The sequence below is a fragment of the Lissotriton vulgaris genome, chromosome 2_1, assembly GCF_964263255.1.
Source record: "Lissotriton vulgaris chromosome 2_1, aLisVul1.2, whole genome shotgun sequence".
NCBI classification, from domain to species: domain Eukaryota; kingdom Metazoa; phylum Chordata; class Amphibia; order Caudata; family Salamandridae; genus Lissotriton; species Lissotriton vulgaris.
The window spans coordinates 1,238,531,191-1,238,819,548 of NC_141687.1; the positions used below are offsets into that span (position 1 = coordinate 1,238,531,191).

Genomic DNA, 288,358 nt, shown 5'->3' on the forward strand with positions numbered 1-288,358 from the left:
CAACTTGTGCTTCTATCATATCTGATATCTGATGTTTAGGAACTAAGCTATCTGGGCAGAAAGGTCTCTAGAGCAGAAGCTATTCTATACTTGCTGTGAGTGCGTGTATAAGCGCCTGAGTGTCTGTATGAGAAGCGTGGGGGCATGGGGCCTTCCATGGAAGCATGGCAACAGAGGCTATGAATTACTTGCATAAAGACAGGTCGGCCCTTTAGCCCTGTAGCTGAGGAAGGATGTTTACTGAAACTAGCAGGCTGGAATGTATCTTCGGGGAGGAAAACAGATAATTCGAAGGTTATAGTCAATCTTGGCAGGCAGCAGGCTGAGCTGAGCACGGAGGGCCGCGCTAGAAGTAAGTCATAGTTCACGGGTACGGGGGCTGCTTGGGCAGGGGCCCTCGCAGTCAGAAGCCAGAAAAGAGGCTCGGTGGCAGAGATTCAGGGCCTACTTTCAGCCAGGCTGAAAAACGTAGGAATACACTTCAAAAAGACGTTGGCATAGCATACTTAGGAACGGACCATCGAACCCATTCATGGTGGGTCTGAAAGAGGACAAGTTAACGTTGGACGCAAATGTATTTGCGTCTTCATAGCTGGCACAGGAGGGAAGTTACATGCACTTTTAACTCGTACATGGAGTCGGTGGGGTACTCGCTAGGGAACACATCATGACCATAAAATTTATATTACCTCAGTGTGCAAAATTCTGGGGGGTAAAGGATGAATTAGCAGTTTGTAATGATCTTTTGGTTCGTGGGACTAGATTGGTTCCTCCGTCTGAACTACGTAAGAACATCATTGACCTGGCGCATGAGTCACACTCTGGTATGACCAAAACTAAAGAAAGAGTTCGCTCATCCTACTGGTGGCCTGGCATGGATTTGCACATTGAGCGTGTCATTAGAGATTGTGTGATTTGTAATCTAAGTGATAAATCCAAAGTTGTTAGAGTACAACCTATAATCATTAGGGATCTCCCTAGTGGACCGTGGAAAGAGGTCTCATTTGATATCCTTGGTCCTATTTACACTGATGGGCAGCAGGCTTTCATTTTTGTTTTAATGGATTTATTTTCTAGATGGCCCGAGATACATTTCACTTCCAATATTGAGACTAGCTGTGTTATAAAATTCTTAGAGACCCTATTTGCAAGAGAAGGCTTTCCACAATCCATCCTCACCGATAATGGGGTTCAATTGGTTTCCAGGGAAATGGAGTCTTTCTTACTTAGGTGTGGGATAAATCATAAGAAATGTGCCCTTTATCACCCAGAAACCAATGGTATGGTGGAGAGATTCAACAAAGTGCTCAAAGAAACCATCTCTTGGGCTAAAGGGGCAGGTCTCAATTGGAAAGAACAAGTTCTTAAAAAAGTAGAGAATTATAGATTGACCCCTCACTCCTCCACTGGTAAATCACCTTTTGTCCTCTTTAGGGGAAGGCCTCCTTGTACTTTGTTAGAGCCAACATGGGTGAGGGATTTGAGTGATGAAATTACTAATTGTTCTAAAGATAATGATTTAAATAATGGACTCAATTGGCGTGAGAAAGAGATTTTGAACTCTTCTAACAGGAAGCTCTACTTTGATTCCAGACATGCTGTCAAAGCAACGCCTGTAAAAGTTGGTGGTATGGTTGTTATTAAGCTTCCTGAAAAAAAAAATCAAATTCTCTGAACCAATAAAAGTGATAAAAGTCTTTAAAAATGCTGTGAGATCACTAGATCACAGAATATGGAACTTAAATAGAATTTGTGTTTTATCTGGAAATCGTCAACCTCCTGCTCTTGATCTTAGGACGGATGTGGACGATTCCCGGCTTGACACCAACCTTGAGGTTCCTAGAGTGCTTCGACACTCTTCCAGGTCAATCAAGAAACCTCCTCATTTAAAAGACTATGTATCTTAATGAAATTATTGTTGTTTATCTCTTGTTTTATAATTGATGTTTTCTTCTTCTTTTGCTCTAGTTTTTCTTTTTATGGGGGGAAGATGTGTAGCATCCTTCACTTGCTCATCTACACTGTATGGCATCATGTATTCCATGTGGTTACCACAGTTACTAGAATGTATGCTTTCAAGCTGAGGTGGTTATTACTTTGAGCTTGGATGAGATCTGGATGTGTCTCCTTATACTCCAATAAACCTGAGCTCCTATTCAACTCAATCCTGCTTCTGCTGCTTTCTTATCAATATCCTGGATCTTACAGTAATCTAGTTGGGTTTCCTTTGCATTCTGGTACTTGGAGTCTTTCGTTTGAATTACAAATGCCAGAGTGCAAAGAAAACAGGTTTGGATAAGCAATTCAGTCCTAATGTAGGGCATTTTAAAATCTCCAATGAAAGACAGCCACATAGAACAACACACTGGGAAGAAGTAGAAGACAGGAACTTAATAATAGACGAGATAGAGCTGACATCAGATAACTTGAAGTCTTTAAGGACAAGAGAAGACGTAGAATCCATGAGGTACTGGATGGCAAAGGGAACAGATTGGGTAAGGAAACATAAGGAAGGAAAATAAAGTATAGGGAGAAGCCAAAGGATGTGGAGGGAAATGGAATGGGATTAGCTATTTGAAAAGACTAATAGAGGGAGGGAAGGAATAACATAGATGGGCACAGAAGGTACAAAAGAGGGGGTAGTATGTCAGAATGTCAACCACATAAATATTGTTCAGGACATCAACTGCCAAAATGTAGTGAAAGTAGGTATATATAGATAGGCATAGATTTACTAGTGTTAGTTCCATATTTCCGTAACTTGAAACACCACTGCCTTGTACGCCTCACCACTTTCAAAATTCACCAGCTGCCACTGAGTTTACCTTCTGTCCTTCTCCCTAATTCTATGATATCATTTTTATTTTACAATCCGCAGGCCTTCTCTTATCCCTGTGCCAAACTGGAAAAGCGATTCAGAAAACGGGGGTGGTGATGGACAGAGTATCTGAATTAAACAGAACACTCCTACCCAGTCAACAGATCAGGGCGAAAAGCACCATAACACTCAAGCTTAACTTTAAGCCTGGGCAAAGCACTATGCTACGCTCGCGTAGTTTGTGAAGTTTGCGCTACTTCGCACTATGCAAATTTAATGTAGCACAGTGCAAACATGCGTAGCATAGTGCAGCAGTAACTTTTTGCTTGCTCGTGGTCCACAACGTCAAGTTGGCGATCACGAGTGTAAAAAATAAACCTCCCAGCAAGCTTTTCAAAGCAGGGAGGTCAGGTTTCCCATTGCGAGTGGTCGCGTATGCTCACGACTGCTCGCAATGAGAAACTACCAGTCCGTGTTGAGAAAGCTGCTGCTTGAGTAGAAATCTACTCGAGCGGCAGAAAATGACCACTTGCACTGTGCAGGATGCAGTTTGCACTGATTGCACAGTGCGGACAAGCATCCGGGACTGTGCAATCAGTGCGAACATCATTTTGCACAGTGCACTATGCAGATCGCGCAGCTATGCGTAGCTCGCGTGGTGCAAAGTGCACTTCGCGTAGCTCTACTTCGCAAACTACACCCAGGGTTACTTAACTTACCAGACCGCATCGGCCAGGCACCCAAGATTGACGGACAGTCCAAGAAGAATGCAGATGCAACTCCCAATTTGGCAAGACAGTATAATGTTTTCTTTTAATAATCATTAGAGCTGTGTGTGTTGTTCGCTTGACTCCTACATAATTTTTTTAATATATTTGCTATCTTTCAAAGATGGGTAACAGAACATTTATATATAATGTAACTTGGGTCTCTCTGGGGGCAGCTGGACTGTTTGTTTTACATTGCAATTAAGTTACCTGTACTCATTCCTTCGTTTCCTTTTCCTCCCATGATAGATTTATGATGGTTGACTGCTCATTGCCCAGATGAATGTTGTCCTCGTATAGTGTTTGTCTTTGTCAAACCATTCCCCAAATCCCCATTCCCTTCCATTCATCAAACCCCTAACCCTATGTGATATATAGAGATGTGGCTTAATTTACACCATCAGTGGATCACACACTTGGTGAGGCGGATGTGGTGAAAGTAACACAAACTCTGTGCAGGGTCTTCAGTTTTTGAAATTTGAAATTTGTAAAGCGCATCGTATGCCCGTAGGCGTCTTGGCGCTATGACTCAACTGGAGCCTCAGAGCGATCAGTATGCAGTTTTTATTACAGAAGGTGATGAAGAGGGGAGAGGAGCTACTGGTCAAACATCCAGGTTTTCAGTAGTTTCCTAAATTGTAACAATGTGAGTGTAGATCTGATCACCCATGGAAGCGTGTTCCAAAGTCTGACTGCAGCATTGGTAAAGCATCTGTCTCCCCAGGTGACAGTCTTGGTTCTTGGTACCACTAGTTGGAGTGAGTTTATGGATCTTAATTGTCGGGTGGGGCAATAAAGGGTGAGCTTCTGTTGAAGAAACTCCGGCCCTAACTGATGGAGGGCTTTGAAAGTGAGACACAGAGTTTAGTATTTAATCCTGTTTTTGAGGTCAGCCAATGATAATTCCTGATTACTTGTTTAATCGGTTTGAATTTGGGGGTCCCGGATAGCAGTCTTGCTGCCGCGTTCTGGACCAGTTGTAGCTTGGCGACCACCCGAGCTTGAGCATTTACAAATAAACCGTTACAGTAATCCAGGGAGGGCAGTACCAGTGAGCTCACCACCGTTTTCCCAGCATTTTCTGGAAGAAATTGAATTATTTTTCTTAGGAGTTTGAGTTTATAAAATGCTGTGGATGCTGCTTGATTGGCATGATTAGCAAAGTTCAGTTTCTCATCAAAGATGACTCCAAGATTTTTGACTTTCTGAACAGGAGATGGTAAAGCTCCGCGTAATGGAGGCCACCAAATTAATGACTGGATAGGTGACAATTTACCAAAAATGATCACCTCAGTTTTCTCGGAGTTCAGTCTTAAACAGTTACAGGCCATCCACTCCTTAATTGCCAGCATGCCTTCTTGAAACCGAGCTGCCATCTTTTCTCCATCATTATTGATGGCTAGCACCAACTGGGTATCGTCGGCATATGTGGTAAGGCTCATCCGGTAGGTCTTAATAAACCTAGCTAAGTCCGACACATAGATGTTGAAAAGTGTCGGACTTAGGGATGAGCCTTGAGGGACTCCACAGGGTAGAGCCAGGTCGACCGATTTAAATGGCCCCAGTGTTACAGCCTGGGTTCTGCCTGACAAAAAGGAAGCGAGCAAAGCTCCAGCCTTGGAGTGAATGCCCAACTCTCCGACACGGTCAATCAAGATGGAGTGATTGACCATGTCGAAGGCCGCAGATAGATCCTGCAGAACCAGAACCGCCGTGCCACCCTGGTCTCTGATGGTTCTGATGTCATCAGCGGCTTTGATAAGCACGGTCTTGGTACCATGCATTTTCCGTAAGCCAAACTGTGAATCGTCGAGCAAAACATTATGTTCAATATATTCTGAAAGTTGATCGTTCATTACTTTCTCAGCTACTTTGGCTAAAAAAGGCAAGCTGGCAATGGGCCTATAGTTTTTCAGTGACTCTTTATCCAAGCCAGGCTTTTTAAGAAGTGGTTTTAGTAGCATGTTCTTTAACCTACCAGGAAAAAACCCTGATTTGAACATCGCATTACAGATTTGCGTAGTGATATCACTGATTAAGTCGATTACTGGGGGAAAAATCTTGGGAGGGCAAGGGTCAAGGGCTGAGCCTGTTTTAATGAGTTTAATGATATCAGCAATTTGATCCTCATTTACTTCTTTAAATTGAGCGAGTTAGTATTCAAGTTGTTTACTAGGGGGAGTAGATACAGAGTTAGTTGGTTTGTTGATCACTGAGAACTCGGAGTAGATATCGTTTACTTTCGAGAAGAAGAAATTTGCCAAAGCGTCGCAAAACGCCTGAGAGGGCGGGGGGACCAGATCGGGCGATTTTCCAGCCAATGATTTCACCACCTCATACAGTTGTCTGCTGGAGTTTTTTGCTCTTTCAATTTGTTCCCCATAGAAGTTCTTTTTGGCCTCAATTATCATTTTTTTGAGGATGACCAATGTCTGTTTATATAGCATTTTACTTTCGCTATCATAGGCTCTTCGCCATATTCTTTGATGATTCCTGCAAATTTGTTTTTGCTGTCTTAGCGTTTCAGTAAACCAAGGTGCCAAAGGCACCTTCCTATTTCTGGAAATAGTTTTAAGGGGGGCCAATGTCTCCACCGTCTTACCTAGCCAGTCAGAGAAATGCTGCACAGCTATATTGGAATCTGCAGAAATGGTCGGCCAGGTGTCGATTAGGGATGCCCTTAGGGTCACATTGTCAATGTCCTTCCAGACTCTGAAAGATTCTTGAGTTAAGGGGGTCTGTTTGGGTTTATTTGCCTGGCTAATGACAATGTTACTCACGATGGCAAAGTGATCAGACCAGGTGAGGTTACTGAAACAATGGTCCACTCTGGCCCCATTTATCCACCTTCACATTTAAGTGATAAAGGAAATGGCCCTTAGGGGCTATCCAGGTTACTTACAACCACCCACAATTCCTTTCCAGGAATGAAGAGTCGGTCAGAAAGTAGAGAATACAAACTTACATCTTTATTGGCAATGCTCTGCAGAGGAGTCCATCATGACCTGCACTCTGAGATGTCTGCCGAGGGACTGGCCCCCCAACCATCTGGAGTAGATAATCATTCCTCCCGAGAAGCCTCCAACCACGCTCACCATGGAAAACTACTGGCCTAGGCCGAAAATGAACAAAGATAGTGAACAACACAAAGTATCCAAACCACAGTGACTCAATACGTTTTTTTAATACAGGGTAAGAAACCAATTTATTGTCGCTTCCCTAGACACCATTATTTTGTGTCAATCATTTTGTATTTTTTATATTTTCAAAGAATTGCTGACAGAAAAAGACATTGATTGCAAATATTTACAAGGCTAAACAAACTTTAACAAACATTAAAGGCAAAGACTATTTACACATTTAGAAACCATTATGTCACACATTAGAAAGTATTCTCACATCAGACATTAAATAAAACAATTATTGAAAAAATAATACAAACATTTTTATCACAAAAAACAAAAAAATTGCAAACACTGAATGAGAGAAACTAGGGGTTGGGAGGATAGAATATAAGTAATTAAATGACTTATATATATTTTAATGCTGGACCAGCCGGTCCTAGCTTTTTTACATCAATGATACTTTGTATCTCCCAAACAACACTGCTGACGCGTTTCTAGACCACACTGGAGTCACTGGTCTATCATCAGCGCTGTCTGTGTCTTGTATCTGTAGGATACAAAAGCAATGTTTTGCTTAGTCTAGTGTGTGGGCTCCATATTACCATGAAGTAGCTATAATGACGGTGTGCGCTACATACCAAGGCTACTCAATGTAGAATTTTAGAGGGGGTCTTTTGGAGGTCCGTTTAAATGAATAGCGTGGCCGAACACAGAAGCCTAGAAAGATTTTAAGGATGTTTTGTAATTACATGATTTATTCATTCATTATGCTAGTGGCTGAGTCAGTTTGGGGAAGTGAAAGCGTACCTTTTACTTTGGGTAGTGCCGAGTGCTGGCAGGATCCATTAAGAGCGGCGAAACCATCAATTTTGATTCTGAGATATGGGAGAGACTGACATTCAGAGGCTTGGCGGCGTGCAAATGGTCTTTCACACTCGCTTGGACAATTCAAAGAAAGGTTACCTACCTTGATTTGATCTCTCGTTTGCACATGAAAGGGGTTGTTAATTTCAGCGTTCTAAAGGGAAAAACAAAGCACGATCTTAGTGGGATGTTCTTGCTAGTTCAGCGCAACGCGAGCGCGTGTTAGTGCAGGGGGGGGCAAATACCTGTAGCTGGAGCTGCTGCTCTGTGCTGCTGGATTCGAATTTCTCTCAATAAAGATGGCCGCCGCCATTTCCTGTTTGTTACATATGCAAAAACTGTGCTGATGCATTATGGGGCATGTAGTCCCATAAATCGCAATTACTTTAAAAAAATGTTGTTATTGTCACAAAAATCATGAGTGGGTGCTGGGCATATTATCGTCAACACCTTATCGTAGTTTGGAAGTAATGGGTACATCACTCCCAAATATTTGATGTATTGTTTGTTTTAAAGCAAAGAATGACTCTGCTAGGATGTGCTAGCGTTTTGGGTGGCTTCTTGGGGCCAGGGACCTATTCTCATGAGATAGAGGACCAAGACCAGCGGGCAAACCAGGGATGTCTAACCGGTGCAAATCAGGACAGATGTAATTAGATATGCGCTATCTCAGACAGGTTATTCAAACCAGTCTGTGCACTGTTAAATTTTAAAATCAAATACGCTTCTTTTTGTAACAGAACGCGCTCGACATCGTGGCATTTTGACCTTGAATTCATAGTGTACAGAACAGACCATTTGAATTCTTGTTCATTGTGGGACTTCTCACAGAAATGCTCCACCATTGGAGCAGACATCACCTTTTTCTTAATTCGCGATTGGTGCTGGCTTATTCTTTGGTTGACTTGCTGACTGGTTTTTCCGATGTAAATTAATTGGCACGGACATAGAATCATGTACACAACGTTCTTTGTTCTGCAATTAGAAAATTCTTTGTGCTTCCACTTGATCGCATGATGTAGAAACTTGTTGCCTTCTATTGTGCTGGAGCAGGCGACGCAGTTACCACACTTGTGGTGGCCCTCGATAGGCTTGAAATTCCATTGCGCCAATAAGTCGCTCTTGGGCTTAGGATTTACCACATCAGCTCGGATGAGTTCCTGGCCAATGCTGCGATTTTTTCTGTAGCCAAAAATGGGTTTGGGGAACGGGCAGCTCAACCCCTCCAACAAATGCCAATTCCTTAGTACAGCCTGTCTTAGTTTGTGTGTGTCCGGGCAGAAGGTGGTGACGCACACGAGTTTCTCCAAAGGTGCGCGCTGTTTGGGTTGTAATAAACATTCTCTAGGCGTATATTTGGCACGCTTAAGAGAATGTTTGAGGAGCTTCCGTGGATAACCATGCTCTTGCATCTCACAGCAAAATGCTTGGGCATGCAGTTCATAGTCTTGTATTTCTGAGCAATTCCGTCTTATTCTTAATAATTGCCCATAGGGTAAATTAGCTTTTAGACTGCGGGGATGTGCACTCCTGTGGTGTAAAATTGTGTTTCTGTCAGTGTCTTTCCTGAACAATGATTAAACCAACCGACCGTCCACACACCTCATTTCAATATCCAAAAAAGTCATCCAGCTAGGGCTATTTTCTATCGAGAATTTTATATCTCTGTGACTAGTGGTAAGCCATCCGTGAAAGGCATTAAATCGGTCTGGCTCCCCTGCCACAGGAGCCAGACGTCGTCTATGTACCTGTACCACTGTAGTATTTGATGTTTAAAGGGATTATTCATGTCCACAAACCTTTTTTCATACTGCGCCATGAAGAGCACCACCATTTCTGGGGCATAAGGACATCCCATGGCGGTGCCCTTCACTTGCATGTAGAACTGACCGTTAAAGGTGAAGTAATTTCTCTTCAGTGCCATTGCTGCCAATTCTAAAATGAAGGCAGTCGGAACCCGATGTGGTCTTTCTCTGATGTCCAGATATAACTGCATGACTTCTAGGGCTTCTTCCTGGGGGATTTGGGTATACAAGGACGTAACGTCCATTGTAACCATGATTTGCGATTGCGGATCAAAGATGGTACCTTCGACTTTGTTCAAAAAGTCGGTTGTGTCACGCAAATAAGATTTAACCTGGCACACAAATGGCTTTAGAAAGAAATCTACATATTGCGCTATTGGCTCTAAACAGGAGTCACAGCCCAACACGATGGGACGTCCGGGGGGCTCTGTCAAGCTCTTATGTATCTTCGGAAGAAGATAGAGGACAGGGGTCCTAGGGCACTTCTTTAAGAGGTAATCATACTCCTTATTGCCCAGGAAACCACTTTCTTTGCCGGAGTCCAAGACTTTCGCAATTTGTCCCTGGATGTCCTTTGTGGGGTCCTCTGTTAGTGCGCGGTACCAGATGGTATTGTTGACTTGCTTCTCACCCTCTGACAGGTACATAGGATGGGGCCAGATGACTATCGCCCCGCCCTTGTCCGCCGGTTTAATCACTATGGAAGGGTCATTTTTGAGCGAACCTATTATGTCTCTCTGTTTTTTACTCATATTTTGTTTGGTAAATGTCATGGCTTTCTCCATCTTGGTGATGGAAGACAGTAATGTCTGTTCGAAGGCTTGAACCTGTTTTGGGATATTAGTGTAAGGAACAAAAGTAGATTTGTTCCTCAAACCAGTTGTTTCTACACTAGAGGTTAATGGAGCATTGGCGAAAAACGCCTTCAGTCTGATTTTACGGCAAAATTCTGTTGCCTCCATTTTCAATTTGGTGAAATCGGTGTTCCTACTAGGTACAAATTTTAGACCAAGATTGAGTACTGTTTCCTCCTCCATAGTCAGAACTCTAGATGACAAATTGACTACAGTTGAGGAGTTACCTATGACTTGTAATTGCTGCTCGGGGTTCGCATTTCCTATGGTATCTTGTACCTGGGTTTTGTTTGTTTGTCTTTGTCTAAAAAAGACACTCCCTTCTTTTGGTTTCTATTGTCAGACCCCGTTGAATCTGAAGAAGATGTGCTTGAGAAAGTACTGAATCAGTTTCTAGATCTGCCCTGGTATGTTGATAAGGCCTGACGAGAATCTGATTGTGAGTAGTAGTCCTCACGTAGGAATGGATAAACTTGTTCTATTTTAAACGCCTTGACATCGCGCTCGTATCTGTTGTTTTTGTCAGTTATGGTATTGTCCTTAAAGATTTGAATATCTTTGTCTATTTTGTCCAGAAGGGACTTTGCATCGGTGACCACCTGGCTGGTCTCAATGGACTTGGTCAATTCATCTATTTCCTGTGCTTCCCTATTACATAAACGTTGTGCCGTTTCAATGGTATGGACCATAAGGTCCCGGCTGCATTTGGTATTAATGTAGCTAAAACCTTTTTTATACTCTGCGTCTTCTGTAAAGATGACAGGTACATTTTTCACCTGAAGTCCCCAAGGGATAGTTCCACCCTTGAGGAGCCTCAAGAGAAAGTAACCGTGTAGCTCTGTTCTCACGTGTTTTTTGCGTAATCGAATCAACTTGTCTGATTCGTTCTGCTCTTTTGCGCTAGTGCTCAAAGCTACCAAGGAAAAAGGAGATGAAGCTATCAGATTTTGAATATGTGTCTCAGTGAAAGACAGAGTCTCTTTTTCTGCCATATTTTGGAGAGACTAAAAGTCCCTCCAATCAAATGAATGTATTTTAATCAAAGGACTATGTTCAGTCCAGAAACCCTCGCGGGTATGCACCCGCTCTATCAATTGGGAACAAAAGGGGTTAGGTCCTTTATGTGGTGAGGGCTAGACCTAATATCAATAGTGAACAACACAAAGTACCCAAACCACAGTGACTCAATACGTTTTTTTGATACAGGGTAAGAAACCAATTTATTGTCGCTTCCCTAGACACCATTATTTTGTGTCAATCATTTTGTATTTTTTATATTTTCAAAGAATTGCTGACAGAAAAAGACATTGATCGCAAATATTTACAAGGCTAAACAAACTTTAACAAACATTAAAGGCAAAGACTATTTACACATTTAGAAACTATTATGTCACACATTAGAAAGTATTCTCACATCAGACAATAAATAAAACAATTATTGAAAAAATAATACAAACATTTTTATCACAAACAACAAAAAAATTGCAAACACTGAATGAGAGAAACTAAGGGTTGGGAGGATAGAATATAAGTAATTAAATGACATATATATTTTAATGCTGGACCAGCCGGTCCTAGCTTTTGTACAACAATGATACTTTGTATCTCCCAAGCAACACTGCCAACACATTTCTAGACCAGACTGGAGTCACTGGTCTGTCATCAGGGCTGTATGTGTCTTGTATCTGTAGGATGCAAAAGCAATGTTTTGCTTAGTCTAGTGTGTGGGCTCCTTATTACCATGAAGTAGCTATAATGACGTGTGCGCTACATACCAAGGCTGCTCAATGTAGAATTTCAGAGGGGGTCTTTTGGAGGTTCGTTTAAATAAATAGCGTGGCTGAACAGAGAAGCCTAGAAAGATTTTAAGGATGTTTTTAATTACATGATTGATTCATTCATTATGCTAGTGGCTGAGTCAGTTTGGGGAAGTGAAATCGTACCTTTTACTTTGGGTAGTGCCGAGTGCTGGCAGGATCCTTTAGGAGCGGCGTAACCATCAATTTTGATTCTGAGATATGAGAGAGATTGACATTCAGAGGCTTGGCGGCGTGCAAATGGTCTTTCACACTCGCTTGGACAATTCAAAGAAAGGTTGCCTACCTTGATTTGATCTCTCGTTTGCGCATGAAAGGGGTTGTTAATTTCATCGTTCTAAAGGGAAAAACAAAGCGCGATCTTAGTGGATGTTCTTGCTAGTTCAGCGCAAGGTGAGCGCATGTTAGTGCAGGGGGAGCAAATACCTGTAGCTGGAGCTGCTGCTCTGTGCTGCTGGATTCGAATTTCTCTCAATAAAGATGGCCGACGCCATTTCCTGTTTGTTATATATGCAAAAACTGTGCTGCTGCATTATGGGGCATGTAGTCCCATAAATCGCAATTACTTTAAAAAAAATGTTGTTATTGTCACAAAAATCATGAGTGGGTGCTGGGCATATTATCGTCAACACCTTATCGTAGTTTGGAAGTAATGGGTACATCACTCCCAAATATTTGATGTATTGTTTGTTTTAAAGCAAAGAATGACTCTGCTAGGATGTGCTAGCGTTTTGGGTGGCTTCTCGGGGCCAGGGACCTATTCTCATGAGATAGAGGACCAAGACCAGACTCGGGGGGCTAGGACACCCCTACGCTGTAGGCGATGAGTTTTGTGGTAATTGGAAGGATCTATATAGACTGGGGGAAGGAGGTAGGAATGGTAGCACTGCCTGGACCAACCCTTGGAGAACCAGATATAACCACGAGCACCACAAATAAATTAAATATTAGGTGGTGGTATCAAGGGTGGACTTTTGGGCATCCTCAACATGGAAGTGGTGTTGCATTTACTGCCCCCACCTCTATGTCTCCAGCTTGAAAGATTTGGTAATATTCTGATACATTAAACTGCGAGAACATATATCTGTCCATTTCTGTTCTATTTGTCTTTCTTCCTCGATCTGCCACTCTGAGGCAAGTATTCAAGAACACGTGATCAAACAGCCCATCTCCAGAGAAAACGCCAGGTGGGGACCTATATTGAGAATACACATTCATTTAACCCTGGGCGTAGTTTGCGTAGTAGTGCTACACGTAGCTACGCGAAGTGCACTTCACACTACGCACGCTACGCGTAGCTACGCGAACTGTGTAGTTCAGTAGGGAAATGCTGTTTGCGTAGTCCCGGATGCTTGTCCACACTGTGCAATCATTGCAAATGGCATCTTGCACAGTGCAAGCGGTCATTTTCTGCCGATCGAGTAGATTTGTACTTGAGCAGCAGCTTTCTTAACACTGACTGGTAGTTGCTCATTGCGTGCGGTCGCGAGCATACGCGACCACTTGCAATGAAAAACCTGACCTCCAGTTGAGAATCTCGCTGGGAGGTTTACTTTCCACGCTCGCGATCAGCAACTTGTTGTTGCTGATCGCAAGCGTGGAAAAAGTCTCGCTGGGATGTTGATTTTGCTCGCTCACGGTCGCCAACTTGACGTTGAGGACCACGAGCAAGCAAAAAAGCCTGCTATGCTACGCATTTTTGCACTGTGCTACGTGCAATTCACGTAGTGCTTAGTACCGCAAACTATGCACGCTCCGCGAGCGTAGTGTAGTCCTACGCCCAGGGTTACATTCATTGTCAAAGAACGGGAACTGATGCCTTTGTGTTCTAAGGAGTCTACTTTGAAGAATGAGTGAATCAAGTAACATAGGCATAGGCAGCAAGTTCTCACTTCGATGCGTGACAGAAGGTAATAACCCACACACCCAACACTTTGTCGTATTATAAGCAGCATGTGTTTGGTGCAACATCAGAATAAAAACATTATTCTTAAAGAACTTCCGGCGTTCTGCTTTGTGAGGCGCACAGGTGCCAAAAATATGTTCAGGGGGTGCTGGCTTAGTACTTATCCAAGCATTCACAGGATATTTCTCTTCTAGAAAGAACAGCACCCTGAATACAACTAGCAGGGAAAGCTAAATTCAAGTGGGACGCGGAGACGCAAAAGGCTGCTCCTCATCAGGGACTGGACGACCAAAGGGATACATTTGGAAAACTTCAAGGACAATTTATGTGTGCCACAAGGAAAAATAAATATTCATGGGCTAGGGCCGCTATTTGCAACAGCAGTATCAGGGGCCACACGTCACCCAGTGTCCTTCAGAGCTTCACCGGTAGACTCCTATTGTTCATCAATGATGGTGCTATGAAGCACTCCCACAGTGGAGCTGCACAATCGCAGCCCTTGCTGAAAAACAAATCCTCTTCTGTCAGGATAGGGCACCCTCACTCCTTGGCAAGTGCCCTCAACTATCCTGTCCAGTCTTCAGGGCAGTGCACCAGTGTAGTTCACACTAGTCTAATTCAGGCACCTAAGGCACAATGCCTGTGCCCTAAGCTCAAGTCCTAGTCCTTTCCTATCTCCTAGACTGTTCTGCTGGTGCACCGCCCTCCTTCGGGGCCTCAAGTTATATTTTGTCACTTCAGGCACTGTTTTATCAACAAAAAGGGGCAGAAACTCAGGGTCAGATGGCAATCGAGACTCGGAGTTGGGTGTATTAGAAACAGAGTTATCCGGGGCAGCCCTTATCTCAAGGGGAATCACCTCAAACTGGGCTGCATCACTCTCCTCATCCGTCTGCGCCCACATCAATCATTCATCAGAGAAGGGAACCCTCTCACATTCCTGATCAGCGATGCCATCATTTACTCACTTGTCATACGGGAGCAGGAGAGGCACCCGGTTCATGTGTGATGAATGAATCCAGTGCTTTCTGTGGTCTACCTTAACTGTGGTGCAAGTGACGAGTAGAATGATGAGAGGCTCCTTCCACCTCTGCTCCAAACAGTTTCTCAGCTGGAGGTTTTTAAGCATCACATAATCGCTGGGTTGTATGCAATGCCCAGGCCCCTCTGGTACTGGCTGCAATGTGGTTTGTATCTGTTGGTGAAGAGAATGAAGATCTTTTGACAATTCTTACAAATAGTCTACAAGCAGGGGGTACTCTATCTCGGAAAAGCGCTCGGGGCTTGGGACGCCCCAGACATTAGCAGGGCGTCTGAATACCACTTCGTATGGAGACAAACCTGTTCTAGAATGCCCTGTCACTCTGGTAGATAGTAAAGCAAAGGGTAACGCATCTGGCCATCGCAGTCCTCTGCTTTCTTGAATTTTTGCTAGTTTCAGCTTGAGAGTACCATTGTACTTCTCAACCAATCCAGCTGACTGGGGGTGATTTGCTAAATGAATCTTCTGCTTAATATGCAAACCATTGCACACCAATTCAATGACTATTGAATTGAAGTGACTTCCGTTGTCACTCCAAATCACATGTGGCAATCCATAGCACGGGAAGAACTCTTTTAAAAGTGCCTTCCCTGTTGCCATAGCTGTATTCTCTTTAGTGGGATAAGCCTCAATTCATGTAGTGAATGCACAAACCACTACCAGCACATTCTTCAAGTTATTCACTCGTTCTATTTCGATGAAATCTATTGTAAGAACCTTGAAAGGGAAGGAAGGTGGTGCAAAGTTACCAGCAGGTGAAGGAGTGCCTTTCCCAGGGTTATGCTTCAAACAGATGATACAATGCTTTACTAGGTGTGAGGCTACCTTAGAGATATTATCTTTCTGCCATACTGGGTCTAGTAGCTTGCATATTCCTTTGGCACTAATGTGCAATGGGCCATGGTAACAACAGGTGAGTTTAAGAACAGAAATTTAATTTCCATGTAATACCAGCATTAGATGTGATTAACATTCAAAGCATTAATGAGTCATTATGTATTGCTTATTGGTAGTGCTCACTGGTGTATGGAGCAAGAAGGGGAAATGGGGTAGTGATAGTGAATAGGCAAGTGGGTGACAAAGTAAAGGTGTTTGTGACAAGAATACAATACACAATATATACAAATAGACCTTCACAGCCTAATAACAGTCAATTAGTTCCTACACATACATTGCTCATAGGTACATTTCAAATTAATACATTTAGTACTATGAGCTTGTGGGAGTTGGGTAGGACGGTCTACGTTTCGACCCCAGTCATGAGGCGGGTGAGTTGTGGCCTCACAGCGGGGTCTTCATCAGGACAAGGAGCACTTGAGTGTACAGAAAGACGGGCACCATTCAAATCCTGGTTAGGCTCTCATGGGGCTCCTGGCTTATTGAGTAAACAACTGGGGAACAAATCTCCCTTTGTAGATAAAGATCAATCAAGGGATTAGTCTCCTTGATGCGGCTTGTTGCTCAGAAGAAGAGCTCCCACTGGCTGGCTCAGGATAGATAAAGGATCAACCATGGCGTGCTGCACTGGCACTACCAATAAACAATACGTAATGACTCAATAATGCTTTGAATGTTAATCGCATCTAATGCTGGTATTACATGGAAATTTAATTTCCGTACTTAAACTTAAACTGATCTCTAGTTTGTGGTGATCTGTTTTTGTTTTGTTTTACTTACACTCTAATTCATATACAATGGTTTAACTACTCTGACCAACTATCTAAACGTACTATACTATTGACCCAGGCCCGTAAAAACTCAACACATGGTAAGAGCAGGGAGCACATATGCATTAGGAAGCAACCATCGCTGCTTCCCAGACAAGTCAGTTCAACACCCATCCTCGTCCAAATGACATGTTGTCTCCTCCCACACTGCTAATTAATCTAGAGTCACCTCGCCCTGGATTTACCTGATATTTTCCAATGTGTCGTCAAACCTTCCATTGTCTGGAACCCACCTAGCAGGACCTGCCACAAACAATTTTTACACCTTTGATCGAGATGTCTCCTTAGATTTCTGGTCCGCAAACACATTTCCTCTCCCAACATCATCTGTGATGGCTTTATGAGTGCTACATTTTACCATTTTAACTTATCAGGAAGTGTCAGTGCAGGCACCAATCTATGTATCAATGGGCCATTCTGTTTTCGTAGTCGGTGTGAAGTTAAGAACCCTCTCTCTGCCCAGAGGCACCAAAAATGATGGGCCACCCCAAATGCGTCCTGGCTGTCGGTGTAGATATTAACAGCCAACCCTCACTCAACTCACATGCCCTGAGAAGGGCAACCAACACTGCAGCTTGGGCCTATTGGTGTGGGACATGGGATGCCTCAGCTACAGTGTGTAAAGTTGTGATTGCATAAGCTGCAGTGGTGGGGCCATCTGGTATCTTGAAACAAGAGCCATCAACATATAGTTCCACGTGGGGGTCAGATAAGGGAACATCAGCCATGTCTACCCATCCTTTCAATTCTTTCTCAGTCCGAAATAAACATTCGTGGACATAATTGTCCTTTTCTTCCGAAGGGAGGGGTAGTAATGTGGCTGGGTTCAGAGTGGCACATCTATTGATGGTACTGTGCGGAGCAAACAAGGTCAACTGAATAATTTGCCCGCACAGGCGGGGAATTAATCGCGCGTGGGGGGAGAGCAGCCATTATGATGAGACCAGCTCGTCATGAGCACAGCTCCACCGTGTCTCATAATGAGCTGGTCTCGTCAAGAGCACCAAAGAGGTTAAAGCAATCATGGAAAAGAATTTGGCTGATGGGGGAATCATTGTCAGGATCGTGGTAATGTCTGGGATCACAGGGTACTGATGACCCACTATTTTATTGACCTCTCTGAGGTCGATCACAAAATGGTAAACATCAGGGTGGGCATCAGAAGAATCCAAGGGTGTCTTTTTAAGAATAGGAAAAATAGGGCTATTACACACATTTGCCACTGTCTCTTCAACCACAAAAGGCTTAATCAAATCTGGTATTATTGGTAATAAGGCCTTCTCTCCTCCCTGCAAAATCTTGTACTGGGGAATGCATTTCAATTTGGCATTGTCCTTTATCTGAATAGAGACCGGTGGGATAGGAAGTAACCTCATATCCAGGTCTCCTGTAGCACGCAATGTGCGAGGCACGATCTTGAACTCCACAGGAAAGGGAGCATCTTTAGAAAAGCATTGTTTTGTGTTGGCTACCTGCGGGCCAATAGTCATATATACACCATCAGGAGAAAAAAATATGGTTGCATGTAACCTTTTTAACAAATCCAGTCCCAATAAATTCTCCCCACAATTGGACGTCAATAAAAATGGTGAATCAACCGTGAAGGGACCAATAGTCAAGGCAAGAGGTTTGGAAATGGAAAAACTAGAAATTTCTCTGTGGTGCCCTGTAAATCAGCAGTGAGGTAGGGTCCGTGCTGATCAATAAGCACCGGAGCTGGTCCCTCGCCCTGTTCCTGGCTGTCCTAGCTGTGCGACAACTCCGTCACCACATCCATGTCATAGTCATCATGATAGTACTGTCAACTTCGGGGGGGTCATCAAAATAGTTCCCACTCTGCCTATTGTATGATGTATCCTCTGACTCTGACTGCGTCCCCCCTTGACTTCCTCCTCCTCGTCCATATCCTCTAAAGCCTTGACTTCTCGGGCCTCACCTTTCTGCAATAGCTCCGCACACTCATTCCGCCAATGTCCCTCCTGCTTACAATATGCTCATTGGTTAAGCCCAAGAGGCGCACTCAAAGCACCATCCCTATTAGGCCTGGAAAACCGCTGGGCCAAACCTGCAACTTTGCCTCTTCCCCTCCCTACCTGCTGCATCAACACCCTTGTCTTCAGATCCTTCGACTTTTTCTTCACCTTAACTTTGTCCTCACTCACTCTATGCTTGTAGTAATGTGCCATACTAAAAATCACTGGTAGGGATGGGGTCGTCCAAGTCTTTTCAGAAGCCTGCAACCGAGATGCAATCTCAGGAAGCAAATTAGTGACAAATCTGTTTACAAACAAACATCTCCCTCTTGTGACAGGTCCTGACCACTAAAATCTAGGAACACCCCTCCAGAAATTGTATGAAAATGCTACACACTTTCATCCTTCTTCTGATGATGCACAGTCAACTCATGATGCAGGAATTGAAGCTATGGAGGAAGCAATACTCAACACAGAATATGATCTACCTTTTCAAACTTTCTTGATGGAACTCATTATTTTTACTCTATACCACAGCTATTTTAAAGTCAATAACATCTGGAACCAACAGCTGGTTGGAACTTCTATGGGCAACTGTGCTGCCCCAGTGTATGCCAACATTTATATGAAATCCTATGAAGAACAGAACATATTGAATAACCCTATATGGATTACCAACCTGAAAATGTTTGTTCGCTATATCGATGACATTTTTATCCTTTGGCAGGGTACCAAAGAATCTCTTGAAAGAGCGCTAGCAGAACTGAATACTAAAAATGACAGGATACAGCTCACATGGGACATGTCAGACAGAACCATCACCTTTCTGGACGTACGAATCAATCTACGTTCAGGGGGGATAGAAACGGAGATGCACCGAAAAGAAACAACACTCTGCATTTCCAAAGCTTTCACCAAGAGCCATTAAAACATCATCTACCAACATCTCAAATGATAAGGGTGAAGAAAATCACATCCGATCCAGATAAAACCAAGATGAAGTTAAAGGAAATGGACGACAGATTTCGCAACAGAGGTTATCCAGATACTGTGATCAATCAATCAGTACAAAAAGTAAACAATATGCATAGAGCCGACTTGTTGAAGACACGCACCAGAGACAAAGAAAATAGAATGACCATTGTGTCTAAATACTCCACTGTGAGTTACAAGTTCAAGAAAATCATTCAAAGCCACTGGAAAATTCTTAAATCTGAACCAGACTTTAAAAATGCTTTTGATGAACAACCCATTTTCGCTTTCACAAGGGGTAGAAATCTTGGTGAACTACTTAAGACCAAAGCTAACCCAGAAGAGACATTTCGTGGAACCAGACCCTGTCTGTAATGCGGTCACTGTAATAACCTTATCAGAGGAAATTATCTAACCCACCCAATGAAAGGACACAAGATCAAACTTCGTGTAAATGCTACTTGTGATACAGCCAATGCAATTTACATGTTGAAATGCCCATGTGGAAAGGCATATGTTGGTAAGACCACACGTAAGATCAAAGTGAGACTGCATGAGCACAAATCCAACATCAGAACTGGTAATGTAAAATCATGTGTAGCCATGCATTTTAAGGAAGCACATCATGATGTATCTCAGTTACAATTCTTGATTTTATAAGTCATTGAAAAGAATGAAGGGCGAGATAATAACTGCTTTTTGCTACAAAGAGAGAATAACTGGATGTATTTGTTAAATTCCCACAAACCATTTGGTCTTAACGACTCGACAGAATTCACATGCTATCTGTAATTATTGTCATTCGACTCAGCCTGGTACCTATCCTGTAGAATGTGAGGTTTGTTAACATCGCCATGCACATATACAGTTTATTTTAGTTCTATTTTATTTATGTTTTTTTCAAGTTGCAACTTTATTGACTTTCATTGATATTCAGGTTTACCCATTGCGAATACTGGATGTCTCAGTTTCCACATTCAACATATCTGACATCCGATTGGCTGATTTCTGATCACATGATCGGGAACCGGACCAATCGACACATGACTAGCTTATGCTGCAGGCGTCCTCTCTGATACCTATATAGCTATTGGCGGTCGTGCGCGACTGCTTGGAAATACCACAGTTACACCGAACAGATTGTGAGGGAGACGCTTCGCCTCTTAAGAGTAAGTTGTCAGAACATGCTTGAACGAGGATATCTGCTCATGTGAGCTTGTAAATGGACTGATAATATAACACTTATGATTTCACCTTTTCAGCTTGAAGAGTTTCGTTAGTCGATAGCTTGACGACATATCACAGTTTACTACTGATTCGTGTGAGTGCCTGAGGGCAGTTTAATTTTTGTGTTATGTCACACAATCACCTTGGGTTTTTTCACTAATGTGCACACCTTGCGTTTACTAAGCATGTAAAGTGGATTTATATTGTTTTATTTTTCGACATTGCTTTATGTTATGTGTGACATGTGCTTGGATTTTGATTATGTCATCATCATACCTTGTTTCAGCTTATTGTCCCCGATGAAGGGCTCAAAAGCATGAAGTGCATTGGACTGATGAAATACTGTTTATTGACACAAAATGGATACTATAAGTTTAAAAGGATTCTAATGATTTATGAATTAAATATTTTCATTGGAGAACATGAACTTTCGACTTGTTTGTCGATCATTTGAATAAAGAAATCCTGGTTGTTCCAGGAGATCATTGAGAAGTGCGCCAGGGGATGCTTTCAATGTAGGTTTGTGAGCACTACTCTTATACACAGTCAACTTATCCCAATCCACTCTCTTTGCTGGGATAAGTGAGCACATGTAAGTTATAATACACCCCGGTCAAGTTAAGAGCTTCACTTTTGGCTTATCGCCGGGCTTATGCTTCTTATCCCGCACCTTGATCTCATCCGATGTGCACTAAAAGGGGGCATAGCAGTCGAAACAGCACTGATAGACAGGACAGGGGAGCTCTCTAGTAACATACCATTTATCAGTCTGTAATGAGAATTTTCTATCTGCACATTCTATTCCTTTCTCTACCCTTTCCTTCTAATAAGCCACTGCTTTCTGTGTTATAGTTTGCGTCTGCCTCTTCCGAGCCTCTTTCTCTGATCTCATACAGTGCTGCTTTGCTTCTTTCTGCCACACTCTTAGAGAATCAAACATCGACTGCTCTTTTTAGCGAACAATTTATCCTGCAAGAAATTCCATTTCTGCTTTCCGAACGAACCAGTAAGTTGCCTCTGTAACTCAGCATTGTCCCTCGTATATTTATAACACAATGTGCTAAACATAATAGGGCCAATACCGTGTTTGACGTATACATCAAAATTTGGAGAACCCTCCAGAGGAGCAGGCTGGCTCTCTTTCAATTGAGCATCAGTAGACCAACATCGACATCCAAAACATCCGAGCTTATTTAAACAAGGTATCTTAATATAAAACACATACTCCGTCCCCAACGGACAATTATAACACCAACAAAAATAATAAAAGAAAATAAACAAGAGAACAATTTTTTAAGAACCAACACAAAATGGTCCGCAAACCACCCACTGCAGTCCAGAGACTGTATCAAATTCAAGAAGACAGGCAATAGCCCCAGGCCTTTTCGTAAAGAAACCATATTACCAGTTGGCCTGGCAGATTGTTCACAAACACTCTGTGCCTTTCAAAAAGGGTCCACAAACCCACCAAGTTCAAACCAAGAGAGCCCTAAAACCGTTCCAAGATCAGCCCGTCGGCTTGTGAGGTTCAAGCAAGAGAGTCAAGAGACTGTATCTAGACACAGCCCGCAGGCTCGTGCAGTTCAAGTATGGCGCCAATGTCAGATGCTGCCGCGTCTGACATTGCGGAATTCTCCAACAACAGACGCGGACTCCGGGAAGCGCCAACTGGTGCCGTCTAGAATAGTGCCCCCTTCGAACCAATAACTCAGCAAGTGATGACCACATAAGATACAATAAGTAATTACCAGTGTCCGGACATGGGCAGTGCATTACCCCACTAATATCCCAGCGAGTGATGGCCACGTGAGATTATTATTAAAGTAATAGACGGTGTCCTGTTGTGAGCTGTGTCTGCTGCCTTTGGGTCTTTAGTTTTTAACCCTTCTGGTTACGCCCATGACCACCAATCCAGTTGGTGTTGGACAACGGTCAAGCAATTATATCGTCCATCCAGATGTAGGAGGACCGTGATCACCCTAGGAAAAGAAACCCTTGGGTTTACATTTTGGAAATCGACGGTAAAAGGGTTGTGTCATACACGTCCTGAGGAAGACCGCAGGTCGAGGTTCCCAGTCACCCCTGTACCCCAAGACGGGTCGAAACGTCGACGCTTCTTTTATTAAGCAAATAGGACTACTATTTATTGAAAGTTTCATTATACATGCTAGTTGAGACTGTATAAATGTGAAAAGTTTAACAAATAACAGTGGCCTTATTGCAATATCAGCTGATTTTTTACAGCTTTTGTTTTTCAATTTACTCAAAATCTTATGTCACTTTTCCGTTGAGGCTGACACCCCTTTTTCTCTAAATCACCTTTTTTTCTCTTTTTCTGGCACTCCCTCTTTAGAAGCTGATTGCTCCCCCTTTTTTACCGTTTGTTTTCTTGAAGATGTACAAATGTATATAATTAATTTTGCTGTGATGGAGTAATTTATTAAAAACTCCTGTTTGGAATAAATTAGTTGGTTTCAGGTAGTTGCTTTTCTTTTCCCTTGTTAAATAACCCTTATTGTTTAATTCTTTAGAGTAGATCAATTCAGATACTCATTTGAATAATGAAAAAAGAATAACTGTGAGTGCATTATCTATTGATCAAAAGATCAATTTCGGTTTGGACCATTGTTTTCTTTGATAGTACTGATTACCCAGGTCCAAGAACCGTTTTGGGTTACCCCATTTCTATAATGGCTATATAAGGATACAGTCAGCATAAAAGATCAGGGGAGAAGGTTAAATTGGGCTAAGGTTGTCCCGGTTGACTTCAATCTATACCTGTTATCCTCCTGCCAATCTGATGTTCTTATATGCCTTGATGAGGAACCACTAACACTAATATTTTGGCCGCTTTCTCTAGCCTCACAGGGTGCATCAAGACTGGCCTTACCTTATATAGCACTGTGCACTTGGTAGTTCTGTCTAAGTGGTTTGACAAGATATGCTCAAAGGCACACAGTTAGTGCTCATGTAACTTTGCAAAAGCAACCCCGGTACCCCGAAAAGGTGAGGAAGGCCAGGGCTTTATATTGTTTGCCACAAAGTGAAAGAAAGAAGGTCCTAAAAAAGGAGTTATGGGACAATTTATTGTGGATCTGTGCCTCCCTGGATAGTGCAGCATTCTGGAGGTAATGAATCATCCTCTGTTCCGTTTACAGCAGATCTCGGTGCAGAAAATTATTATTACCCCTCAGGTATGGCTCAATCATTTTCTGGCCATTGTTGATTTTGAGAAGGGTGAGGACTCGCATTGCTATGGTTGTGATGTGCGGCGGTTTTCCTTTCAGTGTGAGGAAGTTAGAAAAGCTGTCATTCCCCTTGCAGATGGTAAGGTCCTTGGCCCAGATGGGGTACCAAGGTTTTTTTTTAATCTGCAGCTGACCTGTAAGCCCCTATAGTGACTCAACATCTTAATGCCACCACCCATAGTTCGTTAACGGCCAGTTGGCACCGTTCTGTGATTGTGCCCATATTTAAAAAGGGGAACAAAAGGACCCTGCCTGTTATCGGCCTGTCTACCTGGGGGATGGTGAGGTTAAAATCATAGATCGGCACCATCAGGAAAAATCTGGCAGTAAGGGAAAGGAAAAAGTAATAATCCCCCGTCCCCCACAACACCCTGGGAGAATTCTCCCAAGGTGTTGAGGGTCATTATTTTTTGTTTTTTTAAAACAAACTTCAGCTTTGAGAGTTTGTTTAAAAAAAAACTATTAATAAGTTTAAAGGCTGACTATCATGGCTGATGATGTTGTCCATCAAACCTTTTCTACATTGATAGGAACTGCTATAACGACAATTTCTGTAAATGTAGACAGCTGTGCGCATGGCCAGTTACAACTCTAAATTTGGAAGACAGAGGTCCCTCGTAATGGCAGAAGTTTTGTTCTACCCGTCGCAATGGATTAAACACCATCTGCAAAACTCTAAATCAGGGACAGAATTTTATGAGGAACCAAAGCAATATATGAGCTCCTGAGACTGATGTTCTTTCTCTCGTTGAGGATGTTTTATGTGTCTTTGGAGTATGAGATCTAATAGTGATCTGGTCCATACACTGAGCAGGACAGGCATCTGCAGTAAGCGTGGAGCAATGGTCTTCAAACATTTTGTGCTGAGGGCTCCATGAGACAAAAAAATGATCCCCAGTTGAAAAGGAATGGTTAATACTGCAGGCATAACATTTTGTTTGGGGCTAAGGTCAAAGATAGCTGAACGATCATGATGTTCAGTGGTGCATGTCATTACCTCACCCTCCAAACATTAAATGTGAATGCAGAGGAGCCAACAGCATCAATGCACGATGTTCGCACATTCACTGAACAAAATAGAGCACTGCAAACTTCCTGAACGCAAAAAGCGCAAAACTCCATGCGCAGTAACAATGCAAGATGTTTATTTTTGCACCAACAGTGTAGACTTGAGGGAGGGCAGTGGCAGAAGCATGAACATATAGTGGGCAGATGCCTAGTACTTGGGAATGCTGTCATCCATGAGAACATGTACATTATTTCTTTATATATTCTGTCTTTAGTCAATTCAGAGCTATATACTTTTTGTACTAAACCCTGGAAGTCCTCTCAGCCTTCCTCTAGTCACCCACAGCTATGTAAGGATGATCTGCAGATTGCCACCTGAAATTACATTCTGGCTTTCCAGGGCCCTTAGCTGACCCTTGCATTACATTAGTCATAGTTTCATCCAGGCCTCATGGTTTTTAACCAACCTATTAAACCCTCAGCCAACAAGACAAGATCCCAAGTTAGAATCAAGGAAAACATAAGCTAATTCTCAGTCACCCCCAAAGACCGTTGTCAGTCCTGAGATGGCCTTGGACAATCTTTAGGGGCCAAAAATCGACCATTGGAAATCCAAAGCTTGCATTCACCCACCTTCAGCCCTTAGAAACACTCAATAGACGTCAAATCCCTATCTGTCTGCTCTCAGAACCATTATGCCAAAGCTCAAAGTTTGTTAATCCCCCTCTACTTCCCTACATTCCGCTGGTTTTCCATATGAATATTTAACCTCATATCATCCCATCATATGTAACCCATGCTATCAAGCTGAGGACCCAAAACAACTTATGTCTGTCTGAGAACCTTTATCTAACACTGCAAATCCCTTAACTATCCCCACATTCCTTATGTAAGACTGCATATGCCCTCGCCTGGCCATCACACATCATCAGCTGGTACTTGTTAAACCCTCAAACAGCTCTGACAGACCCACATCTCCACCCTTTTAGCTACCAGTCATAATGAGACCACACCGCTGGCCTCTTAGATCAATAATTCGACCATGTATTGTTCCTCAGCCAGTCACCAATGACCCACAGATATCCTGACATTTCCTCTGCTAGCACTTGGGCTTGAATTGTGATCCAAAAAAAAAGACATCTAGTTTCTCCGCAGAGGCTTTTAAAACACTATCTACTAGCTCCTGAATATCGTTGTGAGCTGTCACAGTGCTTGCAATACCTTGCACCAGGTTCCCCAGGCCACTACTCTTTCAAACACCTGCAATTTTTTATGAGGCCTATACTTGTGTGTGTGTGTGTGTGTGTGTGTGTGTGTGCACGCTTGTGGGTGGTGTCTGTGTGCATGCATAGCATATGGGTATACATACAGATACAATTGCACTTGTACATTTACATTCAACTTGTTTCAATAGTTATACAATTTAGTACCAATGTCCATGTGCTTCTGAACGGCACTACCTCTAATTTTCAGGTCAAGGGCTCAAAACCTAGTATGTTAGTGGGTACATGCAGTTATTCTAGAAATCCTGAAGAAAGGCACACTTCCCTCAAGTTCACGTTAGCAAGCTGCTTACACTAATGACAAAAACAATGGTTAAATCAATCTGCATTGAAATAGCAAAAGTGCAGCATTGCCTAGGCATGATCACCAAACTAAATTGCTGGAATACAGAAAGAATATCTGCAACTTGGGTATAAAGATGGGACTGGAACTTCCAGTAAATGTGTCAAGATTTCCCAATCAGAAGCCTGCGTCCCCACACCAGCGGTGCCCAAGAGAATCCTTAGCGCTCCAAATTTAGGGTATCGATTGACATATCCTCTTAGTAGGTTTTAAGAACAATAACTCAGAAAAAACTCAACAAGTCATCAGGAGAGGCTGTCTGGACTCTGTTTCGAGGAAGAGAGCTGACTGCTCGGGAGAGGCCTGCAGGTGTTCCTGGCATGTAGAGGAAGCTACCTTGAAAGGGATGGGGCTGCAAGAGAACCTAGGCTAGAGGACTCAAAGCTCCCACCGTGATGCTAGGAGGCACCAGCACTGCTATGTCAGGCATGAGGTCTGGAAAACCTTGTCAAGTCTAATCAGTGTTTGTAACTGGATTGATTCCTGAAGGTGAAGGACGACACGGAACTCGCAAGTCTTTGAATTCTGTTGTGAGTCTCTAGCGCCAAGAAGCGTTTGAGCACTGTGGACTGGAGACAGAAGTTCTGGGTTGAAAAGGTGAAGAAATACAAGACCAGGATGAGATCAACATCAGCAGCGGAGGCCGTGCTAGCCTGGTTCATTCTTCCTATGACCTGTGTTGAGCACTGCGGAAAGGACTATTGATGGACAGAATGCTGCACAATGTCAAACATTCAGCCAAGTACAGAGAACTGGGCCTAAATCCATCATGTTGTTGCTCCCCATGGTTTTCCAGTTAAGACCCAGCCATATGCAAATCAGTCTTGACCCTGTTCCCCTATCAGAACAGTCCAGCCGAACTACCAGTCCAACTTCTCCCTGGACTGGAAACACGCATCCTGGGACCGGTTTCACGGCATCATCCCTCCTCAGCCAGGCTATTTTGACTCCAGTGGCATGGAGAGCACGAGACCCACGACTGGGCATATCCATCCCACTCGCAGTGACAAATGCAAAAAGAACAATTAATAGACAGAATGCTGCACAATGTCAAACATTCACCCCTGTACAGAACTCTGGGCCTAAATCCATCGTTTTTTTTGCTCCGTCTGTGTTACATCTGTTTGTCCTGTGTTGGGCACTTAACATGGGTTGCATGTTTTGTAATTGGTCTCTAGCAAGAACATCACATTTATACTCACCATGATCCCAGGCACCATGATGCCCATCTCAGCCTTCTCTTGAATTGTGCTGCTGTACCCCCTCTGTCCTACGGACACCGGCTCTCAATAAATCAAGTACAGTAACATCGGTAGGGTTGGGCAAGAACTGACATTTTGTGAGCCTTTCAGGACACACATCACGCAGGGCGATGCCGTCCCCACCAACCAGCCACTGCTGCTGGTACTGACTGCAGACAAACTCACCTACTTGATCTTCTTAACCAAGGACAAAATAGTACAGCAATATTGCAATCCAGCAGGGGTGAGATGAGTGCACATTTAAGTACGGAGACACACACTGCATTGTGAGACAAACTGCATGAGATATCCTGAGAAACCCACCAAGAGTCAAGCCACTGATTCATCGGCCTATGTACTCTGCCATTACACACAATCTCTGAAATTGTCATTAGTCCTGTTCCAAATTGTTCCCCTGACAAATGCCACCATGAATTGGCAATCATCTCTTCCATAGTATTATCTTTGTAATGCATTCATTTTTCTGATATTGCTTTATTTATGTAAGAAAATGGCTCTGTATATACTGGACCAAAGTAAGGTACAGTGTGCACAGAGTCCATAGTCCCCAGAGGTTTGGCAGAGGCTAAAGTTAGATATAACCTTACTCTCTAAAGTGGTAGCTTGGTCGAGCGGTAAGGCAGTATCAGAGGAAAGTGTAAAGCATTTGTTGTACACACTCAGTCCGCAAATGGTCTCACACACTCAAGAACTGAACTCTAGGCCAATGGTTTGTTTAAAAAAATATATGGTTGTTTTATTTTAGAACCAACAATAGGTATCAAAATATACTTTCTCAGAATGAGGTACTTTAGTTAAATACTTTTCAAATAGGCAATAGACTTTTGTATACCATAGTTACAGTTTTTGCAATAGGCAACACAATTTCAAACACAATGTGACATTGAGCTCAATGGGAATTTTTAGTTAAATGCAATTAATTACTGTATGGATTACTTTTCGAACCACAGGACTGGATCCTAGATTCAGTCCTGCGACATCTCCAGTAAACAGTTGAGTAAAAGCGTTTTGGTTACAGTTGTGATTTTTAAGGAATAATATTGTATTTTAAAAGTTAACCCAAACTTTTTCACATAGAATCACCAATGTTATCCTATGGGAGGAAATTCACTTAGCAGGTAAGAAGTGTTATCGTTACTTTTTCTTACTCAGTGTTGAATCCTGGTTTCAGCACTGGTGCATCTCCTGTAAACAATTTAAAGAATGCGTTGTTGTCAGAAAGGTGATTTTTAGCAAATTTTTGTACATTTCAAAAATCGACACAGAAACTTTTTCAGCAAAAAGCAGGCAACGTTATCCTGTGGTAGGAAATTCAAGTTACAGGTAAGTACAGTTATGATTACATTTCAGGATCAGGGCTGGCCACCAAGATCCAGCGCTGGGATCTCTCCTGATAACAGGTGAATATTTTCGTTTTTGTGATTCGGCTGATTTTAGATGAATATTTTAAAGTTTCAAAACTCCACACATGAGAATATCCAAGTGAAACCAGTCAATGTTATCCCATGGAAGAAAATTGAGTTATCAGCTTTTGGGTTAGTACTCGTCTGGCAGAGTTAAGGTTCTGGGCATAGACTCAGGGGTCTCCCAGGGTCAGGTAGGTACAGTTGTTACACCCTCAGCGGCACAGGGGCAGCCAGGTGCAGAGAGAGTTAGGCCCAATGTTAGCCTATGAGCGGCAGGGGGCCTTTGGTTGGTGGTTGCTGGCAAGCAGGCCACGCGGCTGTGGGAGCTGGGCTCCTGGGCACTTGCTCAGGGCAAATGGGGAAGTAGATTAGGACAGAGGTTGCACTCCCAGGGGTACTCGGGCGGCTGTGTGCAGGGTGCTTTTGAGCTGTAGGGCGCTCAATGTTATTCAATGGAAATTGAACAAAGGCTGCAGACTCGGGGACGGAGATTCTTCAGGTGCGACCACCACTTTGAGAGGTAAGTTGGGATCTTGGAGGATAGGCAGACACCCAGGAGTTGGGCACAGGGGGCTGTGGGGCGCCTGGTGCAGGGGTGTCTTTTGGCATCGGGAAATCTTACTGTCTTACTGTCAGCTGGTCGCGGTTGCAGGGGTCCCTTGTTGTGAGGCTGCAGGCATCATCTGGGTCATCAAGGAGGGTCCTGGGGCACTGGATTCATAGTCACAATCGCCGGGGGATGTCCTTGTGGTCTTTGTCCACTCAGGCACAGGCCGGGCTCGTCAAATACAGAGTGTGCTGGGTTCATGGTTCCTGGCTGGCACCAGGGGTGTTGCTTGTTTGAGCAGAACAACTGGTCGTGGGTGTCCCAGTCGTTGTAGAGTCACAAGGCAGTCAGGTCCTCCGGGGTTTTTGAGGGTGTTGACTACTGAAGGCGCTGGGTTTTAGTAGGAGCAGGTTCGAGGGTCGACGGGCCTGTAGGGCTGGGGTCAAGTCAGTTGGTTTTGTCCTCTTATAAGCAGCTGCACAGCAGGTCTTCTTGTTTTGGAATCGGGATCTGAGGAAGGAAGGTTCTAGATGCCCCTAAATACTAAATTTAGGGGTGTTACAGGTAGGGTAAGGGCAGGGATCAATGGGTCCCTGTCCTGGGTGAGTACACCCCCTATCCTGCTCCGATCCTGTGGGAGGGAGGCAGGAGCCTATCTCTGATTGGGCCGAGCCCGGAGTTGTGCTACACCTTGCCTCTCCCACCTGAGGGGTGGGGTTGGCAGAGGCAGGCACACACCCTTTCCTCACTTAGGGTTTCCAGCCTGTCTTCCCACCAGAGTGGGGGTCAGAACCAGTGGGGGCCAGTTACTGAGTACAGCAATTGGTCTGGGGAAGCTCACAAAAGGCAGCATGCCTTTGAAGTTTCCCCTGCCCATCCTGGGAGAGGAGGCTTGGCACTTCGTCCCAGGATGTGCATTGTTTCAGGTGCCCGAGAGCAGCAAGCTCTCGACCCAGGGGTCCAGAAACATGTCTGGTGGTGGCCGCCTCGGCAGCCACTCAGTCAGGACACTGGGAGTGGGTTAGGTTTCAGGGGGCATCTCTAAGATGCCCTCTGTAGTGCATTTTGCATTAAATCCCACTCTGGCATCAGTGTGGGTTTAATGTGCTGAGAAGTTTGATACCAAACTTCTCAGTCTTGAGTGTAGCCATTATGGTACTGTGGAGTTCGTAACGACAACTTCCCAGCACCATATACTCTTAATGGCATCACTGCACTTACAGTGCCCAGGAATGGCCCTGGGTACTGTAGGGGCACAGGGCTCATGTACCTTTGCCCACACCACTGGCATAGTGCACCGAGCTAGAGGGGTGACTGAAGTATGACAGGGCAGTGTGTTTGTGGGCATGACACACAGGGATGTGTGCCATGTCGACTCTCTGTTTAGTTCTTCACCCAGACACTCAGCCTGCAAAGGCAGTGTGTGTGTGTCAGGGTACAGGGCCCCTAAGGGTGGCTTAATAAGTGCTGCAGCCCTTAGGGGTCTTCTATGGCCACGGTGCCCTGGATACCTAGGGTACCATTTACTAGGGGCCTACCTGTGGGCAGAGAGGCTAATTGGGTTTAGGTATCAATACAGTTTTTAGGGAGGGACACAGGCCCTGGGTACCTGATTGGCAGGAACCCAAGGCACACTCAGTAAAAGTACATCAGCAAATCAGCAAAAAGTGGGGGCATACCATGCACGAAAGATGGCACTTTCTCACAATTTACGAGAAGCCTTTGATGTTTTTCAGATCCAGAGAGGAGGCAGGGAATTCCTGCATGCCCATGGTGTGGTTAGAGTCACTTTGGTCTGGTTCTACTCAGGATGTTGCTCTTCCTGTTTATGTCCCTTAGTACTGTTTTTTTTCTTACTGAGTTCCATAGGGGCCATAGATTTTGCATAGCTTGATGAAATTGTATCTTAAGCCTCTGGCTGTCTTTGTCTTGTAAAATGTTTTTAATTTATAAATGTGCACGGATGACACTCAGATACTTTACATATTTTTGGGGGGGAATGTTATCAGCATAACGCAATTCTAATAATGCACATTTGAAATCTGGGACTTAATGTGTTGATGCTGAACATACATAACACTGCTATCAGGGAATTGGTGGCAGTGTTTTTCTCTGGGGACCTAATCTTCAGATTTCTGATATAGTGAGCTGCCCTCAATCCATTGGTAAAGTGATTTAGACTGGACAACACATTATCATTGCCTCTTCATGTTAATATTGTGTTGTGTTCACCTCAATATTATTAAGGTCACTCCCTGAAAGGCCCCTTAGCTCCAAAAATGTATTCATCCATTTAAGAGAATAGGAGAACTGGCAGGTGTCCCTCACTCCTCTTCTAGTGAGTTATACTCTGTTAGATAAGGAGTGTTAGGAGTCAGATAAACATGTCAGAGAATCTCTTTTCTGTAGTTGATGACAAATGGAGTCCCACTGTGTACCCCCAAATGAGTATGCACACACAATGGACCACATTTACAAACGTTTTGAGCTGGGTTTCCATCACAAAAGTGGTGCAAACCTCCACAAAAGGTTTTTGTTTTATTTGTTTTGCACTGGGAAATTACCCAAAAGTAACATACAACAACTTAAAGCACTGTTTTGGTTTGCTCTGCATCTATGGGGCGTTCCATGGGTTATACATGAGCATTCCCATGCCACCACCCATGGTTCTTGGTGCAAAACCCTATTTATTAACAATAGTAGAAACTGTTCTACACCAAAAATAATGTCACTTTGAAACAGGGGTTAAAAAGGATAAATGCTTTTATTTCTCCTTATTTTTCCACTTGGCATGTGTGCTGTATTGTACAGCACACATCCAATGTGGGAAGAGTTCTAAAGCTAGTCTATGCATAGCATTTTGTAATGGAAGGGTATCCATCCAGTACAAAATCTAAGCTACACTTACACAGACACCTTTGCATTATGGTGCGAAGGTGTGTGCTTGGCGCTCAGCAATCTGATTGTGTGCCAGCTCTAGAGACAGAGCAGGATAGGTCCATATCGCTGTAAATGTGGCACGTAGGTAGTGGAAGTGTGGTAAATCTGGCCATAGTTTAGTATTCTACAAACACATGATTGATTTTTATTCAGTATTTGTCCACATATCATGATTATCAGACTAATCATAATTTGTTTGTATACCTTATGCTCTCATCAGGTTAGTGGTCGAAACTCAGTCTTGCAGCATCTCCCCTCAGCAGCCGGTCCACATGACTAGACACACCCCTGCACCATTACCTTGCATATGTTTATCACTAATAATCTCATATGGAGTGAGGAGAGCTCACTCATGATTGGTGGCTGCTTTGCTTCCAAAAATGTGCAAACAATGCCCCTTTGCTTAAGCTTACGGACTGTAGTGAAGGTAATGCTACTTCTCCCTGTTTCCTTTCTAGATGGATGTCATCTTACCTTGCAGCCATGGTTACAACACATGCATCGGAGAATTGGATCGCTTTCCTCCTCTGTCCTGTTAATTTGAAAAGAATTAGAATATATGGAGTTTTTGTTAAAATGGTGATCTACCTGGTATTTGCTAAATTTACCTTTCAGACTATCCACTTTTCCAGGCTCTGCGCCTATTACCTACATTCGCCAATATTAAATCTAGTAATGCTTACAAGCAATCAGGCATGGTTTGCACGTAACATGCATTATTATTACAAGAAAGCCCTTCACTACACAAGTGTCTTTGGCATGTATTTATTATACTAACAAAATATGGTGGTCTCTTCATGTCTATCAAAAACAGAAGTATAGTCTGTATACTGCTGTATCCACTCTCTGTCTATGATTAGAACAGTTGTTTTCCGAGGTACCGACGGATAGAGCGGGCCTCTTATATATGCACTGAGTGGGGTGCCGAGAGAGGTGAGGCTCACTTCTGAACAAGTTTTGATGTGAACTAAACTTCACACTACTTGTTCCAAGAATTTACAACTGAATATCAAGTGTGTAAAAATCTTATATTACAAAAATTGCAGTGACATTAAATCTATTAAGTCCTGACGAAAGCCAGAGGAATGCCCACTTTCTATGGCTGAAACATGTTGACCACTTGGACAGGGAATTGGTTATAACTGTCCTTCACTCTGTTTTTACTTCGGAAGACTCTATTGAATATGTATTGAGTGGTACCTTATGAGTTTATCCGATTTTATTCACACTTTTTCACCATATGCACTGCTTCCTCATTGTAAGCGTGGAAGAAATTTTTTTCCTATCTTGCTTTTTCTTCTTGTAACCACAAGAGGATACAACTATAGTCGGTGTCTTTCTTGATAACTGAAGAGGGAGCTTGACTTGGTTGTTTGGTAATACCCACATGATGACACTGGGCATGTTTCTCTGTGCAATGATGGGATACCATATTATCCTGGAGTAGGTATGATCTATCCCTCCTTTTCTTTCATGCTTTTTACAATTTGAGTTGATAGTAGCCGCTTTTCACCACAGTGCCGTTGTTCCATGTTCTCACAACTGTTCTAATCCTAGACAGAGAGTGGATACAGCAGTATACAGACTATACTTCTATTTTTGATAGACATGAAGAGACCACCATATTTTGTTAGTATTGTGATTATTAGGTACATGGGGATTTAAATTTGGTTGGTATATAAATATTCTTCCCTTTGGCCCTTCCTTTGGTGTTTTTCAATGTATTTATTATAAGCAGGTTTTCAAAAAAATCCTGCCCTATTTATCTACTAGTTGATGTTAGGTCACTGTACAATATTACAGCAATGGTAATCAGCGCTTTAAATGGGAAAAAATAAGTGCAGGTACTCATTAAATTCAGCTAGGGGCGTGGCTAGTGGACGGCGCTAGTGGCGAGTGAGACAAGATGACACAAAACACTTCTATTGAGTTTTCATTTTGACCTTGCATTGCCCTGGATAGTGGTCTCAAACTTTTGATTTGCCCAGAATAACAGCTAAAACCCTGAATGAGCCAAGCCATCGACAGCACTACTAGCCCTTTCAAGCTAATAATCGATTTCTAGGATTGAAGAGACTCTGGCGCTTACACTGATTGTAGGGAAGAACAAAACATGTGAGAAATGTATCCGTATAAACAAAATGTGCTTGTTACACAAATGAAGGTCAAACAACAAATCTTCATCTTTCTTTGTTTTATAATATTTGCAGCTTCTTCATATCATAATCATTTTAATCTTCCTACTTTCTTGCATTTGGTGCAATCCTCATATATTCAGGAGTGCACACACACAAAAAAGCATTCCACACATGTATTTTCCAATACCTGATGATTCTCTTTCTATCTGGTTTTGTTTGTCTCTCACAGACAAACATACACTCTCTATCTGTCTTCACATCTCTAAGCACGAGATACCTACCGCACTCACTGCTCTCCCGTTTGTAGCTAATTCTGTCCCACTCTCATTGCCCCAATTGTATCCTATCACTCTCTCTCATCACTCTTTCTATTTCTAATTTGCCCTCTCTGCACCGCTCTTCTGCTTTCCATAGCCGTCTGGATCTCTTCCCTATCTCTGTCTGCGCTTACCCCTTAAGCCTCTCTATCTTTTCCTACTTTAAACTCTCTGCTCCTTCCCCCTCGCTCTTCACCTTCACTCATCCACCACCATTCTCCCTTCTCTCCCCTTGGCGGAAGGCCCCAAGGCCGTAGAGCTTGCATTGGCAGACAGTGAACTCTGCTGGGTGCTGAGCACGTGCAAATTCCAGCAGGGCAGAGGGCAGGTAAACAGCAATACTGCCCTCTGTGGGAAGTTCAGTTGACCTCCTCCCACCTCATCTCGCCAACAAGGTGGCAGCTTAGGCTCTCTTCACCACCTCATCCCCGCCCATCATGGACTCAATGTCCCAGCAGGCTGGCGGGGGTGGATTTGAAGGGCCAAGTGAGTCAGGTGAAAGACAGTCACACTCAGTGGGGGGGCCAATGTGTGAAAATGCCCTTTTTACCTGGGCTCGTCCGTCCACATGCAGGCACAGGCCCTCGCCAATGACCCACAATTAACAACACGACCCAGCATCGAAGCCTGACAGGGGGGTGGAAGGGGGGGTGAGGACAATAAGAGCTTCTATTTGGGTAGAAACGGAGCAGAGGCCCTCTTCCCCCTGCGACAGGCATCCAATAGACCATTCAGACCCCATCGGGCAGCTTGCCACAGCTGAATAATATAGAAAGACGGTAAACAGCCAACATGCTGCCAAAAAAAGGGCACGCCTCAGTCTAGTGCCCAACTCCTCAATCTAACCCTGAGTACCAGTACTCTGTTTGATAGAGGAGAAGTGCCGGTACTCAGCTTGGAAAAAATAAGAAGTGCCGGTACCCAGTACTGGTGAGTACTGGCCCATTTAAAGCACTGATGGTAATGACCTTTGTTCGAGGCATCTCAAGCCATTGTCTGGTAAAATACATCCGATTCTGCATCCAGCGGCCAGATTGGCCACTTGAAGAAGAGAAATTTATCATGCCTCTCTGTTACTGAAGTCTCTGAGCTGGTTGTGTGTGTGATCTACAGGGAAAATATTAAGATGCTTTATGCGGTCTATTAGGAAAAAGTATGTCTTCATCATTGAATAGTTCTTCATGTATAAGCCCTTGTCATCCCTTTCACAAAATGCACTCTGACTGTCAGGCTGTGTTGACAGGAACATGTTTTCTGAGAAAAAGGAAAGGAGGCCGAGAATTTTCGATAGTAGCTTATATTTTATGAAGCATATATCCAACTTGCTCTTTACCTCATGACCAATCTTCTTTCTTTTTTGCAAGAAAGCACAAATTTCTCCCTTGGAGTCAGTTTTTTTATTTGGTCTCTATGTAATCTTTTGTTTCTGAAGGATGATCTGCTAGGACCAGGAAACCTTTGGGTGTAGAAGTGCTCACTACATATTGTTAACAGCATAAGTAGTGTGATTAACATAAAATATCTTTCCACATTGGCAGTTTGTGGTGTTTACTCCGAGATGTAGAGTTCATTCTCTATGATTAGTCAGTTTCACTTAGGATATTATTTTAAAAACAATTTTCAATGATTGCATAATTTTTTTGTTACTTTTTGAAAAGAGTGGCCAAGAATTCATTGCTAAATTGTAGTGTAATCTACAAAGAATACGTTTTATAGATTACTCATATTATAAGCCAGAATTTTGATATCCTGAGACCAGCTCTACTCTTTGGCATTTCTTAATTTGTAAGCCAAGTTGTCCAGTTCGTCACTGAAGGTTGATAACCTTCAGATAAGTTTATTCATGATAGCTTTGTGATACTTAAATGTATTCCATGATTTCACTAAGCATAATATTTCAAATTCTGCTTAAATACCCCAAGAGGTAAGCGTTCTCAAAAAGAAAGGACATATGCTCTGAAGGAAATGACCCCGGCATAACGTACAGCCTTCCCCCTGCATGCCCAACTGCAACCATATGTTATCCTGATTTCGAAGATTTTGGTCCCAGCCTCACACTAATCTAGTGTATTCAAGAAGGCCTACTCCTGCGTTTGACAAGAATCTGGTCTGAGACCGGTCGTGGAAATGGAGATGAGCACAAAGCATATCCTCCGTAGTGGCAGGAGACTACTGTTTATGTTACATGAGTAGTGTGGTGGCAGCAGCATACTTTGTTCTGAAGTAATCGTAGCTTGACCAGGCATTATACCTGTGTCATGAGAGTGTGAGCCTACTGACCTACTTGGATACATTTCCGCTACTGACCTTGGACAAGTCGAACTAGGGCCAAGATACCGAGCACATGAAGAATGTGTGATGTTTGTGAGGTTAGTGTCAGAGGTAGTCAGAGTGACACAGGCCTGTGGCTTTCATCATGCAAGGTCTGGCTTGTTAATTTGCACAAGATGGAGGTGAAACTGTTTTTCAAGACAGTGGAAGTATATTGCTCACATTTATTAGACTGGAGGCATCCAGACACTGACATGTGGTAAGAGGAGACAGTCTTCTCTGTTGAAATGTAATTAGATCCTTTTAATAGATGGTAGGGGTGAAGGGTGGGGCTGAAATTTATGTTCTAAGAGAGTTTAGGATCTTTTAGATGTGGATGTTCCCTTTGTCAAGCTTCCTTATCACTATCAGAAGTGCATGTTGAAAGTCATGTGCAAGCCTTTCACACTGCTTTGTGCCTCTCTTATTGGTACTTCAGCCTGAAGATGACCCTGCTGTGAAGAGCCTCATGTTAGACAAAGGCTGAATTGAGAAGATAACCTCAGAAGGACACATGAAAGGAGAGCAGATCCAAATTGGTTCTGTAAATGCGCACAAAGAATCCACATCCCTGCTAACCATTTCTGTGTAAGAATGGGAGCTGTTCACCCATCAGTTCTAGAGATGGCAGAATGATTACCCAGAAGACTGTGAGCAACCAGAGCTGGTGTCTTCCTGACAGTCAGCTTCCCAGAGGTGAGTAAACATCAATTAGAATATGATCTGGAGAAACACCTGCCTTCCTTGTCCTGTAAACACCAGAGGAGTCATGCCTGAGCAAGACTCACAGGTAACGGGGAAGTTAGATCACTCTACAGGGATCCTGGCAAAAATTCAGCCATCCTAGGCACACTGGGATATTTAGCACTAGGTAGGAGTACAACATATTACACTACTTATATGTAAGCATATATTCTCTCTACCAGCACATTGGTTGGATTGTTTATCCTCTTCACCATTCTTGTAATGCTGATCACACTATTCTGTTTCCTTCAATTGTTTATTGCAGCACACGTATTTTATTCAAGAATCACAATGCTTCAATAAATATTGAAACGCCATCTTGTGCCTTTCTTGTGTAATTCTTTGGGTACACATGAGTTACAAAACAAAAGCTTTGTAGCTCTGTTACCAAGCTTTCTTTGGTAAGTCAGGGTTTTCATGTTCTGAGGCTGCACATTCCACCTGTCGCATATTGCGGTCGCAAACCACTCATACATAGCTTCACAAGTCGCTATTAGGAGGGTTCACCCTGGAAATGCCCCTTCCTAATAGTGAGTTGCTAATCCTATTTTGAGAGTCGCAAATTGATTTGAGACTCGCAAAATAGGATTAGGACTTGGGCCATATGTTTTTTGCGGTCGCAAACTGGTTTAAAACCCATTTGCACCCGCAAAAAAGGTTAGTACATCTGGCCCAAGGACTCTATTTGGGGCCGTTTTCTGGAAATGTAAAGTATATTTATTTTTTGAAGTGTTACATCATTCGTATATTCGAATTATAAATATATATATATATATATATATATTTATATATATATATATATATATGTGTGTGTATTTTTTTAAGATGTTTGCCTGACTCAACACAAAACAATATTGTGTATGTAGACTCTATTAGTTATCTTATGTATCCATTCATGATTATTAATATATACGTTTTTTACACTTTTTGTTCCTGTAGTGCATAAATATTGTTGCTGTTATCTTTCCTTTGCATCTAAAAATTCAATAAAGAGTTGCAAAAAAAAGAAAATTCGCAATATTTTAAGTGCAGCCGCCAGGCACCGGCATTCCTGGTCTATGCCTACAGCACCCATCTGAAGGGGGCCTCTGGCCTTATGAAAAGTTCACTGCAAGGCTGGGGGGGGGGGTGTGCTGCTTGCATGGCAGCAGTCTAATCAAAACTTGTACCATCAACGCAACACGCAATGTTTTTGCTTCTGCAGAATAATAATGCTCTTGATTACTACGGCAGATCCTAATATCAAGGAATACATATTTCATGAGAGTGTACTCAGGGCGTTTTTAATAATCACATCTGGAAAATTGTATCCTAAAGCGTATTGTTTGCTTCCATTTTTGATTTTTTTTTTCTGTGGGGTAGAACCATCCCTCAGGTTTACACGAGTTTGACTCATTTGCAGGGCTTGTTATGTACACTCGCAGAGGACAAGATATGTTATTAAATTATTTTTATGTATTGCTTACTTTTTACATCTTAGCCTTCAAAACAGTGGCAATTGAATGTTCGGTTGTTCCTTTCCCGTGGACACTTCTCCCACAGCTGTTTGCTGTATGCCTCGCCTCCACCAGTGCGGTCACGAGTCCTTAACTTATCTTAACAACCGAATAGAATGTTGCAAATTCATTTAGAACAATAAACCAACTGGAGCATGCCAAAGACATGGCTTTCCAATTTGCAATTAAAGCTGGCTTCCGGGGATAACATGCTATTAAGCTGCCAATGCAGGGTCACTGAATGTTTACCCTGAACAAGCAACCTAAGGGTGTTCTGTTTGATCTTGGCAATGGCAAACACGGCTACATTGTGGTCTGCAGTCCTTTATGATGAAGGAGAGGACAAAGAGAGAGAACAATACAAATAGATAAATATATAGATATATATCTATATGGACATGTGATCAAGCCTCGTTTGGGAGGTGAAACGTGTTATGGCGGATGGCTGGTGGCATTACTAAATAAATCACCGAAAATTTAGCACAGAATCTGGGCTCACTCTCGTTATTCTTGGTCAACTTGCGGAAAAGAATGGCGTTTTCTTCATCTTCATATCTTTATATATATATATATATATATATATATATATCTATATTACCTACTGGCTATCGCCAGTAGGTATATATAGTTAGAATTTTTTCTCTATGGGACTTTTGAAAATTCTATGTCTAATAACTTTGGCGTTTGTGGACGGAATCGGCTGAAATTTTCAGGAAAATGGCACATTTTGATTCTGAGCAGCCCCTGAAAATTTGGGGGGGTTTCGTCAAGGGGGGGCCGAGAAAAAAGGGGGGTCCCAAAACGCGTTTTTTGCATTGAGTTTTCCATAGGGCGGTTGGACTCACTTTTAGCTCGAACGGCTGAATGGATTTGCACGAAACTTGGCAAAATTGTAGGGACTGTTAGCCCGATGTGCCTTTGCTAGGTCTCAATATATGTGCTCCAGTAGTTTTTGAGAAATTAACGTTCAAACCAAGATATATATCTGTAACAGCGCTCTGGGCAGCGATCCGGTCCGCTTACTTTTCGCTTATCGGAACTTTGCGCGCAGAAAGCTGATTGGCTCTCCGGTGTCTGTCAACATTCTAAACAGTCCGGAGCGGACGCCATCTTGTCTCTCGGTAGGATCGAGAGAGAAGAAGAGGTGGAAAACGAAAGGGGAATTTAATGAAAGGGGGCAAGGTATCCCCCTCTTGACCCCCTAGGAATGTTGTTGGGGTTATTAAAGGGTCCCGTGGGGAAAATAAAAAAAAAAATGATTTTTCACGGTAGAAGCGCTTCACGGGCCGCGAACTGGGCCGCAAACTGGTAGCGAAACGGGAATTCGCCATTTTGTGCTTCGTTAATTAAATTACTAGGTATAAGGGGGTGCGGGAGACGTATCCTAATCCCCTTACTAGTTATAAGTGGGTGCGGGAGACGTATCCTAATCCCCTATGTTTCCTGAGGGTGGCTGAGGAGGCTGATATATGTTGATACATCTCTTCCAGCGGCTGTGCGTGAGCTTTTTTTTTTTTTTTGCTGCGTGACAGTCCGGAGCGGCCGCCATCTTGTCTCTCGGTAGGATCGAGAGAGAAGAAAAGGTGAAAAACTAAGGGGGAATTTAATGAAAGGGGGCAAGGTATCCCCCTCTTCACCCCCTAGGAATGTTGTTGGGGTTATTAAAGGGTCCCGTGGGGAAAATAAAAAAAAAAATGATTTTTCACGGTAGAAGCGCTTCACGGGCCGCGAACTGGGCCGCAAACTGGTAGCGAAACGGGAATTCGCCATTTGCTTCACGGGCCGCGAACTGGGCCGCAAACTGGTAGCGAAACGGGAATTCGCCATTTTGTGCTTCGTTAATTAAATTACTAGGTATAAGGGGGTGCGGGAGAGGTATCCTAATCCCCTATGTTTCCTGAGGGTGGCTGAGGAGGCTGATATATGTTGATACATCTCTTCCAGCGGCTGCGCCATCTTGCCTTTTTTTCGAATGCCACAATTTTGTCGTGCACGGCAGCCATTTTAGATGCCAGGCTGGTCCCAGGATATCACCTAACCCTGCGGATGTAGTTTATGGCCCCAGCTGTAGAGAATTCAGACATGCCAATCCTCCTGATTCAGGCGTGTGACTACTGATTTCAGTGCTAGTCTCCCGCCTCCCGATTTCTGCAAGCAAAAACCCGGGGGCATATTACGAACAACTAGCGATAATTTTTGTCTCTAACTTGTTTAGAGACAAAAATTATCGCCGCACATCGGCGATTTTTATCGCAGATAGACCTTGCTATTATCGCAGAAAAGTCAGCGATATTCATGTATTATTGACCTAATGCTCTTAGCCATGTTATCCACCTCCCATTGGATAACATGGCTAAGAACTGCTCAGGGCAGGTGTTAGATTTTGGAGATATTCGCGCTTAGCGCGAATATCTCCAAAAGTTGGTAATAGAAGGTAGCGATGTTAGGGACTGTTTCCAGTCGCTAACATCTTGGCACGCCACTTTGCATGTCATTAGTGATAAATATCACTGACATGCAAAGCGGGGCCCAAGATGGTCGCTATCTCCTTTTAGCTGTCACTAACTGGTGTTAGCGACAGCTTGGTAATAGGGAGATAATTTTATCTCCGCTTTCATGGCTTTTGAAGCCAAAAAAAGCGGAGATAAACCCCCTTGATAATATGCCCCACGATTCCTTGGGGGTTTCAGCCGACAGGGCTTGGTATTGTATTCCCCCTTAGTTTTTCACCTTTTCTTCTCTCTCGATACAATACAAGCGCATGGTCTTTTAAAGATTTGTGAAGTACTCGGGGCGGCGGTGTGTGTGTGCCCTCTTTCAGGAGCGGGCGGGGGGGCACTGCCAGCAACTTGCCAGGTCAGGTAGTGTTCAACACGTGCATCACCCTTTCTCTGCCTGCTATTGCGCTCCATGCTTCGGAAAGGTAAGAAAAAGAACGTGCATTTGAGTTTGAAATGTCCGATCCTGCAGCAGCACACTTCCAAAGCCCACACATGACAATAACCCGATTCAAGGCCCCATTCACCCGTTTTTAAAAAAATAGATAACACTCCAACAAAGTAAGGTTATAAAACTTTATTAACTACTAACTTTAACAAACGGAACAAAAACTAAAAACATTTAAACATTTCTCAACACAAAAAGCAACAATGGTTAGAAGCGGTCTTTTGTGCGAATAGTCCCAAGGCAGCACAACGTGCAGAGTTCTGGACGGCACCCAGGTGATGTCGCCTGGGTGCCGCACTGGTTTAGGGATCCTACAATGCTGCTCCGAAAATTGGCGTGGGGCGTCCCGGGTGGGGCGAGGGGAGGCCTCGTCAGTAGCGGTCTGTTGTGCGAATAGTCCCAAGGCAGCACAACGTGCAGAGTTCTGGACGGCACCCAGGTGATGTCGCCTGGGTGCCGCACTGGTTTAGGGATCCTACAATGCAGCACAGAAAAACAGCGTGGGGCGTCCCGGGTGGTGCGGGGGGAGGCCTTGTCAGTAGCGGTCTGTGTCCAGTGTCACATGGCTGACACAACATGTACGACAGGCACCCAGGTGATGTCCAGTAAACTGCCGCACTGGTTTTGGTATCCTACAATGCTGCTCCGAAAATTGGCGTGCGGCGGCTCGGGGGGGGGGCGTGGGGGAGCCGGCGTGAACGGGCCTCCCCAGGTGGCGGCCATCTAGCTGAGTTGCGCTAGCTCTTGCGGCCACAGCGTCTCGCTCACCATGTTGTTGAGTTGCTCCCACTCTTGCAGTGCAGCGATAGGCGGCTGCCACATGGCTCTTAAAATGGCGGACAGCTCCTCGGTTTTAGGCCTGGTCCACTGAAATGGCCCTGGGACACTTTGGAACTCGGACGCTTGCCTGCTAGGGCTTGGGCTCCATTCTCGAAAAGCGTCCGCTCAGCCGTGAAGATTGTATAAAAGTCTTGGGGGCCCCCGACTCCCGCAGGCTTCCGGTGGGGAGCGGCTGCCATGATTGCTCGCGGAATGACCACGACGGAGCCACGAGATGGTGGTGCTCTCATGCTGACGCCAGCTTCAGTCTGAATGATCCAGAAACAAGGTGGGGCTTTCATCGTTTGGGAAAAAAAAATGTTCTAAACCAATGAAAAGTGTTATTTTTAGGTCATATGACCAAGCCTTCCATCTTTAGGAAACCAAAAGTAAAATGAACCAATGAAAAGTTTTATAAACAAGTCACATGACCTGTTATGCGACATAGGGCTACAAAAAGCGTAGAAAATCCGTTGGCACGTGAGGCGGCGTCAGTAGCGGACCGATGTGCGAATAGGCCGAAGGCAGCACAACGGGCCGAGATCCGGATGGTACCGAGGTGGTGTCCAGCAAATTGCCGCACTGGTGTGGCCATCCTACAATGCTGCGCCGAAAGACGGCGTGTCCAGCTGAATTGCGGTCACTGTTGCGGTACAGTGACTCGAACGCGCCGAGATCCGGATGGCACCGAGGTGGTGTCCAGCAAATTGCCGCACTGGTGTGGCCATCCTACAATGCTGCGCCGAAAGACGGCGTGTCCAGCTGAATTGCGGTCACTGTTGCGGTACAGTGACTCGAACGCGCCGAGATCCGGATGGCGCCGAGGTGGTGTCCAGCAAATTGCCGTACTGGTGTGGCCATCCTACAATGCTGCGCCGAAAGACGGCGTGTTCAGCTGAGTTCCGGTCACTCTTCCGGCACAGTGACTCGAACGCGCTGAGATCCGGATGGCACCGAGGTGGTGTCCAGCAAGTGGCTGCACTGGTGTGGCCATCCTACAATGCTGCGCCGAAAGTCGGCGTGGGGTGCCCCGTTGGCTTATGAGGTGATGTCAGTAGTGGACTGATGTGTGAATAGGTCGGAACCAGCACAAGGCGCCAAGATCCGAATGGCAAGTCCTGGATGTTGAGTGCCTCAGTTGAGATTTCTGAGCAGTGCTTGTAGGACTGTCTGAAGCTTATTTGCACCTGCTGCAGCTTCACTAGGTCCGGCGGAAATTTTTGCCTTTTCCTTTCTGCTTCTTTTCCTACAATGCGTTTCATCTGAAGACACGACCAGGTCCCTGAATGTGTGCAGGGGGACGCTATTGATTGAATGAACGCGCCGAGATCTGGATGGCACCGAGGTGGTGTCCAGCAAATTGCCGCACTGGTGTGGCCATCCTACAATGCTGCGCCGAAAGTCGGCGTGGGGTGCCCCGTTGGCTTATGAGGTGATGTCAGTAGTGGACTGATGTGTGAATAGGTCGGAACCAGCACAAGGCGCCAAGATCCGAATGGCAAGTCCTGGATGTTGAGTGCCTCAGTTGAGATTTCTGAGCAGTGCTTGTAGGACTGTCTGAAGCTTATTTGCACCTGCTGCAGCTTCACTAGGTCCGGCGGAACTTTTTTCCTTTTCCTTTCTGCTTCTTTTCCTACAATGCGTTTCATCTGAAGACACGACCAGGTCCCTGAATGTGTGCAGGGGGACGCTATTGATTGAATGAAAATGGCGGCTTGACACAAAGCTGACTCAAGCGTTACTGTTGGTGCTATACAGACAAAAATTGGTTTTCAGTTTGTACATTCTTCAGGTTTTTTTTTTCCATCCAAGTCTGATTGAGAGTTTGTAGAAAAATGGCTTCAGATTTTCCACATACTACTCTTCAACATTCTTCCTAAATGTAACAATGTGAAACTCACTAGGAGAACGGCTGTTTCTGTTTCCTTTCAAAATGCTGCCACCAATATTTTCTGAATGGAAGACACCATCTTGTAGCATAAAGGGCCGAAAGGGGTTCTGGTCTGGCCGATGGTTGGTGGAGACATTTTGACTATATCTTGGACCTGCCCGGCCTCGCCCAAAATGGCGCCGGTATAAATGGGACTCGTAACTCTTTGCCCGCAAATGTATATCTAGAAAATGTTATTGTAAGTGGCCCTGTCGTATTTTAATTACAAAATGTACGTCCACCGATTCCGCAACTGTTAGACACCTTTGTTCTTGTCACCTAATGGCCCGCTCGTTACGTTCTTCTACAGTGTAAATGTCTCCTCATCATATACGATTTCAGTTTGCTCCGTGGCCGGCCCACGTGGTTGTAGGCCCGTATTTGTATACTGACATTTTTACAATAAAGGTTTTTAAAACAAAACACGGTAGTAGTATTTTCATTTGTAAAGTTTTTACTTTTAGTGACTGTTTTCGAATCAGTAAAAGGCAAGTGAAATAAAGCAGTCCAATTACATGACGGATAAAAGGTATAATATGTAGGAACGCAGTAAAGATAAATGGTCAAGGGCAGTTGTGTTTTCCACTCCTGCAACATAAAGTGATCGATAAGAATCTGATAATCAGGCGTATCGGCGACTAAGACAGCAGGCCGAATCTCTTTTACTCAACGGCTCCGTCATGGAAGGAAGAAACGCCCTTTTTCTCGAAAAAGGAATATATTTTACTTGCAAGACAGTTGTAAATTTTCCGGGAAAGTACATTAGCCTGGAATATTATAACATATGTTTGAAAAAAAAATATTGTTCGAAAATAATAAAAAGCGTAATTTTTAGGTCATATGACCAAGCTTTTCATCATTAAATTAACAAAAGTAAAATGAACCAATGAAAAGTTTTATTAACAAGTCACATGACCTGTTATGCTTACGTTACGCGCTGCGCGCCGCGCCTCGGATCACTTCCGGGTGCGCTAACGCGGCGTGTCATAAAACGCATTACGCGACAACGTAGGTCAAGAATATAGTCAAAATGTCTCCACCAACCAGCGTTCAGAACACAACCCCTTTCAGCAGTCCAAAAAGTTCTGTTAAATGACAACAGAGGGGACAGGCAACAAGAACCATCAGTCAAAGAGGGGAGGGCAAGTTCTTCTCTTCCGGGTCATGTTGGGGCGCTACCGGAACTGATCGAATTGGTAGTCTACAGTGTTTCTGGATGTTTCAGACTAAAGCTGGCGTCAGCATGAGACCACTACCATCTCGTAGCTCCGTCGTGGCCATTCCACGAGCAATCATGGCAGCCGCTCCCCACCAGAAGCCTGCGGGAGTCGGAGGCCCCCAAGACTTTTGTAGAATCTTCACGGCTGAGGGGACGCTTTTCGAGAATGGGACCCAAGCCCTAGCAGACAAGCGTCCGAGTTCCAAGGTGTCCCAGGGCCATTTTAGTGGACCAGGCCCAAAACCGAAGAGCCGGCCGCCATTTTGAGAGTCCTGTGGCAGCCGCCTATCGCTGCACCGCAAGAGCGGGCGCATCTCAACTACATGGTGAGCGAGACGCTGTAGTCGCAAGAGCGGGCGGTAAACAGCTGAATGGCGGAAGAGGCACAGTGTAGCAAAAGCGGGCGGAATGGCAACTAAAACGATAAAGGGGCGCCCCACTACAGCTTGTCTTCAGGTCAAACGGATTGTGGGACAAGGTCCAGAATTGAAGAGTCATCAAAAGGCAAAAAGTTCCGCCGGACCCCGGGAGCCGGCCGCCTATGTCGGGGGCGATCTCAGGCTACACCAGTGCTATAAGACTTGGGGAGGGTGTCGGAGCCAAGCGTCTTCTCCGAGTCCATGGCCATCACACCGCCCCTCAGGGGCCTCCGTCAAGCTGTTTAGGAAGGTAACATATCACATTGTTTTCTAATGCAGTCAGGTCCACAAACGACACTCACTTACTTTGAGAATAGTGAAGCTGCAGTAGGTGGAAATAAGCTTCAGACAGTGTTACAAGCACTGCTCAGAACTCTTAACTATGGCACCCAACATCCAGAACTTATGCTATTTGAGAATGGTAGTGACATCGAAGCATCTCAGGGACCAAAACCATTAACGTACTTTCACGTATGAAAATCTTACTTGGGGAGGGGGCAGGAGCGAAGCGCCCCCTCCCAGTCAGCGCCACCACACCGTATGTTGAAAATCTGAAGCCATCGTTCTACAAAGTCAACCAAACTTGGATTGAAAAATCTAGAAAAATGTACAAACTGAAAACCAGTTTTGGTCTGCATAGCATCAGTAACAACGCTTGAGTCAGCTTTGTGTCAAGCCGCCATTTTGATTCAACAAAGCACAGGCATTGAAAAAGGCTGAAATTCAGAACTCTAAACTATGGCACCCAACATCCAGGAGCTTGCTATCTGGATCTTGGAGCCTTGTGCTGTTTTCGATCTATTCACACATCGGTCCACTACTGACATCATCTTATAAACCAACGTTATGTAAATAGTTTTTTAATAAAATGTTTTACCCTGTTTCTTTGTTGGTGTGTTGTCTATATTTTTAATATTTGCATAGGGTTTGTCGTTATTTTGTGCGGGATGGGTGATGGAGCCGAGCTGTCTTGCAGCCCTCATGGTGTGGAGCTCAGTTCATCTCACTATTTTCGTATTTCTCAAGAAGGGTTGTTCCTAATATTTCTATTTTAGCGAGGTCAAAAAGAGATCCAATTAGTGGCCTACTGATTTTGCTCGATTACTTTTATTTTTTTACACGATTTTTCACTATCTGCAAAGACTAAACAGAGTATTGCGACTTTGTGCTTGTTTGTAAATAGAGAATGATCCAAAGAGAACCAATTCTAAAACAGTAAATGCTTGGACAACAATCAATCAAATGGAGAGACAAGGAGGCACGACGGATTACAACGGGGGTAAAGGCCTGCGTTAACTACCCTTCAGTATCTGCAAAGAGAGAGTACTACTAAGGCAAAAGAGGGGAGGGGGGGGGGGGGGTGCAGCGTTCAAAGCACATCAGCGTGCATAAATACGAAAATGTTTTTATCTATCACGTACTTGACATTTTAAAGCTTTTCATATTTGCTATTAAAAAACCAATGAAATTCACAGAAAAAACCATAGGTTATAGTGGATATATAGTTAGGAATTTGCATTTACAAAACCTTGAAAATTCAATGAAAAAACCATAGGTTATAGGCCATATATAGTTAGGAATTAGCATTTACAAAACCTTATTTTACTCGCATAAAACCATTGAAATTCCATATATAGTTAGAAGCGCTAACTATATATCGCGCACCCGCAATCCACTGCTGATGATGTCACATATTACATCATTCATGACATGGTCAGTGACATCACTGATGACATCACTGATGACATCTCAAATGACATCACTGATGACAACTCAAATGATATCAATGATGACATCTCAAATGACATCACTGATGACATCACTGATGACAACTCAAATGACATCACTGATGACATCTCATTTGTCATCACTGATCACATCACTCATGTGATAATACAATGAACCTCTTCAGACTCTAATATAACCTTACATACACTCAGTATAAACAGACACTCACAGACTGTCAGTCATCCATGGAGTTACTCACACACCTAGTCAGTCATGCAAAGAATCAATCACACCTCCATTTCCTCAACTATACAGTTATACACATCTTACTTATTCAAACATATAATAACACATATTTACTCTCTTATATAATCCCTGATACAAGCTCACAGTGATCGATACAGCCACTCACACATTCACTGGCTCTTATGTTCAGTTATTTATATATCTCAACTCTCACATGTATTGTGTTTTACATACGTACTTACTTGCTCATGTAGCAATGAGAAATCCATTCACTCACCAACACACCCATGCATAGTCAACCGCCCATATAGCTGTTTCCACATGCACTCTTGAACTCATACTCCTAGTGAATCAACTGCTTACACATCTATGCACAGAGTCACGCACCTCCCAGCCACCCACACACACACTCAGCCTCCCATTCAAATACTTGGGCAACCAATCAATAACCCATATGGCCACTCTTATAGCTACTGATCAACACATGCAGCAGCTTACACAACAACAAACATACTGATGCACAAATTAAGACAGTTTAGTCACTAACCCATGCACTCAGTGAGACACATTTAATCACTCACTCATACAGTCAGTCATGCACCTACTAAATTCTTCATCCAGACACTTATACATCCACTCATTCTTTAATATGTGAAACATATTTTAACTTTACAGAAACATACAGTCACTGGGTGTTGTCATCAGTGATGTCATCAGTGATGTCATTTGAGATGTCATCAGTGATGTCATCAGTGATGTCACTGACCATGTCATGAATGATGTAATATGTGACATCATCAGCAGTGGATTGCGGGTGCGCGATATATAGTTAGCGCTTCTAACTATATATGGAATTTCAATGGTTTTATGCGAGTAAAATAAGGTTTTGTAAATGCTAATTCCTAACTATATATGGCCTATAACCTATGGTTTTTTCATTGAATATATATATATATATATCTATATCTATATATATATATATATATAGATATATATATATATATAAATCACGTGACTCCTCTGGATCTCTCGGTGTTTCAGCAACCACGCAGCACACCAGCAAACAGGAAGGAGACGGACCACATCACATCAGCAGAGTTGTTTTTATTGAACAACAGAAATGCTGCTTTCTGTTGTTCAATAAAAACAACTCTGCTGATGTGATGTGGTCTGTCTCCTTCCTGTTTGCTGGTGTGCTGCGTGGTTGCTGAAACACCGAGAGATCCAGAGGAGTCACGTGATTTATGTAAAAACGGAGGTGGATTTGTCTCCGTAACGGACCCCCTCCTCGCATTGTGGAAGCCGCCTTCAAATCAACTTTGCCTGGAAACGTCCTATATATATATATATATATATATATATATATATATATATATATATATATATATATATATATATATCCAAACGGGTCCTCGCCAAGGCACTCCAAGCTACATGCAGCCGCGCTGCCTTGAAGAAAAACAGCAGGACCAAGTATTCCGTGAGTTCGTATTTATTTAGCAACAAACGGCAGCATAACGTTTCGGCCTCTCACAGGCCTTGATCACATGGTGCTATGCAGACGTAAGGCAGAATTTAAAGTGCTAGTGTTGGGAACATTAACCAACCAGAAAGGAATAAAGTGCATGGTGCAATAGACATAGTTAAAATACTATGAACTTTTGGTATTGCAAAAACAGCGCGTACAATACAATTTAAACAATGTACACAATTGATAGGTAGTCAATTACAGTGTTGGGATAAATCCCCCCGCACGTTACATTTCATAAATGTTTAGATGATCTGTAAAACACGTGTGTATATACACAGAATGAATTTTAAAATCTCCGGATCAATCCGTAATGAAATCAAACGATATAATAAACACATGAGCAGATGGATATTCAACAAACGTGTGCAACAATATTAGACATAAAGGCTTTAACAATTCTATGCCTATATCAATACCTGGATAAATCCACTATATAGATTGCAATAAGTGCACACGTATGTTTCTGCCATCATTAAAGTGCGTGCACCGTCAAGACAGACAACCTATTCACAAAATACACTTAGCTCAGCTTGGATCAAAACTGAAAAGTCATGCTGGTTGGAAAAAAGTCCAAGTGAAGATAATAGTGATTTAAAAAAACTAAGTACCGACAGGTAAACTTAGATTATCAACAAAATCATATTGAAAAATATGATGTAATCCAATCTATCAACTGGAACAGTAGGAACACTGACTAAAACAAATGACAACATATCGGCACGTGTGTCCTTCGACAAACTGCTGGCCTAGCTGGAAACACTGTATATTAACCATTTTGTCTTATGTAAAATAGGGACACAATTAACAATGCCTAGAGGGACCAACCAATGGAGATAACGGAAAGCAAATTTATAAACAGGTGTACAAGTCTTCTGAAGCATTCAACCCATTGGGAAACTTACTATCGAGCGTGAGAATGTAGCGTGTTTCTAATCTCCTCAACGCTGCTTCCCTATTGCCACCCCTTCTCATAGGTGCAATTGTATCAATGGCATAGTATTTCAAGAGAGAGCTGTTACTATTGTGTTTTTCTCTGAAATGCCTAGCAACAGGGTATGCTGGGTCATTGGACTTGATGGCCCGTAGATGTTGGAGAACCCTTTTGTGCACCTGCAACTTTGAGCTGCCCACGTAGCGAAGGCCACATGGGCATTCCAAAATGTACACGCAAAATTCACTTTTGCAAGTGATTTTTTTCTTTATCTTGCAAGGGGTGTCCGAGAAAGGGATGTAATACTCAGTCTTGTTAACTCCCTGGATGCAGGCTTTGCAAGACGCACATTTTCTAAAACCCTTGCTACCAGCCAACCAATCCTGCTTGTTGATTAATTCAGGGCTCGAATTTACTAGTGCATCCTGTAAGGAAACGGCTTTTCTATAGGTAATCGCAGGTTTTGTGGGCATATGTTTACCTATAGTGGGATCGCATTTGACTAGACCCCAATGTCTGTTCACTATTTTTCTTAATGCACCATGCTGGTTATTGAAGGCCCATATGAGTCTGGTAGGCTGTTGTATTGGGGCAACGGTGGAAGTTTGTTTCCCTCTGTGTGCTAGGGCTTCAGACCGGGGTATTGCATTGGCTTTCCTAATGGCCGCCAAGATCACATTTTTGTCATACCCACGGGCCAGGAATCGTTGTTTGCACTCTTCCTGGGCTGTCTGATTTTGTGCATCAGTACTGCTCTCTCTCTCTATATATATATAGAGAGAGAGAGAGAGAGAGAGAGAGAGCGCGAGAGAGAGTTATATATATAGATGAATCTGGTCAATAGGCGCTGGTCATTGGGGTGCAATGAGTGCAGCAGCACCCCCAAAATAATCATGCTGGACTCCAGAAGGTGAGTAGTTAATAAAGATACCTTTAACATTTGTTTAACATTATCTCGTTTGCTGTGAGTTCGAACACAGATGTCAGGACATGTTTTCTGACAAATTGCTGCTTATTATATTAACATGGCCCTTGATGTTTACATTTATTTCTCTTGACAGCAAATTGAGAGGATTTTGTAAAGTGAACTGCACCACAATCTTGCTGGGGTACAAGAAGTGTATAAGAATAGGCTGAGGGGTGCCAATTGTTTTCTAACACACAACAAAAGGTAAACACATGTAAATTAATAGTACACATTTTTCAAAATATATCAGCGGTTAGGAAAGCACGATTTTGTGTAATTGTGAAGTGTGATTGAAACAAAGATTTTAATTTCATATGATTTAAACAAATCTAAGCACCTTAAGCGGTGATGCGTAAATGATAAATATTTGCTGAAACCCAATTTTCCCACATCATCCTTTGTGCTGTCTGTGTAAATATAGTGGTCATTTAAATGAAAAATATGCTGTCTGTAAATGACGGTGCACTACCACACCATGATTCAGTAATATATTTGCAACAGAGTGCTCCAAAATGCACCACCGGCTACATGCCACTCGCTTACCATGCTCCTGCTGAATGGGTGTGGCCTTGTTGCTACGCTCTGTGTGATGCTTGGATTTTCCCAATCTATGAGTTCAGTGATGTAACATTGATGGCAGCACCCCCACTCTGATCTGACCATTCATTAACATATGTGCCAGCGTGGTGGAACATTTTGTTTCGGCTGAAACATACTGCTCTTTTAGGACGATGCACAGTACCTGCTTTCAGATGTACAGTAGGTGCAACTGCTTTCAGGAATCTCCTCAGCGGGGTACTCTGCTGCTCGAAATTTGCCCTTTTCCTGTCAGCTTCCTTCCAAGGCCTCCGGCTCACTGAATGAACCCTCTGACCTATATATTGATAGGCCCCAATCTGTATCAGGTCGACAGCTTTCATTCCATTACAGATTGCTTTATTTCACACATTCCTGCTATATTTTACAATGCCTCTGCTACCACGAATGCACTGAAAAGTGTTGTGTGAACCACAGTAATAAACTATCTGGCTCCCATTCCATAACTTTCTTTCAAATTACTGGTACTTTCGCTAGATACTTGCTCCCGGTACAGTATGGATTTTAAACTAAATAAATACTGACTGCACACCTTTTTCGGAGATATTCAATATGTGCCAAACATGGCAGACCAACGATGGTTGTCTTTTTTATTGTGATTGCTGGCATGTCTGCTGTTCTTTTCTGAACTTGGACACCATCTTCGTGAAGATGAAGAAATAGTTCACTGTAGTTGAGGTATTGGCACAAATGTTCAGCAAGCAAAATGGAGCATTTGGCCAAGATGAAGATGCAATATTAACTAAGGACTCAAAAACACAAGATCCTCAGTGTGCCAGGGGATCAAGCATAAATCCAGGAGAGCCAAATCCAGGATGATTTCCAGGATATTCACAAAATTCACAAGCACATGAGCATAATCTAAAGGGGCATCATTTAGGGGCCAGTGGTTATACTGAAAAAGTGGCATGGATCTCAGTCTTCCTGAGACATCCTGGCAGACCGAAATAGTTGGAAAGAAAAGATGTCTGCAGCAGAATTAGTTGCGGCCACACATGTTGCGGGAAAGGCATAGACACTTCAGCCTGGAGCACGGTGTAGACAACCAGATTGATCAGGTACAATTTATCGTCTGTCCAATTTGTCCTCTGAGGTTTATAAAAATCAGCATATTCTACCAGGATGTACCATGTTACAACGCATACCATTACAACTACCTACTATTACAACGCGACCATTACAACGCATACCATTACAACGCATAGCGCTTTGAGGTGCTGGATAGTGGTAAGTATAATTTACTATTCTAACTCCAGTCCCCGTGGACACTAGGGAAGGTGTTGGATAGTAAATTATACTTATTCCCTATCCTAGAGCGCCCCCCAGCGCAATGCGTTGTAATGGTATGCGTTGTAAAAGTTGCGTTGTAATAGTAGGTAGTTGTAAAAGTTGCGTTGTAACAGGTGTACACCATTCTACCAAGGACAGAGACACCCAGCTCTAAATGCTGTGACAGAAAGTAGAACCACCTCTGTTTAAAAAATATGGCAAGTTCTCCATTGTTGACGATGTTGATTTTGGGCCCTTCATTAACCACCTCCTTCTGCAATTGATCAATGATGGGTGAAATTACACTCAATATTTTTCCTAATTTTTCATGTTATTTCTACGAGTCCTGAAGTTTTGTGCCAGCTGATAGCATCAGTTAAAATCCTTAAAACCGCGTGCATTGTAGTCACACCCAGCAAAACATCCCACACTTTGAGCACATTATGATGATGACATAGAGAAGTAGCTTCCTCGTGGTGCTTATCTGAGGGAGTTTGGGCCAGGATGGATCAGCACAATAGGCTTCGATGATAGCAAGCACAACAATAATGAAGTTACCGAGGAAAATTGTATTTGTGAATTTAAGAGTCACGTTTAACAAAATAGTGTATGAACAAGGTTGTGAGAGAATGCACTTCCATAGAACACTATCCACGTTTTATCACAACAGCATGTGCTTCTTTGGGGTTTGTGCTTAATTTGAGAAAGAGCCCAATAAGTATTTACTGAAAAAAATTATATTTATTGCCTCGTGTGTTCACAACCCATCAATGTGGACTATATACACATCAAATGCTACAAAAACGTGAGCTAATTAAAAAAAAAGAATTTTTACAATATTCACATATGGTTTCCTTTTACATGTATGTATAAAATACATTTTCTTCTGTCAATTTGACTTCATAAACAACTTTAAACATTGTGGTAATATTTAACCCAAAGCAAAATAAGGAGTTGTCTCGACAGCTGAGCGAAGCTGCATATGTCCAGAATTGGGTAGTATTCACGTCACAGAGTGTGGAGTGCGAGAAGGGACCCTGGGGAGGGAGGGAGCGATAACTGAAGTCCCAAGATCCCAAACCGAGGGAGCGCTGAGCTAGCAAAGACGCTCACAGTGGTCCATCTTCACATCGCCTGGAAGTGTGCAACACACTGGCTTCCAGAGGAGCAGTCCGGGAAGAGAAAGGAGCATTGCATTGCACCGCTGCCTCCTCAGTAGTACATGTTCTTATCCCACCAACCTGCGAAGAGAAGGAGGGGACACAGGTCAGGAAAAGGCAAGAATAAGCAACATGTAAAATCACAAAAACGTTAATTCATGGAGTTGATCTCAAAAGTCGCATCCTCTGTTAATGATGTCATCAGCAAAGATGTACGCATTTTCATAAACAAAGAGCACCATTTTTGGCTCAAGTTCAGTTAAAGAAGAATCCTAAAAGCCTCTTTTAAATGGCTATGGATGCTGGTGATTTACTCCCACGCCCGGTAATACCAATGTTGCAGTGTTTGGTGCAGTTGTATACACTCAACGCCATATTCTTCACAATTGTTTTACAGTTTACCCTGTTCACATTTCTACAGTTTTTCCCCTGGCAAAACGTGAAGTGGGCATTGCATGAATAATTGGTAATTTCAGAAAACTTGAATATGAATTCAGCCACCAACTCTCACTTGCAGCCAAATCTGGATGTAGCCAGCTTGTAGAACGACGGTTTTTTTAGGCTTGATAAATGAACTTTGTGGTTTCCCTCAGGTTTGATGGTTAACTTTCCAGCTTAAGTGTTCTTGATTGTCACGAATAAGAAGGGTGGAATATTGAGGGCATTTAACCCAACAATAGAAAAAATGAATTATTGGAGTCAGTGGCGTAGCAAGGTCAGGTGGTACCAGGTGCGGAAATGTCTTGTCATCCCCGGCTTGACAAAATGACAAAAATGTGTGTTTTAAAACACATATTTTTGCCATTTTGTCACCCCCCTCAGTGATGACACCTGGGGCGGCCCTCGCCCACCGCACCCCCCTTGCTACGCCACTGGTTGTAGTAGGGTATAATAGGGTTTTGTTGCTACAAATCCAAGCACTATTTCATGTAAACAAACAGGAAATTAGAGATTGTTGCTACTTACTTCCTGGATATCTCCTGATGAAAAGTTTTCGTATCTCATCATATGCGAATATCAGAAATGCATAAGGGATTACTACGAACCAATACTGGACCCTGTGAAAATGGAAAAGAAAATAATACAGTTGTGAGCCTTTCCATATTTTTGGGCATTCATACATCATTGGCTAGGCGCTGGTGTTTCTCGCATGGCTCAGCCTTTGCTTAGTTTCTCTCATTGACTGAGCTATTGGCAGCAGTCGTCAATGATTCGATGCTGGACTCCTCTGTTTAGTTCTATTTTTAGTTATACTTTCTCAGTGGTTTGGTGCTTGGTTTCATATCACACTTGTCGGACCTGGCTTCTAGCCTTAGTGCTAGTCTGGTATCCTTAATGGCTCATCACTTCACAATCCTGTGATGTGCGTAATTGATGATACCTGATTCGTATTTACCTTTGACATATACGGAGGACACCACAATTTGTTATCACAAACTCTTTGCCAAAAGCTGGCCCCACACTAATGTTCATCAGCCTTTGGATTACATAAAACACTGACCAGGACCTTGCAACCCATCATGCAATATCAAAGCCAACATTTATGCTCAAGCTTCTGTCTCACTCACACACTCACTATCTTACACACTGGGGCATATTTACAAGGAAATGTCGGAGCACAGAGCTGCACCAAATGTGACATCGCCGCGCTCCAACATTTCCAAAATGCAGGGATGCACCGTATTTACAACAATACGACACACCCCTGTGTTTTTCCTCGCGATGGCGCTAAAATTAGCTGCCTAGCACCAATGCAGGAACCCTTACACCATAGTGCAAGGGTGCCTGCGTTGCAGAGGAAAGATTGTTTATTTGCAGGAAGGTGCCCCTTCATGCACAGCAAATATTGCACTTCAACAGTGAAACACGTATCTCTTGCTGACTCTTCACATGAATAGAGGTGGTATATTCTGCCATTAGTGGGCCATGCCTAGAGTCCACCACTGGCTGGTCTGGACATGACTGAGAAAATCATGACTATCGCACATGTATCTACACAGTTATGTGACAAGGTGCATAGCGACAATGTTGCCTCCTGTGCTGTGGATTTACAGGCACACTTGTGCTATGTATTCCATGCATGCCAAGCCATTCACGTTATTTGATTTTTAACAAACTGACATCTTACAAATGTATTTTCTGTATGTGAATGAATATCAACTGATATTTCTTCTTTTTTATGTATAAGGAATGAAAGCTGTATTGTGCTGTAGGGACAGACTGATTTGCATTTAGCCAGGTTCTGAGCTGGGATGGTGCAGTGAGCTAAATAACGGTGATGGATCAAGCCCTGATCTTTGGACTGGGTAAGAGTGGTCTGCCTAATTCAGACACTCTGTTCATCACCACCCCCTTTTCTGAATCTTTTAACGTCAAAGCAATTTTCCCCTTATGAAGAGAAGGCCAGCACTCAATCTTTTAGTGACCTTTTCTTTATTCACATATAAATATATATATATTTTTAAATGTTGAAATAATACAGACATCTAAGGATTTGTGTCCCTAGATATCCATATTAGTTTTTTCTTTAATAACTTCAAAACTATTGAACGGATTTACACCAACTCACAAAAAGGGGCTCTTTCTGGACCGAGAGCTAGCTTTTTGCCAAATTTGATGTAATTTCGTCCAGCGGTTTGGACTGCAGTCATGTTCAAAATTCCAATGGGAATTGCATTAAGAAAAAGCATTTTGGGACACCACCTTTTTCTATGCCCCCACATGAGGAATCACCCCAAAACTTTCAACAGCTGAACTGAGTGTTGTACGAATTCTGAAAATTTCATGAAGATTTGTAAAAATGGGACGAAAATTATTGGCAAAACAAAAAAGTTTTTCCTATTGAAACTATGTCCTGTATGTGTGTGTGTAAATATATATATATATATATACACACACACACACATATATATATATATATATATATATATATATATATATATATATATATATATATATATATATATATATATATATATATATATTATATATATATATATTTATATGTGTGTATGTGTGTGAAAGGCATTTCAAGGCATTTAAGGAATGGTTTAGAGAGGGACATGATAATACAAACACACACCCACATCCACAAAAGAGTAGAACACCTGTTTTTTACAAACTACATTTCTAAAATTACTACAGGCCTAAAGGTTTCAAACAGGTTTAATGTACTGCAGCCCATGTTTTGGGTAGATAAAGCACCACACATGGCAATCCAGAGGCACTTCCTATAGAAAACAGTGGTGGTAGGGATATCATTTTACACCTCATTGGGAACTTATGATAAACTAATGAAATTATTTCAACATTTAAAAGAAAAAACGATGTCTAAGTGTGTGTGTGTGTGTGTGTATATATATATATATATATATATATATATATATATAGTAACTTCAGAAGGGTAATTTGTCAATAGCAGTGGTTTTACTCTTTTTGTGGATTTGGGTGTGCGTTTGTATTATCATGTCCCTCTTAAACCATTCCTTACATTTCTTTCAACCCCTTTCATTTAGGAGTAAGTATTCCCCACTTTCACTTTTTGTATATTTCCCTCATTTATTACTGAAATCTATACCTACATGGGTAGAGATCACAACACAGGAAAGATAGGAGATGCGGAGGCAGCGGTTTCCACCTGTAGGTTGTATTTTGTTCTGTATCAGTTGTACTACTGTAGTAATAGTTAAAGTACTTCAAGTGCAGTTTGTGAATTGGGGTCATAGTGTGAAATACTAACCCTTGTATGTGCATATGGTTGCGGAGTATGGGGCTTAGCCCTGTGTATACAACCTGCAGATGAACGATTCTCATACATGCTTGTCTGACAATTAACACTTTTACTAACCAGAGTATACCTCTGTCGCAGAATAGTGGGGGATACTTACCAGTTCTCATTTTCTCCAAAGAAAGATGCTATTAGCTTTTGGGGATTAGGGGCTCCCAGTGGTGTGACCTCTATAATTTGTGGGTAATAAGACTAATTAATCTGTACACTTGGCACAATTAATTTTCAGCAAATTTGATAGGGCTGAATTAAAGTTTGGTGGACGGGTTATCCTTCTGCCAGGGTGTTGAGGCTCATTACCTTGCCACTCTGGTAGACTACCGACCTCCATATTTAAAGATGACTGCCAGCCCAGTGGCGATCTCTATCTTTAGTGGAAATACCATCACTATGGTTTTTTTGAAAGTACTGCAGATTTGGTGTATGGCTATAATCTTTCAGGCAGGCAGACATCCAACATTTTAGTTTTATCAAAGTCAACTCCCGAATTTGAGAGTGTATTGTCAATATTGCACAAATAAAAACTGGACTCACCGGAGGGGAGTGAACTTTAAGGCCTCAGACATTCCTGGACAGTAAGAGAAGAATGCACCAATGGCAATCTGAGAAAGGAGGCCAAAAATGAGGGCCTTGTTCCTGTAGGAAAAGTGAGAAATTTGAGAAGGCATTAACTTGATGTCCCATCAGCCAGTGATCCTTCATATTCTAATAAGCAACTACTTTGTAAAACGTCCTCTCAATTGTTTCTCATCTGACAGCTGCCAAAGACTCAATTTAAGAAATGGCTATTGTGAACCACAATACGCAATACAGGGACTTTTCACTAAATAAAGTGAGACTTAATGGAAATGACAGAGTATACAGGTAATGGAAAGAAGCAAATATGCTAGCAACGAGGGCCAGATCTACAACCCTACCAATTTGCAAGTCGCAAATTGAGTTGTTTTGCAACTCGCAATTTGTGACTCGAAAATAGGAATGTACAACAGTGACACTGTTGCGATTCCTAATGGGGTCGCAAATTGCCTGCCTCATTAATATTCATAAGGCAGGTGCAATTTGAGACCCTTTTAGGAAAAGCAGGCACTCCCAGGGATGGTGGCCTGTTTGGGTCAGCAAACTACCATGTCTGTGACTGCTTTTTAAACAAAGCAGTTTTTTTAAATGCAGTCCATTTTCCTTAAAGGAAAACAGGATGTTTTGAAAAAAAAGAAAAGTTACTGTTTCATTTTTTAACCACTGCCTGTTCTTTAAAAATATTTTCAATGCCAATCACAAAGGGGAAGAGGTCCCCTGTGGACCTCTTCCCGTTTGCAAGTGGTTTACCACCTGTTTTGCAATCACAAACCAATTGTACAATTAAGTGCGAGTCGCTATAAGGAAGGGACACCCTTGTCACGCCCCTTCCAAAAAGCGGGTTGCAAACCCTATGTTGCACATGGGCTAGACCTATTTTGCTGGTGCAAACAGGCCGATTTCCAGTTGGTGACCGCAAAAACCGGATGTACACCTGGCCCCAAATACCTTGCAAAATAAGCCTCATTGCTAAAGGTTTCACCTGGGATCTGCGGGTATATTCTATCACACAAAGACCTTCACCTTTTATCAAGGTGACCTGTCTATGCCAGATAAAAGATAGGTTGTAGCAGAGACTTTTCCAGTTAGAGCACTGATCTCCAATTGATCCCAGTACAGAAGTCTTAGATCACAGAATGACCAAATCTAAAACAAAGAGGTTGTCTTTCTTGAACCAATAAGGCAAAAGAACCAAGCAGCGAAATACAATGCCAAAAGCAGAGCTAAATATCTTCCCAAGACCAGAACTGGTTAGCAAAACCTCAGCAACAATATTCAGCTCCTGCTAAAGTTTGACTACTCAGATTAGAGTTATTTGAGTGCTCAGTAGAGGCGCCCCTAAGACCATAGTTTATTATTGCTCTCGACAGAAAGAAATCAGGACGACTAACATTGTTGGCTCTGTTTTCAAGGGTTACCACAACAGTTATTGGTCTGCAGAGCATAATGCAGTTAGAATGCATGGCTCTTTCAAACTCATTTTTTGACTCCTTGTTTGAATAAATATTTAGGTGAAAGCAGATTGCTTCTTTACTAGCTGACACAACTGGATGTAGTCTTTATCGCAGTACACAGATTTGCAGACCTTTTGAATAGCTGCATTGTGCATCTTGAAGAAAGATTCTAACACTGCTTTCATTGAGGTTGAATAAGCTATAACATGATGTCTAAAACCAAGTCCAGAAGATGGCTATTGGCTGCATATATTTAAAGAAAATTGGTGGCTGTGTTATGTAAAGAAGCGGTTAGTCACAAGTCCTGGCTCGAACCCCACAGAAGGTGTAAGAATAATGTTTTGCAATTGTTAACCATTGAAGAACTCAGCACAGACCATCCACTTATCCTTGACTGACCTGAAAGGGTTCACCTGAAAGAACGAGTTTCTCCGGGTTTTCCTTATCAGCAAGTCCGCTATCTGCACAACGATGATGCTGATGAAAAATGCAGTATACCCAGTCCATTCTTGGTACTGGCGCTGAGAAAAGGTCTGAAACAGATGGCAGTTAAATAGCATTAACTTCAGTGTTCCTGGAACGCCTGCTATGCGAATTAGGTGCAGGCCTTTTGAATTAACCCCTTCCATGCTCATGACAAGCTCAGCTCGTCATGAGGCACAGTTGAGCTGTGCTGATGACGAGCTGAGCTCGTCATGAATAATAGGATTCAAGGAACTGCAGCACAGAGGGGGAATTACTGCAGCAGTCATAGCAAATGCACAACAAGACGATTGTAAAGAGTAATGCGAACTTTCAATTCCTGCTCTTCTGTCTTTTCTTATCTGCAGATATATCAGTGAGTTCATTGTATGCTCTAGAAAGGTAAGGCAAACATCTTTTCTTCTTGCAGGTCTTTTAGATTATGACACTCACTAAATTGGCCTCTGCCCTGACATACTTGGGGAAATGGTAATACTACGAAATGAGATGGGGTTACTCAGGATTAGCGTGCAACATTGCTGAAAATCGGATTTATTGGCAGCTATCTTGGATTCTGTATTTGGTTGCCGAATGGACTGTTTGAGCTGGGCAGTCTGACTTTGGACTGCTGTTGAGACAATATGAAGCACATGCCCTATAGTCAACTAAAGAGCTCTCAGCTCTGGATTGTGGACATTCCTTTGTTTTGATAAGAGAAAAAAAGTGCTCCCCTAGAGTATGAAGTGTGTGAACAGGTCTAGTGAAACATTAAAATACTTTGCTCAGGCATTATTCAAACAAATGTTGGCAACAATAGATTTGTGTTTAAGAAGGAGGCAGGAACATGATTGGACTATACATACATAGAATTCACAACTGCTATAACATTTGATCCCTATTTCTGATTTTGGGATCAAGCAAGATCCTGAGAGAATTTATGATCTTTGAGTGTTTATTCAGTGCCACTCTGCGGATCCCCCACCCACTACTTCCAATAAAAACTGAATAGTGCATGCACCATGTTACATGATAAGTACAGCACACTAGATTAGGTTAATGACCTTTTAAACAAACATTAATGTAGCAATAAGCAAATACGACCATTATAATTAACTTTAATGTTAAGAAATGTATATTTCTTGTTCTCACCCATTCTTGTCCATAGCTGTCTTCCAGTTCATTAAATGTGGATTTCTCCCAGGCAACTCGCAACCCCAGCATTTTAGATGGTAGGAAACCATCCTGTGCATAGAGTGTGAAATAACACAGGAATGCTCCCACTGATTGAATAATTCCTAAGAGAAAGAAGGAGTGTGTGTGTTAGAAACATAAATGTGGAAATAAGTTACAGAAACACTCACCCATGTTCCATTCTCCAATGACTCACAGAGGCAAACCATTGAGCCTGTTAATATTTTTCCAGCATTGTGCAATCCATGATTTTTTTCCTAGAAAGAAAATTTACCTGTTAGACCTGGCATCTTTGGTGTAGTTACCCCTATCTTTTGCCTCTACCTCCTGTATTTTTGATGCTGTGCTGGATTTCGTTTTTGCTGGTTTAGATGCTTTGGACACTCTACCACTACTGATCAGTGTCAGAGTGTAAGTGCTCCCTGTGTAAATTGTTATTATGATTGGATATACATGAGTGGCATATTTGTATCACCATGAAGTCCCTAGTAAATTGCACTGGGTGTGCCAGGGCTGGTGATGACAAATGCTACTAATGGGCCTGCTGTTATAGACAGAGGGGTCCCCAACTGATATGGAGTAGGTAAAGAAACATGGAAATGCAAGAAATTTTTAAGAGACTCAAAAGAGAAAGAGAATCAGAAATGTTTTAGAAATGCAGTGTTTTATTCACAGTGCATTCATGTCATCATAGTTGAGTTGCTCTTAAAATGCCAAAATATATAGGTATTTATAATTTGTTCGTGTGCCCAAGGAAAGAAAAGGGAAAAGGGGGATGAAGTAAAGTTAACAAAAGGGTTGTGACTTACTTTACATTCAATTGTGACATAAAGCATACATTTAAATTCATGTATAAATTATTCATCAATGATCCCCATCAATCGGGGTCGCATACATTATATACAAGTTTAGAATATCGTGTAATCAAGCTCCTATTACGCTGTATAAATCACGCTGGCGGTAGGAGTTGAAAATGGTAGATGGCAGTCTACGTTTCGACCCAAGGTTGTGTAGGATAGTTGATCCTTACAGTGCGGGTCTTCATCAGGACATGTGGGGGTGGGGGGTGGGCAAACCTCCTAGGGTTGGAAAAGTAAAAACTAATTAATCATAATGGGCCTGCAGCACTGATTGTGCCACCCACATGAGTAGCCCTAAAATGGTGTCTCAGGCCTGCCACCGCAGTGCCTGTGTGCAGTCTGTGAACTGCCATATCCTCCTGGTCAGTGTCCCTACTGACCAGGCCTAACCCTTCCCTTTTTGTGTACATTGGTCACCCATATGGAAGGCCCAAGGTACCCCCTTGGGCAGGGTGCAGTGTATGTGAAAGGTAGAGCATGTACTTGTGCAGGTGACATGCTCTGGTAGTGAATTACAGCCATTTTCGTTTTTCACTGCTGCAAGGCTATCTTGCTCCATAGGCTATCATGGGGGATGCGGGCTACAGTGGCTACCAGCAGATCTTCCCATAGGAACAAGATGGGACATAAAAGTCTGATATCCCTGAACTCAGAATTTAATAACACATCTTTTAGGAAAGGTTGTTTTTAAATCTTGTGTTTGAGAACAGCACTTTTAGAAAGTTGTTGTTCTCTTGTCTGACCTTTCTGTGTGCCTTGTCCTGTTTGTGTATTGACTGTCTGGTTTGAGAGTGACAGGGGCTGGGGATTCCCCAGGAGGGTGGCTGAGTCAGCCCTAGGCTGAATGACTGCATTTGGAACTTGAGTAGTGGGAGGAGATAGCACCTGGGCCTGAATAGGGCTGTGCCTGCCTTCCACAATGCTGGCTCCACCTCCTGCTGGGCGTCTGACGACCCTGCCCCTCACTCTGAAAGGAAAGGAGAAGCCAGAAAAACAAAGTGCTCAAGGAACACCCAGAACTGGTTCAGACCGGGCTCGGGGCCTACTTGCACAAAGAGAACAAAGACTTTCAGGGGTATAAGTACAGGACCCCTGACAACAGAAAATTAGATCATCCTGGAATCAAGAAGGAACCTCTGCCAAGGAGAAAGCTGAATCTGAAGAAGGAAGACTGTCCTGCTGTTGCTCTGCTGGACTGACCTGCTGTTGCTTTGCTGCCAAGGAGAAGGGAAGGACTTTGCTGTTGAGCTGTGTCCCCAGTCTTGAAGGAATCTCCAAGGGCCTGAGAAGAGCTGGCTCCCTGTTTTTGAAGTCCCAGGAACAAAAGGACTTCACCCCCAGCTTCCCTGAACTCTGCTGAGAGAGTTCTGTCCTTCCTAGAGTGCTTGGGCCAGTTGTGGTGCCTCTGGAAGTTGTACCTGTGCTGGGAAGCTGGAAACTAAGTTTGAGAGACTTTTGCAACTGAAAAGTTATCGCATCACTCGCTGCGGAGCGCATCCCCGACAGTGCGAAGAAATTCCCACCGCTACGGAGGTCGAGATCGTCGCAGCGCCTGTTGTTGCTGCCTAAGACGACGCATCCTTCGATTGCGGGAAGATCACCATTGTTGCGAGTGTCGTCGCAGAGCCTGTCGTCGCTGGGTGAGAACGCCGCACCGCTTGCTTGTGGACCGCATCACGTCGCTGCGAACATCGTCGCAGATCATCGCCTCGAGGAGCTGCGAGAAAGAGATCGCCGCTGGATTGCGCATCATCGCCCCGGAGATCGTCGCAGCCCCTATGAGATCATCGCATCATGCCTTTGCGAGAACAAACTTCCTACAGAACCTACGCACAGGAATCCATACAAGTGGCCTTCCTCCCCATACAGACCGGATTCATCTCAACACGCCCGCTGCTGCAGCGGGGTTGTCGAATCACCTCCCCAAGGTCTCAGGAGCAACGCATCGCTTGTTTTCCACCGCACTAGCTTCTGCTTTTGGAACTTTGTCGCAACTAAAGGTACTGTCGACTAAAGCGTGACGCAACTGTGAACTTTTCACGCAACTGTGGATTATTTGATCGCGACCTAAAGAACTCTTTCGCAACCATATTCTTGAACTGTGTATGTTGGATTTTTGTCATTTTGGTCTTGTGTAGTTTAGATTAAATACCTTTATTTTTCTAAACTGTTGTGGAGTCAGTTTGTGGTGTTTTCACTGTGTTACTGTGAGTGTTGGTACAAATACTTTACACATTGCCTTTTGCACTGCACTGTGAACTGCATGTGTTTCTTGTGCGCTCTGAGGTATATCATTTGGTAACCTCGATTATGATTTAAACGCATAAAAGTGAAGATTAAGATTCCTTAAGGGCCAGTAGATTAGCTGATAATGCTAAATGATGTCCCGCCTACCTGCAGTAATAAGAAGCAGCTGAGGTTTAACCTGATGTGTCTGTATTATTGGAACATTTCTGTTGCTCTTTGAAATACTTTTAAAATGTCCAGGCAGATCTGGATATTACTATAAGGCGATACACCATCTCAGGTTATTAAATGTTCTGACATGAAGTAAAGCGTTTGTCTATTTGTAAAATGAAATGCATAAAATGTAAATACATTCATTGACATAGTTCTCATTCAGCTCAGACAAACAGATATAAAGTGACAAGTTTTCTAGATAAATCAGTTAATGACGGGTCTTTCATTTGCCTTTTGTTTTTTTACCAAATCAGAAAAACCTTTTCCCTTCCTGTGCATTGGTAAATAATCTTGTTGTGCCTGATGATACTGTCATTGCCATATTCAGGGGGAAATAAATGAGAATGCATCTACTCGTTGTACAGAACGGACACCTACTCTTACTCTTACACTGTTCTATGTGAATCACTTGGTAAGAAGAAATGCTATTTATGAGCACTGAACCTGGAGTCCATGTGCTTGCAAATATTTCTTCTAAAGGTAACCGTCTGCCTTATTTTTCTGTAATAGGCAGTTTTTGTTGAAAGTTTATATATTTTTACATGCCATCAGCAAAGATGTGCACTGCGAGTGGCATGAGTTATGGTGTGCATCGCATATCATAACTGGCGAATTTCAGAGCTTTTTTGGGTTTTTTGGCTGCGGTTGACTTTTTATGACAGTTGCCTGCACTGTTAGGTCAGCATCCACACCTTCCAGTCACCCTACCAGGGCCTTCAAATAACCACAGACAGGATTGTTTTACTTTTATATTGAAATCACGAATTTCGTTGTAATGCTTGATTTTTTTGAAAATTGCAAATGTATGTGCCTGTTTAACACAAAATGAAGTGGCATGATTGTGATTTTCAAAAAAGATGGTGGTTTAGCTTGGCAAACATATTGATTTTATGATGTTTTTTGCCCATTTTCATGCTTCTAAGTGTCCGAGGATTACACTTGTGGGGCTGGGTAACACTCGTAGTGCCTCCACTTAGTTCTGGATTTTTTTCCCACTGAGCAAAAATTACGATTTTAAAACAATCACAACGGCAAGGTGGTCGTTTCAATCCCCTTAATCATCCAATCCATTGTCTTAAAAAAATCATATAAGAAAGCACTTTTTACTACCACATAGAGTGCAAGTAATAATCACTTTACACACTAAAACTACTCTTATAATAGTACAAGGTGTTTTCAATGTGATTTTATCATACTGCACAATTTAACAACTTGCATTCCTTTTTGTTAGCACAGCTAGACGTGAAAAATACCATATCCTAAAGCATATACGCAGATCCACAGAGTATGACTCTCTCCAAGCTTCCTCTCTTGTGGTCCCTCCACACACTCAGCAATGCTAATAAATAGCACATTTTGCCATGCGTATCTGCACATATACTATATATTTAAATATCTAACTTAGATTTTCAAGAGTTCCACGAGAACTTGCATTCAACCATAACCATTAAAAGTGAAGATTCCACCACTTTGGTATTTTCTGCAAGACCTTCAGAGTGTAGCTTTTGGAACTTTAGTGTCTAAGCACTTTACGGTCACAAAAAAGTCTGTAGCTTTGTGGCATTGTTATGGTAGTTATTATGATGTTCATTGCATTTGTAATGTGCCCACAGAAAAGGGACGGGGAACTTTACTTACCAATCTGTACATAGGCATAGAGAGCAAGCTCCTTGTTGACCAGTCGATCTACGTTTTTGCGACGTGGCTTTCTGTTCATTATGTCACGCTCCGCTTTCTCGTATGCAAAGGAAACCGAAGGAATCTGAAAAGGTAGGAAGGGGCTCAGTGGGAATTCTAGAATGAGGATATGTCCGATGTCAGACATTTATCACTGAGATCCCGACAGTACCATAGCCAATTACTTACAATGTCAGTACCCAAGTCAATGAACAGGATAGTGATTGTGCCTATGGGTAAAGGCACGCTGGCAATGATGTAGATCAGGAAAGGGCAGAGTTCAGCAATATTCTTGGTCAGGGTGTAGCCAATGGATTTCTTAATGTTGTCAAAAATTAGACGACCTGTGATGGAATAGAGGAGTTTTAAATTCCTTGGATATGGACATCATTCAACACAATGAAAGAGGTTCAAGCAAGTAGAGTAGCGTGACCTTACGAAAAAAGGTAGCTTAGATGTGCAAGCATAGAGAAGTACAAAGTAAGTATTAATGACTCTGCTCAGATAGGTATAAGGATAAAGACAAAAAAAGGGCCTACAGGGTAAGCATGGATGATAAATGCAGGTACAAAGACAGATTGGCAAGTCCTACAGATGGGCATTTGCTTCAGTGCTCTAAGAGTCCAAGAAGGCAGACAGATAGAACATATGGGATGGTTATAATATTTGAGCATGAGCAAAGTGGCAATTACCAGAATGAAGCCAGGATCCCAATGTAATTGTAGTATATTTGGTAAGGCTTTGCCAACTGTATTATGTTAGCCGTCTAAGGGGAATAGCCAAAGCAATAGGCAGGAAATACATATTAGAACATGGAATAAGACTGGAAGCAGTTCCTGAATGGCCTCTCTATGTGAGCCTTTCTGGACATGCGGTGTGTCCTACAGAACCTACCAGCACAGAAAAATAAAAGGTAATATCGCCCATGCAACCACCTACCTTCTTCTACTCCGATTACAATGGAAGCAAAGTTGTCATCCAACAGAATCATATCTGCGGCATTCTTTGCTGCATCCGATCCTGCTATGCCCATAGCAATCCCAATATCTGCTTTCTTCAAAGCTGGGGAGTCATTGACTCCATCACCGGTCACTGCAACAACTGCATTCTGTAAGAGAACATGAGTGATGGTTGAGAGAGTAAGTAAGAACAAGTCTGAATGAATTACATGATAAGGTTTCAGTCTTTCAAGGATAGGTTCCATGTTGTTAGTGGATTGAAACACCTTGAGCACTATGACAGTGCTCTATTGATATGAGCAGGGCCACCAGAATTATTCCATTCTGCAGCAGTAGCTGCATCTTTTCCCATGATTATAGTTTTGCCGATTGTGCCACATAATCCATCACCTGCTGCATAATCTTCAGATGTTAACCAAAAAAACAGTTTCTAGCTAAAACTGATCAAAAGTTACTGAAAAAGTGTCGACGTTACTGCATGCTGTGGTAGGCCATTGCAAAGGTTCACTAGACACCCTTCCGTTGCTTATTTCTACTTTTGTTTGTTAAACTGGCATTAATGAAGTGACATTTATGCCCAGACAGCAATAACGAAGTAATACAATCAAAAAATGTTATACATTATGCCGCATAATTTGCCTTTTCTTGCCGCATAATTTAGTGAACCCTGCAGCATAATTTGGTGCTCCACGTCCACTTAATACCAGTGCAGTGGCCCTTAATATGACTAACTAATTAAATAGGCTTCAAGATACATTATTAATAGAAGATGTCTTTTAAACTATGAAGAACAATAGATCTGTGAATCGGCATTATGTATAAGTATACAATACTAAGCCAATATTAATAAATGTCAATAAACACAAATGTACATACATGCCAAAGAATGTCTTGGATCAAAATACAGCATAGTGAGAAACAGCACTACTACTCATGGAATGGTAGCACATGACAACGAACAAATTATGAAGCCCTACACCCGTGTCTAAGCATGGGAACTTTGATATGAATTGAAGCTTGTTATGCAGACTGCACGAGTGACTAAAAACACAGCGCACGCAAACCAAATCTAAAATTCTTTATTTAAAGTCGAGGCTTACTGTGGCAGTAACTTTATCTAGAGATGTGGGTGCAAGACACTTACTCATGCCACCGCTTCCATCAGTAACCCCATTTTATAAAACAGTGCGTAGCAAAAAGGTTGGAAATGTATCTTGTACAGTTCTAGAGCTCTCTTGGGGTCTAGGTAAATTGAGACCGGAATATTTGCTTATACTGTACCTAAATGTGGGCTCAGTAACCAAAACTTTAATCATAATAGTGTCCACGTTCACTGAGGACAAATATTAGCCTATGTAATTATATACCACAAAAAAAGCTTATTTACAGGGATGTTAAGGTTACAGACCTTAAATAGGTTACCAGTAAGTATAATAAAAATTTAATATATAAACTGAAACAATGTTGATAGTACTCTTACTAATGTTCCTATCAACATTTATTTGGCCTTGCATGGGTGAATTTTGGCAGCAGAAATTTAAAGTTATGAATATTTAGAAGTGTAATGCTCATTGATTGAAATGGCACAAAATAGACTGTGGCGCATGCTTTATTAGGAATCTGTATGAAGGACGTAACAGAGAAAGTGGGTTGATGCAGCAAATGTACTGTGGGGAAGCCAGTAAAGTAAGAAAGAAGGAAAGGATTAAGGTACAATAACAAACATTGAGATGTGGAATCAATATTTGTTCACCTGCACCTCTCAAAGTTCACTATATTTGCCAGCTAATGGATTCATTCCTCTCCTCCAAATGTCTTGGAACTTTAAAGCTATATAAGCTTAATTTTGCCATACACAGCTACTGTTAGGAAACGTAAAGGGTTCCAAAATTACAATTTTCAGTTCCAAAATTACAGTATTCATTATATTCTTCACCAGTCATTATCATCAAGAGATCTTTATTCGTTTTTTAAATAACCCCAACAGAACACAATAAATTAATTGCAGCACTACGTCAATACATTGTCAATATTATAGGCTAATAACTGTATCAGATTCCCCCCTACTATTAGCACGCATTGCCTACAGACCAATCAGCCTTCCATTGAATGGGAGGCTGATCAGTTGGATGGAATGCAATTCATCTTCACTTGACAATGCCTTTGAGAAGGTGGGCAGTGTGATCTCATTAGGTAGGCAAGTTCAAAGAAGTATTTTATGACAAAGTAGCACATGTTCCCGTATAACAACTTAATGTGGTACAATATCTTTGAAACCAAGACAACCGGTTGACAAACGTTCAAATACTTCCCATTGCACACATAGCTATGCAAGAGATTCAAATTGCTTGACTGTCTTTCTAGCAAATTCATCTCAAGCATGTAGAGGAGCTCACAGCACTAATCACATGTAACAGTTGGTGACTCTCAAGTAAACATGAAGTTTCTCTAATAATAATGGCCAGCAGAATAAGAGAGAGAGATTTGCAAATATGTATTTAGTGAAATATATAGTTTATAGGTAAAAGAAGAAGCCAGTAGTATGAGGAACTGCTATGGTTCATTTCTGAAGAACACTTTCTACCATTGGTTGTCAGTGTTTTTCACAGTATACAGTTTTTCTACATAGTTCCAAATTTACCATTACCAGCCAGAATGCAAGCGCTATTGTTACGATATCTATTAGGTATTGGGCTTGACTCTCAAACTGCACTTTGTGGTATGTTTTGTAGTGCTACAAACAATTTACAAAATGTCCTATACAGTATACATTTCGCCCTATACATGTGGAGTTCTCTACCCCGATTGCAGAGTGTTTGTACATGCAAGTATAGATTTTTGTAGAAAATGTTGGAGGGACACAAAGAGAGTAGATGAGAAATGAGGCAAATTTACTACTAAAGGGCATGGGATTAGGGAAGAGTACGAAGGGCTTTGTGAGGGTCAGGAAGGGGTTTAGGGAGGGACGTCACCCAATCATACAATAGCAAGCTAATTGCATTACTTTGGGTGTGGGCACATGTAACTTGCACTTTTTTAGTAACTTTAGACTCAGAGTTTGTGACTAACGAAAATAGTACATTTACTACAAAGTATAAACGTACTCAAAAGTGTAACTTAACTTTGTGAATCAGGCGTATTGTGTTCTGATTAGGTTCCTCTGTTTTAGGTGCCCTAGTTCTCTTTGTTGAACTCTGGTTGAATGATTCTGATGTAAATGGCAATTTTACTTACCAATCTCTGGCATCCCTCCACAATAATCAGTTTTTGTTGTGGGGAGGTTCGAGCAAAGACAATTTCAGAGTGGTTGGCCAAGATGTCGTCCAGTTGGTCCAGTGACATATCCTTCAGATCTCCTCCATTTACAACTGCAGCTTTTGCATCTCTGTGAGAACCAGGGAAATAGACAGGAGAAACGTATGAAACAGCCTGCACATTTCTCTGCAGCCACCCAAGGTGAGGGAATTGCAGGATAACGTGTGTGATTTGGGCTTTGAGGAGCTGACAGGCAGAAGAGAAAAGTGGCTAGAAATGGCAAGGAGTGTTGTTAACAGGAAGAGACAGTGGTAGAGGAAATAGGGTTTTCTTTCAGAATTGGGGTTAGTTTCTTGAATACACTACTTTGCAGTGAGTGACAGGCTGTAAGGAAAAGCAATGGACAGAGTTGTAAAGACAAAGCAAGAGAATCAACTATCTGATTTAAATAAGGTGAAAGTTAGAGAGAAGGAAGGTATAAAGATGGAAAAGCTTCGATTAGGGATGGGCAACACGAGAAGAGAAAAAATGCATGATGCATTGTCGGATGAGCAGTGATTTTATTGACATAAAGAATTTACACTTACCTTTTATTCACTTGATCAACAGAAATGTTTAGACGAGTGGCAATATCCTCAACAGTTTCATTGCCTTCTGAAATGATTCCAACACTCTTAGCAATAGCTTTTGCAGTGATTGGATGATCCCCAGTGACCATAATAACCTTTAAAGAAAAAGTTGGATATATCACATTTCCCGCATTTGCAAGTTATATAATTCTCAAACCCTCACAAAAGAAACACAACTTAATTGCTTGTTTTTGAGTTTAGTCAAGCTCGGCATGCTTGCTCACAAACCATCAGGCATAAAGCTACCAAACTGTGGGGCATATTACCAAGCAATAGCGATAATTATCGCTATTGCTTGGTCAGCGGGAAAAAAATATCGCCGAGCACCGAGGATTTTTACCGCTGAAATACCTTCATATTATCAAGGTTTATTTCAAAAGCGGTAAAAATCCTGCGAAATGCATGAATATCGCTGAAAAATCAGCGATTTTCATGCATTATCGTGACAATGCTCTTAGCCATGTTATCCACCTTCCATTGGATAACATGGCTAAGAACTGCTTTTAGCAGGTGTTAGCTTTTAGCGATATTCGCGCTCAGCGCGAATATTTCCAAAAGTTGTCAATAGGAGTTAGAGATGTTAGCGACTGTTTTCAGTCGCTAACATCTGGGCACGCCCACTTTGCATGTCATTAGCGATAATTATCGCTGACATGCAAAGTGGGCCCCTAAATGCCCGCTATCGCCTACACGCTGTCGCTAACTGGTGTTAGCGACAGCTTGGTAATAGGGCGATAAAATTATCGCCGCATTAGCGGAAAAAAGTCCTGCTAATGCGGCGATAATGCCCTTGGTAATATGCCCCTGTGTTTCTAAGGGGTAAGGAAAGCAGGATAGAAACTCATTATAAGAATGCAAGAACACCAGGGACGTGCAGTAAGAAACACTTCGCTGCTCACATTATTAGCAGTGATAAGAATGTGGCTAACAGAATTGCTGTATCTGGATACATGACCATTAATCAGACGAGCCAGGGATTCCATTTAGTTATCATCAATCTAATTTCTCCACTCTGGGCCAAATTATTAGACTTCATTGCAAGCTTTCCAATAAATGGGCCACTTTAAGCCTGGTATTTTTCCCTGTGATTTTGCTGGCAGGCAATTTTTGACAATATAAGTAGTCACTGTGAGGTAACTAAATTTACTATGCTCTTTGGTCAAGGTATGTATACATGCCACATAATATAGTGAAACCATATTGGTTTTATTGGTTTCAGCCATGCTTTTTGCCCATGCCCTACTTGGAATTTTCATATGTTTTTGTTTTTTACCAATTTAGTATTCTCTCCCTCCATTTTTGTGCACTACCCCCTTTTATTTTGCTGTTACCAAAGACCCCAAATATCTTCTTTTCGAGGGATATCTTCAAGCCGGTGACATTATTTGTCTGTCACCGATTTCTTCTATAATTCAATTACTTCTCTTTTAATTTTTCTATTTCATTTCACTGTAGGAACTGCCAACTGATGTTCAAACAGCTGGTTTATTTTCACACTATTTAGTAATTCTTTGTTTTGTATACATTAATAATTGTATTTTTACTATATGTTTGTGACTTTAGTTTCTATATTTATTGTGTTCCTGTATAATGCTACTAACTAGCTGTCATTATTTGCTTTTTGGTGTAACTTAATGGTAATCTAGATTTGAGTGACTGATGTATTGAATTATACAATCAATGCCAGAAAGAAAATGCAAGAATGAGCTCGACAAAGCTCATATTTGGTTAACCTTGAGGACAATTGAAAGGAATTACTGCAGGACCTCCGTTCATGAATAATATGGAATTGTTCTATCCTGTCTATTAAGTGTGACTTCTCAATGCCACATTCTCATCAATTTAAATAAGAATAGCAAATGGAAGGAATAAAGACTCCAAGGAGTGCAGTATAAAATCAGAGAGAACAAGCAATTCATGCATTTTGTACCTGACCTGTAACATTTAATAATTGAAGTCTGCTATCTCATTTAGTGCAGCAGGAGCATATTGACAAATGATCTGCACCATGAAGCAGTACTTTGAAACTTAAATTCTGGCTTTAGAGAGTAATAAGGAGGGTCTAGTTCAGGGCAAAACGTTAGTACCCAAAACCTAAATCATGGGCAAGATTTACACTGTCTTCATTTCCCTCTGTACCATTCACTCCAAAAATGGGATCTCAGGGATCAGAAGGTGAGTATTTACTTATTGCATGGTTATCAAGGTCAGTACTCAAGATAATTTTAATACAAGAAATGGGGTAAACATTCATAATTATCTATAAATATCAAATATAATAAAACAATATGAATCTCATTCTGGCCTTTCCCCTTGACTATTCTTGTGTGTGTGTTATAATTCAAATGCTAGTGGACATGTGCTAATTTCAGAAGGAAGGAAATAACATACAGCAGCAAGATCTAGGCAATTCCACATACAGTGTAAAAGAGTAACAATTCTTGCATAATCAAATAACTTAGAATGAGTTAGACACTGAAGGCCTTAGTTAGAGTTTGGCAGATGGGGTACTCCATCACAAACTTGGAAGATGTCCGTTTAGCGTATTACAAGTACATTACCGCCTATGACATTTGTAATATGACGGAGGAGGTATTCTTCGCGATTTGACAGCGTATCCCATCTGCCAAAATCTAAATAAGGTCCTTGTTGCCAAAGTTATTTAATCTCTAGATACATTTGAAAAGAAGTCTCAAATGCCATTTCAGCCAGACACTAATTACTTAACGGACATAAGTCATTGAAACCATTCATGGTCTGACGTTTTTACAAAAGTGAACCGTTTTGCAACCTGTTGGGTACACGCAAGGTACAATAGTGGCCTCTATGTAGGAACAAAAGATTTATAGATTCATAGAATCAAGAATCTGCAGACCTTTATGCATACAAATAAAATCTCCAACTGTCGAAAATCTGAAAGCAACACAGACTAATGAATTCATAGATTTAGGGCGAGTGGGCACTATTCTCCGTGGTCACACAAGGGCGGGCCAGAGCAAAAGTAATAAACACACTCGAAATGTTTTTTCAAAACAACTTTGCATGCCTACTTTTAGTGTAAACAGAGTTTTGGGATAAGTGTACAAAGCTGGAGTTAAAACATCCAAAACAGACACACATTTCAGTTGGCTATTCAGGTTCTACTTGGAAAATATAATCGAGGTTGAGAGAAGAATAAAAAAAGAGTTAGATGTGCAAAAGCACATGTATCAATACTCACTCCTGATTGTCTGATGAGCAAACAGTCCACATGAATAAGTATAGGACACTAGAAGCATAAACTGGCATACAGGTTTTCTTTGTGAAGGCTCTAAAAGTTTGAAAACTTTGAAAATCGTAGGAGGAAGTGTGCAAAGCAGAGATTTCTAACTTGTTTTACATTCTTGTGAGTTAGCAAGACAGTAGTTATCTCCCAAACACATGATAATTAGTGGAAACATTACATTTGTAGATGTAGAATGTATGGAAATATAAAAACTGTTGGCTATGAATGGGTAATCGGTCCTCAAAAACTGTCAGTGCTCTCAACCATACTGAAACGTGTCTTACCTTGATTCCAGCACTTCGGCATTTGGTGATAGCATCAGGGACGGTGGAACGTGGTGGATCAATCATCGACATGAGCCCAACAAAGCAAAGGTCAGAGGTCGGAAAGTTCATGCTGTCTGTATCGAATGGGTAGGTGTCTGGAAACTCATCCTCAGGCAAAAAATATTGGCAGAAACCTTGGTGCGAAAAAAGAGAGAACTAGATAATTAATGTTGGACTTAGAGAAGAGGAAAATAGAGGTGTAAAAGGTAGAATACATTTTAAAAATGAAGGTACACACAGTGGCTCAGTTGGATGGATATTGTCAGACAATGATAAATGTTGTACTCAATTACAAGTAAAATATGCCTGTGTTGCCCATTCACCAATAAATGTAACTTTTCTAGATGCAGAGACATGCAATGCTGATCGACATATAATTTTCAGATTATCCAAATGAGGCAAAATGTACATGCTCTACATCAGAATATGAATGATGTATATGGTCTGTGGTTTTCTGAAAACTGATCATGAATACGGCCTTCATGATCTAAAACTGGAAAAACCTGTCTCAGTCTATCATTTATTTTTCATTGGAATATATTCTTTAGCCTTCCCTACACAATTCACAAGAATGAACATCATGAAAATATTAGTTTAGTTGATACATGCGTTGAGTTTATGCCAGGGGCTTGGGAGAAGATCCAGAGTGAACGATTGTATGTAAAATATTAGGAGACAAAGCAGATAACAAAAAGGTCACAGCTGTTGACAAGTCCCATTTTTACCGCAATATTTGTGAAGTGTACTTAAACATATTTCAAACCTTCCACTAACCAATAACTGTTGATACTTTCTTAACCATAACCTTAACTTTTTTTTGAACTTGCATCAGGTTGTCTCTGCTATTTTATGGGACTGTGCACCCTGTTCCCTCTGCTTGAGCCACACTTCTCCCTCGCCTTCTACTTAACACATCCATGGCACCATGACCTACACTTTTAATTCTCTAACTGTAACCATAACCCTAATCAAATCTCTAAAAGTAATCTAACGTTACCCCCAATCTTACACCATTAATTATCCCAACCCTAATCAGAAAACCTTCTTACATCATCCTACTCTTTAATCCTAACCCAACCTCTAAAATAAATTCAACCCCATATTTGACGTCTGCCATCATCATGACCCTAACTTATTTACCTTCCCAAATTCTAACATTTTACATCATCCTTCATTCTTTGCTGCACCATACTCCAACCCTAACCCCTGCCTTCTTCCCTGCATCTCTACACTTTGTTGTTTTTTTGATTTTTCATGTAGTGTAATTTTAAGCCTTTCTAATTTTTGTTTCTACTCTTTTGGTTATTCTATGTGCTTATTTCGTTTCCTTTACTGAAACTCAAGATAGTTTAACAGAATATGGGACACTTCAGTGGCTATAGTTAAAGAAATAGAACACAAAGCGGGAACCTAATTCTTTGTTGGATATGAACCTAATCATTATGAGGGTGCAGATTTAAAATGTGCGGATTTTATTCTTTTTTTAAATGTTATTAATATTTGTTTTATTTTAAGAATTTCTAAAGTGCAACATACAACCAGAATTTTTTTTCTTGTTGCTGATAAGACCATTACATGATGCACGGATCAAATGAAATTGCAATACTACAGACACATTATTGTCTCAGATTGAATGACTTAGGAAATAGCTGAGATTTTAAAGCTTTTCAAAATTTCAGTAAATTTGATTCATAATGTATATAAAAGGTAGGGAATTCCAATATCTGGTAGCTGCCAAAGAGAGGGCAATTCTTCCAGCAGTTTTTCAGCACAGCCTTGGCACTTGGGGCGTGGCTTCCATGCAGAAGTAAGATGGCAGCTGAGCTCCGTCTCATTCACTGAGTTTTATTAGCCTTTCTTTGCCATGCTAGGTACCTCCCAATGAGAATTTTGGCTCCCTGATTTCCCTGCACCTTTGCAACTCAAGCACAACCGTCGGAGGTGCTGTGACTGTGATTTTCCTGCCACACGCGCGAGCAGCTGGCATTTCCTCAGTGCGCCGATTGAGTCCTTGGTCCCTGCCCTCTACAGCTTTACTTGATAACTGATATCCTCTTCCAAATATGTCTTTATTGGAATGATTTCTTTGTAGTCCTGCCTCATTTTATCTTCACTATGCACAAATGGATTTTGCCTAATAATGTGGTCCTAGTGAATGCGCTATTTTTCTTTTTTCTTACTGCAACCACATGTATATTGCCTTGTTTGTTTTTTACTGCAACCGGCACCTTTATACTCAGGATACATAGTGAAAGAGTGTTTTATTGATATATTCTTCTTTATAATTCTTAAAATATCAATACATGTTTTTCAAGTAATGACTTGAATATTGTCCTTCCAAATTATTCACACCAACGTTTTAGTGCATGGGCAGGATTCTGTCTTTTCAAAAGCTTACGCAACGTTCAGTCCACTACATCAAGCTGGCCAGTGACTTGTACACTTCTTCTAAGCTGACTTATTCAGGTACAAAGCCCAAAAGAGCAAAAACTGACACTCCATCACCAATTCTGTCATCTCATAATCCTGATTTAGATACTATTTTGGATGAGGTGCATGACCTTAAACCTTTCATGTGTGCAACTAATGAAAAATTGCAGCAAATTGAGAAGCTTTGGATTGTTATGGAGGGTAAGATGCTTGAAATGGAACAACCTGTTGGTGATCTTCAAGACAGCGCTACCAAAATTCCTATGTTGAAGACAAAAACGTAAACTACATAATGAAGACCTTGAAAACCGAAATAGAAGAAATAATCTTCCCGTTTATGGTCTGACTGAGAACCTTGAGGGCACTGATCTTTTGGCATTCCTAAAGAAGTTCTTGCCTTTTCTTCTTGGCCTTCAATCTACCTCACCTCTTATTATTCAGTGAGTGCATCGTCTGAGCCATTTCCAGCCCCACTCTACTAAACCACAAGGTATCATAACACTCGTTTTTGATTTTACCTACTTGATGCGTGTCTTGGAGGCTGCTAAGGAAAAGTGTTGCCATGAATGGTTTGTCTACAACATATTTATTTATCAGGATATTTCCAATGCAACAAATGCTAGCTAGAAGAAAAGAATTCCTTGCACTTTGACCTCGAACGAGGTAACTAAACATTTGTTTGGCATTCTACATCCTTGCCTCTGTAAAATCACCTATAAAGGCATCTGGCTATCTTTTGATGATCTGGCTAAACTAAAAATAGTTTTACAAAATGTTACAAGTCAGACTATGGAAAGTAATGGTCAATGTTCTTAATATAGTTTAATTTTGTGCATTGCTTTTCTTATTTTTTTTTTTATTCCTCAAAATATATGGTTATATTTCATACATCCTCTTGTTTCACTCTCCATTGCCGCTCTTATTTTCGATGTTAAAATGCCTTATGCTCACTCTTCATACTTTTCACTTCAAATCTGGCTTTTTGTCCTTGATCTGTCTCGTCATCCTTTTTTCTTATGATATTTCTTCTTTTTCCTTTTTTCTACCTTCTTTTTCCTTTTTTCATCTTTTTATTTTCCATATAATTCTATTAGAGTTTATTTATTCCTTCTTTTTATTCTAATGGCAGATTCTTTATGTTATTTTATTGTTGACATATGATGTCTTTTTGTTTCCCTCATTGGTTTTGCAGCTTGTTGTTATTGTACCTGCATCATTAACTTTACCCCACAACATGTTTAATGTTGTCTTGTGGAATGTTCATGGTCTGGGTCATCCCTTCAAGTGTCAACAGGTACTTTCACATTTATTGAAACTTAACTCATATGTTGCTTTCTTGTAGGAAACTCACTGTAATGATGTTGAATCCCTTAAGTTTAAACATCAATCGGTTGGTCAGGTTATTTTTTCTCCTGCTGTTAACTGTAAGGGTGGTGTAGCCATTGTATGCCATAAATCGTTACATGTTCAAATTTTGACAAATGAATGTTATTCGGATGGACAATTGGTATTGCCTAATGCTATTATTTTTTTTATTAACTTTTTCAAAATGTATGGCCTTGTCAAATCTGAAAACACAGAGGAGCTTAGAGGGTAAAGCTTGTCATAGGTCGCCCTCCACTCATAGTAACCTAATACACAAAAGACCTAGACCTGGTAGGCATTTATACATTCATCTCTTTTAAGGATATACTGTGTGTTGCATAATCTTTGCAAAGCTTACTCCCCATACATTAGTTACCAGGGTAGCCAGTGTATCCTAGTGATGTGCCTCCTTTAAGAATCGCCCATTCCCTGACAGTGAACATCCAGTTGTGAGACAACACAAATACACACACTCAGTGTCAAATAGTAATACCAGAGCGCTAAAAAAACTTGAAAAAGGTGTCCAGCGTTCATTCAGCCCGTCAGTGCTGAATGAACGCCGGACACCTTCCATCACAGCGCAAATTGAAAGGGGAAGGATTGCTGACCCACATGTGGGGTTATAGCTTCACGAGGACATTGCCCTCCCGGCTGGTACGAGCTTTGATGGCCGAGCGAGGTTGCTGAGACTGGTTTGTCCTAATGCAGTGGCTTTAATATATATGACGCCCTGAAGAAATTGCCAAAGTTTCGATGGCAATGAAACATGTCGGAAAGTAAAGTGGTGTTGGTTGGATAGTTAGTAACCACATTCACTTTTTTTAGATTCCACACCCAACACAAGAGACAGAATAAAATTGCATATCTGTGTTGTCGTGTTGGTATATATGTTGTTTTTGATACATCTATGGTTGTCTTGTGGCTTTCTTGAACTGCATTTCTTCACAAAACTCTTTTTGTGTTTCTTGGACACATTTTCCTTTCGAGATTGATGGTACAGATGATGAGAACAGGGCAATCCTGGCGAGTACCTGCCAGGTTCCCGTAGGTGGTGCGCCCGTGAGGTGCCATCTCGCTCTCACACACTTTTTCAAGTTTATTTAGCGCTCTGGTATACTATTTGACACTGAGTGTGTGTTTTTGTGTTGTCTCGCAACTGGATGTTCATTGTCAGGGAATGGGTGATTCTTAAAGGAGGCACATCACTAGGATACACTGGCTACCCTGGTAACTAATGTATGGGGAGTAAGCTTTGCAAAGATTATGCAACACACAGTATATCCTTAAAAGAGATGAATGTATAAATCCCTACCAGGTCTAGGTCTTTTGTGTATTAGGCTTGTCAAATCTGAACCTGAATTTTGGCACAATGTTAAATTAATGCTGTCCTCCATTGCTAATCGTAATATTATTTTTGCTGGAAATTTCAGTGACTGGTTAGACCCATTTAGTGATAGGAAATCTAACTGTAAATTTAAACCTGATAAATCATATAAAGCATTCCATTACCTCTCATCCATTCTTCTATGTATGGAAAACTTGCAACCCCCATATATCTGAGTTTACATTTTCCTCTAATGTTCATCATACTATGACTAGAATTGATGATATTTGAGTCTCCAAATCCTTAATCTCCTCTATTCAATCGTCAGAAATTTATTCTACTTTCATTTCTGATCATGCCTCTGTTTTGTCCTTTTTTGATTTGTCTCTCAATAATTCCAAGCAAGGTCATTGGAGATTTAACAATTCCTTACTATCAAATCAAACTTTTATTTTGGAAGCAACTTAATTTATTAACATTTGTTTTCAATTTACTCAATCTAAGGGCACTTCTGTTCACAATAATTGGGACACTTTTAAAGCTTCTTTTAGGGCCTTTACTATTGACTACTATGCTTAAAAGAAAAAGATGTTGAATTCCAAATCCATCTCGGCTCTCCAACATATTAAACTTCTTGAACATACTTACTTCACTTCCCAATTCCCCTCCAATTTACAGGAATTGATTAAAGCTAAATCTTACCTTAATAAACTTGCTACTGTTGATGCATGTAACACCCTCCTTAAAATTAAGTCTAAATACAATGGGGGTCAAAATATAGCTGGCAAAATGTTGGCAATTCAAATCAAAAACGAAAATTTTGGATCTATTCATAATGAACTTGCCAATACTATATTGTCCTCTGACCCTGTTATTATTAATGCCTTTCAATCTTACTATGAATCATTATATACAGAGTATACCCGTCCTTCTGAATGTGAGATTCAGTTTTTTTTTCATGGTCTTCTTAATCTTCCTTCTATTCCTGATACTTTTAAAGCTCTTGAAAAGGACACAACTCTTCAGGAGGTTATTTTTGCTATTAAATATTTTTAAAAAGCCAAAGCTCCTGTACCCGATGGTTTTGCTATTAAGCTTATATCTTCTTTTCCCTCTTTAAATGCTCCTAAATTACTTGAACTCTTTTTTATTGAACTCTAAAGCTAATGGCTCTTTTTTAGACCCTTATTGTTATTATCCCTAAATCAGATAAGGATCCTGCCCTATGTAGAAACTAACATCCAATTCATTAATTAACTATGACTGTAAATTTTTTGTTATAATTCTGTCCCCTCGGTTGGAAGATGTTATCCCCCTTCTTTTTAAACCTGACCAATCAGGTTTTATTAGGGGCAGGCTTGCTTTTGATAATGCTAGAATGTTCTCTAACATCCTTGCTTTTGGGAAAAAGTACCCCTCTCCTCTTGCCGGTTTATCCCTTGATGCTGAAAGAGCATTTGATCACATAAATTGCCAGTTTATGTTTAATACTTTCCACTAATTTGGTTTCAGACCAAATTTTATTTAATTTATCAAACTACTATATTCTGAGCCAGTGCTTGTGTTTTTGTAAACAGACGTTTCTCCGCTTATTTTAATTTACATAGAGGCACTGGACAAGGATGCCCTCTTTCACCTTTGCTTTTTCTTCTCTGTTTGAAACCCTTTCTTGAATGCATTTGTTGCGATTCTTTTATACCTGTTTTTAAGCATATTTCTCATGAACTCAAACATTTAGCTGTTGCAGATTTCATTCTGGTTTATATGTCTAATCCCTTTACCTCCCTAGATCTCTTTTGCAAGGGAATGATTTATATTCCATTATTTCTGGTTACGGTTAAACCTCTCTAAAACTGAGATTTCACCATTAAATTCCTCATGCTATCATTATGTTTGATAATTCTAATTTTGCATGGTGCCCTTCCAAGATTAAATACTTGGATGGCTGGTTTTCCGCCACTATTTCTAATACACTTATTTATAATTGTAATGCTCTCAAATCTAAATTTCGAAACTTACTCTCTACCTGGTCTCCTCTTCATTTATCCAGGTGGGGTAGATTAGATACCATAGAAATGATGACTGTACCACATGTTATATTTATACTTTCTATGCTAAACTTCAAAATTCCTAATTAGTGTTTCTCCCAAATTAAACCCATTTGCACCAAATTTCTTTGGAATAATAAATGTGCTCATATTGTCTTATCTAAATTAATTCGACCATTTTTAAGTTCTATCATACTGCTTTTTTATTGTGACAAATCTATCCTTTGACTTAAGACTATCACGACTTTCCTTTATAACAATGGATATTTTTTTAATATTCTTTACTACATGATTTTTCATTATATGATGTTGTCTTTATGTCTAACTGTAGAATATTCCCAACATTTGCTGCATACAATATTTACCCAAGGTTCTGCTTTCCATAACATTTTTCCTGCATCTTCTATTTGGAATAATACATTTATTATGTTTTGCCATAAATCATTTTATTTTAAGCACTGGAAAGAGAAGGGTATTTTATATGTTCATCATTTTGTTTCCCAGAGTTCCATTGTACCTTTTGCTCAATTACAAGAACAATATGACTTACATAATTCTTCTTCACAACAATATTACCAATCATTATCTCTGCTCTAGACCTTTTTATTAAACAAGAACATTCCTCAGGATTCCATTTTGTTCACTCCCTTGACACCATTGTACAATATTACTTATGATTTCATGCTCAAAGCATCTCTCATATATAGATATTTTTATCCTCCTTATTCCTATGAGATTTAAATCATCTATTGAATTATTATGAGAAAAGGATCTTTCAGTATTGGTCTCTGATCACAAGTGGGATAAACTATGGTGTAAAATTGTTCATACTTCCAAAGCTGCCAATATTACTTAATCATTATTTTTTGTGTATTATAGAGCTGTTATCACTCCTTCTTTTATTCATAAAATTGATTCCTTTGCCTCTCCCTTATTCTGATCTTGTCTTTCTTCAAATTGTATGTTAACCCACCTATTATACTACTGTCCTAAAGTGGAAATCAAAATGTTTAATGATATTTCTGTCAGTTCTGGGCATAGTTTGCTGATTTTCACTACGCAGAACCCATCGAAGTGGCAAAATAACTCTGCAGAGTTCCGCAAGTGGCAGAGTGCAGTGTGAGGTGCTGTTCATGCTGGTCTTCCTGGTGCTTGAGTAAAAATTCTACCTAAGCGGGAGCTCACGCTCACAAACTCACTCTTCGCGAGAAGGGAAAAAAATTCTGATGCACTATGCGGAGCAGAGTTTTCCGCACTTCGTGAGCTCTGCAGAGTGCAGAAAACTCAGTGAACAGAGCGGAATTTAACGCCCAAGCCTGATTTCTATGTAATGTTCCCTTATCCATTCAAAATGTTTTTCTTGAAACTTTGTCAGCTGGTTTTAATAATCTTTATTCAAAGCCTGTATTATTTGATGTTTTCATTGCACTTGCCTTTAAGGTTATACTTGCTTGGTGTAAAGATAATTCTAAAATATGTATATTAACAAGGTGGAATCTTATTTGGATGAGCATAGATTATCTACTGTCTTTTCATCTTCGTTATCACCAAACATTTCATCTGATTTATTTTGGTTACCCTTCATTTCTTTTGAGTCCTCACACTCATCCTTATCCTAACTCCTATAGTTTTTTCTATCCTTTCTTTTCTTCTCTATATTCCTTCTTTTTTCTCTTTCTCTTTTTGTATAAAGAAATAGAAAGAGGTATATTTTCTTCATTTTAATATATTCCACTATTAGATTTGTACTTCATAATTTTTTTATTTCTAAGGTATTGCTTGACTAATAGTTACTCAGCTCTGTAATATATCTAATCGTTTTATTGTTTATGACCACTGTACTGTTTACTACTCCTAATCTTAATACAAAATATTTAACTAAAAAAAGCAACTTTGGCACTGTCGACTATTTTTTGTTGGTGGAGCTTAAAAAGAAAGCAGCTATGGATATACCATTGGAATTTGGAACAGAAAGAAAATATATTGCAGGTATAGAGTGCCATGTATACCCGAATCATTAACTCAAACAGAATTCTCTCCTTCACTGGTAACCAATTTGCTGATGACAAGGCAGTAGTATCATAACCTTGCTTTTTAAGCCCAAATAAAATCAAAATGATCAAAAAGAATGAAAAATGGCAACATAAATACTACTCTGTATGTTGATTTCGTTTCAAGTAGTATACGAAATCAACATAGAGAGTATGTTGATTTCGTTTCAAGTAGAATACTACTTGAAACGAAATCAACATAGAGAGTAGTATTTATGTTGCCATTTTTCATTCTTTTTGATCATAAAAATAATTTATAAAAATATATAACAGTAAAATACTGTTTTTTCCTTGCATTTATTGAATGACAGATCACTGTTGTGACTAACCAAGAATTTATAAAAAGTATTTAAGTGATTCCTACGGGGACAAATTGTAATTTTGCTCATGTTCTTAACTTGTGTCTTGGCCAACATCAGGGTAGTATGTGGTGCTGTGTAGTGTGTGAGTGAATGGCATTATGTAATGTATCTGTGCCTATGTGTGGTACAGTACATGGATGTCTGTGGGTTCCATGTTGGAAACCCAAAGGCTTTGGAAAGGCATATGGAGGTGGTGGATCCATCCCAGACAGGTTTGTGCATTGCCTGCATTCCTGAAAGATGGATGGGACACACACAGACTGAAGCAAGGGAGAGCTAGGGCCTCCTGTGTCCTTCCAAATGAATATTTGATTCTGGAAATGAAACTGGTATGTGGTGTCTAAGCATACTGTCGGAGAGATGATGGGGCTGATAAGAGAAACACTGCAAAGACAGGGAACCATAAAGAGCAGGGCAGGGGGCTTAGTGATATTTTGTCAGTTATACATCAATGTGGTTGACATCCAGGTGCAATTCTCTAGTCACTCCCATGGCCTGTGTTGTTGGGCTATAAAGGATGGAGATGCACCTGCTGTGACAGTCTGCTTCCTAGACAAAAGGCAGGAGAGAGGAGTGAGCACTTCAAAGAAGGCAACACCAACAGCACAAATTTCAAACAATTATACACTAAACGACATCTCTGTCTGAAAAAGGATTACAAAATAGTAGAGCTTGAGACTCCCTAATAGTCGAACTGTGAATGCACATGAGAGTGAGGAAGCTCAGCATAGCTTTTGCCTGTGGTGACCTGGACTGGGGACCAAAGTCTGCTACTCTCCCTGTGGGTGAGCGAACATCACCCAGGAGAATCAAGACTACTTGCCCAAAGCCTGGTATACCAACATCTACCAGCCTGCTCGAGGGAATGAGGTCCAGTGTCAGAATCCACCGAGTAGACCCCATATGTGAAGTGTGAGATTCACGGCCCTATCTGGACTGCAGCAGCAATCGGTTTTTGTGTGTCACTGAAGTCAGTGACCTGGTATGTTAGGTGGGACCACTGTTAAGATTAATGACCATCCCCCTGTGCAGCGGTGTGACTTGAGAGGACTGTTGACCTGCGTTCCACTACTGGTAACCCCTCTTTTGCCAGGTGGGGACCATGGAGAAGAGAAAGGGCCATCACCCATGTGTCACCCATGTGTGGTGTGTGAAAATAAAGCGTAGCTGGTTGTGACCAGTCTAACCAGCACAACTACTTTGTCATCAGAGACAAGAAAAACCCAAGGCCTACAATCATGATCAGAATGACTTACCACATGACTGGAAGAGCGAAGTGGATGTCCAACCACCTTGCATGCAGGGACAAGACTTCCGCTCAATGACCGACACCGGCACTTTAACCACAGAGCTATATTGCCGGATGGTTCCTGCCTGCTGAGCTCCTGGGCCTACCATATCGCAACACCAGCAGGTGTGGGTAAGACTGATCACCGGGCTGCTGAGCCTCTGAGGAACTTGCTCTGAATGCAGCCAAACACGGCTGATGCACTTTGACTTTGAAAGCCACCCGGGAACTCTTAAGACTCCTACCTACTTGTGGAGCCAAGCCTGAATGTTGCCTCACGTGTATGGGGAATAACCACATACAGTATTAGGGAATTAGGACTCAGGATGTCAACCAGACAATGTTAGAGTGATGGCCTTACAAAGACTTTGTATATGATTTGTTGTGTGCCGTATTTAACTTTGTGTTCATATGTAAATACTATCTTTTTTATAAAAGCAGTTATTTAACAGTCATTAATTGTAATGTAATGTATGTATACTAGCACCTGACAGGCATCTTGGTGCTGTATACCGCTGTGGAACCCATCCTGGCTTTCTCTATGAGATGCTCCCTACTGGGCACCCCCAAAGTGAAACCAGGCATCCCAGCGCTTTAGGGCCGTTGTGGAGATTAAGCAAGCTATTGCCCAGAGTTGCAGCGTTGGACCCATGATTAGAGAAGGCACCGAGGTGAGAATTATCGAGTCCGTGGACATTGAGCCCAAGACCCTGCTGCTTCGGGAATTGAACCCGGGTCCCGGCCAGACCTTTGCATCAGGGTCTGCCGCTCTAACCATTGAGCCACGCTTCTCCACCATTAATTGGGGTTGCTTAGCATGTTTTGAGTCCAGTGTCTGTGTAAGGCTTGCACCTTACCTCCCCCAGAGAAGCCTTGGACTGCTCGATCAGTCCTACCTTTGAGAGTTAAGTGCTGAAGACATAGTACTTGGCTCAGTTAATCAGAGCCCAATGTAGATCGGGTCTCGGGACATCAGGAGTAAATGGCATCAACCCCGAAAGATGAGTATAGTAACTCCTGCTTGCCCCATGGCCTTCTGAAAGGGGGATTACAGTATAGATTAGTATTAGTTTTATAGTTAGAGTCAAGATAGGTGTAAAATATGAGGCTATGGTCATTGGTGGCCGGCACGGTCCGGGGAGGCAGCAGGTACGGGGAAGCGTGTTTAAAATAAAAAGAAGAAAAAAACTTACCTTCTTGACGCTTTCTCACCGCGTCTCTCCTCCATAGTTTTAGGGTTAGGGCCATACTACATTTAGATTCAATGTCCTGGGGTCCAAGTAGAGTTTAGTTACATTACATGCTTACAATGTTGAAGTGGTAGCTTCAAAGCTGGAACATCCTTGAGTAGTAACTCTTGATTAAGTAAAGTACAACCTAGTAAAGTTCTACTGGAAGGTTAAGTAGCTTAGTAGACCATTGCGTATTTCAACTGGGTCCTTATTCTGAGGAATTCCAATGAAACACAAAGAAGGTGGCTAGAATGAGTTCTTTGTTACTCACCTAATACTCTCTCTCCAAGACCTCCGAGTTCCATATAGGCAGTCTGAAAAGAATCCTTCATTTCTTCATCCAGTGGGAGCTCATTACCCGCAATCATTATAGTTTTGCATCGATCCAAGATTCTCTCTGGGGCCCCTTTCATCACCAGCAGAAATCGCTTGTCATTTGGATTACCCTGATCATGTATGGATAACTGTGAATCAAAACATGAGCAATATTAGAATGTAAACCATAGATGCATAAAAATATCAAATATACTTAACTTGGAGCAGAAGCAAAGTTGGTTCTGGGTGAAATGGCCATAAATATCAGTCCATGAGTTTACAGATGAATTCCATACGTTAATCCCATGTTATATGATGTCTCCTATTATAAAAAGTACTTTTGTAGGAACTTTAAAGTCTAACATTTAGTTGTGGCGTCCTACTTTAGAAAACAATTCAATATATGCTCCTCAGATGTGATAGCTATCATTTATGCTATCATCTTCACACTACATGATCATAGTGTGAGGGATTTGGAGTGGTCTTGGAAGCACCACCTCCAGTTAGAGGTAGCCATGGATAGTAGTTTCTACCCCTGATGGCCTGTTGGTACAAGTGCATTGCCCTTTGTACACCTCCTTCTATCGGGGCTCAGGAAAGCTACATCCAAGACCCAATGTAAACAGAGATAAGAGACCTTTTTAGGTTGAGCATTCAAGACCTACTGTAATTTCTTATGTTGTGTTAAAGCCATCCCCCAGCTTTTAACCGCATCGCTGCTGCGGCGATTTTTGCGCTACGCAGCTTTTTTCACTTTTCCGCGTTAGATGACGAGCTCAGCTCGTCATCAGCACACGCCACCCGTGGGTGATGACCAGCTGAGCTCGTCATCAGCATCGAAGGGGTTAATTGGTTTGTTTCAGTGTCCTTCAAAATATACTGCTTACCCGTGGCCAGTACTGCCTCCTTGTCCCTCCTTTCTCTCTCTCATTCCTCCCACGCAGCAGGTACTAAGTACTGTCTCATCAAACTACAGTTATTTGTCTGTTCTCTGTGGGACTACTTTTATCTTGGTTTCCTGCTCTGTTTCTGTTTGCCTGTGTGTAGTTTCGGCACTATAGCTGATTACATTTAAATATAGTATTCCTCCCTCCCACCTCCTCCTAATTCCATAGTTGTATTGAGGGTACGTCTTTCGCAATGCCTCCTTTGTGGGTTATATTTGTGAGGCTTTTAGCAATTTTTGATGTCGACCGTCATTTGGGCTTTTTTCTTAGGATGTTAATTGGTTTTGGGCTTTGTTTTAAGGAGAATTGTACTTGTTCCTTTTGTGAAAGTTTCTGCAGTGCACTCTGTGCACAGGCAGCATGCTTTAAAGGTGCGTGTACTGGGCATCTGGTGATCTGTAACGTTTAATTACTTAAAACACTTTAACTTTTAATTACTCCACGCGACGCCCGCTTTCATTTTTATATATTCAGCATGAGGGCTGCTTTCACTTTATAATACTAAGTCTGACACACACCTTCACTTCTACATCTAAGCGCGATGGCCGCCTTCACTTAGCACTGAATTAACTTTTATATCTAAGTGTCACAGCTGCCTTCACTTTTAAACATTAAGCGGGACGCCCGCCTTCACTTTTAAATTCTAAAAGCGTCCGAGGCATTCCGCGTTTTAACTCACATTCCATTCAAAGATGGCCATGACTTTTGCTTCCCCTTAATCACGCCCCCGCTGTTTGCAGCTGCCTGTCCATATGTGCTCCCCCTCGTTTGAGTGCATGCATATCATCAAAAGCATGTGCACGAGGTGTGCGTCTGCTGAACCTTGAGGGAGCCCACTCCTCTGTGACCACTCAGCGCAAGGCCTGCCTAGCACCACTGCAGTAGCAGTAGGAGGGGAGGACAATGCAATACGATTACACCACTGGAAAGGAACATCAGAGCATCCGTGACATATGATGCAGGTAATCGTCACAACAGTGTCCTCGTGGAGAAGATGGGGGTTGTGAACACCAAAATGTAGGTAGCTGGTCTATTTCCACCTGTTGTTCTATTTGGTATTTATATGTGTGTGCTGTGATTTACGATTTTTTTAATGTAATTTAACTGTTTTATATGCTTCTCTCACTCTTGTTTTCTCTCTCTCATCATCTCTCCTCCCTACCTCTCTTTGGGTCGTATTATCAAGAAACGGTGTTAAAATTATCACTGCTTTAGCGACAGGAAACTGGAGCTAAAGCGGCGATAATGGGCTTGATAATATGCCCTTGTGAATTCCCATAGAAGCCCATGTTATGGTGTGAACATGGGCTTCTATTGTAATTCTCTGGGGCATATTATCAAGCCCATTATTGCCGCTTTAGCGGCAGTTTCCTGCCACTAAAGCGGCGATAATTTTAACGCCGTTCTTGATAATATGCCCCCAAGTTTCTCTCTCTGACCTTCTCTGTTTAACCCAGCTATGTCTCTGTTGCTGTCCAGCTAAGCCTCTTTCGTCCAACATTTTAAAAAATTCATGCTTTGTAGCAGTATCTCCTCCCACTGATACATCGCCAGGCAGGAGGCAGTGCCCAACTTCCGGAACCCGAGGACGTCTCATGACCACCTCTTTGTCTCATAATATAGCTGAGATAGATATGTTTACAACAGGTTTACTGGAAATATATATTTCCAAATCTTCCTGAAATAAGATGGCATCGACCTAGGCACTGTATTGAACTGCATTGAAATTACATTTCTGTAGCGCTTGGCACCCACGGCGAGACGCTAAAGCGCTGCATTTTGTGTTAAAAGCACATGCTGTGCCGATAAGTGTTGGTTATGATGCGATAATGGCATTTTAATGGCTGCCGGTGTGTGACGCAGTGTATGAAAGGTCTCAGTATGTTACATACACCGATGTCGTGGTCCAGGTATATCCACGTAGTGGGCACAGCCTGGGGGAGGGGTGTTCTTAGCATGGCTCCGCAGCTGGGATGTCTGCCTCACCCTCTCTGGTAAAACATTAAACCAGAGGAAACAGTACGAGGTTCAACGGCTGTCAGGTGTCCTTAATCATGTGTGTCCCCTGCATGCAACAATTCATTATTCGCCACACTGCCCTCTCAAAAAATATTTCAGAGTTAAAATATGGCACAGAACTCAGATTTCTATCCTTGTAATATAGATTTTCCCACATTTAATGCACACATGAGTGAACTTTTCTTACTGACATCTGTTGGTACCCATAGGCCCCTTGTAATCATCCCACATGAAATATTGTATATATTTTATTTCACATATGTCATTGTGGTATTTGCCTTTTAGGAAACAGCTGATTCATAAAATAATCATTTGTTTTTTACTAAAGCATTATGAGTGTATTATTGAGACGAGTTAATTGACAGATATGAAAACACAGGTGCAGAACAAAACACACAGCAACACCTGCACTTCAGACAAGCAAATGGCTTTTTTGGGAGAAAACCACTCCTTTCCTAAAGTTTGCACGTTCTGCCTCAGTCCAATGTCTTTTCTTTTCCCTAGTCTATGTTCCTCTACTTCATTTCCCATGTCCCTCCTAAAGACTTTGAGTCAATCGTACAGATTGCTTTAACTGCTACACATGCACTCACTCCCTCAAGTCAAGGCAAGCTTTATTCGGTATGTAAAAACAACAATAATAGCAATAACAATAGTACAACAAGCATTTGCACTGCAATAGGTGTCGCATTTATGCGAGTTTGAGCTATTGACATTGCAAATAAAAATGCCTTTCATTTTTGTTTTCATTTTTAAAACATAAATAAAAGGCATTGTCATTTACAATGCCAATAGTTTAAAATCACGTAAATGCGAGACCTATTGCATTGCAAATGCTTGTTATTCTCTGTATTTGCCACTCCTTGTTATTCCTCTAGAGTCTCAGCAGCATCTAGTTGGCATTTGAGAGTCCGCTTTTGTGATATGAGGCCAGCCCAGTGATGTTTTTGGGGCAAAGCACTTCCAGTACCCCAGCCATTTTTTTTATTACTCGACTTGCAGTTTGTGCTAGATCGTCTGAAAGACTGAACTAAGTGGGCATGAAAGAAACAGAACGTAATAGAAACTAATTAACTGCCGATCAAACTGCGGTTCTGTGATTCTCATGGTGAAGACTGAGCTACAAAACAGGAAAGTTGGTGTCATCCATCAAGTCATTTGTCTGTCTCCTATGAAGACTGGCTGTTGCAGGTTATTGAGTGGTGGTTGGCCATTTTACACCCAGATCCCTGCCAAATGTTCACAGTACCAATGACAATGTACATGACTGATATTTAGATTCAATGTCAGTAAATTAATTGTATGACATAAGCTAGAAATGCTAATGACCGCAGCTATCCTACCAAGGATGGTCAGCGGACAAACTTGAGGTGCAACACCCATTGAGACAGATCCCGGGCACACACAGAGCCGCATCCGAACGTTTGACAGGTCTTTTAAAGACCATTTGAATGTTAATTAGGCCTTGCAGTTGTTTCACCCCTTCTAAGAGCCCCTGCAGCTCCACTCTGCCTACTGATTAAAGGTTCAGCCCCCCCCCCCGACATTTTTTCTTAGCCCCCCCTAAATTTGCCTCTAGTTGCGCCTCTGGGTGCAGTGATGATTCTAACTACGTATTTCCATGAACATAGGTCTGATAAAGTATTGGGTAGTTTATATAAGCAGTCTCTTTTTTACCAAAGTATCATGAAAGCAGAATGTCAAGAGCAGCATGAGGTAAAGATGGAATAGAGCACCATTGCACACCTCAATTGCTGAATGCACGTCAACATTAGGAGTTCAGACTCCATGAGCAGGGAGAACGAGAGAGTGGTGTATATACAAGTGAAAGTATAAAAGAAAGCCAGTAAACATAGCATTAATAGACGAAACTGAATGTACGAGTCTAGACCAGCACTAGCATTGAACACATGGGAGAGAGAAAAAGGGGCATCTCTGAGAGAGAGCTGATAACCTACCTCCATTGATTATGGTTCTAATCGTGGATACCTAGTATATTTATAAGAGAAGAATGAGGATGTTATTTTCCTAATCTGAGCGAGCTGGAAGACTTGAAACTGTCAACACAGAAAGGAGGGACTAGCTCATTTGAGAATTAAACAAAGTGACCACATGTACTTGAGCCTACAGAGTCTAAAATATTGGTCGAATGACAGCCAAAACTAAAAGACTTTGGAAAATAAAACACACGCCTTTCAAGCCACAATGCTATAAGGATTCTCCATTTAATCATATGTTGTACTGGGAGTTTAGGCTCACCTGGAATTTGTTGGTGGAGTTAAAAGGAACTTCCGCAACTTTTCTGTTTTTATTTCGCAGACTCATCACATCCCCAGTGATCACTTCAGTAAATTTCAGCAAGGCAGTTTCCGAAGCATCTCCGACAACTACACGCTTTTATGGAAGAAAGGAAATTGCAATATGGTAACCATTTTAGGGATTTCACACACAATAAGCCTGAGGTTATTTTATGTTGATAAATTGTATCTCGAAATATGACACCCATTGTTCGCTCCCAATGCAATAAGGGGACATGTTAGTTGGAAAAAAGTGAAATCTACACTCAGTCACTTTTAGGGCCATGCTGTGTCAAAACCCCGCGCCTGCTTGAAGCAGGCGCAAGGATTGACGCAGCATGTTGGGAATAGGGGCACCCCGAGCCTTGCTGGAGCTGCGTCGCGCTTGCTGGAGCTGCGTCGCGCTTGCGACGCGGCTCCAGCAACGCGCCGCCTTTCCACCGGGGGATGTGAAACGCATCGGCCCATCCGTACGCCATGGTGCGCCGCATTGTAAATGCGGTGCATCAGTGGTGGCGCACGGGTAGGCAGATGCGTCGCAACTCTTCTGGAGCATCCCTCCTGATTAGCAGAGATGCGCCAGAAGTAGTAAACCTGCCCCTTCATGCCTACAGTGGGCTGCGCACAAGCCCACATTTCAAATTGCCTACGAACGTTCAATGGAATGTAACTGAGCTACAAGCCTCTCTGAAATTGCAGGTTTAGTGATTAATTCAATTACTGTAGGTCTGGAGATTTTCACTGAGACACTTCAGCTCCAAAAAGGGTGCAATACTGATTTCTGTATATTATTCCCCCAAAAAGTATATTACCAGCTAATTTGGGGGTTATGGATATAATTACGGGACACTGGTAATCAGGGCATTGTCTTATACTTGCTGGTTGTGCACTCTGTGCAAACATTTGGCTATTGTCTGCTGACTTAAAGTTTGATAGCTAAGAGAAAGAGACACACACACCATACACAAACGGTGCTCAGAGACATACATCATGAAATGGGTCTTGAGATGCAATTTGAATTAATTGAGAGCAAACGGGAAATGAAAATAGGAGTTGTCTTCTCCATGGAGTTTTCTAGGGGGGATGTATGTAAAATATACAGGATTTGTAGGTTTCCTTTCCAAGGGCAAGTCTCTGAATACCTTCATAATCGGAACATTTTCCTGGCCTGCGGTAAATTCGGCTCGATTGCAAAGAGAAGCAATTTTGCACAGAGAATTCCATGTTCCTGAAGTCTGTTCAAAGCTGTGATCTAAAATAGAACATAATAGAAAAAAGAACCTTTAATAGGTCTCATCATTGAAGTGTTTAAAATTATGCGAATGTATGAATAAATGCCACGATAGAGCAATCAGTGTCATTGTTGGCTTTAATAGTTCAAGGTTAGCCAGTGTGACTTCAGGAAAACAAAAACTCCCTCCCAGTTAAGCATGGGCGAATTTTGCGAATCTCGCGTTCGCGAATTTTGCGGATTTGCGAACTCGCAATCCGCAAAATCCGTGAATTCCCGCGAATTTGCGGATTTTTTTTTTGTGTGTTTGCGCGTGTTTCTGCCAGTTCGCGAGGGTTTTTACAATTTCGCAATTTGCGAACTTACCTGTCGGGTCGCAAGTTTTGCGAACTTGTTGTTTCTACGTGTCCAGCCTGTTTGGGACACTCTTCTTCATCACTGCCACTCTCTGTCACCACTGCCACTCTCTGACTACTCATGCCACCCTCTGGCCCACCCATGCCACCCTCTGTTTCATCACCACACCCTCTTGTTGTCCAGTGTACATTATTTTCGGCAAAGCAAAGCACACCTTCCCTGCCTCAAGTGACCTGAATTAATTTGGGGCTGATTAATGTGTCACAGAATATTTTTTTAGCTGGCACCTGCTTCCTTAGTGCTTCCTGATTAGTGATCTTTTGCACTTGCTAAGTGCTTTCATTGTTGCAAAATTAGTTACAACACCTGCCCTGCCCCAACTGACAATAATGAATTAGGGGCTGATTAATGGATTTTAACTTCCAGCCTGGCTCCTGCTTGTCTCCCTTAGCTGTAATTCAGGACCTTTGTGGCATATGTGTAACTATTCTGAGGTTCAGAGCAGGGTCACATAATAGTTGCAACTGGCAACTGAACTCTGGAGGGGCCCCTCAGGAAGCACTACAGGAAATGGCTACTAATGATGAGCTTGAACTTTTGAACCTCGTAAGTAGTTTCAGTTTTGCTAAGATCGTATTTCTGCAATTTAGCACTTACTCGCGGGGTGCGAAGTTGTACTGGCAAGCCGCGAACTCACGCGAACAGTGCGAGCAAGCCATAAAATCCGCTGCTCGCGGATTTGCGGATTTTGCGGGAGATTCGCGGATCTCGCGGATTGCGAATTTACCAAAAATCCGCAAAATCCGCGAGCGAAACGGATTTTCCGCCCATGCTTACTCCCAGTGTATTGTGGAATCCAGTGCACTGGCCAGTAATACTTAACATAAGTGGGGTCACAGTGTGCAGGTCAAGCTATCCAGGATTGGATTGGGATCAACAATCGGCCTGGACACTTTGCCCACATTTGCGGATTGTGCCTTTTCGCAAAACAGTGCTTCAGTGTTTTAAATATTATGAAAATAAGAAAAGAGGTTGGCGGGGCTCTCTAAAAGAGCCCTGTTTTCTTAATTTCAAATGTAGCCATGCCTCTTTGTGCAGAGGTTAGTTCATATTGGAGAACCACCCCTGAATATAAGTGAGGCCACTTCTGCTCAGGCCCCTCACCCCTCTCAATCTGTGTACATTAATGGGCGACTCAGGAAGATTCTGAGAATGACAAATCTGCTTCATTGGTAAAAGGAAGGTACTAAAGGCCATCTGCCTGGTGGTATCTGACCAGCACAGACACAGCCTAAATCAGCAACCACGCTGCCCAAAAAAGCGTCCCACAGCTGCAACTCCGATGCCGGCCCATTGCCCGAGTGCCCGCCTTAAGCTTTCCTGATTGGTCAAAGTCACCGGTCAGCCATGTGTTGGGAGCATCAGGTTTGAACGGTGTTCTCGCCATTGGCCTAGGGGTTTTCTGGGGGACTTACGTGATTGGTCTTCACTGGTGTCCGCTGAATGAATTTGGCTGTCAAACCAAAGGTGGGCCACCGTCATTCTGTTCTGGGTGAGTGTTCCTGTCTTGTCGGAACAGATGACAGAGGTGGATCCAAGTGTCTCAACTGCCTCCAAGTTCTTCACCAGACAGTTCTTCTTTGCCATGCGTTTGGCCGTCAGGGAGAGGGTAACCTAGGAAAGGGGTCCAAGCATGATTAGCAGGTCAAATTGCAGTGTACAGGGCACTGCCATACAGTGCCATCACCAAATGAGAACAGCCGCTGGTTTCTACCCCAGGTCCCACTCGTATCACAGGCCTGCGCTGCTACTGCTACATGTATCTAATATAGGCCAAACCTGCTTTTATGATTCCTTCACGAGGAATAAGGAACACCATTCTGGCACTATGTGGCTCAATATGTTAATCCTGCCCCAAAATGTAGAAGGACGTTTCTTTTATTTTGAAAAAAAGTGTTCAGAAAACCATAGAGGTTCTGCGCATGACTTTGTGACATCGGCCCCACAAAAGCTATTGGCAGGTCTGCACCGTGGCAGTGATTACAGGGGAGAAAGTGTGAACAGCTAAGGTTTGAATCAAAATGGCAAGTTACTAGCAAACCATCTTATTGTGGAGAAACAGAAAAATCCAGAGAAGTTTCCATTGTTGGAATTTCCTCCCCCATAGATTTTTCAACCAACTCCAATTAGGCAGTTAGTGTAGAAGGACCTATAACGAATTATTTGAGGATCTGTTTCCTAGGACGAATTTAGCAAAGAGTACATAATGAATCCGTGGGTTCGTTGATGGAATGACCTGAGTATTTCAATCTAGCAATTCATTTTACTCCGTAAATTTGATTCAGATTCCTTTTCTTTGTCTAATATGCCTCTGATGAGCCAATCAGTAAAGAGGTGGTAGTAAAGAGTTATCTGGTCGGAGAATGGATACCAAAACAGCTCTACTGAAATAATTCAGATTTTCATATCTAGCAAGCTCTAAAAGGTCTGTTCATATCCTAATACTGTTAAGGCATTTGTTCAATTAGAGCTGCACATCCTTCTTTGTGAAATAGTAATGTTATTATACTCTGTGCTAGCCAAACCATACCCAAAGACTAAGGGGTCCATTATGATGTCGGGAGGATCGCCACCTCCTGACCGGTGGTGGCGATCCGCCCGACATTTTTCCCCAGCCGCACGCCAATTACCCCCTCCCTATTATGATTACGGGGGGCCCAGTGGCGGATGGAAAGACTGTCAGCTGCTTTACCGCAGGCAGGCAATCGTTATGGCTGCCTGCTGTGAGGTCCTGGGCAATGCTAGGCACTGCCCGCCATATTAGGGTGTCAGCTGAGTTTTGCCTTTCCATGGCAGCGATGCCGCCATGGAAAGTCATGCTGTGTCTGCCTTTGGGGGCCCGTTGCGGGTGGGGGTGCACTTGGGGGGTACCATTAGCATGCACAAGGTGACAGACACTGCACGGTGCCTGTCACGTTGCGCATGTCAATACACAGCAGGCATATTTGGCATTGTGGCGGGTGCTGCATAGAGCACCGCCTGCCACAATGTTAGATATACGGGATGCGACTGCCACTGTGGCGGTCGCATCCTAATGGCCACAGCGATACCACCGCACCTCTGGCGATCGGTCCTGTTCACCAGTACGGTGCCATCGTAATAGCCCCCTAAATATCAGTTGAGAATTAGCAACCTGATATCAATGTGCCATAACAGATCGTTTTGTATGTTCCCCTAAAACCACCAGATGAGATGGGTTTCAAACTAAATGTGGTTTTGCCAGGTAGAGATAGTCCGTTGAAAGGCATTAGTTACAGTGGGCATGATTGCCAATGGTAGATGGCACACCAACTTACAGTGACAGTGGCCAGCAGTCCTTCTGGCACATTGGCAACAATGATACCAATGAGGAAGATGATGGAGCTCAGAACTCCGTATCCCATGCTGACAGCAATGATGAAGAAGAGCACTCCAACGGAACAGGCAAAGCCGGCGACAATGTGAACAAAGTGTTCAATTTCAGTGGCAATAGGTGTTTTCTCATTCCCGACTCCAGATACCAAGGTTGCTATTCTCCCAATGACTGTGCGGTCACCAGTGTTGATTACAAACCCCCTGGCAGTGCCTGAAAAGAAAGAGTAAATTAGTGCTTTGATCTCTCCTGACACAGCGGGCACAGTGAGATGCAGACAGCGATTATCATCTTTCTAAAGCAATGGCACAAAGTGGAGAACCTCCCGGAAGCATTACATGATGGCAGTAGTGCTATTAATATGTTCTGCAACCATGACTTTCAATAAACCTGAATGTGGTGGGGAGTGGTGGTAGGTAGGGGGAGGTGTGTGTGTATATGTGTGCGAGTGTGTGCTACGCTACAATGTGACCATCAATGAAGAGCTCAGTTTGGCATTGCCCTATTCCATGGTCCTTGTGAGCATGGGCTCTAGCCAAAGGCTTTTGTAAGAGTGAGATCCCTGGCATTCTTTACTTTTGAGAGTTAATCCCTTCATTTGTCTCTGCTTGCACGTGAATCTCAAATCGTCAGTGCAAATGAGGAGGATTGCCAGGATCTGGCACCTGTGAGTAAGTGAGGTCATTTAATCAACTCATGAAAGCATGGTTGAAAAGATAATGGAAATTAGGAATTTGCACACTGTGATACTAAAACTCAGGCATGTGCATATTTTCCTGAGAAGGCGTAGGTCCTTAACTCTAACCTACATAAGTGTGCACCCATGAATATTGCTGTGCAGTTATGTCTTCATTTTAAACTCTCCTATGTGTGAGCCATTCATACTTTCTCCTTTGGGCTGCATATGGATACTGTGCTACAGGATTGTCACTAATATCATCTCTGCCTTTGTAGTGTACTTAATATTGGCCACTATGAATGTACACACTGATGCTGTGAGCAAGTTTCACCCTGACCTCATCTGGTTAGTGAACCCCTTTCGAACAGCCTGTAAGGCTGTGCAAAAACACCTACCTTGACATAGTATTGTCAACGTTTCTCTTATTCCAGCGCCTTTATTATAATTAATCAGTCCATCATCACCCCCTTTGAACCGCTTTATTATAATTAAGGCATACAAAGACTCAATGATATCAATGTGTCTGTACCACATGATTAGATTTTTGTTGAAAGTGTTCTTCTTCCTGTGCTCACCACCTCCTGCAAACCTACCATCCATGCTAAAGTTTGCCGAAACAGAAAGTTTACAGTTCAGATAAATATGGATGCCCGGAGGTGTTCCACACGTGAATGCACCCCAGGCCATGCCAACGTTTCATGATGTCTACACCGGAAACATGATCATGCAATTGATCTTAATTCCAATTTGATTATCCTGAGCACCCTGCACGCCTCTGGTCTTTTTAGACGCCCACTAGAAGGCAGTATGGGAGACTATACCACCACTCTTGTTTAGCATGTGTTATATGTTGTGAGCTTGGAAATGTCTCTTAATTTTGTGATTACTGAGCTTTGAGTATTCTAAGAGTTAACTCAAGGAACCCGTGTGACCAGTTGGAGGTAGCTCTGGACTTTTAGCTTCTGGAAGTAACAGGGATCCAAGGCCTTACTCAGTCCTGATTCTGCCCCCATTATTGCCCATTTCTCCCATTCTGATTGCAATGTTGTTGAGCAGCTCATCTACATTTGCGCTTAGCCCCTCTGGATTGCTTTCTACATACCTTCTAGACAAGTTGTGGAATAGAATGCAATGTTCTTGGTTTCCAGAGGATTGTCATGGGTGAATTCATTGGACCGAGCCTGTGCTTCCGACTCGCCCGTGAGGGAGGAATTATCAACCTGTCAGCCCAAAGAAAGTGAAAAATTAGCATGATTTCTCCCGGGATAAGAAAGAGTCATGAGATACTCAGTTGCCTTGGCTTTTGTATAGTGAAAAATGTTCCCCTGTATAGGCTTGCATACACACCACACCATACCAAACGCACTCAAAAACAAATGCACACAGACACATCACACACACAACATGCAAAGGCAGAGGGTGAAATTTGCTGGAAAATTGAGAACATTAGGGAGGTAGGGAAGAGAGGCATTGTAAACACAATGTGTTTAATGCTACTATTTCACCTCTTTCTAAGTTTTCACACTGTGTCATATCAAAGAAAACAGAACTCATGGGGTGAACTAGTTTGCCCAAGATGCTGATGTGGAGGAGAGACACACATGGTGTGCACAGAACTTCAGTCTTCAGAAGCCTGCTAGTTCTTTCAGAAGGGAATTCACTTAGTAAAACCTTTTCTCTGCCTTTCCCACTGTCATTGTCATTACTACCTGAAAGGATGGTGAGGATGGAGAATGTCCCCACTGCTGCATAAAGCGTACTTCTGGCGAGCGTGAGGGAGCTACAGGTTTGGTCCTGTACTGAGCGATCCTCTCCTTTCAGCTATGGCTCGTACCCCATTCCTAGGTAATGCCGCTTACATTTAAAGGCTCGTATCTGATCACAAGAGGGAGTCTCAGACTACTGTGATAGCTCTCACAGGTCTTAGTAATCAATGCCCTCGTTTGTTGATGACCTCTGAGCTCCCCATCTGCTTTCGCTGGTGGTTCTCACTGCTCGGGAAGCCACAGGAGCCCAGGACTCACTGCTGGTGTTGACTAAAGACTAAGGGCTAGATGTAGGTAAATTCCATTTAGCTAGTCATAATAATAAATAATAGTAAAATAAATAGTCGTCATTAATTGCGAATTTTACCAAATCGCTATGAAGGACTCGCTAAATTGAATCTAGGTAGGAATTGCAAAAATATTTGCAATTCCTTAATATTCCTTAATTGCGAGTCGCAAATTGAGAGTCGCAATCAAGGACTACCATCCCAATCATTCCTATGGACCAAGAGGCCAATAGGAATGAATAGGATTTGCGCCCGCGATTTGCGAGTAAAGAAGAGGCACTCGCAAATTCCGGGCGCAATTTCAAGGTTGCAAGGGTTCCAAAAGGACACCCTGTTGCAGCCCTGAAATGTGCATGTGTGCACATGTGGCGCACATACATGCCCTAAGGGCATGAATGTGTGCCACATGGCACTTTTAAAAAAGCAAAAAAGTGTTTTTTTAAAGGAAATCACTAATTACCACCAACTTGAAGTTGGTGGTAATTAGCGATTCCTTAAGGCTAAAGTGTACTTTCTTTTTGTGCTACTCACATTGCATTTAAGGAATCGCAAATTTGCCATCGCAAAATAATGAATCACAATGTTTGCGATTTGTTATTTTGCGGGTAGGTTCAATCTTACCTACATTGCTCAGAGCCAAATTGCAATTGCAAAGGCTAAATTCTGCAAATTTCGGCGTTTGCGGTCCCTATTAGGCTTCCTACATCTGGCCCTAAGACACCTAGGCCTAAGAACCCTAGCAAAGGCAAGGAAAATACTTAATGCAAACGGCCTCAGCTCGTGTTGCTGGTAATGACCAGCTCCTGAGCCAACATGACCAAAATTAATTAGAATAAAATAGGATCAGTATATTCATCTTACAACAAAGAGCATTGCATCTCCATAGGCACCATAGGGCTAAAGGCAGAAAAAATAATAATTTTTTGTATGCAGTCACGGAACCAAAGCATCTCCACTTTTGCGAGCCTTTTGTTTACTTTGCGTTACCCATCCAGGTACTTTGTTGAGAACTTTGGCGCATTTAACAGCAACATGAACTAAGCAAAGTTAATCATCTTTTAAGTCAACTTTTAGTATAGTATTGTGGATTTTTGTCGTTTGTGGTCTTGTGTTAAGTCTATATAAAGAATACTTATTTTTATAAGACCTTTGTTGTGTCTGTCTGTAGTGTTTTCACTGTATTACTGTGTATATTCACAAATGCATAACACACTGCCTCTGAGATAAGCCTGTCTGCTCATTCCACGCTACCAAGGGGGTGAGCAGGGGTTATCTAGGAGTGTAATCCACTTATCCTGACTTAGAAGTAAGGGTCCCTATTTGGACAAAGGTGAATACCATTGCCAACTAGAAACCCCCAAATCTAACACTAGGGAACCAAGCTTGAATCCTGGCGTTGGCTCAGCCTCCTGTGACTCTGGATAAATCACTTAATTTTCCGGTGCCTAGACTCCGTCCTTGTGGAATGCAATCTGGTGCTCATGTAAAGCGCTCTATTGCCCTTGGGTCAAGTTTGCACTATATGAGAACTGTAAAAAAATGAATAAGTATAATCTTCTACCCTGAGCTGTGCTGCAGTGTAATTGAAGGAATAAATGTGCTTGTTAGAAGAATATGAGAGATAATTGCAGACTTTTTTGTTTAACTTTTGTGTTTGGTTGAGGCTGACACATTTCCTTATATAGTATCCCCAGTACAATAACACACTTAGATGAATTTCTACATATGGTAAATAAGTTGTGTGATCCTCTATATGTCTACTCCCACTAACACGACAGCCATTCAAAAATGCTTTGTGTGGTTATAAATGTTGTATAGTTCAGACTCACCCCCTATGCCTGCTGGTATGCACATTCCCACTGCCATGATGGGTGTTTTTGCAAGAAAATGCAAGACTTTGTTAAGAATGCGAACAGTGAAAATGTTGTTGCAAGAATATACATTTTACTCAAGTCTAAAGTTTAGAAAAGCATTTGCAAGTTGAGCATGGTGTCCTCACCTTGCATCCCTGAGCGAAGAGCAGTCTAAGGTCGGCAGGGATTCGATCTCCTCCTTTGATCTCCACCAAGTCTCCCACCACCAGCTCAGTGGCCGGGATCTCACATTTTTCTCCATTTCGGGTGACGACGGCTTGCTGGAACGGCACAAAATTAAGTTTGCATCCCACTGTCAGTCCTGCTTTTGTTAGTAGTTTTGAGAATGCTCTCTTCAATCAGTAGCTTGTTTGTTCGAAGGTTCGAAGTTTGGGTAATTTTATTGCACAATGTACTATGGGGTATATGCCCGTATTCAGTGGCGTAGCAAGGTCAGGTGGTACCCAGTGCGGAAAATTTCTTGTCACCCCTGGCTTGGCAAAAATATGTGTTTAAAAAACAAATGTTTGCCATTTTGTCGCCCACCTCAGTGATGACACCCGGGGCACCAGAACCCACCGCACTCCCCTTCCTACGCCCCAGCCTGTATTTCACAGAGTACAGCAAAATATGGAAAAATATTTCACGCTTCCCTGTGAAATGTGGATTTCTTCAACATAATGATTGCTACAAAACCACTCTACGGAGCTTTTATATTTGTCAGAGCTAATAAGAATATGCTGCTTGGAGGGCCAAATAATGCAGCCAGATGTCTTTATATGTGGGTGGACTTTTGTTTATGCTAACGTAACCTTGCAACATTTTCAACATTTTCCATTGCACTTGCCATGCTCAAAACTATGCCACAACACATCATTAAAAATGAGTAAAAAATACTATCGCACAGCAAAGGATCAATGAGAATAAGCAGAGTGTGAGCGGCTGTAATTTGTATTATGCATGATTTAACACAATTTTTTACCGCAAAACGTGTCTTTGTATCCAAAATCAATGCAATGAACCATGTGGCTCTATAAAAATGGTGCAGAATGCTACACCGGTATTTTGCATAATGTTGTGTAATTTTTGTAGTTTTTTGAATTTTGCATAACGCCTGTAAAGGAAATATGTAAATTCCACCTACGTATGGTATCCCAACGATTTTTCTTTTTTTTATATCTTTTATTAATTTTTTGTTGTTCATTTTTAGTATATAACATTATGTTAAGCAGGGAAATGCAATGTAACATCTTGCAATCACACAGAATGATTCGGTAAAAAACAATGAATTGCCGCAGGACATCTTGCAGGTATCATATCACATAAAGCAAGAACACTCTCAAGGGCTCTGCCGTAGCCAAGATGAATCACATATCCCAAAAACTCTAGTTTCTTTGTGAATAAGGGAAGTGCTTTGGGAGCTAGGGAAATGCAATAAGGTCCATGGCTTATTCTGCACAGATGGAGAAGGTGTGTGTTAGAAATAGCTTTAGAGTGTGAGTTGTTGTATGGCTATAATATGTGCACTCCTTGGGTCTTGTGGATGTAGAACAATGGGGTATAGTTTCCCCGCTGTGTGTCCCCTTCTGTCCATGTTGGAAAACGGATATAGAATCTAATGTTGCAGGTTGTGCCGTTGATGGATATTAATACGTGAAGGGCAGAATTCGGATAGGTTGATATTCAAAGCATCTTGACAACTAAAAGGAACCTTAACAGAAGTGTTGAAACACTGAAGTATAATATTGAAAGAAAGGAAAAGGGAAAACAAAATAGGCGCGCGTGGAGTATATTTGTTTGGTGGTGCAAACGTGTGTCTTGGTTTCCAGGGGATGGTCAGTGTGGAAGCCGGAAGGTCAGAAAGCCCCCCACAAGCAGGAACCCCCCTGAGGGGGAATAGGTAAGTGTCCGTGCCATAAATGCCTCAGGCCTGTGGCCCTGTGTACTCAGTGTTTGGATTTGTCGCGCAGCTGCGTGTTGTGGCTAAGAGGTATGCAGGTATCAAGTACAGAGCAATCAGGCAAACATACAGTTCCCCTATCGCTCCTATTTGCCTGGTGAGGCTAGAAATGATTATGTTTGATCCACTCCTTTACTAAGACACACCCGATGGAAGGACTTCAGGGTGTCATCCCAGATTTGCACGATGGGGCACTTTCGTAGTCCGGCGGTTTCCTCACTATGTAGGGTCACGCTTTCCGCCCTTGCCCAACTATCAAGGGAATTGCGCCAGTGTATTGTCTGTGGGGGCTCGCTGCATTTCCAATGTTTAGTGATTAGTCTCTTTGCCGTGATAAGCCCGAGGTCCCAGAATCTAGAAGGGACTTTGTTTAGTTTCGTTCTATTGTACAGTATGCATGCCTCCCAGGTGTGTCACAGCTCTTCGCCAACACCCTCCGTCAGGACCTCCGTCACAGTATGCCAGTACGTCTGTAGTGTGGGGCATGACCACAGCAGATGTTGTGATCTCAAAATATTTATAAATCTTATCAGGTGACAGGTATGCACGGTGTATTATATAGGATTGGATAAGTTTAAAGCGGGAGTTGCGTGGGATGTTGGTGGCGCCGGCCAGGACTGCTGCCCATTCCCTATCCGTCCATGCCCTTCCCCGGTCTTCGGCCCATTTTTCCCGCAGGGCTTGGGAGGAGCATTGCGTGTGGCTCAGAAGGGCCTGCACCAGCCAATGTACCACGTGTGAACCATGTCCCATGACATGTAGATATTGCACCAGCAAGTGTGTCGGTAGTTCCTCAGAGAGGTCGCCCTAGCTCCGCGAGAGCTTGTGCAATAGCGCTGCGTGTAGGAGAAACTGCCCGGCCGGAAGGCCAGTATCTGCTGCTAGTGCCTCAAAAGGGGCCAGGGCACCCTCTGTGTAGAGGTCTCCCACTGTTTCTACCCCGGCTTGTGTCCAGCGCTCTAGCGCTGCTTCTGTTACCACTCCTCTGTCCCTGGGTGTACCCAGCAGTGGGAGTACCGGGGCATATGGTGTCAATGCACAGGTGAGCTTTCGGCTTCTCACATAGCATTTGCGAGCTACCGCCAGGTGTAATTGCTTCGGGCAGGAAATTTTGGTCAGGGGATGAAACAGTGTGTGAATTTGTGTGTGGGTCCAGATCGTGTCGTCTGTGGCTGTATCTCCCAAATCCTTCCCACTTAGCCATCCGGCTACCCATTGCGGCTGTGCTGCTAGGTAGTGCAGATCCTGATTAGGGACTGCCAGGCCTCCAGCGTCCGGGGGCGCGTAGAGTTTCTTCAGTGCCACATGTGGTCTCCCAGCGTTCCATATTAATCCTCTAACGGAGGTTTCTAATTCTCGAAATATACGTGCCGGGACATACACCGGGATGTTGGTATAATAGTATAACAGTCTAGGTAGGACGATCATCTTTGTCAATGTGACTCGAGCAGGGACATTCAATGAGAGGGTTTTGCAGAAGGACATCTGCGCTTGCAGTGAGGATATGGCTCATACTAGATTACCTTCTAGCACATCTGGTAGTGTTCTATAGATGTATATTCCAAGATAGTGGAATGTGGTGGGGTACCAAGCAAGTCTCTCATTGAGAAGGCTGATAACAATGGCAGGGAAGTCTTTGCCATTGTTCAGAGCTTCCTTTCTCCATGTGCTGCCTCCCCTGCTCTCCCGGCTTCTGATCTGTGGTGTGAGGAACTGTCATGTTTCTTTGATAATAAGATCAAAAAAATTCAGGAGGAGCTCTTAAACTCCGGTGTTCCCCTTCTGCTTTCACCACCTATCATTGATACGGATGCGAAGCAACATGTTAGCCAATTTTCCACCTTTGAGCCAGCTCAGCAAGCTGATGTGCTGGCCATTTTGGAGTCGCTAAAGTCTGGTTCACCCTCTGACCCGTGCCCTGCTAGGGTTTTGGGGGGAGTGGCTAGCCTGGTGTATCAGGAGGTTACCCAGGTTGTTAATATGTCTCTGGCTTCTGCCTCCGTTCCTCTCTGTTGGAAACAGGCGAAGCTTCTTCCGTTGTTGAAGAAGCCCAGCCTGGACCCCCAGGCTACCTCCAGCTATCGTCCGATATCATTGCTCCCGGCACTAGCGAAAGTGACTGAAAAAGTCGTTTTTAGGCAACCGAATAGTTTCATTGAGTCTTCTCAGGCCCTGCACCCGGCTCAATCGGGGTTCAGGGCTGCTTTTAGCACTAAAACGGCTCTGGTGGAAGTTTCAGAGGCCATTAGGGAGTGTCTCGACGGAGGCGGCAGAGCGGTCCTGGTTTTGCTGGACTTATCTGCCGCCTTCGACACGGTACCCCATGCCCAGCTGTTGTCTAGGCTGGCAGAGGTGGGGTTGTCGGGTGCGGTTCTGGCCTGGCTGTCTTCGTTTCTGTCTGAACGGACGCAGCAAGTTTGGCTACCCCCATTTGCCTCATCACCTAAGAAGCTCACCACCGGGGTACCACAGGGCTCGACGCTAAGCCCACTGCTGTTCAACGTTTATATGACCCCGTTGATCTATCTGGCTGAGCAGTGGGGAGCCAAAATAATGTCATACGCTGATGACACGCAGCTGTTGTTCACCTGGCCTAAGTACTGCTTAGACGCTCAGGCTGTCTGTTCTTGTTTGACCCATGTTTTCCGATGGCGTGTCTCAGCCCAGCTCAAATGCAACGAGGACAAGTCAGAGCTACTATTTTATGGCAATTTTCCGGCCAATTTTAGGGAGCTTATTTGGCCGACCGATTCTGCATGCCCTAGCTATCACGGAGGCCCGGCCAAAAATCTGGGGGTCTGGTTTGGACAGGATCTTAAGTTTGAAGCTCATCTAAAAAAACTTACTGCGACCTGTTTCGCGACCCTCAAGTCACTCAAGAGATTCCTTCCCCTTCTCCACAGGGAGGCGAAGGAGACTGTTCTGCGTGCTTTGATTCTGTCAAGGCTCGATTATGCCAATGCTCTCTACAGTGGTCTCCCTAAATACCTTATAAAGCGGCTGCAGATCATTCAGAACGCGGCCGTGCGACTCCTGTTCCATCTTCCACGAAGAACTAGTGCACGTGCCCATCTTTGAGAGCTCCACTGGCTCCCAGTGGCACATCGCATTATGTTCAAATCATTGGTTCTGGCCTTTCGGGCCGTGCATCAGCAAGGCCCACAATACTTGCACAAAAGGTTTACCTTGTACACTCCTCATCGTGCTCTTCGATCGGCCAATCTCCGTCTGATGTCTATGCCTAAAGTCAGATATGCGAGACTGGGTGGTCAGTCAATTTCTGTCCAAACAGCACGGGCCTGGAATGCCTTGCCGTTTTTTCTTAGATCTTCAACTACATTAGCAGGATTTAAGAAAGGTCTAAAAACCCATCTTTTTAATCTCAGTATTTAGTTCCCTGTTTCTTTCTTTTCTTGGATTGGGTCAGCTTAGTGCTCACATCTCGCGCCAGGATACTTTGTAGTAGCAGAGCGCGCAATAAAATGTTTTATAACATAAAAAAATAAAAAAAAATAAAAAAAATGGATCTCACACTCCTGTGTATCTGCGCCGAAGGAGTACACTCCAGATTTGGTCCAGTTGACCCTCAGTCCCGACATGGTTTCAAATGCGTGGAAGGTGTCAGACAGGGTCAATGGCAAGTGAGTCAGATCCCTGACGTACAATAGTAAGTCGTCGGCGTATAAAGATACCGAATGTAGGCCATCTGCTAAAGGAATCCCCCATTCTACACCTTGTGCTCTCAGCAGTGCTGCCAAGGGTTCCATCACGAGCGAGAAAAGTAGCGGAGACAGCGGGCATCCCTGCCTGGTACCCCTCCTGACACGGATGGTATATAGCAATTTACCGGTGCGTACTCGCACCCTAGGTTTCTGGTATAACAAGCCAACCATTTGTATATAATCGTCGCCAAGGTCATATTTCCTCAACACTTCTACAAGGTAAGGCTACTCCACTGATTTAAATGCTTTTTCTAGATCAAGCACCAAGCACCCAGATCGAGGCCACTGCTGCGTGGCATAGCTCTGACTCTAAACAAGAGTCGGATATTGTGTGATGTGCTCCGGGTGGGTACAAAACCATTTTGGTAGTTGTGTACAAGGGTGGGGACCAAGGGGGCCAGTCGTTGTGCCAGTGTAGAAGCAAGTATCTTGTAATCAGTTTTGAGAAGGGCCAGTGGACGATATGAGCCTAGTTGTGTGCAGTCTCTGTTAGGCTTAAGGAGGGAAATGAGGTTGGCTTCATTCATCGTAGGGGGAGGGAGGAGTCTAAAATGGCCGCTGCATATACTCTTAAGAGCTCAGGGATCAGTAGATCTGAATAGGCTTTAAAAAATTCGGTTGGTAGTCCATCCGGGCCTGGAAACTTCCCATTGGAAAGGGAAAAGATGACAGTACGCAACTCGTCCGGTGTAAGTGGGGCTTCTAGTTTGTCACATTGTGTGTCATAAAAACTCTGCAGTACTATGTCACAGAGGTATGCAGTTATGTCGAGAGGGATTCGCAGCCTAGAGCAATATAGTTTGTGTAATGATGCACAAAAGCCCCTGTTGTGTTGCGTGTATACTACGTCCCCCTGGCTAGTGCGTATGGCCGTCACAGGCATTGTCCGTGCATCTTGTTGAATCAGCCACGCCAGCAATTTTCCGGGTTTATCTCCAAGGTGGTGAGCACGCGCCGAGTGGGCCGCATAGTTAAGATGACGTAACCTCTCTAGTAGTCGTGCATGTTCTGTGCGTGCCTCTTGCAGTGGTTCTCCGTCACCCTCCACCGCTTCGCGCTCCCTATCGAGTAAGTCAGCCTCAATGTGTGTCAGTTCTGCATCCAGCTGCTTCTGCATGCCTGCTTTTGTACCCAGACAGTGACCTCTGACTACAACCTTAAATGCATCCCATTCAATTTGGGGGGTGGATGCGGTGCTGTTGTTTTCTTCAAAATATTGAGCAAGACATGTGTGTAGCGAGTTGCGAAAGGGTGCATCAAGTAGTAAGTTAGGCTGAAGTCTCCATGTGGGTATGGGCGGGTGTGGGCGTTCCCATGCTAACTCTAGGACGTGTGGATTGTGGTCTGAGTGAATGCGACCCATGTAGTAGGTGTCAGTGACATGTGGGAGCAGCACGCCCGATAGCATATACCTGTCTAACCGGACATGTAGTGTGTGTGCGCCTGAATAGTAGGAATAAATCTTCGTGTTTGGGTTACGAGTCCGCCAGGCGTCATGCAAATCCCACTGTAGGGCAAGTTTGTTAGTGCTTTCATAGGTCCGTGTACCGGAGCGCCAGACAGTGGCGGGAAGGAACGGTCCAAAGCAATATCAAGTATACAGTTATAGCCTCCTAGCACCCAAGGCACCCCATGCCAAGGCGCCAATACTGTAGACAAATGCGTAAAGAAACCTCCCTGTTCCGTATAGTTGTATATAATGAGGCCAGAACCACTGGTTGTCCATCTAGTTTGCCCTGAAAAATTACAAACCTGCCCTCCGGGTCTATGTGAGAAAGGGAGATCACAAAGGGGGTCCCGGGCCTCACCCACAGTAGAGTCCCACGGGCATAGGACGAATATTCAGTAGCATAGAGTTGTCCTCGCCACCTGCGATGAAGTTTCTGCACCTCTGCACCATTCAGGTGTGTTTCTTGTAATATGGCTATATGTATATGGTGCCGCCTAAGGTAAGAATGAATTTGGTATCTGCGTGAGGGTGTGTGCATGCCAAGTACATTCCACGTACATATCTTAATCATTGACATTTACAACTTTAGGTAATCCCCCATCCCGCAGTCGCCACATCTCCACAGCTGGTAACCACTCCAACCTTCCCACTGTTCCCCCGCTCACAACCACCAAAGACACATCAGTAAATATTTGTGAAGTCTGCACCAAATTAAAATAAAAATGCAATCCAAACAGTACATGGAACCTAGGGAAACACAACAGATGGAGAATGCCAAAAGGTCGGCAGCCAAACATGTTGCCGTCCAAACTCTCAAATGAGGTAACGAACAATTAGTTCCAGGTGGGTCGCTGTGCACGTGGCACAGCTGTGATGTTACAACTGTTGGACAATTAAAATGAATGCCTCTTTCTCCAGGCATCTTGTGTCAGGAATAGCTGACGTAAATAGTTCCAGCTAGAAATAGCACAGCTTGTCAGCTTGTGCATGTCAGGGTCAAAAAAAAAAAAACTGTCAGAGGGCCCAGCAATTTCTACAGTTCCTCTCCCAGGCAGCGAGGCGCCAGTTCAGTCACACCTAGACTGTTTAACGGGGAGTCCCCACCAGTACACCTCCCTCCTAGAGCTCAACCACCTCAGCATTAGTACTAACTGCGACCCAAGTCGATGGCAAATAGTGCATTAAGTGTTCAGTGTTTTGACGCCTTCAGGGCCGAGGGCCTGGCTGACGTTCGGTCTGGCAGCAATACAAATTCTCTGTAGGGCAAATAAACCGTCGCGAGTAATGGAGACTTCCAGTCAATGGATCAGGTCTGCAGTTTGTGGAGTTACGTCCGGTTGCTCCGTGGACATCTGGGAGTCAGGCAGACCACAGATGTTTTCATCATCGCTGGACAAGGCACGCAGGCTAGCGTCCAGGGCAGCATCCGTGCTCGGGGAGCCACTAAGTTCCGCTACCATTCGGAGAGCGTGCTGTTGTTCACTGTGTATAAGTTCCACAGGTGGGCCAATTTCTGTCACTACACTTGTCCCGCGAACTGGCAATGACCTGTTCCTGCATCTTCGTCGTGGCCCTCGGAAACGTGGCAATGTCGAAGGGACCAAAGTTGGTCTGAATTCCGTGGTCACTCCACCGTCCAGCCAAGCCTCAACCTCCTCTGGGTTAGCAAAGAAGTGCGTTTTGTCTTGTGCGATCACCCGTAGTCTGGCGGGAAAGAGAAGGGAATACTTAAGTTCCAGTTGGCGTAGTCTTTGCTTGACTGTGAGGAAGTAGTGTCGCTGACATGGAACCCGAATTGTGTAATCTGGAAAGAACATTATTTTGGCATTGTCAATACGGACGTCTCGTAGCTGTCTGGTTTCTCGCAATATGAAGTCGCGATCGCGGTAGTTCAATATTCTGAGGAGCATTGGTCGGGGTTAGATCCCGCAGGCAGTGATCTCGTCGGTACACAGTGTGCCCGCTCCACGACAAAGTGAGGTGACAATGCTCCATCTGGCAATAGAGTTTTCAGCCAGCTCTCCATATGCGTCGCAGGTTCTCTCCCCTCCCATCGTTCCGGCACACCTACTATGCTTACATTATTTCTTCCTGCCCGCCCTTCCGCATCTTCAGCTCAATCTTCTAAGAATTTGACCCTGTTGAGAAGGTCTTGCACCTGCTTGTCAGTCTGGGCAACTCGGGGTGTAAGGTCTGTCATGGTGCCCTCCAAGGTGGTGGTGCGTTCCGCCAATTTCTTATGGTCTGCGCGCAGGTGCGTGAGATCTACAGCCACACTGTCTATCTTGGTCTCCAGTGAGGTGCGGGTGAGTTGCATTGACTTCTCCAGTCGCTTCATAGCCGCCAGCATTGTGTCAAGTTTAGTCGCAGTCGCATCAGGATCAGGTGGTTTTGTGGACTTCTCCATTTTCCCCTTCGTTTGTGCACTCCTAGAGCCAGTTCTCGATCTGGTGCCCCCAGACATGGGCGGCGTAGTGCCTAGGGAGCCCGCACCCTGCGTAATGAGGTCCCACAGTCCGTATATCTCCGGCTAGTGCCAGGGGCGTTGGGGGGGGGGGGGGCGCCCGGGTGCAGTGGATTGTAAGGAGATAGCTCTGTTGGGCGCGTCAAGCGCGGAGTGCCCCGGTGGTCTGCCACGGATCAGCGGCACGCTTGTGAGGGAGGCCACCAGTGCCCTCCTTGAGTCCCATCTGGTGCCCTCGTGTGGTGTTGGGCAATGAATTTCGTATGGGTCTCCTCAAATGCCTCCTATAGTCCTCTGCTCTTATTCAGTGAGGTCTCAGCTTGCATATAGAGACGGGGTCGCCGCGTAGGCTCCATGTGGTTAGCGCCTCCCCTTCTCCCCACTCAGGGCAACTCTAGCTCCACTGGCTCCTCCGTAGCTGATGCTGTGTTCCTCGCCCCCCAGGTGCCGCAAGTGGGTTCCCAGCTTAGCAGATCTGGTGGTGGGGGCCCTCCTCAGGACAGGCAACAGTGGGGTTGAAGGGCCGCCCCCAGCGCACCCTCGAATCACCTCAGCAATCGCCCTCGCGAGGCATAGCGTCTCCAATCTGCCGCAATCTCGCCACCACTAGGCCACGCCTCGGGCCTTGTCCGGTGATTGAAGCCTGGGTCTCACGTTAGTGGATCCGCCGCCTAGGTCTCAGTGCGAGCGGCCGTGGCACTCTCGAAACCTCCGGTGCGGGCGGGAATGTACGCTGTGTCTCAAAAGTCACTTATCTGCAGCCGCCAGCTTCCCTCCGCAGCGCCTTGAGTTTGGGCTGGAATAGGGGAAATGTAGCGGAGTTATTGCCTGGAGAAGAGGCGCTCGGATCGGAGCTCTACATCGCGTGTCCATCTCTATTGCGTGTTAAGCCACACCCCCCATGGTATCCCAACGATGCGCTGAAAATCTAATTATGTGGCACATTCTCTGGCAATATTATTTTCAACTATTTGAGCTAGAAACTCTGTTTTCAAATCCGCAAATGATGAGGTAAATTGTGTTGTAAATGTGTTAAATCCATAATTATGTGGTAAATCCTGCAGTTAAAGAATCACATCATTTTCCATGTGTATCCATATATACACACACAAGCACACAGACAAACATATAATACCAAGTGTAAGCTAAATATGCTATCTTCCATATTGTGTGCAAATTCCTCAAAGGGTGCTAACATACGCAAATTAAAAAACCTTTTCTGATTTCAAGCTCTCTTTAGTTTATTCCTTCAAAACATGCAACACTCTTTTTTTCAAATGCTAATCTCTCAGAAACTGCTGATCGAATTTTCACCAAATCAAGCAAAAACACTACTCCGAGTAAAGTTCTACTCTCATGCCAAGTTTGATGCAATTTTGTTAAATGATTGAACGGATTATGCTGTAATGAAATGCAAAACTCTGTGGCAGTTAAAATGGAAATAGTCTGCTGTTCATGCTTGTAAATTCAAGCTGGTCCCCTAGCAAGGAAGGTGCAGTGTACTCCCGACATTTCATGAAATTGGCCAGACATGATAAGGACACAAAGCAGTGTTTATTTCAAACCAGAGGACAGAGGACAGACGTTGGGCGATCAAGAGAACCATAACTCAATAAAGGAGTCATGGTTTCTTTCCTTGATTGCAACCGCTAATGATGGTTGCTTAGGAGCCAAGATTATGTATATTTCTTATTTCACCTTAATAATGTTGCACATCTGCTATTACTAGAGGCTGGCATTCTGAAACAAAATATTTTTTACGCCCTACAACAAAATTAAAATGGAAGTTCTCATGTAGGGTGCTGTTTGGGTGGGAGAGGGAGTGAAAACAAGATATGATATAGGAAAAGAATATAGCCACAACTTACCTGCGGAATCATTTTGTTAAAACTGGACATGATGTTTGTGCTCTTTGCCTCCTGGAAATATGCGAAACATCCGGTCAGGATGACCACAACGGCCAAGACAATACCTAAGTAGAGCTGTCCAATAAGATAAAAACATATTAGTAAGCCATTTGCTGTGGTCACTCAAGTATATTTTTGGCTCAAATAGCTTTCAGTCTCAGGGAAAATGCAGTCTGTAAGCATCAGAACCTGTGTTTGCAGTCTTGTTCAAGGGCCCTTCTGATTACCCAGCCAATGCACTGTCAAAAGGAAGCTTGAACAAGTCCATCAGTAGTGAGTGGGTGGGTGGGTGGATGGGTGGATATTGTATAGGAATATGTCTCTCCGTCAGATAAGCCAAAATGTGTTAGTCCATGGGCATTTAAACGTTAATGAATGCAGTGTTGTAATGCAAATAGTCAGACCACCCTGAAATTTGTTGCAGCCATTTTCATTTGGAAAGAGGGATGAAATATGTATCATCCATTTTATACAAGTTGCACAGGCCAGATGAAGACTTTCTTGGACTCTGTTTCTCGGTCTGGTCCAACCATTTAGCATGTCCTTACCTGCCTTTTATGGCCTATTGTGAAGCAAAGCTTTTAAAACCAAGTAATGCAAAGTTCATACTTTGTAACTAATGCAGGCATTGTTTGGACTTACATTATCTCTTGCCGTCGTGGGGTCTGCTGCATACTGTACAATGTATGCAATCTCGCATAGGATAGCCCCTGCCCACAGAAGGAGGGAGAAGCCCCCCACCATCTGCTTGAGAAACTTGATGATTTCCGGAGTCCCCTTGGGTGGGGTGAGCGAGTTGGGACCATCCCTGGCTAAGTACTCTGCTGCTCTTGCACTGGTGAGACCCTGCAACAGAAACAAGCAATGGTGGTATTTGTGCAGTCCAGCATAGATGTGTGAAAATGATTTTGGGACACAAGACTCTTTCTGACAGAAACCTTTACAGCGGGGGGACCTGTGACAGAGAAAACACTTTGATTGGGGGGAGGGGAATACCCCAAAAACATTGCAGGAGGAATCATGGGGATACATGGAACTGTTAATTGGAGGACCCTTGACCGGTAGATACATAAAAATCAGGGGCCGCCTGGGCAGATAAAAATTCTAAGAGCTAGGACCACTCGACAGAAGGAAACTTTGGGATGATTCAATAGATGCACAAATGGAAGTCATTGGGGAGCCAGTGCAGACACACAATTGAAACAGTGGTCCAGCCCCTATCCAATAACTAAGGATAACACAGAGGGATTTGCATAGACACATAAGGGAACCCTGTGGGAACCTCATCAACATGCAAGGAGAACAGTAGCCTACTGAGCACACAAGGGGACATTCGGGGTTACTATTCATACAAACAAAGCAAATCATGGCGAATCCGCTCAGTCAGACGAAGAAATATTGGAAGGAGGTGCTACTGCACATAGAAGAAAATGTTTACATGGTTCTCAAAAGACACATAGGGCAATACATGCAAAACCCTTTGTAGGCATGCAGTGAAACAATGCCAAAGCATCATAGTAATCAAGCACAGGCAAAGATGGAAATGTCCAGTGTGTGCTAAAGTTTGCTGCAGCAACATATGGATGGCTGTTTGATGCAATAGTATGTCCATCTATATATTATACAGCTGGGGTATTTTGAAAATGTGTACCACTCATACCTTAAACTGGCTGGTGGTGTACTTTTCTTCAAGTTCTTCAGCGCTCAGTTTGTGGTCCTCCTGTAATTTAAAAAAAACAATTATACTGACATAAAATGAAAAGAAGCCTTTTGGTTTTGATATATGCAAAAACAACAGTAGATGGACAAAATGCAGAACAATGTCATACATTCACCCCAGTACAGAGACCTGGGCCTAAATCCATCGTTTTTTTGCTCACCATGCCATTCCAGTTTAAACCCAGCCATATGAAAATCAGTCTTGACCCTGTGCCTCATGGGAACAGTCCAGCCCGAATTGCCAAGCCAGGTCCTCCCTGGACTGGAAACAGGCATCCTAGGACCGGTTTCGGGGTTTCAACCCTCTTCAGCCAGGATAGCTTGATTCTAAACTGGGGTGGTATGGTGAGCAAAAGAACGATGAATTTAACTCAGGTCCCTTGACTGGTGGTGAATGTATGATTCACTCAGCGTTCCGTCAATCATTTGTTTGCGTGGCACTTTTGGTATTGATGTGAGATGGAAAGTTTTGTTTTCAAAATGTAGGAAACAGTGGACCTCAATCTTCTAATGGAGTCAGCAAGATCCCTAGCTGACTTCCATCTGCATTAGAGTATATTTGTGGTAGCAAGCTGCATTCATGGCAACCCTGCCATGAGGAGAGGCCATGAGAACCGAAACAACAAGGTAGTACCACTACCTAAATACCCTGGACACTGTTGGCTGCTGGAGAAGATTTGCGGGCAAGTTACTGCAGGGCAAACGCCAACACACATCCAACACAGGTGATTGCCCCAAGATGATTGCTGTTTTTTTTACAGGTGGTGCCTCCAGATAGTCCCATATCCCCACCACCCTTCCCAACCTGCCCACCGGCGTTTCGCCACGTCAAACTGCAGCACTGTTTAATTAGGTGCTGCAGTGCAAGCAGTTGTATGCCCACTGGCAAAAAAAATAGTACAGGGTCCACATAACGTTGGAGCACATGTGACAGCATAATTCTCTGCTGTGGTTTATGCACAATATCAGGGAGCTGCTCTTCCAAAAAGGAGGAGCCATCATCTTGCTGAGCACATTCGAGAGGGTGATATTACTGGGCAAGTAAAAGTATTCTGAGAATCTGACTGTGGGAGACACAAAATAATTTTTATTAAGAGACGTCTTGTTCCTCCCTCATATCACAATCATATCCTATTTTGGCTAACATCCATGTAAGAAGAAACAGAAAAAGGTATGGTCTTGAAAAATAATTCATCAAACCTATGTCAATACCCTTGACAGTCAGTGAGGTAGAGGACTTTGAACTCTAAAGTGATTGAAAAATTCCAGATTGAAGAATGAGGACATGACTCAGAGTGGTTTGCTGGAGATGTTCCATAAAAATGTTGATTGCCATGGAAGGGAAGACAGTCAATTTTTAATGAGGAGTACACAGTTAAATGTGGATAATGCCAACATTGCAATCTGCAACTAGAATTCCATTCCAACCCTTGAGGTATACACCCTACAACACACTGTGGTGGCTAGGTCTACAAACCCACAAGTCAATGGGTCCTTTGTAGATTCTTGGCTGAAACTCCCAACACCTCTTGGCAGTCGTGTGTTGTCTGCACCACAGGAAACTATAGTAGTTCTCTTTTGAGGCTAAGTTTACAGCCACTGAACCTCCTGGGAGACTTCTAAAAATGCTAGGTCTACCTTCTCTGTGGCTCATGATAATCCTGCAGATGGTAGGACCACAGCCCCCTCCAACTCATGCTAGTCCTCCATGATTGTTAATTCTACAGCCTCTACAACTCTCTGACATCTTCTGCGAATACTTAGCCTACAGCTCATTCACTGCAGGCCAGTTGTCTGTAGATGCTGAGGCTAAACCCCTCACAAATCTTGGTATTCTTCCTTTGATGTAGGGTCTACAGCCCCTACAATGCATGAATACCTACTGTGAAGGCTAGAACTACAGCCCGTACAAAATATTTTATTCCTTTGTGATCATTAGGCCTTCAGTCACTACACCTCATGGCAGCCTTCTGTAGTGGTTACGTCCGCAGCTCCCTCAACATATGGTAGTCCTTTAAAGATGCTATATTTGCAGCACAAACGTCCTTTGAGTGCCCAGTTTACCCTCCGTACAACACATATGTGTTCTTTGTAGGGATTTGGGCCCACATGCATCATCCCGGGATTTTGCGAGTTCTAAAGTGCGAACAATAGCGATTCGCATTTTAGAATTCGCAAAACAGGATGCATGATTATTTTCGGTAAATTTATGCGATTCGGCAAAAATCGTAATTTTTACCAAATTGCATAAATTACCGAAATACAATTTGCGAATTCGCTATTCCCATTGGTTCCTACGGGCCAAAAGGCCCATAGGAAGCAATGGGAAGGCATTAGCAAATTGCGATTTTCACTTTGAAAATCGCAATTTGTTAATGCATGGGTGCATGCACCCCTGAAATGTATTTTTCGCATCATGTTTCACACACACATGTCCTAAGGACATGTGTGTCCGTAACATGAATGTAGAAAAAAATGCATTTTAAGCGTTTTAAACACTTTTTGCAAATTTACCGAGTGGTTCAACCACTCGGTACATTTGATTCCCCTAATTGCGATTTCGCAATTTTAAAAGTAATCATGCATTGCTTTTAAGAAATCGCAAATTTGCGATTTCTTAAAAGCAATCGGAATTTTAGAAATCGCAAAAATGTTGCGATTTCTAAAATTGCTTGATGCATCCAAAAAAGCATTTTTAGAATCGCAAACTGCCGATTTTAAGGAATCGCACCGTTTGCGACTCCAAAAATGCTTGATGCATGTGGGCCTTAGTCTGCATCATGTACATACCATGGCATTACTCCATGACAGTTTCTTCTACAGGTCTCAGTTTTCCTGCTGGAAGTCAACCCTGGAGCCATGCAATAACTTTCTGGGATGGCCTTTTCAGCCAATGAGATTCTTTGTGGGCCTGCATGTACACCGCATGTAGACAGACCACAGGTACAGCCAATGATGTAATATACTGGTTTACAATGCATAATTTTCCATTTTGAGGCAAGATGTGCCGCTCATTGTATTCATGTTTGGGGACTGGCTGCATCGGCTCCTCCGTTATGGCAGAGGATCGTCGCCTCACTGCTTTAAAGCAGTGCAAAAAAAAAAAGAAAATGATAATAACAGAGCATTATTATCATTTTCTTTTTTGTATTGCAGTTGCCGCAGTGCCAGGTTAGGTCAGGTAGGTCTGGGCTGGGCTCCTTGCATCACATGGAGGAGGAGTGGCTGCTTCTGCTGCACCTAAAGTACATATGACTGTTTGGCCGGCCCTCTCGGGACAGCCAAACAGTCATGCACACTTCTCATGATCTCCACCCAGGCTGCATTGCAGTCTGGGTGGAGAACATGCCCAAGCTTCCACTCTCTCTCTGAACGCCAAACCACAGCACTCAGACAAATCAGGATGCTGCTACTAGCAGCATTGTGATTGGTCAGGAGAGTCTGGAAGCCTGTGTGCTTCCTATTCTTGGTTCCTGACCTGCGAAGGAGAGGCAGGGACTTTCAACGGCTAGCGACGGCACCAGCAGGTAAGTTCTATTTTTTCTTTATTGCCCCCCACCCAGTCTCCCACCCGCCACCACTGGGGGCTGGCAAAGCACATCTCCTGTATTGTGCTGGGTCACCAGCCCTTGGTGTTCACTGTGATATTAGGTCTACATCCTGCAATATTCCTGTGTGTGTGGTTATTTTTATATCAACTAAAGCACTTGATATTTCTGTGTTAAGGTTGATGGCTGAAGTAATTCCGACATAGGGGACAGATTTACAATACTGTAGTTGATCGCCATGGGGTTGTACTCCAAAGATGGTGACATTCCTCTGTGGCTAGATTAGCATCTCATGGCATACTTCATAGGATCCATGCCATGATGTTTATCCCTGGTAAAATGTTGGCCATGGCATAATGGTGGGATTGTATGGCATATTATCTGCATCCATTAAACAATGGTGGCTATCTTTTGAATAATGCTGGCCATGGTAGAATGGTAATCATTTTGACATATTTAAACACTCATGACACAGTTCTGTAAAGAAGCGAATGTGCACCAAATCAAAGTCAATTTACTCCAAGTGTATCCAGAAAATCTCTTTATTGTCGAAGCAAGTAAGAATTGGACATCAGCCAATGCGTTTCATTCAACAGCTGGAACTTCATCAGGGCTTTACAGTTTAAATTCAAGGCAAGTTCTGCCCGTGTATTCGAAACGGTTGTATGACGTTTCAACGCATGCTTTTACAAGGCATGCCATTACGACGCAACTTTTAAAATGAAAGTCGTTACAAGGACTTGCGTTGGGGGGCGCTGGATAGTGAATAGTTTAATTTACCTTTCCAACTCCAGTCCCCGTGGATAGTAGGGAGAAGTGTGGCTCACTGGTTAGAGCGGCAGACTCTGAAGCAGAGATCAGGCTCGGGACCAGGGTTCAAGTTCCGACGTGGCAGGGTCTTGGGCTCAATATCCGCGGACTCGATAATTCTCGCCTCGGCACCTACTCTAATCATGGGTCCAACGCTGCAACTCTGGGCAATAGCTTGCTTAATCTCCACAACGGACCCTACAACACTGGGATGCCTGGCTTCACCTTGGGGGTGCCCAGGAGGGGCATCTCACAGGGAGAGCCAGGAAGGGTTCCACAGCGTTATACAGCACCGGGGCGCCCCGTTGGGGCAGTTGTGCACTTTACAAAATACACTACATTTACATTTACATAGTAGGGAAGGTGTTGGATAGTAATTAAACTATTCCCTATCCTAGAACGCCCTCCAGCGCAATTCATTGTAATGACTTGCGTCGTAATGGTAGTGCGTTGTAAAAGTTGCGTTGTAAAGGATGTTTCCCATTCGAAACAAGGATGTCTTACGCAGTATAGATAGAAGACATCTTGAGATCTCAAAAACAATTTCAATGTAAGTTCTACAATTTCGTCCAAAACCCAGTAACGATCAGTATCCTCAAAAACAATTTTAATGCAAATGTAAGTTCTACAGTTTCATCAAAAACCACAGTAACGATCAGTATCCTAAACCAATCAGGCCCAGAAGCACAGCAGACATGGCCAGCCGAACAACGACACCGCTCATTTGGACCCGGGCTTTGTTTTTCTTGCTCTAGGTCAGACTGGCTGCCTCAGGGTATTAACAAGATCTGCCTCCTCTCCTCGTGTGCTGGTGTGTGCTTCGAGCAAGGTGCGCCTCAGTGTGAGCTCTGGGCGCTGTGTTCGACCTAGCAGAATATTGAGCTTTTTCGTTACCCATGACACAGTCATGCCAACCCATGATATAGAAAAGATTCTGAAATTGTCGTAATTCTTGGAATATTGTAGGTTTCCATTGCACAAGCATGCCACATCCTGGCATCATGTTTACCCTAGCACAAGGTTAGTAATTCCTGGTATGTTTTGGACATCCATGGCACAATGCTGGCTGTGCCTTTATGGTGATAATTCTTGTAACATTGTGGAGATCCATTTCCTCAATTGTGGTAATTTTTGATATATTGAATACATCCCTGGCACCCAGACCTAATATATTCTGTTTCCTGTATCATAGTGCTAGTGCGCGCCACATTGTGGTATGAATTGATGGTGTCTTCCATGGTGTAATGCTGGTATTGACTTAATGGTGGTAATTCTTGGCATATTCTCACAATAATGGTATGGTGGTGCCAAGTCACAAATGTAAATAATTTTGAATATATTAAAGTTCTAGAAGCTGTATACACAGTAAAAAGGAACCAGTGCAAGTGAACACAGCAGTGAGTACATTAGTGTGCATGGTTAGAAAACTATCTTTCCAATACCCACCACGACTGATGTGTTTTGCCCATGATCTAGTTTTGAAGAGAGTTGATCAAAACAAAATCTCTCGCATTCGTAAATGTTTGGATTTTTTCTTGCAACATTTGTACATTGATCTACAATTCATAGTATTCATGTGTGATGACTAACTCTGCAGCCAATGGCTCTTCTGCATGTGTTACATCCATGCCCTTGCTTACCTTTGTATTCATATGCTTTATATATAATGTACCACATCTCCATATATAATACATTCTCCCCATTGACGTCAAGGTGTAGATTCTAATTCTCAGTATTTATTTATGGTGAACATTAAGTATCCCATTCAATTCCTAGATCCACCTCTATTTTCATACCACCCATATTATATCCATGTCGAACTATTTGCTACAGTTTCTGAGGCTCTTGCTATTCAATTGTGTTTGCTAGGTCCATATCAAATGGCATACCAAAGTGGTGACTAGGCCACCAAGGTACAATATCCCTGAGTGGGTGGTAAATCTACAGCCCATATCTCAATCAATCAATCAATCAATCAATCAGGAGTTTATATATGCATGGCTATTCACTTGTGAGGATCTCAAGGAGCTCAGTGTGAGATTAAGCCTTGAAGGTATGATATCCCTGTTTGATATATTTGTCTACAGGCAATGGAATCCCACTGTGGGGGGCAGGTCTTCAAAGTAAAATAAATTATCTTATGCAGGTTCAAGGTCCACAGCCCATGGTAAAACAGAGTGAGGGCTAGGTTGTCAAGTTATGAACTTCCCTTGTACGCATTCTATCTACAGCCATGCTACACCAGTGGGGTAGCTAGGTTTTCAATTTATGGTATACCAATTTCTAAAACCCGGTTTACACTATGTGCATGCTTTGACTACCATGCATGGTATTCCTCTGGGGACAGCTCGTTCTAATTCATCTTTATTTCGGCACTTTAGAGCCATAAAAGATACATGAATATAACAGTACAATTAAAAAAAATAAAAAAGGGGTGAATCCCGTTGGTTCGTTACAATTTACACAATAATCACAGTATAAATTCATTCATGGAGGGGTATAAGATTCATAAAATTAATAAACATAATTACTATTTACATATCATGTTCCTAAAATACAGTTACAATTTGCAACCATTCTTTTTGCGGATAAAATATATTGAAAGAAGGAATCTACTGACACTAAACACAATAGTTCTACTAGTATTGGACTTAATTATTCTCATGGCCTCCCAACAAGTCCTTCACCCAGGAGGTTACATAGGGGTTTTATCCATTTCCTCCTCGCTTGGGCATAAGCAGGACAGAAAAACAAAACATGCTGATCGTCTTCCTTAGCATTCAATTATTACAACGTACAGACGTCACTTAACATAAGAGCACTTCGTTCCGTATTGCCCTTCACAGCCCATCTGGTCAGAGTAGTGTTATACAAGAGATTGCCATACCTAAATTTCATGAATAAACTCTTAGCTAACGGTGGTTCAATCTCATCAAGAAAGATCTCGAACGTAGGGCTATCCTTGAAAGACAAACATTTTTTAGATAAAGACCCACCCTTATCCTCATTTACCAGGCTATTCGTAAAATAGCCCCAAAACGTGGACTCAAGTATTTTTCTAGCATTCTTGGGCATTTTCTCCGGTTTATCCAAAAACTGTGACAACCCAATTTTTTTAAACCAATAGCAAACGTGCTTAAACCAAGAGTTAACGTTTGCCACATCCAAAATCATTATTTCTTTTAGATTGTTCCTATAGTCTTCAAGTTCTGGGGTACACCATAACCTTACCCAATAAGCTAAGGGCCGTAATATGACATGGTGGTCTGTACGCTTGATGTCCAAATCCAACATCAATGGAATTAAGGGGGTGCCTTGTGGCATCTTCACTAAATTTCTCAAAAATGTGTTCTCGATGATTGAGAATGCATTTTTGGACATAGGTCCCCAAATTTCTGCCCCATGTAGTGCAGCAGACTGGGCTGTAGATTCTAATTCTCAGTATTCATTTATGGTGAACATTAAGTATCCCATTCAATGCTTAGATCCACCTCTATTTTCATAGCACCCATATTATATCCATGTCGAACTATTTGCTACAGTTTCTGTGGCTCTTGCTATTCAATTGTGTTTGCTAGGTCCATATTAAATGGCATACCAAAGTGGTGACTAGGCCACCAAGGTACAATATCCCTGAGTGGGTGGTAAATCTACAGCCCATATCTCAATCAATCAATCAATCAGGAGTTTATATATGCATGGCTAGTCACTTGTGAGGGTCTCAAGGAGGTCAGTGTGAGATTAAGCCTTGAAGTATGATATCCCTGTTTGATATATTTGTCTACAGGCAATGGAATCCTTGTCTACAGGCAATGGAATCCCACTGTGGGGGGCAGGTCTTCAAAGTAAAATAAATTATGTTATGCAGGTTCAAGGTCCACAGCCCATGGTAAAGCAGAGTGAGGGCTAGGTTGTCAAGTTATGAACTTCCCTTGTACGCATTCTATCTACAGCCATGCTACACCAGTGGGGTAGCTAGGTTTTCAATTCATGGTATACCAATTTCTAAAACCCGGTTTACACTATGTGCATGCTTTGACTACTATGCATGGTATTCCTCTGGGGACAGCTCGTTTTACTTTTAGAAGTGGACTAGATCTCTATCCAGAGGTACTCCTGTGTAGAGTTAAGATTTGCAAACCATGATGAGTGTAAGCACAGTGAGACGCTGTGGAAAGCCAGCATATGAAAATGTTCTGCAACATCCAGTGGCCAGTCGAGAAAATTACAAAAGCTGTGCACAGTGACAGACATTGGCAGATCAGATTATCAAAATTATGTGTGCCGCAGTAACACCTAACTGTTCTGAATATGCCAATAGCTGTGCTGTATTCTGATACTTGTAAGTGTGATAAGAATTATTTAGTAGCAATACCCAGTGCCTATTATTATAATGGCAGTGGTATTATAGTGCTTAATTTGAGCCAGTGGTTTTTGGTGGTCGGTACCAGCACTTAATTGTTAGACTAATTTCGACTTAAGTACAACCACAGCTGTTTATCATTTCAATAGACAATAAAAAAGACTAATACTTGCCGCCCAAGCCAGTTTGATAGCTTTGAGGGCCTCGAATAGTCAGAATTGTTACACTTCTTGGAGCTTACTGGTTAGTAGTTGTGTTGGCACTGTCAATGACAGAGCTGGCAGGGGCAATTGGTGGTGCAAGCTGCAGTGGCCTCCTGACAATAGCCCTGGCACTTATTTCATTACAAATTAAACACTGTGTAGCACTGGCAGCTAATTGCTAACAAGATTAACAAACGGGTGTGCAGCAGTTTCGCCCTGGACAGAGGTGCTGGGAACTACAGGATGGGTGGGGCTAGAGAAAGCAAATTAAGAATTTGTTGTGCTCAGTACACGCAGAGAGGCTCCTTCGTGTACTGGGTTCATTCTCTCTGAAGAGAAGACAGTGGCTATGAAGTTTGCATAGGCCCTAACGCAATCAATAACCCCACCCCCATCCCATGGTGTTGTAGTAAAAAAATGCATAATTGTATGATTGGGGTGAGGTATGCCGTTCGCATCTCTGAGCACTGGTACCACTGAACTGGCTGCACTAGCTATAGTTAAACACCTGAGAGAAGGACTAAACATGTTTCTAAAAGAGTAAAGTCACCGGTTCTCATTCTAAGGGCTAGTTTACATTCCAAAAGTATTGGTAAATTAATGGTGTCGATGTCGCTAGTGAATGCAGTGCTCGGTTTGACTGGAGGCAGGGAAGGTGGAGGAGAAAGCCCGGGGCTACACAAAACTTGATTAAAATGAAAACTAACCGGCAAAACTGGAACTACGGGATTCGGTCCCCCCAGATCAGAGGACGAAATACAATCTTCCCCGACGCCACTTGTTTACTAACTCTGGGGTGTAAACATGTTGCTTCATATTGTGTGAGACGGGAAAGGGGAATAATGCACCATTGTGGTATTTTTTGTGTTATTTTCATTAGATAAGACCAACAGTTCAGCATTACAGTAACGTGATGGGCAAGGCACAGGATGTGTTTCCTTCCCAAGAGGTCTATTATGTGCCAGAACAAACAATACACTCCCGTTTGACAGTTTAACAGCGTAAAACACTATGAAACGTTACGGAACCTTATGAAACATTTTAAGTAGGCCGGGCCATAGACATTGTTCGAATGCAAGACCCTTGAGTGATCTTAAAAGGACAGGGTTAGTTTAATCAGGACGGAAAGCAATATCCATTCTAAAGGACTTTGAAAACTTTCAAAGCAAATCAGAATGGTAAAAAAAGTAACAAAAATAGACCCGGGCTCGTTGACCTCGTCAAGTCCAACTATACAAATCGGATAGCATCAAGGCTACTAAGTGCCTGGCGATTTTGGCCATCCAGACCGAATAGAAGACACATTATAAACATGCACCGGACATGGAAAACATTTGGGGCAGGCATCATGAGTAAAAATAACAGAGAAGGCAGTAGGCCGGGGCGTGTGTACGTGTGAGGATGATAAGTATAAAGATAGCACGTGGGACAGGGGCTGTCAAACTGTGGGGCACATGCATCATTGAGACATTTTGCACTTCTTAATTTGCGAAAAATACCGAATTGCAAATTAAGAAATGCAAAATGCTATGCATCATTATTTTCGGTATTTATTTGTTATTCGGTAAAAATCGCAATTTTTACCGAATCCCAAATAAATATCGAATTCTTAAGTGCATTTTCGCAATTCCCATTGATTCCTATGGGCCAAAAGGCCCATAGGAGTCAATGGGAAGGCTTTTACAAATTCGCAATTTGTTGATGCATTCCAAGGGTGCAGGGGGGGGGGGTCCAAAGGACCCCCCCTGCACCCCTGAAATGCATTTGAAAGTTCATGTTTCACACACACACATGTCCTAAGGACATGTGTGTCTGTAACATGACAGTTTAAAAAATGATTTCTTTTGCTTTTTGACAGATTTTCGCAAATTACCACGAGGGTCAACCTCGTGGTAATTTGCACTTCCAATTTCAAAATTCGCATTTTTTTTTAAATTTATGCATTGCATTTAAGGAATCGCACAAATGCGATTCCTTAAATGCATTTGCATTTTTAAGAAATGCAAAAAAATACGAATTTTGAAAAAGAGTTTGATGCATCCCAAAAACGTATTTAGGAAGTGCAAACGGCCGAATTTACAGATTCGCACCGTTTGCACTTCCTAAATAGGTTGATGCATGTGCCCCTTAGTGCCAATTGATTGGGGAGGGGGGGGTTGGGTAAGGGTCTGGTCGCGGGGAAAGTTCGGGAGATGATCTCAACCTCAGGGGAAGGGGGATACACCGTGGTTGGATGGATCCTTGTAGAGTAGTGGGTGGGGGGGGGACCTTTGGGGAATGAAGGGGAGGGGGGGGGGTAAGTCTGTGTACGTTCAATGTGTAAAAGAAGGGATGTGATGGATCAGGGTATATCGCCATTGTGGTCAAGGAAGGGGAACCAAATGGCATCAAAAAGGTCCGCCTTATCCTGGAGACAGTAAATGAATCATTCGTGCTACCTTGAACCCTCAGTAGGCCAATCATCAAGCATGGGTAAGTGGGGGGAGTGCCATAGACGAAAAATGCAGCCGTGGCGATAGCAGTCGCCAGTAGCCTCCGTTCCTGATTGGTTTATTTTATTTATTTTTATTTATAAAGTTTTATATAGTGCTAGCTAGACTTGTGGGTATCAGAGCGCTTTACATACACAAAGGAAAGAAAAATTGCATAAACATCGTAGGACATGAGGATGAATAAAGATATAGGCAAAGACATAATACTAATCTATCCAGTGAGGGGAGAAAGACGCAGGTGGTTGACAGTCAGATATTCACCATCCTTGGAGGTCAGAGTGAGGGGGGAGTCCATTAGGTTATTGATCCCTAGGTTGCTGGACTTGGTCGGTAAAGTATTGGTTTAGGAGAAGGATTTTTTTGAGGTCCTTTTTGAATCGAGGAAAGGAGGGGTTGCATCTGATTGGTGAGGTCAGATGCCTTGTGTATCATATAACATGAACAGAAGGCGAGTAAGTGGAAGGGATAAGTCTGAAATATTTGTTGCCTATTTGATTCCATAACCCTGAGATGGCAGGGCAGTCATACAGAATGTGTATTATGTCACAGTCTGATTGGGTACATCTCTCCTCCATTGCAAATAGGGTAGGAGGCCTGCCACTACGAGTTTCTGGGGAGTCAAGTATTCTGTACAAGTTTAAAGAGGCAGAATTTAATTTTGGACCCTTGCGTTCTACTATTTAGTTTCTCCACAACCACCCTTTTCCAGCCCTCCTCTGTGTATTGGTTATGAAGGATGTCTTGCCATGAGGTGTGGAGGTGGGGCAAGAGAGGCCTGGAGAGCAGTTGTTATACTAGTAGGTTGTTGAACACCGACATATATCCTTTGTATGATCCCCATAGAGATTGGTGTAATTTGAGAGATCTCATGGTCTCGCTCCCTGAGCGTGAAATAGACAGTGTTGCAGCTGCAGGTAGTGCCAGGATTGGGAGTTGGGAAATGGGAAATCAGTTTTCAGAAAATCAAATGATTTCAGCATCCTGTCATGGACCAAGTCTCCCAGGGTGAAGATCCCTGCCAGTACCCATTCTCTCCTGTATATTGGTTGGTTGTTCACTTGTATGGCAGCATTATTCCAGAGGGGCGCCTGGATGCAGAAGCGTGCAGGGATGTGCAGCAGTCTGCGTATGTGATTCCAAATTCACACCATAGTTTGTGCTATAGGGTTGTGGATGAGGTCTTGAGGGGGCACCATGTCTATAAAGTATGTCCAGGCCAGTGGCACTGCCAGTTCCAGGCGAGTCCTGAAGAGATCAGCTACTCCAGGGACCAGGCTAGATGTAGGGTTTTATAGTAAAGTTCTATACAAGGTGTTCCCAGTCCCCCATTTTTCCTGTTTGCTGTCCGTTTGGAGAAAGACAATCGAATTCTCATGTCACCCCATAGAAAGGATTTACTATCCCAGTCTCACTCGCAATATGGGCGTCCTGATAATGAGCAGCTGCATAGCCGAGACATATGTGAAGAAAGGGGCTATCACCATTTTGACTGCCTGTGACCTTCACCAAATGTTGAGGTGGGACAATTTTGCAAAATCTGCTTTCATTTTGGTAATAAGGGGATCCAGGTTATACAAGATCAGGTTTTCTTGACCCCCATTAACGAGGGTTCCCAGATATTTAAGTCTGTTTTGTTTCCACTGAAATGGAAAACCAGCAATGGCCACTTTTGTCTTGACCCTAGACATTGGCATTGCTTTGCTTTTGGCCCAGTTATCCTTCTACATAGAGATCCGCAAGAAAGACGAAATCAAAGACATTAAAGTTGGTAGTGATCTGCCAGTGTCTTGTAGGGTAAGCAGTATTTGGTCTGCGTATAACAGTATTTTGGTATTCTTGCTATTCTCAGGGATTGGCTAATCGTCACTGCAAGTGGTTCCATGGCTAGTAGCGAGGGGGGATATCCCTGTCCCACTCCTCCACATACTGGAAAGAAGGCTAACAAGAGCTGCCCAATTGACCTGAGCTGTGGGTGAAGTATAGAGCCAAAGGACCTTAGAGAGGAAATCGTCTCCCAGACAAAACCAGTGGAGGGTCCCGAATAAGTACCGCCACTCGATGTTGGTGTAAGCCTTTTCTAGATTGAGGGAAAGGGGGATTGTGGCTTCGGAAGATGCATTGGAGAGTCAGTAGAGGTGTGCCTGGGTGCGTAGATGATTTCAGAAGGATCTGCCAGGGACAAAGCTCACTTGTGTGTCATAAATAAGGGTTGGGTTGATTCATCTGAGTCTGGAAGCAAGCAAACTGGCTAGGATTTTCACGTCTGTATTCAAAAGAGAAATCACATTGTAGTGAGTCTTACTCTTTGCCTGGTTTGGACAATACATGTATGACAGCTTTGTTAGATGTATGGGAGACAGACCATGTCAGACCCACTTACTTGAAATGCAGCATGGAGTGCATCCACTGGTTGTATGATAGAGGCACACATGGCTAAGCCACGCATGCCTCTACCACATAGCCGGAACCATGAATGTGTCTTAACCACGCATTCCTTTACCACACATGCCTTTACCATGCAAGTTCATTATCAAGGCATGAAAGGTAAGGGGATATGCGTGGTTAACTTTGCCACCACTCCGACCTCCCTCCCTGCCTTAAGCCCTAAATTACCAAACCCCTACCAGCCACCCCAACTGGCCTAAGGCCAACAACCTGCGCTGAAAATTACCCCTTTACCTCCCACTGCCCTGAGGCCTAAAATCCTGCCCATTAACATACACTGCACCGACCCCCACTCCCTGCACTGTCCCTTAAACTACCCCAACCCCTTCCACTGCCTGAGGCCTAAAACCCTGCCCCCAAATAAGAAACTGCCCTAATCTCCCCATCCTGAGCCCAAAAATGCACCATTTCTAAACAACTCTCTCAAACCCATCCCTTAAAACTACCCTAACCCCACCTCCCTGAGCCCTAAAAACCTGCCCACTCCTATAAGTTTGCTGACCCCTCCCCGCAAATGCAACCCCCAGCCCCACTTGCCTGTCCATGTCTGGAGCATCCTGTTCCAATGCTTCTCCCCGAGACCCCGCCAATCCTGAATACTATAGGGAATCTGCCTTAACCATGCATATGCGTAGTTAAGACAGATGCTTTGTTTCGGCAAGCGTGACTATGCTTGCGGTGTCCCAGAATATGTGGCTCTGGCCACGTTGTTCCTGGCGTTCTCCGCATCCACTGCTTCCTCTTTTATCCGGTGATAGATTCACCCGAGAAGCCATCTTCTCAGAGTGCTTTCTTGTATAGCAAATTGGTCATAGCCTGGGCCACCTCTTCTTTAGTGATTTCCCCACCTAAGAGGCTCCTCCCATGCTCCTCCATCCTCAAATAGGCAAGGTAAGGTGACAGAGTCCAAGAATGCCTCATGACACTCTCCTTCCTCCTTAAGTTCAGAGCTGTAGAGGTCAGAGTAAAAGACCTAAAAGGAATTTGTAATATCCTGTAGGTCTCTGTGAATACAGCCAGTGCTATCCTATATGGCTTTGATGGCCATTGTGGCTTCCCTCTGACTGAGTTGCACCGCCAGGAGCTGTCCCACTTTTTTATTGGGCTCACAGTGGCGGGCTTCGAGCCAATAGAGCATGAATTATGCCTTGGATGTACAGTGAGTTGAGCTCTAGTTTAACCTTCTCCAGGGTGTGTCTGTTAACCATAGTGCGTCTTGCAGTATATGTTTGGGTATAAATTTTAATTTCACATTCTATGGTGAGCTGTTTCTGGGCTTATTGTTTATTAGCCAGGGCTACGTCCCTTATCAGTTGCTGTTGGAGGGCTGCCTTGGCTCCTGCCCACAGGATATGAGCAGAGGGGATAGATCCTTGGTTGTCCTCCAGGAATGTCGTTGTATGGGAAAGTATCTCTGCTTTTCCTTGGAGAGATCTATTCCTTGCTGTTTTAAAGCGCCACTGTTTCTGGGTCAGAATTGGTGTGTTCCAATCTATCTTATGCTGGATTGGCACATGTTTGGAGAGGGAAACCGCTAGGATAGAAAATTCTAGGGTTGCCGGGAAGGTAGTATGCGAGATTGGGAAGTAGACCTGCTGGGATAATGCTGAGAAGAAGGAATATTCTTTCTCTGTACGGTGTAGGTGGAGCTATGTCAAATAACAATCAAACAACAGGAGAGTAAGGGTATAAATGTTCACTCTCTTACGCCTAGTCTTAGTATTAATTAAAAACAGAAGAGTGAAACAACAAAAGATCAAGAAACCTCAAACGGATCGTGTGAGGGAGAGACTAAAAAGGAAAAAGAAGAAATGGTGAAGCAAAACCACACAGAATGATAGTTATGAAGAACCCTCACTCACCAACCTAGTGGTGACATGCTTCAGCATTGGGTTCCCACTGGAATGACCTAGCGTCCCCCCAGTGTGATACAACGCCTGGTTACAGCGGAGCTGGTTCTTGTGTGTGTTGGAGTGGTGAAAATAACCCAATAGTGCTAAGTGAGTGCAAAAAGGGGAGATAAAAAATGCTGAATTGTGACTGTCAACTATTTTATTAATAGTCCAACCAGCACTAGTTAAAAACAGGTGATGAGTGGACTCATAGGTTAAGTCTCATTTAATGGAGACCCCTAGTCCTCAATAAATTTAATCGAATTTGGTCAACATGTTTCTGCTTGGAGAGCCCGAGTCGCTCAGCATTCTTCAGGACCAGTAGTGTGATCCTCCGGCGGTCTGCACGCGCTAAGGTGCATCCGACCGTGAGGATATTAGTGTGAAAAAAGATAAAATTATTACTATTCTTATCAATACTCACGGCTATCGCCGTTTAAGGCACACTCAGCTTTTTGCTCGGGCCAGATACAGGAGGCGTTTGTTACCGCGCGACATGGGCCGACACGGCAGGGGGTTATCTTCACGCCACGTTCTTGATACGTAGGCGACTCCCCGTAGGTTTACCTAACCTTTCTCCACCGCGGCCCGAATGAAGGAAAATAAAACATGGTTGTCGCAAAAGTCATGTGGAAGAGCCATAGCTCTATCATTGATTCGGTCTATAGGCAGGGTCACTGGAATCATGCAGGGGTTGGCCGAATTATATGGCAGCATTGAGTGAATTATGTGGCAAGAAAAGGCAAATTATGTGGCATAATGCAGAATATTTTGTGACAGTAGTACTTCATTATTTTCTTATTTCTACACTTGTTAACACTGTCTGGGCATTGGTTGCACCTCATTAGTACCAGATTAACACCCAAATACAGCAATAAGCAACAGAAAGATGAACAGTCAACCTTTCCAAATATCCTTGCACTGCACAGCAACATGTGCAGCTGAGTTTTCAGTATTTTTTTAACCGTTTGAGCTCGAAACAACATTTAAAAAAATCTAAATCTGCAGATTATGCAGCAGATTATATATTATGTGTCGAATGCGGCAAATCTATCAAAAACCGCCATGGCTGCACTATTGCATAATTCCAGTGGCCCTGTCTATAGGGCCCAAGTAGTCTAGGACCGCATTAGGCACCAGGTTCCAGTCACCTCCAGTCACTTTTTGGGAAGAGTTCAACTCAGTCAGGGGTCTATGAAGGTGGTGTAGGAAAGTGAATCTGGACCCATGAGGGGCATTGACGGAGCCCACCCTACAATATTAGATCCAACTCAGAGTTTAGCGAAGGTGTATCATCCATCTGTACCAGTCCATGTTTGGAGCACCATGCAGGAGTGGGCTTCGTGGATAGAAACTTCCACTCCACATTTCTTGGAGCTCATCAGTTTGGCAGAGGGCAGGGGTGAGGACACAGGATCAGCAGTAGGGGCTCTACAGATGCAAATTACTTCCCCGACCCTGTCCAATTTAAGTTTTTCTTAAAGGAGGGCAGTGTAAACTCTTTGAAAGGTGAGATAGGATTGTATCTTCTTGTGTTTCAGGTAGTGGATTAAGGCATTCACATTGAGTGTGATAATCATGAGTGGAGAATATGCCAGGGCAATGCAGGTGATGGGGTAGGGGGCATGGCTTGAGCAGCTAACAAGGCAGATGTGCTCTGAGTGAGCTCCGTGCTTAAAGCCAATTATCCTATGTTTATCTGGAAGGGAGCCTGACATCCATTGGCATCAGGCACCCCCATGCTCCCTGCACATCTCACTGTGCCAGTGCCCAGAAATGCTGTTGTGGACGGTGTTTTGGCAGTGCAGTGAGGTTCACCTGAATTGACAAGGGATTTGCCTGCGGATGGTGTGATGAGGCTACTAAATTAGGCATGGGACGCCTCAGGCTGGATAGTTGAAAATGCAGCAACAAGGGCTGGCGGCTGAGACCCGATCCGTAGCTTCTTATGCCGTGATGAGAAGTGCTCCTGAGAGTGGGGTTGCTCATTCCAACACCCTCAGGGTCAGCAGAGGAGAGCAACGCTAGTGTGGTAGAGAGGCTGCCTTAGGAGCTCCTGTGTGTGCGGTAGGTGGGTCCCCCCTGACACTACTGACGGGATGTGGGAGCTGTCGCAAGGAGCCTGCACAGGAGCGTCCCTTTACTTGAGAGTGGTTTCAAATTCTGCTACTGGAAGTACTGCCGGGAACGAGGTGACACTCCTCGAATCCTCACACCCAAATGGGCTGTAGTGGCTGTGATGGGGATTGGCCAGTGGGTAAGACCTCAGCCCGCTCAAGCCTATCAGTTAAGCTGTGGGAGGCGGCCTTAGGCTGTGACTACCTTCGCAGAGGCCGGGAGTTGACAGGACCCTGCCCACAAGAGCGTTCTAATTGAATGGTGTTTCCCTGAGAGTGGGCCAGGCAACGAGGACTCAAACTGCTGCTTCACCCACTGGGACGCTATAGCCACTGACACTAAGGGACCATGGGACCTGTGGCATAGCAGCATAGTTTGGTCGTGCTGCTTCCTAGGGCCCCTAACCTGGTTGCCTACTACATCTAAGCCAACATACTGTTACTCCACATTGAACTGCCTAATACCTTTGCACATGTGGCCAGTAGTGCTCTATATTACTGAGATGGTCGTGCTGCCACACCCATTGGAGATGAATGCCGAAGGTAAGCAGGTCCTCTTTGCCTTCTGTATCTCATAGGCTGCAGCAGTGACACCAACGTGGAACACAGACTGTTGCTGCGATTGACCACTCCGCCACCTGCCTTACCAGACTATTTATAACAAAGGCCCAGCTTTGGTGAGCAACATCCACAGCTGCCTACCTGAACTTGGGGTGCTCATTCTTTCATGTATCTATCCAACCATGGTACCGGTAAATAGGCCCTGGCCGGTGGAGGTTGAGTATGTTAGGTGAATTTGCTGGAATCAGGCGGGATGGGGTGCCAGCATTAAGGTACTCAGAGCACACCCTGGAAGCCCTCCACTGAAGGGGGCAAGATACCATTGCTCTGCCAGTGACTTTCCTCAACAAGCTGGATGCTGTTGCTAGCAGCAGTAGATAAAATTGGTGCTACTTTGGAGACAAAGCGTAAGCCCTTGGAAAACAACATAGATGTGGTAACGACGGATCTGGCATTGCTTCACACGGATCACTGCATACTGGTGGACAGAGTGCACACCCCTGAGCTGACTCTTACAGAGCCGCATCCCAAGGCCTTGTGAACTTGAATTTTTGAGGTGCTTAATGGTGGAGCATGTGGAGGTCTTGGAGTGCCGCATGGAGGATGTGGCAGGGAGCTCATTTTGCAACAATGTCTGCATTGTGGGGCTTCTGGAGGGCACGGAAGGCACTGATGCCATTGGTATGTGGGGGACTGGTTGAGGAAACTACAACCTTCAGATACTTTTTCCCTGTTCTTTTCAGTGGAGTGCACTCACCATGTCCTGGCAGGCCTGCCACCACTGGGCTCAAGTCCCAGGTGGTTATTGCTCTACTTACTACACTACAGGCACAGAGATGCTGTATTTCGTGAGACACAGAAAATGCAGGAAATCACAGTTGATAATGCAAAAGGTATGTTTTTCCCAGAATAAAAATTCTGTGGCAGAGGGGAAGGCGCACTTCTTCAACTTTTCAGAAGACGTGTGGGCGAGGCAGGCATTCGACGATGGAGCACACAAGGCATGCTGGTTCCGCGATCCGAGGAATGGGGGCCCGAGGAGTTGTGACAGATGTCCCCGATCATGCCGCTTGCCTGGGCATGATGACTGCCCTGGACCTGGAACAGGTCATCCGAGATAGATGCCAGGCCTTACAAATTGGAGTGGCATTGACTGAGGTGGACCGCGACTCTGACATGGATGATGTGTCTGAAAAATCTGTACGTTGAGAGGTTCCTTAACCCCTTTGATGCTCATGACGAGCTCAGCTTGTCATGCAGTACACTGCTCGTTTGCTCATGACGAGCTGAGCTCGTCATGAACAATGGGATTCAAGAAAGTGCAGCATCCGGGATGAATTGCTGCAGCACTGATGGTACTAGGAGGAAGGGGTCCCAGTGTGGACAAGGAGCAATTTACACAATTCAATGAATTAATCAGAAAACAATCATTAGATCCACAGAGTTTTATTCACTGAGGGATCAGATGTAACGAATACACATAGCAAACAGTCAGCTGTATTCAAGGTCATACAGTGCCCCGGGAGGGAGGAAGGAAGTGATAAAAGTGAGGATAAGGGAGTGGTAGGATTATGTGACAGTAAAATCAAACATTTGAAAACACGTTTGGCTGTAATTTATATAACAGCAACGGCCATAATAAAAATGGCGACCATTACCAGCAATGATGGTGTTCAATACTTGGCCTTATAGAGCAAGTTCAGAGGAGCTCCCGGTAATCACACCACAGACGTCTGATGACATTGTTTGACCCTTACAGTAACTAGCTGTGGCTGTCTAATAAGTCCACTTTGTTGTCGGAGGCAATGTGTAGCTGGTTTGACCTTATGTTTTTCTTTTGCTGGTTGTTCTGCATAACCTATTTGCTCCTCTCTTTCTTACATAGGGGGTGCAGAGTGAGGGGGGTCCTTGTACCTCCTTGTTTCGTTGTAGCGTGGCTGAGGAGACACAGGGCAGGCATATGAAGGGGGAAGGGGAGATCCAATCTTGGGGAAGGGGGAGAAGGCCCCAAGGGAATGATGACATAATTTCCAAAGTTACTACCATAAAAGTGGCAATGGTTAGATCCGTGCCTGGAGGAAGAGTGGGGGAAATATCATATACACCCGATCTGGTTAGGACCAAGGTCGAGCACAAGACAGACATCCAATAGCACATATCATAGTGGGAGAAGTGCACCAAATGCATACAGATCTGTAACATATCAATCTTTTCAACTTTCGATTTAAAAGAAGATATGGTTTGGAAACGTTTGATAGGAAAATGTCTTTTTGTATTATATTATTCGACTGCAAAAATAAAATAGACCTTTTGAGTCCAACAGGTGGGATTGGCAACATGAAAGTTAGGAGCAAGCAAAGTTATAGATTTGCAGTTTAACTTTTGCAATGTTGTAAGTGAATTCCCCTGAAAAAAATAAGGTTTTATAGATATTTTCACAATCTATTTTAAACTTTAGAAGCTACTAGAAGTTGGTTAAACTTAAACAGTTTCTTTAAGAACTTCACAAAGTTGTTGAAATCGTATTTTGCCAACAGTGTAGCCATTTGTGTGTCCCAAACATGAAGAAGTAGAAACAATTTCTGCAAACTAGATGATTTGTTTCCTTTGGCTACCCCGCTAGGGCTTATGGTCTGAATCAATCTCTATGTTGTGCTAAGTATTTTGCCAGGTTTTTCCTGTTCAACCCGGTGATTGGGTTTTCTCTTCTTTGTGTATAATTCATATATTACTTTCCTTCTCACCAATAACCCTCTAAGACACAACTAAATTAAATAAAAAACATATATATTGTCTTACCTGGTTTGATGTTCTGCTTTAGCATGTCAATCAGGGACTTTAGGGTTTTCATTTGGGAAAGGCACAGCTATAAGTCTACATCATGCCTCAAATGGTTTGTACAAAACAATTTTGTTGGGAGCATTTATGTGTACTATAATCTGATGATAATGAGTGTAGTAAGCTGTTTTTGTGGCTGATTTTTTTAGCAGGTCCTTACTTATGTATTGGGCTACTCAAAAGCCTAGTGGGGACCTGATGGTATGAGGGACAGCACTACGAAGCCAGCTAGTTGTCCTAGATAGCCACAACTCACCAATTCAAGTTCCTGCTTCAGATCATCCACACCCTTGCCTTTCTTCTTCTTAAAGATTTTCTTAAGATCTTTGTATTTTTCCTTGTCTGGCCCCTTGTCTGGTTGTTCTATGTCCTTCGTCCCACTGAGCTCCACAGAGTAGATATCAGGATTTGTCTGAAAGAGAATTAAACTAGATATTAGCTGTGCTTTTTAGTGGGAAGAGAAGCATAAAAGTACTATGTATGAGCAATAATAGTGGTCTAAGATAGGCAACATACTGTGGGTAAATGTAGATTGGGAAATGTGGGCAAGATTAGTTTTCCTTCAAATGTCAACTGTCAATAATGTAAATATGAGTTCCCCAAAAGGCTTTTTCCATAAATGTATTGGTAACACTAATAATCAATTCAATGATGGCTGTATTGCTACTTATGTGAGCCTGAGCCGAAACATTAAGACCACTTGCACTAGACAAGAATAAGCTCGACCAGCCACACCTAGCAGGCACCTCCCAGTGCTCAACATTGTAGGTTACTTGGTATATGTTATATGTAACACAATGTCGATAACAGGGATACCAAACCATTGTAACCCAGGCTATCAAAATCATACCCTGTACAGACAGCGAGACACGCATTTCTGTAATGTAATAAATCTCTGTAGAAATCCCAATAAAAATATTATTTAAAAAAAAAAACATTGTTGCAGTTGTTATCGGTAAGAGAATGTCCCTCATATTTGACATTTTCCAAAAATGGTCTGAGTGAGAGAAATTTTTGTCTATCTATCTCAAATCACTCTTTCTAAATTATGTTATTTTTGTGATCACTGTTAGACAGAGGGCATGTGCTGCCATTTTGACCCTCTAAGATAACTATATGTGGTTTGATAACAATTAAATCGTGTTCTGATTCTAAAAGAAGCACGCCTTCCATCACTTTTGTGGGACTGCATAATTAATGTATTGGTCACTTTTATTAATTACATTTGTTGGGGGGATTGTATGTGTGTTAGCAACAAATCCTCTAAACAAATGGTTTAAAACATTTTCTTCTTACAGGGGACCTTTTGTGTTTATGTATTTTTATTAGGTGCTCATAAAGGACTGTGGACCAAAATAAAACTGGAAATCTTCTAGAGTTCAAAGATTGGCTTTTATTTCTTGGTCATACTTTCATCTAACATAGGATTGAGGAAGTCAAGGCCCCAGGGAATCAAATGGTCTTAAAATACAGGAGGATAATCACTTCACCTTTACTTCCCTTTTTTAATCCCACCACCACCCAGCCCTAATATAAAATAACGTGTTTAGAATTATTCTGGCACAAGCTAACCCTATACTACCTTCACATAATATGTTCTGATATATTTATTTCTACAAACACAGATGGTAATTGTGAATAAATTGCTAAATAGTCCTGACTAAGCATGGGCGAATTTTGCGAATCTCGCGTTCGCGAATTTTGCGGATTTGCGAACTCGCAATCTGCAAAATCCGCGAATTCTCGCGAATTTGCGTTTTTTTTTTTTTGTGTTTGCGCGGGTTTCTGCCAGTTCGCGAGGGTTTTTTACAATGTCGCAAATTGCGAACTTACCTGTCGGGTCGCAAGTTTCGCGAACTTGTTGTTTCTACGTGTCCAGCCTGTTTGGGACACTCTTCTTCATCACTGCCACTCTCTGTCACCACTGCCACTCTCTGACTACTCATGCCACCCTCTGGCCCACCCATGCCACCCTCTGTTTCATCACAGCACCCTCTGGTTGTCCAGTCAGTGTACATTATTGTGGCAACGCAAGCACACCTTCCCTGCCTCAAGTGACCTGAATTAATTTGGGGCTGATTAATGTGTCACAGAATATTTTTTTAGCTGGCACCTGCTTCCTTAGTGCTTCCTGATTAGTGATCTTTTGCACTTGCTAAGTGCTTTCATTGTTGCAAAATTAGTTACAACACCTGCCCTGCCCCAACTGACAATAATGCATTAGGGGCTGATTAATGGATTTGAACTTCCAGCCTGGCTCCTGCTTGTCTCCCTTAGCTGTAATTCAGGACCTTTGTGGCATATGTGTAACTATTCTGAGGTTCAGAGCAGGGTCACATAATAGTTTCAACTGGCAACTGAACTCTGGAGGGGCCCCTCAGGAAGCACTACAGGAAATGGCTACTAATGATGAGCCTGAACTTTTGAACCTGGTAAGTAGTTACTTTCAGTTTTGCTAAGATCGTATTTCTGCAATTTTGCACTTATTCGCGGGGCGCGAACTCACGCGAACAGTGCGAACAGTGCGAGCAAAATCCGCTGCTCGCGGATTTGCGGATTTTGCGGGAGATTCGCGAATCTCGCGGATTGCGAATTTACCGAAAATATGCAAAATCCGCGAGCGAAACAGATTTTCCGCCCATGGTTAGTCCTGACAAATACACCCCGTCAAACTAGAGGGATTCATAGAGGTAGAAAAATGTTGCCCCTTTTTCAAAAATGAATCAGGTCACTAAGAAGAACCTTCAAATCAAGGTTTTAATCTTGTGTAATGCAAATAACTAATAAAAATGATATCCATCATCAACAATTTTAATTTTTTGAGTTCCTACAAGAAGTAATTGAATTGGTACACCTAAAAGAGGTAGCACTGACTTTGATTTAGAACTAGGATACTTGCACAAATGTAGTTCTCACATAGGGAGTTTAAGGTGAGTCCACTAGCAGAAAACCGCTGGAGGCTTGGAGTGACCCTTATGAGAAAGCATGCCACCTAGTTTTGGTGAGGGGTCTGTGCCCCTTAAAGATTGTAATCGAGATCAGAGTATGGTAAAGAAAAGTATGTATTGTTGAATTCAAGAAACTCTCCTATTTCCTTAAGGTCCTTCCATTTTAGAGTCATGACAAAAAGGGTTTTAAAAAATCAAACTGGTACAGGGCCTTTTGCATGTCTTACTATCTCAAAAGTCATAGTCATCTACGATGTAACAGACATGACAGGTGTTTGAAGGTTCCCGAATTAAATTATTCGGTGATTGAAAAGGAGGCGCTTGCCATTTTTTGGTCAATTAATAAGTTTAGAAAAGTTGTTTGGGGGTTCTCCTTTTGTTGTAAGGTCTGACCACAAACCATTAAGAGACATTTTGGAAAAGAAAGGTCTTGATGCTGTTTCTGCAAGAATAAGGAGATGGGTAATTGTTCTTCAAGAATTTGATTTTAAGTTTGAATATATTCCTGGGTGTACCAATGTTTCTGCTGATTGGTTGTCACGATTAGTGAATTGTGTAGGAGATTTGGAAAAAGATGAGAATGATAATGACGGATTTGAGGAGAATGATGTTAGAGTTTGTGATGTTACTTTGGGTGCCATAAAGGAAGATGAGTGGAAGGAAGAATTAGCTAAAGATAGTGAGTTAGTTGAAGTTAAGGATCTTCTATCTAAAAATTTATATGGGAAATTGTCTAAACCTTGGTCATTAATTTCTCATGAATTGGCTGTGTTGAATGGTGTTTTAGCAAGAGGAACTAGATTGATTCCTCCTGTAAGTTTGAGGAAAAACATTATCAATATGGCTCATGCAGGCCATTTAGGAATTTCGAAAACTAAGGAGCGTATCAGACAAGATTTTTGGTGGCCAGGTCTTGATTTGATGGTCGAGAGAGCTGTTCGTGACTGTGTAGCCTGTCAGTTGAGTGACAAAGTTCTCAGACCTAGGTGTCCACCCATGGTTTGCAGAAAATTACCATTGTTTCCTTGGGATGAAGTTGCAATAGATATTGTTGGTCCATTACATGGTGAGCAGAATACTCCTTATTTGTTTGTTTTGATGGACTTATACTCTCGGTGGGTGGAAGTTACGGCTGTACGAGATGTTTCGTCTCGTAATGTGATTACATTTTTAGATTCTATATTCAAGAAAGAAAGTTTCCCAAAGTCATTACTATCAGATAATGGCCCTCAATTTTGTTCTGTTGAGTTAGAAAGTTATTTGTCTGATTGTGGTATAGTTCACAAAAAGATCTCATTATATCACCCAGAATCAAATGGTTCTTTGGAAAGATTTAACAAAACATTGAAAGAAGGAATCCAGTTAGCAAGAGTAAATTCACTGGATTGGAAGGTGGAATTGCAAAATAAAATCTCAGCTTATCACTTCACTCCTCATTCAACAACTGGGAAACCGCCTTTTGAGCTCTTCAGGGGTAGGTCTTCAAACACTAATTTGTGTCCCGGTTGGATGGATTTGGACAAAGGTTTAAAAGACAATAGCATTGGTCTATGGAGAGACAAAGAGTTGAAGTTGCAGAGGAAAAGAAAGGTTCACTATAATGTAAGGAAAAATGTCTTGGTTCCTAATTTTAAAATTGGGGATATGGTAAGAATTAGAGTTCCTGTAGGTTGTAAAAAATGGTCTAAATTTACAGATGTAAAGAAAGTTGTAAAATTGTTTAAGAATGCTGTGAAAACAGATGATGGACGAATGTGGAACTTTAATCAAGTTGCACATTTTCCTGTTTGTGTTCCTGATGATGTTCAGATGCCTTCTACTTCTGTTGGGCAAAGTGTTTCTATTCCTGATGCAGGGATTGCTCTCTCCCGTAGAGGTAACAGGGTTTCTAGAACTCCTGCTTATTTAAAGGATTTTGTATAATTATTTGTTTCAAGCAATGTTTGCCATTGTCTGCATTTTCAAATGTATAATTCATATAGAAAGGGAGATGTGTGATGTACATAGATTCTACCCTTATGGTTCCAACATGGAATCTTAGTTACAAGTGATTCCTAGATTTGGCAGTTGCAGCTGGATCTGATGATGGCTGAGGTTGTACATTAAAGACCTCTTATCTTACCATCAATTTGTGTGTGAAGTCACCTTATTTCAACAGGTCCATGAAAATCATTGTTAACCACTTTTTAGTATGTGTAGCACACTCTATTAGGTACACGTTTCTTGTCAATTACATTGACAGCTGGGTCACCATTGCCTGCCTGCATACCTGCAGCCATGAAATTTTTCCTTACCCAATACTAGCAGAAAACCAACACAATTCGAGTAATGACCAAATATAGGGCAAAGCATGCTAGAGATGCCTTTCAGAAGTGGAACCCAACGCATAAGAAAGGCCAAATGTTAGTGAAGCTCATGATAGAATTTTCTGCAGGGGACTTTCTTTTACAAGAGAGTGTCCATCTTACTGTGAGTACCCTAAAATGCCCATAAGAGCAATATTCCTACAGTGAAGCCTACAGATCAGAAGAATGTTTCTTCAACAGTTGACCTTCTAGATCAATCAGGTGACCCTCCTACGGGCAGGTTGCTGAGACAAACATGTAATCCATTCCTGTTCAGCTCTTTGGATAGATGGGGTCTATGCCGGTAGTAGTCTCATAGATGCACCACCATGGTGTGGAAAGGAATGAGCTTGTTTGCTATAGTAGAAACACAGTATTAAAATTCCTAGGCAAAGATAATCTAGACTTTGCTTGGCATAATGTCTGTCTAGCTTTTAAATAGCTACATTTGTCTTTTTTGTCAAATTTACAAAATAGTCCCTTAACATGTCATGGACATCTTAGAATAAATTATTAACCAAAGCAGGAAAGTCCATCTGAACATTTGGTTTAGAAGTTAAATATTAATTTGTTGGATAACTAAGGCAAGGCATTTGAAGGATTTAAGAGCGAATGAAAACGAAATGAAAACACTGATGTTTTGGAGATGAGATGGTAATAGCATTGTGTATAAACTCAGTCTAAAGGCATAACTGTTTACTTCATAAACTTATACTCCAAGGATCTGAGAAGTCTTAACTACAATATAAAATGACTTGAAGTTAGAAATGCAACCAAAGAGTAGAATTTTGGGTATTTAGAAGTGTAACAAAAAGGTAGCTGATGCAGATGTTAGATTATCAACTAAGATGTATATATTCTGGAGTTAAGATGTTTAATCAAAATAAGAAATTTGTAGGTTGTATAAAAAATGGAGACCCTTCCCTATTTAGATTCAGCCACGCTAACTGTACTCACTTCTGGTGCTCAGTTAAAGTCAACATGTAGGTGTTTAGCTACTTAACCACACATCAAAGTTTGAGAGCATAAGTAGTCGCTAGCAGTCCTTGTGGACACCACTTAACATCTTTAGTGCAACCAGTGCATTGACCAACTCCCCTATTCAAACCCATTGCCTGGATCTGCATGTGTTGAACTCCTGAGTGACACGTTGGATTCAGCCCTTGTGGATCATCAGTGAGAATTGGTGATGTAGAGATTAAATGCTCGGCCAACATGCAGACAATCGAGTTTATTTTGATGATCCAGAATTCGGGTGCTGAAATTATATCTGGAAGCTCTGGAGTACATTTGCATGTTTAAAATGCAAGTCTTAAATTTAGGCGCTCGCCCATTGCATAGATATGTTTAATTTGAGATGCCTAAACAAAATTTCAGCAGTATCTGCCATAAGTGTTGTAGCAACATTTACACATTTTAAGAATTTACAAACGTAACCTTAATGATTAGCTGTATTAACATAGTGTAATGTTTATACAGTGCAGTGCTTGAACAAAATGTAGCATCTCTGTGGCTAAGATGTGAAATTTTTTGAGCGTTTTTGAACTGGGGGCGCGCCTAAACTAAATTTAGACAGCTTTGTCATTTGGTTCTTACCCAAAGTAAAGAAATTCAGAACTTTAGGTCCCTATTTTAGGGTTTCACAAAATTATATGCTACGTGGCACGAAACAAGTCTTGCATTTGCTTTAAAAATGAGACCAGTTAAAACATCTTTTGATGTATACCTTTGGTTCACATTTGAGAGAGAAGTGCTCCTAGCTGGTTGAAAAATCCTTCCCCCATAATATTCAAAGCAGAAAAGCACTAGTAAGGTGGACTCTGCCGGGCAGTGACTTTCTGTGGTCACTGAAAAGGATACTGCTACAATGTCAAAAAAGCGATCCATGTTGGAATGAGATCAAAACTCTAGCCTATTTCTGACAAACCCACTTGGAACAATGTGTTTCCCTCACATTTTATATTTGTAAACTGTGGTCAGTTAAATTACATTTTCCAATTTGAACAAGTAACCAGCGTGGACTCCAGCTTTCAGATTTGCCAACTTAGATACGTGGAGGATCAGGTTAACAGGGTCAAGTGCCACATTTCAGGGCACACGGAAATACCAGGCATTTTTAGGTCTCGGTAATATCCGGTCTGCCTTTGGCAGACCGGGAGTCCGAGAATTAATGTTTCTTAGAGTGGCTGCTTTAGCCCGCCCCTCTTTTTGTCTCTCCTCCATTGGCTGGCTTCCTAAACGGAGACCAGCCATTGGAGGAGAGAGCCGTCCCTCCAAAGAAGCTCCGTCTTTTTCGGATTCGGGGGCGTGATTTTTTGCGTTCTTTAGCCCTGTGACGTCATCTGTCACTCAGAGTGCAAAAAACACGCCCCCGAATCGGAAAACGGCGGCGCTTTTCTTTAAGCCATTTTTTTAGGATTATGGTGACGTAAACAGTGAAATGTTTTAGTAAGATAGTCAACATCTATTTGTGTCGCGTTATCACCAACAAATTGATGGTAAAAAGCATGTTTTTCTCGTACTCTGATACGGTGGTATTGCATTTGTAATGTGGTGATATCACATTATAGAGCTAGGCCACCCAAGAGCTTATTGTGGCATGACACACAGCAGAGATGAAGACGCAATTAGAGTAATTCGAGGTGCTACGGCATGACCTTTTGCAATCTTTCAAAGGTAAGAAAAAAGTAATATAGTCAAAGGTTCGATTCCTCGCATAAGGCGAGCAGAGCCCTCGCGTGCGGCCAGAGATGGGCCAATGAGGTGGACAGGCTGCGGCACAGATGGAAGATGGCTGCGGGCGCTGCGGATTCATTGAGGCAGCTGGGCACTCTCTCTTGGGCATGGGCTGGGAGCAGATGCTGGGTTTGAGTGGCAAAGCCGATGCAACAGCAGGCAGCCCTCGCGTGCGGCCAGAGATGGGCCAATGAGGTGGACAGGCTGCGGCACAGATGGAAGATGGCTGCGGGCGCTGCGGATTCATTGAGGCAGCTGGGCACTCTCTCTTGGGCATGGGCTGGGAGCAGATGCTGGGTTTGAGTGGCAAAGCCGATGCAACAGCAGGCAAGGTAAAGAAACGGAAGCCCAGAAACATACAAAAAAATCCCAGAGGCTTTTGGGGTGCTCTAAATGGTCTGTTAAATGTAACTATAAGGCGTTTATTCGCACGTCCTTGCTGTTCAAAGGCACGCAGGCGCATACACTCCTTGTCTGTGGTAGACTATTGACTAAGGACAGTAACGAAGTGTCCACTGTCCCAACAGACGAGGTGAAGAATGCCTCAAAAACACTCTTATCCAAGCAGTTCCCCAGCCTCAAAAACACTCTATTCCAAGCAGTTCCCCAGCAGGCAGACCAGTCACGGCATTTCTGTGCATAGAAATCCGTGCAGCGGCCCCTGGCCCCTGCACTGACAGCTGTCCTTAGAGGTCTTCAGTCCTCAGGTAACTGTAGCTCATTCAAGGCCATACGGAGTGAGATAGGATGGAAGGACAGACGGCGAGGAGGCCCTGGAGCAGGGAGGAGGCACCCGGGTCAGATTTAGTCAATATTTGCTGCTAGTTCATTAGGGACACTTACAAAGTATGGTCCTCGGAATTGGGGTAGTAGCGAGGTTTACTAACGGCAACAGGGGAGGAAATACAATCATCGTAAAACTTGGAAATAAATAAATATATATAAAGTGTGAGGGCATACAGTGATTGTCTGGGGGTTCTGGGAAGATGCCACGTAAGAATTTTGGAAAGAATGGGAGAACAATGAGGACCGGAGAGTGGAGCAGCAGCACAGAGAATGAAGCTAAAAAAATAAGAATGTGCAGCGGAAAATAGAGAAAAAAAAATCGTAAAACTTGGAAATAAATAAATATATATAAAGTGTGAGGGCATACAGTGATTGTCTGGGGGTTCTGGGAAGATGCCACGTAAGAATTTTGGAATGAATGGGAGAACAAAGAGGACCGGAGAGTGGAGCAGCAGAACAGAGGATGAAGCTAAAAAAACTAAGAATGTGCAGCGGAAAATAGAGAAAAAAAATGCTGAGAATCAAACAGAGGTGCCAAAGAGAGATAAACAGAAACTTTGGCTGAGGCAAGAGCAGTGGTGAGGAAGCAGCGAGGGGTGCAGAGGTGCTGGGACAACGTTCAGAGGGGGCTGCTGTCATCAGTGTTACATCAATGCAGCCACACGATTGTGAAACATTCGAATGGCACCGAAAATCCAAGGACTACAGCAAGACTATAGCATCACCACCCTAGTAGATCTCCCGTTCATCAAACACCTGCTGGTTATTCCGTAAGGAATGGGGCGGTCTTTCACCTATTTGGCAACTTGTGGCCGGAATCAGCCACCGCACCATGTCCGTGAGATTTGCTATGAGACATTATTTAGGAAAATCATTAAAAGCTGTATCTTTAAATTGGATTTTTAAGGGCCATTCATCCTGTAGGTGGTATATTAGGCAGCCTTTCCTAGCGCTGGGACTCTGTTCGGAGTAGCTGTTCGCTGTTGTGCTTTATAAATGATTTGATTGATTCAAATGTGGCTCAAGCAGCCCCCCTCCCTAATTTTATTTTCGATGGGGATGGCATCTCTCATGGGACCTTTCTGCACCACAGTCCTTGATTTGCAGATTCATCAGGTTGCAGGGTGAAGCTGGGTGCATGCTGATAGAGGGTGTGAATCCGAGTTACAGAGACGTCTTGTAGGAGCATTAAAATTCCCTTAGCCAGCTACACCTACTTGGACTGCCAATAATGCTGTATTTTCAGCCATGCTCCTCCTGCGAATTCAAAATCTAATAACAGTATGGCGATCAGGGTTATGTCAAGGAGCTGATGTACTCTCTTTAGGTAACTGCTCTCCTGATCCAAGTGAATATTTTTCAAAACACTTTAAGCCTGCATGCTTATCATTTATACAGAATGTTAATCATTCTCTAGCGCTCAGAAAATAAACAGTTGAAACCATATTCCTTAAATCAGAAGAGGGTTAGTCAAATTGTCAAAATGATCAAGAAGAAGTTGGGTACATTTCTAAAAGAAATAGCCGAGAATCCATCTGGGCTCAACAAGTGTAGAAAAATGGTATGCTGTTCAAAGAATGAAAGTCTTATAAAAAGACTAAAACATATGCACAGAAACACTTCTAGAAATACTAAAGACAGAGGTCGTTGATTTCTATAAAATACCCTTGCAAAACCTTATTTTCCCATGAGAAACTGCAAGATAAGCCTCTAGGGTTCCTATGCATGGAATGGGTCTTACAAGCTGCATGCAAACCGTTTTATCACAACAATTCTGAGTATCAGGGATAGTACGTAATATACTACAAATCACAAGCATTCAATAGGGAACTGGAGTCTAGCTCTCTACAGAGCCTACCTGTACTGTCATGTCAAAATCAGACCACTGCAATCAATGTACAATATCTGTGCATGCATCCAAATCACATACCTTGTTTTTAAATCGTATCTCTTGCCCATGAGACCCATTCTCATTCTAAGTTCTATTTCATTTTGCCATTTATGCCATCTATTTAACGATTAAGCTATTGGCAATATAAATGACAATGCCATTTATTTATGATTTAAAAAAAAGTCATGAGCAATGCCAATAGCTCTACCTTTAATAATGCCGAGACCATTGCATTGTAAATGCTTGTTTCCAATTGCCTAAGAGATGCTCAGAGAGGTAAAGCAGCTGTTGATTAATTTTCAGGTAAACTGTCAAGTCAGCAGCACAGCCCCTGGGATAAGGGATCCAAGTTTAAGGTTGCTGTTGGACAATTGTATATCCTCATCAATAAAATGTTGTGAGCTCGGAGATCGAAACTTTAAACCAGATTGTATATTCTCTACCAGGTACGAAGGAAATGACGGTCACACTTGCCCTAATCTGCCTAGTGGTTTTTAATTGAGTAGTTTTCCATCTAGTGTGATTAGGTGCTGAGTTGCCTAACATAGGTATGGTCCTAACACGTGCTTACCCAAAACATAACACCATTTTTAGGTTTCAGGGATGGACTTAAGAAACATTAGGAATAAATGTGCTAGTCAATCGGGATACACAGACATATGCTTCTAAATAAATTCATAACATACCTCCAACATGAAACCTTAGACCTAGCCTCAGCAGTACCACCGATCTAATTCCTCATTATCATAAAACATTTTTGAAAAGCTCAAGGTGCAAGAATATGGCAGTTTGACTCTATGCAAATTAATAAATTCTATATTTTTTGATTGATGACTGAAGAAGGAAAGTTTAAATTAATACTAACATTGTTTGAGACTGTACCTTGCTGATTCCACTCCGATCTTTGTATCCGGGGCATCAATTGTGTGGGCTACCTTCTCAACTATTTGCATCCTTATGCAATATTTTTATAGGGCATTTTAGTCCAAAATGTTTTTGACGGCTTTTGGTTGAGACGTGTTGAAAGCAACTGGTAAAGTTGATTTGTAGATTGACCTGAAGTGTATAACATACACGCAAGAGAGACAGATTCAAGCCATATTTTTAGGCAATTGCAGTGGGGTGAATCTAAATGAAATTCACTTTCACAGTAGTTGTTATGTAATTTGCTCATGAATGTGAACCCACTTAGATTTACGTGACATACTCCTAATCGTGTTAGACTTGGGCGACCAAGCCTCTTTAAAAAACAAGTCCACATTCACTGCATTTGTGCAAAGCTACGGGCCACCAAGAGCCAGGTAGAATCAAAAATAAAACCTATGTGCGGATATAATAGCAGACAAAAATAAAACTGATGTGTTTTGGCTGCTTTCTGAATGGCAAATAGTAAAAAACGTGTGACTATCTAGAAGTAAGTTGTTGAAAGTCAAGCCGCCTTCACAAAATGAGCTTATGCTCTATATTTTGACTCTCATAAACAAGGGGTTCTCTAAACACACTTGATCCTAGCAGTAGAGATATTTGTCAAACTCATCTAACTAAATATTCTTCTCTGTCTATGAAATATGTTTGTAAAAATTGCCAGATAAGTGTGAGTGATTGATTTAAAGGTAACCTCTGATATAAGCTCCTACTACAGTGTATGCATCTTATTCATTCTCTACATGTGGATGGCTGTATAATGGAATATCGAGTACAAAAATATAATGGGGGGAAAATATTGAGGCCTAAATATCGAAAATGGTAAGAAGATATAGATAAGTATAGATTTACTACTCTTAGCTCCACATTTACGTACTTTGAAGCTATATATCCCTAAGATAAACATAGAAATAATTCATCTAAATGGAATTAAATATATACACACAGTTTTTCTGGAAATCTGTAAAATGTCTGTCCTTCCTCGGCCTACTTTGGACACACTTGGAACAGATGACATCAATTCTCTTTTCAAATGGTGGTCTTAGGTTATCGGTAGCGAAGTCCACTTTCTGGAACTCATTGTCCTATTAAAGTTGATCTTGTGACAGCTTTGAGCACTCCAGAAGGATAATTGAAATCTGGTTCTGATAGTTTGACAATGGTTGTTTACATGAGATTTATAGCTCAAACATGAGACCTCTTGGCTAAGGTTATCAGATAACTCCAAGTCAGAAGGATACCACAATGACAGGTTTGAACTTAACACTTAAAAAGTCATGCCATTCTTCTAATGAGCTAAAAAGACGAGCATACCTGATAATGATATGTAATGGAAAAAAAACAGGACTGGAAACATTGTGCTCTGCTAACATTCATAGACGCTATAGCATCCAGAACTGCAACAGAAATCATAGCATGATCCAGAAAATATAAAAAATGTTCAGTAAACAGAGTGAGCATTGTCCATCGAACCTAAGACCATGCATCCTGTAATTAAGAGGAAAGTTATTCTTCTTTGAAGCTATTTGACCAAAAGTCACATGTGATACTTGTGTCCAGTCCTGGATTTTTATCAAATATCTTTTTAACTACTTAGAATCAGTGTTGGCTGTCTCGGAACAGGGGTGGTGAGAAGGGGGTGATTGAAAAAATACATTCATTAAACTTACCTTTGAACGCTGCCACCGTTGCCTCTCCTTCAATCTCACTTGACATTGGCAGCACCGGAAGCACCCAGGCTCTCTCAGCCAATCCCGACGCTGCATCACAGTGTTGTGATTGATCTGGCCAGCCTGTTTGGCCGCTCAGGCAGTGCCTGGAAGCCTAGTCATGTTCTCCACCTGGCTGTGCAACACAGCCAGGTCGAGAACATGCTAAGTGCGCATGACAGACCCAAGGGAATGTGTGTACCCCTCTAAATTGCATAGACGTGACACATTCTGAGCTGTTTGCATTTGAATAGATGCCACTGATCCTGAAGCTGCAGCCCCTCCCTCTCAGCCACCTACAAGCACCTTTTAACAGCGCATCAAGGGCTGAAGGTTTGAGAGTTGCTTATCTCTAGAGAGGGTTAATACTATCAGGGAGCTAAATAGCAGGGCTGTAGCCATCCCACTGTGACTTTGAGTGGGTGGGGGGTGGAGACCTAATTGTCCGACAAACCTGAGGAATGTGTCTTCTTGCAACTAGGAACGGAGGCCCCCTCCAAACTGGTTCCTCTTGCTACATCATAGCAGTGAGGCCAGGGGAGAGGGGCCTTCTACGGTGGCACACTTGCAAGGTGGCACCTTTCATGCCGTGGTCTGACTCTGTCGCATAGGTGCGAGCGCCACGATGGAGGGTGACTACAGGGCCCTGGGCAGCTTCCCACAATGCCCAGGCTTAGCACAGGCCCTGTTATTAGGAGACCGTCTGTGAAAAGCATTCATAGCAGAGCTGTAAACCTATACTGGGAAGTGGTTTCAGCTAACTGTGTAACAGCGGCTCTTCACTGGGTTGCCAAGTGATCATGTGATAAGTTATAAAACGTGGCGTCATTGTGTGAGTTGGTAGGCCTCCATAAAGGATATCTAAATAGAACTCATTTGCATACTAAATAGTTATGTTGAAAATATGGCATGCCTGTTCGCTCTACGTTGCAAGGTATGACTAAATGAACCCAATGCCTACTATCATAGAACTTTAAAAATACCTCAGCAGACAATAGGGCAGATATGCTTTTATATGGTTGTTGGCAGGACACAATATTCCCAGCCCTGACCTGTTCTTTTAAATAAACATGTTGATCAGATGCGTTAGTGCAGTTGATGAAAACGACGTCAACAACTCAGAGATTGCAACATAATGGGTTAAATAAAAACTGGGGACTGGAAACATGGCGGCTTGCCTGCATGAGGTTTATCCGGTTACCCCATGGCTTGGTTTGCCAGCACCAACATTCCAAAACGTCCAAAGAGACGGGGTTAAAGTCTTTTAGCGCAGTGTGCTTCGGAAGGAAGTGAGCTGCATGCCCCACCATACCCACCCATTAAATCACTCTAATGAGTCATCCTATCATCCTAAGCAAACGAATATTACACGGCTGCTTAGCGCTCGCCTACGCCTCGCGAGAGGGCCGTCAGTAAAGTCCCGTGTGATTGTTCTGAACACATTGCCATTTCCTGTAAACACAGCAACTGATCGCAATCGGAGCCGGGGAGACTGGTTTTCCCAGGGACAAAGTGCAGGTTAATTGCTCCTAGCGTCGGCCTTTGCCAGGGTAGAGCCCTAGGCAGGGAAATAAATGTGGTGCCCTCAATGATGCTACATAAAATGAGGCAGCAGAAAGACCCTTTTGTGTTCAGAGGTTTCATTACATCAGATTAGTGACTGGCCCCTAAACACATATCTGCACCCCACCCTCTCTAATCACCTGATTTATGCACAGATTATCATATCAAGCTGGTGCCAAGTTGTTTGTTGGTGGTTGGTTCATATTGTGTGGCAGAAAGGGGTGAGAGGAAATGGGAGGGCAAGAAACCAGGCTGAAGGGATGCTAAAAACAGCGCTGCCGCACTGGGTCCAGGCGACAGGGGCTCTGCTGTGTGCATCACCTTAATGCAGACACCTCCTCACGCCCCTCTGAGAACCGGCATGGGCCCAGCTCCCCTGTGCCAAAGGCCGCCCCTGATTGCTCCCAACTTATCATCTGCTAGAATTCTACTTGAACCACGCCTGGGACAGGACGGTCCAGTTTGGTGCCTTGTGCCTGCTGCAAAGCACTGTGGGAAAAGGCAGAGCAGCAGGTTCATGTCCTCAAGAAGGTAACTTAGCGTGCCTCAGCAGAGTATTCTCCACTTTTTCCCACAGGTATAAGTTATCTGCCGCTGTCCATAATCTGTTTGCAAATAGTGTGGCATATTTAGAAGGAATTGGTGTAGGGCCGCGCTGCAAGTCATTGTGCTGCACAGTCCTACGCCAATTCGAAAGGGCAGGAATGCACTGTGTTTCCAAGATATGGTGCATTCCTGTCCTTTCAGCCAGAGCCGGCGCACAATTTCCATGCGTGTGCCAACGCTGGCGCCCTTGCACCATGGTGCAATGGTGTCTGTGTTGTAGGCAGGATAGTTTTTGTGCAGGAAGGGACACCTTCTTGCACAAAAACAATCATTGGAGGTGTTTTCCTCATTCCATGTGTGCTGCAGAATGCAGCACACGTGGAATGAGGAAAAAACGGGAAGAAAGTTAAAAATGTCTCCTTGGAAAAACGAGAAGAAAGGTAAAAATGTCTCCTTGTTATGTCTGCTCTAGGGAGGCACAAGGGTTTGGCGCTGTCCCAGGTTTATGAGCTATTGTAAATCTGTGGCAATGTTAAAGTCCTCTGGTGTTGGGTGGGAATACTCACAGCAACATTCATGGAACACCTCTTTCTCAGAGAGTAAGTCAAAGCAGCGACCTGTGTTGTTTTGCTTTACTCAGTATCTACAAGGCCATGAAAAGCAATGCAGGGTGGCTTTACAGAACCTTGTAGATATGGCTAATCCCAGTGCGCCACACGAATGTCACAAAAAGTGATATTACAGTTGCACAGGGGGCTTGAAAATATAACTGAGTATTTTCATTTTGAAATCTTGTCACTGGTCTTTAAAGATAAAAACAAAATGGGGCATATTTACTCAGAAATTATGCAGCGTGGTTCGGCAAGCAATTTAGCAGCAGCACGGGGCGTCATTTAAAATATACAGGGGTGTACTGTATTCACAAGAATACGGCACACACCTATGTTTTCCGTTGCACCGGTGCTAAAAAAGCTGCCTTGCGCCAGTGCAGATACCCTTGCACCATGGTGCAGTGGTGCCTGCGTAGCAGGGATGATTGTTTATGTGCATGAAGGGACACCTCTTGCGGTGGAACACCCACAGCACCACCCATTGCATGCCCCTTTGATGCAGAAAACTGTGTGACAGGGTACGATATTAACAATGCAACAATAAGCCACACAAAGTGTCTTACGCCACATTTTAAATATGGACTAGGGCATTGTGCCACAGGAGCATCGTAAAAAGTTACACTTCGGTGGTGCAATGCTCTTGTAAATATGCCCCAATATCTTGACATTTCTAGCACTTAGACATGGAAGAAGTGTGCTATGAAGTGCTGCTCAAAAAATTCGAATTTTATTGCCATTATTAGATACTCTAGTGCTGGGACGAAGGGATTTCGTGCTTGCATTTAAAAACTAATTTAAAGTATAGGGAATGCAAGCCAAAACGTAGTAAACTATTTCGCTGGAAATTATAGGTATAGCCTTAACGACAGCATTAAATCCAACTGCCCTGGTCTATAACTGTTGTTAAATGTCCTCTCCCTTGTGTCGTCTGAACCCCAATTGAAGACCTCCTAGAGGAGAGGGACAGGAATGGGAGGCAAGGGAAGAGAAACAGTGGGCTACTGGAGCAACAGTGCCCGTGCCGCACATGAGAAGCCTGGTGAAGCCATTCTACAACCTCCTGTGGGGCTCCCAACACTCACCTCAATGCTCTGTTTAATTCAAAAGGTTTTTTATTAGAAAAAATAAAGAGTTGAACAGTGGTACATCAAATATAGTATTGACAAACTAAAAAGAGAGCATCAAAACTATTCTAGCTGTGAAGGTCACATACGTTTTAAAGCATATAAGCGTGCTTATAATGACAGACACATTTATTTCCTAACAAGACGAAGAACATCTGTGAAAAATAGATTGTAGTGGAGAGTATGGAAAATGAGAAGCCTCAGTGCCTTCAATCAGGATGTGTGAATCATCTCTCAAGATGTGAACTTCATCTTATGAGTGTGGACCATAAGAGCTCAAGGCGATTTGCATTTCTGAAGGTGGAGTTCAATAGTGTCTCCTAGTTACCATGATACATAGAGAGAGTGTGATTACTGAACTATGACGTTGTCAGTACTTCCAGTGAAGCATAACCAAGCCTACCATGTATGGAATTATATGTTCTTGCAGCTTTGCATTTAGCAAAAGGTCTAAGGTGTTAAAGGTTTCCAATGGAAAATATACCATGGAGAGCAGTGTTGGGAATAATGGTAAGTATTATGTCGAATTTGTTGTATGAATATCTGTATTTCAATCCAAAGTGGAATTACATACTTGCAACTGAATAGCATATGCTGTAAATCTTCTATATTTATGTTTATCTGAGGCCTTATGTATGTAATATCTCTAGGTTCCAGTATACGTTATGAATTTGCCTTTAAAAGGTCAGTTCCATATTTGGGCTAAAGCTGAAGGAGTATTGGGGGACCAGATTACACGGTCTGGTGGTAATTCCAAAAATTAGTCACTTTATTGGAGAGGTAGGGTCTAGATGGAGCAAACAGGCTAAACATCCTTGATGCCACAAGGCCAGTTTGATTAATTTTTTCGTAAGGAAATAGGGAAGACCAGGGTATGGAGACGCTCAACCCACAGCAGGTCTACTTTCAGTTTCAAAAAATGAATAAAAGGCCAGATTAGGAAGGATATTTTTGGTTTGCACTTCTGCAAAAGTTTTTGGCTATTTTTTGGAGTCAACGGTACCATGTACATCGGTACCTTTGACCACCTAGTCTTCCCAATAGTCAGAAAGGCAATCAATATTAAATGCAGGGCACAAGTCATAAAAAAAGAAGTGGGGGGGCGCTGTCACCGGAAGTGAAGTCATGACAGGAAGTGACGTCACAGAAGGTGCCATGCTCCTCGTCCCAGAGAGGCCAAAAAATGAAGTCCAGCTGTTTGGCAGGGGGAATGGCGTCATCCCCGTAAAATAAGTGGTTGAACGCCGTCCACCCGCATGGTACCCTAACTCGAGCCCTGATTAAATGCATTGTTGTGCCGAAGTGAGGCAAGGAGTAATTTGGTGCATCGTTTGTCATATTTTGGTCACTCAACAGTAATGCATTTATTATATAAAAATTCTATCTTTTGAGCGGGGGATCTTAAGATTTCTGACTTTGTGAATTGTTAGCAAGGTTAGGTGTGTAAGCAGAGTGAAAAGAGACTAAGTCAACTTCTGTTGTTAGGCATAGAGGACTCTAACATGGTGATGCTGTTTAAAAAGAGCAATGCCACAAGCCAACAGTATCCTTGGCACGTAAGAAGGATGTTTGATATCTGGTCAAATCTGTAAATATAATACATCCAACTCACCCCAATGTTCTAATGTAGCGCTTTAGAGCCAGTCAACAATGCTCATTAATGCTGTCACGACTTGAGAATGAAAACTCAGTCGCCCGGCTTTCTGCCTCCTGTCCGTCTAAAAAGGTTGCAGTAGGTTTGAGAAACTATCAACAAGCCCAGACACAAGTTATTCTGTGGTTCTGCAGATATTCCCTATCACAGAAGAGTCTCGACTGACCCATATGAAGAATGTATCTCTATCAGAGAGGCGGACAGTTTTAAGAGAAGAGCGATGTTTGCAAGCCCAGACATAAGACATAGCTCCTTCAAGTGTTGGGGAACATTTTATTACAAAGAAGAATTCTTATGCACCAATTACTTTAGGGAGATAGGAAGCAGGAAAAGAGAAAAGAAAACTTGACCAGCAGAATTTAAATCAGGAGAGTCGAATATAAACCAGGAGTGACCAACGTTCAGGGGCTGGATATAGAACAGATTTTTTTAAATAAACTTTGACCCTGTACAATATTTCCAATTGAATTAATTGCATGTAAATGTATTTTATATTTATGTATTAAAATCTTTTTATACACATATATTAAAATCTTTCAATTGAAACGGCATTGACTTTTTATGGCAGAAAGTCAAACCAGTGTTATTTTGGAAAGAGCACAATGGCAAATGTATTACAAGCAAGGAAAGTCGTCATATGGAACGTGTAAAACCCAAACATGTTTAAGGCTAGGGTTGTTAATGTAAAACAATCTGTGGAGTCAAGTGTGTCTGAGATGTGGCAGATCAGAGACAACATTTCATCCACACCTTAAAACTTGAAGTAAACATTCCCCTCAACTAAGCAGCTCTCACATTTTTAAAAAGTTTTTTTGGTAAGTATCTTGCCATAAACCAAACCTGCCTTCTGGCTTTGTCAATGTTTGTTTTGTTTTGTAAAAGTTTTAAAAGTGTTCTTGCTAGGGAAGCTGCCCGCTGCATCACTGGGAGGTCGAAAACATGATTGTTAGCGCCTCCTTGTGGTGGTGGTCAATAACACCATACCCCGACAAATCTACGCAAGGTTGCAGCACTCCTTCCCACACCACTGGGAGTGTGAGTCAACATATGTTTTTCTCCGTCCTGCCTTCCTCTTCCTACACAGCTCCTAGGGCACGTGGCAAACAACCCCTTCCCACGCCTTTTGCACACACCCGCCACCCGTGCGAGGAGCCGGTACCCAGCCCATCTAAACTTGCCGAATACATTAAGATAATGTATTAATTATTTCATTCATGATACGCATGTGTGTCAACTATTAATACACCTCTCCGCAAACATGACTCAGTGATTAGCAGTATCCAAAAATTGAACAGGTTTCTGGGATCCGGTGGGAGGCATAACTCGCTATAGCGAACCACACAGACAGCTAAAAACAAGGACAACCAATGCTAATAAGACGTGGGCGACCGCAACAAAGTTGTCGGACAAGAGTAGAAGCCCTGAAAGCAACCCCGTGTATCTATCGTTATTATCTTAAACGCAACTGGTAATTTGTGGTCCCTGTAGCACGACTGTTGATGCCTGTCATCTAATCTTGATTTGATGAGGTTTTAATTGCCAGATGCTTCCTGTTGCACGGATTAGCTCGCAAGAAATACCTGAGTGGGATGCGCAGATATTCTGCGTGCGAAATAATGTCACCAGACTCCTCGCCTGGTCGCGAGACTTTCGGCTGGCCATGAGGTAGCAATAATTCTTCTTCTTTCTAAATTGTGCGTGCACCGTTGGCCATCAGACCTCACAAAGACTTCTGTCATCCATTTAAAATAGGAATGTTTGCTACTGTAAAAAAATACATTAGTTCTCTTGCTCAGACAGAACTTGCTTAACCCGTCTTCAATTATGTGGAAGTATGCGGCCACTGGGGATCCAGTTCAGACCGGGATTCGATGCAGGTGAGATGCCATTGCGAAAACAAGTTCGCCCCCTTCCCGGACAGGTAGCCTGCTTCACTGCGCGAATGCTCGGGTCTGATTCTTATCCGGGATTTTACCTTGATAGTGCAGAGGTGCGCACGAGGAAGCAGTGATCATGATATCCGGGACTTGATGTGACTTTTAAATGTTGGGAAGCTGTGCCACCGGAAGTAAGATGGGTCTAGGTTGGATTTCTGATGCCTCTAATACGGGGTCTTGCCCTGCAAGACTATGGCGTGGAGAAGGTTATGAGAGAGTTAGGGTCAGGCGCTTCTACTCTAGGGGGCAAATGCCAATCAATGTGTGCACACAGGGCCTCTCTCCAGTGAGCACGGGCCTTTGTTTCAGTCACTGTCAGAGGCTTCCATCCCATTGGATAATGTTCTTTCTTACAAAAGGAGGCCAGGGTTGTCAGTCTGTTGGACTATGCCCTTGCCAAGCGTCCGAGATCCCTCCCTGCTTTCTGCATAAAGGTGCCTCATTAGATAAAGCAGCTTGTGCCTTTCACTCTATGAAGCAAGTCCATCACCACAGCAGTTCAGGGGCATCTAATTGTCAGGGTAATGCTTACCATTGCACTAACCATCAGATGCTACCATTGTGTGTGTCAATGCCGATCATTACTGATGTTTACCAAAAAAGGGGGAACCCAATACTAGTCTCTGGGACCAGGGTAAAGGACAGTACATAGGAACAGTGGTCCCAGAAAGATACAATAAGAAATTCACAACATAAATACAAATTCAAGACAAGGTAGTCGTTGCTCATAGTGTTTAATTCACACTGAGCATTGGTCTATTGTTGACATTTTTCACATATTATTTTATACAGCAGCGAGGAAACATCTGATATCATAATAGAAGTAAGAGGTCACCACTATGTGGACAATGCCCACGATGATATGATGTGGTTCAAACCTCGCCCAACCAGCCATCCTCTGTAGTTATTTCAGATGCAGGTTGACAATCCTTGGCCTCTAGATCAGTGCCCCATCTTCACAGAAGCGTCGCTATTGGGCAGGTGTGTCATTGCAAGAGTGGGCGTCGTCGTCTATCCTGACAGAAGAGGGCAAATGTCATCACTAGATGAAGCCTAACCCCATTGTTATGGGACCAATCCGATTTTTCCATTGGTACTTTTTCAATGCCCTTCATCACAAGAGGGGGTCCAAAAAGTCAACCTTACAGTGGAATGACCATCTTTTCAGGAGGAGCATGTGACTTTTACTCAATCCAGATCGTCGAAAGAAAGTGGTAGATACCATCTGAGTGTATGTCTTCCAGTCATTCATTTGCCAGCGACCCCTTCGCCACTTTCAGCTTCTTCTTATGTGGAAAAGCCACCCCTTCCTCGAAACAGAACAAAAAGCAGACCTGATCCGGAGCAAATCAGATCACTGCTATCATCTAATAATCAACATCTTCCTCACAGAAATCGACACCTAGTTCAAAATTAAACTACGAGTCTTAAAAAAAGGGAAAGCAACTAATTAATCTTTATTTTCGGATCCCAGCATGAAAATACAGTTCTTCAAAAAGGGGTTGAATGAAAGCCAGCACTCAAATTCCTTAACTGGCAAACACAGGCATTTCCTGAGCAAATCTACAAAGACGTCATGGAAAGCAGCAATAAAAGTTGCTGTGCTGTGTTGTGTGAAAGAACAGGAAAGTGCCACATCTACTAAGGTAAGAGTGCCCTTCCAGTGCAAAATACTATGCCTACAAACATTAAAACTTTTCCCCAATTTGGATGGGTGCTGGACAGTGCAGCGCACATGCAAAGGTGGAAAGGTTTAGAGAAATAAAAGTATTTCTTTAAATTAAAACCACTTTCACCAAGGCGTGTTTTTTTTGGCGCAATACCCTGTATAGTCAGGGATATGTGTCAATAGCCATGGGCGGTTGCTTGGGAAAGCCAATGTCCAACCCATGGAAGGGCCATCTGATGCAAAGTAATGAAAAGTTAGTTTCAGGCAACTTTTCGGCACAAATCAAGTTTGTTGTGGAAAGTAAATTCAAAATAAACAGTTTGTACTGGTTTGCATCACTTTTATGACACAAACTCGGCGCAAGATGTTATTATAGCTTCCCCAATGTAGTTAATGCTTTGTACAAAGTAATCTATTTTAATGAGTGATAGGATCTAGCGCTATAATTCAAAAATCCATCCAAAGCTACACAAAAAAGGCCCAAAATGTGGTGACTGAAACTAAATGAATGATCACAGGGCAGCGCAACCGAAGTCAGATGGTCAAGTGGACTCTGACGGTTAAAACCGCAGCCCATTATAACCACCGACAAACCAGCTGGGAGCTTGTTATGCTAAAGGAACGTTCTCCGTGCAGAATTGCCTGACTCGAATCTGCACCAGTCAACTCTATGCACTTATACACTTACGGTTGAACTCCCCGTGCCCTAAAGCGGCCTGCAGGCTCGAACTGGTATAGGGTAGTCTGGCAGTGAGTGACAGAAGGGTGGTTTAAAAGGTCAGTCACAGCAGCGGTTTCTGGGCCTGTTTTATGGTCTGTAATGAGGCTGTGGCTGCCGCCACAGAAGTATGACGCTGCCATCTCTCCACAACAGGTCAGGGCTTTAAGTGGGATCAGGGCCGGACTGGCTACCGTGTTTTTTGTCATGCTGCTAAGCTGGGGGCTGATTTCGTTGATGGGGACCTGCGTGAGCGTTGATTTCGAAGCACACGCAGGTCTCCATCTACGAAATTAGCCCCCACCGCAGTGACAACAGCCCCCAGCTCTGCAGAATGCCAAAATGCCCGGTAGCCAGTTCGGCCCTGAGTGGGATGGAAAAACGTGGGGTTCTCACAAAGGGGCGTGGTCGATGTCAATTAGGGCGTGGCTTAAAACTCGAACATTACAAATCTGTGCTTAGCATAGGTGTGCCGCCCGACTGGTATTTTTCTGCTCTCTCATTGCATCCAGCCAAATAATGCAACAAGTAACATAACACCTACAACAAGCCAGGGCTATTGGCTTTGTTAATTGTTGTTAGTTGCATATAATAAATAATCAACGACTATGGCTTTGTTGTATATAATGTTGGAAAATGCTTCAGTCCTGAAATGATGAGATCCTGAAAGAACTAAAATGAGTCTAATTTAAGTTACATCAAGGTCTTTGAGCAGCGGCACTGCTGCAGAGTTAAGCTTTTCTGTGGGGGGGGGGGGGGCAAAAATGGAGAGCCCGATAGGGACCCTTCTGGCACCTGCGTTCGAAGAACTGCTGGTGTTCAGCTCCAGCACGACCCGGCCCACTTAAAGCCCTGCAGTAGGACCTAGGCCGGTCAGTTAAGGAAGCCTGCCGTCAGACATTGTCTTTCTCGCAATGCTTACTTGGGTTTAAGCCCCCCTGACCCCCTCACCGAGCTGTGAGATTCTTGTCAAGACAGTTAAGATAGGAAAACAACAGAGGTGCAGTCACCCAAATCATGGAGTGCGCTTACTGTATCAACACAGCTCGACAACCTCGATACCCTTTACATACATATTCTTAGGACAGCAGGAAGGGACGAGGTGCACACGTGCACGGTTTGATCAAATCAGCCGTTCCACAGAGCGACGGACCCAAAATAATAATGATGCTTTTATTAAGCAAAAGTGACTTTTAAAATAACCTAGCCACCCTACTATATGGTATCTCATCCATACAAAATGCGTCTAACTTAGCAACATGAAAATGGCCAACCTCTGCAGACAATCACCCAAACCCAAAATCCGAACCATCTTGGCTCCAATGTATCAAATATAAACTGCTGCTCTTGGTCTTCCAAGCAATCCGTGCTGGTTCGCCTACATACCACCCCCTCCCCCCCCCCCCCCCCCCCGCAATTTCTCGAATCTCGATTGACCCCACCAAAAGGGTAGAGCCCTCAACATCCCGCTTCTCAGCAAAATTCCGTGCTTCCATCAACATTCTGGGACACACTGCTTATGAGCGCTAATAATTGGCCACCGGCTCGCTACTGTCATTTAACTTCGACCCTAAAGTACCAACCAGAGACGATTTTATAGCTACGAACTCACTCCTACCAAGCAGGGGACTTAGTTTAAGGCAGAGTTCGGATATGGGACCCCCGCAGAGAAGAGTGTACGTTATCTGAGGACAGGTGGTCCCTGGCCAGTCCGACCTGCCGGGGGCGCACTCTTGCAGTGAGAGTTTCACATCGACGCTGCATGGGCTGTAGAAGAGAGAGTGCCGAGGTGGCGATACTACAGAGCGGCTCACACAGTATGATGGGAGACAGGGGTGGCACCCCAGCAGAGGGCGAGACACTCAAGGGGGCACAGGTGGTACACCTGCGGAAGGCGCACAATGGCTGAATGGGGAGCGTGACTGCCCACCCCAAGAAATACCACAATCTCTTGTCAAGGTGAACCCTCCACAGAGCTGCGCCTCTAACACTGATGCCTACAGGTGACCCCGGGGCCCACCCCAAGTAGTGTAGGCACACAGGTGGCACTCTTGCGGAGGGGTGCCCAATGAGTGTTCTCTGTAGAGTGCTGCGTACAGATGTTCACACTCAGTGTAGATTGTACTCATGTAGAGAAGTGGCCACAGTCCATAGCGCCTGGCATCCTTTGAGAGCCTATCACCGGACATTTTTGTGCGCACATTGCACACTGTAGTCCTGTGGCTGTGGACTAATGCTCACTGCGGCACTCGAGTGGAGGGCTGCCCTTAGGAAAGACGAGGTACGCACAGGTGAGACTCCAAGGAGTAGTGCGCACAAACTGGGTGAACCATTGCGCGGACGTATCCGGCTCCACTCACCTCGGGTTCCATTGAGGTACGTGTCATGGTCCCCTAAGCCGGTCTCGTTTTGTGCAGTCGTGGGTGGCCGTCGGCAGGAGTGAGTGCAGGAACAGCAGAGACTGGGGCTGCGTCCCAACCAAAAGCCAATGTTAGCTGCAGTACTCCCCGCTCTTTGTCATCCTTCGGCCAGATCAAGACAGCGTCGAGAACCGTGCGCAGGGGACAGTGGCCGTCGGCTGCAGAAGTAGTGCAGCTATGCCCCACCCTGTCCCGGCCCTGACCAATCCCGAGCAGCCCCTAGCCTGTAATGGAAATTTACCTATGTGGACGGAGGCTTCCCACCCCCATGACGGTAAATGCTTGTCCCTCCCCGCCCTCCAGGCTTCCTCGAAAAGCATCGGGCTCCCTCTGTGGCCCAGCCACCGAGCGCTGGTGTCCCAAGAAGGACACGCCTCTCCCGGATTCAGCCATCTCACGCTTAATGTCAGGGTGTCGTTGGGACTGAATGCCGGGGAAGTCACTTAGTGGTTGCATATGATTATGCAAATGTTCTTTCGTTCACCTACTGGTAAACATGAAACGTGCTTTGAAGTGATGTGATTATATGATGCGCACACCCATATGTCCTGCTTTACGTCTTCCTGTGGTCCATTGCTTCCCTGCTACATTCTCGCTTTCTTTCTCCCTTCCGTCCTTTCTTTTTCCTCTTCCATCGTGCTAGGCAATAGTCTCTCCCCTTCCCTTTTCTTTTTATTGACCTTCCATTGTATTAACTTAACTCAATTTCCTACTCTCCTCCGTTACTTGCTTCATCATTCCCTCTTCACTACGTTCTCTCTGCCTTCATCGATCTCCCTCTTTGTTCCCTTTTTATTTTTTGCTGATTTCGCTCAACCTCACGTTTCTCACCTTCCATCATTCCTTTTGCTATCTCCCTTGCTCCCTTCCTTTCTCCTTTCACTACTCATCCCATCTCTCTCTTTTCTCCGATGCCTTGTATTTTTGTTATCTTTTTCTACTTCGGTCGTTTCTCCCTCTCCCATCGTTTCCATCACTCCTCGCTCAACCTTTTCCCCATCACGTCGCTCCTCCTTTCACCCCCTTTCTCCCTTCCTTACTGTTTTTATTCTAATGTAATTCATACCAGTCACAGTAATCATTGTCAATTGCTTTACAGTCTGACGTGGGGAAATGAGACTGACATTTAATCCACTAATGAGAATGCTATACTTAATGTCTTCTCTAACATGTGTACTGTTGTTTATGGTGCAACAGAAAACTGCGTGTGTCAAGGAGTGGGAGATTGGAAAGACCATTGAGAGGAACAGTCAGCAAGGGATGGCTAACTTAAGTGATTGTTTTGAAAATATGTTCCCTAAATCCATCAAGTACTAATTTATCCCACGCAGAATAGATGTGTTTGCTGCAAAAACATATTTGAGCCTTCAGGTTACATGCAGGTTTGGCGATTTGCTTTGCGCTGTTGCTTGGGCAAGATATTGTATACCAGGGGCTTGCAGCCTGCACATTGCTTAGTATCCGTTTGCTTCATCGTCACTTATTTTATGTTTTCTAATTGGTCAGTACGTGTCGGCTTCACTTCCTTTTCTTTTGACTGGAGCCTGGACCAAGTACTAATTGCTTCAGCATGATTGGTGTCACTCTGCTGATGGTGCTAAGATTAAGATATTTTTTCTTTTTCCCCTGTCATCCTTGTCCATCACGGCTGGACTGGGAATAGAATCCAGCCCTGACAATTCCGCTTCACTCGCCCTGCGGGTGGGGTATTTTGGGGGGAGCTACTGAGAAGCACTGGCCCCTGGGTGGGAGGTGCTAGTGTCAAGCAATTCTGCTGCTTTTGTTACACAGGGCAGATATTGCAGCACTGCTGTAAAACTAACCCGGTAACAAAACCAGCTCACAATAGTCAAAAACTGCCCCCCCCCCCCCCATCCTTCTGGCCCACCGGAAAAACGCCTGTTTCCGCTACGACCAATCAGGTCCTGTTGTCTATGGTCCTTTTTCTCTTCCACCCCCATTGTTCATGTTGCTTCTTCCAATCTCAGCCCCACCACCCATTGTTTGTGGTACTTCTTTCCCTCCCACTTGCACCCACCATTGTTTGTGGTGCTTCTGCCCCCACTTACCCCTTGTTGTCTATGTTGTTCCACTCCTAGCCCCTGTTACAAGTCTTGCTTCCTCCCCTTCTCACCTCTCTTTTCTGTGCTGCTTCTTCACCTCCCAAACCCCCTTGTCTGACAAGCGCCATCCATCCATTGCTGAAAATGAGCACATTTTAGATAATACTCATGCTTTCAACTTGAGACAATACCTATCGGCACATGCTCAAAAGAAGTATATAGTATGCCCCACTCATGTGGAAAACACAAGTTTGTTGTTCTGTGGTAAATGGCATACCATGACAAATCAGATGCCAACAGCTGACTCCATTGTCCCCCTCGCCATAGACTCCAGCATCTACACACCTTGGAGACCTCAACTTCCAACTTGACGACCACAATGATAACAATACTTCCAACCTACTCAACAGCATGAACCACATCATACTGACACAACTCGTCCATGACTCCACACACTCCACAGGCTACACCCTAGACCCCATCTTCACCTCCAGCAACCGCATCAGGTACAGCCAAACCAAGGTACTCACCTGGACCTATCACACCATCGTCCACTTCAACATCACCAGTCCACGGCCCCCAGTCAGTCAAATTCCCCCCACTACATATGGAGCAATGGACCAACACCCTCAAAACTGCCCCACCTCCTCCAACAACCTAGACCAGAACATCAGAAACTTCAACAATTGGATCACCAACTATGCCGACAGCGTCACTCCCATTGGCAACAACACCCACAGAAGGTCCACCAAGCAGGCTAGCTGGTGCACTGAAGTCCTCGGGACCACTAAACTACACTGTAAACAACTGGAAAGAAGATTTTGCAACAGGAGGGCGCAACAGACAAGACCGCCTTCAAGAAAGCCCACAACCTCTACGACAGACAGCGGAGAGATTTGAAGAAAAATGCCAAAGCCTCATGCATAGAATCAAGCTCCAATAACAGCAAAGAACTCTTCAACATTGTCAAAGAATTCTCCAACCCCTTCGCTGCAGCTAACAGCATTATCCCATCAAAGGAACTCTGCAACACCCTTGCACACTTCTTCGATGACAGAATCACCAACATCTACAGAAACTTCTAAAACCATCCCACAACCATCAACTTCTTCAAGCAACACAACAACCACACTACCACCACAGACATCCGACTAACCGAATGGCATCAGCTTGACCTGCAGGGCACCGCCTCCATCATAAACTCATTCTACTCAGGGTCCCCAACCGACCCATGCCCTTACCACATCTTCAACACAGGCGAGGCCAGACTCAGCCACGTACTTACCACCTAATTCAACACTTTAATTGCTACAGCAACCATCCTGAGGATTGGAAACACAGAAAACAATGCCCTACTGATGAAACCATCATCAAACCCCAGCGAACTTAACTACCAACCAATCTCCCTGCTCCTGTTCCTGACTTAAGTTTAAGAAAAAGCCATCAACTAACAACTCCTCTCATATCTGTCAGATGTAGCAATCCATTCTTACCTTGAAGTCCGCACTGTTTGGATTCACAGAGACATTATGTACTGACTTCCCAGTACCCTACCATATAACCTATGTATGATTTAAACACTATGGGCTAGATTTAGGTAATTCTATTTTACCACTTCTAAAATACTGAATTTTACCGAATCGGTATTTAAGAAGTGGTAAAATAGAAGGGGGCACATGTAGGTATTTCAGAATCGGTAAATACCGAATCTGTAAGATTCGGTATTTAACGATTCGGTAAATACAGAATCGGTATCCCCCATTGATTCCTATGGGCCTTGAAGCCCATAGGAATCAATGGTGAATGCCAAATCGGTATTTACCGATTCGGTAAATTCCAATTTTTGCAAGGGTGCAGGGGGTGTCACTTTGACACCCTCTGGCATCCCAATTCTGGACTTGTGTGCCATGTGGCACACAGACATGCCCTAAGGGCATGTCTGTGTGTCACATTGCACAGGTGTGCATGCACAGATGTGCATGCACACCTGGATTCAGTATTTTACCACCCAATTGGATTGGGTGGTAAAATACCGAATCTGAAAGGCCTGCAGCACTCAAAGATGTGCTACCTACATGTGCTTTTACAGAATCGATATTTTTACCGAGTCTGTATTTACCGATTCGGTAATTTTACCGAATCTGTAAATACAGATTCGGTAAAATGCCGATTCTGTAAAGCATGCTCCTACATTAGAAAACCCTAATACCGGTCGGAAACGGCCGAAATCGGCCGTTTCCGACCGGTATTAGGGCTCCTACATCGGGCCCAAAGATGTTGCAGTTCGGTTCAAGGAGGAAGGCCTGGGGATTGGACCCTTTAGTGTTATTAGTTGTAAACTTGCGAGACAACCAGATAGCACTATTACGTTTTTGTTCATTCACTATACACATTCCACACCAACTGTTTGGGACATTAGAACTTGAATGTCCATGTCCTACCTGCAATCAAATATTCTTTTCCTAGCATCTGTGGAAGGAAAGACTTAACTGATAGTAGTCCTGATCTATCCTCTGGATAAATCTTCTGGACAGATTTATGGTTGAATAATAGATCTATTTGTGTTACTATGAATAAACCAAAGAAGGATCAATCACTGTCTCAGTCACATGTAAACTATTGATTTTCTTAGATTGTGTACACAGACTTTACTTATTCTCACAAATGGGGGGATAGGAGCACACTGCTTCACCTCCCAGCACAGTTCGCCCCTTTGCATCCTGGTAAATGCAGTTCAGTTTAAATGCTTACTTACATTTTTGTTGAAGTGTTTCACCAAAGTTGGTGCAGGTTAGTGCTTTTAATCTCTAGACACATGTGTTTCTAAATATTTTCCTTCATCAGTAAAGGTAAAAATGAAATTTGCCTGGGGGTGCTGAGAAAGCTCCTACAATCCTCTCACGTCTCTGTACCTCTCCCTGGCGCACAGGTGCATCTCCAAGAGCTTGTCAGCTCAGTGGCTCAAGGGAGCCTTTTTAAACAGAAGGGGGATGGGAGCACACTGCTTCACCTGCCAGCACAGTTCGCCCCTTAGCATCCTGGTAAATGCAGTTCAGTTTAAATGCTTACTTGATTTTTTTCTGAGAGGATTGTGGCAGCCTTTGCAGGCAGCCCCTGATTGAATTTGTTTTTATCTCTACTGATGATGGATGATATCCAGAAACACATGAGATTTAAAGCACTAACCTGCAACAACTTGGGTGAAATACTCCAGTAAATATTCAAGTAAGCATTTACCATGAACTTCATTTACCATCATGCTAAGGGGTGAACTGTGCGGGGAGGTGAAACCCCCTTCATTATGATAATACTCCTTTGAGTCATTGAGCTGACAAGCTTTTGGTGATGCACATGCGTTCCAGTGAGAGGTACTGAGACCTGAGAGTATTGTGGCAGCTTTTTCAAGCAACCCCTGATTAAATTCGTTTTTATCTCTCCTGATGACGGATGATATTCAGAAACACATGTCTAGAGATTTACAGCACTAACCTGCACCAGCATTGGTGAAATAATCCAGTAAATTTTCAAGTAAGCATTTACCATGAACTGTGCTGGGAGGTGAAGCGGTGTGATCCCAACCCCCTTCATATTCTCAGAAAAGTCAGGTCCCCACTACGCCGCTCTGTGCGATGACAGTTTTCTTTGTAGTATTTTCTAAATATTCTATACGACTATGTCTTGGTCAGAGAACTAAAGTAAAAACTGTTGAACCTTTTCATCCAAGTTTGTGGGCATAATAAAGGCATGCATTCAAATTACTATGTTCCAATACGTTAACAGGCAAATGCATCAACCTCAAAAATAGCAATTCCTGAATTGCAAAAAATAAAGAATGGCAATTCAGAAATCGCTATCCGCAATGCATGAAGCATGTAGCGAAAAAATACTGATTCGCTAAAAATCGCAGACGATTTACAACGCGCTAAAATGGAAAAATACTATTTGCGATTTCGCCCAAATAGCTAAATCGCTATTTGCAATTTCGCAAAAGCATGTCGCATTGGAAGCATGCTGATGACATCACAACCAGGAAGTCATCCAGCCCATGCTTCATTCAGTGCCCGGAGGAGCTCAGAGGAGGAGGAAGAGTACTGGAGCTGAGCTGAAACACACTCAAGTTTTTTCCTGAAATTGTCTGTGCCCCAGGATGGACAAAACAGCATCAGGGGATAGTGCCACGCCCAGAAAGAGGAAGATGAAGTTCAGTGAGAGGGAACTTGAAAATCTCATTGATGAGGAGGTCAGCAAGGGCCATGACAAGCTCTTTGGGAAAATGTCACTCAAAGTGGCAGAGGCTGAAAAAAGAAGGTTATGGCTGCACATAAAGACCAAGGTGAATGCTGTGGGTGTCACACACCGCAGCATCGCTGACCTAAAAAAACGGTGGTATGACCTGCGGAGCCGTGCCAAGGAGTGCATTGCTGAAAGGCTGAAGGAGGCAAGTGGCACAGGAGGGGGCCCATTACTGTTCCCAACAACACGGCCCTGGAGGACCTGGTGGAGGCGACAATTCATCCTGAGGCAGTGGTTGGAACCACCCAGCTGGACACATCTGGCGCAGCAAGTACCCCACAAGGTAAGATGCATGCAACCATACACCTCTACGTAATGTTTAATCATGCACATACACCCGGACAAAACACAGTGTACAGGTCAGACTCCAGTCCACGTTTTCTCTCATAGACCCAATGCCTCATGGGAGTTGTAGGCATGTCAGTCAAGTGGGCATTCCAACCCAACAATGGCAAGCAAACATGCCAACACTGCATGGCAGTCAGTGTTTGCAGTCAGTTATTTATTGTGAGCCAAGTATGCAAAATGTAACACAATAGTACGAATAACACAAATTAACATTGCACTGGTTCACATCACAGATGCAGCTGAGGCAGACTCTGAAGATAGTGATTGCCTACACATCTCTGAGACACCTGCTGAGACTGATGTGGAGACTCCAGTTGCCCTAGCATGTACACCACCGTACCCACAAAATGCAGGGCCCAGATCTCTTCGCTACAGGCAATGGAATCCGAGCTATCTCCTGCACTCACTACAGGGATCAGCCAGCCCCGTGTGGCTACACCACCTACACAGGCCCAACGTGGACGGCGGCGCAGTTCGTGCAGCGATGTAGCCGAGGCAGGCGAAAGGGGTCTGGGTGTGCATGGCAGGAGGCGCTAGCCAGGCATGTCCTCCTTTGTTTGACCATGGTGATGTAACCATGGTCAATAACATCCTAGTGATTGCTATCCAGTGCGTGGAATTGTTCATTTAACTTAATACCTCAATGCAATCACAGTTATAATTTGCACAAATCTCTGTGTGGCTACACATTGATAGATGGGCTCCTATTAATAAATACTTTTATGTTCGCCATTTAGGTGTTATGTTTCATTATTGCCCACCTCAGAAATATTGTTGGGTGATGTGTGCACGTCTCCTTTGCCTTACTGCTGAGTTTGCCCATGCGCTTGTCGGTGTTGTCGGGTGGTTGGTTGTCCCCAACAGACTCACTGTTGGACATCTCAATGTGTATGCCTCTTCTGGTGGCAATATGACAACCTGTATTGCTGCACATGAAGACCTGGCTCCGAATGTGTTTGGTGGCGTAGAATCCCAGAAGTTACACGTGCAGCGCCTGCAGGGAAGACAAATGGGCTCAATACAGCTACATATTTCCAAACTTTCAAAGAACATCATCATAATGACAGACAGTGTGCGTGAGCTGACCACAGCTGTTGTTGAGGGGAATAGGCAGACAAACTCAACCCTACAGGAGCTCACCCCGGCGATGCTTGCGGAACAAAGCATAAAGAGGAGAAGACTTTGCCAGAGCATGATGCGCATGTCCGCCTATACAAGTGCCAACAAGAAGCTCTGCAACACCTCTGCCCTGCTGGCATGTTACTCCGTTGCCATGCAAATTGATCTGGGCCATTACTGTGGGGATATTGCCAGGGTGCTAGGACAAGTGACCACTGCTGTGGAACATATCCAGGCCGGGACTGTTGGTGGCATCAACTTGACAGGGGAGGAGGGAAGTGAGGAGGCATCCAGTCTTAGCAGCCTGTAGGTGCCAGTGACCACTGCCAGGAGGCGCAGTTCGTGCAGCACAACATCTTCAGTTACACATCAGAGTGATGTAGCCGAGGCAGACGAAAGGCGTCTGGGTGTGCATGGCAGGAGGCGCTAGACAGGCATGTCCTCCTTTGTTTGACCATGGTGATGTAACCATGGTCAATAACATCCAAGTGATTGCTATCAAGTGCGTGGATTTGTTCATTTAACTTAGTAGCTCAATGCAATCACAGTTGTAATTTGCACAAAACTCTGTGAGGCTACACATTGATACATGGGCTCATGTTAATAAATACTTTTGTGTACGCCATTTAGGTGTTATGTCTCATTATTGCCTACCTCAGAAATAATGTTGGGTGATGTGTGCACATCTCCTTTGCCCTTCTGCTGAGTTTGCCACATGTGCTTGTCGGTGTTGTGCAGGTGGTTGGTTGTCCCCATCACACTCACTGTTGGACATCTCAATCTGTATGCCTCTTCTGGTGGCAATATTGTGCAACATGGCACATGCAGCCACGATCGGGCAGCAGGCCTCTTGACGGTACTGCAACGCTCCACCAGTTTTGTGCAGATTGCGAAAGCGACTTTTCAGTATTCCAAATGTGCGTTCTATCACATTCCATGTGCTGATGTGTGCAGCATTGTACCTCTGCTCTTGTGGTGTGGCTGGGTTGAGGCATCATGTCAAAATTTAGTTCCGCACGGCGTATGCACTGTCACCTACAGTGTGGAAAGCAAAGTGTTAGCCACAGTTATGCATTTACATTTGTTTGACTAATGTTGTGAATAGGTATATGTGTGTACCAAGTAGATGTCCTTCACCAAATTCACCCCTGAGCAGATGGGTTTGGATGCCACTGTGTCGGAATATAAAGGAGACATGGGTTCTTCTAGGGAATTGTGCCACGATGTCCGTTATGATATGCTTTGCATTGCACACTTCTTGCACAATGATTTCCTGTTCCTGAAGATGTATTCATTTGCTGCTGGAGGACAGATACGGACATGTGTACAGTCTATGCAGCCGATCACTTGAGGAAATTGTGCTACCTGCTAGAAGTCCAGTTTTGTCTTATTCAAATCCTGTGGGGTTGTTGGGAAGGTGATGTGTGTGTGGATCTTGGTTATCATGGCGTCAAGGAAGGTTTTGAAGAAGCATGAAAGTGAGCTTTGTGATACCCTCAAGCTACAGCTACTACTCACTGGAAACTTCCTGAGGCAAGTAGGTGCAGGTAACATAGGACCTGTACATCTGTGGGGATAGCATGGGTCCTACGGGTCTGGCGCTGCATTAGGGGTTCCAATTCAGCAATTAGGTGCATGACCATTGCACAGTTCAGCCTGTACTTATCGTAGATTTCATCCTCTGTTTGTCCCAGCAATGTGATGTGCACTCAGAAAATCCTCTCCTGATTCTCTTTCTGCGCTGGGCTGCTGCATGGATCCTCATCCTCCTCACCATCACGTAGAGGCTGCCATTGTGAAAGGCTTCAGGGGCCTTCTGAGTCAGTTTTAAAGGGTTTCTGATTGGTAGCACCTGTGTACATTTTTTTTAACATTACCACCTGATTGTGATTCCCCTTATTTTGCACTTTTCTAATTTGCAATTTTCCTGGACATTGCTAATTGCGAGTTTACATGCATTGCATTGCGGTTTTTTAATTGCTAATCGCTATTTGCAGTGGTTGTTGTGTGACTCACTATTAAGGATTCGCATTATTGGTTCTCCCACATTTTGCGAGTCCTTATTTTTGCGAATTTGTTGTTTTTTCGGTATTTGGGTTCCTGCATTGGAAAGTGTTGTTTTGCGTTCGCTAACGGTCTATTTTGGTGATTCACAATTTTTGCGAGACATTTTTTGCTTGATGCACGTGCCTGTGAGTTTCAATCAGTTCAAGAGTTTCCAAAAGCGTTTCCCAAAATTATGCTAAATAAATAAGTTCAGCTCTTACTTGCAATGGGTATCATGAGGCTTGCTAACATTGTTGTTCTTTCTTTGCAGCATACCTCATAAGTAGAGAGAATACTGAAGAGCACGTTACTGTTGCCATGGAGATGCAGACTGGACTGGCAGGAAAACAGGTAAGCATCCTTTTCACTTGCTCGTAATCCAATAATCCTGAAGGCTAGGCACCTTCCAGAACACAGATGTTGCATTAAATACTCGTGCCACACCCAAGATGGCTGTCGCTTTGTCCTGATGGCGGTTTTGATGTTGTTACATGATAGCATGCCGTTACGCGAGAACCAACCCGCTGAATGGAGACTGACAAATACTGAGTATACAGTTCTATGAATGTAGTCACTTTACAGAATAGGTGAAAAAGAAAACTCTTGTTATCAAACAACCGTTTGATTTGTACAAGAGTTTGTGAAAATATTACAGCAATACAAACCTTATAATACAGTAAAACTCACAACATTGTTGTTTATTTGAGCGCAGTGTTATAATTCAAGCCTTATAATACAGTAGATCCTACATCATAGGAAACATTTGTTCAGGTAATGCTGGTGCACGGGATAGGGGTGGCTTTTACCATTATGACACCCCTCTGGCTGCTTGATGCAGAGCATTGGAGGGATATGGGCATGGGTAGAAAGTACATACAGAAGCATAAGGAAGGAGATATGAGGAATCATGACAGTACCCCCCTTTCAAAATCCTTCCTAAGACAAGTGGAATGGGACGTGGTTTATCTGGATAATGTGTGTGGAAATCTCCTACCAACCATGGTGCATTTTGGAGGTGTGCTAAAGGTTCCCATGAGCGTTCTTCCGGCCCATACCCCTTCCGATCCACAAAATATTATAATTTACCATGAATACGTTTTGAATCTAACAAATCTCATACTTCATATTCTTGTTTTCCTTCTATTTCTATAAGGGGTGGCAGAATAATTTGTCTAGTTGCTGGATGGTATGGTTTCAGCAAGGATACATGAAATACAGGGTGAATGCTAAAAGTGCTTGGTAATTTCAAACGTATTGCTATAGGATTTATGATTTGCTGTACTGAAAAGGGACCTATAAATTGGGGAAGAAGCTTTCTCTTCCCTTTCAACTTCAAATGTTTAGTGGTTAACGACACTTTATCTCAAATTGTATATTGTGATTGAGGTGAACGATGTTGGTCATCTATAACTTTTTTGTATTTCTTTGGCCTTGGCTAAATGATAATGAGCTTGTTTATGAATTTCACGCACATTTTTATGACATTCATGTGCAGTAGGAACTGTTGTATCCGTTTGAAGAGTCCAGGGAATATCTTTTGGGTGAAACCCCTGAGCACAGCAAAACGGGACATACCTACAGATGAGTGTTCAGTATTATTATAAGCAAATTCCATAACTCACAAAAGATTGACCCATTCTTGTTCACTGTCAGCTACCATACAACGTATATTGTATTGTATCGTAATTGCATTTGCATAGTGCTTACTACTCCTGACGAGGCATCAAAGAGCTTTTTTGGCAAGTAGCATGCTACTCCGGGACCCATAGAGGATTAGTGTTGACTTAGTCTAGTGAAACATGCAAGTACATTTTAAGTGGTGGATATGTTAGTCAGTTATTTGGATTCGGAAGGTTAGCAGAAGGATAGAAGAGGGAAAAAGTTTTGTACTTATATAGCGCTTCTTACCCCTGATGGGATGGTAAGGCACTTTTTTTGGCGAGTAGCACGCTACTCCAGAAACCGATAAAGGATTAGTGGTGAATTAGTATGGTGAAATATGAAAGTAATTTGAGTGGTGGATATTTGTCAGTTATTTGGAGTGAGAAGGATAGCGGAGGGTTAGAAGGGAAAGAAAGGTTTGCATTCATATAGCGCCTGTTACCCCTGATAAGGTGTTGAAGCACTTTTCTGGTGAGTAGCAGGCTACTCCAGAACCAATAAGCAATTAGTGTTGAAAACTAGCATAGTGAAATATGAAGTAATTTGAGTGGTGGATATGTTAGTCAGTTATTTGGATTGAGAAGGGTTGGGGAGGGGTAAAAAAGGGAAACATTTTTGCATTTATATAGCACTTGTAACCCTGATGATGTGTTGAAATGCTTTGTTGGTGAGTAGCACGCTACTCTGAAACCCATAAAGGATTAGTAATGAATTAGTATAGTGGAATATGGAATTTGAGAAGTGAACATGTTAGTCTGTTATTTTGATAGGAAAGGATAGTGGAGGGATAGAAGAGTGACGGATTTCTTTTTGTTGGTCCTAGCAGTAGGAGGAGGCTTTTAGATGAGTGAAAAGAGTTTTTGGAGGGAAAGAGTCAGAGGGAAGAGTTTAGAAAGGGTTGTTTTGGGGGATCAGTATAGTAAAAGAGATGTCAGATGATGCAAGGAGGGATAGAGTAGGAGAGCATTTAGAAAGAGTTATTTTGGGGATCATAGTAGTGGTATGGGGTTTGGGGTAAAATAGAAAGTGGGTGTATAGGATATAATGATAGATGTATAGGGTGAGAGATAGGGTAGTGCATTGTAAAGAATAGTAGAAAGAATTTTGAGATGAGTCAGAAAGTTGGGCTAGAAGATATATTGAGAGAAGTATAGGTTGAGAAATAGGGTAGTGCATTGGAAATGCTAAATTAGAAGAAAGTGATAAATATATAGATCCATAAGTACATTGAAAGTATATAGATGCATAAAGAAGGTAAGTATATACCGATTAAATACATTGATAGAGGTACATGATGAGAAATAGGGTAGTGCATTGGATATGCTTTTTACAGGTGCAAATTAACAGACACGCAGATCCAAGTACATGGATGTACATAGATGCACAATGGAAGCAAGGACATGTAGACCAAAGATGATTTTTTGTTGTTTTTATAACATAATTATTCTACATGTTCATACAAAGCAATACACAAAGATAGGTACATATCTATAGTGAAAATAAATGTTTATATACAGAGGGAAACATACATAGGGTGGGTATTAATGAATGGGAAAATGGGCAGCATTTCTGTCCATGGTCCAGACCAGTCTTGAACATGCTCAAACAGGCACTCACCCTTGTCCTATCCCCCCTTAGCCTCAACGACTGAGATGGGGTGCCCTAAACCTTGGCCGTTTATAGACCTAGTAGTCAGGTGACCCCTTCAGCCAATGGGACCCCCAGCCCTAACACTTTCCAATCACAACACTAGCCCTCAAATCTAGAACCACTAGGAGACAAGGACCTTACAGCCAATCTTAGCCCTACTCTAAGCACCCAATCAGTTTCAAAATGCCCTAGCCCTACAAGAAGTTCCAACCCCAGTCCAAGCAACCAATGGCACAGGAAGCCCTAGTCCCTACTTCCAAAAGAAAGCCTAACCCTGGCCCTAGTCCCAACCCTACATTGATTGAATCACAGACCCAGAAACCAATCAGAACCTTCAAATACCCAACCAATGAGGACATTAACCCTAATCCAATAGAAACATCAGATACAACCACCAATCAGTGTACACATGTACTGAGCAATATCAGACTATATAAGGTCCCAGCTTCCCCAGACAAGGTTTGCTGGCCAGGGAGTTGGAAGCTGCTCCTCTATTCAGAAATCTCCTAGTAGACAGACAGGCCCTACCACACTTTGGTAAGGCCTAACAAACGTATCCTCTAACAACATTGTTTGTATAAAACTTTACTCGCTCTCCTGGCCAAAAAATAAAGTGCAGAGTCCCTATTAAACACAGTTTAAACAGTTTACAGCAGATTACTGCTGTCTATGGGGGGGGTCTGGTTTCACTGACTTGTTAACATAAAATGTTCGCTGGAGGTGCACTGCTTAACATACAGGTCTTAGCACAGAGCAAAGAAGACATTTCGAGGGAAAAAATGATAGTCACGGAGAATAAGAGGCAAAAGCTACAGAGTTTGGACTGCAAATCCCACAATTCAACAGGTTAAATGGAAGCAGTCACGTGCAGGAAATACCACAAGTGTAAACACAAAACATGGGATAAATTATGCAATCACTGGCAGGATAAAACTTCAATTTTAAACTGTAAGAACCACAGGCAAAGACAGTTGGCATATGCCAACACTTGTTTCCCATCTATGTGTCATGAGCAATCTGATGGCCCTGTTTTCAAACTGGCGTATAAACGGGTCAATATATACCACAAATAGCAGGGGTGAGCTCAGACAACCTTGTCGGGTCCCTCCAGTTATTGCAAATAGGTCCGATAGTGCTCCATTGACTAAAACCTTGGCCTTTGGATGGTAATAGAGCATTTTAATGGGCTGCAGTAAACTCTTCTTAATTCCGGCTCTTGACAGGGCCTCCCATAAAAAATGCCACGAGACTATGTCAAAGGCATTTTCTGCATGCAATAGAATTAAAGCTATTGGATTCTTAGATATTGTTGTGGCATCTAGAAGTGTAACAACCCTCAATTGTCCCTGCCCTGAAATGAATCCATGCTGGCGGTTTGAAGTTACTTTGTGGATAATTGGCGCCAGATGGGAGGCACATATTTTGGAATATATCTTTCTATCACTATTGATCAAAGTTATAAGGCGATATAAGCTAGGATCACTTGCTGTTTTTTTTGTTTACTTTTTTTAAAGAAAGATCACTATTTTTGTGGAAGACCAGGAGTTCGGAGGTCTACCCCCTTAAATACACGGACAAACAGCTGGAACATTCATTCTTTGAGTTTCTGCGAGAATTTCCCATAAAATTCATGTGGAAATACTATTCATGCCTGTAGCCTTGCCATTAGGAAGGTTATTAATACATAGTAGATGATATCTCGCAATGGATAGAGATACTAAATGTTGCTCTTCTACAGGGAATGGTTCTCACGGGATTGAGTCCAGATAATTCTCAACTTCCCTAGGATCCTCTTTTAGGTGATCTTGATCGCCCCATCGAATACAAAACCAACACCACTCCTACCAAAGCCTGGCTAAAGTGTATTCTGCTAAACTGTAGGTCGGCCGCACGTCATGCTGCTGACATAGCCGAGCTCACACTAACAAACCTGACCTTCTAATTCTAACAGAAACATGGCTAAATGAATCATCAACACCCATCCTATACATACTAGTACCCCCAAACTATCACATCCCAAGACTAGATAGACCTGATAAGCCAGGTGGTGGTATAGCCTGTATACATCGGAAAAACCTCTCGGTGAACCGCTCCAACACCACAATTCTCTCCTCATGTGAATACCTATGTTTAGCCATCACTAACAATAACAAGCCAATATGCTCACATCATTTATTTTACCAGCCCCCAGGAAAGAATCGCATCTTCATCAAACAAGTCATGGATAGCCTAGCCACAAATGTCGAGCAACAAAACATTCAAATATTCCCGGGGGACTTTAACCTCCACTGGAATTACCCTGATGACCCAGAAGTTAACAGCCTCAGAGCTTTCCTATATGAACTTAACTTGTCTCAAATCTGTGACAGCCCCACTTATGAAACTGGTCTGACCATTACATCATAGCTTTTCATATCAATGAAACAGTTAAACTACTCTCTGTCCAACTCACGAGAATGAAAATCTTGAAGAGGAACCTAAGAACCGTCAGTCCCATTAAACTCGCAACCTCTAGTCTTATCTTCATACCCCACAGGTAGGGTTAGACGAGGTACATGATCTGACTAATCATTACGTCCACTCTAAGAACATGGTACTAGACAATCTAGCTCCCCTACAACTGAAAAGAGTCTCCACAAAAGACTCAAAACCCTGGTATGATGGTAGGCTAAATAAATATAGAAGATCACTAAGAGTAATCGAACGACAGTAGAGAGCGGCACCATCCTCTGACCACCTCAAGTTACTAAGATGCATGAGAAACTCCTATTACAGAAAGATCAGACTTCCAAAAGCTGACTTTTTCAGTAAACAACTAGACCTTGCCAAGAATCGTCCCAAAAGGCTATTTGAACTAATCAAGTCTCAATCTAAGGGCGTCTCCCACTCCCCCCAAGTTAATCCAGACACTGTCCAATTGCAAATAATTTGCCTCCTGTTTCACAACAAAGGCAGAAAACATAAAAATAGACTTGCTTAATGATCAATTATCCCATACCAACCCACACTTGATCTCCTCACTAACCCCGCTTGTGACCCCGCCTAGGTGTTCCGCTAAGCTCGACCTCAAAAACAACGCATTCTGGTTCTCTTTCAACACATACAGCTGAGACACTATTCTAAAGATGCTCACAGCCCTGAATCCCTCCTATCACTTCACAGACCCTCTCCCAGCAAACTACTCAAAATACTTCATTACAATGCTAGTGCCCCTATGGACTAGGATTATAAACACCTCTTTTGCAAGGAACCATCCCAGACATCCTTAAAGCCGGTCAGGTATCCCCCATCTTAAAGAAACCATTTGCGGATCCATCAGACTAAAAGAACTATCACCCAATATCTCACATCCCCACCCTGGCCAAACTTCTATAAAAATGTGTGCACACGCTACTTAGCAACCACATAGATCACTTCAACTTGGTCGACCAATTCCAATCAGGTTTCCGTGCAGGGCACAGTACAGAGTCGGCCTCGACTCACAGAATAGATGATGCATTACAAATCCTGGACCGAAACAAAGCCTGTCTATTAATCCTGCTTGACCAATTCTCAGCCTTCGGCACTGTCAAACATGACATGCTATTAGACTTCCTAAAACACAGAATGGGACTATCTGGATCGGTCCTAAACTGGTTAACTTCCTTCCTTCAAAACTGAACACAAAGATTCAAGATCAATCAATCTTTATCTGAGCCCACGCGAGTCACTGTAGGAGTACCTCAGGGATCATCCCTCTTCCCGACTGTAGGAGAGTAGTGTCTGCTATCCTATGGTCACCCCAATTTTTGCTCTTTACTTCACTGGTTTTCGACTTAATGAGGCTGTGGGCCTGTTAATCAGACCCCCAGCTAGATGTTCTCTCTCTAAATTCACATACATGTACTATAGGTACATAACCCAATTGGAACTGGACTCCTTGTCAGCCCTTGTACCATGCACCATAGGTGCTCAGGGCATAGGTGTCACCAAGGCCTACCAGGGGCTGCAGCATAGCTTTTGCCACCCCTGGCTGGTTCTTAAATTGACACACCTGGCTGATCACTCAGCTGGGGCAAGTTGGTGTAATCACCCCTTGCTTAGATATAGTATACCTATATCTAAACCTATATCTGGACACATATAAACCTGTGAGTAACTCCTATGGAAGGCCTTATCAATCCTGGAGGCAGAGTGCATGGTTTAACGTGAGATGGAGCTCGAGCATGAGCTGAGCCTGTCTGCAGCTATCGGGAACCACTCCCTAAGCTGTTCCGGGATAATGCCATACCATATACTATTAAGTGCATTATAATCCTCGCGGTTATATGTTAACTTTGGTTTGGCTTTATCAAAACATGTCGTGTAAGATGTCATACAATTTGGAATACTATCCCCTCCACAGTCCTGTCAACGGGGATAGCATTCCACCCCTCTTGAGGGAGAAGACATGTTGCTTTACTGAAACGCGGTTGATTTTTAAAAGAGCCTCAGCTCCACAAAATGGATGCTTCTGCCACAGACACTAGTCTGACCTCCTGCTGCTGACCGAACCTCAGCCGAGGAGGCCTGGACAAAGGCTTTCCTGTCGCAGGGAGGTGTCACACCACCCCAGACAGGGGATAGTGGATTGTAGCAGGGAGGTTTGAAAGAAACCAGACACTGCCTGGGGAGCACAAGGCTTCCCCTTGCATAATCCGGTCAAACCGGTTCTGGGGCACGCCAGCCCCAGTCCCAGAGTGACCTGGACAAAGGGAAAGGGGTGTAACCACCCCCTTCCTGGGTCCCACCCATAGGAGGGGACCTAGCAGGTAATCCAGCCCCCTAGATTGGTATAAGAATGGGAGCAGCGCCAAAGCACTCAGATTATCCTGACTGAAACTTATGAAATGAAACTCTGGACCCTTTGACATCCTACGCGACATAGAAGACTGAAGAATCTCCCTTGTGGTCAAGGAGTGACCACCCTGTGCAAACAGGCACCATCCAGCACCTCGACGTTTGCTTTGTTGTAGTTCCCGCCGGAACTCGAGCAACAGAGTCCAACAAGACCAAGCGAGCCTGCCTTCTAACAGCCCGATCCACAGTCCCTGCAGAGCTGAGACCCGTGGAGGTGACCGGAAGCGTGGGCCCCGCCATCTTGAAAAGACCACGAGACGCTGACCGTGCAGCCCACGAGTGACTCTCGAAGCTGTACATCGGGGTTTGAGAAGCCCCAGCCCTGAGCCACTTTTGCACCGAAGCTTACCCCTCTACACTCACCGAGTGCTGCGTGGGGCCCTTCTGCTTCTTTTGGCTCAATGCGTTGGCCTGGTCACTTGCCCGTTGGCTTGTGGCCCCTGTGCTGATGAACTACGAAATCTAACTTGTGATTCTGGTTGCTCCAGACTTGCACTCACTCCTCTAAAAAGGAGCACCCGCTCTTTCCCTCCTGGTCCGAGTGAGAAGCAATCTTCCAGTCCTGTGTGGATTGCTCTTGCCAAGTGCTGTTTGCTTCAATCCTGAAGTTAACACCGCCGAAGGTGAGAACCTTTGTGGGACAGCTCGTGATCCACTCCTGGACGTCACAGATGCCCTAGAGCCCACGTGGCAGCGGAGAGAAGCTCCTCAACAACCACCTGATTGCGCCCGACATTGCCTGGTTCCATCCTGGTTCCACCCTGGTCACTGCTGAGTGACCCAGACTCTGTCTCCTCTGCTTTCAGGTACTCTACAACTCCGATCCACCCTTGGATCACACCGGACACTTCTCCTTCACGACGCCTGCAGCCTCTTCAGCTTCAAGCACCAACAACCAGCGTGACAAAACCCTACACTACTTCGCACCTGGGAAATCCGCTTCCTGTGGGTGAGGTAACTCATCAACGCCGGTGTTTACACACTGGTACACACCTCTAGTGTATGTGTCTAAAGTTTCATCTTGCTAGGTTAAGCGGAAGTCTCCTTAAACTATAACTTTATAACTTTTACGCACCATTGACTTTGCATTGGTGCATGCCTGTGCTTTAAGCGCCGCACCCGAATCCCGCGGGCTTTTCCCGACTTCAGCATTGCTAGTCCCGACTGCTCCCAGTGATTCCCTAGGCCCTAGGCCTAACCACTGTTCGATTGGTATCTCTTATACCACTTTTTTAATATATGGTTTGAGTGGCCACCCGCCCTCATCCATAATTGTGCAACTTTGTATGTTTAACTGTGCTTTTGTTTAAACGCTTGTGCCTCTAGACTCATAAAGAGTATAGAGGATTATTCTAGTAATAAATACATATATTTTTATAATATATAACTTGTGTGTGGTCCTTTCATTTGGTATTACAGGATTGTGATTGGTAAAACAGCTCGCTTAACACAACCTCTTGAGTTTAGCCTTTAAGGCTGCTTAGTCCATGCTACCATTAGGATAGCTTGTCTATAAGGTTGACTTACAACCAGACACCATAAGGGATTGTTTGGACTGATACAAGGTGGTCCCAGAATCGGAAACATCACATATCAGGTCAACTTCTCACACCGACACTATTCAGCCTGTTAAAGGAACTATTCACCGATCTTCTCAGTGCCTCAAATGTACACTCATAGGTTCGCAGACGACACACAAATCTCTATAAAGATCCATTCCCTTGAGGACATCAAATCACTCAACTTAATGCTCCTAAAAACACAGACCTGGCTGACCAAAAAACACTTAAACTAAACACTTATAACTTAACACCTCAATACCGAATACCTCTTAATCGCTCCCCCTCTTAATCGCTTATGATGGTGTACCTTGAGCTGCAGGCATGAGAGTCTGCATGGGAAAAGCTGATGTAAATGCATGCAGTTGTGAGGGGGAACACAGTCCCTGCACATCTCACACACATGCAGGATGCCAGCACCGAAACGCCTATATGGCCTGCCCGCATCTCCAGTCCATTGTTGGGTTGAGCAACACATACATTACATATCAACCTGTGTCTGCGGGTGGACACACTGTGTCCAAGACTGAGCAGCCATCAATGTCTCTGACCTGTGAATAGATGACTGTGTCATGGATGTCGCATTGAGGGATATGAATTTAGAAACAGAAAATCCTCATCACAAGGCCGGTCATGAGCAATCTACAGTGCTGACATGGTGCATAGCTGGAGTGCAATGAGAAAAAACTGATGTAATACTTTATAAGTGAAGTGATGTGTCCTTGCCTTTGTGGGCGGGCACTGTGCTGGCCAGCTGGGCTCACACTGAGATGGACAACAGGGACAAACAATCACTGTCCTGACTCCTGCATGAACAACCTTCTCCGTCACTGTATGGATAACGACACAACACAGGTCACTCATACCTACATCTGCAGGAAGGCAAACCTGTGGCATTGGGACACAAACCTTCTCCCTGGAGACAGCATGTTTGGCAGTACATGACACAACCCCACACTCTCAGGCACATACATTTGGGGCAGCTTATAGCCTTGAGTACTGTGTGAGCAACTCGTCCACCAGGACCTCCAGCTCCTTGCTCGTGAATGGACTGGCAGGGATCTTCTCGTTCCTTTCCATCACTGTGGACACGAGACAACAGCGGTGGAATTGGGTGGTGAAGGGTCTCCAGCAGCAGGCTCTGGAGGCAGCAGCAGATGAGGGGTCTCAGGCAGCAGGCTCTGGAAGCAGCAGCAGCAGGCGAGGGGTCTCAGGCAGCAGTCCCTGGAGACAGCAGCAAGTGAGGGGTCTCAGGCAACAGTCCCTGGAGGCAGCAGCTGATGAGGGGTCTCAGGCAGCAGTCCCTGGAGGCAGCAGCAGATGAGGGGTCTCAGGCAGCAGTCCCTGGAGGCAGCAGCACATGAGGTGTCTCAGGCAGCAGTCCCTGGAGGCAGCAGCAGGTGAGGGGTCTCTGGCAGCAGGCTCTGGGATCAGTGGAAATGTGAGGCTCCCTCCCACACATATACAGCCCCCTGGGGTCGTTTCAAAGGTACCAAGCTGCAGCAATTGGTGGTCCAGGTGTGTCTCTTTCAAATGCATACAATGACCTTCTCTGCGGTGGTGGAGCACGCCTACTGCGATTTTCAAAATTAAATCATGCTACCGCAATCAACATTCCCATTGGCTCTAGAGCATGCTCCATGGTGGTGACACACCGCAGGGGCCCGGTGTGCGCTACCACAATAGTGCATCTTTCAAATGAATTCAATGACCGCCTCCATTCCTATCACTACTGCACTTGTGTGAATGGGGGTGTTGGTGACTCACCGCTAGGACCAGGCGGTAGCTACTACGATTGGGTACCCTACAATCACATGAGGCACCGCGATTTGGGTGGCGGAGCATGCCCACAGCCATTTGGACATGTCTCCATGCCTATCACTACTGCATTTCTGTGAATAGGGGGTGCTGGGGACACACCGCTGGGGCCGGGTGGTAGCTACTGCGATTTGGGTGGAGGAGCATGCCCACCGCTATTTGGTCATGTCTTCATGCCTATCACTACCGCATTGTGTGAATGGGGGGTGCTGGTGACTCACTGCTGGGCCAGGCGGTAGCTATCACAATTTGGGTGCCATACAATGGCAATGGCCCTCTGGCAAACATCAACAGTGCAATGTGCCCAAATGGTCAATGGCACATCATTGAGCACACAATACCAATGTTCCATTTACTCCACTGGTGACTACTCCTGCCATGTTTGCATATGTGATTTTGTACATTGGCCCGTATTCCCTCACATGTCACTTATTAAGTTGATGGTTGTGTTGTGGAAAATTAATACAGTTTGGTGAACATTATCTACGCCATCTTGCCCCTTTCGAGCCCATTCGTGCGCGTAAGCGACAGCCATTTTGAGCACCATGGCCTCCCTGCCCCTCGCTGATAGCCAGCGCGTCTCTCTCTCTCCTAACCTCGCAAGCATCCCCCGCACGCTGACAACCCCCGCTCTCTCATGCCTTGGGTCATAAACCCCTCTTCAGCGCAGCTCCGCCACAGAATCCCAGCCTGTTCCCAGCGCGACACCTCCCCTCATTCCTTTCATGGTCTCAGATCCTTTTGATGCAAACCCCCTTTCCCTGTGTCCCCGTTTGTCTTCCTTGTTCCCAGGCCGCCACCTGGCCCTGCGGATACTGTTTATTACCCCGTACAGTAGGAAGCTTCCCCTCCCCATCAAAAGACCCTCGAGCTGATCAAAGCCCCCACCCTATGAGATCCGATCAACTCCACACATTCCGTGAACCGGCGGAATGCCCTGCTGCGCGACAATCATCACCTGTTGTGACCGGGGTGGGGAATTCAACTGTAAATGTATGTGGGAACGGGCCTGAAGGGGACATTCCGAGGAGGTTCTTTCAAATATCAAAGTGTTGCGAGAATGTGTTACGTGCAATAAAGGTCATAAACCCTAGTATAAGAGGCCAGGCCTCAGAGATGTGGTTAGAGCACCTCGTGACGATACTTGCTGTCTGAATTGATGTGTTCTCCTCCGGAGAGAATAAAATCCTCGTTTCCTGCCTTCCTGTCTCCAGCGCCTGCTTCTTCATTGATTAATATTGGTGGGTCATAGAGGCGACACCGCCGGGCAACATAAAGGGGTCTTTGGTTACTGGTTGTCTTTGAACCCCTTTTAACAATTGGCGCCCAACGTGGGGCCCATCAGCGACTCGTGGATCCAGTGGGAGAGGTCCTGACGACAGAGTGAACGACTGCAACGATGGGAAGGTACCCTGTCCGATAGACCCTCGTCTGACAGCCGATCATCCGAACTTCACTGGTTCCGAACAGACCTCTCTCGAGTGATCTGCGGTCCTGACTGGGAACCATCAGGAGTGCCACGAGGAGTACGAAGAGAAGAGGACGATCGGGCGCTGGATTCGGAAGACAAGAAACTGTCCATGCGGTCCGGGTAAGGTCGTGTAAACACGACGAATTGCGAAAGTGATTGATAATTGATGAGAAAATACTAGTATTACTTTTTGTTAATTTATTTGGAGATTCACTGTCTGCAAACGGAGAAACAACAGGCTCTCCCTTTATAAACAGTGAAGGATAGGTACGCATCCGTCGGACCTATCTTTCTCCCCCACTGAACAATTGCCCCTCCCCCATTGATTAACTGTTATAGATTGTTTTCTGGAGATTCTCTGTCTGCAAACAGGGAAGAATAGGTCCCCTCTTTGCAGATAGTGAAAGGGTAGGTGACGCGGACCTTTGCGAGCCTACTTATTCTCCCCATTGACCATATTGATTTTTTATTTTTGACCTAACATTGATTGCTCAAGATTGGTTCATGAGGTATTCATTGCCTGCAAACAACGTAGAATAGAAATATTCTGTCTAGTCTTTGCACGCAGTGATAAGATAGGTAGTGCTGACTATTATCCCCATTGTGATCCGTCATGCCTGTCTTCTCCCCACTGGTTAGTAGCCTGTTTAGCCCGGACCGCTTATTAGAGATGAACCATCCGGCTCCGCTGGAAGGCACCCCTAATAAGGACATGTTCATGAAGCATGGATTAATCGCTATAGCCTATAGCGAGCTGTGGCATAAATATACGAAAAGGAATCGAGAAAGTCAGTGGCCACTGATAGGATCCTTCGATCTTGACAAAATAGAAACGGTAGAAATAACCCTTCGTAGGAATGAAACAACACCTATTATGCTCGATAGTCTCGGTATGTGGCGCAAAGAAGCCACACGACGAAAGGAAAGCGATGAAGTCAGAAAGGGTGAAGAGACACGACGGACAACCCTCCAAACGTCTAGTAGGCAAAGGGAAGGGCCAGCGATGGCACAGTTCCGAGGAGTAGACATGAAAAGGGAACGGTGTAAAGGGATGTGCGGACAGGACAACCCCGGGACACAACGACCCGAAAGTAATCCCCCGACACTATGCACAGGACGAACAGATTTAAAACAAAACCAATGTGCTTTCTGTAGATGTCTCGGGCACTGGAAAGCCCAATGCCCGACTCTACAGAGCATAGGTAAGAACGGAGGGTCGACAGAAAGAACAGGCCGACAGAAAGGGAAAAGGCGCGAGATAAAAACCAATCAGACTAGTGCAGACAGAACAGATAGAACCACCCCGTTTGATTATGCTCGATGGCACAGATTTCGTCAGACCAATTTTAACGACATGTTAGAGTTCTGGGACTGATTGCTCTCTGTTGCTCCCCCACTCTGAAAAACAAACACAATTACAGGCCAGTGTAAACAACCCCCGTTAGAGAAAGGACTCATGGAAGCCAAGCATATGTTATATAACTTAGGATTTAATTACGGTAAAGATAACACACAACCAACGGTAAATAGAATAACTAGTAGAACACTCTCTAAAGCAAACTGTACTAATAGGAGAAATACAAAACATATTACGCTCACTCCGGAAGTCCTCGAAATGTAACAGTTCGACGGTCCCGCCCATCCGAAACACATAGCACGTGTGGGGCGGGGCCTGCCAACAGCCATAGACCAAAAGAGATCGCCGGCGAGAAGGTACAGGAGCCTCCTCAAAGCAGGCAATGAAATGGTCTTCCCATACTACCCTTCCAGGGATGGCGTCCCCCGGGCCACGAGTAGGGAGGGGGCGGATGCAAATGACCCCCTCCCTCGTATCTCCTGGTCCGGCCATCACGAATTCCTCCATCGAACTGATGCAGGGTGGGCAGGGAGGGAGAGGCGACGCGGACGAGCCTCTCCCGCCTCCGCAGGTAGGAGGTTTCCCAGCCCTGGCCCGGCGCCGATGTCCTCCAGCCAGGCGACGGACATATACCTGCGCAGCACAGAACTTACAATGTCCGACGCACATATATTTCCGCAGCACAGGACATACAATGTCCGACGGGCATACTTGCGCAGCACCGGACGTACAATGGTCCCCCAAGAGTCGGAATCAGGGGTGTAGGGTGGTCATCATGTGCACCCCTGATTCAAAGGGACGGCGTGGGATGCGCCGGGAGAGGGAGGCGGCACGGACGAGCCTCCCTCACCTCCCCAGATGAAGGCTCCACTGCTGCACCCTGGCGCCCCGAACCAAAATGTCCTGCTCCAACAGCATGATGTTCTGTCTTTGTCGCCACAAGAAGTTTCTTCCACTCCTGAAAGATACGACGGAGGGCGGCTGCCGCAGGGTCTCAAAATGGCGTCTGGGCCCTCGGAAGGCGGGTCTAGGCCGCTGGAGTAACTTTGTCCGAAATTGCAACTCGGGCACTTGCCCACCTGGGCGCAAGCCCCCACCATCGACAAACATCCCCTCGACTTTGAAGATTCTACCAAAGTCCCAAGAGCCCTCAGCCCCTTCAGGCTTCCGGTGGGGAATAGCTGCATTGATCACTAATGAAATAACCACGGCACAGCAACAAGATGGCGGTGCTCTCGTGTCTGCATCAGCTTCCGTCTGAACCACCCAGGAACATTATGGGCTAACGAACTCGAGTAAGTTCCGGCTGAACATCAACATGACCCGGTAAGAAAGACTCTACCTCCCTCCCTCTCTTGATTGACGGTCCACACCACCAGCCCCTCTGTTAGCACAGGTTTTTTTGAACTGCCGAAAGGGACCCTGGTCCAACCGCCAATCGTCGGAGACATTTTTGCCCCTGATGCTACTTCCGGACTAAACCGGCCTCGCCCAAAATGGCGCCGGTATCAATAGGAACTAACGGATGCCTCGTGGTGTTCCTTAGCTAATGAAACTAGATGTACTAAGATTTATATACGAACCTTTGCGCACTTGATGAAAAAGGGAGGAGGGTTCGCTTGACGAACATTTGAAAGGGGTCCCGTAAAAATGTTGATTTCAATGAACGATTTATTTTGATATTTATTGTAACTGGTACATAACGTCGCTTATGATGCACACCCACGGTATACATCTAGGAAATGTGATTACAATGAGCTTGACTGTGTTTCCATTTATGAACTGAAATGCCCCTGATCCCTCATCACGCAATGAAACGTTTTTAGTTACTTGCAAATAATTAATTAGGCCTTTCTAACATGTTCTTGTGCCGCAAAATAACCCCCCTACTGTATGTGCTTCCATCGTCGACATGTCCGTCCAAAATATGATTGCACTCTCACATTTTACGTACTGAACGATTATGCAAATAAAGGTTTTCCAAACCATGAATAGGCACCACATACTTTTGTAAATGTAGGAATTGGTGGGAGGGCTTTTTCTGTGCGCAACCGTTCTGCTCTTTTTTCAAGGTTATCTGAAAAATGGTTGTTCGGCCCTGGATTGATGATCGAATCAAAGGTATGATACGCTGCCTCCAAAATATGCGACTAAGCTCAGGAACTAACGTATGAAGAAGGACCTCGACTTCTGAGAATGGGTAAAGTAAAGCGGTGTGATTGATAGAATGTTATAAAGGTATGGTGGTCGAAGGTACTAAGGGACAGGGTTGACCGAAGAACTGATATGCCTTAGAACATCACAGCTTTGGGAATGATTTAAGGATCCCGATGGCCAGATACATCTACAAAACCAGGTACCTCGCGCTAGGCACCTCTGATTCCTCTTTTTAGCGTTTCCCTACACACGATCCATAATGCCACCCTCGAACCCCCCCATGAACCACCTATCACACTGCCCGCCCCCTTGACTTCAGAAACCAAGACCCTAGGGATTATATCCCTAGGAGATAAGTACGAGTATGTGGTAAGTAAAGGACTTTCGTGCCCGTACATTTGATGTGCTCGAATGTTGTTCCCCCTCCCTTTTCCTCCTTTTTCCCTCTGCAGGTTACATTGGAGTCCCGATTAGGGTATCGTAAAGGATCTGGAGCCACGTCACGCCCGATGCATGAATACGGACTAACGCTGCAAGACGACACAACAAGACGCCCTACTCAATGCGCGACCTTTTTGTACCTGACCTAATGCTCTTCCGTCCCAAAACTGCATGCTTTCTACGTCCTAACATAGACCCGAAACGTCTAACGTTGGGTAACGCACTGAATAGCCCAAACAATACACGGTCATTCTCCATGTCACACGTGTACTATTTGGCCTATTGTTACTCTCTCTCTCTCTCTCTCTCTCTCTCTCTCTCTCTCTCTCTCTCTCTCTCTCTCTTTCACCCCTCCACACTTTCCCTCTTCCTAGCGACTGGCACCTAATTGGCGAACCTGGTGCACCTCCTGATTGGCCCCAAATACCACAAGTATTTGCACAAATTCGTCCTAAATAAAATTGTATCGATACCACGTTACTACCTCTCCTTTTCTGCTAAATATGGATGAAAATTAAATTGGCCAAAAGAAAAGGGACAGGTAAGACGACTAAGGTTCCCTAAATTTGACCCACAGTCAGGGAGCTATTTGTCAGTGGCTTCTATGATAAAAAAAAAAATGTCTGTGGTAATGCGACCTTCCCCATTCCAAATTGTCTCCATACCCCAAGCAGTAAGAAATGATCGAGACACCCCCGTCTTCCCAAAATGCCCCCAGTTTGGTATCAGCTGCCCTGAACGAGAATCTGAAAAACGCCCCTTGCTCCAATTCGCTGTGTTCCTAGTTGTTTTCCATAAGATCCCACCCACCCCAAGGATAAGTTTAATAATTATCGCAAGCCCCCCCGAGTTTTTGTAGTAGCCAGGTTGCGAGAATCTATATAGAAAGTTAGAAAGATGTGTGCAAAGTTAAAATTAGATCGAAAACTGAAAGAACTTGTTGCAGTAAACCCTGTTGAAAATAGGATGTTTAGCTAAAAGATAGGACGCATTGATATAATGGAGAGTCGTTTAGCCTATGTTCATCCCTCAGAAGGATGCCTATCAGACTATGGTGAATAGCACGTTGCATTTTTCCGTAAGATACAAAGCCCTGAAGACCGGCCTAGCCTTGCAAGACTCGTACTAGGGAAATGGGTCTCTACCAGAAGAACTGACATCTACTGTAATAGACGAATGCAATGAATGGGTACCAGACCTCGTACCACGACAAATGAATGTAATAACCAACAAAACGCCAAAGAATTAGCCACAAAGGGAAGTTGTAGGAAATCCAGCAAACCCATCATCAATTGTTTATACGTTGGCTGCAAATCTCAATGTAGCGGATGTTTACCCCAGTTGCTTGGTGTTGGGAGAGAAATAGGTTTATGTAATTACCTTCTTCTGCAAAATCTCTAAAGACTGTCTTTTCGAACTCATTTAAGGGTACCACTGTCGGAGGAGAAAGAGACCGGATGTGGGAGCACGCGGCCTGACTGCGGATCGTGGAACCTCAGCGACGGAGGCCAAGGCGAGACCACAGCAGTAAGGAGTCGCAGGATGAGGCACTGTTTCAGACAAAGCTAAGGAAAGGGCTGACCTGAAGCCCCTGCTCTATGATCGACGTGTGCCAAAAAGTCCCCGCTCTCTGTACCTGGTTATGGACCCGCCTGTCTCAAATTCTCCGTCCCCCTGATCTGTTCCCGACTTGGCCCTGCTCCATCCCCTCCTCCTCCGACCTACCATAAGGACTGTTCACACACACACCTTTCCACCTGAACTTCCAAGTTCCTCCAAATCCTACTGAGCTATCCAGAGAAGGGTATTCCCTGCGTCAAAAGGGAGGGAGCTCCGACTAAGTAGACCACGAACTATGTTAATCTCAGAACGGTGACCTAGAACTCCACCAAGGGTCGCCCCTAAAGAGAAGATGAACGAAGTATGTGGTTCTACCCGCTGCTGAACGCCTCGATGATGATGGAAGCAACAGGAAATACCCACCACAGAGACTCAAGAAACAAACAGACCCCACAACTCAAAGACAATTGCACTTTTCATCACAATCCTTTTTCTGCCTCCTAATAACTATGCTCTGGGTTACGGAAGAAAATGCACCTGCTCCAAAACCGTAACGCATTTCTCCTATGAGGTCTGGCGAAACAAAACAAAATGTACCCCTGCCCGCAGACCTCCAACGACTCAATCCACATGAACATTCCTGTTGACAGAACGAATTGTAATCCAGGTGCTTAACAGTGCCAACAGAAGACGACAAAGACACTGAGAACTCTGATTTTTATTTTTATTATATCTCATTTCTCTCCCAACCACCATTGGACTGACTATGCTCCCGCCGAGTACAAAAAGGACTTACTTATATGATAACTTACCAGTTCCTATTCCAAATGACTATAAGTATCTATGATCTGTACCCAACGCCCTCGCTACATAATTCTAGTCTGATATTGCAGTACTATGACTTTTTCTGCAACCAACTTAACGATGAACCCGCCTACTAGAAGATGAGATTTTTCAATGTGATGTTTATAATGTGATGTTTATGTACAGTTCTTTTGCCTAAGTCCCCTCTCCCTTACTTATGACCGCTGCAATAGGTATAGATAGGAAATAGGCCAGCAAGATGTCTTGGAAATGTTAAAGGGAGGACTGTGGAAAATTAATACAGTTTGGTGAACATTATCTACGCCATCTTGCCCCTTTCGAGCCCATTCGTGCGCGTAAGCGACAGCCATTTTGAGCACCATGGCCTCCCTGCCCCTCGCTGATAGCCAGCGCGTCTCTCTCTCTCCTAACCTCGCAAGCATCCCCCGCACGCTGACAACCCCCGCTCTCTCATGCCTTGGGTCATAAACCCCTCTTCAGCGCAGCTCCGCCACAGAATCCCAGCCTGTTCCCAGCGCGACACCTCCCCTCATTCCTTTCATGGTCTCAGATCCTTTTGATGCAAACCCCCTTTCCCTGTGTCCCCGTTTGTCTTCCTTGTTCCCAGGCCGCCACCTGGCCCTGCGGATACTGTTTATTACCCCGTACAGTAGGAAGCTTCCCCTCCCCATCAAAAGACCCTCGAGCTGATCAAAGCCCCCACCCTATGAGATCCGATCAACTCCACGCATTCCGTGAACCGGCGGAATGCCCTGCTGCGCGACAATCATCACCTGTTGTGACCGGGGTGGGGAATTCAACTGTAAATGTATGTGGGAACGGGCCTGAAGGGGAGATTCCGAGGAGGTTCTTTCAAATATCAAAGTGTTGCAAGAATGTGTTACGTGCAATAAAGGTCATAAACCCTAGTATAAGAGGCCAGGCCTCAGAGATGTGGTTAGAGCACCTCGTGACGATACTTGCTGTCTGAATTGGAGTGTTCTCCTCCGGAGAGAATAAAATCCTCGTTTCCTGCCTTCCAGTCTCCAGCGCCTGCTTCTTCATTGATTAATATTGGTGGGTCATAGAGGCGACACCGCCGGGCAACATAAAGGGGTCTTTGGTTACTGGTTGTCTTTGAACCCCTTTTAACAGTGTAGGCAGGACAGTGTTGTTCTGGACCCTACAATGTGTACACATGTCAATGTTTTGAGGTGCAGTGACAATCACAGCAATGCTCGTCTCAATGAATGATGTACTTTTTTTGCATGTCCTCTTATGTCTGCTCATGCACACATTCGTCATTTCTGCGCCAACTGTGGTCATTGTGTTGTGGATGTGTGCCAGGTTGTAATGACACATTAAGGTGTGACAGGTACAGTAGCTAGGTATGAGACAGTGGGGTTGATTTGTAATACATATGCTGGATGCTATACTCCCAGGCTTGCCCATATGAATGTGGCCATATCCCTATGTGCATTCACATTGACCAAGGTGGTGTTTGAGGTACTTGTTTTGTGTAAGTAGACAGGTGTGCCCCTTGTGTAGCTGAAGATGTCCCTTCATGTAAGCTGGTCTCTAACTCAATTTTGATGGCAGTCATTGTTGTTGTTGTTGTGTCATCCAGAACGTGAGATGCTGTACCCATCTCAGGATGTATTGCATTGACATGTGTCCACTGTCATCTCAACTAGGAGGAGGCAAAATCTGCTTTGTCACTTGACAGTGCTGGAGGACAGGGAGGATGTTGCGATCATCCAGAAATTCCGTCTGGATAGAGCCATCCTAAAAACCCTTTGTGATATGTTAGAGCCCCACCTGCAGCCTCCGCGGACATATCCAACAGCATTCACCCCAACGTATAAGGTGATGGCAGCCCTGCATTTTTTTGCCACTGGATCATTCCAGCAGACAGTGGCCAGAGCTGGTGGGATGTCACAACCAATGTTCAGCATGGTGCTGCGTGATGTTCTGTCTGCCATGATGATATACAAGGACAGATATATCCATTTCCACAGGGGTGCTGAATAGCCAGCTGTGAAGGGAGACTTTTATCCCCTTGGACACATCCCCCATGTTGTTGGTGCCATTGATTGCACCCATGTCAGTCTTGTGCCAACACAGGAAAGTGAGCACATTTACAGGAATCGCAAACATTACCACTCCATAAATGTGCAAGTGGTGTGCCTGGCAGATATGATCATCTCCCACATGTGTGTCAGAATCCCAGGCTCAACCCATGACTCCTACATCCAGCGTAACAGCATTGTGCTGTTAGCTGATGGCTAATCTGCTTCCTGTGCATGCATGGATTGTGGGTGAGTATGCCTAGTTTTATGGTGTGCTGGGTGTGTGACCTGCTGCCCTCTGCCTTAGCGACATTGCAATGTCTATTTCTGTTTGTCATACCTAGGTGACTCTGCACATCCCAACCACCCCTGGTTGCTGAACCCACTGTGGAATCCCAGGACCCCGGCTGAAGTCCACTACAATGATGCCCATGGGTGGACACGTGTGGTGGAGCGTATTTGTGCTCAAGTCACGTTTCCGCTGCCTGGACAAGACCGGAGGTGCACTGGCATACTCGCCCTGGAAGGTGTCAGATTGTAGAGGCATGCTGGATGCTCCACAACATAGCCATTCACAAGGAGATAACCCTGCTCCTGGATGATGATGAAGACCCAAGCCCCTCGCCTGCAAACCAACCCGTGTCCAGTGATGAGAACAGTGGAAAGGAGGAAGGTGTTGAACTGTGTTAACAGCTCATCACCCGCTACTTCACTTGAAGGTGGGTGACAATGTACAACATACCCATTGTCTGATGATATTGCTGCTGTCATGAAGGGGTATGTGAGAATTGTAACAGCAGCCAGTTGTAGACTCAGTAGTGGTTGGCAATGTTTCCGGGACAGGTCATTTTGGAACATCTACAGGACGTGTATGTTGAAACTTGCTGCCCATTGAAACGTGTGCATGTTGTCTTATCTTGATGGTGGGTGTTGTGTGTTGTGTGTTGTCTCTGATGCCACACCCAGACCAGTGAATTTTGTTCTGTTGTGTTTCCCTAGGTGCCTTCAACCTCTCCTTGCCTATATACACTCCAGTCTCCTGGTACATTGTAATCATGGTGAAGACTGTACATCCTGTAATAAACACTGAGCTGACAGACCGACATGTGCATATAAGGTGTGTTTTTTTTATAATGGGGACGTGTGACAGGGGGGTAGATATCTACAGTAAGGTGATTGATGATGCAGTGAGTTGACAGTCATTGTACATGAGGTAACTGGGTAATCACCACATGGATGTGGTGACTCAGTCCAACAGACAGATGCCATTCACAAGGCAGTGTGGGGAAGGACAGTCCGAAAAGTCAATGCAGTGGTGAAGAGGGTTGCCAACAGGGCTGGCTCCATGACTGCCGTATGGCAGGTGCTTTGCCTCCAGATACTCCCAGGTCTTCTTAGAATGGCCCCTTTGTCGTTTGAGGGGGGGGCCTGCTGCAGGGCCAGTCGGGTCTGAGGACTCACCCCTCTCTGTGGGCCAGGGAAGGATGGTGAACTGTCATCCTGCGGTCATCCTGCGGTCCACCAGAGGGAGATGGAGGTGTTGAGATGGAGAAGTGTGGCTCACTGGTTAGAAGCGGCATACCCTGAAGCAGAGATCAGGCCCGGGACCAGGGTTCGATTCCCGACGCAGCAGGGTCTTGGGCCTAATGTCCGCGGACTCGATAATTCTCTCGCCTCGGCGCCTACTCTAATCATGGGTCCCACGCTGCAACTCTGGGCAATAGCTTGCTTAATCTCCACAACGGCCCCTACAATGCTGGGATGCCTGGCTTCACCTTGGGGGTGCCCAGGAGGGGCATCTCACAGGGAGAGCCAGGAAGGGTTCCACAGAGTTATACAGCGCCGGGACGCCCCGTTGCTGGGGGAGCTGTGCGCTTTACAAGTATACTACATTTACATTTACATTTACATTGATTGCGGCACAGGCCTGTCCCTCAGTACCGCTACTTGATGGTCTAAGAGGTCAACAATCTGTCCCATGCGGATGTCAATGGACCTCATCAGCAGGATGAGAGTGTGTAACAGTTCATCCGACAGGCCTGTTTGTCCCTGGGCCTGTTCATAAGCACCAAGGACTCTGGTGATGAGGTCCAAGGATTGGGTCCCAGCCTCTTGGTGTCTGTGGGTGACCTTGTCCCTCCCACCTACCCGCTGCACTGACCTGTTGCCTCACCACTGTGTGCACCTGCATCCTCCCCCTGCTGTCCTCAGTCGGTGGTGTGGGGTGGTCATCCTCTGGGACAGGGAGGGTATTGCAGGAAGCACTGGTGGTGGTGGTGGTGGTAGATGCACAAGCCGTAACAGCAGGGGTATGCAGTGAAGTTGTTATTGCAGCAGATGTGGTGGGGGAACAATGGGGTCCTTTAAAACTAACAAACACTGTGTGGTTTTTGTTTACGAGTGAGTGAGCGGAATGGTTTGAACTACTGCACTTGGCAGTCATGTTTCAGTGACTCAGATAGGCCGGGAATCGGAGGTAGTCTTCTTCTGTTCTTCTTAGTCGTAAAAATCATTGGTCAGACATTCTAGATAGTCGGTCAGGGGATTGGGGGTTCAACTTCTGTTCGGACTGAGGTATGTCGAAAGACGAACTGCACCTATCATCTTGTCCATACTTCTTTGTGTGCAGAATAGTCCCTGAAACACTAGCGGTATGGGATGTGCTCCTCTCAAATCAAAAAGGACACTGCTGCCTTTTACTTGGTGTAAACAATTACATTTTGTTGTTGCAAATTGTCAAAGCACTTACATTAAGAAGACTGGAATAGACAGCAAGGGCAACCCAGAGGACTACACTCAGTGCCTAGAGCTATTGCTGTATCAGAGTTTGGTTTCACACCGTTTGCCGAATGGGCAAGTTTAGCTACCTACACAGACCGACTCATAATTGTAAATAGTAGTAGCGCAGAGAGTGATGGTAGAGGCAGGATAAGAATGTAGAAAGTAGTCTGCATTAGAAGAAGATCCAAGACTATTTTGTAAAACATAGAATTATTAGGAACCAGTTTATAATAAATAGGAGCTGTAAAAGTTAGGGAAGTATAAGTATTAAGATAACAATAAGACAACTTACTGGGGCTAGCAGAAGAGCCTGGAAGGGACTGCTTCTGTCCAACTTCTGCCACCCGAGTCTCTGTCGCCGCCGTCACCTTGCCCCTGGGAGTTGCTGGTGATCATGAAATAAAGAAACACATCATGGATGATTGTTTTTTGGGAAATATTTGATTTCTTTGTACTCAATCTAAAATATTGTCTGGGAAACAAATTAACATCAATTGCATCTGATCCGGTCAACTAAGAGGATAGTAGTACAGTATTGCAGGATTCGCAGACCGTCTAATAGGAAAGTTATGTAATTCACTAACTACATCAACAACAAAAAGGTTCTACTACGACTGCCATCACTCAGCAGCACGAGACGTCGCGTGACAGATACAGTCCGTCATCATGATTGCAGAGTAGACCACTAACAAATGTCCTAGAACAAGTAATAAATAGTATACTCAACGTATCAATCCACCACTATCTCTTCAAAGTGGCAGCAGCAGGAGTACAAAGAAGGACTAGACTTGAGTCTGCTGTCTCTAGCATTACGTAGTAATGCTCTCAAATGACTAAAATGTTGCAAACAAGTAAGCATAGTAGCAACGCCAATAATCAGGCGAGCACCTGCAATGACAGAAGCTATTTAAACATTAATTTACCTGCAATGTAATCTAATCAGCAGCATTGGTACTCTTCAGGAAAAAAAAGATTACCAATATAACAGAGCAGAAGGAAAAAAAGTAGTTATTAACCCCTTCCCTGCTCATGACGAGCTCAGCTCGTCATGCAGTACACTGGTCGTGTGCTTATGACGAGGAGGACCAGCACAGGAGAAAAATCTCCCTAGCAGCCAAGGTGTTAAATAGCTACTTACCTACCCCAGGGATCTCCACACCAAGCAGGTCGAGCATGTCATGCTACCGGTCCAAGATGTCAATCCACTGGTGCGTCACTTGCTGGTAGGTGCGCTGGACCCCAGACTCCTTATACATGCGCCGGCACACCTTCTCCCACAGTTGCGACGCTCCCGGAGGCCGTAACCGGAAGCCATCCGCCCACCAGCTGCCACGGTCTTAGGGAGGTGGGCCTGGAGAAAAACCAGCAAGGCGGCCACCTCCACCGCAGAAAAGATCTCCCTGGGCTGCACTTCCTCCCCCCTCCAACGCCCGCAAGGGAGCCGGGTACGTGGGGCTGGGCCCTTCCCCTAGCCCTTGTCACCTCCCTTAGCCATGGTCCTGGGCACAAGAAGAAGGAAAGAAGAATAGGTGTAAAAAAAATAAGAGAGAGAGCAAAAGAAATAAAGTAGGTAATAAAGTAACAAAAAGTTAAAAAAAACACAAAATATAGATGTAGGAAATTGAAGAGAGAGATAATAAGCAAAAAAAAACACAAAAAAAGTTCAGAAAAACATCGGATTGCAAAGATGTAAGGTGGATAGAAAGGTAGCATGTCGAAAACCATAGCAGTGAATAAAAAAACAAGATGGCCGCGCCCATAGCGGACCGCGAGGGTAAGTTCGAGCGATATTTCCCCCGCGAGCACGCAAAAACGCCCTCGAATACGTAATCGCGCACCGCATACGACGCGATCTTGCAACGAGCGCCCGGAAACGGAAACACGTCACGCAAACAAGATGGCCGCGCCCGTACACGACCTCATGGGCAACCTTGCGGCCCGCGAATAAGCAAAAAAACGCCGGAACACGCAAAAAAAAAAAAACTGCCCGAACATGCAAAAAAAGAGAAATCAGCAAATTTGCATGAATTTGCGGATTGCAAGTTCGATTTCGCGTCCCGCATATCTCGCGAAATGGAAGAAAAACAAATTTTGGAAAACTGAAAGCACTTAGCAGGTGCAAAAGTTCAAACCATTCCCTGTAATGCTTCCTGAGGGGCCCCTCCAGAGTTCAGTTGCCTACTTTCAACTATTCTCTGACCCTGATCTGACCCTCAAAACAGGGTCAGAGAATAGTTACAAGTATGGCACAATGCTCTTGTAAAAAACAATAACTGCAGCAGGAAGGTCTTACTGCTAAGTAAGCAGGTGCCAGACTTGAAGCACAAATTCAGTGACACATTAACCAGCCCCACATTAATTCATCTCAGTTCAGGCTGGGAAGGTGTGCTTTGCTTTCCCCCCATAATCTACAGTGGTGAACAAGAGGGTGGTAGTGGTGAACCAGAGGGTGCTATGATTAACCACAGGGGGACAGTGAGGATCCAGAGGGTGGCAGTGGCAAACCAGAGGGTGGCAGTGATGAACCAGAGGGCGGCAGCCTTGAACCAGAGGGTGGCAGGGTTGAACCAGAGGGTGGCAGGGATGAACCAGAGGATGGCAGTGATGAACCAGAGGGTGGCAGTGGCAAACCAGAGGGTGGCAGTGATGAACCAGAGGGTGGCAGTGATGAACCAGAGGGTGATGTGATAAACCAGAGGGGGACAGTGATGATCCAGAGGGTGGCAGTGGCAAACCAGAGGGTGGCAGTGATGAACCAGAGGATGGCAGGGATGAACCAGAGGATGTCAGTGATCAACCAGAGGGTGGCAGTGATGAACCAGAGGGTGCTGTGATAAACCAGAGGGGGACAGTGATGATCCAGAGGGTGGCAGTGGCAAACGAGAGGGTGGCAGTGATGAACCAGAGGGTGGCAGTGATGAACCAGAGGGTGCTGTGATAAACCAGAGGGGAACAGTGATGATCCAGAGGGTGGCATTGGAGAACCAGAGGGTGGCAGTGATGAACTGGAGGGTGGCCGCGATGAACCACAGGGTCGCTAACAGGGTGGGCACGAAGAAACAACATGGTCGCGACCGTTGCGACCACACAAGTAAGTTTGCGTTGCAAAACAGCAAATTTGCACGAATCCGCAAATTTTGCGAATTGCGAGTTTGCAAATCCACAAAATTTGCCCATGTTACACAGTATCACATAAGGCGAGAACTCCATTCTGCGCCAACCTCCTAAGCCTAACTCTAGTAGCAGACCATGATCTCCTAGGCATACCTTGCATTAGAACATAAACTTAATAACATAACCTGAATAAGGAATAAATCAAATCTAGACCACAGTAGAGAATCATAAGAAAATCTCAGAAAGTAGGTAAAACCTAACAAGCATTAAAAGCATATCTATAAGCCTGAATCCAGGTGCATAACACATACTATAAACATCACATTTCCTAGCACGTATAAACATTACCTTAGGGCTTTGCACCCTATAAACGTAATAGTCTTCTGGGCAACCTGGCCATCTCTCAGGGGCTCAAATGCCCTCTGTCCAAAGTCAGGGCGCGCTGCCAATGCAGTGACAGTCAAGGGGGCGCACTTGGCGCAAACCTAAACAGGGCAGCTGCCCACTACTTGCTGGGCAGCTGAGAGTCTGAAATTAACGGCCTAACTGTTAGCAGCCATGGAAAAGCATACTTTGTACACCATCATAATATGGCTGGCTGTGTCTGATATACACCGCCAGCCATGTTAATGCTTTTCCGCCGCTGTCGGAAGTCGTCTGCGGCGGAAAAGCGGCGGACAGGTTCAAAGACCCACCAGCCATCCTAATTTGGCGGTGGGTCTTTCCAGCATCCGCAGCAGTTTTCTTGCATCCTCCGGGCCGGCGGTGTATTCTGCCGGCCCAGAGGATGCGGGAAATCCGCAATCCTAATCTGCCCCCAAATGTGAGCAGTTACAAAATACAAGCTGTAAACAAATATGGCTTCTTTAAACATTAACAATGTATGTATTTCTTTAAAAACATGTTATTACAAAATTAACACATTGCTTAAATGTTTTCTAAAAAAATTACATTTTGCAACTTATATGTTTAACATATAAAAAAAATCTGCATTGTAAAATTATAAAGAGAAATATTATAAAACATATAATTATTATAATAAATCCATATGTATACATGTTATATGAAACGTTTATTAACAATATGTAGTAAATGTAATGAATATGAATTAAATGTATACCTATTATAAAAAATGTGTATATAAAATGATATCATGTAATAATTAATATTATTAATATTTTATATATCAATAATATCAATTAAAAAGTATTCTTTTATGTTAAAAAAGTGTTATACAATTTAAAAAACTACTTGTATTAAAATCATGGGAAAACACTAATAATATTAACAATTTACAGAATATGTAAGCAAATAATAAATGTTCAGAATACAAAATAAAACTGTACAACTGGGATAAAAACATTTTTTTCAAACAAATGTTTCTAAAGCAATGCAACACTACATTATTTCATGTTACAAAATGTACATAATTGTATTAAAAACGTTACCAATGCATAATTATTATTTAAAAAAATATGCATATGTACCAAATCTTTTATGTTTGAAAAATAAAGATTATCTTTTTTCTCTATGTGTATTAATTTATTTTGTATGCACTTAATAAAATATATTTTATTTTACCATTACAATATGATTGACAATAAATACATTTTAATAAAAAAATTACACGTCTGATTAGTTTTTTTGCATTCATGAATTTATCGTTTAATCTTAAAAAATGTAGTTTAATTCAATGTACTGTATATAATAATATGTCTTTACTAAACAAATATATATTCTTTTATTAATTATCATTTTTAACTATGTTATATTTCACACGCATAACCACTACACACTATGGGCACCATGATGATGGCGTGCGGACAAAAGTAACAGAAAATGGGACCGACCACCAGAGGCGCGGCAGTCCCACGAGGTAAATTAGGATGCACCCGCCACACCGGCGGGTGCTTTCTTGCCTTTAACATTGCGGCGGGTGGTGCTGTAAATAGGGCCCTCCGCAGTGTTAAAGTTGCATGTTGTGCATCGCAATGCACAATGTGACAGGCACTGCGCAGTGCCTGCTACGTTGGTTATGGCAATGAAGGGGGTACCATACCAGTGCAGCCACCCATCCCCCACCACCCGGGGGCCCCCAACAGGCCCCCAAAGCCATTCCCTGCATGCCTTTCCATGGCCATACCCACTACACACATCATAATATGGATGGCGGTGCCTTGTATTGTGGGCCTTTTCCGCCCGGCAGGCAATCGTGACGATTGCCTGCTGGCGGAAAAACAGCGGACGGTCTTTCCATTCGCTGCGTTACCCCCGCCATGGTAATATGGTGGGGGTAATTGGTGGTTGGGCGGGGAGTTATGGCGTGGGGATCGATCCGCACGCCATCATATTGACCTCCTATATTACTTTTTTGAGGTCATAAAACTATACACATATATAATTTACTATCCCCACTCCAGTTAGTATTTCATAAGGGTAGGTGCTGGGCACTAAACATATTTATTGTACTATTCCCACTCCAGTTAGTATAACATCAGGGTAGGTGCTGGACACCAAACATATATTATTTACTATTCCCACTCCAGTTAGTATTAAGTCAGGGAAGGTGCTGGACACTAAACAAAATTAATTTACTATTCCCACTCTAGTTACGATTAAATCAGGGAAGGTGATGGACACGAAACATATTTAAATTACTATTCCCACTCCAGTTGGAATTAAATCAGGAAAGGTACTGGACATGAAACATAATTAATTTACTATTCCAACTCCAGTTAGTATTAAGTCAGGGAAGGTGCTGGACACTAAAACAAAAAAAGTTACTATTCCCACTCCAGTTAGTATTAAGCCAGGGAAGGTGCTGGACAATAAACATAATTAATTTACTATTCCAACTCCAGTTGACATTAAATCAGTGAAGGAGCTAGACACTAAACATAATTAATTTACTATTCCAACTCCAGATGGCATTAAGTTAAGGAAGGTGCTGGACACCAAACCGCGTAACTAAGGGGCTGTTTCTGATGCGGGTTGGAAATGCTTACCGACCGAATCGGGTTAGAAATGGTTTCCGACCCACTAGGATCGGGAGAGTCCGACCGTCCAAGTACGATGCATCCGGATGCTTCCAGATACGATTTGGTTTGACTCCCATTGACTTCAATGAGAGCACATGTTCCTAACAGCATCATAATTGGGCACTGGGTGGCTCCCGATCATATTTGGAAGGAGCAAATGCCATTAGGAGGCCTTCCTAACCGCATCAGAATCAGGCCCTGGGTGGGAATGCTTTCCAACCCGCATCAGAATCGGGCCCTAAATGTTCCCACTCCAATTAATATATTATCAGGAAATATACTATACATAAAATATATTTCATTAAATAGTTCCAATTTAAAAAATGTAATTTGATTATTAAGATAATTTTAAAAAGTATACAATTTATAAGATTAAATATTACAAAATTATTAAATATAATAATAAACATTAATAATTTCTATATTTCCCATATAAATAGTAGTTATTTTTAATTACTATACATAATACTTAATATTATATTAAATATTTCAACCAACGTAATTTGTTTATCTATTATTTTTTTTAGATTATTCAATGGAATGAAAACAATCCTATTATATATTTATTGTAAAACACAAATAATATCACTTAATTATAACAAAAGAATATATATATATATATATATATATTTATATGCAATAATACACCATATTTTATGATAATTAATTATTTAAATGTATCCACTTTTAACACAATAATTTTAAATAATGTTTTATTATTAATTTTTATCCAAAATATCTTTTACAAAATGTATACAAAATTACACATCTTCAATCTAAATCAAAGCAATCGAACAATCATTCTAAAATTATATTCCAATTTGTTTTATTTTTTTATTTTAAAAATATTTTTAAATACTCTCCACCCTTATCCCCTGTAAACCCAACATCCCACTCCTAAAACAAAAATGTATAATTTGAATTTAAAAATTTCAAATGTATTTAAAATTGTAAATCAATATTTTTAAAACACTCCCCAACCTTATCCCTTATAAACCCAACATCCTGCTCCTAAAACAATGAATTATAAATTCAATTTATACATTTCGAAATTATTTAAAATTTGAAATTATTTTGTTAAAACACTCACCACCATTATCCACTATAAAGCCCACATCCCACTCCTAAAACAATAAATTGTAAATTAAATTTATAAATTTCAAATTTTTTTAAAATTTGAAATAATTTTTTAAAAACAATCCCCACCTTTATCCCCTATAAACCCAACATCCCGCTCCTAAATATTAAAATAAAATGTACATTTTTAATTTTTATAACATTAATCAACTAATATTGTACCAAAAACAAACATAAAACATAATAAAAAATTCTATAACGATATTTTATTTAACTATATCATGACAGTCGACATTTCAAACTTCGATATTTTTTACAACACTAAGGGGCTGATTCCGATACGGGTCAGAAAGCTCTCCGTCTGAGCCGGATCTGGAGTGTTTTCTGACCGGGCCGGAGTTCAGCACTCCAACCGAGCGAGTACGATGCGGCCGTATGCTGCGGGACTCGGTTCGGTCGGACTCCCATAGAAGTCAATGGGAGACGGTCGTATGACACGTACATGGGTTTCCATTGACTGAATGGGTATGTCTCACACAAGGGCGACCCCTACAGTGTGTACGGGTCAGTGCCATCCACACTGTACATGCCTGTGTTGGGGAGAACCTTGGGTCTCCCCCTGTGTCCAAGTTGTAGGGCTGCGGGTGATAGGGGTCCGACGCAGACCCCAAAAGGCACCTTCCCAGACGTTTTGCAAGCTGGACACTTCGGCTCGCACTTGCTGTCCGACGCGTGCCTCGTACTGGCTCGGTCGTAAATTCCCTCCATTGCACGCCACGGTTAGCTTATGGCTGAGACATATGGAGCGGTTCAGATCCAGAAATGACTCGGTCGGTGAATTTCACATAGCTCTCATCGTACTTGCTCACTCGTGCAGTTGTACGAGTCGGGCGGAAAACACACGTACGGCTAGTAGATTTTCCAGCCGGATCGCTTTCGGTGCCCTTCCAACCCGGATCGGAATCGGCCCCTAAAAATCAATATTTTTACATCGATATACTTTACATTGATATTTAGTACTGTTGATATACTAAACTTAATATGAATGTATGCAGATATTAAGATTTCACTACTATGTCCACTTACAATATAGGGGGCTAGTTACAGATTCGGATAGTATTCAAAATGCATTTGATCTTTACTATCAAAACCTATATTTATTTTTTATATATTTTGAGAGTTTTATATAGCTCGAACAAGACCCTTGCAGGCATCAGAGTGCTTTACATGTCCGGTATAGGTGACAGAAATATACATTACAGTATAGGTTAGAATAATGCAGAAGCAGTAGCTATTACAGACAGCAGATATATAACACATGTTTCAATAGTTCAAATGAATTTGGCCAAGAGAATTGATTTCACTTGTTTTTTCTTAAACCGGACGCAGATGGATTTTGTCATGTTTCTGGGGGCAAGGCATTCCAAATCCTGGGAGCCATTCCCGAGAAGGTTCGGTAGCTCCTGTTGGTGCTGTTACTACCTGATAATACCAGTTTCTCTGCTAGATATCTCTGGATTTTGTGATGCAATGCCTTGTGTGTCATACAGGCAATTTTCAGATGAATTCTGGGCTTAAAAGGCAGCCAGTTGAGAGCTCGAATGTCAGGGGAGAGGTGACAGTTTCTTTTGGAACCTGAGAATCTGGTGGCTTCATTGATTGAGGCTCTTAACGGTGCCGTCGTCAATCTGGGAAGGCCACAGAGAGCAACACTCCCATACTCCACTCTGGGGATTACTAGAACCTTTACTGCCTGTTTGAGGTCTTTAGCGGGAAGGAAGGGTTTCAGTCTTCTGAGAGTATTCAGCTGCTAATTTGTTCCTTTAGTCGCAGCACCAATGTGTTTCGGCATATCAAGCTTTTTATCCAGAGTTATAGTTAGTTGTACTAACTGTAACTCACGTGCCCGTAATCCACTGCTGATGATGTCACATATTACATCATCCATGACATGGTCAGTGACATCATTGATGACATCACTGATTACATCATCTTGTGAATATGGTTTGGTTCGTTATTGAAATATGTCTTATATACATATATAGCAATCTGCTTTGAAGAATGAGTGGTAGATATAAATATCTGGATGGAGGATTTAGTAGCAGTGTGATTGACTGTTTACTTGAGTAATTTATAGTGTCTCACTAAATATATTGGATAGTGACTAAAGTGTGATAATATCTGTATTACTTTGTCAGTTGTTGTGTAAACTGCTGCACCAGTTTGTTACTAGCTACATGAAAGTCTATATTCGTTATTGATTAGTTAACTGAGTATTTGTATGGGAGAGTGAATGTGTGTGTGGTTCAGTGGGGGGTGTGTGACTGCCCAAACATGTGTGAATAGTTGATTCAGTAGGTATATGAGGTTAAGACTACATGTTATAACAGTTGTTTGGGTGAGTGAATATCTTCATGGGTGTGGTGATGAGCAAATATATCTATCAATTGTACATGTCCAACAAACTAGAAAAATACAAGGCAGTGTATGTGGCAATGGTTGTATACATAAGACTCGTGTATTGTATGAGTGACTGTGTGGATAACTGTATACATGTAATAGGGGTTTTATAACACACTAAGTATGAGTTACTATCTATATGAATAAATGGAGTGGTGTTTGTATAAGTGAGCAGCTGAGTAAATGTAAACATGATCCATTGTTTGCATAAGTGAGTAGGATGACTGCATAGGTGAATAGGATGTGTGCTGCTTTGTAATGTCGATAGGTGTATATGTATATTTGATAGTGTTCTATTGATCATTGACAGCATGTATGAGTGAATCTATAGGTAAGTGATTAGATGAGTGTGTAGATCTAATAATCACTGAGTGGGTTTTTAGAAACTTGCATTGGTGTGTCAATGGATTCAAATAAGGTACTCTGTATTTTACAGTGAGTGATGAAAGGTTATATTAGTGTAAAATGAGGTGTATCTGATTGTCACATGGATGATGTAATCAGTGATGTCATCAATGATGTCATCAGTGATATAACTGACCATGTCATGAATGATGTAATATGTGACATCATCAACAGTGGATTGCGGGCGCGCAAGTTATAGTTAAGTGCAACTAACTATAACAGAGGAATTTCAATGGTTTTGTATGAATGAAATGTCCAGCTAACTATAACACCCCTTAAAACTATGGTTTTTTCAGTGAATTTCTAAAGTTTTTTAAATGATAATTCCTAACTATAACATGCCTGAAACCTATGGCTTTGTCAGTGAATTTCAAAGATTTCTTTAATGAAAATTCCTAATTATAATATTCATTAAGCATATCTGTTTTTTTCTGTCTTTTTTAATTATCCCATTCTCAACCTAGTAAAAACTGCTAATATTACCATTCTTCAATTGACTCCTTCCTCCAACAAAATCGCCACAAACCAGAACCACAACTAACGTTAATAATATACAAACTAGGGGTTCCGATAGAAAAAAAGCAAAGAAACACCACTTCCCCATATTTTCAACAACAAGCCAAATCTGCAATGCTACCTAAAAAACAGGCGATAGTTCCACTTACCACTTACAAATTAACATCAACATTTTACTAGTGTAAAGATGTCGACTATGTACTGTGTGAATTACATCCAACTCACAACCATATTTAAAGACAAATATGTGATAGAGGTACTAATTACGCACTTCCGACACTCAACAAAATCACAACACTCAGTGCCACCACCACTACAACCACCCCTCCTGACCCCTCCCCATCTAATACCTCAGAGGCAGTGCAAAACAGGACAACGGACCTTCCCAAAATAATATATCCCCTCAACAGCACACTAGCTGAATTGTAATAGATGTGGCAACCAACTATGTATAAGAGAGGGACCTTGCTTATTAACAATAATTTACACAATGCCAAGACTACCGGTGATATGCTATACACAACTCACTATACAAACCAAAAACTTTTCCCTGTGTAGATATAATATTGATATTTTTAGTGCACTGCACAGTGGACGCAGTCATATTATCTCAGATACTGGGAATATCTCAGTCATGTAGCTGTGTTGTCCCCCCCCCTTGAAGCAGAAGCGGAGTGGGCTGGTCCAACGTTTTCAACTCCAGCGTAAGAGTATAAATAATTAGGCTATGCCTTAGGCGTGGTTCACTTGTGCAAAGACAATAGACTCTGCCACAGCGAAGGTCCTCCCCCTGCCACGTGGCTGCCGCCATGATCATGTGCCTCCTCGATACAGGCCCATTGCAAACTCAGCACCACAGCACCACAGATTTATGTTTGTATTGACTGCTGCCTTCGATCTACACTGCGGACAGCAGGGTTCACAACTTGAATTCAGATTTGCATCTACACTACAGACAACATCAAATCAAGCCTTTCTTTATTTAATGCAGAGACAATTGTACTATGTCTTCAGATTTTCTTAAAGGATGTGACAAAAAGCATTCCTCAATGTCTTTCCTGCCTACTGCCTTCGATCTACACTGCGGACAGCAGGGTTCACAACTTGAATTCAGCTTTGGATCTACACTACGGACAGCATTGAATTTAGCCTTGCTTTATTTAAGGCAGAGACAATTGTACTGTATGTCTTCAGATTTTGTTAAAATAAGTGACAAAAAGCATTCCTCGATGTCTGTGTTGACTACTGCTTTTGATCTATACTGCGGACAGCAGGGTTCAAGACTTGAATTCAGCTTTTGATCTACACTACGGACAGAATTGAATGAAGCCTTGCTTTATTTAAGGCAGAGACAATTGTACTCTCTATCCTCAGATTTTGTTAAAGGATGTGACAAAAAGCATTCCTCTATGTCTGTTCTAACTACTGCCTTCGATTTACACTGCAGACAGCAGGGTACACAACTTGAATTCATCTTTGGATCTACACTACAGACAGCATGAAATTCAGTCTTGCTTTATTAAAGGCAGAGACAATTGTACTCTCTATCAGATTTTGTTAAAGGATGTGACAAAAATATTCCTCAATATCTGTACAGAATACTGTCTTCAATCTAAATTGTGAGGGCTCACGATTCCGGTGGAATGGCGATTGCACATGACGCATTCCAGTAAGCAAGAGACATTGTACCAGTGCGACCCGCCCGAACTGTGAATCATCGCAGGATATGCACACGCTGAGTTCTTCAGGTACCACTAACTTACTGCACCACAAGTCATCTTCATGTGGCCTTATTAAGGCAGAATCCACAAGACAAAAAACATTGCTACCAGTGCGGCCGCCCCCGGACCACGCATCATCGCAGGTTACATACATGCTCAGTGCCAAAGGTACTACTAACTCAGTGCACTATAAATCATCGCCATGTGGCCGTATTCAGGCAGAATTCAACAGACAAAAGACATTGGTCCAAATGCGGCCCCCCTGGACCACGCATTATCATAGGGTACGTACAAGCTCAGCGCCGAAGATACTATTAAGTCAGTGCACCATAAATCATCGCAAAGATGAGTGTACAGTTTTATGTCAGCAATGAGGCATACTATCACTTTTAAATTAAATTGATGCAGAATTCAATAGACAAAAGATATTAGTCCAATTACTGTGCCCCCCGCCCACGCATCATCGCAGGGTACGTACACGGTAAGCGCCAATGGTACTACTAACTCAGTGCACCATAAATCATTGCCACATAGCCTTATTAAGGCAGAATTCACTAGGCAAAAAAACATTGCTAATTCCATCAACAAGAGAGTAAGGGTCAGAAGGAAACACTCTCATGCCCCTTATAAATCCATAACTCAAACAACAGGAGAGTGTTTATATACACAACAGACAAAGTGAGCTAGCCAAAGTCATTCAGAGTGCTACTGAGCTGTTAGAAGAGGCTGTTATTTTCAGTTGGAAAAATAGAGTGCACGTGTTCAAAAGATCTAGCTAAGAGGACCCTCAGGCCCCAGTGGAACACTGGTAGCCAGTTGTCTTCATTGGGTTCTCCTTATTGCTAGGAAAGTGAATGTGAGTTTAAAAAGAGTATGCGCTACTCCTCAAAATTATTTTAATAAGAGGGTAGCTCTAACTCTGTTAAAACAGTGATTGAAAAACATGATTATTTTTCTGGACTACTAAAGGTTGTGCAAATTTGAACCCACTAGTCCCATTAGTAAAGTGATAGAGAGAATAATATATAAAACACAGTCAACATGTTTCTGCCTATTGAGCCAAAATCGCTCGGCATTCGTCAGGACCAGAAAACCAATATCACTCGCTGTTCGGAGCACGCTAAAGTGCTCAGATACAGGGAGTAATGACGCTGAATAATACGACCTGTAATTTGTCGAGACTCCTTGTGGGATAGTCTTCCCCAAGTTTCTATAAGCTCCTTGTTATAGGAGAAACGATAAGATCTGTAAGGGTAAATAGAAAAACAGAAATGTCCAAATTATGAACATTGAATGTTTAAATCCACCCTGTTAGAACTCCAAACATGTGCACATAATTATTAAGGCCAAACTGTGTTTAAAATGCAGGAAATGAAGGAAATTTATCCATTTCAAATCAGGAAGAAAAACCAAACTGAGGTAAATCAAATATTCAGTCAGTGTTTCAGACAAACTCTTTTCATTGTCCCTTGAAATATTAGATACCAACTTAAAGAAAGTGATTGCCTTAAAAGCAGTGCTCTCTCAAGCCGAATGATTTTGAAAACTCAACATAATTACACAGAAAAGACACCTTTGCAAGAAGCATACAGAGCGCAATGCACTCCAAAACGGGGAAGCTAAGCCAAACACTTACATTGTTATCTAGTGTCCTTAGACATTGAAAGTTTGTATACTTGTATCCCGCAGGATGCAACTCTTAAAGTTTTGGCAGACATCCTAGACCAAACCACATGGTCTTATAACACCTCTAAGACCTTTGTGATTGATTGTGCTACCTTGGCATTGAAACTGATTTTTTTCCAATATCAAGACACCCTCTATTTACAGAACTCTGGCACCTCAATGGGCAGTACTTTTGCCCCCAGTATAGCGGGGTTGTATGTTTACAACTTTGAAAAAACGCACATCTTGACAAATTCCAATCCTTATGCTCTCAATGTTATCCTGTGGCAGAGGTACATTGATGATGTGCTTTTAATCTGGAAAGGGTCAGAGGAAAGTCTACTATCTTTTTTTGACTGGGTCAACACCTGCGACCCTCACTTAAAATTCACATACCAGTATGATTTAAAGTCCATTGTCTTCCTGGACGTCACACTTACCAAAACTGGAAATCGAATAACGAGTAAAACTTACTATAAACCAACAAGTAAGAATAATCTTCTCCATTTCTCCAGTTTTCACCCACGGGCATTACGCGAAAACCTCCCCTTTGGCCAATATCTACGTATACGTAGAAATTGCAGCAATCTTGCAGATTTTAACAAACAAGCGGATGACCTTACACTAAAATTAGAACAGAGAGGTTACCCTAGAAAAATCCTACACAAGAGTAGAAAAAGAGCAAGAAATAACAACAGGGAAGCGCTCCTGGAGGATAATGTAAAAGAAAGTGAATCTGAGGTCCCTCTGACCTGTGTGACTACCTACAGTAACATTTCCAATTCTGTAAGTCGTTGCATTGGCAAACACTGGCAAATCCTGACGAGTAATGGTAGAAATTGGCAGAAACCATTATTTTCTTACAAAAAAGAAAGGAGTTTGCAAGACGCCCTGGTACATACCCGCCCTAGAACTAATCAACCTAAACATGATGCCACTGTTCTGAATGCCTGGGGCCTGCCTTCTATAACTGGCCATTTCCCATGTGGGGGATGTAGTGTATGTCACTTAACATCATCCACAAAAACACTACAACTAGAAGAGGGAAAAACCTGGCACTTACGATGTCACACAAATTGTAATTCAAGTAATGTTATTTACTTGATTACGTGTCCCTGTGGTCTTAGATATATAGGGATGACCACCAGAAAAATTAAAACAAGAATAGGAGAGCATCGTAGTAACATTCGATGTGGCAGAACTACCACAAAGATGACTACCCATTTCCTGGGGCAAGGCCATTGTCCAAATGATGTCAAATGGGTAATAATTGAACAGCTGAATTGCACCGATGAAGGCACACTGTTCGAAAAGGAGCAGCGATGGATATACCGTCTGTCTACTCACAAACAGGGTCTTAATGACGACATCCCTTGGGGATCAGTCATGCGTAGATAGACAGACCATCCACCTCAACCATCAGTTTACCTTCTTACACATCAATTTGTGTTTTTCTAGCTGATAACCACAGAAATAATAACCTTTTTATTTTTATTTCTCCCTACTGACATATGCAAATGACTGGCTTCAGTTTGAACTAACCCTAATATAATAAATACATGAGACACCCCCTCCCCCATGGGTTTATCACTGAATCCAACATAAAATAAATTCCTACACAACTGAATCACACCCTTCCGTTGTGCTTGCTGAGGCTTTCTCCTCATGGTTCTGCCTTCCGCAAAGATCGCTCTGAAGTTTGCTAGTAAACAAACTGGCCCCTTTAAAAAAGTGACACGATCACTTCTGTCACGTGATCGGCGTCATCGTCCTAGACGCACTGTGTGTTCTCAGCGTCTATTTCTCACACGGCTTCACTACCGCGTTGGTCGATACGGGCAGCGGAAGTGGCCGCGTGTAGGTTTTCCAGCAGGGAGCCGTTTGGCGAAAAGTAAGTCTCTCTCCAGACGATACGAGTTTCAAGACCTATTATTTCAGAATTAGCAGCTTTGGAAACACGGAGTAACGCGTTTTCATTGTATTTTCTGTTAGAGCCCAAACGTGAAGATTTCCTCCTGCCGCAATGCCCATGGGGCTCATTCTTAAAAAATACAATGTAAGTGTTTGGCTTAGCTTCCCCGTTTTGGAGTGCATTGCGCTCTGTATGCTTCTTGCAAAGGTGTCTTTTCTGTGTAATTATGTCGAGTTTTCAAACACATTCGGCTTGAGAGAGCACTGCTTTTAAGGCAATCACTTTCTTTAAGTTGGTATCTAATACTTGAAGGGACAATGAAAAGAGTTTGTCTGAAACACTGACTGAATATTTGATTTACCTCAGTTTGGTTTTTCTTCCTGATTTGAAATGGATAAATTTCGTTCATTTCCTGCATTTTAAACACAGTTTGGCCTTAATAATTATGTGCACATGTTTGGAGTTCTAACAGGGTGGATTTAAACATTCAATGTTCATAATTTGGACGTTTCTGTTTTTCTATTTACCCTTACAGATCTTATCGTTTCTCCTATAACAAGGAGCTTATAGAAACTTGGGGAAGACTATCCCACAAGGAGTCTCGACAAACTACAGGTCGTATTATTCAGCGTCATTACTCCCTGTATCTGAGCACTTTAGCGTGCTCCGAACAGCGAGTGATATTGGTTTTCTGGTCCGGACGAATGCCGAGCGATTTTGGCTCAATAGGCCGAAACATGTTGACCGTGTTTCATATATTATTCTCTCTATCACTTTACTAATGGGACTAGTGGGTTCAAATTTGCACAACCTTTAGTAGTCCAGAAAAATAATCATGTTTTTCAATCACTGTTTTTAACAGAGTTAGAGCTACCCTCTTATTAAAATAATTTTGAGGAGTAGCGCATACTCTTTTTAAACTCACATTCACTTTCCTAGCAATAAGGAGAACCCAATGAAGACAACTGGCTACCAGTGTTCCACTGGGGCCTGAGGGTCCTCTTAGCTAGATCTTTTGAACACGTGCACTCTATTTTTCCAACTGAAAATAACAGCCTCTTCTAACAGCTCAGTAGCACTCTGAACTGACTTTGGCTAGCTCACTTTGTCTGTTGTGTATATTAACACTCTCCTGTTGTTTGAGTTAAAAAAACATTGCTACCAGTGCAGCTTGGCCGGAGCACACATCATCCCAGGCTCTACAGAACATTATTACTTCAGGTGCCACTAACTCAGTGCACCACTTATCATCGCTGGTTGCAGACACGCTACCTTATCAATACAGTGCAGCTCTACTAATGCCATCTGGTCGTGGACCCTTGCTATCTGCTGCCTCCTGCCTACACTGCAGTCATCAGAGTTCACAATTAAATAGACTCTTGATTTATTATTAGCAGAGTGCAGTACCAAACTAAGTATAACGCCCCTCAAACCTACACAATATCCCTTTAGTAGCCTTCCTTTAATAACTTCTTTTATATCAGTTCTAGGTTCAGTTGAATAACAAAATTCACCCTGCAAGTACAAACGAACACTGAATGACAGTCTACACTGCGGACAGCACAGGTCACAATTTGAAGTATGATGTCCCTGATAACTACATATTTCAACAACGTATTCCATATAAGTTTAGTCTTTTATTTGAATCATTATTACAGATGATGCAGTCCAGTAGGCAACAGACAATGCTTCCAGTAAAGCCCGTTTGGACCACGCATCATCGCAGGGTGAGCACACGCTGAGCACAGACGTACCACTAACTTAGTACACCATAAATATTCGCCACGTGGCCTTATTAAGGCAAAATTCAGTAGTCAATAGACATTGTTACCAGTGCGTTCTGCCTGGACCACGCATCATTGCAGGCTCCACACAAACTACCCTTACCTCTGTGCACCACAACTCATGAACCTTTTACGATAGAATCTTCTGTGTAGTACTCCTACCTTTGTACAGCAGAAGTCATAAACCATTTATAATGGAATATTTGTGTATGATATGATGATTACTATTATACTTGTTACCAACAACAACGTAATAAAATGGAGTCGAGCGGATGTGCCAGTACCCACTGCAACTATCTATCTGTGTTTGTGTATTCATTATGTTTGTAAAATACTGCCCCTGGGCCCTACCACATTATATTGTGCTGTAAACATCGTATGCAACCATCCTACCTCTGGCAGTAACAAAAACTTTGGTTCTATAACATTTTCTTGCTCATTTTACAAATACGAACGTAGAAACTGGATTGTTACAATACTGCAAGCAAAGTGCATAATAAATTTATAGGTGTGTACTATTGCTTTTTTTGTAGCATATTTATATAGCCCGAAGTCGACCCAAAACTATGTCAGCGATTTACATGACCACCGTATTTACAGTACATTTTCAGGCACGCGTAGATTACGTGATTTGTCTAAAATAACAGGATGTGGACGCAACTCCGAGGCTCAAAACTGATTTCCAGCACCAAGTTCTACAGTATACCCGAATGACCACATAAGTATATATAGTAGATTCCTTCTTTGAAACGCTCAGGACTCAGCCATATCCCGGTAAGGGAGCCTGTCTTTGCCTACGAGGGAGCCTGTCTTTGCCTGCGAGGGAGCCTGTCTCTGCTGTGAGCGACGCCTCGCCAGACCCGCTCCGCGGGTCCCGCAGCGCGGCTTGCAGCTGTGCTAGGCATATCGTCAAGGGGGCCAATTAACACTCACTGGAATGGGCTGCGAGCATTTGCGGGGACTCCAAGGACCAGGAGTCCCTGCGCGCCCCTGGACCAGCTGGGCTGCTCTCCCTGCCGGTACCGCCCACCCGCCTTCCGAGACAAAGGGCTGCTGCACCGGGTGCTCTGCGGATTCCTTCTTTGAAACGCTCAGGACTAAGCCATATCCCGGTAAGGGAGCCTGTCTTTGCCTACGAGGGAGCCTGTCTTTGCCTGCGAGGGAGCCTGTCTCTGCTGTGAGCGATGCCTCGCCGGACCCGCTCAGCGGGTCCCGCAGCGCGGCTTGCAGCTGTGCTAGGCATATCGTCAAGGGGGCCAATTAACACTCACCAGCAGGGCTGCGAGCATTTGCGGGGACTCCAAGGACCAGGAGTCCCTGCGCGCCCCTGGACCAGCTGGGCTGCTCTCCCTGCCGGTACCGCCCACCCGCCTTCCGAGACAAAGGGCTGCTGCACCAGGTGCTCTGCGGATTCCTTCTTTGAAACGCTCAGGACTCAGCCATATCCCGGTAAGGGAGCCTGTCTTTGCCTACGAGGGAGCCTGTCTCTGCCTGCGAGGGAGCCTGTCTCTGCTGTGAGCGACGCCTCGCCGGACCCGCTCCGCGGGTCCCGCAGCGCGGCTTGCAGCTGTGCTAGGCATATCGTCAAGGGGGCCAATTAACACTCACCGGCAGGGCTGCGAGCATTTGCGGGGACTCCAAGGACCAGGAGTCCCTGCGCGCCCCTGGACCAGCTGGGCTGCTCTCCCTGCCGGTACCGCCCACCCGCCTTCCGAGACAAAGGGCTGCTGCACCGGGTGCTCTGCGGATTCCTTCTTTGAAACGCTCAGGACTCAGCCATATCTCGGTAAGGGAGCCTGTCTTTGCCTACAAGGGAGCCTGTCTTTGCCTGCGAGGGAGCCTGTCTCTGCTGTGAGCGACGCCTCGCCGGACCCGCTCCACGAGTCCCGCAGCGCGGCTTGCAGCTGTGCTAGGCATATCGTCAAGGGGGCCAATTAACACTCACCGGCAGGGCTGCGAGCATTTGCGGGGACTCCAAGGACCAGGAATCCCTGCGCGCCCCTGGACCAGCTGGGCTGCTCTCCCTGCCGGTACCGCCCACCCGCTGGTTAACTAGTCGGCTATATAAAGGTGGTATCGCCCCGCTGCGCGGGAGCGTGCGGGAGGGCGCCGGGAGAAGCCCGGGACAAGGGCGGGACCGTCTGTGGCCGTCCGAGGCCGAACGAGGTTGGGTTGGGCCCAGACCCTTGATAAAAATTACTTTGTAACTAACGGCCCACACAAGGGAGGGGGCAACACAGTACCAAAAGTTTTGTGGTCATATATACTTACACTATATCAACTGACCATGACACTGAGATCAGGGAAGGAACGCTTAGTTCATATACAGACTTCTAAGGGTGTAGTCTCTGGACCACTGGATGCCTTCATTACCAGGGCTACTGGAATACTGGAAAAGGAAATAGAAATGGTGGAACAAAGGCTATCCCTCGATCTTGTCACAGGAAAGCGTGCTTCTATGGGTTCTTTGGCTTTAGCCAAAAGCCCAGTCTCCCATGCAGCGTTCAATTGCATCTCCACTATTGAAACTGAGGCAATTGTCCATATGGATGGAGATGGAGCCAATTGTCATCCCTCCTTAAATTATCCGGCGCAGACACTTAAGGCTAAGCAGTATGGGGACGGGGAAGCAAGCCAGAATGTAGGAGAGGACGAACATAGTTTAGCCAACTCACTTCCACTCCTTGATCCCACTCCATCCATACTGTATGACCTGACCAAAACAAGCCCTAAACTATTATCCCGGAAGCGCAAACACATCTCAAGTCCCCAGGGGGATAAAGATCTTAAACAAGCCAAATTGAACGACACTAGTAGTGTGAGCAATCCACCACAACCACCTCAAGATTACCCAATTGTGTTCTGTCCATCTTTAGCTTCACAGGGGTCTTCTAATCCCTGCCCCACATGCCTCAACAGTGACGACACTTTGTTAGTCAAAATAGAGGCACTACTAAAGACCATTTTGCTCCCAGTCCTAGAAAGAACAAGGTTAATGACCGCTAAAATAGACGCATTGGAAACTGTAGTTAATACCAACCTGGGCCTATTGAAAAATGTATTATCATCTACCCCTGGGGTAGGGGCCTGTAACCCGAAGCAGGGTCAAAAACAACCCGCTCACAGTTCCTTGGCGACCCAGCCAATCAAACCAGCTCCACTTGGAACTACCCCCAATATTAACAAGCCTATACTGGGGAAAAAGCCCAATGCTACCGCAACTAATTCCAGTAGAGGTAAAAAAAAAATCCCCGTAAGTGAAACAAATCAAATTAAATCCAACTCAGTCAACTCGACCCAGGCACTTCCAACAGGCTTTTCAATTCATCCCAACACTACCCCAGCTCAACCACCCAACAGGGGTATCACCAATTCTCAATCCCCTAGGATAAAGCCTGCGGTTAAACACAAGTTGCGCCCTACTCCCGAGTTAATCTACCCCCAGAAGCGTCCGAATACACCATAGTCTTAACTGGCGTAGCACCCCTACGAGAGGGTATTAAGGAGACCCAAGGGGAATTGCGAAATAAAGTTATCTATTGGCTAAATAAAAACCGCCCCCTACCCCCATCATCCCCCACAGAAATTCTATATGTAAGGAGGGTTGATTGGGTGGGTAAGGGAATTAAAGATCTGGAAGGGGACTGCATCCTGATATCTTTCAAAGACTCTTGGGTGGTCAACTTAATACGTCGGAAGGCAAGATTCGCCCGGCAGGGTGACGTCCAGACTCTAGACCTCGCTTACTTTTACCCTCACTCCTACACTAACCATTTTACAGGCCCACATCAGTGGAGTGTGAATGATGGGAGGTTTAAAGGGCCTAGAGCACCCCACCTACAACAATACCCTTTACTATTCAACCACTTTGGTGCTCTGTCGGATTTGGAGTTGGTAGACTGACTGCGTTCCCCACTCTCACTGATTAATTCTACCTTAGACATCAGGGAGGATTCACATGCCCCTTCCAAATGTGCGACATCTCTGTTGGATAGCCAGCCCACGACACATAAAAAGGCAAAAACAAGGGCTCTGGTTGAGGGAGATAGAGTCTTCATTGAAGAAAAGGGGGTCAGAAATATGCCCAAAAGCACCATGAGCACCCTCCTTCCCCCCCCGGCCCAATCAAGTAACAATCATGCTGAATCCACCATAGTAACACTTAATATTGTGTCATGGAATGTTGCGGGAGTGAAGGCCCGTCTAGACTCTGAGGATTGGGGGGAGTTTATTGATGAATACGACGTAGTCCTATTGCAAGAGACATGGGCAACTGCACATATACATAGAGCTGGTTTTATAAATTTTCACAAACCCGCAATAAAGAGTAACAAAGGGCGCGCCTCAGGGGGCTTGATAACTTGGGTTAAACAGGACTGGGGATACACAATCACTGACCATTATGTGGATCATCCTGATGTTTTGGCAATTGGGCTGAGCAAGGAAGGTGCCCAGGACATGCTTATCATCAATGTCTACTCCCGTGGTCTGCCCGGTGGTCGCTGCCCACCGATGGTGGGTGTTCTGGACAATCTTCTAGCAGGGTGGAACAAAGGAACATTGATCCTTCTAGCCGGCGACCTCAATTGCACCATTGAACCGCTCTACCAAGCAGGGGATAGTTGGGGACAAGAAGAGGATGCTACCTGGAATATACCGGATCTAATGTCTAGTAAACCGGTCAAAGCAACGGAGGCCGCCTTGACCTGGACTGCGTTTTGCCTCACTTGGGGCCTAAGGGCCGTAAACGGCCGTACCTCATCCGACCTTTTCGCCAACTTCACCTTTGACAATGGTATGAGGAAAAGCCGCATTGACTATATCCTTCTAAAAATGGAGTTCTGGAGCATGTTGGTTGATATGGAAATTGTCCCCCGCCCAGAAAGCGACCATAACCCCTTGTCTTTAAAACTAAAGGTGCATGATGTGGTAAGACTGGAAGCTCCAGACCAAAAGGGGTTTGGGGTTGTAACCATATCCAATGATCGAAGGAGGCTGAAGTGGTCTAAGATATCCAGCGACGAAACCATACAGACTAATATAGCAAAAGTGGTAAAGCACGCATCAGACAAAATGATGCCAAAGGACAATGGTAGGGGTACCTTAGAACCCAACAAAATCATGGACCTACATGACCAATGTTTTTCAGAAGTTAAATTACTTATTTCAAAACCTTGTCTGAAGGGTATAGGGCGACCACCGGCAAGTAGGGCTAAGTGGTACAACAAAGACTGCAGGGAGGCTCACCGCAACCTAGTCGAAAAAGTCAAAACCAGAAATAGGATTGATGTTAAGGAGGCTAGGAAGCAATATAAAAGAGTACAGTGGGTAGCTAAGAGGTCGTGGGAGGATGATTACTGGGCTGATCTTTTGGACGCCTCTAAAACAAATAACCAGACTAAATTCTGGGACATAGTAAAATGGGGGAAGGATGGTGATTCCCGTACCCCATCTAACTATGTGTCCCCAGATGCCTGGGTAACCCATTACTCAACCCAATTTAGTTCTGAAGGCAATGTCCCCCCCCCCATTACAAACAAGTTGTATGTAACAGCCCCCAGCGAACCGACCCTGACTTTCTCTAACATCGAGACAGAACTAGCCCTAGGTCTAACCCAACGGGGGAAAGCTCCTGGTTTGGACCAAATCCCAGCTGATTTGTTCAAATCAAATACTGTTTTATGGGTACCATATATAACAAACATTGCTAATGCCATAGCAAAGGGTGCCTGTATTCCCAAAACATGGAAGGGGGCAGAGATTCTTCCCATATATAAAAAAGGGGACAGATCCATCCCGGGCAATTATCGCCCGATTAGCTTGATTGACTGCCTCCAAAAAGTCATCGCCCGTATGATCCTGGCCAGAGTGCAGGGGTGGATGGAAACAGAAAATATACTATCTCCCATGCAAGCAGGTTTTAGAAGTGGTACGAGCACCATCGATCAGGTGCTTCGGTTCTGTATGATCTTCTGGAAGGTGGTCTTGTTGGGCGGTGGTACCATCTTCGCCGCATTCATAGATTTGAAGGCAGCCTTCGATCTGGTAGAAAGGGGCAAACTGTGGCAGGTATTGAGAGATCTGGGAATGCCTAGGGCCTTGCTGGAGCTGATTATTAGATTGCACGAAGAGAATCATGCTAGGGTAAGGTGGGGAGCACCGGGTCAACATACGGACTCTTTTCCTGCAACCAGAGGAGTTCGTCAGGGGTGCGTCCTCGCGCCCACTCTCTTCCTGCTCTTCATAGACCAAGTAGTAAAGTTCTTTTCGGCTATCCATACTGATGCTCCGACCCTGGCAGGGACCAAATTCCCCATGCTTATCTTTGCCGACGACACCTTACTCATATCCAAGACCCGGGCAGGCCTACAGCGGGCCTTGAATCGTTTTGAGGAGTTTTGTGCGAAGAATAACCTCCAGGTAAATGTGGGTAAAACGAAGTTTATGGTTTTAACCAGGAATAACATCATACGTAGTAACGTTCAAATGAGCGGGGTCAACTTGGAACAAGTTGAAACCATGACTTATCTGGGGGTTACTCTGGATCGCCGATTGTCATGGAAAGACCAAGTTGCGAGGCAACAGTTAAAATTTGCACAGTTGACTGGCTGTCTTCTGCGAGAGCAGAAGAAATCTATCACCAAACGGGTCATCCCTGCCCTGAGTATTTACGATACTAAGATAAATGCTGCCATACTCTATGGGGCTGAGTTATGGGGATATATGGACCTCTCCAGTCTCTATAAAATTCAGTGCAAATTTTTACGGAATTTGGTAGGATTACCGCAGTCTTCCCCATCGATACCCCTTTGTCATGATATGGGTTGTTTAGCAATTCCAGACATGGCAAGATTCCGAGTGGTGGCTACCTGGAGGCGCCTATGGACCTGCCCGGACCTCACATTATTTGCCAAAGAGTTAGCCGAGGTAAGGTCTTTGGGGGGCTCAGAACGAATCCCTTGGCTTCGCTCGGTGAAAAAGAGCCTGTACGATATGGGCCTAAAACATCTGTGGGATTCCCCAGGTACTAACACCTTTCCAACAAAAAAAGAATTCAAGGAATTATTTTGGGCTTCAACTCGTCACTCTCTGGTAACTGCCTCCAGCTCTAGTAACCTCACAGGGCGATTCTTAAGCTTTTAAGCTGGATCCATCCCGTGAGGCTTACTGGGATATCATTACCAGGCCACTGGATAAGAAACTCTATCACCAGTTTCGTGTGGGTGCCCTACCTTTGAATTCATTCACATCATCCTGGGGCAAAAACTCTTCTAGTTTCTGCACAAGGTGCCGAGATCAAAAAGAAACCGAAGGTCATTTATTGTTTCTATGCCCACAGTATTCAGAGCCCCGTTCCATATGGCTAAAACCCCTGTTCAAACGTCTTCCATGTAGAAGATCCTCTGAGGCAATATGGATGCTGAAAACCAACACCTCGGAAATCTTTGTGACATGCTTGGCTAAATTTTTAGGATGGGCATGGGCTATTAGGGTTAGAAGGAATCCATCTTAATTGTATCATGCAAGATTTTATTAAACTCTGTTTTTAGTCCTGGGTTTAAATATGTCTTGTAAACTATAAAAATGTATTAATATATTTTAGATTGTAAAATGTGTGATTCGTTTATCAGTTTTTTTCTTCTTTTGCTCTGTAATATGTTATAACTTTGTCTTTTATGATTTTATTATCGAAATAAAGACATTAAAAACCTGAACCTGATATATAGTAGTTGCCCTTTATGTGCCAAAAACTGCAACCTAAGCTTTCATAGCCCTGTATTATTACAGCTAAAACACTCCACTGAATGTCCAACAAACATTCATATTCTCATAAATGCCTCATGTCCACCATCTTTTATGTGTGGAACTATGGATAAATGTAGGGTCAGTACCTTCCATGTTGGCCATGTTGTGGGACCTAACAGACATAATGACACATTTGCGTTTAAGACCCGGGTGACCGCAGCACTACAACACAGACACTCGATTCAGTGGATTTCTCATATAGCTCACAACAGAGTCACGCCCATAGCTTCAGAGTAATTTTTCACATCCTCGCGCAGCACTGGCATATGTTAGGTCAACCCACTTCGCTTATGCTTACAGGAAAACACAACAATGCTACATGGCCCAAATGTTTATTGTAGTGATTTGCTAGTTCCAGGTCTAGTTGTCAGAACAGCCCACACACAAGCTGGTATACACCCACACCACACCCATTCAGCACAGGCATCACAACACACGTTACCCTACCAATGAAAAAGACCGGGCGCACGTGCTCTACGCCATTTTAGAGTTGCTCCCATCGCAAGCACTGTGATGGCCCGTCCTGGTGGTTCGGATGCCTCATGTAGGCCTGAACTACCGAAAAGGGGGGCCCACCACCATGTGCGTGGCCTCTTTGATCACTGAGTTAGTGGTACCGAAAGGACTCAGCGGGTGAGGAACCTGCAATGATTGTGGGTGCAGGAGTATGTCCTTTGCTATAGCGATATCAAGACTCAACACCAAATGTGAGACTTCTTGGTGGCAGAGCAGGACTGCATGATGTAGAATGTGCTCTGTCTGCAAAAAGGTGAGCAGTGAGGCCTGGGTGCGCACAGGAGGGAGTAGATGTGATACAGCAGACTGGATACAAAAAGTCAATGTAGCGATTTAGGCGTGGGCAGTCTTACATACCCTATCTTATTGCATTTGTAGTTTTTTTTCCAATAGCAGAAAAGTTTTTATAGTCGGTCAAATGTCCGTCGCTCCCACTAGCGTAGCGAAGTAGATGAGTATTTATTTTTTTATACTATGTACACCTAACTTTACCATCTTATTTTGACAACCTTTCCTTTCTCAATTCATTTAGGACTCGCGCCTCCGTTGCTGTGCAGAGTACAGCTCGTGCCTTCGTTGGAGTGCACAACATTGCTCACGCAGCCCAAAATATTTTCTATGTGAAAAAAAGGGGATATGAACCTAACCTTCGATTCACACACGCTCGTGCATGTCTGTTTCTTTCTGTACTAAACCATCGGCCTTTGCATGCGACTTATTCTTAAAGACTGCAAGCAATTGGCCAGAGGCGGATGCATTGCTCCGTTCATGGCCTATTGGTATCTATTACGCGTTTGCTGCGCCAATCAACTCCAATAACACATGAGTTTTCAATTATCGTGCCCAGACACTGGCTTTATGATTGAAACCACAGTGTATGACTGTGCACCACTTGTTTTCTATAACCGGATGGAAAACATTATTACTCTACTAATTGTTCACAAATCAAAGCCCATTAAACAAGTTGGAACCATTCAAATGGTTGTATTTTTAATGGCGGGAGGGAAGGTGTGTGAAAAGGCGATGTTATTCTACTCCACATTAAGATAGTGGCAATTACTAATCATAACATCTTTTTTTTACTATCTTTTAGATGTGGAGCTTTAAGGTGCACTATGTCCGGCACGTGGTGGAAGACACACGGGTGAAGGAAAGGTGAGCTGCGAATATTCTTTTCAGAGTCACTCTCTCACTCTCTCTCTTCCTTTCTCCTTTAAAGAACAAATGGCGCACAATCTTATCTTCCTTTTCATCTAACAGGTTGTGTTTCGCAAATTGGTGTCCCCCCAACACCTCCACAGCTCAACATTTGAGGAATCTGCGATGATGCATGGCCATCGTAACGCCTAAGAAGGTTGCTTGAACACGTGTTGAATCCTCTTTGAAACACGCCAATGGCACAAGGTGAGCAGAGAAGCTTGGGTATACAACTGTTACAACGCATCTTTTACCACGCAATACCATTACCACGCATCTTTTACAACGTAAAGACTTTTACCACGCATACTTTTACAACGCATACTATTACAACGCAAGTACCTTTACAACGCATGTACCTTTACAACACATTATATGTAAAAATTAATACTAGAGTATTATTTGTAATTAATCTTTTTTTAGCTTACATATTTATTTTAGAGTATTTTTAGAAGTATTATTATTATGATATTATAAGTATTATTATTTTAAAAATATGAAATCTAAAATATTAATAAATCATACATTTTAATGATACTAAATATTTCAAAAAAATAGTTTGGTAATTTTCATAAAAAATAAAGGCATTTAATAAACTTTAGTATCTGCCGAAAAATTAATAATAGTGTATTATTTCTTATTTTCTGTTTATTTTGCTTACATATTTATACTAGAGAATTTTTTTAAGTATTTTTAAATAATAGTATAAATGTATTGAAGATCAATAAATGTATAATATTGTGTAAATTATGTATAACTAGTATTATTTTTGAAAAATATATATTTTACATTTATTTATTTAAAAAAAATATTTTAATGATACTAAATATTACAAAAATATAGTTTGGGAATTTTTATAAAAAATAAAGGAATTTATTAAACTTTAGTATTTGCAGAAAAATTAATACTAGTGTATTATTTTTCTTTTCTTTTTATTTTGCTTAAATATTTATACTAGAGTATTTTTTAAAGTATTTTAAAATAATAGTATAAATGTATTGAAGATCAATAAATGTATATTATTATTTAAATTATGTATAACTAGTATTATTTTTGAAAAATATATATTTTACATTTATTTATTTAAAAAAAATATTAATCAAAATAAAATTTATTATTTATAAAAGGCAATGTCCAAAATATTTAAAGAGTTATTTTAAACAGTTTTCTTAGTCATTATTTTTTAAATAATTAATTATTAAAATAATAATTATTAATAAAGTTAACATGTTATTTAAAAGATTATTTTGGGTTTATTTAACATTTACAAAATGGATCGATTCAAAATTTTAGAATTTATACATATTTATGTAAAAGGACCATATACATTTTATAAAAATATTAATACATTTTTACAAAAAAATAATGTTAAAGAATAATTATTGAAAGATTTGGTTCCCACGTTTTATCATAGAATCCAATGGAAAAGATTGTCCTTCTTTTATTTTCAAGTTAGATGCTATGAGTCCCGCGGAACTGAAAAAGAATGTTGGAAAGAAGTAGAAAGAAGATATAAAGTAGGGAAAAGGAAACAGAAAACAGGTAAGGAGACAAATATATAAATGTACAAAATATATAATAAGAAAAATAAGTAATGCATGTTAAATTAAATACAATAAAAAGACGATAACATTGTTTCACATTTTTTATTTTAAACACATAGAAAATTTGTATGTATTTTTTTGATTTTATTACATATTTTACCATATTTTAAATATAAGGGAAACATTATGAAAATAATTAAATAAAATATAATAAATATTAATAAATAAAATAGTCCCTTTTTTATGGTAGCAGCATCCATTTACGTAACGACGTAAACATGAGCGTAAGCGGCCATTTTGAAGAGTATCCAAGGTGGAAGCAGCTGGAAGCAGATCTGCGTCCAGGTAGGAAACATTTTATACTTTAAATTATGTAGTTAATTTAAAAAGGTATACATATATTGTAAGGGAAGGATAAGGAGAGGTTGCTATATACGTAAATGATGTAATGTACGTAAAAAAGCATGTCGCTAATCGTATAGCTAGTATATGCCTATGTCGGGTCGGGGGGGAAAAAAATTAGAAATGTTTATCATGTTTTGATAAAGTTGTCTTTATTTCAAAAAATGAGAAAAGATGTTTATGTGTATAACTTTTGTTATCGCTACGGAAGATATGTACAAAAAATGCATTTTTAAATGTATCCATTGTTTTTGTTTTACTTAAGAAAGAGAAAAAAGAGGTTAGATAAATGTTGAAAAAAGCTTCTTTGAAAGTAAACAGTTGTATTCTAAAGTTTCTTGGGTAAGGATAATTTTTTATAGAATTGTTGGGTTGTTTAATAAAGTTCAGAGAGATCACGTGGTTTGAAAGGGATTTGTAGGTTTCTTCGACTTAAGGTTTACCAAAAAATGTCTTTGTATTTTGTTGGAAATATTTTGGAGAGTTATCCTTTTTGTCTTTTGATGAAAATAGTTTAAATGTATAAGCAGAGTTAAGAGTGAAATTTTAATAATTTGTCGTAATGTGCAGAGTAGGATTATAAAGATGATTTAAATTATAGCATTGTTTTAACGTTGTACTTTGAAAAATGAAATATTGAAGATACAAGAACATTTTTGTTTACACATGGAGTGCTTTTTGAAAAAAAACTTTTACAAGTGGACTATGAAAATGGTATGTGAATATTTTGGCATAATTTAAACCAAAAATATAAGGTTCTTTGCGTTTTAGTAAGATATTTTTGAAAAAATAGTAATGTCGTGGAATGAAGGAAGATGCATAAGGTATTGTGTTTTTAAAAAAAAATCTCTTCCAAACGGAGAAGGATTTTTTTACATTTTTAAAAAAATGTGGATGTTTTGGAAAAAAATTGCAGGAAAATGCAAATGGAATGTTATTTATTGGTAAAAGAAAAGGTAAGAAAAAAATGATCTCTCTTTTGTTTACAACATTTTTTGGATTTAAAATTATGTTGTGGCCTTCTAGAACATGCTAAAGGAGATGGGTGAATTAAAAAAAAATCCAATCTGAAAAATGAAGGATTATTTTTTTGATTTTGAAATTAAAATACTTTTTGTAAAACATATTTTCAGAAAAAAAATATTTTTGAAAGTCATGCTTACTCATTTGAAGAAGCTTTTTTTGGAACAATTTTAGTGAAAAAAGAAGAACAGAAGATTGTTACTATTGTTCAAAAATGCATTTCTTTATAAATTAAAAATCTGAAAAATGTAAAGAAAAAAAATGGATTATTTATAAAAAATAGGGAAAGTAGAAACAATTTTGAAAATTTGTTTTTTTGGATTGATTTGCAACTAAGGGTTTTTAAAAGTTGCAAAAAAAATAATAGAAGACAATTAAAGGTAAGGAGACCCGACTTTATTTTTTAAAATTAACAAATTAAGAAAAATGTAATAGCCAATAACATTTAGGGAGGATATAAATTTTGAGCAAAGCAGGAAAGTAATGTGTAAAAGATAATTAAAAACTAAGAATGTTAGCTAGATTTTCCAGGTAATCTAGAGCCACACACAACGTAAACTGTCGTAAAAGTGCCAATAGTCTCTCAGACATTTCCTTTGTTTTTTGAGTTATTCGTGAGTTTAGACTACCTGTAAGAGTTTGGGAAATTCTCATTTCCGGTAAACTTTGCTCTTTCTTCAAAGTTTTCAAAAAAGAGTAGAAATTAGGGTGGGGTTTACCAATTATATGGTTGAAGGAGTTATGCCATCCCTCAATAGCATTATTTGTTTTTGCCTCTCCCTGTAAGCAACTCGAATAACAGTTCCACCACTCCACATGAAAACGTGGCTTCCTCCTGCGACCCGATCTGCTTAGGTGTCCAATCCATGTGTCTTCCATATAATTTAGAATGGGTGCCAATTTTTCCTCATTTGCAATGTAATAATCAGACTCTGTAATGGCAGTGTAGTACTCGTCTACACTTTCGGGAGGGACAAAACAAAGAGCAGTTAGTTTTTTAAATTCTACCTGTAGTTTGCTGTCTGAGGAGTATTCTGTAACTAGGGGTGTTTTTTGTAACTTACTCCAGAATGCCTGGGAAAAATGGAAAAAACACCCCTGAATTTGGGTATCCGTGTTTGTTTTGGTGATCACATTGATCATGCTCAATTCAAAATCAATAATAATTTTCCTAGGGCTTTGGTTTGTTTTTGATTTTATAACTGATAAAAGTTCAGTTTATGTTGCAGAAGACTTATCAGGCAGCAAACTATACACTAGGGGGATTACACTATTGATAATTTTTGCATGTATAGTATAAATTTGGGTGAATGGATGGGGCATACTTTTAAACGTCCCATCCATCATCCAAATTTCACTAGTTTGAAGTTTTACAAGGTTGCGGGGTGTACTAAAAATTAATATACGTTTTTGAGGGTTTTCATTATCATGCAGAAGGAAAGGTTCATCAGCAAAAGAAATAGTGAGTTCGTGAGGAATAACTATGTCAGAAAAGGTATGAGGTGTATTTGAGTATTACTTGCCTGCTTTTGACGTTGAATAATTCTTCTCAAATTATGTATGGTAGGCATATTACTAGCTACAAGACTATGGACATGCTGAGCAACCTCTCGTAAAATAGATCCTGTAGAATCATTGGAAGTGCTTGCAAGTACCTTCATTTCATTTACAGTTTCTCTGACATCAACCTCCATTGCAGAGGCAGAGTGGTTATGGTCAGTAGTTTTTACAATGATATCATTAACCGTAACCGCTCTGCCGCTGCAACGGGTTGAAAAGTATTGCACGCACCTCCAATAATTTCTAGGGAAACTTATCCTTTCCTTACAATAAATGTAACCTGCATGATTTAAAAGTCTGTTTCCTTTTCTGGATTTGATGTACTTTGCTGTGGGTTGAGTAGACATAATCTGCAAGGAAAATATATTTTTTATTAAGTTTGTGTATATGTTTACTTTAAGTTTATACAAATAAACTAACATTTTCTCTACTGCAGCACTTTATTGGAGTTAGAATAGTAATTGATAACCCAACACTATCCAGCACTTTCCCTGCTGCAGCACTTTCCTGGAGTTAGAATAGTGATTGATACCCTAACACTTTCCAGCACTTTCCCTACTGCAGCACTTTCCTGGAGTTAGAATAGCAATTGATACCCCTACACTATCCAGCACTTTCCCTTCTGCAGCACTTACATGGAGTTAGAATACTAATTGATACCCCTACCCCATCCAGCACTTTCCCTCCTGCATTACTTACCTGGAGTTAGAATAATGATTGATACCCCAACACTATCCAGCACTTTCCCTACTGCTGCTCCTTCATGGAGTTAGAATAGTAATTGATACCCCTACACTATCCAGCACTTTCCCTACTGTAGCACTTTCATTGAGTTAGAATAGTAATTGATACCCCTACACTATCCAGCACTTTCCCTACTGCATCACTTACCTGGAGTTAGAATAGTAATTCATACTCTTACACTATCCAGCACTTTCCCTACTGCTGCACCTTCATGGAGTTAGAATAGTAATTGATACCCTAACACTATCCAGCACTTTCCCTACTGCAGCACTTTCATGGAGTTAGAATAGTAATTGATACCCCTACATTATCCAGCACTTTCCCTACTGCAGCACTTACCTGGAGTTAGAAAAGTAATTGATACTCTTACACTATCCAGCACTTTACCTACTGCAGCACTTTCCTGGAGTTAGAATAGTAATTGATACCCCTACACTATCCAGCACTTTCCCAACTGTGCATTTTCATAGAGCTAGAATAGTAATTGATACCCCTACACTATCCAGCAATTTCACTACTGCAGCAATTACCTGGAGTTAGAATAGTAATTGATACTATTACACTATCCAGCACTTTCTCTACTGCATCTATTTCCTGGAGTTAGAATACTGATTGATACCCTAACACTTTCCAGCACTTTCCCTACTGTAGCACTTTCCTGGAGTTAGTATAGTGATTGATACCCCTACACTATCCAGCACTTTCCCTACTGCTGCACCTTCATGAAGTTAGAATAGTAATTGATACCCCTACACTATCCAGCACTTTCCCTACTGCAGCACTTACCTGGAGTTAGAGTAGTGATTGATACCCCTACACTATCCAGCACTTTCCCTACTGCAACACTTTCATGGAGTTAGAATAGTAATTGATACCCCTACTCTATCCAGCACTTTCCCTACTGCAGCACTTTTCTGGAGTTAGAATATGAATTGATACCCCCACATTATCCAGCACTTTCCCTACTGCAGCACTTTACTGGAGTTAGAATAGTGATTAATACCCCATACACTATCCAGCACTTTCCCTACTGCAGCACTGTATTTTATTTTTCGAATGAAGTATGTTTAGATGTATCAATAGGTATTTCAGAATACTTGCTTGTTGCTATGTTTAAAAATAAGGTGTGTTTTTTTTCAATTACCTTTTGTTTGTGCTGTTCTTTGGTTGTCTTGGTTTGCTGTTTCCGTTTGCTGATCTTCTTGTTTTTCTGTTTGGTTTGCGTTTAGAACTGGATAATTTTGAAATTCTAGATAAATAAACAAAGGAAAATGAGCATTATTTTTTCTATGACATTTTGAAATGCATAGAAAAAACATATAGTGCATATCTTTGTGCCATTTATACAGTCACTCATACTTTACATACTGCAGCTTTTTTTCTTGGAGTTAGTATAGAAATTTTCACTCTTGAAAAAACCTAAATTCTCACTACTGCAGCACCATTCTGGAGTTAGAATGGTAATTTAAAACACCTTAAACTTTTTCAGACTTTCCTCAATGCAGTATCTGCTTGGAGTTAGAATAGTAATTGATACGCTTACACTATCCAGCATTTTCCCTACTGCAGCACTTACCTGGAGTTAGAATAGTGATTGATACCCCTCCACTATTCAGCATTTTTCCTACTGCAGCAATTACCTTGAGTTAGAATAGTAATTGATACTCTTACACTATCCAGCACTTTCCCTACTGCTGCACCTTCATGGAGTTAGAATAGTAATTGATACCCTTACACTATCCAGAACTTTCCCTACTGCAGCACTTACCTGGAGTTAGAATAGTGATTGATAAACCTACACTATCCAGCACTTTCCCTACTGCAGCACTTACCTAGAGTTAGAATAGTAACTGATACCCCTACATTATCCAGCACTTTCCCTACTGCAGCACTTTCCTGGAGTTAGAATAGTGATTGATACCCTCACACTATCCTGCATTTTCTCTACTGCAGCACTTTCCTGGAGTTAGAATAGTAATTGATACCCCTACACTATCCAGCACTTTCCCTACTGCAGCCCTTACCTGGAGTTTGAATAGTAACTGATACTCCCACATTATCCTGCTATTTCCCTACTGCAGCACTTACTTGGAGTTAGAATAGTGATAGATACTCCTACACTATCCTGCATTTTATCTACTGCAGCACTGTTTTTTATTTTTCGTGTTAAGTATCTTTAGATGTACCTATGGGTTTTTCAGAATACATGCTTGTTGCTAAGTTTAAAAATATGGTGTGTTTTTTTCAAATACCTTTTGTTTTTGCTGTTCTTTCGTTCTCTTGGATTGCTGTTTTTTGAAATAATTTCTCAGTGTGGGAGCATCCAATGAGGATTGACAAGCCGGATGTTCGAGTGGAGGCCCATTGATGGGCTTGAAACATATCAGACAGCGGCACATAACTGAAGCACACACCACAAGACCCACAAATCAATGCACATTCATTTGAGTCACCCATTGGAGGGCTCATATTTTTAAGTGGGAGGTGTGGCCTGTATGCCAAAATGACTGTTCCGCCACTGAAGAGTGCAATGAGCATGAAACGCATCTGGCGTGAATCGACAGGCATGCTGTAAACTGGATCCACCCCCTAATCCGGCTTTTACCTCATGAAGTTTGCTGCAGTGGATGTCAGACTGCGTCTCCAACAGGTGGGAACCTTGGAGCTTTGATTTATACGCAGCCTCCCAGCTGCGGGAGCAGCACCACCCGGAAATTTGGGGCCACGGAGTTCCGAATCATGGAGTCTCAGTGTGGGGGCATCCAATGAGGATTGACAAGCCGGATGTATGAGTGGAGGCCCATTGGTGGGCTTGAAACATCTCAGACAGCGGCACATAACTGAAGCACACACCACAAGACCCACAAATAAACGCGGACTCATTCGAGTCACCCATTGGAGGGCCCATATTTTTAAGTGGGAGGTGTGGCCTCAATGCCAAAATGACTGTTGCACCGCTGAAGAGTGCAATGAGCACGAAACGCGTCCGGCGTGAATCGACAGGCATGCTGTAAACTGGATCCGCCCGCTAATCCGGCTTTTACCTCATTAAGTTTGCTGCAGTGGATGTCAGAGTGCGTCTCCAACAGGAGGGAACCTTGGAGCTTTGATTTATACGCAGCCTCCCAGCTGCGGGAGCAGCACCACCCGGAAGTTTGGGGCCACGGAGTCTCGAATCATGGAGTCTCAGTGTGGGGGCATCCAATGAGGATTGACAAGCCGGATGTACGAGTGGAGGCCCATTGGTGGGCTTGAAACATCTCAGACAGTGGCACATAACTAAAGCACACACCACAAGGCCAACAAATCAACGGGGACTTATTCGAGTCGCCAATTGGAGGGCTTATATTTTTAAGTGGGAGGTGTGGCCTCTATGCCTAAATGACTGTAGCGCCGCTGAAGAGTGCTATGAGCATGAAACGCATCCGGCGTGAATCGACAGGCATGCTGTAAACTAGATCCGCCCACTAATCCGGCTTTTACCTCATGGGGTTTGCTGCAGTGGATGTCAGAGTGCTTCTCCAACAGGTGGGAACCTTGGAGCTTTGATTTATACACAGCCTCCCAGCTGCAAGAGAAGCACCACCCAGAAATTTGGGGCCACGGAGCTCCGAATCACAGAGTCTCAGTGTGGGGGCAGCCAATGAGGATTGACAAGGCGGATGTGCGAGTGGAGGCCCATTGGTGGGCTTGAAACATCTCAGACAGCGGCACATAACTGAAGCACACACCACAAGACCCACAAATCAATGCAGACTGATTCGAGTCACCCATTGGAGGGCTCATATTTTTAAGTGGGAGGTGTGGCCTCTATCCCAAAATGACTGTCCTGCCGTTGAAGAGTGCAATGAGCATGAAACGCATCCGGCGTGAATCGACAGGCATGCTGTAAACAGGATCCACCCGCTAATCCAACTTTTACCTCATGAAGGTTGCTGCAGTGGAACTCAGAGTGCACCTCCAACAGGTGGGAACCTTGGAGCTTTGATTTATACTCTGCGTCCCAGCCGCGGGAGGCCACAGCTCCCACTTAAAAATTATGAGCCCTCCAATGGGTGACTCGAATGAGTCTGCATTGATTTGTGGGTCTTGTGGTGTGTGCTTCAGTTATGTGCCGCTGTCTGAGATGTTTCAAGCCCACCAATGGGCCTCCACTCGTACATCCGGCTTGTCAATCCTCATTGTATGCCCCCACACTGAAACTCCGTGATTCAGAGCTCCGTGGACCCAAATTTCCGGGTGGTGCATCTCCCGCGGCTGGTAGGCTGCGTATAAATCAAAGCTCCAAGGTTTCCACCTGTTAGAGACGCACTCTGACATCCACTGCAGCAACCTTCATAGGTAAACCCGGATTAGCAGGCGGATCCAGTTTACAGCATGACTGTCGATTCACGCCGGACGGGTTTCGTGCTCATAGCACTCTTCAGCGGCGCAACAGTCATTTAGGCATAGGAGCCACACCTCCCATTTAAAAATATGAGCCCTCCAAAGGGCGACTCGAATGAGTCTGCGTTGATTTGTGGGTCTTGTGGTGTGTGCTTCAGTTATGTGCTGCTGTCTGACATGTTTCAAGCCCACCAATGGGCCTCCACTCGCACATCCGGCTTGTCTATCCTCATTGCATGCCTCTACACGTGATTCGGAGCTCCATGGCCCCAAGTTTCAGGGTGGTGCATCTCCCGCGGCTGGGACGCCGCATATAAATCAAAGCTCCGAGGTTCCCACCTGTTGGAGGCGCACTCTGAGATCCACTGCAGCAACCTTCATGAGGTAAAAGCCGGATTAGCAGGCAGATCCTGTGTACAACATGCCTGTCGATTCACGCCGGATGCGTTCCATGCTCATTGCACTCTTCAGCGGCGGAACAGTCATTTTAGCATAGAGGCCACAGCTCCCACTTAAAAATATGAGCCCTCCAATGGGTGACTCGAATGAGTCTGCATTGATTTGTGGGTCTTGTGGTGTGTGCTTCAGTTATGTGCCGCTGTTTGAGATGTTTCAAGCCCACCAATGGGCCTCCACTCGCACATCCGGCTTGTCAATCCACATTGTATGCCCCCACACTGAAACTCCGTGATTCAGAGCTCCGTGGACCCAAATTTCCAGGTGGTGCATCTCCCTCCAGCTGGGAGGCTGCGTATAAATCAAAGCTCCAAGGTTCCCACCTGTTAGAGACGCACTCTGACATCCACTGCAGCAAACTTCAAGAGGTAAATGCCGGATTAGTGGGCGGATCCAGTTTAGAGCATGCCTGTCGATTCACGCCGGATGAATTTCGTGCTCATTGCACTCCTCAGTGGTGCAACAGTCATTTTGGCATAGAGGCCACACCTCCCATTTAGAAATATGAGCCCTCCAATGGGCGACTCGATTGAGTCTGCGTTGAATTGTGGGTCTCGTGGTGTGTGCTTCAGTTATGTGCCGCTGTCTGACATGTTTCAAGCCCACCAATGGGCCTCCACTCGCACATCCGGCGTGTCAATCCTCATTGGATGCCTCTACACGTGATTCGGAGCTCCATGGCCCCAAGTTTCAGGGTGGTGCATCTCCCGCGGCTGGGACGCCGCGTATAAATCAAAGCTCCGAGGTTCCCACCTGTTGAAGGCGCACTCTGAGATCCACTGCAGCAACCTTCATGAGGTAAAAGCCGGATTAGCGGGCAGATCCTGTGTACTGCATGCCTGTCGATTCACGCCGGATGTGTGTCATGCTCATTGCACTCTTCAGCGGCGGAACAGTCATTTTGGCATACAGGCCACACCTCCCACATAAAAATATGAGCCCTTCAACGGGTGACTCGAATGAGTCTGCGGTGATTTGTGGGTCTTGTGGTTTGTTCTTCAGTTATGTGCCGCTGCCTGAGATGTTTCAAGCCCACCAATGGGCCTCCACTCGCACATCCGGCTTGTCAATCCTCATTGGATGCCCCCACACTGAGACTCCATGATTCAGAGCTCCTTGGACCCAAATTTCTTGGTGGTGCATCTCCCGCGGCTGAGAGGCTGCGTATAAATCAAATCTACAAGGTTCCTACCTATTGGAGGCGCACTCTGAGATCCACTGCAGCAACCTTCATGAGGTAAAAGCCGGATTAGCGGGAGGATCCTGTGTACAGCATGCCTGTCGATTCACGCTGGATGCGTTTCATGCTCATTGGCCTATTCAGTGGCGGAACAGTCATTTTGGCATGGAGGCCACACCTCCCATTTAAAAATATGAGCCCTCCAAAGGGCGACTCGAATGAGTCTGCGTTGATTTGTGGGTCTTGTGGTGTGTGCTTCAGTTATGTGCCGCTGTCTGACATGTTTCAAGCCCACCAATGGACCTCCACTCGCACATCCGGCTTGTCAATCCTCATTGGATGCCTCCACACGTGATTCGGAGCTCCATGGCCCCAAATTTGAGGGTGGTGCATCTCCCGCGGCTGGGAGGCCACGTATAAACCAAAGCTCCAAGGTTCCCACCTGTTGGAGACGCACTCTGACATCCACTGCAGCAACCTTCATGAGCTAAAAGCCAGATTAGCAGGCGGACCCAGGTTTCAGCATGCCTGTTGATTCACGCCGGACAAGTTTCGTGCTCATTGTACTCTTCAGTGGCGCAACAGTCATTTCGGCATAGAGGCCACACCTCCCACTTAAAAATATAAGCCTTCCAATGGGCGACTCGAATGAGTCTTTGGTGATTTGTGGGTCTTGTGGTTTGTTCTTCAGTTATGTGCCGCTGTCTGAGATGTTTCAAGCCCACCAATGGGCCTCCACTCGCACATCCGGCTTTTCAATCCTCATTGGATGCCCCCACCCTGAGACTCCGTGATTCAGAGCTCCTTGGACCCAAAATTCCGGGTGGTGCATCTCCCGCGGCTGAGAGGCTGCGTATAAATCAGAGCTCCAAGGTTCCCACCTGTTAGAGACGCACTCTGACATCCACTGCAGCAACCTTCATAGATAAAAGCCTGATTATCGGGCGGATCCAGTTTACAGCATGCCTGTCGATTCACGCTGGACGCGTTTCGTGGTCATAGCACTCTTCAGCGGCATAACAGTCATTTAGGCATATAGGCCACACCTCCCATTTATAAATATGAGCCCTCCTATTGGGCGACTCGAATGAGGCTGCGTTGATTTGTGGGTCTTGTGGTGTGTGCTTCAGTTATGTGCCGCTGTCTGACATGTTTCAAGCCCACCAATGGGCCTCCACTCACACATCCGGCTTGTCAATCCTCATTGGATGCCTCCACACGTGATTCGGAGCTCCATGGCCCCAAAATTCAGGGTGGTGCATCTCCCGCGGCTGGGAGGCCACGTATAAACCAAAGCTCCAAGGTTCCCACCTGTTGGAGACGCACTCTGACATCCACTGCAGCAACCTTCATGAGGTAAAAGCCAGATTAGCGGGCGGATCCAGGTTTCAGCATGCCTGTTGATTCACGCCGGACAAGTTTCGTGCTCATTGTACTCTTCAGTGGTGCAACAGTCATTTCGGCATAGAGGCCACAACTCCCACTTAAAAATATAAGCCCTCCAATGGGCGACTCGAATGAGTCTGCGGTGATTTGTGGGTCTTGTGGTTTGTTCTTCAGTTATGTGCCGCTGTCTGAGATGTTTCAAGTCCACCAATGGGCATCCACTCGCACATCCGGCTTGTCAATCCTCATTGGATGCCCCCACACTGAGACTCCATGATTCAGAGCTCCTTGGACCCAAATTTCTGGGTGGTGCATCTCCCGCGGCTGAGAGGCTGCGTATAAATCAAAGCTCCAAGGTTCCTACCTATTGGAGGCGCACTCTGAGATCCACTGCAGCAACCTTCATGAGGTAAAAGCCGGATTAGCGGGAGGATCCTGTGTACAGCATGCCTGTCGATTCACCCTGGATGCGTTTCATGCTCATTGGCCTATTCAGTGGCGGAACAGTCATTTTGGCATAGAGGCCACACCTCCCACTTAAAAATATGAGCCCTCCAATGGGTGACTCGAATGAGTCTGCATTGATTTGTGGGTGTTGTGGTGTGTGCTTCAGTTATGTGCCGCTGTCTGAGATGTTTCAAGCCCACCAATGGGCCTCCACTCGCACATCCGGCTTGTCAATCCTCATTGTATGCCCCCACACTGAAACTCTGTGATTCAGAGCTCCGTGGACCCAAATTTCCAGGTGGTGCATCTCCCTCCGGCTGGGAGGCTGCGTATAAATCAAAGCTCCAACGTTCCCACCTGTTAGAGACGCACTCTGACATCCACTGCAGCAAACTTCAAGAGGTAAATGCCGGATTAGTGGGCGGATCCAGTTTAGAGCATGCCTGGCGAATCACGCCGGATGAATTTCGTGCTCATTGCACTCCTCAGTGGTGCAACAGTCATTTTGGCATAGAGGCCACACCTCCCACTTAAAAATATGAGCCCTCCAATGGGTGACTCGAATGAATCTGCATTGATTTGTGGGTCTTGTGGTGTGTGCTTCAGTTATGTGCCACTGTCTGACATGTTTCAAGCCCATCAATGGGCCTCCACTCGCACATCCGGCTTATCAATCCTCATTGGATGCCTCCACATTTAGACTCCATGATTCGGAGCTCCATGGCCCCAAGTTTCCGGGTGGTGCATCTCCCGTAGCTGGGACGCCGCATATAAATCAAAGGTCCAAGGTTCCCACCTATTGGAGGCGCACTCTGAGATCCACTGCAGCAACCTTCATGAGGTAAACGCCGGATTAGCGGGAGGATACTGTGTACAGCATGCCTGTCGATTCACGCCGGATGCGTTTCATGCTCATTGGCGATTCAGCGGCGGAACCATCATTTTGGCATAGAAGCCACACCTCCCACTTAAAAATATGAGCCCTCCAATGGGTGACTCGAATGAGTCTGCATTGATTTGTGGGTCTTGTGGTGTGTGCTTCAGTTATGTGCCACTGTCTGAGATGTTTCAAGCCCACGAATGGGCCTCCACTCGCACATCCGGCTTGTCAATCCTCATTGGATGCCCCCACCCTGAGACTCCGTGATTCAGAGCTCCTTGGACCCAAATTTCCGGGTGGTGCATCTCCCGCGGCTGAGAGGCTGCATATAAATCAGAGATCCAAGGTTCCCACCTGTTAGAGACGCACTCTGACATCCACTGCAGCAACCTTCATAGATAAAATCCTGATTATCGGGCGGATCCAGTTTACAGCATGCCTGTCGATTCACGCCGGACGCGTTTCGTGCTCATAGCACTCTTCAGCGGCATAACAGTCATTTAGGCATATAGGCCACACCTCCCATTTAAAAATATGAGCCCTCCAATTGGGCGACTCGAATGAGTCTGCGTTGATTTGTGGGTCTTGTGGTGTGTGCTTCAGTTATGTGCCGCTGTCTGACATGTTTCAAGCCCACCAATGGGCCTCCACTCGCACATCCGGCTTGTCAATCCTCATTGGATGCCTCCACACGTGATTTGTAGCTCCATGGCCCCAAATTTCAGGGTGGTGCATCTCCCGCGGCTGGGAGGCCACGTATAAACCAAAGCTCCAAGGTTCCCACCTGTTGGAGACGCACTCTGACATCCACTGCAGCAACCTTCATGAGGTAAAAGCCAGATTAGCGGGCGGATCCAGGTTTCAGCATGCCTGTTGATTCACGCCGGACAAGTTTCGTGCTCATTGTACTCTGCAGTGGTGCAACAGCCATTTCGGCATAGAGGCCACAACTCCCACTTAAAAATATAAGCCCTCCAATGGGCGACTCGAATGAGTCTGCGGTGATTTGTGGGTCTTGTTGTTTGTTCTTCAGTTATGTGCCGCTGTCTGAGATGTTTCAAGTCCACCAATGGGCCTCCACTCGCACATCCGGCTTGTCAATCCTCATTGGATGCCCCCACACTGAGACTCCATGATTCAGAGCTCCTTGGACCCAAATTTCTGGGTGGTGCATCTCCCGCGGCTGAGAGGCTGCGTATAAATCAAAGCTCCAAGGTTCCTACCTATTGGAGGCGCACTCTGAGATCCACTGCAGCAACCTTCATGAGGTAAAAGCCGGATTAGCGGGAGGATCCTGTGTACAGCATGCCTGTCGATTCACGCTGGATGCGTTTCATGCTCATTGGCCTATTCAGTGGCGGAACAGTCATTTTGGCATAGAGGCCACACCTCCCACTTAAAAATATGAGCCCTCCAATGGGTGACTCGAATGAGTCTGCATTGATTTGTGGGTCTTGTGGTGTGTGCTTCAGTTATGTGCCGCTGTCTGAGATGTTTCAAGCCCACCAATGGGCCTCCACTCGCACATCCGGCTTGTCAATCCTCATTGTATGCCCCCACACTGAAACTCTGTGATTCAGAGCTCCGTGGACCCAAATTTCCAGGTGGTGCATCTCCCTCCGGCTGGGAGGCTGCGTATAAATCAAAGCTCCAACGTTCCCACCTGTTAGAGACGCACTCTGACATCCACTGCAGCAAACTTCAAGAGGTTAATGCCAGATTAGTGGGCGGATCCAGTTTAGAGCATGCCTGTCGATTCACGCCAGATGAATTTCATGCTCATTGCACTCCTCAGTGGTGCAACAGTCATTTTGGCATAGAGGCCACACCTCCCACTTAAAAATATGAGCCCTCCAATGGGTGACTCGAATGAATCTGCATTGATTTGTGGGTCTTGTGGTGTGTGCTTCAGTTATGTGCCACTGTCTGACATGTTTCAAGCCCATCAATGGGCCTCCACTCGCACATCCGGCTTATCAATCCTCATTGGATGCCTCCACATTTAGACTCCATGATTCGGAGCTCCATGGCCCCAAGTTTCCGGGTGGTGCATCTCCCGTAGCTGGGACGCCGCATATAAATCAAAGGTCCAAGGTTCCCACCTATTGGAGGCGCACTCTGAGATCCACTGCAGCAACCTTCATGAGGTAAACGCCGGATTAGCGGGAGGATACTGTGTACAGCATGCCTGTCGATTCACGCCGGATGCGTTTCATGCTCATTGGCGATTCAGCGGCGGAACCATCATTTTGGCATAGAAGCCACACCTCCCACTTAAAAATATGAGCCCTCCAATGGGTGACTCGAATGAGTCTGCATTGATTTGTGGGTCTTGTGGTGTGTGCTTCAGTTATGTGCCACTGTCTGAGATGTTTCAAGCCCACGAATGGGCCTCCACTCGCACATCCGGCTTGTCAATCCTCATTGGATGCCCCCACCCTGAGACTCCGTGATTCAGAGCTCCTTGGACCCAAATTTCCGGGTGGTGCATCTCCCGCGGCTGAGAGGCTGCATATAAATCAGAGCTCCAAGGTTCCCACCTGTTAGAGACGCACTCTGACATCCACTGCAGCAACCTTCATAGATAAAATCCTGATTATCGGGCGGATCCAGTTTACAGCATGCCTGTCGATTCACGCCGGACGCGTTTCGTGCTCATAGCACTCTTCAGCGGCATAACAGTCATTTAGGCATATAGGCCACACCTCCCATTTAAAAATATGAGCCCTCCAATTGGGCGACTCGAATGAGTCTGCGTTGATTTGTGGGTCTTGTGGTGTGTGCTTCAGTTATGTGCCGCTGTCTGACATGTTTCAAGCCCACCAATGGGCCTCCACTCGCACATCCGGCTTGTCAATCCTCATTGGATGCCTCCACACGTGATTCGTAGCTCCATGGCCCCAAATTTCAGGGTGGTGCATCTCCCGCGGCTGGGAGGCCACGTATAAACCAAAGCTCCAAGGTTCCCACCTGTTGGAGACGCACTCTGACATCCACTGCAGCAACCTTCATGAGCTAAAAGCCAGATTAGCGGGCGGATCCAGGTTTCAGCATGCCTGTTGATTCACGCCGGACAAGTTTCGTGCTCATTGTACTCTTCAGTGGCGCAACAGTCATTTCGGCATAGAGGCCTAACCTCCCACTTAAAAATATAAGCCCTCCAATGGGCGACTCGAATGAGTCTGCAGTGATTTGTGGGTCTTGTGGTTTGTTCTTCAGTTATGTGCCGCTGTCTGAGATTTTTCAAGCCCACCAATGGGCCTCCACTCACACATCCGGCTTGTCAATCCTCATTGGATGCCCCCACACTGAGACTCCATGATTCAGAGCTCCTTGGACCCAAATTTCTGGGTGGTGCATCTCCCGCGGCTGAGAGGCTGCGTATAAATCAAAGCTCCAATGTTCCTACCTATTGGAGGCGCACTCTGAGATCCACTGCAGCAACCTTCATGAGGTAAAAGCCGGATTAGGGGGAGGATCCTGTGTACAGCATGCCTGTCGATTCACGCCGGATGCGTTTCATGCTCATTGGCCTATTCAGCGGCGGAACAGTCATTTTGGCATAGAGGCCACAGCTCCCACTTAAAAATATGAGCCCTCCAATGGGTGACTCGAATGAGTCTGCATTGATTTGTGGGTCTTGTGGTGTGTGCTTCAGTTATGTGCCGCTGTCTGAGATGTTTCAAGCCCACCAATGGGCCTCCACTCGCACATCCGGCTTGTCAATCCTTATTGTATGCCCCCACACTGAAACTCTGTGATTCAGAGCTCCGTGGACCCAAATTTCCAGGTGGTGCATCTCCCTCCGGCTGGGAGGCTGCGTATAAATCAAAGCTCCAACGTTCCCACCTGTTAGAGACGCACTCTGACATCCACTGCAGCAAACTTCAAGAGGTAAATGCCGGATTAGTGGGCGGATCCAGTTTAGAGCATGCCTGTCGATTCACGCCGGATGAATTTCGTGCTCATTGCACTCCTCAGTGGTGCAACAGTCATTTTGGCATAGAGGCCACACCTCCCACTTAAAAATATGAGCCCTCCAATGGGTGACTCAAATGAATCTGCATTGATTTGTGGGTCTTGTGGTGTGTGCTTCAGTTATGTGCCACTGTCTGACATGTTTCAAGCCCATCAATGGGCCTCCACTCGCACATCCGGCTTATCAATCCTCATTGGATGCCTCCACATTTAGACTCCATGATTCGGAGCTCCATGGCCCCAAGTTTCCGGGTGGTGCATCTCCCGTAGCTGGGACGCCGCATATAAATCAAAGGTCCAAAGTTCCCACCTATTGGAGGCGCACTCTGAGATCCACTGCAGCAACCTTCATGAGGTAAACGCCGGATTAGCGGGAGGATACTGTGTACATCATGCCTGTCGATTCACGCCGGATGCGTTTCATGCTCATTGGCGATTCAGCGGCGGAACCATCATTTTGGCATGGAAGCCACACCTCCCACTTAAAAATATGAGCCCTCCAATGGGTGACTCGAATGAGTCTGCATTGATTTGTGGGTCTTGTGGTGTGTGCTTCAGTTATGTGCCACTGTCTGAGATGTTTCAAGCCCACGAATGGGCCTCTACTCGCACATCCGGCTTGTCAATCCTCATTGGATGCCCCCACCCTGAGACTCCGTGATTCAGAGCTCCTTGGACCCAAATTTCCGGGTGGTGCATCTCCCGCGGCTGAGAGGCTGCATATAAATCAGAGCTCCAAGGTTCCCACCTGTTAGAGACGCACTCTGACATCCACTGCAGCAACCTTTATAGATAAAATCCTGATTATCGGGCGGATCCAGTTTACAGCATGCCTGTCGATTCACGCCGGACGCGTTTCTTGCTCATAGCACTCTTCAGCGGCATAACAGTCATTTAGGCATATAGGCCACACCTCCCATTTAAAAATATGAGCCCTCCAATTGGGCGACTCGAATGAGTCTGCGTTGATTTGTGGGTCTTGTGGTGTGTGCTTCAGTTATGTGCCGCTGTCTGACATGTTTCAAGCCCACCAATGGGCCTCCACTCGCACATCCGGCTTGTCAATCCTCATTGGATGCCTCCACACGTGATTCGTAGCTCCATGGCCCCAAATTTCAGGGTGGTGCATCTCCCGCGGCTGGGAGGCCACGTATAAACCAAAGCTCCAAGGTTCCCACCTGTTGGAGACGCACTCTGACATCCACTGCAGCAACCTTCATGAGGTAAAAGCCAGATTAGCGGGCGGATCCAGGTTTCAGCATGCCTGTTGATTCACGCCGGACAAGTTTCGTGCTCATTGTACTCTTCAGTGGTGCAACAGTCATTTCGGCATAGAGGCCACAACTCCCACTTAAAAATATAAGCCCTCCAATGGGCGACTCGAATGAGTCTGCGGTGATTTGTGGGTCTTGTGGTTTGTTCTTCAGTTATGTGCCGCTGTCTGAGATGTTTCAAGTCCACCAATGGGCCTCCACTCGCACATCCGGCTTGTCAATCCTCATTGGATGCCCCCACACTGAGACTCCATGATTCAGAGCTCCTTGGACCCAAATTTCTGGGTGGTGCATCTCCCGCGGCTGAGAGGCTGCGTATAAATCAAAGCTCCAAGGTTCCTACCTATTGGAGGCGCACTCTGAGATCCACTGCAGCAACCTTCATGAGGTAAAAGCCGGATTAGCGGGAGGATCCTGTGTACAGCATGCCTGTCGATTCACGCTGGATGCGTTTCATGCTCATTGGCCTATTCAGTGGCGGAACAGTCATTTTGGCATAGAGGCCACACCTCCCACTTAAAAATATGAGCCCTCCAATGGGTGACTCGAATGAGTCTGCATTGATTTGTGGGTCTTGTGGTGTGTGCTTCAGTTATGTGCCGCTGTCTGAGATGTTTCAAGCCCACCAATGGGCCTCCACTCGCACATCCGGCTTGTCAATCCTCATTGTATGCCCCCACACTGAAACTCTGTGATTCAGAGCTCCGTGGACCCAAATTTCCAGGTGGTGCATCTCCCTCCGGCTGGGAGGCTGCGTATAAATCAAAGCTCCAACGTTCCCACCTGTTAGAGACGCACTCTGACATCCACTGCAGCAAACTTCAAGAGGTTAATGCCGGATTAGTGGGCGGATCCAGTTTAGAGCATGCCTGTCGATTCACGCCAGATGAATTTCGTGCTCATTGCACTCCTCAGTGGTGCAACAGTCATTTTGGCATAGAGGCCACACCTCCCACTTAAAAATATGAGCCCTCCAATGGGTGACTCGAATGAATCTGCATTGATTTGTGGGTCTTGTGGTGTGTGCTTCAGTTATGTGCCACTGTCTGACATGTTTCAAGCCCATCAATGGGCCTCCACTCGCACATCCGGCTTATCAATCCTCATTGGATGCCTCCACATTTAGACTCCATGATTCGGAGCTCCATGGCCCCAAGTTTCCGGGTGGTGCATCTCCCGTAGCTGGGACGCCGCATATAAATCAAAGGTCCAAGGTTCCCACCTATTGGAGGCGCACTCTGAGATCCACTGCAGCAACCTTCATGAGGTAAACGCCGGATTAGCGGGAGGATACTGTGTACAGCATGCCTGTCGATTCACGCCGGATGCGTTTCATGCTCATTGGCGATTCAGCGGCGGAACCATCATTTTGGCATAGAAGCCACACCTCCCACTTAAAAATATGAGCCCTCCAATGGGTGACTCGAATGAGTCTGCATTGATTTGTGGGTCTTGTGGTGTGTGCTTCAGTTATGTGCCACTGTCTGAGATGTTTCAAGCCCACGAATGGGCCTCCACTCGCACATCCGGCTTGTCAATCCTCATTGGATGCCCCCACCCTGAGACTCCGTGATTCAGAGCTCCTTGGACCCAAATTTCCGGGTGGTGCATCTCCCGCGGCTGAGAGGCTGCATATAAATCAGAGCTCCAAGGTTCCCACCTGCTAGAGACGCACTCTGACATCCACTGCAGCAACCTTCATAGATAAAATCCTGATTATCGGGCGGATCCAGTTTACAGCATGCCTGTCGATTCACGCCGGACGCGTTTCGTGCTCATAGCACTCTTCAGCGGCATAACAGTCATTTAGGCATATAGGCCACACCTCCCATTTAAAAATATGAGCCCTCCAATTGGGCGACTCGAATGAGTCTGCGTTGATTTGTGGGTCTTGTGGTGTGTGCTTCAGTTATGTGCCGCTGTCTGACATGTTTCAAGCCCACCAATGGGCCTCCACTCGCACATCCGGCTTGTCAATCCTCATTGGATGCCTCCACACGTGATTCGTAGCTCCATGGCCCCAAATTTCAGGGTGGTGCATCTCCCGCGGCTGGGAGGCCACGTATAAACCAAAGCTCCAAGGTTCCCACCTGTTGGAGACGCACTCTGACATCCACTGCAGCAACCTTCATGAGCTAAAAGCCAGATTAGCGGGCGGATCCAGGTTTCAGCATGCCTGTTGATTCACGCCGGACAAGTTTCGTGCTCATTGTACTCTTCAGTGGCGCAACAGTCATTTCGGCATAGAGGCCTCACCTCCCACTTAAAAATATAAGCCCTCCAATGGGCGACTCGAATGAGTCTGCGGTGATTTGTGGGTCTTGTGGTTTGTTCTTCAGTTATGTGCCGCTGTCTGAGATTTTTCAAGCCCACCAATGGGCCTCCACTCACACATCCGGCTTGTCAATCCTCATTGGATGCCCCCACACTGAGACTCCATGATTCAGAGCTCCTTGGACCCAAATTTCTGGGTGGTGCATCTCCCGCGGCTGAGAGGCTGCGTATAAATCAAAGCTCCAATGTTCCTACCTATTGGAGGCGCACTCTGAGATCCACTGCAGCAACCTTCATGAGGTAAAAGCCGGATTAGCGGGAGGATCCTGTGTACAGCATGCCTGTCGATTCACGCCGGATGCGTTTCATGCTCATTGGCCTATTCAGCGGCGGAACAGTCATTTTGGCATAGAGGCCACAGCTCCCACTTAAAAATATGAGCCCTCCAATGGGTGACTCGAATGAGTCTGCATTGATTTGTGGGTCTTGTGGTGTGTGCTTCAGTTATGTGCCGCTGTCTGAGATGTTTCAAGCCCACCAATGGGCCTCCACTCGCACATCCGGCTTGTCAATCCTTATTGTATGCCCCCACACTGAAACTCTGTGATTCAGAGCTCCGTGGACCCAAATTTCCAGGTGGTGCATCTCCCTCCGGCTGGGAGGCTGCGTATAAATCAAAGCTCCAACGTTCCCACCTGTTAGAGACGCACTCTGACATCCACTGCAGCAAACTTCAAGAGGTAAATGCCGGATTAGTGGGCGGATCCAGTTTAGAGCATGCCTGTCGATTCACGCCGGATGAATTTCGTGCTCATTGCACTCCTCAGTGGTGCAACAGTCATTTTGGCATAGAGGCCACACCTCCCACTTAAAAATATGAGCCCTCCAATGGGTGACTCGAATGAATCTGCATTGATTTGTGGGTCTTGTGGTGTGTGCTTCAGTTATGTGCCACTGTCTGACATGTTTCAAGCCCATCAATGGGCCTCCACTCGCACATCCGGCTTATCAATCCTCATTGGATGCCTCCACATTTAGACTCCATGATTCGGAGCTCCATGGCCCCAAGTTTCCGGGTGGTGCATCTCCCGTAGCTGGGACGCCGCATATAAATCAAAGGTCCAAGGTTCCCACCTATTGGAGGCGCACTCTGAGATCCACTGCAGCAACCTTCATGAGGTAAACGCCGGATTAGCGGGAGGATACTGTGTACAGCATGCCTGTCGATTCACGCCGGATGCGTTTCATGCTCATTGGCGATTCAGCGGCGGAACCATCATTTTGGCATAGAAGCCACACCTCCCACTTAAAAATATGAGCCCTCCAATGGGTGACTCGAATGAGTCTGCATTGATTTGTGGGTCTTGTGGTGTGTGCTTCAGTTATGTGCCACTGTCTGAGATGTTTCAAGCCCACGAATGGGCCTCCACTCGCACATCCGGCTTGTCAATCCTCATTGGATGCCCCCACCCTGAGACTCCGTGATTCAGAGCTCCTTGGACCCAAATTTCTGGGTGGTGCATCTCCCGCGGCTGAGAGGCTGCATATAAATCAGAGCTCCAAGGTTCCCACCTGTTAGAGACGCACTCTGACATCCACTGCAGCAACCTTCATAGATAAAATCCTGATTATCGGGCGGATCCAGTTTACAGCATGCCTGTCGATTCACGCCGGACGCGTTTCGTGCTCATAGCACTCTTCGGCGGCATAACAGTCATTTAGGCATATAGGCCACACCTCCCATTTAAAAAAATGAGCCCTCCAATTGGGCGACTCGAATGAGTCTGCGTTGATTTGTGGGTCTTGTGGTGTGTGCTTCAGTTATGTGCCGCTGTCTGACATGTTTCAAGCCCACCAATGGGCCTCCACTCGCACATCCGGCTTGTCAATCCTCATTGGATGCCTCCACACGTGATTCGTAGCTCCATGGCCCCAAATTTCAGGGTGGTGCATCTCCCGCGGCTGGGAGGCCACGTATAAACCAAAGCTCCAAGGTTCCCACCTGTTGGAGACGCACTCTGACATCCACTGCAGCAACCTTCATGAGCTAAAAGCCAGATTAGCGGGCGGATCCAGGTTTCAGCATGCCTGTTGATTCATGCCGGACAAGTTTCATGCTCATTGTACTCTTCAGTGGCGCAACAGTCATTTCGGCATAGAGGCCTCACCTCCCACTTAAAAATATAAGCCCTCCAATGGGCGACTCAAATGAGTCTGCGGTGATTTGTGGGTCTTGTGGTTTGTTCTTCAGTTATGTGCCGCTGTCTGAGATTTTTCAAGCCCACCAATGGGCCTCCACTCACACATCCGGCTTGTCAATCCTCATTGGATGCCCCCACACTGAGACTCCATGATTCAGAGCTCCTTGGACCCAAATTTCTGGGTGGTGCATCTCCCGCGGCTGAGAGGCTGCGTATAAATCAAAGCTCCAATGTTCCTACCTATTGGAGGCGCACTCTGAGATCCACTGCAGCAACCTTCATGAGGTAAAAGCGGGATTAGCGGGAGGATCCTGTGTACAGCATGCCTGTCGATTCACGCCGGATGCGTTTCATGCTCATTGGCCTATTCAGCGGCGGAACAGTCATTTTGGCATAGAGGCCACAGCTCCCACTTAAAAATATGAGCCCTCCAATGGGTGACTCGAATGAGTCTGCATTGATTTGTGGGTCTTGTGGTGTGTGCTTCAGTTATGTGCCGCTGTCTGAGATGTTTCAAGCCCACCAATGGGCCTCCACTCGCACATCCGGCTTGTCAATCCTTATTGTATGCCCCCACACTGAAACTCTGTGATTCAGAGCTCCGTGGACCCAAATTTCCAGGTGGTGCATTTCCCTCCGGCTGGGAGGCTGCGTATAAATCAAAGCTCCAACGTTCCCACCTGTTAGAAACTAAGCATGGGCGAATTTTGCGAATCTCGCATTCACGAATTTGCGGATTTTTTTTTTTATGTTCGCACGGGTTTCTGCAAGTTCGCGAGGGTTTTGTACAAGTTCGCAAATTGCAAAATTGTACAAAACGCGTGCAAACTTGCAGAAACCCGTGCCAACACAATGTGCCCAGTAGGGTATGTGCCTCGTCTTGTGTGAATAAAAGGTCAGAGAAAGATCAGTTCAGCAGATGAAGAGAAAGAAGCTCCTGGTCACAGGAAGAGCACGGGTATTGCGCTCGTGAAAGTCAAGGATGCAAAGCCTATCCAGCATCACAGCTGATTTTCCACGGTAGATTTGGGAAGAAGGCACACCTGTCCAGCCTCGACGACGCTCACGATTGTTTTTGGGCTAATTAATGAGTCACTGAATTTGAGCATCAACTAGTTCGAGTGACCATGTGTGTGTTACTATGCAATCGCCCCGAAGGGCGCAGGGGTCCCTTGAGTGAGCTGCAGACCTGTGCCCAGCCATGCAACTATTTTACAATGGCGCCAGCAAGCTGCCAGCGCCGTTGTAAAATAGTTACAAAGTTAGCTTGCACAGGAAGCACTTAGATAAAATAAAGCAGCACCTGCTTCATTTTATCTAGTGGTTCCTGTGCAAGTTAACTTTGTAACTATTTTACAACGGCGCTGGCAGCTTGCTGGCGCCATTGTAAAATAGTTGCATGAGTGGGGGTTCAACTTTTGAACCCGTTACGTTCGCTGATTTTTTTTGCGGATTTTGCGGGAAATCCGCAAAATTCGCGGATTGCGGATTTCCCAAAAATCCGCAAAATTCGTGAGCGTAACGGATTTCCCGCTCTCACTTATTAGAGACGCACTCTGACATCTACTGCAGCAACTTTCATAGGTAAAAGCCGGATTAGCGGGCGGATCTATTTTTCAGCATGCCTGTCGATTCACACCGGACGCGTTTCGTGCTCATAGCACTCTTCAGCGGCGCAACAGTCATTTAGGCATAGAGGCCACACCTCCCATTTAAAAATATGAGCCCTCCAATGGGCGACTCGAATGAGTCTGCGTTGCTTTGTGGGTCTTGTGGTGTGTGCTTCAGTTATGTGCCGCTGTCTGACATGTTTCAAGCCCAACCATGGGCCTCCACTCGCACATCCGGCTTGTCAATCCTCATTGGATGCCTCTACACGTGATTCGGAGCTCCATGGCCCCAAGTTTCAGGGTGGTGCATCTCCCGCGGCTGGGACGCCACGTATAAATCAAAGCTCCGAGGTTCCCACCTGTTCGAGGCGTACTCTGAGATCCACTGCAGCAACCATCATGAGGTAAAAGCAGGATTAGCGGGTAGATCCTGTGTACAGCATGCCTGTCGATTCACGCCGGATGCGTTTCATGCTCATTGCAATCCTCAGGAGCGGAACAGTCATTTTGGCATACAGGCCACACCTCCCACATAAAAATATGAGCCCTTCAACGGGTGACTCGAATGAGTCTGCATTGATTTATGGGTCTTGTGGTGTGTGCTTCAGTTATGTGCCGCTGTCTGACATGTTTCAAGCCCACCAATGGGCCTCCACTCGCACATCCGGCTTGTCAATCCTCACTGGATGCCTCCACTCGTGATTCGGAGCTCCATGGCCCCAAATTTCAGGGTGGTGCATCTCCCGCGGCTGGGAGGCCACGTATAAACCAAAGCTCCAAGGTTCCCACCTGTTGGAGACGCACTCTGACATCCACTGCAGCAACCTTCATGAGGTAAAAGCCAGATTAGCGGGCGGATCCAGGTTTCAGCATGCCTGTTGATTCACGCCGGACAAGTTTCGTGCTCATTGTACTCTTCAGTGGCGCAAAAGTCATTTCGGCATAGAGGCCACACCTCCCACTTAAAAATATAAGCCCTCCAATGGGCGACTCGAATGAGTCTGCGGTGATTTGTGGGTCTTGTGGTTTGTTCTTCAGTTATGTGCCGCTGTCTGAGATCTTTCAAGCCCACCAATGGGCCTCCACTCGCACATCCGGCTTGTCAATACTCATTGGATGCCCCCACACTGAGACTCCATGATTCAGAGCTCCTTGGACCCAAATTTCTGGGTGGTGCATCTCCCGCGACTGAGAGGCTGCGTATAAATCAAAGCTCCAAGGTTCCTACCTATTGGAGGCGCACTCTGAGATCCACTGCAGCAACCTTCATGAGGTTAAAGCCGGATTAGCGGGAGGATCCTGTGTACAGCATGCCTGTCGATTCACGCCGGATGCGTTTCATGCTCATTGGCCTATTCAGCGGCGGAACAGTCATTTTGGCATAGAGGCTACAGCTCCCACTTAAAAATATGAGCCCTCCAATGGGTGACTCGAATGAGTCTGCATTGATTTGTGGGTCTTGTGGTGTGTGCTTCAGTTATGTGCCGCTGTCTGAGATGTTTCAAGCCCACCAATGGGCCTCCACTCGCACATCCGGCTTGTCAATCCTCATTGTATGCCCCCACACTGAAACTCTGTGATTCAGAGCTCCGTGGACCCAAATTTCCAGGTGGTGCATCTCCCTCCGGCTGGGAGGCTGCGTATAAATCAAAGTTCCAACGTTCCCACCAGTTAGAGACGCACTCTGACATCCACTGCAGCAACCTTCATAGGTAAAAGCCGGATTAGCGGGCGGATCTATTTTTCAGCATGCCTGTCGATTCACGCCGGACGCGTTTCGTGCTCATAGCACTCTTCAGCGGTGCAACAGTCATTTAGGCATAGAGGCCACACCTCCCATTTAAAAATATTAGCCCTCCAATGGGCGACTCGAATGAGTCTGCATTGATTTGTGGGTCTTGTGGCGTGTGCTTCAGTTATGTGCCACTGTCTGAGATGTTTCAAGCCCACCAATGGGCCTCCACTCGCACATCCGGCTTGTCAATCCTCATTGGATGCCCCCACCCTGAGACTCCGTGATTCAGAGCTCCTTGGACCCAAATTTCCGGGTGGTGCATCTCCCGCGGCTGAGAGGCTGCGTATAAATCAGAGCTCCAAGGTTCCCACCTGTTAGAGACGCACTCTGACATCCACTGCAGCAAACTTCAAGAGGTAAAAGCCGGATTAGTGGGCGGATCCAGTTTAGAGCATGCCTGTCGATTCATGCCGGACGAATTTCCTGCTCATTGCACTCCTCAGTGGTACAACAGTCATTTTGGCATAGAGGCCACACCTCCCACTTAAAAATATGAGCCCTCCAATGGGTGACTCGAATGAATCTGCATTGATTTGTGGGTCTTGTGGTGTGCGCTTCAGTTATGTGCCACTGTCTGACATGTTTCAAGCCCATCAATGGGCCTCCATTCGCACATCCGGCTTATCAATCCTCATTGGTTGCCTCCACATTTAGACTCCATGATTCGGAGCTCCATCGCCCCAAGTTTCCGGGTGGTGCATCTCCCGCAGCTGGGACGCCGCATATAAATCAAAGCTCCAAGGTTCCCACCTATTGGAGGCGCACTCTGAGATCCACTGCAGCAACCTTCATGAGGTTAACGCCGGATTAGCGGGAGGATACTGTGTACAGCATGCCTGTCGATTCACGCCGGATGCGTTTCATGCTCATTGGCGATTCAGCGGCGGAACAATCATTTTGGCATAGAGGCCACACCTCCCACTTAAAAATATGAGCCCTCCAATGGGTGACTCGAATGAGTCTGCATTGATTTGTGGGTCTTGTGGTGTGTGCTTCAGTTATGTGCCACTGTCTGAGATGTTTCAAGCTCACCAATGGGCCTCCACTCGCACATCCGGCTTGTCAATCCTCATTGGATGCCCCCACCCTGAGACTCCGTGATTCAGAGCTCCTTGGACCCAAATTTCCGGGTGGTGCATCTCCCGCGGCTGAGAGGCTGCGTATAAATCAGAGCTCCAAGGTTCCCACCTGTTAGAGACGCACTCTGACATCCACTGCAGCAACCTTCATAGATAAAAGCCTGATTATCGGGCGGATCCAGTTTACAGCATGCCTGTTGATTCACGCCGGACGCGTTTCGTGCTCATAGCACTCTTCAGCGGCATAACAGTCATTTAGGTATATAGGCCACACCTCCCATTTAAAAATATGAGCCCTCCAATTGGGCGACTCGAATGAGTCTGCGTTGATTTGTGGGTCTTGTGGTGTGTGCTTCAGTTATGTGCCGCTGTCTGACATGTTTCAAGCCCACCAATGGGCCTCCACTCGCCCATCCGGCTTGTCAATCCTCATTGGATGCCTCCACACGTGATTCGGAGCTCCATGGCCCCAAATTTCAGGGTGGTGCATCTCCCGCGGCTGGGAGGCCACGTATAAACCAAAGCTCCAAGGTTCCCACCTGTTGGAGACGCACTCTGACATCCACTGCAGCAACCTTCATGAGCTAAAAGTCAGATTAGCTGGCGGATCCAGGTTTCAGCATGCCTGTTGATTCACGCCGGACAAGTTTCGTGCTCATTGTACTCTTCAGTGGCGCAACAGTCATTTCGGCATAGAGGCGACACCTCCCACTTAAAAATATAAGCCCTCCAATGGGCGACTCGAATGAGTCTGCTGTGATTTGTGGGTCTTGTGGTTTGTTCTTCAGTTATGTGCCGCTGTCTGAGATGTTTCAAGCCCACCAATGGGCCTCCACTCGCACATCCGGCTTGTCAATCCTCATTGGATGCCCCCACACTGAGACTCCATGATTCAGAGCTCCTTGGACCCAAATTTCTGGGTGGTGCATCTCCCGCGGCTGAGAGGCTGCGTATAAATCAGAGCTCCAAGGTTCCCACCTGTTAGAGACGCACTCTGACATCCACTGCAGCAAACTTCAAGAGGTAAAAGCCGGATTAGTGGGCGGATCCAGTTTAGAGCATGCCTGTCGATTCATGCCGGACGAATTTCCTGCTCATTGCACTCCTCAGTGGTACAACAGTCATTTTGGCATAGAGGCCACACCTCCCACTTAAAAATATGAGCCCTCCAATGGGTGACTCGAATGAATCTGCATTGATTTGTGGGTCTTGTGGTGTGCGCTTCAGTTATGTGCCACTGTCTGACATGTTTCAAGCCCATCAATGGGCCTCCATTCGCACATCCGGCTTATCAATCCTCATTGGTTGCCTCCACATTTAGACTCCATGATTCGGAGCTCCATCGCCCCAAGTTTCCGGGTGGTGCATCTCCCGCAGCTGGGACGCCGCATATAAATCAAAGCTCCAAGGTTCCCTCCTATTGGAGGCGCACTCTGAGATCCACTGCAGCAACCTTCATGAGGTTAACGCCGGATTAGCGGGAGGATACTGTGTACAGCATGCCTGTCGATTCACGCCGGATGCGTTTCATGCTCATTGGCGATTCAGCGGCGGAACAATCATTTTGGCATAGAGGCCACACCTCCCACTTAAAAATATGAGCCCTCCAATGGGTGACTCGAATGAGTCTGCATTGATTTGTGGGTCTTGTGGTGTGTGCTTCAGTTATGTGCCACTGTCTGAGATGTTTCAAGCTCACCAATGGGCCTCCACTCGCACATCCGGCTTGTCAATCCTCATTGGATGCCCCCACCCTGAGACTCCGTGATTCAGAGCTCCTTGGACCCAAATTTCCGGGTGGTGCATCTCCCGCGGCTGAGAGGCTGCGTATAAATCAGAGCTCCAAGGTTCCCACCTGTTAGAGACGCACTCTGACATCCACTGCAGCAACCTTCATAGATAAAAGCCTGATTATCGGGCGGATCCAGTTTACAGCATGCCTGTTGATTCACGCCGGACGCGTTTCGTGCTCATAGCACTCTTCAGCGGCATAACAGTCATTTAGGTATATAGGCCACACCTCCCATTTAAAAATATGAGCCCTCCAATTGGGCGACTCGAATGAGTCTGCGTTGATTTGTGGGTCTTGTGGTGTGTGCTTCAGTTATGTGCCGCTGTCTGACATGTTTCAAGCCCACCAATGGGACTCCACTCGCCCATCCGGCTTGTCAATCCTCATTGGATGCCTCCACACGTGATTCGGAGCTCCATGGCCCCAAATTTCAGGGTGGTGCATCTCCCGCGGCTGGGAGGCCACGTATAAACCAAAGCTCCAAGGTTCCCACCTGTTGGAGACGCACTCTGACATCCACTGCAGCAACCTTCATGAGCTAAAAGTCAGATTAGCTGGCGGATCCAGGTTTCAGCATGCCTGTTGATTCACGCCGGACAAGTTTCGTGCTCATTGTACTCTTCAGTGGCGCAACAGTCATTTCGGCATAGAGGCTACACCTCCCACTTAAAAATATAAGCCCTCCAATGGGCGACTCGAATGAGTCTGCTGTGATTTGTGGGTCTTGTGGTTTGTTCTTCAGTTATGTGCCGCTGTCTGAGATGTTTCAAGCCCACCAATGGGCCTCCACTCGCACATCCGGCTTGTCAATCCTCATTGGATGCCCCCACACTGAGACTCCATGATTCAGAGCTCCTTGGACCCAAATTTCTGGGTGGTGCATCTCCCGCGGCTGAGAGGCTGCGTATAAATCAGAGCTCCAAGGTTCCCACCTGTTAGAGACGCACTCTGACATCCACTGCAGCAAACTTCAAGAGGTAAAAGCCGGATTAGTGGGCGGATCCAGTTTAGAGCATGCCTGTCGATTCATGCCGGACGAATTTCCTGCTCATTGCACTCCTCAGTGGTACAACAGTCATTTTGGCATAGAGGCCACACCTCCCACTTAAAAATATGAGCCCTCCAATGGGTGACTCGAATGAATCTGCATTGATTTGTGGGTCTTGTGGTGTGCGCTTCAGTTATGTGCCACTGTCTGACATGTTTCAAGCCCATCAATGGGCCTCCATTCGCACATCCGGCTTATCAATCCTCATTGGTTGCCTCCACATTTAGACTCCATGATTCGGAGCTCCATCGCCCCAAGTTTCCGGGTGGTGCATCTCCCGCAGCTGGGACGCCGCATATAAATCAAAGCTCCAAGGTTCCCACCTATTGGAGGCGCACTCTGAGATCCACTGCAGCAACCTTCATGAGGTTAACGCCGGATTAGCGGGAGGATACTGTGTACAGCATGCCTGTCGATTCACGCCGGATGCGTTTCATGCTCATTGGCGATTCAGCGGCGGAACAATCATTTTGGCATAGAGGCCACACCTCCCACTTAAAAATATGAGCCCTCCAATGGGTGACTCGAATGAGTCTGCATTGATTTGTGGGTCTTGTGGTGTGTGCTTCAGTTATGTGCCACTGTCTGAGATGTTTCAAGCTCACCAATGGGCCTCCACTCGCACATCCGGCTTGTCAATCCTCATTGGATGCCCCCACCCTGAGACTCCGTGATTCAGAGCTCCTTGGACCCAAATTTCCGGGTGGTGCATCTCCCGCGGCTGAGAGGCTGCGTATAAATCAGAGCTCCAAGGTTCCCACCTGTTAGAGACGCACTCTGACATCCACTGCAGCAACCTTCATAGATAAAAGCCTGATTATCGGGCGGATCCAGTTTACAGCATGCCTGTTGATTCACGCCGGACGCGTTTCGTGCTCATAGCACTCTTCAGCGGCATAACAGTCATTTAGGTATATAGGCCACACCTCCCATTTAAAAATATGAGCCCTCCAATTGGGCGACTCGAATGAGTCTGCGTTGATTTGTGGGTCTTGTGGTGTGTGCTTCAGTTATGTGCCGCTGTCTGACATGTTTCAAGCCCACCAATGGGACTCCACTCGCCCATCCGGCTTGTCAATCCTCATTGGATGCCTCCACACGTGATTCGGAGCTCCATGGCCCCAAATTTCAGGGTGGTGCATCTCCCGCGGCTGGGAGGCCACGTATAAACCAAAGCTCCAAGGTTCCCACCTGTTGGAGACGCACTCTGACATCCACTGCAGCAACCTTCATGAGCTAAAAGTCAGATTAGCTGGCGGATCCAGGTTTCAGCATGCCTGTTGATTCACGCCGGACAAGTTTCGTGCTCATTGTACTCTTCAGTGGCGCAACAGTCATTTCGGCATAGAGGCCACACCTCCCACTTAAAAATATAAGCCCTCCAATGGGCGACTCGAATGAGTCTGCTGTGATTTGTGGGTCTTGTGGTTTGTTCTTCAGTTATGTGCCGCTGTCTGAGATGTTTCAAGCCCACCAATGGGCCTCCACTCGCACATCCGGCTTGTCAATCCTCATTGGATGCCCCCACACTGAGACTCCATGATTCAGAGCTCCTTGGACCCAAATTTCTGGGTGGTGCATCTCCCGCGGCTGAGAGGCTGCGTATAAATCAAAGCTCCAAGGTTCCTACGTATTGGAGGCGCACTCTGAGATCCACTGCAGCAACCTTCATGAGGTAAAAGCCGGATTAGCGGGAGGATCCTGTGTACAGCATGCCTGTCGATTCACGCCGGATGCGTTTCATGCTCATTGGCCTATTCAGCGGTGGAACAGTCATTTTGGCATAGAGGCCACACCTCCCACTTAAAAATATGAGCCCTCCAATGGGTGACTCGAATGAATCTGCATTGATTTGTGGGTCTTGTGGTGTGCACTTCAGTTATGTGCCACTGTCTGACATGTTTCAAGCCCATCAATGGGCCTCCATTCGCACATCCGGCTTATCAATCCTCATTGGTTGCCTCCACATTTAGACTCCATGATTCGGAGCTCCATCGCCCCAAGTTTCCGGGTGGTGCATCTCCCGCTGCTGGGACGCCGCATATAAATCAAAGCTCCAAGGTTCCCACCTATTGGAGGCGCACTCTGAGATCCACTGCAGCAACCTTCATGAGGTTAACGCCGGATTAGCGGGAGGATACTGTGTACAGCATGCCTGTCGATTCACGCCGGATGCGTTTCATGCTCATTGGCGATTCAGCGGCGGAACAATCATTTTGGCATAGAGGCCACACCTCCCACTTAAAAATATGAGCCCTCCAATGGGTGACTCGAATGAGTCTGCATTGATTTGTGGGTCTTGTGGTGTGTGCTTCAGTTATGTGCCACTGTCTGAGATGTTTCAAGCTCACCAATGGGCCTCCACTCGCACATCCGGCTTGTCAATCCTCATTGGATGCCCCCACCCTGAGACTCCGTGATTCAGAGCTCCTTGGACCCAAATTTCCGGGTGGTGCATCTCCCGCGGCTGAGAGGCTGCGTATAAATCAGAGCTCCAAGGTTCCCACCTGTTAGAGACGCACTCTGACATCCACTGCAGCAACCTTCATAGATAAAAGCCTGATTATCGGGCGGATCCAGTTTACAGCATGCCTGTTGATTCACGCCAGACGCGTTTCGTGCTCATAGCACTCTTCAGCGGCATAACAGTCATTTAGGTATATAGGCCACACCTCCCATTTAAAAATATGAGCCCTCCAATTGGGCGACTCGAATGAGTCTGCGTTGATTTGTGGGTCTTGTGGTGTGTGCTTCAGTTATGTGCCGCTGTCTGACATGTTTCAAGCCCACCAATGGGCCTCCACTCGCCCATCCGGCTTGTCAATCCTCATTGGATGCCTCCACACGTGATTCGGAGCTCCATGGCCCCAAATTTCAGGGTGGTGCATCTCCCGCGGCTGGGAGGCCACGTATAAACCAAAGCTCCAAGGTTCCCACCTGTTGGAGACGCACTCTGACATCCACTGCAGCAACCTTCATGAGCTAAAAGTCAGATTAGCTGGTGGATCCAGGTTTCAGCATGCCTGTTGATTCACGCCGGACAAGTTTCGTGCTCATTGTACTCTTCAGTGGCGCAACAGTCATTTCGGCATAGAGGCCACACCTCCCACTTAAAAATATAAGCCCTCCAATGGGCGACTCGAATGAGTCTGCTGTGATTTGTGGGTCTTGTGGTTTGTTCTTCAGTTATGTGCCGCTGTCTGAGATGTTTCAAGCCCACCAATGGGCCTCCACTCGCACATCCGGCTTGTCAATCCTCATTGGATGCCCCCACACTGAGACTCCATGATTCAGAGCTCCTTGGACCCAAATTTCTGGGTGGTGCATCTCCCGCGGCTGAGAGGCTGCGTATAAATCAAAGCTCCAAGGTTCCTACGTATTGGAGGCGCACTCTGAGATCCACTGCAGCAACCTTCATGAGGTAAAAGCCGGATTAGCGGGAGGATCCTGTGTACAGCATGCCTGTCGATTCACGCCGGATGCGTTTCATGCTCATTGGCCTATTCAGCGGCGGAACAGTCATTTTGGCATAGAGGCCACAGCTCCCACTTAAAAATATGAGCCCTCCAATGGGTGACTCGAATGAGTCTGCATTGATTTGTGGGTCTTGTGGTGTGTGCTTCAGTTATGTGCCGCTGTCTGGGATGTTTCAAGCCCACCAATGGGCCTCCACCCGCACATCCGGCTTGTCAATCCTCATTGTATGCCCCCACACTGAAACTCTGTGATTCAGAGCTCCGTGGACCCAAATTTCCAGGTGGTGCATCTCCCTCCGGCTGGGAGGCTGCGTATAAATCAAAGCTCCAAGGTTCCCACGTGTTGGAGACGCACTCTGACATCCACTGCAGCAAACTTCAAGATGTAAAAGCCAGATTAGTGGACGGATCCAGTTTAGAGCATGCCTGTCGATTCACGCCGGACGCATTTCGTGCTCATTGCACTCCTCAGTGGTGCAACAGTCATTTTGGCATAGAGGCCACACCTCCCACTTAAAAATATGAGCCCTCCAATGGGTGACTCGAATGAATCTGCATTGATATGTGGGTCTTGTGGTGTGTGCTTCAGTTATTTGCCGCTGTCTGATATGTTTCAAGCCCATCAATGGGCCTCCACTCGCACATCCGGTTTATCAATCCTCATTGGATGCCTCCACATTTAGACTCCATGATTCGGAGCTCCATGGCCCCAAGTTTCCGGGTGGTGCATCTCCCGCAGCTGGGACGCCGCATATAAATCAAAGCTCCAAGGTTCCCACCTATTGGAGGCGCACTCTGAGATCCACTGCAGCAACCTTCATGAGGTAAACGCCGGATTAGCGGGCGGATCCAGTTTACAGCTTGCCTGTCGATTCACGCCGGACGCGTTTCAGGCTCATTGCACTCTTCAGCGGCGCAACAGTCATTTTGGCATAGAGACCTCACCTCCCACTTAAAAATGTGAGCCCTCCAATGGGCGACGCCAATGAGTCTGCGTTGATTTGTGGGTCTTGTGGTGTGTGCTTCAGTTATGTGCCGCTGTTTGAGATGTTTCAACCCCACCAATGGGCCTCCACTCGCACATCCGGCTTGTCAATCCTGATTGGATGCCTCCACATTGAGACTCCGTGATTCGGAGCTCCGTGTCCCCAAATTTCCAGGTGGTGCATCTCCCGCTGCTGGGAGGCTGCATATACATCAAAGCTCCAAGGTTCCCACCTGTTGGAGACGCACTCTGACATCCACTGCAGCAGCCTTCATGAGGTAAAAGCCGGATTATCGGGCGGATCCAGGTTTCAGCATGCCTGTTGATTCACGCCGGACGCGTTTCGTTCTCATTGCACTCTTCACTGGCGCAACAGTCATTTCGGCATAGAGGCCACATCTCCCACCTAAAAATATGAGCCCTCCAAAGGGCGACTCGAATGAGTCTGCAATGATTTTTTGGGTCTTGTGGTGTGTGCTTCAGTTATGTGCCACTGTCTGAGATGTTTCAAGCCCACCAATGGGCCTCCACTCGCACATCCGGCTTGTCAATCCTTATTGGATGCCTCCACATTGAGACTCTGTGATTCGGAGCTCCGTGGCCCCATATTTTCGGGTGGTGCATCTCCCGCGGCTGGGAGGCAGCGTATAAATCAAAGCTCCAAGGTTCCCACCTTTTGGAGACGCACTCTGACATCCACTGCAGCAACCTTCATGAGCTAAAAGCCGGATTAGCAGGCAAATCCAGTTTACAGCATGCCTGTCGATTCACGCCAGACGCGTTTCATGCTCATTGCACTCTTCATCGGTGCAACAGTCATTTTGGCATAGAGGACACTCCTCCCACTTAAAAATATTAGCCCTTTAATGGGTGAATTGAATGAGTCTGCGTTGATTTGTGGGTCTTGTGGTGTTTGCTTCAGTTATGTGCTGCTGTCTGACCTGTTTCAAGCCCACCAATGGGCCTCCACTCGCACATCCTGCTTGTCAATCCTCCTTGGATGCCTCCACATTGAGACTCCGTGATTCGGAGCTCCGTGGCCCCAAATTTCCAGGTGGTGCATCTCCCACGGGTGGGAGGCCGCATATAATTCAAAGGTCCAAGGTTCCCACCTGTTGGAGATGCACTCTGACATTCACTGCAGCATCCTTCATGAGTTAAAAGCCAGATTAGTGGGCGGATCCAGTTTACAGCATGCCTGTCAATTCACGACGGACGCGTTTCGTGATCATTGCACTCTTCAGAGGCACAACAGTCATTTTGGCATAGAGGCCAAACATTCCACTTCAAAATATGATCCCTCCAATGGGCGACTCGAATGAGTCCGCATTGATTTGTGGGTCTTGTGGTGTGTGCTTCAGTTATATGCCGCTGTCTGAAATGTTTCAAGCCCACCAATGGGCCTCCACTCGCACATATGGCTTGTCAATCCTCATTGGATGCCTCCACATTGAGACTCCGTGATTCGGAGCTTAGTGGCCCAAAAATTTCCTGGTGGTGCTTCTCCGGCGGCTGGACGGCCACGTATATATCAAAGCTCCAAGGTTCCCACCTGTTGGAGACGCACTCTGACATCCACTACAGCAACCTTCATAAGGTAAAAGCCGGATTAGCGGGTGGATCCAGTTTACAGCATTCCTGTTGATTCATGCCGGACACGTTTCGTGCTCTTCAGCGGCGCAACAGTCATTTTGGCATAGAGGCCACACCTCCCACTTTAAAATATGAGCGACTGTTAGAAATGGGATTTCCGGTTGGCTAAGGTTTGCGCCAAATCCAGGCAGAAACCACCACTCTAGTCAGGGCAAGGTAGCTACACGCCGAAGATAACCCCTGCTCACCCGCTAGGTAACGTGACACGAGCAGTAATGCTTTTCCCGGAGGCAATGTAGGTTAAGTATTTGCGCACACACCCAGCAACAACACCCAAGGCCCACCACAAAGGAAACTCCACACAAGGTAATATATGAAATTAGCCTTTGTATTATACCAAACACATTAGATAATAAACACACACTTTGCAATGTGCTAACAGGCAGGGACAAAATTTACAAGGGATTATGTACATGGGAGAGGGCCACGGGGGCCACTGTCAGGAATGAGCACTTTTAGAACAAGCACTTGGTAGAATTAGCACTTTGTAGGAATAACACTTAGCACATAGCACATATAATAACTGTACCACCAAATAGCAAATGAAGCACACAACCAATAACCACTGGTAAAAGGTAAGTACCACCTACGCAGGTGGTACTAAAATATCACGCAGGGAACCATGAACTTACTAGTATAAATATACTAGGAAAAACAACCTCCTCAGCATAAAAATACATGTAGGGGTATAGGCCAGAAGCTTTACACATGATGTATGAAGACACATTCAGCGGTGTAGGTTAGACACATGATGCATGAAGACACATTCAGTGATGTAGGTAAGAAGGCATTACACATTAGGCAGGTAATCACAAATTGCGCAAAGATCACATATGGCCAAAAACATGTACCCCACACAAGGGCACAACATTAGAACTGTCCCCCAGGCCAACTGGCTTCTCAGGGGATGAAACGCCCTGTGTTGGAAATGTCAGGGCTGGGCTGCGCAGGCAGCCAAAGAAGAATGCACAAGAGGGGCAAGCCTAAACGAAGCAGCTGCCCACTAAGTGCTGGGCAGCTGGGGATTTCCTCTGGGCTTTCTGGAACAGTAGGGCCCAAGAACAATGTGGGAGCCTCCTGGGCTTTGGTACAGCTGTGCCCCAACCATGCAAGAGATAAGATGCCCCTTGGAGCCTCGGAGGCTCGAGAAGAGATGCTGCCTACACTGGGGGGAGCGGCCCGCAGCCAGCCGGGGCTGCTCTACCACCATAAATGCCCCTTAATGGTTGGAGTCCCTCTCGGGGAACTCAAAATCAAATGAAGGCCCCCAGGAGACTCTCCGGCTCGAATTCAAAATGCCTGCTTCATTGGAGTCCCTCTCGGGAGACTTGGACTAAAATAATGCCCACGGAATCGTTGGAGCCTCGACGGGCTTGAGATAACAAAAAAGCCCCCCTGAAGTTGGGAGTAAACGGGGAGCGGCCCACTGCCTCCCGGGGCTGCTCTCTCACCTTAGAAAAATGCCCCCTGGAGCCTCTCGTGGGCTCTCAGCAAAATGCCCCCCTGGTGTCAGAGCCCCGCTCTGAGACTCCTACGTTGCCAAGGAGGCCCACAAGTGAAGGTAGCACTGACAGGAGAACAGAGGCGGGCACCGGCAATGTGTCCCGATGCCCCCCTTCACAACACTGAACCCCGGGGCCCCACTCACCGGATTCCCGAACTCCTCCTCAGGCTGTTGGAGGCCCTGTTTCCTCGGGGCTCTGCACAGGCTGCTTCGTGGGCAAAAGGTAGGCCGTACAAGGCTCTCCCTTGCACTCAGGAGCCCCGGTGAGGATGCAACAGGAGCGCGGGGTGGGCTCCCGTCCAATTCCTGTCAGTGCTGGCTGCCCCTCCCACATCCTCAGCGGGGCTGCCTGACTTCCTAAGAAGCCCGGGCTGCGATGGCGGGCTCAGGGAAAGCTTCCTGGGTTGCCTAGCAGCCTCTCCTGCCAGAACTAATCAGAGTGCGGCGGGAGGATGACACAGCCGGACTTCGGGTCCGGGGTGGTGATTCTTTTCTATGGCTCAGGCAAAACAAGGGGTAGGCACCCTCTTCAAGATAAGGCCCCTGGCGGGGTGGGCACCCGTCTGGGGTTAAGATAAAGTGTAAATATGCGGGGTAGGCTCCCGCTCGTGGGCTAAAACCACAGATAAGCGGGGTAGGCACCCGCGCCGTAAATCAGCAAGACAAAGGGAATCCCTATCCTGGGGAAAACAGCAGCGCTGCCCTGGAGGAACAATCCCAGGGGCTGGCAGGCAAGGCTTGGGAACAAAATCCTTAGGAAAGAAAGGGGGGCAAAGGCTGGGCCGAGGGGCCAGCTCACAGGGCCCTCTAGGGTAGGGAGGCAGTCCCAGTGGTGGTCCTCCTGGAGCCCAGCAGCAGCAGGCCCCCCCTCAGGTTAGGATCAGGAAGAGAGCATTTTCATGGGGGTCACAGCCCCTCTTTTATACACATTTTCCCTTTGTCTGTGTCTGCAGGGTGGGGGAAAACCAGTCGCAGCTCTCTGGTGTGCTCAGCCCCTCTTCTCATTCACTGGCCAGGCTAGGGACATTAGACGCACCACAGGGGGCAGAGCCAGCATTGTGTGGGGAAAGCCCAACCCTATTCAGATCCCAGGTAACTCCTCCCACCCATCTGGCTGTCAATCTCACTATTCACCACTGGGGCAGACCCATCCTGACTCCTGGAGCAAGGCTCACAAGCCAGCTCCAGCCAATCACAAGCTAGACAGCCAATTCAAATAAATTACACAGACAGGCCAAGTTCTAGAAGTGGCACTTCCACACTAGACACAATTACGCCGCACACATCATCACGCAGCATTTAATCACACAAGTTTGCACATACCAAACTCGACCCTGCACTCCCCACACATCAGGAACTAACATGGACACATACATTCCCCATGCATTCCTAGGGGAGGGCAGGCCAACCTCACTACATGCACGCACTTTACACTGGGACACAGTGTTAAAGTGCGCAGAAGCCAAAAATAACTAACACTAGGTCACAACTAAAAGCAAAAAGTTTAGGGGTGAACCTGCCAGAAGGGCCAAGTCCAACAGGGACTCGAATGAGTCTGCGTTGATTTGTGGGTCTTGTGGTGTGTGCTTCAGTTATGTGCCACTGTCTGAGATGTTTCAAGCCCACCAATGGGCCTCCACTCGCACATCCGGCTTATCAATCCTCATTGGATGCCTCCACATTGAGACTCCGTGATTCGGAGCTCCGTGGCCCCAAATTTCCGGGTGGTGCATCTCCAGAGGCTGGGAGGCCGCGTATAAATCAAAGCTCCAAGGTTCCCACCTGCTGGAGACGCACTCTGACATCCACGGCAGCAACCTTCATGGGGTAAAAGCCGAATTAGTGGGTGGATCCAGTTTACAGCATGCCTGTCGATTCACGCCGGAATCGTTTCGTGCTCATTGCACTCTTCAGCGGGGCAACAGTTATTTTGGCATAGAGGCCACACCTCCCACTTAAAAATATGAGCCCTCCAATGGGCGACTCGAATGAGTCTGCGTTGCTTTGTGGGTCTTGTTGTGTGTGCTTCAGTTATGTGCCGCTGTCTGCGATGTTTCAAGCCCACCAATGGCCTCCACTCGCACATCCGGCTTGTCAATCCTCATTGGATGCCTCCACATTGAGACTCCGTGATTCTGAGCTCCGTGGCCCCAAATTTCAGGGTGGTGCATCTTACCTATATCTATAGACGAAGTACCGTAAGCGTACGGTAAGCGTACCAAAAACCATACAATTACGAGCACGAGCTGCATGCTGATTGGCTGTCAACTGTCTGTCAACACTCAGAACCAGGAAGTGTTGGCAGCCATCTTGTGCCTCAGTAGAACCGACTCACAAGAAAACAGTAAAACAAAGTTGAAAAATAAGAAAAGGGGGCAGGGTAGAAACATCCTGACCCCCTAGGCCTGCTCAGGGGGTCCCGCATGAATCCTTAGGTCAATTTTTTTTTAAATTGCAGGGTATGCATATGGTACGCGTACGCGCTGAAAACTAAAAAAAGTTGAAGTCCGCTTTATTCTTAATTAGCTCCGGGGGGGCCAAATCCCGCGGGCAATTTTTTTCCATAATGGGGGGCCTTCCGGGGACCGCCACCCCCGGGGCTTTATTTTAAAGTATGGGTGGCTCACGGCCCCCCGCAGCCCCAGGGACCCCCACCATCCAGGGCTTTTAAAATTTTTTTTTTAAAAGTATGTGTGGGGGGGCTCAAGCCATCCTAATACCTAACATTCCAATGACATGCTTTGTACCATTATGTAATGCGCTTGAGTTGCAGTGTTCTATCTTGTCTTTGTTTGTGTGTCATGACAATCAAAGGTAACATATTCCTGTATATCCGAAATAAAGCACTTGACACAATGCATAGTGACACTGTATTTATTGTATTTATTTTTCAAATATTTTCAAAATAATATATAATCAAGTACAAAATATTGTTGCTTAATTTCCAAGATAAATATTTAATACATTTCATATGAATCACCACATATGCCGATATTACAGTAAAAAATGTCTTTCAATGTATCACGTTTATTTTCTGTTACCACCTCAAACACTGATATTACTGTAAATACTTTTTTTAAATAGTTGCAATGTATCCAAAAATGTTTTATGAGAGCACCTCAAACACTGATATTACAGTAAACAAGTTTCAAAAATAGTTTCAAGGTATCACAGAATATTTTATGTGAGCACCACAAACCTCGATATAACAGTAAAGAAGTTGTGAGAATAGTTGCAGTGTAGCTCAAAATATTGAACTTGAGGACCACAAACAGTGTAGCAACAAACAACCTGTACTGCCACTGACTTCAGCGCGAGATTAGCATCGCACTGAAGACGAAATCAACACTCGCTCTGGCACGGTGCAGCCGATTTTCGGGCTGACTCCGTGTTTACAACCAACACAGACGCCATCTTGTGGCGAGGAAAGGGTTGCGTTCCAGTTGTTGGACGCCTCCCACCCTCCCAGCCTACTTAAGGGCGGGCTTTCTGTATCTCGGTGATTTTCCCTTAAAATCTACCCCTGAGGCGGAAGCCGGGGGCTCACAGTTAAATATTGGCACTGAGGAAACTGATTATGAAGAACTTGTTATTTTAGAATTGTAAATATTTTAATTGGAGCTTTTTAAACCTGTACTGCCACTGACTTCAGCGCGAGATTAGCATCGCACTGAAGACGAAATTAACACTCGCTCAGGCACGGTGCAGCCGATTTTCGGGCTGACTCCGTGTTTACAACCAACACAGATGCCATATTGCGGTGAGGAAAGGGTCGCGTTCCAGTTGTTGGACGCCTCCCACCCTCCTCTAAATCCTATCAGTGTCACTTATAAATAAAGCATGCCTCCCCGTCCGCGCAGCAGGCGGGCGCAGCGGGCGCGCCGGCCGCGCCAAAGGCAAGCCCGTCTGCGCCCATCTGCGCTGAGTCCGGGCCTAGGGCCATGACCCCTGGTCAGGTCCTACCAGTTCACAAGAGGATTTATTCACGCTCCTCTCTGTTAGAGCTTCGAGCATCTTATACCCCCTGTTGTACGGTGCATGATCCAACAAGCCTATCACACAATACCACTATTAAATGCCTCAATTGCAATACCACGTTTCCTACACACAGTTCTAATATTCAACCCAAGCCAATAACTCTTGCTGGAGAAACCGATTTTTCAATGGCGCTTATAAACGCGCGATCAGTATGTAAACATAGACAGGAAATAGCGGACCTCATAACTGATAACAACCTGGATGTCCTGTTTATTACTGAGACATGGCTGGATGAGGCTTCAGATCCGGACTTAGTAATTGCTGTACCTCAAGGTTATAAAATGTATCGACAGGATAGGGTACGGAAACGAGGACCGGGATTGGCAATCATAGCCAGAGAACGGTTTCCTATTAGAACAACATCCATTCCAACTACGACATGCGAATCATTGCAGTTTAGCATTATGTTAAGTACCCTTTATAATTTTAAAGGACTACTTTTATACCGACCTCCTGGTACAAGGACTGCGTTCTTAAACAATCTAAGCATAATAACGGAATTGCTAGTTATGGAGGAATCCTTCTCAGTTTTGGGTGATATGAACTTTCATCTGGATCAAGAGGATGATAAGGATACACGGGCCCTTATTACGCACCTAGACATGTTTGGGCTTAGACAAATAATTACCTCCTCGACCCACCAAGCAGGGCACATTTTAGATGGTTTCTTTTCAAATGTGGAAGGTTTACAGATTTTAAATATCTTACCTATGCCCTGGACTGACCATTATGCCATATTCAGCAAACTGACAATAAGGGAAACCTCAAAGAAAAAGGCAACTTCTTCGATCCCAGCACCAATCAAAATTTGGAAAAACATAAATCAGACTGATTTAACGAATCTATTGGACAGCACTCGACCTCTGCTGTCCTTGGATCCCAATATTGCTACCCAACAATTTCACGACTTGTTAGGCCACTAACATGTTAGTACCAACTAAAACCTTATCTAAGAGCAGAATCACACCATCTGCCCCATGGTATACTGAGGAATTAAGGAGGCAAAAACAGCAGAATAGAAATAGGGAAAGGGAGTGGCGAAAAAACTATGCTCCTGAGGATAAGGCCAAATATAAAGAGGCACTGACTGTCTATAAAGCAATGATTACAGAAGCTAAAAAATTATTCTTTTCGGATAAAATAGAAAAAGCTAAAAACTCTAGCAGACAATTATATGATATCACTAGAACATTGTCAGGTAATGCTCCTGATATGACCCCGCCAGTATCTCAATCATTTTGACAAGGCCATGAGTAGCTTTAAGGCAATTACTGAAGATCAGACTAAAGTTATCTTATCTTCTATCAAAACCGGATCGACATTAGATCCCTGCCCATTTTCAGTCCTCCCACCAGTGATGGATACCCTTATCCCAGTGATTACCTTAGTTTGTAATTCCATATTAGGCTCTGGAATTTTTCCTGACTCCTTAAAAAACACGCTGGTGAAGCCCTTGTTGAAGAAATCAACTTTAGATAAGGCTGAATTAAAGAACTATAGGCCTATCGCGAGTCTACCATTCTTAGCTGAGGTGATCGAAAAGGCCATGAATTAACAGTTGGTTGAGTTCGTAGAGAAACATCATCTACTGGATGAATCCCAATTTGGCTTTCGAAGATATCATGGCACTGAAACCATCTTAATCAAGGCTGCAGATGACATCAGGGCAATTCGAGACCAAGGAGGGACAGCAGTACTTGTTCTGCTAGACCTATCGGCCGCCTTCGACACTGTCGACCATAAGATCCTGGTCGACCGTGTCGAAAAGATGGGCATTCACCATTTAGCGAGAAACCTGATTGCTTCTTTCCTGGCCAATAGATCCCAGGCAGTCACCCTGGGCCAATATCAATCCGCCAAATTGTCATTACCGTGTGGGGTTCATCAAGGCTCCTCCCTAAGTCCGACACTATTCAATATCTATGTGTCGGACCTTGCTAATGTCATCAAAGCATATGGGATGAGCGTAACCTCCTACGCTGATGACACTCAACTGGTTTTGTCCATTAAAGACAATGGACTTGAGGTGGCAGACCGTTTCCAACATGGAATGATTGCAATGGGAGAGTGGATGGCATCTAATTGCCTTAAGCTTAACTCCGATAAGACGGAGGTGCTTATCTTTGGACCCCTTCGACCAGAGTGGTCAACAACCTGGTGGCCATCCGCCATGGGAGTTCCCCCTAGCCCAGCTCTCAAGGTTAGGAACCTGGGAGTAACTTTCGATGTGGAGCTAAACTTCATGGCACATACGAATAAGGTAGCGGCAACAGCCCATCACAAACTAAGGCGGATCAGGAAAATCATTCCGTATTTGCCTGACACTGCCGCCAAAACACTGATTAGTTCCTTAGTGTTATCATCTCTTGATTATTGCAATGGTCTGTTTTAAATGCCCAAGTTAGGACAACGAACAAGCATCAGTCTGTACAGAATGCAGCAGCACGGCTGCTTTCTGGAACACCCAAGTTTTCCCCGATATCAGATACCATCAAGAGATACCTCTGGTTAACGATCCGTAATCCGATCAAATTTAAATCACTTTGCATAATATACAAAGCACTGCATGACCAAGGCCCTTACTTTTTTAAGGATCAGCTGATACCTTACAAACCGGTTAGACAGCTTCGATCGGCCAGTCTGAACCAATTAGTGGTCTCTCGATCCAAAACAGTTTCATGGGGAGATCGTCGCTTTATAGTTGCGGCATCCAAATTATGGAACATATTGCCACAGTACATTAAGATGTCCTCTTCACTTCTGTAGTTCCGTAAAGGATTAAAGACTTGGCTTTTTGATCAATAATTTAAGCTAATATTACTATGAGCATCCGTAGAAAACTAGGGAATCTCTCAGCGCCGAGACGCCTAGGGGTATTCGTTCGCGCTTAATAAATTGTAAAAATGAATAAATAAATAAATAAATCAGTAAAGAAGTTGTGAAAATAGTTTCAATGTATCACAACAACTCATTCAATTCACTCAGAACATGTTTCTTTACTATTGACAGATCTTCCATCTTACAGATGGAAAATGTCACTTACACAGTAAGCATTTCTTTTTGGCATGGAGTGCTGTAGATTTGGATGCTTTCCATAGTCCTGCCATCTCGTGTTGAGTTGGGATGTTTGAAAGTTGTTTTTCTTTGGAGAAGTTTTTTTCTTTACCAGTGCAGAACAAGCTCACATCTAGTTTGGATGTACATGTTTACATGTTATAGAAACCAACATCATCAACTATCCATTGTTGCGTTTTTAGTGAACAAAAATAGGAATCATACACATTTATGCACGACACTATTGCTTCCAGGTGTCCTTTCACTGGTTTCCTCTAAACAGCCATAACCTTTTGCATTGCTTAGAATGCATAATCTTTCAGGTTTGAAAATGGATATCTAAAAGAAGATTTGAGCAAGTTGACAACTGGGTAGAAGAAATAAAGTCTGTTTCCTGTTGAGAAACGGCTACCACATCCAATGAAGGCAGCAGAAGCGCAAATTACCCACTCACCGACTCTGCAGGTAGTTATGAAAAATACCATTACAGGGCTATGCTGCCTTTTAAATAAAGTTTGATCCTTTTTAAATGTCGGTGTGTGTGTGTTTCGGCCGGGGTAGTAGCTGCAACAAAAAGGCTTAATAAAGGGCCTTGACTTTGAATCAGAATATGAAATTCAAGAACAATTGATAACCCCAGCCAATAAAGGCAGCAGGTGCACAAAAGTCCCACTGCCTTCGGCCAGGGTATTTGTTACAACAAAAAGGCTTGATAAAGGGACTGCACTTTGAGTAGGAATATTAAATAGAGGAATAGTTGATAACGACAGCCAAGAAAGGCAGCAGGTACGTGTGTTTCAGCTAGTGGATGCAGGATAAGGTGAAAATTAAGACTGGCAGCAGACGTGCAAAAAACCCACTGCCTTGTCAAGGAAGTGGATCTTTGGATTTCCAGCTCATTAAACAGACAGGGCATCGGATTGCGCAGTGGGAACCTGAGAAACTTCTACCACATCTAAGGAAGGAATGCAAGTCCACTAAGTTCCCACTCTGGGCGGTAGGGCTGAACAATTACAACACCAGGCCCTTTCCAGGGCCTCTACTTTGAATCAGAATAATAAATGGCAAAGACAGCCAAGAAAGGCAGCAGGTAGGTGTGTTTCAGCTAGTGGATGCAGAATAAGTTGAAAATTAAGAAAGGCAGCAGACATGCAAACTACCCACTGCCTTGTAAGGAAAGTGGGTGTTTGGTTTTCCAGTCCATTACAGACTGCGAGTCGGAATCCACGGTGGGAGCCTGGGAAACGGGTACCACATCTAAGGAGGCAGGCAAGTGCACAAAGTACACACACTGTGCGGTAGAAAAAGAATCCAAGAAAGGATGCAAGTGTGCAAATTATCCACTGCCTTTCATGGTAGTAGTTATCAAGAAGGCTCAATAAAGAGCCTGCACTTTGAATTTGAATTACAAGAAGACTAATTGATAACCCCAGTCAAGAAAGGCAGCAAGTGTGCACATTTCAAACTGCCTTCGGCTGGGGTAGTAGCTACAAAAAAAAGGCTTGATAAAAGGCCTTGACTTTGAATCAGAATATGAAATTCAAGAATAATTGATAACCCCAGCCAAGAAAGGCAGCAAGTGTGCAAATTTCCCACTGTCTTCGGCTGTGGTAGTTGTTACAACAAAAAGGCTCGATAAAGGGCCTGCACTTTGAATAGGAAAATGAAATAGAAGAATAGTTGATAACCAAAGCCAAGAAAGGCAGCAAGTAGGTGTGTGTACGTGTGGATGATGTGTTGATTGAGTGGAAGATGAAAAAGGTGAAAAAAAAAAAAGGCTGCAAGTGTGCAAATTACCCACTGCGTTCGGTCGGGGAAGTAGTTACAACAAAAAGGCTCCATAAAGGGCCTTGACTTTGAATCAGAATATGAAATTGAACAATAATTGATAACCCAAGCCAAGAAAGGCAGCAAGTGCGCAAATTTCACACTGCCTTCTGCCGGGGTAGTAGCTATAACAAAAAGGATTGATAAAGGGCCTTGACTTTGAATCAGAATATAAAATTGAAGAATAATTTATAACCCTAGCCAAAAAAAGCCTGCAAGTAGGTGTTTATATGTGTGCATGATGTGTTGATTGAGTGGAAGATGAATAAGGTGAAAAACAAGAAAGGCTGCTGACGCGCAAACTACTCAAAGCCTTGTCAGGAAAGTGGATCGTTGGATTTCCAGTTAATTACACAGACTGGGCATTGGATTCCACAGTGGGAGCCTGAGAAACGGCTACCACATCTAAGGAAGCAATGCAAGTGCACTAAGTTCCCACTCTGGGTGGTAGGGCTGAAAAATCACAACACCTGGCCCTTACCAGGGCCTCTACTTTAAATTAGAATAATACTTGGCAAAGACAGCCAAGAAAGGCAGCAGGAGGTGTGTTTCTGCTAGTGGATGCAGAATAAGGTGAAAATGAAGAAAGGCAGCAGACGAGCAAACTACCTACTGACTTGTAAGGGAAATGGGTGTTTTGTTTTCCAGTCTATTACAGACTGCCAGTCGGATTCCACGGTGGGAGCCTGAGAAACGGATACCACATCTAAGGAGGCAAGCAAGTGCACAAAGTACACACACTGTGCGGTAGAAAGGACGCAAGAAAGGACGCAAGTGTACAAATTACCCACTGCCATTCACGGGTAGTAGTTTTCAAGAAGGCTCAATAAAGGGCCTGCACTTTGATTTTGAATTACAAGAAGATTAATTGATAACCCCAGGCATGAAAGGCAGCAAGTGCGCACATTTCTCACTGCCTTCGACCGGTGTAGTAGCTACAACAAAAAGGCTCGATAAAGGGCCTTGACTTTGAATCAGAATATAACATTGAAGAATAATTGATAACCCCATCCAAAAAAGGCAGCATGTAGGTGTGTGTATATGTGGATGATGTGTTGATTGGAAGATGAATAAGGTGAAAAATAAGAAAGGCTGCAGATGCGCAAACTACCCACTGCCTTGTCAGGGAAGTGGATCTTTGGATTTCCAGCTCATTACACAGACAGGGCGTCGGATTCCGCAGTGGGAGCCTGAGAAACGGGTACCACATCAGAGGAGGCAAGCAAGTGCACAAAGTACACACACTGAGAGGTAGAAAGGATACAAGAAAGGACACAAGTGTGCAAATTACCCACTGCCATTCACGGGTAGTAGTTTTCAAGAAGGCTCAATAAAGGGCCTGCACTTTGAATTTGAATTACAAGAAGACTAATTGATAACCCCAGCCAAGAAAGGAAGCAAGTGTGCAAATTTCCCACTGCCTTCGGCAGAAGATGGCGGCTGGACGCTAAGCCGGTTGTGAGCTCTGTGCCTCTCTCTTCCAATGAGGAAGAAAACATCGTAGAACGAAGGCACTACAGTCAAAACTCTGTTTGCGCTAAATAAATACATTTTGGGAAGATTTAGAAAACCAAAGCTGGAACCTCCCGTGCTGCAGTTGTTTTAGACCTTACGGAGCCCCAAGGAGGCTCACGGGGGGATTTTCATGGAGTGGAGCGGAGCTGAGTTCACTTTTATAAAAAAAAACGGGGTCTGAAGCACAAAAAGGACAGCGGTGGGTTTTTGCGGGCTTACCGCGTGGGTTAGTTCTGCCTCGGCGTGTACGGAATAGTGGTGGAAGTCAGGAGACCGGATTGGGCTGCCTTGGCGGACTCTGAGAGCTCCGCATACCTGGAGGAGAGAGCGAGGTCGGTGCGGTGAGATTCCTGCGGCGGCAACAGTACTACACTCACAGGTCAGCTGGTGGGAGGCGGCTTCAGAGGCGCAGCGGAGCTGCAGAAAGTCGGTGAGTCGGATCTCTGTTTTTCTTCGGGGGAAGGCTGGGGCAGTGACATGAGGAAGCCTCGCTTCACACTTGGGCAAACTCGGAGGTGGTTTTGGAGCGCTTGAAGGATTCAAGGTGTTTGGAGCATCCGAGGTTCCAGAGACTCTTGCCTGCAGCTTGATTTACCGAACTCCTCTCATCGGAGCTCATAGACTAAAACAGGAGCAAAAGTGTGATTCTTTAAAAGCCCCCCCGGGCTTGGATTCAATTTGTCATCCCCACGTATAAAAGTGCTAGAAACCCGGACATGTCAGCCTTCTTTGCTAGAACAAAGGGAGAACTCAGTAGAGAGGTTTCCCACAGCAAAAGTGGAGGGGTTAAGGCAGCCTCCCCCCATCAGCTAGTGTAGACACCGTGGATCCCGCAGGGGTGGTGGCCCCAAATCCAAAGAAAGGGCTACAATTAGGGCAGATTTCCCCCGGAGAGGGTGAGAAAAAATCCCAAAAATCCCAAAAAGAAACTCACCAAAGTGCTGCTGGAGATACAGCATCAAGTAAAAAAGACGCTGGTCTGGGCTCACTCCTGGTCAATCTCAACAGTAAAGGGAGGTCCTCTTATTGCCTAAGGAATAGGCAATTTCTTAAAGCAAGTCTGCCATCTGTTACAAAACAGCCAGTTGTTCCTAGGGTCACTAAAAGATGCTATGTTATGTTATGTTATATATCATTTCTATAGCGCACGGCTACTCAGTAAGAGTGTCCCGGCACTTTATTTAGGCAGCTCAGTGTAACAACATAACACCATAAAACAGAAACAGACAAGGAAAAGAAAAACAACCTAAAGGTTAAAAAGCCAGGTCTTAAGGCTCTTCCTAAACAGGAGCAAATTAGGAGTGCGCCGCAAGGCCAGAGGCAAGGTGTTCCACAACTGAGGGGCCCTTAAACCAAAGGAGCGACCCCAGGTACGGGCCTTCCTCACTCGGAGGACCACGGCCAAAAACAAAGATTCCGACAGCAGAGATCGCACAGGGCGATAAAAGACGAGCCTGCGCTGTAAGTACCTTGCTCCCGAGCCAAAAAGCGCTTTGTGAGCCAGGGTCAATGCTTTAAACATAATCCGCTTCCGGATGGGCAGCCAGTGAAGCGACTGCACCAACCCGGATACTCTCGCTCGCTTATGGAGGCCGAAAATGGCGTGGGCCGCAGAGTTCTGCACAACCTGCAGCCTCTGAACAAGATAGTCTGGAAGACCTAAATAAAGGACGTTGGCATAGTCCAGTCTGGAGCCAATTAAGGCTTGCACAGTAATCTTTCTATGCTCCTCTGTGAGCAAAGGCAGGAACTTCCGGAACATCTTCAGAATGCCAAAGCACGTGCCCGTCAAACCAAGAATATGTGATCTCAGCGTCAGATTATTATCAATCTTAACTCCCAGATTTTTTGCCACCTGGGATGCTTGAGCAGGGGGACACATATCCAATGGCCACCAGGCCCGCCAATCAGGGTCCGAGGCACAGACAAAAAACAGTACCTCCGACTTGTTGGAATTAGCTTTGAAGCTGTTCCGCTGAAACCAGTTGAAGACCATCCCCAAGCAGCCCCGAATGCTGTCTCCATCAAAAGCCTGATCTTTCCTACACGTGAAGAGCAATTGAGTGTCATCAGCGTAGGACACGATCTGGCCCCCAAAAGACTCCACCAGTGCTGTCAGAGGTGTCATAAAGATGTTAAAAAGAGTCGGGCTCAACACAGAACCCTGCGGAACTCCGACTCCCAAAGGCGGCATCTCAGCGGAGCTCGGGGAGGCCCAGACCGTTTGTCGGCGGCCCTCAAGAAAAGATGTAAACCAGTTGAACACCGCCCCCCTTAGACCGATGTCATAGAGTCTGGCGAGAAGCGCCTCATGGGGAACGGTGTCAAAGGCCGCCGACAGATCAAGCATGACAAGCATGGCCTTGCCTCCTGAATCCAGTGTCTCCCTAATAACCTCTGACACCTCCAGGAGTGCCGTCTCCGTACTTAAATTAGGACGGAAACTGGATTGCGAAGGGTGCAGAAGGTCACTAGAAAACTAGACAGAACGCCATGCACATGCTTCTCCATGATTTTGGCCAGCGCCGGGAGAAGGGAGATCGGCCTGTAGTTGGCCAGCACCTCTGCGTCTAACCCAGGCTTCTTGAGGAGGGGAATCACCATTGCCCTTTTCCAGGACCGCGGGACCCTCCCCTCACTCAAAGACAGGTTCAAGAGAGGGTTGACCAATGGGTTAACCACAGCCGCCATCCTGGTCAAAAGTTTGGCCGGGCAAGGGTCTAATGGCGAGCCCGATTTAAGATTGATCAGAAGTGCAAGGGAAGCATCGGTGGAGACAGAGGGAAACTCTGCCAGAACAGCATCCCGAGTGGACGATGGAACTAATCCAGCCACCATTCAGGAAAACACTTCAGCGGGCCTCTCTATGAAGGAGTCCTGGATCAATTTGATTTTGTCAGTGAAGAACTAGGCAATATCACAGACCCACGACTCGGGTGACGCTATTTGAGGCAAGTTGGATCTGGGGGCCGTAAACTCCCTCACCACGGTAAAGATCTCTTTACATGAATTCGAGGCAGCCTCTATCCTCCTGGCAAGATAGTCCTTTTTCTCACGGAGAATGTCGCAATGGTAGGCTTTGACCACTGTCCTGAAGGCAAGTTTGGCCTCCACATCATACTGAAGGCGCCACGCCCTCTCAGCCACCTTACACTGGCTACGAGTGGCAGGCAGTGCCTCAGTGAACCACGGCGCCGAAACCCGCTTCGCCAAGGCCCGAGGGGCCATTGCGGGGGCTAGCTCATTCAGCCTCTCCAGCAGCCACACCTGCATGGCCTCTACGTCCTGCTCTAAATCACCTGAGAAGGGGCACGGATGGTCCACAAGAGCCTGAGCTAGCAGCTCGGGAGTCACTCTGGGCAATGCCCTTGCAACAGAACCATGCTGTCTAGGGGCACTGTTGGGTAATTGCTCACTCCCAAGTACGGAGAATCTGGCCAGCCTGTGGTCGGTCCAGAGTACCGGGAGAAGCTCAATATCCACTAAAGGGACCGAGGAGAAAATCTGATCCAAGGCATGTCCCTGGTCATGTGTGGGGCCCACAAGAAAAGGGACAAGGCCGAGAGGAGCCGTAATATCAAACAATTTGTTCGAGTCCGAGTCCTCATCCACATCCATGTGAAAATTAAAATCTCCCGCCAGCAAACAATGCCGCACACTCAAGGCCAGTCCAGAGATGGCGACCTGGAGGTCCTCAAAAAAAGAACCCACTGTTCCTGGAGGTCTGTATACCAGCAGCCCTTTCAAGGCTTGTTGCGGGGTCAACCTAATGGTAAAGGCGAGGGAATCAGATCCTGCGATTGGATCCAAGAATCACCCGCAAAGCACTAAAGCTTCAAGTAAATAACATTAACAATAAAAAAGGACAACTAGGGGACAACCTGGAGACTGGTGAAGAAGGTAAAGCCCCTAAAATAAAAATCACCCCGTCATTAAGGTCTTACTTCAAGATACAAAATCGGGGAAGGAGCAGGGAAATAGGGAAGGAACAAGGAGAAGCAGTAACATCTAGACTTGAGATGGAAAATTGCCCGGTCACCGCTACAGTTGACGCAGTCAACGGAATAATAATCGGCTTAGAAGTGGAGGCAGTAGAGCAGGATGCCGGTTCTAGTCAGGTTCCTGTCCTCTCTCAAAGTCGGGTCCCCAGCCCAGAGCCTAGCCCGGCTCCCAGTTTAGCGCCTAGTCTGTTTCTAAAAACCTGCCTAAAACTACTCCCAAGAGTCAGGTTGCTAACCCAGAAACCTTACAGGTTAATCCTCAAAGCAGTACGGACGCTCTTCTAGAAAAAATGATGGAGAGATAAGGTCAAGGTTCGAAATTTCTGAAGGTAATCAAAACAAGATACATGAAAAATTCGAGATGCTTGACGTTTAGCTTAATGCCCTGGGAGAGAGAGTCACCGCAGTAGAAGAAGTGGTGGAAGGGCTAAACAAAAAAGTAGAAACAACCCAGAAGGAAATTAAAACCTTGAAAGCCAAGGATAAAAACATGGAAGAGAAGCTGGAGGCATTAGAAAATCAATCTCGAAGATGTAACCTTAGACTCCTCAATGTTCCTGAAGGGCGAGAAGGCTCAGAAATAAGAAACTTTGTGGTGTCACTACTGGAAGAGCACTTCTCATGGAGTAAATCACTTGGTCTTGGAGATGACCCATTAGGCAAATCGAAAGAAAGAAAGAATCCAAGGAAAATCTTAATAAACTTTAAGACCTATACACTTAAAGAAAGATTCTTGAGCGAGGCGCTGAAAGGAGGGGAATTTAGCAAAGAAGACTGGTCTTTCAAAATCAGATCAGACACTGCAAAAGTAACGCAGGACAGGCAGTGGGAGCTCGGGCAGCTGATGCCGGAATTAAAATCTTTAGGCGCAACTGTTCAAATGAAATTCCCAGCTTCCCTTAGAATAATGTGGAGAAGCAAAATGTATAACATCAGAGATCCCAAAGAAGTGGAAACGTTCATCGGTCAAATGCGCGACTAGACAAAAATTCAGTCGCTGACACCAATATAAAACACAAAACATAAAACTATCTTTTTGTAACTGAAAGAGTTGTTCAAGAAAAACATAAACAGAGGCAAGGAGCTCAAAGGGGGCCAGTAATAGAGCCCAAGGGAGGAAAAGGGAGGCTTCTCAAAGGAGAGTGGGTGTGTCTTCCCACTTTAGTTTCGTTTCTTTTCACTATCACTTTGGTTTTAACGTATATTTTCAGAAAAAAAGAAAGGAGGGGAAAAAAAGTGGTGAAAATGCACAGGGGATGGGAGCACAATAGGGTAAAAATAAAAAATTATCCTCCTCAAAGGATTAGATATATAATGAAGGAGAAATTCGTGGGGTGGCGAAACAGGAAAAATAAATGATTCCGAAAATGAAACATGCAAAGATAACTTCTTGGAATGTGAATGGACTACGTACTAAAAGTAGGCGAAGGAGGATTTTTGAATATCTAAAATCAATTGATAGTGAAATAATAATATTACAGGAAACTCACCTACTAAAAAAAAAATGGGAGGAAATAGTGAAAAACTTGAACTGGGTGGACTCGTACATATGCACTAATCAAGAATGTGTTATAAAAGGAGTCGCTATTCTATTTAAGAAATCTCTGAAAGAGAGGGTAGAATCAGCAGTAACAGATCCAAAAGGAAGGTGGGCAATAGCTAATATTAGACTGCTCAACCAAACTCTCTCGGTGGTGGGCTATTATGGCCCGAATATGGATGATCCGTCTCCCCTTCAGACTTTATACACTCATCTGATTTTGGCAGCAGGCCCCCTTATTATAGGAGGGGACTTTATTATTATTCCTGATCCGAAAGTTGATCGATATCCGAGGGGGAAACAAGCAAATCTGCCAAAAATGAGAGAATGGCTGAAAAATTATAAAAGGTATCTGAATTTAATTGATATCTGGAAAGAGAAGGGAGACAAGCAAGATAACTATTCTTTTAAGAACAAGAAACTAGGGATACAGTCCAGAATAGACTTCTTTTTAATAAATCAAGGATTGTTAGAAAAGATAAAAAAGCTGGTTCATCTCCCAGCTCACCTTTCAGATTACTCAGCGGTACAAATGACAACTTTATTAAAAGATGTAACGAAACCCCGAAAGGGTCGATGGATCGCACAATTCTTCTAAATCCCGAGATTATTAATCAATTTACGGAGGAGACGAAAAGCTTTTTTGAAATTAACAATGAGGGTCCCCCAACCCAAATAGTGTGGGACACATATAAAGAGGTAATTAGGGGAACAAATCTAAGTCTATCTTCTCATAAATTTATTGGGCTTAAAAGTGAGATCCAAGGGATAGAAGATAGCATAACATCAATAGACCAACAAATTCTTACAGATACGAGAGGGTCTGAATTAGAAACAGAGAGATTCAAGCAAAAAAACAAACTTTCAGAAATCTTGGAAGATAAAATCAAAGAGAGGTGGGACTGTAGTAAATTGGCCCACTATGAATACGGGTAAAGGCTGTGAAAAATAACTGGCTTGGAAGATGAGAACAGACAGGTCTAGGAATAAAATCGCTTCTATTGATCCACGTAATCCATCTCATGATGGAGCAGAGGAATCAGTAATAAAACAAGAATTCACAGCTTTTTTGGGGGATCTCTACTCTGAGGATTGTAACCCAACAGTAGAAGAGATAAATACATTTTTAGATGCACAAAATACCCCCAAACTAACACAGGAGGAGAAAGTTAAATTAAATGCAGAAATAACTACTAAGGCCGCAGGTCTTGATGCCTTCCTAAACAAACTTTATATTAAATTAAAAGATATCTGAGTGATCCCCCATACTTCCCTCTTTAATAGAATTTTTCTCGAAAATTGCAGTATCCCAGACTCTTGGAATGATGCAACAATTTCTATCCTCCTAAAACCAGGTAAAAATCCCACAAAATGCGAGTCCTATCGCCCCATATCTATTTTAAACTGTGATTATAAAATTTTCACCCAAATAATGGTGAAAGGCTTGGTAAAATAACGGATTCCCTGATTAATTCTAACCAAAAGGGTTTCGTGGCAGGAAGAAACTTACAAGATCTAACCCATGAGCTTATTGGAACAATTGATATAGCCACCTGTGAGAAGTTACCTCTATCGATAATCACTATCGACGCTGCTAAGGCGTTCGATAGAGTTAACTGGACTTTCCTGAGTGAGGTGCTAAAGAAAATTGATTTAGGAACAAATATATCGAAGATGGTAGAAAATATTTATAATTCCCCTTAAGCCAGAATATTAATTAATGGGGAGATAACTGAACACATTCTGATAAAGAGAGGAACACATCACGGCTGCCCCCTATCCCCACTGTTGTTCAACCTTTACATTGAACCGGCAGCGGAATGTCTTAGGAACCATCTCTCTATTGCTCACTTTACTTACAAAGGCTGGCATAAAAAAGTGGCCCTCCATGCTGACGATCTTATGATCTTTAACTGTGATCTTAAGGAGGCCCTTAAAGCAACTGAAGAGATGTTAATTAAATTTGGGAACATCTCTGGCTACCAAATAAACAAGTCTAAGACAGAAACCATGACTTGGAACAAGGACTTCTTGAGCCCCTATAATATGGAAAAAATTAGATACCTGGGTATCGACCTGATTAAAGATCTAGATAAAGTATCTCAGATTAACAACCATAGAGTGCAGGTGGAAGTCAAAAGGATGTTGAAAGTATGGAGTGGCTTACCCTTGTCGGTTCTGGGTAAATGAAATATCCTCAAAATGTCAGTCTTGCCGAAATTTACTTTCATCTTTAGTGCTATCCCATTAGAATTTAACAGGAAGTCCATAAAGAAAATCCAGGGAGAGTTATCAAGCTTTATTTGGTCTTCAAAAAAACCTAGAATTACTTGGAGCAAAATAAGGAGAAAGAAAAACCAGGGAGGGCTAGCCACCCCGGATATTTTAGAATACTGCAGAGCATTCCAATTTAAAAACAGTAGAATCATGCTAGGCCCATATTGAAATTGTGTGTGTCTTGTAAAGCGCACTTCTACCCGCACCGCAGGCCATCGTAGCGCTATAGACCGCTGGTGAACCCGTCCTGGCTTTCCCTGTGAGATAGTCCCTCCTGGGAGTCTCCAAGGTGAAACCAGGAATCCCCGGCGTTTGTGAGGGGCCGTTGTGGAGATGAGGCAAGCTAATGCCCAGAGTTGCCGAGTGTGATCCCTGGTTGGAGTAGGCACCGATGCGAGAGAATTATCGAGTCCGCTGATCCTGGTCCAAGACCCTGTCGCGTCGGGAATCGAACCCTGGTCCCGGGCCGTTCTCTGCTCTCGGGTCTGCCGCCTCTAACCAGTGAGCCACACCACTCCACTATGAAGACTACCCAATGTATATACAGAAAATGATAAATAACACCAGCCATTTCCTTTTCAAATTCGGTCACCCGAAATTTTTCAAAAAAGTTAAGTTGAAGACTCTGAAGGCAGCCGCCAAATTGTGGTATTGCATTAGATCTACTGTGAATATCCCCCTCCACAGTGACAAAGACCCAATTTGGGACTTGCCATGCTCACAAGAGTGCCTTAAAGACTGTATTGCGACCCCCCTAAAATCGGCAGGAATAGTAGCTTGGGGGCAACTGCTCTATCAGAAGAAAATCATGGAGTGGGAGATCCTAAATGAAATCACGAACTCTTCTCTATCCAAGTTTAAATATTATCAACTCCTAAGCTGGGCAAAGTCAATCAAGGAAACTAAATCAGGCAATGCACCTCTAGAAGGAAAAATGCTGGAAAAACCCTTCAATAAAGAGATATCATTCTGGTACTGGGCTCTCATAGCAGCAGGGTAGGAAGAATTTCGGTTACCGGAGAGAATCTGGGGGAAAGAGCTGCCAACGTTGAATACAAATAACCTATGAAAGGTATCAATGAGCAAATGCTGGTCAATTGTAACGTCTGCTGCATTAAAAAGAAATAACTTATTTATATCACCCAAAGAGCTTATTGGACGCTGGAAAAACTATCAAAATTCAGCGGGTCCACGGTGAAGTCCTGCCCGAAATGTGGATTACAGAAGGCCAATGACCTGCATATGTTCTGGCAGTGCCCCCATCTCAATGGTTTCTGGAAGGAAGTGGGTAAGACCTTAGAAGAGGTACTGGGAAAACAGCTAACCGTGATTATTGACTTAGTCATTTTTGGGGTGATGGGTTCACCAACAGCATAAAAGTTAACAAAACGGGAAGAAAATTTTGTGTTTCTCTTGATCCTTTTGACTAGAAGAGAGATATGCGTAAAATGGATCACCCCTATGTCACCGCTTCATAGGGAGTGGCTATCTTCAGTGCTTAAAACCTACAACTTAGATAAAAAGAAGAAGCCTTTTTCCCTCTAAAAAATCTAAAAAAATACAGCTTCTGGGAGTTATGGGAAAACCATCATATGGGTTTATAAAGATTGGAAGTTCATTCATTTATCTTGTTGCCCCCCCTTATTTGTTTGTTATTATGTCCTATGATTAAGTGCAAGCAACAAACACAAATGACAAAGGAAAAATAAGAGTAGCCATAATGGCTAGCTCAACCCACTCCGAAGAGTAACCTTCCAGAATAGTAATAGGAAGTAAGGGGTCCCCTGTCTTTCCTTGGTGGTTCCCACCCATATTCCACCTTGGATGGTACAGATCGCACTTGGAGGTGAAAAAAAGGGGGACCCTGAGATCTCCTTACTATAAATGTTGCACGATGCGGACTAAAAAAAAAAAAAAAGATAGGCAGCAAGTGTGCAAATTTCCCACGGTCTTCAGCCAGGGTAGTAGCTAGAACAAAAAGGCTTGGTTAAGGACCTTGACTTTGAATCAGAATATACAATTGAAGAATAATTGATCATCACAGCCAGAAAAGGCAGCAAGTAGGTTTGTGTATGTGTGGATGATGTGTTGATTGAATGGAAGATGAATAAGGTGAAAAATAAGAAAGGCTGCAGACGTGCAAACTAACCACTGCCTTGTCAGGGAAGTAGATCTTTGGATTTCCAGCTAATTACACAGACAGGGCGTCAGATTCCGCAGTGGGAGCCTGAGAAACGGCTACCACATCTAAGGAGGCAATGCAAGTGCAGTAAGTTCCCACTCTGGGCGGTAGGGCTGAAAGATTACAACACCAGGCCCAGTTCCAGGGCCTCTACTTTGAATTAGAATAATACTTGGCAAAGACAGTCAAAAAAGCAGCAGGTAGGTGTGTTTCAGCTAGTGGATGCAGAATAAGGTGAAAATTAAGAAAGGCAGCAGACTCGCAAACTACCCACTACCTTGCATGGAAAGTGGGTGTTTGGTTTTCCAGTCTATTATGGCTTGCGAGTTGGATTCTGCAGTGGGAGCCTGAGAAACGGGTACCATATCTAAGGAGGCAAGCAAGTTCACAAAATACACACACTGTGCGGTAGAAAGGACAAAAGAAAGGACGCAAGTGTGCAAATTATCCACTACCATTCACGGGTAGTACTTATCAAGAAGGCTCAATAAAGGACCTGCACCTTGAATTTGAAATACAAGAAGACTGATTGATAACCCCAGCCAAGAAAGGCAGCAAGTGTGCAAATTTCCACTGCCTTCAGCAGGGGTAGTAGCTACAACAAAGAGGCTTGATAAAGGGCCTTGACATTGAATCAGAATATGAAATTCAAGAATAATTGAAAACCCCAGCCAAGAAAGGCAGCAAGTGTGCTAATTTCCCATTCCCTTCGGCAGTGGTAGTTGTTACAACAAAAAGGCTCGATAAAGGGCCTCCACTATGAACAGGAATATGAAATAGAAGAATAGGTGATAACCACAGTCAAGAAAGGCAGCAAGTAGGTGTGTGTATGTGTGGATGATGTGTTGATTGAGTGGAAGATGAATAAGGTGAAAAATAAGAAAGGCTGCAAGTGTGCAAATTACCCACTGCCTTCGGCTGGGGAAGTAGTTACAACAACAAGGCTCGATTAAGGGTCTTGACCTTGAATCAGAATATGAAATTGAACAATAATTGATAACCCTAGCCAACAAAGGCAGCAAGTGCGCAGATTTCTCACTGCCCTAGGCCGGGGTAGTAGCTACAATGTAAAGGTTCAATCAAGGGCCTTAACTTTGAATCAGAAAATGAAATGAAAGAATAATTTATAACCCCAGACAAAAAAGGCAGCAAGCAGGTGTGTGTGTGTATGTGTGGATGAAGTGTTGATTGAGTGGAAGTTGAATAAGGTGAAAAATAAGAAAGGCTGCAGACGCGCACACTACCCACTGCATTGTCAGGGAACTGGATCTTTGGATTTCCAGCTCATTTTACAGACAGGGCTTCGGATTCCGCAGTGGGAGCCTGAGAAACAGGTACCACATCTAAGAAGGCAAGCAAGTGCACAAAGTACACACACTGTGTGGTAGAACGGACGCAAGAAAGGACACAAGTGTGCAAATTACCCACTGCCATTCACGGGTAGTAATTACCAAGAAGGCTCAATAAAGGGCCTGCACATTGAATTTGAATTACAAGAAGAATAATTGATAACCCCAGGCAAGAAAGGCAGCAAGTGTGCAAATTTCCCACTGCCTTCGGCCGGGGTAGTAGCTACAACAAAAAGGCTCGATAAAGGGCCTTGAATTTGAATCAGAATATGAAATTCAAGAATAATTGATAACGCCAGCCAGGAAAGGCAGCAAGTGTGCAAATTTCCCACTTCCTTTTGTCCGGGATATGTATTACAACAAAAAGGTTCGATAAAGGGCCTGCAGTTTGAATAGAAATATGAAATAGAATAATAGTTGATAACCACAGCCAAGAAAGGCAGCAAGTAGGTGTGTGTACGTGTGGATGATGTGTTTATTGAGTGGAAGATGAAAAAGGTGAAAAATAAGGAAGGCTGCAAGTGTGCAAATTACCCACTGCCTTCGGCCGGGGAAGAAGTTACAACAAAAAGGCTCAATAAAGGGCCTTGACTTTGAATCAGAATATGCAATTGAACAATAATTCATAACCCCAGCCAAGAAAGGCAGCAAGTGCGCAAATTTCCCACTGCCTTCGGCCGGGGTAGTACCTATAATAAAAAGGCTCAATAAAGGGCCTTGACTTTGAATCAGAAAATGAACTTGAAGAATAATTGATAGCCCCAGGCAAAAAAGTCAGCAAGTAGGTGTGTGTATGTGTGCATGATGTGTTGATTGAGTGGAAGATGAATAAGGTAAAAAATAAGAAAGGCTGCAGATGCACAAACTACCCACTGCCTTGTCAGGGAAGTGGATCTTTGGATTTCCAGCTCATTACACAGACAGGACGTCGGATTCCGCAGTGGGAGCCTGAGAAACGGCTAACACATCTAAGGAAGAAATGCAAGTGCACTAAGTTCCCACTCTGGGCGGTAGGGCTGAAGAATTACAACACCGGGCCCTTTTCAGGGCCTCTACTTTGAATTAAAATAATAATTGGCAAAGACAGCCAAGAAAGGCAGCAGGTAGGTGTGTTTCAGCTAGTGGATACAGAATAAGGTGAAAATGAAGAAAGGCAGCAGATGTGCAAACTACCCACTGCTTTGTAAGGGAAGTGAAGGTTTGGTTTTCCAGTCTATTACAGACTGCCAGTCGGATACAGGGGGAGCCTGAGAAACGGATACCACATCTAAGGAGGCAAGCAAGTGCACAAAGTACACACACTGTGCAGTAGAAAAGACGCAAGAAAGAACGTCAGTGTGCAAATTACCCACTGCCATTCACGGATAGTAGTTTTCAAGAAGGCTCCATAAAGGGCCTACACTATGAATTTGAATTACATAAAGACTAATTGATAACCCGAGCCCAGAAAGGCAGCAAGTGTGCAAATTTCCCACTGCCTTCGGCTGGGGAAGTAGCTGCAACAAAAATGTTCGATAAAGGGCCTTGACTTTGAATCAGAATATGAAATTCAAGAATAATTGATAACCCCAGCCAAGAAAGACAGCAATTGTGCAAATTTCCTAATGCCTTCGGCTGGGGTAGTAGCTGCAACAAAAATGCTCGATAAATGGCCTTGACTTTGAATCAGAATATGAAATTCAAGAATAATTGATAACCCCAGCCAAGAAAGACAGCAAGTGTGCAAATTTCCCACTGCCATCGGCCGGGGTAGTTGTTACAGCAAAAAGGCTCGATAAAGGGCCTGCACTTTGAGTAGGAATATGAAACAGAAGAATAGTTGATAACCTCAGCCAAGAAAGGCAGCAAGTAGGTGAGTGTATGTGTGCATGATGTGTTGATTGAATGGAAGATGAATAAGGTGAAAAATAAGAAAGGCTGCAGACGCGCAAACTACCCACTCCCTTGTCAGGGAACTGGATCTTTGGATTTCCAGCTCATTTTACAGACAGGGCTTCGGATTCCGCAGTGGGAGCCTGAGAAACAGGTACCACATCTAATAAAGCAAGCAAGTGCACAAAGTACACACACTGTGTGGTAGAACGGACGCAAGAAAGGACACAAGTGTGCAAATTACCCACTGCCATTCACAGGTAGTAGTTACCAAGAAGGCTCAATAACGGGCCTGCACATTGAATTTGAATTACAAGAAGAATAATTGATACCCCCAGGCAAGAAAGGCAGCAAGTGTGCAAATTTCCAACTGCCTTCGACCGGGGTAGTAGCTACAACAAAAAGGCTCGATAAAGGGCCTTCACTTTGAATCAGAATATGAAATTCAAGAATAATTGATAACGCCAGCCAGGAAAGGCAGCAAGTGTGCAAATTTCTTACTTCCTTTTGTCCGGGATAATTATTGCAACAAAAAGGTTTGATAAAGGGCCTGCACTTTGAATAGGAATATGAAATAGAATAATAGTTGATAACCACAGCCAAGAAATGCAGCAAGTAGGTGTGTGTACGTGTGGATGATGTGTTGATTGAGTGGAAGATGAAAAGGTGAAAAATAAGAAAGGCTGCAAGTGTGCAAATTACCCACTGCCTTCGGCCGGGGAAGAAGTTACAACAAAAAGGCTCAATAAAGGGCCTTGACTTTGAATCAGAATATGAAATTGAACAATAATTGATAACCCCA

General features: G+C 44.2%; 1 protein-coding gene across 1 annotated transcript; it reads right to left on the minus strand.

The window, feature by feature from the left end:
* Positions 1-55,262: 55,262 nt before the first annotated feature.
* Positions 55,263-164,127, minus strand: ATP12A (ATPase H+/K+ transporting non-gastric alpha2 subunit). The gene is made up of 23 exons (XM_086956955.1): positions 163,878-164,127; positions 138,613-138,768; positions 117,029-117,088; positions 116,011-116,214; positions 115,330-115,443; positions 104,012-104,146; positions 101,062-101,179; positions 99,225-99,493; positions 97,344-97,542; positions 95,423-95,532; positions 94,243-94,377; positions 88,974-89,166; positions 76,561-76,736; positions 72,970-73,106; positions 72,362-72,512; positions 69,108-69,276; positions 68,358-68,512; positions 68,130-68,253; positions 63,130-63,275; positions 61,918-62,051; positions 60,023-60,124; positions 56,668-56,759; positions 55,263-55,782 (listed from the first exon to the last, which is right to left on the minus strand). Exons 1-23 carry the CDS (start codon positions 163,902-163,904, stop codon positions 55,754-55,756), a joined length of 3,135 nt encoding a protein of 1,044 aa, XP_086813081.1. The 5' UTR covers positions 163,905-164,127; the 3' UTR covers positions 55,263-55,753.
* Positions 164,128-288,358: the final 124,231 nt, after the last annotated feature.

Excerpts from the sequence above, each read along its gene's own strand:
- ATP12A (XM_086956955.1), bottom strand. The coding sequence starts at position 163,904 with ATGACACGTACCTCAATGGAACCCGAG. Across the intron at positions 72,513-72,969 it reads GTTGATCAAGTGAATAAAAG|AGATGCAAAAGCTGCAGTTG; the intron begins GTAAGTGTAAAT and ends TGGTTCTCACAG. Across the intron at positions 63,276-68,129 it reads CTATGCCTATGTACAGATTG|GAATTATTCAATCAGTGGGA; the intron begins GTAAGTAAAGTT and ends TCTTTCTCTTAG.